This window comes from Haliotis cracherodii, unplaced genomic scaffold, assembly GCF_022045235.1.
Source record: "Haliotis cracherodii isolate W230 unplaced genomic scaffold, xgHalCrac1.p SCAF_11, whole genome shotgun sequence".
In the NCBI taxonomy this organism is placed as follows: domain Eukaryota; kingdom Metazoa; phylum Mollusca; class Gastropoda; order Lepetellida; family Haliotidae; genus Haliotis; species Haliotis cracherodii.
The window spans coordinates 24,081,414-24,369,771 of NW_027266266.1; the positions used below are offsets into that span (position 1 = coordinate 24,081,414).

The 288,358-nt window shown below is 41.5% G+C and overlaps 3 protein-coding genes across 7 annotated transcripts; all 3 read right to left on the minus strand.

Annotated features, from left to right (window-relative positions):
* Window positions 1-34,293: 34,293 nt before the first annotated feature.
* Window positions 34,294-152,916, minus strand: LOC139456350 (LHFPL tetraspan subfamily member 2a protein-like). 5 transcript variants are annotated; one of them, XM_071237998.1, is made up of 4 exons: window positions 152,104-152,916; window positions 141,386-142,787; window positions 37,534-38,068; window positions 34,294-36,577 (listed from the first exon to the last, which is right to left on the minus strand). In XM_071237998.1, the coding sequence occupies exons 2-3, from the start codon at window positions 141,747-141,749 to the stop codon at window positions 37,854-37,856; spliced, it is 579 nt and encodes a 192-aa protein (XP_071094099.1). In that variant the 5' UTR covers window positions 141,750-142,787; window positions 152,104-152,916; the 3' UTR covers window positions 34,294-36,577; window positions 37,534-37,853. The 5 variants fall into 5 exon arrangements, with proteins under 5 accessions (XP_071094099.1, XP_071094100.1, XP_071094101.1 ...); XM_071237999.1 differs by lacking the exon at window positions 152,104-152,916 and adding an exon at window positions 145,044-145,230; XM_071238000.1 differs by lacking the exons at window positions 141,386-142,787; window positions 152,104-152,916 and adding an exon at window positions 55,415-60,004 and having other exon boundaries at window positions 34,294-35,440; window positions 36,368-36,577.
* Window positions 152,917-243,834: 90,918 nt separating this feature from the next.
* Window positions 243,835-244,374, minus strand: LOC139454956 (uncharacterized). The gene has a single exon (XM_071236554.1). It carries the CDS (start codon window positions 244,372-244,374, stop codon window positions 243,835-243,837), a length of 540 nt encoding a protein of 179 aa, XP_071092655.1.
* A 48-nt stretch (window positions 244,375-244,422) lies between these two features.
* Window positions 244,423-245,079, minus strand: LOC139454957 (cuticle protein 6.4-like). Its single transcript, XM_071236555.1, has 2 exons — window positions 244,950-245,079; window positions 244,423-244,610 (listed from the first exon to the last, which is right to left on the minus strand). Exons 1-2 carry the CDS (start codon window positions 245,077-245,079, stop codon window positions 244,423-244,425), a joined length of 318 nt encoding a protein of 105 aa, XP_071092656.1.
* Between the last annotated feature and the right edge of the window lie 43,279 nt (window positions 245,080-288,358).

The window sequence follows — 288,358 nt, forward strand, 5'->3', positions numbered from 1 at the left end:
CATGCTTGACTCCCCGTAGTGATTCCAGGGCAGATATATCCCCAGTAACCCGTGTCTGTCTCCCCGTAGTGATTCCAGGGCAGATAGATCCCCAGTACACCATGCTTGTCTCCCCATAGTGATTCCAGGGCAGGATATATCCTCAGTAACCCTTGTCTGTCTCCCCGTAGTGATTCCAGGGCAGATAGATCCCCAGTACCCCATGCTTATCTCCCTGTAGTGATTCAAGGACAGATAGATCCCAAGTACCCCATGCTTGTCTCCCGGTAGTGATTCGAGGGCAGGATAGATCACAAGTACCCCCTGCTTGTCTCCCTGTAGTGATTCCAGGGCAGATAGATCCCCAGTACCCCGTGTTTGTCTCTCCGTAGTGATTCCAGGGCAGATAAATCCCCAGTACCCCGTGTTTGTCTCCCCGTGGTGACTCCAGGGCAGAGAGATCCCCAGTACCCCGTGTTTGTCTCTCCGTAGTGATTCCAGGGCAGATATATCCCCAGTACCCCGTGTTTGTCTCCCCGTGGTGACTCCAGGGCAGATAGATCCCCAGTACCCCGTGTTTGTCTCTCCGTAGTGATTCCAGGGCAGATAAATCCCCAGTACCCCGTGTTTGTCTCCCCGTAGTGATTCCAGGGCAGGATATGCCCCCAGGACCCCATGTCTGTCTCCCCGTAATGATTCCAGGGAAGATAGATCCCCAGTACGCCATGCTTGTCTCTCCGTAGTGATTCCCAAGTAGGATATGCCCCCAGTACCCTGTTAATGTTGCAAGAGCGGACTAAAAGGATCGAGTGGGCAGGACGTGTGCCGAGTTCTGAATTAACAATACACATACACTCGACACTGCTCAAGGTAACAAACACTACTTTACTTAGTTAAATCTCGATAATTCACAGACAGTCGTGATAAAGCTGCAATAGTTTTGACCGCGGAAGCATAAAAAAGTCCCCTTATCACATTCATCCAAACGATGTATTGCATCTCAACTTTTACATACACACTCACGAGACAGAACACAGCCACTTCATCAACACGAAACCATCTTATCAAGCTTCCATCTAGTCCTCCCCAGAAGCAGCACGACTTAGGGCGGAATACATACATGCTAATGAACACAGCACACTGCCCGGGCCGATATCTACTGCATACGACGGAAATGTTTCTGACCTTTACCGAGAAAGAATTTAATGAAAGTTAATCTAGTCGTTGGCCATGCTGTCTTCTGTCATTATCGTAGAGCCAGAGCAAACATGGCCGAAGACTTGTTTGGTCTTAAGTACTTTAGGGCGTGTGTTGTCAATATGTGCAATCGATCGACGAAACCACAAATATAATCTCAGACCTGATAAGATTGAATGTTCTTATATCCTGGATCAGGGCTAGTCATTTACCTAGTACTTTTTCATCATGTGTACTTAAGTTGACACGTGTGTAGCCCTTTAAAGGTACGTGTCTTCTTTTCGAATATTTATATATTTCTTGTCGTTTGGGGGATATTGGTTGCAGGGGATTTTAAACTGTGTGTTTGTTGACTGATGCGTGGGTCTGCTTGCCTGGCTGAAATATTGGCAGGGAAACTTTAAAGGATGTCATTGACGTATACCCAAGTGTTAGAAGACTAAAGTAACATGTGACCTTCATACGTCACAATGGAGGTGTCTTTCTGCCCACATCAATGTTACAGCCCAAGTTAAGACTTATACGTAGAACCCCTATTCAGGGGTAGAATAGGTCTTCGGCAACCTGTGCTTGCCATAAAAGGCGACTATGCTTGTCGTAAGATGCGACTAACGGGATCGGGTGGTCAGGCTCCCCGATTTGGTTGATGCATGTCATCGTTTCTCAAATAAGTAGATTGGTGCTCATGATATCAATCACTGGATTCTGTGATCCAGATTCGATTATTTACAGACCGCCGCATATGGCTAGATATTGCTTGGTGTTAAACAACAAACAAACAAACCACTTATGTGTAGAGAACCCAAACAAGCTAAAAAAATGGCACGTCGTTGAGGGATTAAGCAGCGCTTGGAATTAGTGCTCCATATCTACCTTTCAGTAATCTATGGTTCGACGCCACTTTCAACAATATTTCAATTAAATCCAACGTATCACACTGACATTGGGGTTAATCCTGAAATAAAGCACGTCGTTGACAATTAACCACTTGGTGAAATGAGCGTTGCAGTAGCCTTGTTAGCTCGACAGGCGGAAGGCCCTGGTTCGATTCCCGACATGGTGACAGTGTGTAAAGCCCATTTTCTGGTATCCCCCCCCACCCCCACCCCACCCCACCCCACCCCACCCCACCCCACCCCACCCCCACCCCCCGTGAATAATTCTGAAGGCGGCAGAAAACCCAACTCACTCAGCCACATGAGCACGGGTAAGATGCTGAGAGACCAAGGCTACTATAATCGCGGTTAATCTGAGATTCGAACATACAACGTGCGGATCCCGGCATGACTAAGGGTGGTAACTCTGAACAGCGAAATGCGGCGCCATTGATTATATTGTTGCCTCATCTGGAGTCACTGCATGTGTGGTTCTTTAATGTTGGTGAGAATTTGTGTCGTTTTATTTTTCTACTCGACTATTTGATCAGATCAACACGCTTCAGAATTCAAAATACGTCTTTCGTCGAGTATATTGAGAAGGCGTTCAACTGAGCATTTACGTTTATTTACAATAAATATTGACAGCTATTAAGATGGAAACAAATCGATAGCATTTCAATTTACAATATTTAACTGTGGAAGATATTGACAGTATGCCGCATTAAGCGTAATCGTTGCAATTTGGTAAATAGAATCTCCTCCAATTCCCAACTTGTACTCCGGGCGGGGGCGGTCGACGTTAAACGTGCCAGCGTAGCTTCCGTCGTTGCTTATAAAACGCCGATACAAATCGAAAGAAGAAATGAAATTGCCTTCAAGCGGAAAATGAATAACAAAATGACTAGAGAGAAATACCCTTGGGTTATTTGGCTCCAGTGAAAGGCTATTGGGGAAAGCGCATGTCTAAGTCTTGTGTTTATTTCATAGAACATAGAACACTAATTGAACGTGTTCTACGCTCTTGATACGATTTATGGCTTCATTGATCTAATTTGTTGAAAATGTTAAATTCTCTGTTAAGTGATTCCATTCATTTCATATATCGCAAAATATTAATTGAACGTGTTTCGCCATTTTTTCAAAACTTGGCTTAGGAATCCCATGCCCTAAACGTCCACAAATGTGGAACAAAATTGTTTTTAGATCATTTTTCTTTCTTCACGTCGAGTCTAACAACTTTAGTGATGAAAAAAACATCAAAGTTCCTTAATATCGACAGGAAAGTAACCTTTTGACATGTCTTTAAAAAACTAACTTTTATCTTTATTTCATCTTCTATTTCCATTTCACCCGACAGACGGCGCTGGTAACAAATACCTACATAAAGGATTTTCACTTTTTTTACTATATTTTAATTTTTATGATAGACCCTATGCTTTTTGAAAAACGATCCGTTTACAGGCAATAAAAAAAATGCCGTGGCCTAGGGTAATGTTTGCTCATAATATTTGTCGCGTTTGAGAATATAGATGAGCACGTGATATGTCACTTACGTCACTGAATACGTTATATATATGAAACTAATGACTACGTATTTAAAACATATAAGTCAAACATATGACTCTTTATATATAAATGTATGTCAAACATGTGACTCCTTATATGTACATTGAAGTCAAACAAACATGTATGAGTCCACATCTATACATGGGAGTCAAACATTACACCTTATATATATATGTATATACATGTAAGTCAAACATATGACTCCACATATATACATGTAAGTCAAACATATGACGCCTTCTATACATACCTGTAAGTAAAACATATGACTCCTTCTATATATCAGGTTAGTCAAACATATGACTCCTTCTATATATGCATGTAAGTAAAACATATGACTCCTTATATATATAACTGTAAGTCAAACATATGACTCCTTCTATACATACCTGTAAGTCAAACATATGACTCCTTATATATGCATGTAAGTAAAACATATGACTCTTTATATATATATACCTTTAAGTTAAACATATGACCTCTTCTATATATACCTGTAAGTCAAACATATGACTCCTTCTATATATACCTGTAAGTCAAACATATGACTCCTTATATATATGCATGTGAATAAAACATATGACTACTTATATATATAACTGTAAGTCAAACATATGACTCCTTCTATATATACCTGTAAGTCAAACATATGACTCTTTATATATAACTGTAAGTCAAACACATGACTCCTTATATAGATACATGTAAGTCAAACATATGACTCCTTCTATATATACCTGTAAGTCAAACATATGACTCCTTATATATACCTGTAAGTCAAACATATGACTCCTTATATATACCTGTAAGTCAAACATATGACTCCTTCTATATATGCATGTGAATAAAACATATGACTCCTTATATATATAACTGTAAGTCAAACATATGACTCCTTATATATAACTGTAAGTCAAACACATGACTCCTTATATAGATACGTGTAAGTCAAACATATGACTCCTTCTATATATACCTGTAAGTCAAACATATGACTCCTTATATACACCTGTAAGTCAAACATATGACTCCTTATATATAACTGTAAGTCAAACACATGACTCCTTATATAGATACATGTAAGTCAAACATACATGTACGTCAAACATATGACTCCTTTTATATACTTGTATGTCAAAGTAATGACTCCATATGACTCCTGATATTAGTAAAACATATATGTAGGCTTGTAAGTCAAAGGTGGGGTGAGGTGAGGTGAGGTGAAATGGAGTTTAAAGTCGCGTCAAAGATGATTCCAGTTATAAAGCGACGTGTGTGTGTGTGGGGGGGGGGGGGGGGGTGTGTGTGTGTGTGTCTGTGTCTGTGTGCGTGCGTGGTTGTAAGCCTACTAGTACCAATCGCCGACTTTATCGTGCTAGCCCACTGAGATACCATGCCGCAGTTTAACATGAATACACCACTCAGACACAGTATACTGACTCCGAGCCCACCAGTCCCTGCTATATCCCCTTAATGCCAAGCGCAAGGCAGGTAACAACAAGTGCCATCTTGTAACGTCTTTTGGTATGACGCGGGATCGAACCCCCGACCTTCCGCTCTCCGGGCGTACGCTCTCTCACTTGAACACAGAAGCGGTCAAGATGTTTGTCAAACACGGTATGTCAAACATATCTGTCAAGATGTTGACAGACGCCAAGGAGATGACACCAAACATTGAATATTTAAATAAACATAGAAACAAAACAGTCAAACATCGAGAACAGCATACAATCAAAGTACCCGACACGTTATGTACATATCTATATACAGTCAATCATCTTGATATTGAGTTGGTTGGTTTGTTGTTTAACGCCGCACTCAGCAATATTCCAGCTATATGACGGCGGTCTGTAAATAATCGAGTCTGGACCAGACAACCCAGTGATTGATATCATGAGCATCGATCCACGCAATAGGGATCGATGACATGTATCAGTCAAGTCAACGAGCCTGACCACCCGATCCCGTTAGTCGCCTTTTACGACAAGCATAGCCGCCTATTACGACAAGCATGGGTTGCTGAAGACCTATTCTACCCCGGGTGTGCACGGGTCCTTGATATTGGGTATCTGACACGTTTTATGCTGAACCTCAACGGCTTGGATTGTTGTTGTATATCCTTATGTAACCTTATCTGTAACGGTATGTGATCGTGAATATAACTTTCTGCGGCGTAAAATGACATGCACCCAATCCCTTATTTTCTGATCTATGACAGCCCTGTAACAAGTGGACCATATCAAGACAGGGTAAACCAGGGATGGGCCCATACATCTAACCCATGCAGGGACTAGAACCCAAGCCACGAGCAAACGCTTTAACCACAAGGCTACCCAACAACCTCAAGAAGTCAGAAGACGAATGGCACATACTAAAATGTAAAACGACAAACTTGTTTTCATTATATTTCTTGAAGGCAACTGGTTAAATTTTAATGACTAAATTTATTATGCAGACGTGCATTTTGCTTTACGCCTGCAGATTAAGACAGGCGCAATTTTGAACATCGGGATTGTCGTAATATGTAATTCAGTAGTCAAATGTCGTTATTTGTCCCAAATTTGTAATAATTGTCAAAATAACTTTAATAAAGCAGTTAAAACACACGTTTATAAACGAGCTGAAACTGAATAAAATAATCTTCAAAAAACAACATGCAAGAAGGAAGTGTATTCATCTGCAAATCGGTTGGAATTTATTATTCATTTTGTCGGTTTAAAATGATAAAATGTGAAATTTAGTATACTAAATGGATAGAAATGTCTTAAAGAGTGAGAATGGTTTTTGCGCCGCTTTTAGCATTGATCCTGCAAAACACCAGAAATGGGCTTCACACATCGTACCCATGTGGGGATCGAACCCGGGTCTTAGTCGTGACGAGCGAACGCTTTAACCACCAGACTACACTTAAAGAAACAAGCGTACAGTTTGGTAAATCACAAAATGGATTTCGATAAATCATTTGAGGCATCATGTGTGGTACAGCGCCATTGAGATCACAAAACGTTGAGTAAACATTAAACACCTCAACCACAAGGGTTATCTTTAGTTATTCAACGGTGACTACAGAATTACTCTTATGTAAACCATTTGAGACTTGTTGAGACCGCGATATTACTGTTTTGTGAATCATCCGAAGACATGGCCTTTATTGGACAAGACTGTTTATCTGAAGGCCACTCGATCCATTAGCAAATATGTGATGCTGGCTCAATGGTGCGCCATCTCTCAACAGGCTGTGTGACATCGCGCCGCGCGTCCTCTCATCGAAAACAGCGACAAGTCTTCACTAACGATTAGCGCCTACAAATCGAATTCCGTTGCAATTTCACCGACCATTAATTGAGCAGCACTTCAGTAAACTGGCGTTGCTCAGAACGGAGCGAATGGACACCCTTTGTAATCGAATCTTCCAGAAAGTTTCACGCCAAGTTTCAGCCGCACGGCAAGAAGTAGGGTGTTCGTGAAATTAGGTGGGGTGAGGGTGGGTGGGGGGTTGCCTGGGGGTGTCGCTCTCAATGGGGGAGAGGTCTGGATCAAGGACATCACGCTTCAGCAGTGGGGATGATCGAAGGAGGAAATTGTACAGCGTCATCCCGTATTAATGCATTGAGCGGTGATTGAATATTGCATTGGGCATCGATGGGCCGTGGTGGCTGTATTAGTGCATGTTTGCAGGATGGTTTGGAGGTAATGGTAAACGGTGCTTTGATGGTAATAAGATACTACATTGACTGATGGGTTGGCGGTAATGGGTCCGTGACGTTGAGGACGGATGGCGTTGTAGACGTCGTTGTAGATGGGGTTGCGGTGGATGATGGTAGCTGGTTCGTCAGGTGGTCGTGGTAGGTGATGAATGTTGGACTAGCGCTAGTAGAGGTGTGGCGATGTTATAGGATGAGAGGGGCGTCATTGGTGATGGCGTGGCAGCGTGATCGGTGTGTGTGTGTGTGTGTGTGTGTGGTTGGCATTATACTATGGTAGTGGTAGAAAGTGTTTACACGTTAAAAAATGGTGTTGGTGCTATTGATGGTGACGTGGCGGTAGTCGTTGTTTGTGGTTGTGGATGCGGAATGTATTGAGAAAGGGATGGTTGACAAGGGTTTAGAAGCGCGTGACAGATGAGACCGTCGCTTGTTTTCAATGTTTGGTGTTGCTACTAGTTAGGGTTATATGTCGAATGATCTAGACATTGTTGGAAGATGTAAACAGAGGACATTGTTCAGCATTAGCTTAGCTTGTTTGTTTATGTGTTGTTTACCTCCCCTCCGGGCCGCATTATTCCAGCTTGTATATAATCAAGCCTGGACAAGATAATCCAGGGATTGATAACATGAGCAACAATCGACTCCTTTTACTTTCAGCACTGGTTGCATGTACCAATAATTCTAACCCGGAACCCACGGAGTCACTAATAGTTATCATCAGCATATTCTATTCGTCCAGGACTTAAATAGCGTAACGAGGTGACTGGGGTAAACTGGGGTTTAACGTCGCGTCCAAGATTATTGCACTTATATAGCGACGTGTATGCACGTATGTGTGTGGCTGCTTGTACTAGTCCGGACTGATGCTGACTTATAGTGCTAGCTCACTGAGATACAACCCCGCAATTAACATGAATACCCCACTCAGACACAGTATACTGACTCGGAGCCGACCAGTCCTTGTTTTAGCCCCTTAATGCCGGGTACCAGGGTAACAACAAGTACCATCTTTTAACGTCTTTTGGTATGACGCGGCCGGGTAGTGTAACGAAATATATTGGCGAAAGTGTAACGGAGACGTGATTGGGTCTGTGAATAGATTCCACGCTGCTTTGAACATTGTTTCAGTTATAGGAGCGTGTATGCTTAATGTGCAACAAAACTCCAATGTGACCAAGATCAAAGAAATATACCATTTTATCCCCCGTAAAAATCCCGACAAGAATTGGTCTTCAGCAACCCATGCTTGTGAGACGATCAAGAGGCGACAAACGGGATCGGGGGTCAGGCTTGCGAGTGTTGGTTGATGCATGTCACCGAATCCCAATTGTGCAGATTGATGCTCATGATGTCCATCACTAAAGTGTCTGGTGCAGACCGCTGTCATATAGCTGGAATATTGCAGTGCAGCGTAAAAAAACAAACAAACAAAAATTAAACCATCGTGCACGGGCACTGACCACCATGAATATTAATCAGGGAGAATGACCCCCAAAAAGTAAATAAAGGGACATTTTAAAGAGAGGAGGTCATCTGAAAGTTTCCTTTTGACGTAAGGGAGGCCACGGGTGGCCCAGTTCGCTGTGCAGAGTTGCGTTATATAGGCGCGCCAGAAACCTTTGATCGTGTGTTCGAATCCCGGTCGCCCGGATTATGTTTCTAGGTTTGTCAGCACCATACCCATGCTTATGGGTTTCACCGAAGTGGTAAACGTCTGAGACCTGCATCACTTAGGGCTTTCCTCCCACATTGAGCTGACACGCTGTGATATAACTGGAATACTGTTCAAAGCGGTATTAACCCCAACCCCCTCACTTCACAAAAGATGGGTTGCGAAACGCCCCTTCCTCGCCCTCAATTTGACGAACACGGGAATTGGTAAGGAAAAAGAAAGATCACGTACTGACGCATAATATTATGGTGGGGGAAAGAGCTTCTAAAACGTTTTATTACCAAGCTTTTTGGGGGAGGGTTTTGCTTTTGTCCTCACAGTCAATTGAGTTACATGCCATCAGTACATCATGAGTAGCGACAGTAGCCATGAGAATAATAGCATCTTTCCACTCAGGCTTGTAGAACACTTTTTGATTAGCTAAATTCCTGTTACGCCTTCCCCCACGAATATGTGATTAGGTATCTGGACACCATTTTGCAATTCAGTCCCGTGGGAGGCGTGTTATCTACTTCAGCGTGAAATGATCCCCCGCTTTGGAGTCAAATTCTTTGATGAAAATAGTTAATTATGTTTGGTTGACAAAATGAACACGAGAACGCTATTGGTTTTATTAAAGGAACTGGGGATACTGACGGTTTTGAAGAGTCAGAAGCCCTCTGTCACTGAACTTTGCATAATGCTGGTTATTTGATGGTAAAATCAATTCTGTACATAACATGTATGAAGGTTTTATGAAATAAATACTGTGATATGAGTGAGTGTGGGTTAACGCCGCTTTGAACAGTACATCAGTTATATCACGGCGTGTCAGCTTGATGTGGGAGAAAAGCCCGAAGTGATGCAGGTCTTAGACGTTTACCACTTCGGTGAAACCAATGAGCATGGGTATGGTGCTGACAAACATAGAAACATAATCAGGGAGAACCGGGATTCGAACCAATAATCATAGGTTTCTACAATGCCCAAGGGACTGAGTGGTCAGGCTTGGTGACTTGGTTAGAATAGGTCTTCAGGAACACATGCTTGTTGTAAAAGGCGACTATGCTTGTCGTAAGAGGCGACTAACGGGATCGGGTGGTCAGACTCGCTGACTTGGTTAAAGCATGTCATCGCATCCCAATTGCGGAGATCGATGCTCATGATGTCAATCACAGGAGTGTCTGGTCCAGACTGGATTATTTACAGACCGCCGTCATAGAGCTGGAATATTGCTGATTGCAAACAAACAATATTCTAAGTTGGAAATTGCTTTTACTTGTTTTGTTAAACTCGGCCACCGTTTATGTTTATTTAGATCTTTATGAAAATCTATGAATAGGAATGGCGTCTTTACCATTTAAGTACAGTCTCAATATGTTAAAAGTCGCATCAGTGAGAATCAGCGCCTTCAAAAGGACTGGATAATGTGATCCTGTCACTATAAAAAAAAAGTTTTGACAGTAATGTTTCATTATTAAAAGAGGAAAGTTTAGTCATTGTCGTCAGAGGCATGCCCAAAGCTCTAACACAGGAACATGCACATGTATGCCCGAGGAAGAGCAATGGGGATCTCAGGCAAAAACAAATCATTAATCAATTCATTATTCAGTAACGTTCTTGCATGAAGAACAAGTGAATAATAGAACAGTGGACGTTCTTATGATAATTATGAAGAATTGACGCAACAAAACTTTTTATTTCACTGTTGAATATCCTATTTCAGTTAACTGGAAATAATCAACAGAAGAATGTCGTCTTGTATAATAAACAATCGCGCTGATTTCAACAGCTTTAAATGACTGTGAGGGATAGAAAGTGAATGAAGCGCCGAGAGTTGATATAATCCCTGTCACACGCGCGACATCTCAGTGCGGAGTCTCGCTCTTGTAGGGTAAAGGGCGCCTGGATCTGTTGTGTATGTGTTTTATGTTTTATTTTTTCCTTCTTTGTTCTTTTTTAGATAATTATTATCATGAACATAACACCAAATTAAAGGAAACATGAATAAAGAAACACGATACTACAATTACATGACAGATTAATTAAAATAAGAAAGGGACTCACCACTTGGTATTCGTTGGGGTTGGGGGGGTTGGGTTAGGGTTGGTGGTAGGTAATATAGAGATTAGATTATTTTTTTCTAAAACAATTCAGCTTCAGCTGCAAAACCAGATCTATCTTTTTATTTTTCTAAAGCAAAACAACAATGTATTTTTGTGGCAAACTCTCTTTTTTTCCGAAGATCTGGGGCATAACTGTTCATGTTTCCTGGGCCAATATATTTTCTTCGATATAATCCCAGATCACCCGACTCCCCTCCCCAGAATATCTAATGGTCGGTCCCTAATATGAGTGAGTGAGTATGGTTTTACGCCACTTTTAGCAATATTCCAGCAATATCACGGCGGGGGACACCAGAAATAGCCTTCACACATTGTACCCATGTCGGGAATCGAACCCGGGCCTTCAGCGTGACGAGCGAAACGCTTTAACCACTAGGCTACCCGAACACCCCCCCCCCCCCCCCTTCCTAATATGAAAGAAACGGGTAGTCCTTAACATCTTTGGAATGTTATACTTTCACTGTATATTCTCCGCTGTATGCTGTTGGTGCTGCAACATCGGTATTCAGATGATGTTGCGAAAATCAATGTAGTTACCAGTTCCTATTTGTCCAGTAAGGCTCAGTTTATGATCATTTTATAATCTGTATATGATCCCAATTAATCTCAGCTTACAATATACAGGTAACCAAATAGACCGATTGGTTAGTCTCGGTAACGTGGTTGTTACCGCGTCATCACCCCCGGACGGCGTGGGATGTTGCTCATAGTATCAGTCACGAGTTTGTTTCTTGACACGGGCCACCAGGTAACTGTAATATTGATCAGTGTGGCGGTAAACAACAAACAAAGTTTGTGTTGAAAATATTGTTGAGTACCGACACCAACAACGAATTCATACACCATGTATGTCTTGGTTAACAGAGCGGTGGGGTAGCCTCGTGGTTAAAGCGTTCGCTCGTCACGCGGAATGCCCGAGTTCGGCTCTCCACATGGATGAATTTTGTTAAACACGATTCTGGTGCCCCCTGTAAAGTGACTTGATTATTGCTAAATGCGGGGTAAAACTTTTGTCGCTCGCTCTTGCCGCCTTAACATGACTGGGGACATTAGGCTCAATTGTAAAACATATTTCACACCTCTAAATCTTTAGTATTCTCGTCATTATGTTATAGTATAAAGCATAATCTGAAATTCTCCATTATGTGTGGAGCCCATTTCTGGTGTACCTCGCCGTAATATTGTTGGAATATTGCTGAAACTGGCGTAAACCCATACTCACTCACTACCGCTTTTTTGGCGTTTTAAGTTGTTTGACTTTGTATATAGGTGAGCTACAGTGTCGTGGCAGTAGTTGTGTTTGGGTCGTGAGAGCGATGTGGTCCATGGAAGCATTTTGATAAATAAAATATCAGGCTCTGGGTGTAGCACATCAGACAGAAACACATTTATATCAATACTTTATACGACTCTTCCAAGTCCCTCTCAACACACCGAGATCTATTTGATGTAGCCCCAGATGAGTTGACCTCATCCCGTCTCTCAACATGTTCACGTTAGAGATGAGACCCAGACTCTTGTAGATAGAATCTTTGCTTATTCCTAAAGTTGGCAATTTGTAGTGGGTGGTTGTGAGGTGAAAGGGGTTTAACGTCACTTTCAAGAGCATTGACGTGTGTGTTTGAGAGAGAGAGAGAGAGAGAGAGAGAGAGAGAGAGAGAGAGAGAGAGAGAGAGCGAGAGAGGGAAAGAGCGAGCGAGAGAGAGAGAGCGAGAGAGAGAGAGAGCGCGAGAGAGGGAGAGAGCGAGCGAGAGAGAGAGCGAGCGAGAGAGAGAGCGAGAGAGAGCGAGAGAGAGAGAGCGCGGGAGAGGGAGCGCGAGAGAGGGAGAGAGAGAGAGAGAGAGAGCGAGAGAGAGAGAGAGAGAGAGAGAGAGAGAGAGAGAGAGAGGGCGCGCGCGAGAGAGAGAGAGAGAGGGAGAGAGCGAGCGAGAGAGAGAGAGGGAGAGAGAGAGAGAGAGAGAGAAAGAGAGAGAGAGAGAGAGAGAGAGAGAGAGAGAGAGAGAGAGAGAGAGAGAGAGAGAGAGAGAGAGAGAGAGAGAGAGAGAAATTAAAAATGGATATCTCTCTCTCCCGCATAGTACCTAATGGTAGGAATGGAACCTGGGTCTTCGGAGTGGCGGACAGTGACACGCGGATACTTTCTGCACAGGGAATGTCGGCGTCAAAGACCACAGCACCACCCGTGCCCCCACGGCTTCATGACAAGTCAGAGATAAACATTTGATATGTCATGCAGGTTTAAACAACACGTAACCCCCCATCTATTTACATAAACATATGCCTCCCATTCTCCTCATGTTCCATGTGTAACTCAAACACCGGCCATGTTGAACATGTTTTCATAATCTAACGGAAATATTTAACATGTATGAGTCTCAAGTCCATAAAATATTTGTAAACCTTTATTTTTTATGGAGATAGAGACATGTGCAGCAGAAATGAAAAATGAATATCTTCCTAAACGCATCTCCTTTGAAACGAAGCCCCTTCAATCATATTTATTACAACTTTTAATTTTCTCCCGGCTCTAGCTTCGCCATATTCTGAACTCCGCATTGCAATATTTTCAAATTAGCAATAAATCTCTCTCTGGCGTTAATGTTTATTTCTTTTAATGCACCAAAATGTTGGCTTCCTGTCAAGGGACTCCACACAGGGTTTTCCTACACGCAGTGACATGGAGCCTTATACTGATGAATAAAAAATGAAGCTAATATACCACATGGAACACATTATGTCACAGATGTCTACATGGGGTAGGGTAGATAATGAAATTAATATGGTAAATGTTTGTGTTTGTAAGCTATGGGGATTATTATTGAGGTGAAATGTCTGTTCTTGTTAGTGACCTTTATCAATGTTTCTGGTATGCATGACAGGTATCAAATGTCTTGTTCCTATAGTATGGCGACGTTTTCTTCCGCCTTGTTCATGACACGGATATAGCCATTTTGGCAGCTTGGTTGCTCTGCGCCATGACTGGCCAAACAAAGCTTTTGGAGGAAATATATTCTGTAATATAACATATCATAGACTGTAAGTTACTTTAACTGCTTGGGTGAGTTTGGTTTAAAGCAGTTGTAGAATTGTAGACGCTCAATCTCTGAAAATATATACTTTTGATAGAAACAAGCAACTTCATTACATTTTAATTGAAAAAGAGCACCAGTGAGATGGGAGTTTCAGGCAAAGCTTTGGAAAATCTAGACTTGCTTCATTTAGGGATGCAGCATTACAGTAAGGGCTGGGCGGGAGAGGAAATACTATGGTTCAGGGACTGTGAGAGAGTCTAGCACAGTTGCAGCAAGATTACGGCAGGGGGAGACGAGAATGGTTTTGTTATTTCATACCATGCGGGGAGTCCAACTGCGTTGTTGGTGTGACGAGCGGAATGCTTTTACCTTTAAGCTACCCCTCCATTTTTTCAACCAAAATAATATATATTAGGAATGATAGTAGTATTTAAGAAATAGGCTTGAAATGTAAAACCGTTTTGAGTCTCGACCTGGGTGGTCAGCGTGACGAGCAAACGCTGTAACCACGAGTCAAACAAGATGATGTCATTTGATATTTGGTATGGACCCATATTGGAACAAAACCGGTACACAGCGATCGAACACAGTCTAATAATCGTGCTCATCACGCGTCCCTAAGTAAATATACTGGAGGTAGGTAGAAATCATACACTTGAAAAAAACACTTGAAAATTGGATTTGACACAAAATTACGAACGTTATCAAAACGTTACTCGGTTGAAAACACTGCAAACTTGAAATCCAAAATACAACTATATGTCACGCTATCAAATTAATCACCATCAAATAACCGTTTCTTGTTTGTTTCATTGTTAGCCATCATCACACATGGGTGCGTACTTTCTTTAGCTGGGGCGGTCGGGTAGCCTAGTGGTTAAAGCGTTCGCTCGTCACGCCGAAGACCCGGGTTCGATTCCCGACATGGGTACAATATGTGAAGCCCATTTCTGGTGTCCCCCGCCGTGATATTGCCGGAATATTGCTAAGAGCGGCGTAAAACCATACTCACTCACTCACTCACTCACTTTCTTTAGCTCGGCAGTATATATACGTATCTTTTGAAAAAGGCTTCTTTCGTCGTCGTATGGATAACTACTGTTTATTCTATTCTAATATTAATCAATAGGTGGTACATTTTGTTTGTACCTTTGCCATATATGCTACATGTCTGACAAAATACATAGAGGATATTTCATGTGTCGAGTGAAATATCATGTTTCCGTCATCGAATGACGAATATAAGAAACATAATTCAAGTGAATAACAAACGACAAGAAGCAATATTAACTCTATAAATGACCATCGGTCATTTTTTTTTTTTGCTTTGTCAGTATGGAACTAATGTAAAACGGAAGTCAACGGCTTGTGTACGGGCCAGACACTTACGATAAAGGGAGACAATTTGCGGGGAGGCCTAGGTAACAGTTCCGTCAAAGTGTTCAGTGTAATGACATATCAAGTTTTATGTTCACTGCAATGAAAATATCACTTTTCTCAACTTCAGAAAACTCAGTCTTTCACACTGAAGTTTATAATAAATTACGTGTTATGAAAGAAGAAATTTTGTTTCATAAAATCAGTAAATCCGTGCACTTTCGATTTCTAGTTCCACAATGTCATCATATCCGTTACAGGTTGGTGGGTGGGATGTGTGGAGTTTTACCACTCTGATAAAAAGAAGATTGGAAGGCTAAAATGGTAAAAAGATGAAGCGTAAAAATAGTTTGCTGGATAACCACAAAGCAAAACAACCATCGACTATACATGTATGTGTTATCTTACCCTAACAATTTGTTAACAAATGCTCATGCTCACCGCCATTTTCCGAGGCAAGGGAGTTAACTGACAATAGAAGTCCAGTTTCCACCCTTGCCGAACTAGGCTGGTATTATGGAGTTACATTTTGGCTGGACTAACGAGCCTATGCATAGTCCAGTCAAAATCGCGCACGGAAATCGAAATCTGGTTGGAAAACTGTCGTTCAGATTTCGGTCGATTGCAGGGTTTGCAAAGTATGTGCACTGCCAACTCGTTGTCATCAGATATTTTCTAAATCTTTTCATGTTTTTAATCAAGGTGCTCACGTAATTTGATGCATTTCGCGATATAAGACCCGTTTTATGACACTATAGATCTTGATTATCTATCAGATCGTCCTGACTGGGCGCCACCATTTTGTTTGAAGCAAACGCAAGTGATACGAGAGGTGGAATCTGATTGGTCAATAGGAGAGGCTTAGAAGGGACATAAGTTTTAAAAGACACTAGTGGCGCTACGATCGAGCCCAGTCATTCCAGCCTAGTTCGGCAAGGGTGGAAACTGGAACTTTTAAAGTCAGTTAACTCTCTTGCCTCGGGAAGATGGCTCACCGCTAGTTTGATGTCCCTAATCACACTCTAGACGCTGCATGGAGCTTATTAGAGCCCTCTCCCTGACCCTGTAGACAGGGTCAACAAGGTCACCCAGACCTTACGGCCAATACTTCGGTCATAGAGAGAGTTTTATAGCCCTGCAGGACGTCGGAACATTTCCTCTCTCTGATTATCATTCGGAACTGCCGGAATCTCCCCCCTCCCGGATTTATTCCGTCCGAGCGACTCGCAAATGGAACAGATTCCTACGGTTCACTGCAATACTGGAGGGAAGTGCTGTCGACCCGCTAGTCCGGTCATCAAACACTGCAGGGAGTAGAGGGTCTTCTCTTGTGTTGTTCAGGTAGACCGGTTGTTTACTAATGACATTACAGCGTGTACCAGAGCCAGGCTAGGCTTCGTGAAGCTTAAATAGAACTGATTAATGGCAGCTTGGAGAGTCAACGTCTTCAGGTTTGCCTCGGAGTAAGAAATAATAACCAGAGGCGAATTTCGATACAGATGGAGGTTCGAGAAAAGGGGTGTTATGTTTCTACGTTGTCTCTGAAGGCATCATCATCATCATCATCATCATCATCATCATCATCAGAAAATGCGTAAAATGTGTAACTGTGACAGTTCATTTGGAGTGAGTGAGTTTTGGTTTGAACGCCGCTTTTAACAGTATTCCAGTTATATCACGGCGTCTCAGCTTAATGTGGGATGAAAGCCTGTATTAGACGTTTGCAACTTTAGTGAAACCCACGAGCATGGTTATGGTGCTGACAAACCTAGAAACATAATCGGGTCGAACCGCGATTCGGAACCCACAATCATAGGTTTCTGGCATGCGCAAGGGACGCAACTCTGCCACAGCGAATTGCGGCGGCTAGACGACTGCGACACGCGTGACCCCCCCATTTTATTTGAAAATGGTGTACGTCTATGTGAAGAGTTTTTCAATTAAAACAACTCTGGTGAGTCTGTCCCCATACTGAAACAATGCCGCAGGTATAATATTCTTGGGGCAGTGGAGTGGTCGATTGGTTAAAGCGTTAGCTGTCATGTCCCCACATGTTTTCCCTGCGTCAAGACCAGACTTGGTGTCTTCATCTCGGTCGGGATATTGTGGGCTATTAGTGGGCTATCAGTGGGATAAATTAATGGGATATTAGTGGGACGTTAGTGAGATATATTAGTGATGTATTTAGAGGGACTGTAATGAAATATATTGATGTGATATTAGTGACATGTTGTGGGATAGTGGTGGGATTTTGCGAAGAACCAATTTAATTTGTCATGTATTTCAGCTATCCATCTATCATGTACACATCCACACACACAAAACCTTCCTGTCTTTAAAAAACTGATAAGTGATGCACTGACAGCTTCATATCACAGACACACACACACAATACACACACGCGCGCGCAGATACACACACAACACACACAACAAAACACACAACACACAGAGACATTCAACACACACATACACCACGCACACACACACATACGCAGATACACACCACACCACACATCACACAATATACATATACACACACAAAACACCACAACACAAAGAGAGACATACACACCACAAACACAACACACCGCACCACACAGAGAGACAGAGAACCTATAGCTAGCTACCTGCCTACAACAACAGATGGTAATATTATCTGCCACTTTCATATCCGTACACACAACCTACGTATATATAACAAGTGACAGTGCTACCGCTGTCACATCAATATCCACACACACACAGCCTACCTATCTATAGTGATAGCGACACATCTTTATAGCCGTGACACTTTTAACAAAGGCAAGGGGATCAAGTTCAGACACTGGAGGCAATCTATAGTATATGATGCCATGCCGGTGATTGTTCTCCTTGAGAGCCAGGTTAGGTTGTTGTTAATGACCACAGGACGAGATGGAGTGTGTGTGGCACTTGGTACTCTGTCAATTACGCGGCAGTACAGGACATGTGGCAGGCTGGCTTTACTGGAGATGGCAAGCAATATTTCTCCACTCCTGAATCGATGCAGATGCCGTTCCGGGGGACGGTGGCTCATTCATAACCATCGACCCCCGACGCTAGGATACTGAGCGATGGAGATTGGGGCAGAAATATTGCAGCAGTTCATAAGTTTGGGGATATATTGACCAGAAATGCTGATCATGTTTTATTGAAGTCGCCAAATGTTTCTGAGATGTGGGGGTAATTTTGGCTAAGGGGTGATTGGTTTGGTTTATGTTGATTTTAGAAATAGTCCATCTATTTGAAGGTGTCAGACAGGAGAGTGTATCATACACCACACAGAAGTTGGGAATTGAAAGGACTTCGTGTGAATGCTTCAAGCATCAGGCTACACCGCTACGCCAACCTGAGGTCACTTATCAGCTGTTGGTTGCGGAGAGCGGGTGGATGGGTGACCCTGTTCGGCAGTATGTTGACACTTTCTTGGTCTTCGGTCCTGTCCATAACACAGGTTCAATGGCTAATAACACTGTGGATGGGATTTTTTTCCTGTAATATGACTTTCCGAAGGGGTCTTAATTGAAGCGAAGCATCCACTATTTGGTATGACATGAATTACTTAGGAATGGAATTTTGGACACGCTACTTGAAAATGAGGCATCCTCAGGGGTCGTCTCAAATATGTCCGTTCCTCTGGAGGCATCCACTGCAGTGTCAATGTCATTAGATTATGGTTGCTGTACTTAGATATAAACTAAGCTGACGTTTATATTTTTCTCAAAACTAGTCAGTGGGTAATTTTCTGTCCCTTTTGACACTGATGTGATTGACAAGATTCAGGAAAAACATGGCAAATATGCACGGGGACCTCGCTTACAAAAAGTCACGCAAGTACCAAGTTGTTCAGATGGTTCCATGTTCACATTTCCATATTATCTTATCGGGTATCCATTTACTGCTTTGTGAACTGTGGCGATGTTGCCCTGTATTTCAGTATAGGGTTGGGCCAACGCTATAAACTCTCCAAGAGTCACCCATCCAACTATTCTCCGCCGTCAGCGTTGCTTAATGATACGACGACAGATGAGCTGTTTGTTACACACCTGCCGACTCGCAAAATGTAGGTGAATATTGAATGCCACTGTAAACTTTATTCCCCACTTTGGGGATCATTTTTAGATCCCGAACATGTTTGGATTTAAAACAAATATTTAGGTTGAGCCGTAAACTTTGTTTAGGGCTCTAAACGCGTTGAATTTGGGGATGTTAGTGTATAGGTAGATGCTAGCCCTTTTCATGTTAATAAACGTTTAAACAGGGTGTTACTGGTGGGGCTGGATAGGCTCACATTTTCGTTAACACCTTGTATCATCTCCACTGATAGTCATTCTAAACAGATGCCTAAGATAAAGTCGGGATGGTACAATGGACTCTGTTGTGTTGTTAGCAGAGATTTCTTATGATTTAAACAAATTGTTTTGTCGGTTTTAGAAAAAACAAATAAACGTGCAGAATGTTAGTTCCATTTTGGATTTAAAACACACATATCTAAACACGTTTAGATCCAAAACGTCTAGAATATGTTTAATAGCTCAACAAACGCTCCCAGTGTATATGCCGTACGGGACATGTAGTGATCGTACAGACATTTCGGGCCGGTGCTGTAAACCATCGCGATGCTCAGGGCTTGCCAGGGTGATACCGGACACTGGTCATTTGCTGAGGGCGACTAAGTCCAGACCTGTTACACCAGCCTCATCAATCTTAGTTGATGTTGATATGACAACCTCCGATCAGGGTGCCATTCAGCACAACACCAGGGTCTGAGAGCGATTTGCCATCCACAACACACACGTGCTGTGTTCTTTCTATACATGGCTTGCGGCGTGATCTTGCATGCCCGTCCGACCATGAGTGATAATAAGCTGGATCTTTTTTTTTCAGAGATGCAAGTTCAGAATGTTTTATGTTGTATGTCGAAAAGTATATTCCAAATCGTCCATTTCGTATCCTGCGCGGAGAGGTGATATTGGGGGTTAAAAGTGAAATCCCAGCTGGTATCGGCTAGACATGTTAATCGAAATAGAAAAGATTCGTCCCTATACATTATTATGGTTTCGCAGCGCAAAGACAGCTAGGACCCATACTGTCTTAATAAGCTGTGACGCAACACAGGGAGTTTTATCAAGCTTTGTCACTTACATCTTTGTTTAAACGCGTTCTTTGAAGAATATTGTCGATGAGGTTATAATAAACGAAAAAAAATGCTTGAATTTAGAATTGAGTTACCTCCTCTTTATTTCTTTGAAGATTATTTAACAATAAAAAGGCATCCAACCAAATTCACTCACTCATTCAACCGCACTCTTTCAGCTGCCAGTCTGAACATTAAGCAGACATCTGCGAGAGACCACCAGCTAGCTGACGCATAACTGTTGTTGAAATGTGCACTGTTTTTACTGCATACCCACATGTATAAAATCTGCAATTAGCATCTGTCCCCAGTGATGTACGTCAATCAATGTCAGAAGCCTGTGTTTACACGTCATATACAAACGGACTACATCCTAAAAACACAAACATTCAATTTAGATTAAAAGATACGCTCAATAAATGATGCAAGTGAACGCGACCGCCGAAAAAATGTTACCAATATTGGGTTTTGCTGACGAAATGGAACTGCTGAGGCCATCTGTTTTAAGTTACATACCTTGCATATATAGCTTGTATCCATTCCAAAACGAATTTGCAATATTTTCCAATTTAAACAGCCTGGGTAATGCTTTTGAGGGTATGTTAGAATGAGAATGGCGGGAAACATATGCAGCAGCATCTGCAATTTCTGATAAGAAATTCCATAAAATTAGCATGACAAATGTTATTTTAACTTGGAGCATGTCTACAGAATGAAATCACCCGATGATGAAAACAAATGTCTTCTTTCAGTTAGCTGGTCAAAGGAGATGCTTTTTTATGTAAAAAAAGACATTTGTTCACAATATTAGGGAGTTTATGTGTTATCGTTCAACTGAAGTACCATTGCTAATTTGTTGTTGCAATCTTTATGGAAAGTAATTACATGTATTCATGCTTTAGACGCTGATGCGCCGTTTATCCATCCTTTCCTGCATCTGCATTCATTCTAACCTCACCGTTTCCGTGGCAGAAGGTATTTAATTAATCCAGGACCCTGGGCCCGTATTCACAAAGCGATCTATGTGTAGATGTTCATATCCGTCAACGTTTCACGAAGCAACCCCAGCGCTACGTCTGTGGTAAGCCTGTGTTAAATAATGGAGTTAAGAGTTGCGACAATCGTTGTGCTAAGATCTATTTGTGAAACGGGAACTAGGGCCCATTTGCGCAAAGTGATCTTAGCTCTACGACTACCGTAAGTCTATGTTTAAGTTTTGGAGTTACGAATCGGATCATTTTAGGCTGACATCGCTTTGTGCAAGTGGATTCCTGACTATTAGATACAGACAGGGCCCAACTGCACAGTAACCAAAGATTATCACAACTCTCATAATTTAACAAAGACTTACATAGCGCTAACGTCGTATTGTTTAAGTCTCCACGGAACTCTCGGGACACAGTTGAGTGAGTGAGTGAGTTTGGTTTTACGCCGCCTTTAGCAATATACCAGCAATATCACGGCGGGGGACACCAGAAATGGGCTTCACACATTGTACCCATGTCGGGAATCGAACCCGGGTCTTCGGTGTGACAAGCGAACGCTTTAACCACTAGGCTACCCCACCGCCCCGGAAAACAGTTGAACATTGTTTACAACTTACGATTTTGTCTTATATTGTTACATATCATTATGTAGATATGTAGTCATATAACTGTACACCTGACACCTTTGTTTGTTTGGTTTTTTAACGCCACACACAGTAAACGTCAACGGCGGTCTGTAAATAATCCAATCGGGACCAGATAAAAGTGATTGATATCATGAGCAACGTCCCGTCGAGGTAGTTAACACGCAAATCAGCCAAGTCACCGCGTCTGACCACCTAATCCATCTTAACATTTAGTCGCCTCGTCCGACACACATTTGTTTTTTTTGTTTTGTTTTATTCAGTCATATACACAGGATACATATGCAGTCGAGAAACAGTACAGCTTCATGTATAAATGTACTTCTCAAAAGGATGCGGTACAGAGGAGGCCTAAGGCATAATCCACAGCATGGTACAGATGAAGGCATATTTATGTATACAATTGAGAAGATGCGGTATTTATGGTACATCAAATTATGTTGCAAGCATCAAGTGAATAAGTTATTTTACAATTTGAGTAAACAAAGCCAATTTTCTGTTAAAGGCAGAGAAGTAGTCATTTCTACGTGCAATATGATATTCAACGTCATAGATACTTCTTATTGTGTTCTTAAAATCCACAAAGTCAACATTTTCATTCTTAATACACTGGACAAAGATAAATCTTTTAGCAGCTACAATCAAATGGTTAATTAATACATCAGAGGTACCAAAGAGGAGCTCGTTGTCAGTTCTATGGATTGTTCTATGCAAGATATGAGTCAAGTAAATACAGAAATCTGACCAAAAATTCTTAACAACATGACATTCGATATTAACATGAAAAACATTTTCTTTGTGAGTATGACTCATAGAACACTCATCGTTATCAATATGCTTCATTCTTAATAACTCACGTTTAGTAAATATTACTTTATGAATAAATCTAAACTGGAAATCCCTGAGTTTTGTGTCCCTTAACCCATGGCAATATACACTGAATATTTGTTTCCACGGAAAAGAACATCCTAGCTGATTTTCCCATTTCAAACCAGATTTAGGGAGAGGGAGGGAATTCCCTATCAGTTTATTATAAAAATTTTTTTTGTTCATTTAATAGAACGTTTAAGATCATAAATCCAAGAAGATACTGTGAGGTTAGAGGAGGAATGTAGATTTTTATCAATATGTTGTCTCCAACTTCTTGGAATATTAAAAAAACATACGGTTACAGTCGAGAAAAGTTCCTTTAAGATCATAAAGTTGTTGTAAACGTTGGAAAGGGGTCCATCCGTTTTCATCATACAAGTCTTTTATCGTAACTATACCTTTTTTAAACGAGTCATTAAAAATTAATACTGGATCTCTAAAATAATGGTTAATATTAACATTTAGTCGCCTCGTCCGACACACATTTGTTGCCGGGAACCCAAACAAAACCCTTTGTCACAAAGCTGTCTTCTGTGTAAGTGGATGACGTGGAGATGACGTCGAAAGAAACGTTATTGTTGTCTCTTTCTTTCCTGAATATGCAAGAGCGTCATGTGGTAGAATCAGACTCATAATCTTAACTACACATTAAACCACTCTCAATATTACGTTTGAAGGAGAAATGATCATTTGGAAAGGAAAATGGCGACCATCTTTGATGTTTTATTCACAAAAGGATTTTTATCGAAACTCTAAGGTCACAATGCGGACATTACTGTGATGGAAAAATCTTTGATCACTTGTTATGAATAACATCGTGTGTTATTGAAAATGTTCTAAAATGTCGGTTTAAAAGTGCTGGGCCAATGAGATATCAGACAGTTTAACATGGAAACCCCACTCGGACACAGTACACTCCCAGACGACAGTCCTTGTGCTATCCCCTTTATGTCGAGCGCCGAATAAGTAAACATGAGAAGAACAGGTACTTTTAACGTCTATTGGTATGACACATCTTCCCGAGGCAAGAGAGTTAACTGACTTTAAAAGTCCAGTTTCCACCCTTGCCGAACAAGGCTGGAATTCCTGGGTTCGATCGTAGCGCCACCAGTGGCTATTACAACTTATGTACCTTCTAAGCCTCTCCTATTGACCAATCAGATTCCACCTCTCGCATAACTTGCATTTGCTTCAAACAAAACGGTGGCGCCAAGTCAAGACGATCTGATTGATAATCAAGATCTATATTGTGATAAAACGAGTCTTACATCGCGAAGTGCATCAAATCATGTGAGCACCTTGATTAAAAACATGAAAAGATTTCGAAAATATCTGTTGACAACGAGTTGACAACGGTGCACATGCTTTGCAAACACTGCAGTCGACCAAAATCTGCATGACACTTTACGAACCGGATTTCGATTTCGGTGCGCGATTTTGATTGGACTATGCATAGACTCGTTAGTCCAGCCAAAATGTAACTCCATAATACCAGCCTAGTTCGGCAAGGGTGGAAACTGGATTTTGTATAGTCAGTTGCCTCACTTGCCTCGGGAAGATGGGTATGACACGACCAGGGTTCGAACCACCGAACTTCTGCTCTCCTGGCAGACGCTCTATCCACTGGACCATGGAGACGGTCTATTATAGCTTCTCTGCTGTTACTGACTAGCCATCTAGTCAGGTAACGTAAGAACGTAATAACGTATAAACATCGACGGCCATACGTTCCATCTCTTTGCGGAACAGGCCCGTGTTTACAAACTATTATTAACACTAGATACAGCGTCGTATTGGTATTACGGTAGTCGTAACGCTAAGCTCGATGTATCGAAAGAAGCCCGGGGTCAGAAATGTAAACAGGTTTCAAATGCACATCAACCCTAATCCATTAAGAGCCGTTATATTCTACCACAACGATGTCATCGTAACAGCAAGTTTCCTTTCAACGAATGCATTAATTTAACGATAGCAACTTTAATCAATGTGCCCAAAGTCAAATATTATTGGACTGGAATGGGTATTCAAAGAGATTGGGTCACTTGTGCCGGTAATGAATAAAGATAAGCTATTTACCACGTTGACCTATGGCTATAGTAGTGTCCAAATGACCAGTAATTGACGAAGATGGATGGCTATCTACCAGCCGGCTGTAGTTACTGTCATTCATCACCCGTTGTTCAGAACACGCAATATTCCATTGTCACATACAAATTGTTTTCAAGAGGAATAGCCTGTTCAATTTCCATGGCAATACAAGACCGGATTTCCAGTGTGGTGTTAATCTTGTCTGCTAAACGATTCCAATGAAAATCAATACTTCTCTATTACGCTGATATAGAGAGAGTGGCCATGACACAACGCGAGTGTATTGATCTCCAGGCCACATTGATCTTTGTCTTCAAATACAGAGATAACGATAAATCTGCAAGTCAGCATTTTCCAAACACACATTTAGCTAATATAAGTATCGATTTGGTTGAAGATGTTCTTTTTTGGGGCTGGAATGACTATGGTTGAATCAATGGAACGTGCGAATTGTTGAAGAAGTGTGGGAAGTTCATTACTAGTTTCTGATTGGGTGATTATTTTTTGTAGATACAAGACTTAGTACATTTAAAAGTAATTGTGATTTAAGGCAAAGTGGAGGAATTGAATGATCTTTAAAGGGTGTTTTTCTTTCTATGGATGAGTCCGATGCCCTGGTTTTATTACAAGGTGAGGTGAAATGGGGTTCAACGTCGCGTTCAAGATTATTGCACTTATATAGCGACGCGCATGTATACATGTGCGTGTGTGTGTGTGTGTGTGTGTGTGTGTGTGCTTGAACAAGTCCGGACTAATGCCGATTTTAGAGTGCCAGCCCACTGAGATTCCATACTGCAGTTTAACATGAATATCCCACTTAGACACAGTATACTGACTCCGTAAATGGCGAGCGCCAGACAGGGTAACAACAAGTACCATGTTTTAACGTCTTTTGGTATGATGCGGCCGGGTATCCAACCCATCTCCGAGCAGACGCTCTATCCACTAGACTGCGGAAGCGGGCGGTTTTAATACAAAGGTGTAGTACGTATGGTTTTACGGAGTTTTGGCATTCCAGCAACATCACGGCGGGGTACACCAGAATTGGGCTTCACACAATGTACCAATATGAGGAATCGAACCCGGGTCTTCGTCGTGGCGAGCGAACGCTCTAACCACTAGGCTACCCGCCCGCCCCTACAAAGGCTTCGATGAAGGTGTCAACGCACACGCTGTCGAAGTGGACGTCCACGGGTTGTAAACTGTCGACCATATGTACAAAACAATCATAGTGAATGGATGAGTTCGCTGTAACGTGACTTTCAGTTATATCAGGGAGTGCCATATTGATGTGAGAGGAGAGCCCGAAGTGATGCGGGTCTCAGATGTTTACTTGGTGAAACCCAGGTATGGTGCTGACAAACCGAGAAATATTATCGGGGCGGGCCGGGATTCGAACCCACAATCGTAGGTTTCTGGTGTGCTCAAGGGACGCAACTCTGCATAGCGCATTGCGGCGCTTTGAACCCGTGTCTCAGACGTTTACCATTTCGGTGAAACCAATGAGCATGGGTATGGTGCTGACAAACCTGGAAACATAATCAGGGCCAACCGGGATTCGAACCAATAATCATAGGTTTCTACAATGCCCAAGGGACTGAGTGGTCAGGCTTGGTGACATGGTTAGAATAGGTCTTCAGGAACACATGCTTGTTGTAAAAGGGAACTATGCTTGTCGTAAAGGGCGACTAACGGGATCGGGTGGTCAGACTCGCTGACTTGTTTGATGCATGTCATCGATCCCAATTGCGTGGATCGATGATCATGATATTAATCACTGGATTGTCTGGTTCAGACTCGATTATTGACAGACCGCCGTCATATAGCTGGAATATTGCGGCGTTAAACAACAAACCAACCAACCAATCAGAGATAAAGTGCCTTGAACCAGGATAAAACACGTTTTCTGTCTCTTAACAAATATCCCCAAACGTGATATTGCTGAAATATTGATAGAATCAGAATCATGAAAAGGTTAAAGTGTTGATTGCCCCTGAAATGGAGAATTATGTAAATACGTTTGACTGAACACGCGGGGGAGATCTAATAGATAAGGTGTTCACTGGTGCCGCGGGGTTCTGGTTAATAACGGGTTCATACCATACATTAGAACACCGGACTGATGATAAACACGGAGTAAACCCCACTCAGTGACATTACATGCTGGGCCAAAGAAAGTATACACCAGTGTTTGAGTGAGTGAGTGACTTGGGATTAACGCCGCTTTTAACATTATTCCAGATATATCACGGCGTGTCAGCGCAATGTGGGAGAAAAGCCTGAAGTGATGCAGGTCTCAGACGTTTACCACTTCGGTGAAACCCACGAGCACGAGTATGGTGCTGACAAACCTAGAAATATAATTGTGGCGAATCGAGATTCGAACCCACAAACATAGGTTTCTGGCGTGCCCAAGGGACGCAACTCTGCACAGCGAATCGCGGCGCCTTAGACGACTGGGCCACCCGTGCCCCCCACCACTGTTTGATGGTGGTTATAATGAAACTAAACAAAAAATGGTAACTTGATGGTGATTGTATTTGATACGCGTATTACATGTTTTGGACCTTGACTGTTTTCAGTCTGGTGTCTCTTTGATATTTTTGTAATGTTTTGGTCTAATCCAGGTTAAGGACACAAAAATGTAATCCAGGCGACTCTCAACGACCTCAGCGCATATGGGAATACTTCCTCCTTTGCGTCAGCTAATGTTTATGACGAGATTAATTTGTTTTATTATTTCCCAAAGAAAGCCTCTATTTTAAGTAACCTGCTCGAGTTGAATGAGTTCCATTTCTGATACACATGAAACTCGTATTTAGTGGGATATTAATGCAACTGAAACTAGAGTTATCTTATTTAGAAGCGCAGTGCGTATCAGCTGAGACTTTAAAAGAATGTCACCTGTCAACAAGGGAAGTAATGTATACTGTTAACCTTCTTGTGCCTCACATGCAGCTTGGGTTGTATACTCCCCAGGGAGATGAGAACGAAAATCGAGTGCAAAGTAATCTATTTGCCGGGGTAATAATGCTGTAGCGCCTATCATGGTTTATTCTCCCTGTGTTTTATCGCACCATAAGCAACTCCCACTCGTCGTTTATTTGTTAAATACAAACTTACTTATCGCCATCTGTCAATCAACACACGCGAGAGACTGAATCAGAAAGTCAGAATTGATACCCGCATCGGTATTTCGCATTTCCGGACAAACCAATGGTTGATACTATGAGCAACGGTCCACGCTGCTGGGGCACACTGACCGATAAGCAATAAGGCCACAGGTTTGAGGCCACCTGATCTTCAATCGGTTCAGGGGACCTTTACTGACCCCCAGGAAAGGGAGTTTGCATAGCGGCATGTTGTGAGCAGTTTTATGTGGGAAGCCCCGAAGTAAGTACAGTCAAACACCACTGTGTCGAACTTTCAGTTGTCTCGAAGTAAAAGCTTGGTCCCTGTGTAATCCTTCTTCGTTTTTCGGTTGTGTCGAACTTCGGATAACACGAAACATCTACGTAGATCTCTTTAACCTCGATACAACGGTGTTTGTCTCTATCAGACATTTACCACTTCGGTGAAACCAAGGGGCGCGGGTTTGGTTTGTTTGTTTGTTGTTTTACGCCGCATTCAGCCATATTCCAGCTATATGACAGCGGTCTGTATATAATCGAGTCTGGACCAGACAATCCAGTGATTGACATCATGAGCATTGATCCACGCAATTGAGATCGATGACATGTATCAACCAAAGTCAGCGAGTCTGACCACCCGATACCGTTAGTCGCCTTTTACGACAAGCATAGTCGCCTTTAACGGCAAGCATGGGTTGCTGAAGACCTATTCTACCCCGAATCTTCACGGGTCACGGGTAAGGTACTGACAAACCAAGAAACATTAATCAAGGCGAAGGTCACTGAGTTGTCAGGTCTAGACTTGATAATTAACAGGTGTGAAATAGCCAGAGTATTTCAGACTACGACGTTAAACAGCATCAACGGACGGTCTTTGTGGGTTAAATAAGTCCGATTCTTCAGTTTCAGGGCTCTGGGATAACGTTCGTTCGTCACGCCTAAAACCCGGGCTAGATTCCCCATAATGATACACTGCGTGAAGAACATCACTGTGTACTCTGTTCAAATGTTGTGTAATATTCCTAAAACCAAACTCAATCACTTAATCTGCCACAACCCGTGAAGATTCCGGGGTAGAATAGGTCTTCAGCAACCCATGCTTGCCGTAAAAGGCGACTTTGCTTGTCGTAAAAGGCGACTAACGGGATCGGGTGGTCAGGCTCGCTGACTTGGTTGATGCATGTCATCGATCCCAATAGCGTGGATCGATGATCATGATATTAATCACTGGATTGTCTGGTCCAGACTCGATTATTTACAGACCGCCGTCATATAGCTGGAATATTGCTGAGTGCGGCGTTAAACAACAAACCAACCAACCAACTAATCTGCCAAAATTTAACTAAACTGTCGGGCAAATGAAAGTATACACTCGAAAATTGGACTTGACCAAAACATTACAAAAGTTATCAAAACGTTACTAGGCTGAAAAGAGTAGTCGAAACGCTGCACATTAAAGGGCCAAAACCAAACAGGGATGCCCTTTTTAGATACTTTACCATCATAACCATTTTCTTTCGTTTTTACCCACCACCAAACATGGGTGTATACGACCCCGGAAGTTCCGGGTCAGAATTGGTCTTCAGCAGCCCATGCTTGCCGTAAAAGGCGACTATGCTTGTCTTAAGAGGCGACTAAGGGGATCGGGTGGTCAGGCTCGATGATTCGATTGATGCATGTCATCGTATATCATTTGCGTAGATTGATGTAAATGATGTCAATCACCGGATTGTTTGATCCAGACTTGATTACTTACAAATCGCCGTCATATAGCTGGCATAATGCGGAGTGCGCGTTCACAACAAACAAACACGGGAAATATTATCTAATAAATTATATATCGTATACCCTCTATGAACAGGACATTCGTCAGTAACGATCATGTTATTTGTAACAGTAAAATCCAGATAAATTGGATTTCACTGTTCAAGAATTTCCAATTGTCCAGCTTGTATTTTCCTATTACGAATCACTCCACACTGAAGGGGTAAACGACTCACCCCGTTTCTCAAGCTTCATGCATCCGATTTCAGATAGAGCTGTCCTCTTGTGACATATCGACAATATATGGAAATCAAAGCACATGTACACAAGGAATGCCAACACAGAATAATTGATTCAACCGTCTGGTTTACTGTTTTATCTGTCAACGCTGGCTATTGTTGTTATTGGAAAGCAACATGCCATTGGCTTACGACGTTGATGACACTTCTTTCTGTCTACATGAGCTATAAAAAACCCAGAGTAGACAATTTATACAAAATGAGAAACCTATTTTAGTAAGATGAAATCATTTGATCGTGAAATGGGCTCACAAACCTTCTGTAAAGAGTCGGATCAATCAATTCGGTCTCCTCCCGGTTAATACCATGTCCCCCAAACTCCCCACATCGCGCCCCCCATCCATCCCCCGTCTCTGGCTTATCATGCCATTGGGAAATCAGGAGGACGGTGGAGAAATTGAGCTCAACATTTCCCCCTAATCTATATTCTCAACCAAGCCAAACTGACAAGAAAATAACGAACGCAGGACAGTTTTCGACAGCCATGAAATTGCTTTATGGGTGAATCCGGGCTGCCCGGGTTTTAATGGGCAGCATGAGTGTCATGACCGCAACGGAAACTCGCTGCAGAGCAACATGGCGAATGTGACACTGGTTGATGGCTGACACCTAACGACCTCCAAACTGGGAATAATCCTTCTTCAAGAAGTTTCATTTCTAAACAAGTTTTTTAGGTGATAGCGCAGGCCTGGTTGTAAAATTTTCATTTCCCAGTTTATTTTTTTTTGTAAGATCGATTTTTTTTAGACCGATCTCATCAGTGTGAAACACTTATGAAACGCAACAGACACGTCATGACTCCCGAGTCTCGTGGCGATGAGGGTTTTAAAAGGAAAAAAATCGCTTTCAGAGAAGTAACCTCCAAGCTGGAATGGCTCTGTTAACAAAACGGCATCGGGAACATATATTTACATTGGACATCTTTGAGATGAAACTGAATAACAGATATGTACACAACGTTGAAATCGTTTTTAAGATCTTCACTATATGTTAATATATCTCTGAATTTAAAACACGCTGCCCCTTAACTGTTCAGTCTGTGTCGTCAGACTAGTCGTTTAAGAATAACAGTACATTAAACACAACTACATTTTTGATAGTAAACACTTGCGAGTTAAAATGCAAGTTAAATTTCGTCGAACTGACGGTATTTTCCAAGCATATTTTAAAAACGTTTGAATTTCATGAAGAGTGGAGGGGACACGGGTGGCCCAGTCGTCTAAGAAACCTATGATTGTGGGTTCGAATCCAGGTTCGCCGCGATTATGTTTCTAGGTTTGTCAGCACCAGGTTTGTCAGCGGGTTTTACCGAAGTGGTCAACGTCTGAGACCTGCATCACGCCGTGATATAACTGGAATAATGTTAAAAGCGGCGTTAAACCCAACTCACTCACTCACTCAATGCAGCTGTGGGCCTCAACTCCTTACATGCTACACGTGGTTGTATTTCCTGTAACTGAGTTAATGGTCGAAGAATGCAGCTGTACCTTACATGTTTCCCTTCTATTTCCCCAATTTCCCCATGGCAAGTGATGGATAAAGCACTGTATACATCAAACTCCAAACATTTTTTAGCATTTTTTCAGGATTACGATTCTCATCTGTCGCCGGCACGGAGCAGACTCTGAATCAATACTGATGTTTCCTTAGAGAAGCTGGTGTTATCTGAAACCTGGAAACAGACCAGCTGTGATTGACGCACTGGTTTCATAGCTGATTCGTATAAAAGTTTGAAAGGGGCTGCATGTAGAAAATGGGACGGGTCTAGCAGATTTTTAATTCCAACGTTGTGGCAAATGAGATACAAAATCGTAGCCAAACAACAAATCACATCCAAGATGGAGCTGCAAGGCAGCGATGATGTTTGAGTGAGTCGTTTTGGTGGTACTTCAGTCATATCACTACAAGACGACTGGCCACAGTTTTAAAGTAGTACACATATTTAGAGAGTAACCAACGAACTACGAGGAATAACGGATTATCTGTGCCGAGTAAATGGATGGTGTAATTCCCGAACCTTTGCCCAGTGACTCACCGCATTCTTTATTTCGAGCTGGTTGTTCTATATTTTACCCATTGACATTAAAGTAAAAAATGAAGAAAAACGGTAGGGAAGTGTTGGGGTATTTTCAATGAAGTCGAACTTCAGGGCGTATTCTTTAAAAGGGGGGGAGGGGGGAGTCCATTTGGGCTATTTGAAGCTTCCGTGGAACGGTGTGTGTGTGTCTTAAGCCTACCCCCAAAATCATAAACACTGCATGTAAACCTTTAATAATAATTTTACTTTAACATTTAAATCAACATGTTATCATGGTAAGATATGAGCATACGAAGTATCTTTGGATGTGAAAAAAGGCTGGGTGGGTTTGGTCACACAAGAACACCACCTCTGGATCCGCCCCTGAACCTGAACTTGACCCCAACCGACACACATTTAATATATATCATATAGACTCCATACACAAAATAAACCACAGAATCCCACGAAGGTTAACATTAAAAAGTTCCCCATCCCCATCCCCACTCCTCACTTAAGGTGGCATAAAAAAATGGCTACTCCCCTATAAAAAAAACCTACTTCAGCCTTTGCCGTTTACTATCCATTCGTCGTTTCTAGCAAGTGCATTTAAATCAAAGCTTGATTCAAATAAATCACTACACTTTCATCGTAGCAATAGATCTTTTGTAATGCGCAACGCTGAACCCCAAATAAAACCCACCGGATGACGTCCATTCTACTTGTGTAACGCACCATTACAAAAGAGCTGACCCCTGCCTTTCTCATCTCGAGTCCACCCCATGATCAAGTTCACGATAACCCCTCATTGTGGTCTAGGAACGCATCACTTCACTCGGACAGTTAATTTGGCCTGTGTCGAAGTGTAGTAACTGAGAAAAAATATGCCGTTCACTCACACCGGAAATTGGAAATTGCCGTAAATGAGTCTGGATGTCGTTAAATCTGTGAAGTGTCAACAATCGGAAACGAATTTCGATGAAGTTGAAGCCGGGCGGCTGTAGTTTCTATTATTGCTCAGCGAGACGGTAAAGCAAAGATTGATGGACACTCAACAACTAATATCCCGGTGGTTGGGTCCATGCTGGCAGACAAATGTCATTTCACAGACAGCCGTGGAAAAAACAACAACACCCTAAACAATTGTGTCATTGCAGTTGTCTCCCTTTTCAGTAGAACTGTGTCTCCGATGAACTTGAATATGTAAGCGCTATCATCATTGTTGGTTGAAGATCGAGAAGTGTCTTGCCAAGGATTGGGTTGACATTCTATTACTAGTCTAAGAGTATCTGACTTTTGATTCTTAATGGATTAAAACTCTAACCAGTACAAAATCTTCTAGAACACGGGGGTGACGGCCCTGTCTTCTTAGCCGCCGTAAGTCGCTGTGCAGAGTTGCGTCCCTTTGGCGCACAAGAAACCAATGGTTCGAATCCCGGTTTCTAGGTTTGTCAGCACCATACTCGTGCTCGTGGTTTTAACAAAAGTGGTAAACGTCTGAGACCTGCATCACTTCGGGCTTTCCACATTAAGCTGACACGCCGTGATATTACAGGTGTAATGCTAAAAGCAACGTTAAACGCAACTCACTCACTCACTCTTCTGGAACAGCATGGCTTAAGTAATAATGACAGCTTCACTCTTTCATAATTGCAGAGTGCAGCGTTAACAACAACAACGCACACATAGTCACTCATGATATTGCTTGAGTACTTCTGAAAGCGGCGTCAAACCACACTCCATCACTCACTCCTGGCAGAAAAGATAAAATAATCATACGCCCATTTGGACGATGCAAAAACAGCTAGACAAACGACGTCGGTTTCAACATGTTTATCTATACAAATTTGCTGTCATTTAATCAACAATATCAGTCACGACCTTGACCTCGTGACCTTGGAAATAGGAAGAGCGTTAACATCAGCAGTAGAAGAAGGGTTAATGGGAAGTACGAATGTATGGAGGGATGTAGGGGACAAAACAGTCGCCATTTGTACATTGGATTAAGTTCTATATGCTATACAATGTACATATAATCATAAAACACCAGCAGCGCATGCGCCAATATATATTGACGAGACTCATACTTAGGAAATTCACTCTGCGTCAGAAATCCCTATCTCATGTCAACGCCATACCCCACAACACATAGTCACGTTAAAGCATAAATACTTTGACCGTGTCTCCAACAACCATGAATATAAGCAAGAATAAATAGTTACAGCTGATATTGCTTAATCTTTGGCCATCAAAAGAAACGTCTCTCATCATCTTGCGGTGTTACAATTGCTGCCATCTTCCCGAGGCAAAGGAGTTAACTGGCTATAAAATTCCAGTTTCCACCCTTGCCGAACTAGGCTGGAATTTCGTGGCTCGATCGTAGTGCCAGTGGCTATTACGAGTTATGTCCGTTCTATGTCCTTCCTTTTGACCAATCAGATGCCATCTGTCATATCACTTGCATTTGCTTCAAACAAAATGGCGGCGCTTAATCAAGACGATCTGATCGATATATCGTAATAAAACGGGTCTTACTTTACGAAGTGCATCAAATCAAGTGAGCACCTTGATTAAGACATGAATTTTTTTTTAAACTATATGTTGACGCCGAGTTGCAAATCCTGCAATCGACCAAAATCTGCACAGCAGTTTATGAACAGGATGCCGATTTAATTACGCGATTTTGATTGGACTATGTATTGATTCGTTAGTCCAGCTAAATAGTACTCCAAATTTCAGCCGAGTTCGGGTGGCAACTGGACTTATATGGTCAGTTAACTCCCTTGCCCAGGGAAGTTGAATTGTGGTATGGACGTTGGTTTCAATGAAATCAATAATTTTGGTTTTGTCTGGTATTGAATCCGGTTTCAAGTGTACTTTATTAAAGTGTCCTGATTTAAACTGAAGAGTTATCGCTCGTTGCGTAAACACTGTTGCCATGGTTGCTGGTGGCTTCATACAAATCATATTTCTGAAAAAAGAAAGGAGAAAACTTCTGGTTGAGATGAGAAACATTTCGTTTATGTTCAAATGATATATTGTGTCGAAGCGTTATTCGATGTATGATTAATCCTTTTCACGAACATTCTTTCACGATCTGTGCTAAACCGGAACTAATCTACGAAACATTCTGGCGGAGTTGCTACAAAATGTTTCCAGATGCGGCATAAAGCAATATTCGTTAACTTATTCATCTATAAATATAACAGTTTGGATTAACGAAGTTACGTTAATGAAACGTTTATAACCATTTTAACCCCCGCCCCCTTTACCGGTACAATATTTTATAGATGGTGTTTGTTCTTTTGTTTGTTTGTTTGTTGTTTAACGCCGCAGTCACGGCGGCCTGTTAATATTCGAGTCTGGCTGAGGCAAACTAGTCGGACACCGTCTGGGTACGACAGCTAGAAAGTCAACCAGTCACTCGGCCTGACTATCCGACCTATGTAGTGGCTTATTACCTGTGCTGGTCGTGAGAGACCACTTAATGGATTGTGTGGTCAGGCGCGGTAACGTTGCTCATAATATCAATCACTTGATTGTCTGATCTAGACTCGATTATTTAGTTACAGGCCGCCGTCATTTGGCTGGAATACTGCAGCGTTAAACAACAAAGAAACAAACAAAATAATTCTTCTCAATAACATGGCATAAGCATCCAATATATATGTACAGCAGTAAAAAACCTCGTTTACTCGAACTTCGAGGTCTCGATATATCTTCCAAGACGAAGTAATCGAGTTATGATCTACGCTAAAACCTCTGATCTCTTATCTGAGCCCCGCTTGTTTCGAACAACTGGAAACTCGACAAATAATCGATTGCCCCCGGAGTTCGAGTAAACAACGTTTCACTGTATTTATGGCAAAGTTATTGAGATTCATAAATATTAACTTACATATATTAATGATTTGTTATATTTATGATACTGTTACATATGGGACAAAGCAACTCCGTGCAGCACAAGTACTCGATGTTCTCAGGTTGTCAAGACTTGATTTCTTGACACAGAAGCTCAGTCGAGTCCATCCTCGGCAGTGAAGGGTATAATCCTCTGTCCAACCTTATGGCAAGAGTGCGTTGTTTAGTGAAATGGTTGGAACTCTGGCTGAAACAGAGGGAATATATGGTTAAAAAATTGGTGTCAACTTAGAGATTTGAACGTAGGTTCGTACAAATCGAAAACTGTACGTTTGTAGTCACTTATGATAAATATTTATTTGATGTCGCACGGTAATAAGTGAACAAGGGAGTTAACGGTGTTTCAGTCATATCTCGGCCTCTTAACTTAATGTGGGTGGAAATCACTACATGTACGTAAAGTTGGATATAGACCTCACTACCAGCAGATCCTGTCGAGTAAGGGACGCAACTCTGTACGGCGTGATCCACACACCCTACATCACGCACTCATTGAATGAATACAAAATACAATCATCCCACGACTCAGCAGGTTCTGACTGTTTCTTGGTTGTTGCTGTATTCTATAAATTGTATTTATATTTATGTTTCTATTTATTCATTTAATAGTTTTCAGGTTGTGTGCTGAATACGATTTGTTTTGTGGAGTTGTTCTGTGGTCAACAATATATTCAGATCGGCCAGTTAGATTGTAGGCTATAAAACAGAGAAACTATTATTATTTTTATTATTATCAGTAGTAGTAGTAGTAGTGGTAGTAGTAGTAGTAGTAGTACTAGTAGTAGTAGTAGTAGCAGTAGCAGTAGTTTGTTTGTTTATTGTTTAACGCCGCACTCAGCAATATTCCAGCCATATGACGGCGGTTTGTTAATAATCGAGTCGGGACCAGACAATGTGATTGATATTATGAGCATCGATCTACGCAATTGGGATCGATGACATGCATCAACCAAGTCAGCGAGCCTAACCACCCGATCCCGGCAGTCGCCTCTTACGACAAGCATAAAGTTGCCTTTTACGGCAAGCATGGATTGCTGAAGACCTATTCTACCCTTAGATATCGGGTCTAGTAGTAGTAGTAGTAGTAGTAGTAGTAGTAGTAGTAGTAGTAGTAGTAGTAGTAGTAGTGGTAGTAGTACTGACCTGGTGGTCTCTGACTTGGTCCCGGTAGTCAGCAAGGAGAACACGCGGGGAATACCCCATTGTCACATTGCCACAAAACTGTCACGCACGTGATTGTTTGTTTCCATGGCAACTGACAACGTCGACAGCCCTATCCTCATCTTGAATGTACATCGTGTCATATCACATATCACAGTTTAAAAAACCTCCTCCCCAAAACGAACGTACCGCTCCTCGCCCTAGCACATCTATATTTACACACCGCCCCCTCCGTCAACAAACTGTTATTGCTTTCCTTACACGTCTCGGGCATATCACAAGCAGCAGACGACTTCCGGTCGTCAGGAGAAAATGTCACTGGTTTTCATGTCTGTGAATTGAGATAGGAAAGGGCAAAACATTGAAAGAGCAGTTCCCATAATTCCCAGCATGTAGCTCCAGCCAATCAGACAGTGGCCTGAGTCGTAAGCGGAAGCGGTGTCTCCGCAGTAATGGCGGAAGTATGACGACCCAAATCCGAGCGGAAATATCAGCAGGCCTGCGATCATGATGAGTACTGAAACAGAAGAATGAGGAAATTAGAGGAAGAGGTTCGTATTATGTTGTCAACTGGATACCATGTCATGGTGGATGGAAAATGAAAAGATGTAGTAGTCGATTGTTACATGTTACAGTTATGTAAGTGTTACATTACAGACAGTCACTGAAATTCCTTCGTCGTCATGCCAGGTCGGCCGTTGGTCCGGATCTTGTTACACACTTAGCTGAATGGCTGTCACAAATCTGTAGTAATAGTGCTATTGTGAAGTACGAGGATAACGTTGAAGCGAAACGCGATCTGGGATATCAAAGACAAATGTGTAGGTGTGGGTGTCAATTATGACATCTTCCCGAGGCAAGGGAGTTAACTGACTACAAAAGTCCAGTTTCCAACCTTGACGAACTAGGTTGGAATTCCTGGGCTCGACCGTAGCGCCACCAGTGGTTATTACGAGTTATGTTCCTTCTAAGCCTCTCCTATGGACCAATCAGATTCCACCTGTCGTATCACTTGACTTTGTTTCAAACAAAATGGTGGCGCCCAGTCAAAACGATCTGATTGATAATCAAGATCTATATTGTGATAAAACGAGTTTTACATCGCGAAGTACATCAAATCGCGTGAGCACCTTGATTAAAAACATGAAAAGACTTGGAAAATATCTGTTGACAACGAGTTGGCGGTGCACATGCTTTGCAAATCCTGCAATCAATCAACAGAAATCTGCACGACATTTTACAAACCGGATTTCGATTTCTGTGCGCGATTTTGATTGGACTATGCATAGATTCGTTAGCCCAGCCAAAATGTAACTCCATAATACCAGCCTAGTTCGGCAAGGGTGGAAACTGGACTTTTATAGTCAGTTAACTCACTTGCCTCGGGAAGATGCGATTATGATGGCAGTGTGCATTGTCAGTATAGATTTGTATGTTGTGTGTGTGGTCATGGCGACAGTAGTATTACCATCAGCAATGAGATGAAATGGGGTTAACGTCGCGTTCAAGATTATTCCACCTATATTTATATAGCTCTGTGTGCGTGCGTTTGTGCCTCTGTGTGTGTGTGTGTGTGTGTGTTTGTGTGTGTGTGTCTGTGTGTGTGTGCGCGCGCGCGTGTGCGTGTCAGTGATATGAAGCTGTCAGTCACTATCAGTTTTTAAAGATAGGAAGATATTGTGTGTGGATATGTACATGGTAGATGGATCGCTGAAATAAATGACGAATTAGAGTGATAAAATTTGGTTCTTCGTAAATCCCACTAATATCCCACAAATATGTCACTAATGTCACATCAATATATTTCATTACAATCTCTCTAAATACCCCATTAACGTGTGTGTGTGTTTGTGTGTGTTTGTGTGTGTGTGTGTGTGTGTGTGTGTGTGTGTGTGTGTGTGTGTGTGTGAATAATTTGGTTCAACATGGGTATACAAAAATAAATAACATTATTGGATACCCTGGATGGCCTAAATCTATTCCTTATGGACAAAACACATCACAAAAATGTTCACATTCCTCTTTACAAAAACATGAATGTATCGAAGCACTGACCGGCAAAATATCCAGTCTCCAACAAAATCCCAGGCTAGCTGTGCCCCCTGCCACCCACAATGTTTAATGGTCATAAACGTCCTCTACCAACAGGATGACTCAACATTGCTATCATTGTATCAAAGAAATCCAGACAATGCCAGAGTTAAAGTAATCAACAGCTAAGTGATTCCATGAAGCGACTGTCCTAAATAGCATTTCATAATCGTCCTCAGTGACACACGGTATCACCAGCTTCCGTGTTTCTATAGATACCGGTCATAATGACAGTGATGAAGCACTGGAGCTATTGTATGGACATACAAGAAATTGTCACTCAATAGGCTGGTATTACTTTTCCATTTGGAAGATTACATCGCGCGTTACCGAACCAGCCAAAGTGATGCCATGATAGAGGCATAATACCCTTGCCCGTTTCACACCAACAAAAAAGGGCTTTGAGATTGTGGGGCTGTTGACTGAAGCTTTATTTACGAGGCCAAGACACCAGTAATCCTATGGATAAGCTTAGAAAATTGCCTTGTAAGAAAAATAAATACAATTAGGCAGTTTGACAAGACGCCATTACAAGGTACAGACGCGTTAAGGCTACACTTTGTCACGATCTTAACAAGCTTCCTGGATCTTTGATGTTCAGACCCGAGGCTATTGCTCCGAGGTGGCACTTTCACGGGCTCGGCAATGTCGTCAGAAAACTAATAGCTGACATCGGTGTCGTTTGACCTTTATTTGCATACAGACGAGAAATCACGAGATTTTGTCAAGCCCGCAGCCAATGAGGACAGCCCCGCGGCGAATGAGAGCACACCCGCGGCAAATTAACGTAGCCATGCGACCTAATTGGCGCGTGCAGTGCGCCATTATCACGCCGAGTGATTCTCATTACTGGACGAAGCTCCTATGGGTCTTTCATGTTACGGTAGCCAACTGGATAATTCTTGACTCGGGCAATCGCCTTCAACACTCTAATTTGTTAGCTTTGTAAGCAAACATGTCACTTCATTTTATCAGACAGTGGAGGACTACCTAACGCTAATAACGTCTAATCGGTGATTAACTCCCTTTGATCTCGCGTTGGTTGCGAGAAAAAGCGAGAATTAGACTGTCTGATTCAGGTTGGCAGTGGGATGAATAGAGACGGTAATGAAATCAAAAGGTCAACCGCCAGTCAAAATCTTGCATTGATGTACAACATCTTTGAGTATGTTCATCTGTAGCCCAAACACGGTCCAAAGCACATACACATTCCACGTTAAGACTACTGGTTAATAATTCATATAATTCAGTTACAGGGTGATTGCGTGTCAATTTGTAGCCGAGATTTCTGGGAATCGAGCGAGAAGGGTGCGCAACGATGTAGCAAAGCTGCAGTCAATAATGACAGCATTGTACTTCCGTGGCAAGGGACCCACTGGGAGTATTGCGTGTAGTGGAGATTGGTCTCTAAAGGATTATACACTAGGATTATGGGTGCCTGGCGTATGATATCGGAGTAGATGGGCATTGAATGCAACAATCATCCAAGCTAGGTGTAGTATTAGTAAATAATTGGCAGCATTCTTCAGCATACAGACATGATTGAAAACAGATTTGCGAATACACACTAAGAACCATAATCAAACACTCCTTTCAGCATAATTTCGTAAAAGGTTCAAACTGTATGGAGTATTACACAATGTGAACAGGCTCCAACGACCAATGTATCATTTTAAACTGCTCGGCAAAAGATAGTACACACCCATGTTTGATGGTTGCTTGAAATAATGAGTGAGTGAGTGAGTTGACGCCGCTTTTAACAGTATTCCAGTTACATCACGGCGTGTCCGCTTAATGTGGGAGGAAAGCCCGAAGTGATGCAGGTCTCAGACGGTTCGGTGAAACCCACGAGCACGGGTATGGTGCTGACAAATCTAGAAACATAATCGGGGTGGGCTTGAAATAAAGGAAACAAGACATTTCGCTTTATTCGATGGTGATATATTGGATACGGGTATCAAAGTTGTGTTTGGGATCCAAAGTCTGCAGTGTTTCGGCAACTGTCTTCACCCTAGTAGCGTTTTGATAACGTTTGTAATAACGTTTGGTCATGTCCCAATTTCAAGTGTATATTTTATTACTCAGCTCGAAGTTTATATTCCAGGGAAGAGGAGGTGAGAATATACTAGATACAAATTAATCTTGCCTCAGCAACAATAACAAAATGTTCACCGAACACCCTAGATGCCCTGAAAATATGTTTTGCGAGCATTTTACTTCTTACAGAACATGTCCCGTATTGGAAAATATGAACTCTCCACTGTGGGAAGATATAGATCGCTTTGCAGAAGGGCACTCTCATAATATGTATTGGCTGAAATAAATCCATTGGAATAATTCGCAGAAAGATCCTATCATCATTGTTTATTTGTTATATTGAATGGCGTGATACAATTAGTATAGTGATCAGTAACAAGTGGGTTATGTTACGTTATACTTACAACTGCATTACAGTATAATCCTTTCTCAAATCATGGTGAGTTGAGGTGAAATGGGGTTTAATGGGGCTTCAAGTTTTTGCACTTCCATAGCGACCTGCGTGTGGCTGCTTGAACTAGTCTGGACTTATGCCGATTTGATAGTGCTAGGCCATTTAGATACCATGCCGCAGTTTAAAAATACCCCACTCAGACACAGCGTACGAGACGACGAGTTCTTGTTTTATTCCCTTAATGCCAAGCGCAAGGCACGGAAACAACAAACACCATCTTTTAACGTCTTTTGGTCATAACGTCGGGGATCGGAACACCACCACCCGTCCGCTCTACGGACAGACGCTTTACCACCAGAGTGAGTGAGTGAGTATGGTTTTACGCCGCTTTTAGCAATATTCCAGCAATATCACGGCGGGGGACACCAGAAATGGGCTTCACACATTGTACCCATGTCAGGAATCGAACCCGGGTCTTCGGCGTGACGAGCCAACGCTTTAACCACTAGGCTACTCGAACGCCCCCTTTACCACCAGACCACGGAGGCGATCTATATAATGGTTAGAGTTATCGAGGCTATGAACCAATCCAGTAGACTTGATGTCACGATTCGATAAATATGCAAATGAGATAATCTGTCAGGAATACATATAATGAAATATATGCATTGATGCGATGCAATTTTGCACCAAAAAAACGCTTTGCATAGTGTTGCCAACATATTCAGATAGATGCTTTCTGTTGTTTGAGTGCTTATGTAAACAAACTTGGCTACAAATTTATTGGCACTTTGTTATAAGTGGGGCAGTTCACTCAGATCATTGTATGCATGCGCCGCGTCGGGATTCCGGGTTAGAATTGGTCTTCAGCAAGATATGCTTGTCGTAAGAGGCGACTAGCGGAATCGGGTGCTCAGGCTCGCTGACTTGGTTGATGCAGGTCACCGTATCCCAGTTGCGTAGATCGATGCTCATGGTGTCAATGACTGGATTGTCTGGTCCTCACTTGATTATTTACAGACCGCCCTCATATGGCTAGCTGCAAAATGGTCGAGGGCGACGCGAAATAACAAACAAGCGCGCGCTCTCTACAAATATATCAGACGTTAAGTTGTACAGTGTTTATCAGTTACCACCACTTTAATCCTATAATTGATATTTGAATTCATAAGGGCATACTAATTTACATATTTACTTGTTAAAGCATCTTATTTTGCACTTTTAAGCAGAAAGTGGAATAATCTTTCAAGTTAAGCAATATACAAACCTCGATTTTGTGATTACACGCAATTTACTTACATTTACATCATACAAATGGTTTTTTCAGAGTAGATATAAGAATGAAAGTGTAGATAAGTGTTACATTTATCAAATAGCGACAAAGATGAAAACAACTTTTGACAATACATATCTTTAATAGTTTGCGATACAGTAGGATTGAATGCTTTGTCGTTTGAAAACAGACGGATCATTTCAGACATGAACACTACTTGCAATTACGCTTCTAACATACATGGGATCGAAAGAGGGATTTTACGCCTTCAAAACAAAAGTAAATACAGCTAGGAATGCATGCAATGATCGCATTTGTCATTTAGTCCCGATATGAATTTTGAACGTTTAGTTACATAGCAATTTCAGTAAAGATATGACGCCAAAAGCCTGTTTAAGAATGGTTGTTATAAGTCTCAAATAAAAGAAATTCATTTTCTCGGTACCTTGAATGTTCAATGTGCCCATTAATCCTTGACGTCATGATCAATGACGCGCGTCAATGTATGAAGTAGGTTCTAATCTTGCCCCTTTAAGATCTGTGTCAGTGAGACGTGTATAAGAATAATATTTAAGTTACATCATCTTAATTATGTGGCTGGTAAGCCCAAAGTGATGAAGGTCTCAGACGTTTACCACGTTGGTGAAACCCACGAGCACGAGTAAGGTGTTGACAAACGAATGATCACAATCAGAGTGAATCTTGGATTCGAACTCATGATCCCAACTCTCCGAATAGCGGCGCCTTAGACTACTGGACCACCCGTGCCCCTATACCATTTGGACATAAGGTCATGGTGTTTTATGCGATAGCTTCCTGTCCTCCCTGGACAAGTGACGATATACCTATACCATGAGATGCATGTAAGCACAATCGATGGCTTCCCTCGATCATAATCCGAGGTTAAGAACAGCGCTTAGGTACACAACCGATTGATCTCACCAGCGTACACATGTACTTAGTTTACAGCTCAAGAAGACACGTTTTATTTCAACTCAACTAAAGAATGGACAAGTCCATGTGATTTAAACCATCCTCTTCTTGATTTCCTATTGACATTACACAATCATAAATAAGAATTAAAACAAAATACGAAAGTGATTTAGAAAAAAATCAAAGCAAAACGGTTCCACAAATTCGTTTGATCGCGAGTGCAATAAAACAAAATGGCCAAACAGTTCTCTTCAAGTCCTGCATTATGCGCGGGCAGCCGCGTTTAAAACATAATATCAAGATATTCCGCAGCTTCGGACAAACAGAGGGAAATTGATCAACCAAGCTTTAATTTTCAATGCAAGATTGGAAGAGCCTAATATTGATAAATCTTTTGGTCAAATTTGAACAGTGTTTATTGTCGCTGAATGTGTACTGATCTGCTGAAAGGATTGCGGTGTTTTTTTGCAAGAGTTAACGGCTGATTAAAGATTATTTAAAGAAACTTTTAAAATAAAAAAAATAGTTTCAATTGAAATTTAGAATATTTGGTTTCACGGGAGTAATCAGATATTTTTGGAGAGCTCTTGCCGTATAATTACTCTGCCTGTTTAAGTTAGCTGGAGTATTACTAACGAGATTTTGAATTTTAAAGAATGAGGCTGGTTGAAGGAAGGGATTGTGCTTTTGTCAGTCGAGGTATTACATGTAATCAGTTTTGACGAATGATAATGTGAAGAGGCATCGTTACTGTAGTCCTGTACGGAGCCGGGCTAAACTACCACCAAACCGCGGCCAATGTTTGCTGTACCATACAACTAAAATGATCCCCCGTGACCACCATGTCTCTCAACAGCAATTATGACGATGCGCGTCGATCGTTTTGACCATCCTTTTGATTTAATTTATTCAGTCTCTGTGAGATATTAATCATAAAAATGTTAAAAATTACAAAAATATATAATGAAGTTGCGTTGCATATTTCGCCATTACTGGAAATTATCTCGCTATCATTGATAACACAAAAGCATTTTATTTTTTTCTAATTTAAGAATATTTTTGATTTTAACAAAAATATAAAACGCCATATTTAAAGTTATTTCTATTTCCGTATCGTATGGACTAAATGGCTGCATTGTGTTTTCACTTTTGTGTTTGACCATATCCATGACTCATAAAATGATAAAATAATGAACATGTGTCATGATTGAGATGCATATCACGCAATAATATCTGAGCATAATAATAAAAGAGCCCAAAGTCTTTCCACATTCATAAGAAATCTTTACTAAAAGCAGAGTCGATTCTACGCGTCCACATGAGCATGTGTTTGTGAATCCCTATCAAATAGTGATGATACCAGGTGTTCGCGAAAAGGTGAGCATATCCTGCCCTACTGGTGGCTTTCATAAAGCACGTGAAAATAAACTATTCGTGATTAATATTATTATTACATCATAAAACACATCTCACTAACTTTGAGTAAGATTGTTATCTGAAGATAATTAATCTATTTTTTGTTGACAATACATTATATCATTTTCAAAGCCATTTATGAAAGCATAATGATTTCTGTTGGATTGTGATAATTTTCATCCGTGTGATTAATTGTATTGCAAAAGTACTGAGATAGTCAAAAACTCAAGGAGCTGGGTTGCGATGGTTTTAAAATATGTTTAAACATTTGAAGGACATTTCCAAATATGGCGCATCACACAAAAAGATTATAGTTTACCATATGTTCCCATGTTTTTAGGCGGAAGGTTGACTTGCCTTTGCATGAGTTTGTGACGGCTGCCAACGGCGGGGCAGGATACGCTCACCTTTTCGTGAAATTCTGGTGTTATCACTATCATTGTCATTCATCAGTGATTTATAAACATATGCTCATGATACAGTCGGAATCGTGCAGTTGACTCCGGTTTTAGCAGAGATGTCTTATGACTTATGAAAGTATTTTGTCGCTAATAATTGAAAGGAATTGTGCCACACAAAACCGGAATAAAACCATATCCTCGACTGTGTGAGCGAGTGTTTATCGATGTGATGACACAGTGATCAGTGTGATCAGAATCGATATTTTGAATATCAATCGGTTACGAAAGTGTAAGGTCATAGAAATGGCCACCCACTTTGATGTCCACTCGCTGAAGTCCACACCCATCTCTGGCCAGCGTTTCGGTCGCTATAGTACGATAACGAGCAGTACACCATACAAAGCGAGACTCTCACTATCTCGAACTAAACTTACCCTTAAGCCGATATAGAATTCTTACATTGACACTTCGCTTGTCTGGATCTTTGGATAAATCGATATGATAACGAGCTCGAGGTTTCACAATACTGTTAAAGACGAGTGGGCGTCTTTATGCTCCCGATAGTATCTTTGTAATTAAACCTTCATGATGGCGTCACGCTATTGTTATTGCAGTTTATTCTGAGCCAGAAATTCACAGGTCATTTCGAACAAGCACTAGTTATAAACGTTTTATCATAAAGTCAACGCAGGAGAAAGAACCAGTAGGGTGAACAATTATATAAATGGATCACTGAAAATCAATATGACACCAGGTGTTCTTGAAAAGGGGAAGCATGTCCTGCCCTACCGGTAGCATGAACCATTCAAACAATTTCATAAGAAAGTACAGTAAAGTACGGTTATAACGAACCCTTTGGGACTACTAATTTTAGTTCGTTATAACCGTAGTTCGTTATAAGCATATATACAGCATAACTACAGCAAATAGTCGGGACCAAATAGTAAGTTCGTTATATCCGTCAGTTCGTTATAAGCGTGTTCGTTATAACCGTAGTTTACTGTATGTGTTTGTTGCCTGACGTCGCGCAGCAGTACTCCTGAACACGACGCCAGCATGTAAACAATCGACCAGACAAGCCAGTGATGGACCATCACCAACGCCCCCGTCGACCCAGGAGCAGGTATGATGGAAACACACAATGATAGGTTTCTGGCGTGCCCTAGGGACGCACAGCGAATCGCGGCGCCTTAGGCGACTGGGCCACCCGTGCCCCCTTCCGGAAGTAGAATCAATTCGGTTTTTCGGGCCTCGATGATTCTTCATCCCGAATCAAAGAGTGATATCTCCATCACCTATACAGACCCGTGAAAATCCGGGGTAGAATAGGTCTTCAGCAACCCAAGCTTGCCGTAAAAGGCGACTAACGGGATCGGGTGGTCAGGCTCGTTGACTTGGCTGAAGCATGTCATCGATCCCAATAGCGTGGAACGATGATCATGAGATCAATCACTGGATTGTCTGGTCCATACTCGATTATTTACAGACCGCCGTCATATAGCTGGAAAATTGCTGAGTGCGGCGTAAAACAACAAACAAACCAACTATTACTTATACATACACAGTCTCATACCTACACTCCCCTAGAACAACGGAAAACTATACATATATTCTTACCGTTCACCCTGTAAAAGCTGAGGTAAGCTAGAGCAAGACATACTGCTGGTATTAGGGATATAAACATGTGCAAAAAGATCCCTGAAAAATTAAATCCTCAAAGTAGCCTTTCGTTTCGTTTTACTTAAACTTTTTTCAACGTGAAAGAGAGAGCGTTCACTTTTAAAGTTTTTACATTAAGCGAAGTTTGAAGGCACAAATGTTACTAGTCATCATTAAGTGTGTTATAACAAAACCCATATCTGCCCGCTTTAAACCATTATGAATAATTTAGGCTCATACGAAACGCAGGAAGTGAATACGGATTGCTTGTCTTTATGAAAAAAATCTCCTGAAAATTAAAAAAAACCAGATTTTCTATTGACGACTGTCAATGAAGTCAAAGATAATCGCCTGGCAATATCTCTAGCGGAAATAATTCGACACAAATAATCCCGCAATTATTGAAATTTCAGAAGCAACACTAAAACTGACAAAATCTTTTACGAAATTAAAACCATCGTATTTTCAAAATGATAAATTCTTAAAATATCATAATTCTGCCGGTGGAGCAAAACTTTTTGAATTATTGATTACCAACATCAACCAAGAATATTGCCCACAATTGACTATTTCCAGGAAATACGCCAAGTTTCAATTACTCCCTATATTGATGATTAGTGTTCAAAGTCGCGTGCTCACGTGCCATGGGATTCTGGACAAGACTTTGGTTTTAAGCCTGACATACTGTCATGCCGTTTTACTGCACGCCAAACTAATTCCAAGCCCCGAAAGGACTTACTCCCCCCATCGGACCTCCATAGAAAGCCGAATCGAATCAATTCGCGGCTTAATCGGTAGTAAATTTAATAAATGATTGCGTGACGCCCGCCATCATTGTTGGGCATTCCAAAAGGCAGGTCCGTTTGTTTCTTGTGTTTCGACAGTAAGGGCTTCTTTATCAACTTAATGGGCTATTACAGCTATTTTGTCCTCATCAGCTTCAAGTGTCGGATTTACCCGCAAAACTATACCGTACGAAGTCTAAAAATAATTTCCAGTTAATCTTTAATCTGTTTGTACTGGAAATGGAAACATAACGCAAGACTGTCTTTGAAACAGTGACGATAAAATATAGATTTTTTTAATCGGTGTTGTCATTTCCAACAGAAGAGATTTGGTTGACAATTGCGTTATTTGGTCTCCTCATTGGAAACGCAAGGGTTATTACTTCTCGCACGCAAAGACACTTTGTTTAAGTCAATGTCAACATCGGTTTCACTTTGTTGACATGATCACCCCTCTCCTTACTGCAAAAAACGTACGGTACAAAGAATTTCTAAACTTATCAAAAATGAAGTTTATTTGCAAAATAACTCAAGCAGCATAAGAATAATCCCTCACTCGTTGAATTATGATATAATTTTATAACTTTACTTCACTTGTAATAAAAATGAAGACCGTTATCGCTTTACTCTCATTTGTCCTATTTTCGATCAGATCATGAGGCAGTATATACCTGTCAAATATCCCGCCATTAAAACAAAGTGTCAGTTATGAAGAGCGACATAATCTAATGATATTCTCCTCTATTGCATTAAAACACAGAATATATAACCGGAATTAATTATGTATTTATCCCGCCTCAATGTATTTACCTTCCTTGATATTAAAATTGGAATATATTGGAAATAATACATATATTGTGACCATTATCATTGGGCCTATTTCAAAGAAATTTGAATATATTGATGGACCACAAACCACAAGCATGGCAAGACGCGGTGATAAAAGATCGAGCGACCGCTTAAGATACTGTGTTTGTGCCAAAGGTGGGCATCCATTGACAATGTGTTGGACAGTCTCATTAAATTCATTGCATAATCTACATTTCATATTTACATCTTGATGCAAAAGTACTCTGCAGGGCTGCTGATCTTCTCAACACAATGCACAGAGAGTCAATGAGTTTGGGCTGACTTGATATGGCACTTCACTTGGTTGACACTCATTTCCGTACCTTCCAGCAGAACAGAACCATCAACAAAATCAACACTGACATTGAGATTATGTCCCACATCCTTGGCTTGTTTACGAAAACTGTGGAATGCCTTGTTGTCATCATGGGTCTTGACATGCTTGACAAGAAGATCATCAGACAAATGATTGTGTGCAAAAGTGTACAATACAATTCTATCTCGAAGAGCCTCTACGTTAATCAAACCACGCCCTCCCATTATGACTGGTAAATATAAGCGATGGAGGGAAGAGGGTGATGGGATCTATTGTCTGACATGATTCTTCGTGTGAAGGTGTCAATACCCTGAAAGTCTTGTTTCGTCCAATCAACAACACCAAAAGACTACTAAAGGACGGGTACAGCATAAGTATTTGTCTTTGACTTTATTGCGAGTTAGGCTCATCATCAGCTCAGGGCCCTTGTCCCCTCTACACGCAGCCCAGACAGCGAATGGGACTTCTCCCAGGAAGCGCTGCCTGATCAAACCCACACATAACTATTCGGAGAATGTGAAGACTCCCCAACACTGAAACCTTCTGCATTACCCAGATTGTCAGAAGGGCTGTATTCCTGGCAGGAACAAAGGGTACTCTCCCAATGTCATTCAACAGATTTGGAGGTACCAAACCTAAGGCACCGAGACCAATGGGGAGTCGGACAACGTGGTACTTGGAATGCAAGCGTGACATTTCGAAAGCAGGTCTGCATATTTGCCCCGTTTTTCCTGAATCACATTAGTGTCAAAAAGGACAGAAAATTCAATGATATAAATGATTTCAATGGCTTTATCAAAATGGACAAGATATGGTTTGTTGGCCTGGATTGGTCTGAGGCTGCATACGGGCCTATTCCAAAAAATTTTGTTTTTATTATTTTCAATGACGCCCTCTACATACTCTGGTTCGTACCATGGATGGACCTCTGTGTCAAAACCACAAGCATTGTGAAGACGGTAATAAAAGGATCAAGTCACGCCATTATGTCGAGTGGGAAGTTATCATTAGACAATTAGATGTGTGCAAAAGTGCACAATACAATTCGACCATGAACAGCAGCCACGTTAATCAAACCATGCCCTTGCATTTTAATTGGTAAATATTAGCGATTATTTTTATTATAGCACTGATAAATTTATATTATTAGAAGTACAGCACCAGTCATTTTCAAATTTCAGTTTTTCACTCGGAAACTAGGACATGTTCACATTCATGCTGGTCGGTGAGATCCTGAAGTTTCTGCATGAAATCAGTAAGTGAATCCGACAACCGTGTCCTGGACACTTTTGGAGGAACATCCACACAAGTAATGCAGAACTTGCCAGCAAAAACAATGTATTCAACAGTGTGAGATGATGTTACATCACATAGCATAATACTGTTCGTGACACACATACACAGCTATACCATGTGTAGTGTCTCCTGGATAGACTTGATATCCTTGAAGGTCTCTTCCACTGTAATCATTGATGTGAGTTTCTGTCAAACACAAAACATGAGCCACACCGACAAACTTATCATTCTTCACACCTTCGAAAATGAGCATTGAGTGATCGCACATTCAAGTGAGTCCATCACCATGACTGTTCTCTACAGGGTGTGTCCAGGTGAACAGTCTTGCAATCCGTATTCTAGACATCTCATCCAATGTTTGTTTGTTTTTTCTACAATTTGTGTTCATCAAAACCTACAAGCTTTAGGTCTTTCCTTGATTTGACCCTACTGAGCATTGTATACACTTGACAAGGTTGGGCTTTAAATTTCAAGTCAAGTGGTATACATCTCAATAAGATAATTATGGTAACGGTTCCAAGACAACCCTGCATGGATTTTTTTGTTGTAGAATGTGTAAACGGTTCAGAGTTATGCTCTGGAAACGAATGTCACATGTATTTGAGCCTAAGTCTAGCTTCTTGCCATGGAAACATTCTGAAAACATCCCAAACTGTCAAAAGCACCAGTTTGCCACTAGACCTATCTATGTGCCAAGTTTGGTGAAGAAATAGTGTACGCTTTTCAAGATCTGCACATGAAACGAGCACTACAGCCATTTTCAGTTCAAGTCAAACTTGTTGCTATGGAAATCCAAAAAATAATTTGTTTGACAAAGAAACTATCAAATGCTACAGTTCATCACTGGACTTAACTATGTGCCAAGTTTGGTTCAGGCATATTGTACGGTTTTCAAGTTCTGCTCCGGAAATGAGCACAACAGCAATTTTCAGTCCAAGTAAAACGTTGCTGTGGAAACTTAAAATTATGTTTTTCAAAAATCCCCATCTATCTATCTATAAGATAGTCGTTGGTATGGAAACTGAATGAATAATTTTGTAAAAAGTCCAAAGCTATCTATGTGCCAAGTTTGGTTAAGATATCTCTAGCGGTTTTTGAGTTCTGCCCCGGAAACGAAACTTGAAGGGCGGACGGACGGACGGAAGGACATACGGACAGGACCTTCTTTTTTTTTATCCCCCTTCCACTTCGTGGCGGGGTATAATAATGAGTGTGTAAGGTTTCACGCCACTTTTAGCAATATTCTATCATAATCACAGCGGGGGACATCACAAATAGGCTTCTCACATTATACCCATGTGGGGAATCGAACCCGGGCCTTCGGTGTGACGAGCGAACGCTTTAACAACGAGGCTATCCCACCGGCCCTCACAACGATAAACACTGCCAGGGTTCTCTTGGACATCTGCACAGGAACACCATGACATATTAATACAATCTGCGGCTACTAATTGGAACGAACAAACGACTGCTGGCATGCTACTTGATTTATGGAATATTTAAACCGCTTGGATTGGCGTATTAAATAAGAGTAAAGTTAACTGAATTATCAAGCAGAAATCAATTTAGTTTGATATTATCATGCATATTTTCTTTCAATAATAATTTACCTCGGTGTACTTTGGGTTATTGATTTTGATATTTCTCCAATTAGTAAACATAATTTTAATGCTGAATCCGTTAATCATGGATAGTCTTTCTAGGAATTATCAAGCTCTCAAGGTATTACATAAAACAGTCGTCAAATATACATGTACTCTAGGTACTACATGAACCAGCGGTCCAATTAGCATTCGCTCTCGGTATTACAAACATAACGGCCAAAACGCATCCTCCGTAGGTATTTCATATCACAGGGGCCCAATGTACATCCTTTCTAGGTATTATACAACACAACCATCCAATATTCATATGTTCTAGGTATTACATATCACAGGGGCCCAATATACATCCTCTCTAGATATTATACAACACAGCCATCCAATATTCATATGTTCTAGGTATTACATATCACAGGGGCCCAATATACACCCTCTCTAGGTATTATACAACACAGCCATCCGATATTCATATGTTCTAGATATAACATATCACAGGGGCCCAATATGCATCCTCTCTAGGTATTATACAACACAGACATACGATATTCATATATTCTAGGTATAACATATCACAGGGGCCCAATATACACCCTCTCTAGGCATTATACAACCCAGCCATCCAATATTCATATGTTCTAGGTATTACATATCGCAGGGGCCCAATATACACCCTCTCTAGGCATTATACAACCCAGCCATCCAATATTCATATGTTCTAGGTATTACATATCACAGGGGCCCAATATACACCCTCTCTAGGCATTATACAACCCAGCTATCCAATATTCATATGTTCTAGGTATTACATATCACAGGGGCCCAATATACACCCTTTCTAGGTATTATACAACACAGCCATCCGATATTCATATGTTCTAGGTATTACATATCACAGGGGCCCAATATACACCATCTCTAGGTATTATACAACACAGCCATCCAATATTCATATGTTCTAGGTATTACATATCACAGGGGCCCAATATACACCCTCTCTAGGTATTATACAACATAGCCATCCAATATTCATATGTTCTTGGTATTACATATCACAGGGGCCCAATATACACCCTCTCTAGGTATTATACAACATAGCCATCCAATATTCATATGTTCTTGGTATTACATATCACAGGGGCCCAATATGCATCCTCTCTAGGTATTATACAACACAGACATACGATATTCGTATGTTCTAGGTATTACATATCACAGGGGCCCAATATGCATCCTCTCTAGGTATTTTGCAACACAGCCATCCGATATTCATATGTTAGGGGTATTACATATCACAGGGGCCCAATATGCATCCTCTCTAGGCATTATACAACACAACCATCCAATATTCATATGTTCTAGGTATTACATTTCACAGGGGCCCAATATGCATCCTCTCTAGGTATTATACAACACAGCCATCCGATATTCATATGTTCTAGGTATTACATATCACAGGGGCCCAATATATATCTCTAGATATCATACAACGCAGCCATCAAATATTCGTATGTTCTAGTTATTACATATCTCAGGGGCCAAAAATGCAAACATACTAGGTATTAACATTACATAGTTGCCCAATATTCATATGTTCTAGGTAATACATAACAGTGGCCCAATATCCATATGTTCTAGGTATTACATAACACAACCTCCCAACACACACACTAAAGGAGGTATGGGAGTATGGTCGCTATTACGGAAATAGATGTTTCTCAATAGCCGACACTCCAGGATCGATATTCATTACCAAACTATACACTGTCGGTGTTGTTTTATTTTGCCCTTCAACGAAACCCACATGGGAAATGAGAAATATTATTGTGTTCTCTCAAACTGAGCTGCAATAATGTATATTCACAGAGGAACAGGGATCGTACACCTACATAGGGTGTGGAGACAAGATGGATTGGCAAAGGCAGGATCAAAGTACATTGGTCATCATGTTGAATGTTTAGAATGTCTTGATTTTCCCTGACAAATTCTTTTATCCTCCTTCTCAAAGGTTCTAAACACTGACCCCGTTTTCAAACTGCGACCAATCCTCCCTAGCCGATACACCCATCAACCCGACTTGCTATCGGTTGACGTCATGTGGCGTTTAAAAGAGTTTCAACTTGTCAATCCGAATCCAATTTGTTGAATTTTGTTTTTCTAAAATGTTTATCCCAACTATCAATACGTTTATCGCCACAAGGTTGTAACACTATCATCTTGCTGTGACAATGATTTATTGTTACTGTAATCTGAATGATTTAAAATGTGTTTCTTGGAAATAAACCCGAAGCCAACGGTGAAATAAATGTCATGGACACTCGTCAAGAGAAAGAAAAATAGACAGTGGTGGTTTATTTCACCTTAAGAACGAAAGTATGTAAAGAACGGATATCATTTGTGAGAACACTTAATAAAACTCTTAAATTGTTTCACAAATTGAAAACATGTCTGCTAATCAATTCTCGTCGTTATCATACGCCCACAGCAGATAATAACCGTTGTGTTATTGGAAAAATAATACAATACAAGGCTTTTTCAAATTACCTTTCCTACCTCATTTTGAAGCTATATTTTTCATGTTACAAAACTATATTGATATTTCGTTGATTATAATGAATTTGATTTTTCAAATTAACTATATAGATGTACATGTATCTTCATGATTGTTAAAATCGACATGAACAATTTGGTGCTTCAAGGAATATGACGTAAGCACGTGCATCACGAACATTCTTTGCTATTATTGCGGGATGAATATTCCCTGCTGCACGTGCTCCACGAACATTCCTTGCTGCACGTGCATCACGAACTTTACCTGCTACTGTTTGTACGTATCCCACAATTCGGGTCATGGACTTCTGATAGTCACGTGGAAGACATGTAACGCACACGGACACGAACGCACTGAGGCTGATAAGTCCACACCCTCCACCGTAGAGAACACACGAAGCCTGCCACGCCCTTACTGGTACCCGGCCCATGCTGAAAGTTCCGCCATAAAAGCGACATACCTCACGCGACTTGGCGTACCGGGTGTCGCCGAAACAGTAACTGATCATGCCGAAAGCGTGGCTGAAGTCGTGGTGAAGTAGCCAGAAAGGTTGTAGAAAACTGAACGTGCACGTCCCCGCCACAAGGACTGAGAGTAAAACCCATATAAGGAGAATTGGTGAAGGCATCCTGTTGAGTTAAAGAATCCTGCCGACTATAATATAGCTGAGAGCAGTCAGGTGTCTGCCAAGCTGTAGTTATGATGGCACCGTTCATAAAGACATCCAATTCATCATGGTCAATGGGCCACTTATACCATTCTGGCGGAAGGATATCAACGTCACAGACCTTTTCACTACCGATAACGTTACATGTAGCAACGCTTCCGCTGGCAAAATAACGTCGCCGATTTCGGAAATGACGTCACAATTTGAGCGTTAAATTGGCAGTCTGTGTATCGATTCAATAGTTAATCTGTACTTTATTTCCTTCTCGTGAATATGGCAGGACCTATGATTTGTTAGCTCCAGTATATTCTTTCGAATTGAGCACAGTTGCCTGTGGTAATAATAGTCCTTACGCACGGCAATACTCCAGAAGTGAATTGGACGCTTGACAAACAACTCTTAAACGTCAGTGAGTCCACGAAATCCCGATTGTATCATGTAATAAAACCAGATCCTCCTCCCTCAGTGGTGTATAAAAGTCGTACGAAGTAAATGCGATGTTACAGAAGGCTCTACTTTGGATCCGGAATGATATATGTCCCACGGAAACAGAGCTGAGTGAAGTTCTGGCAATTAGGTCTATACGAGGCTAAATGCTTAGTGTGAACAGAATAAATCACCAGTGAATGAGCAGGGATATGACCTTTCTCTCCACATACGCCGCCAAGTGGGGCACTATTTGCGGAAGGACGTCGTAATTACTGCCAAACTTGACCTCTGAACTCTGAAAGGTTCGATGGCGCAGTAATATCGATCCGGGTCCTGTTATAATAACGATGTACTCACTGTGACATTCTAACTGTTTTCCAGCTCACGGGGCGGGTTAATAACTCCCACAGTTAATGATGATAGCCTCGGAGGGAAGCCTGAAATATTGGGCTCGCAAAATGTTTTCTCACATAACAAATCAAATAGTTACTCTGCATGGGTGAGCGATTTACGCCTTTAGATGAGCTGGGAAGAGATTGTTTTCTGAGATTACTGGCGTTGTCTGTGATAAGTTGCAATTCTTCCCCTCGCCTCCTGACTGCCGTCCCCGAGTCCCCTGAGATGGAGGTAATGTCGTTGCGAATGCTGTCGTTAACGCCACCGATATCACTGTTAGAGATGAGCAAAGAAGAGGAATCACACTGCGCAAGCTTAAATGATAGTTTCCAATTGCACACACGGCAAGTTTTATCACCAAGCCTTTCTATCAACTTCGCACCCTCAACTTTAATTCTTGTTCTCTCGTCAATAGCAGTCTAAATACTGCTCATAGGGGCATTTCTACAAGGTTCTTGACAAGTTAAAAAGCCCTTTAATGTCAATGCTGGTCATTAAAAGGATATGAACTTCGAGTGGTTTTAATGATCACCGTCTAAAGGCTTCAGCTTTCATGTACCTCCCGATGCTGCTGGCGGGCAGAAAATGTTGTAGTGCTCTTCACAGACAATAAAAATGTAATAGTTATTAATATTTCAACGATCACATGTCAGCAGGGAGTTTTCAGGATCGGTCGTTTGTGTCATATCCTTCTCCAGAACGTCAAGCATTCATTAGGTGTTAAATGAGTCAATAAATCAGGCGTTAAGTAATTCAATGAACATCGATGGAAATCCTTTTTAGAAGGAATTTCAAAGTTCACATTGACGTGGGGTTAAAGTTCACACTGACATGAGGTCAATTGAAACATGTCATTCACAAAGGGTACATGATAGGAATCACATACATCTGTATCATGATCTCCGAGGGTCTGGTACTCGATGGTCAGATGGAAGGTTGAGCAATATAAAATAATGTGAATCGGGTCTGCAATCACATATATCGGTCCACAGGGTGATCTCTGAATACCTGGTTAGAGGATCTTCCTGGGCAGGGCAGTTCTAAAACACCATCTCCAGTGTAAGCATCACATCACGATGCTATAGTCTCCAAGTCTTCCGTACAAGGATCTCATTGTGGAAAACACTTGTTTTCAGTTTTTCTGTTTTTCAACAGCAGACTTGTTTTTCCCAGTTTTTCTGTTTTTCAACAGCAGAACGTCCAAACGTACCCGTCCCTCTGACGTAACAATTCCAATCTGAAGAATGGCCGTGCCTACTTCCAAAGATGTTCAAACATGACATAGACACATGTTACATATATTTCCTCACCATGGAAATCACTTCGATAACACACTTTTCAGCCGAATCTACTTCAAATGACTGTCGAGACTCTAACATGCACAGACCAAAAAGGTTTTAAACCAATGCTAGTCTAGCCGGATATAAATAATGAACCAGATTGTGAAAAGTTCTCAAAAGACGTCGATGTCCTCGCCCTCTTCTCACGAAAGGGTATTAATCACTTTACTGGGCTGGTCAATAACTCAGGCTACCAGCGGTAGTTGCTTTGTTACTTCTTAAATGCTGTGGAAAAAACTGTTGATGTCCTTCTGGTATATTACTTAAGCTGGTATTTAGTCCAGGGCGGACGGGTCGATAACTCTCAGTAGTCCAGAAGGGGATGTTCGATCTCCTTCTGCACTGCCACTGTATTGCTGTGAATGGAAACAAACACTTCTTATGTAGTAATGTGTTTCTCTTTCTCACTCTCGTTGTTCCATGTGTCTGGCACTGGGTTAGGATTCCTCAGCTTTTGTTCAGTTGGGATGAATGGAAGTGTGCATACGATCTGACCTTTCACGCAGTCTCGGAGTAATTAAATTAACTTTCCTACTGAACAGAGTAAAATGTCAATTTATCCTTTGACATTGTACTTCATCCCTCAAGTTCAGTAACGGCATTTAGAACGCATTTTCTCCAGAGACCTTTTTCTATGAAAATATAAATGCCAGCCTTACACTTGTTCCTGTTTTTAACTGGGTATTAATGTTCAAGAGAATCAGGATGACATTAGGATGCAACACACCTTCATTAGTCACAAAAACAGTCGTGGCACATCTGTTCCTGACGATTATCAGGCAGCCTCAGATGTTGACCGGCGATGACCAAAGGCCTTCAAGAACTTAGCCAGGGTAAACATCGGCCACGAGGCACGACTTGGGTCAATACACATCGGCAAAACACGGAGATTGACTGGGAAAGAAGTTGGAACCGTCCCAGAATCACGTCAGGCTGTTCAGAAACTCGGTGTACTGTCTCAGGCTTTCTTTGAGTCACAATGTAGGAACTACTTTCATCAATGTTTCTAATGATGGTACTACTCAGGACTTGGTTGAGGCTGTCATATAACGTTCAAGTACTTCCAAACAGATGTGGGCTTCACAGGTGTTTGTTCCGATGTAACCTGTCAGAAATAGAGACCGTTTTGAGAGGTGAACCGTCACATAGATTTCTTTCAAACACAGTGAGGTGTTATAGGACCAACTGTTTCTTATTCACCTCGAGGGACCGCCTCTCAGGTGAGTGATCACGACCTCGATGCGGTAACAGGCTGACCTCACACAGTTTAAAAGTTCAGAGTTTAGTCCTTCAGTGAAGCATTCTGTTAGAAGGTCTGTGAAGCATTCTGTGAGGCATTCTGTTTGAAGGCCTGTGAAGCATTCTGTGAAGCAGGCTGTTCTAACATGTATCGTTGATCATCGAGTGAGTCAAAATACTTCCCATGAATTACCTCTGTCATCGATCCTGCAGCATATCAACTCTCACAAACTTTCCACTTGTAGCCTGCCTGTTCTGGGTGCCGAATCTACATCACTGCTCCTTTCAAGATGAGGTACACGTGACAGGTATGGATGTAACTGGTGTACCACCGCCAACTTTCCACGTGCACGTAACAACGAACCACACGGCTAATCAAGGTATCAGACAGTTGTAAGTACATCAGACTTGAAATGGTTGACGTTTGATGCCAATCACCACAACCGTTAGTCTTCTGCCTGTCTGTGAGTGGCCTCTGTCGACGATGTCGGTGTAATGACGCGTGATGTAGTCACGGGGCGGCGTCTCCCCTTGCCCCCAGCAATCATTACTCCGGGACGAAACTCTCTTTTACAATCAATACCACTGAAGCATCGAGTCTTCATATGCCAGGCCCGGGACGATATTTAGCCGGCTTCAAACAAACAGATTGTGCCCCTGGCGTTCGATTTTTGCTGATAAATGTAGTTACCAATTCCTCTGTCAAAGACTCGCACCTTAGGACCCCCTGTCGGCAGGAATATGACAACATTAATTGCAATTCCTTCTCGAACGCCGTAGGAGTTTCTGTGTACTGACAAGTGTGTTAACAGACGCGACTTTCCGAGACGTTACGAGAGTAACAGTGCGAGGCATTGGTCTCTTGAATATCTGCCAATAACTTCATACTGTGCGTTTTTTAACAAAATGAAATACATTCCCGTTGCCATAAACCAAATAAGTATTTTTTTACGTCCACACTTTAATATCTCTAGGTAAAAACACTGTTCTACCTGCTGATATTAAATTTCGCTCGTCGAGACCATTGCGGCAAGGACTCTGAAATACTGAACGCCCTTTCAACGGAATTCCTTCCCAAATGATGCGTCAAATTGTGTTGATGCGCATACCAATATTCCCCCTCATTATTTATACCCTTAACGTATCCCTCATCTGTGCAACATAACACCGTTAGTCGGGACCACTTTAATATGGAAACCTTGCTTTTCCGGATAATAACTGTCAGGAAAATATTATATATACAAACAACTTTGGACGTATCCATAATACGTTAAGCCGGACATTTGATAAACCGGACAATTTCATGGAAACTTACGTCGGGATTAACGGTGTTTCCATTTCCAAAGTCATGCCCGGACAATGTTGAACCAGGATGACTTGGTTTTTCAATTAGTATATTATTTGCTAATCCACACCCAAACCCGTATTATTTAAAGATAAGGAACAGATAGCAAATCGATCAGTTGATCCAGAAAAACTGTATCTAGTGGACGTGTTAAATGATCCGAAGTGGCACTATGAAAAGCCAATTTACTGCTTTTTGCAAAAAACGTGCACACTCACTTGCACACGTTAAGACAATCAATGAGAATGTAATCTAATCAGGGAGTACCTTGAGCCACTTTGGCTAAGAGCTTTTTCAGTCCTGGTTAAAAAAATACTGTACCAAAGCACCAGCATCGAAAAACAATATCTTAACATAGTCCGGCTCTGTTACAATCATTCATGCATATTTAATAATTGACATTCCCTGAAAAGCAGAGTGAATTCTTCCTTTCATGCCGTCATGCCTATGTCGGTTACGAGACATGCCTACTTCGGACATAATTGATTTGGGACGTTTTAAGCCTGAATACCCCTTAGCGTGGGGTCAGGTCTTCACTAAAACAGCTGTAATAGAAGTCTTAAACAATTTCAGCTCTAAATGTTTATAATGGTTCATAAACATGCGGGAGTTTTACAATAAACGGTGTTATTGATTCAAAATCGATTCTACTAAAGCCTGACACTTTTATGATTGATTAATTATGAACCTAAATTATAACGTCTAAACTGTTCGATTTTCTACCTTTGGCGTAGCTATTCAGAATTCTGATAAATCAGTTTTCAAAGCTCATTTTCAAAATAGAAATCCTTGAAATAGAACCACTTGTTATCCTTTTGGCTTATAATTTAAGCTAAGGAGCCACAGTGCTCCTGAATTTTGTTCCTATTTCTAGCTTCAGTCTAGACGCTGAAATTGTCTCTCTAAGTAAGTAGCTATTTATAAATTGAACTGTATCATAAACGTCAATTAGCATAGAGGTATTTGTTGGAATGGTTGGGTTATAAGATGCAGGGTCGAAACCCTCTTTAAGATGAGAAGCGTTAATTAAAACAAACGCGGTATGAAGGGACGACAAGATTGACGTCCTGGTATCGCCCTCCATACGATAGACTGTCTGTATAAATGTCAGCCGATAGCGACACTTAGAAGACAGAGTAAGTAAACATAGGAAACGAATAGCTCGAGTTCCAAGTCTTCCCAATGATTTCCGTTCAGGTTGAAAACCGACGGCCAATTGTATATCGGGGAGACGTTGCACCATCAATCGTCCTGCAATCTTTATCGCCATCGGCTGAAGAGTTCTCTCAGGGGAGATAACTATGCGCCACTTTTTATCTCTTGCATACCACTGCAAATCGATGCGACGATATGTCAGCTATTTAATTGAATTTAAGTTTTTGTCGCCGACTTGAAGAAAAGCAGACCCATTTGCAGGGATTATTTCTGTTTTTGTTGGTTCGGTGACTGCTTTCACAACATTTTCAACACGTTGCAGAGTGATTTAGTAAAAGGAGAATATTTTTTTCTTTACATTCTTCATCGATTAGCAATATAACTACAGTATAACCTACGATCTCGTTCGCGCAGACCTTATCTCTCCAATCGGGCACATTCTCGGATGAAGAAGTGACACAAGGGCCTCATTTCAGAACAGCTGGAAGAACGAGCTTCGGAACAATGTGGGAAAGACGTGGTTTTGACTCCGTGAAACTGTTTTGTTACAGTTTCGTCAGATTTGGCAAAGATAATTTCAAATTTCGCATTTAAAGTTGTTATCCGGGACGCAATTTCGTCATGTCGATATATACTGACTAAAAGAAGTAACGGAACATACAGAAATAGTGTTGAATAATATTTACTTTTATTTTTTAGTATTACTGCATTGTCAATTATCAGGGGTATTTTATCTCGACTGTATGATTGTAATTACTCTGGATCTAATCGCTACCATAGCTTCTTGTTGATCCCGAGTCGAGTAACTTGATACTAAACCAGCCGTAAAATCAAATTACTCTAACGTGGAGAGACATTTCGAGAAATTGGTAAAATACTGATAAGAGAATGAGTGGTAACGTTTCACGCTGCTTGTAGCAATAGTCCAGCAATACCAAGGCGCGGTACACCAGGAACAGACCGTACACCCATGCGAGGAATTGAACCCGGGACTTCAGCGCAACGAGCCAACGCTTGAACCACTTGGCTACCCCGCTGCTCACTGACACGGGAGATGAAGATGCTTACGCCTCTTCCTGTGGCAGCGAATGTATCCAGGGTGTGTATCATAATACAACGGAGACCAGTATATCATACACTGGGTACTCGAGAATGGCAGAAGTAAACTGCCTGGTAAAAGAAAGTATACACTTGAAAATTGGATTTGATGTTGTCAAAATGTTACTTAGCTGAAACAGTCGCTGAAACAAAGCAAACGCAGGGTCCGAGACACAACTGTGATACCCGTATCAAATACATCGCATCGAATAACCATTTCTTGTTTGTTTCGTCTTAGCCACAAACAAACAGGTGGTAGACTTTCTTTTGCCCGGTAGTTTCCTTTTGTCAATTTCGAGTATGAAATCCACAAAACAAGTCACCGAGTTAAAGGCTACAATCTGATGTGTTCACTATGGACTGATGGACCCGTGAAGATCCGTTTTAGAATTGGTCTTCAGCAACCCATGCTTGTCGTAAGAGGCGACTGGGTGGTCAGGCTCGCTGACTTTGTTGATGCATGTCATCGTATCCCAACTGCGTAGATCAATGCTCATGATATCAGTCACTAGATTGTCCATCCATTGTGTTCTATACAAACTTCGATATACACGAGGTTCTATTTATTGCCGGTTCGTTATTTTGTCCCTAGTACAGTGAACAAACGTCCGGAATCTAAAGATTCCAGATTAACAGGGTTAACTTCGTTTCCCGTATTACCTTACTAATATCATATAAAATATGTCTTATCATTGCGTAACTCCAATCAAAACCTCATCAATCCAAACAATTTATTAATGTATGGAACTCGCGATCGTCTTTTAAGTCAATTGTAAACAGATCTAAGATTCCGGGGTAGAATAGGTCTTCAGAAACCCATGCTTGCCGTAACAGGCAACTATGCTTGTCGTAAGAGGCGACTAACGGGATCGGGTGGTCAGGCTCGCTGACTTGGTTGATGCAGGTCACCGTATCCCAACTGCATGGATCGATGCTCATGATGTCAATGACTGGATTGTCTGGTCCAGACACGAGTACGTACAGACCACCGTCATATAGCTTGAATATTGCTTAGTGTGGCGTAAAACAACAAATAACAAACAAACAATCGTAAACAGAATACGAGTAAATGAAAATCACCTTGGAGATCCCATTAATGACAGGGCGGTCGGGTAGCCTAGTGGTTAAAGCGTTCGCTCGTCACGTTCGATTCCCGAAATGGGTACAATGTGTGAAGCCCATTTCTGGTGTCCCCCGCCGTGATATTGCTGAAATATTGCTAAAAGCGGCGTAAAACCATACTCACTCACTCACTCACTCACTCATTAATGACAAATAAACGTGTGCAGAAAATATATTTAAGAAAAAACATAATTGTTGTCTAGTATGGACGGGGTATGTTTACAATTAATTACAATTTACAAATTAATAAGGTGTTCCATAGACAGGCTATGTTCACCTCACGAGGAGAGTGTAAACAAGAAAGTTATTTGTAGCTAGACAAATTACAAGGGTACATCTACTTGGCGGAACGAAACTACAGCTTACATAAGGAATTTAATTAAGTCGAACCGAGCGTCCACTTGACGTGGGAAGTAGTCTAGACGAGGTGTTTGTTGTGAGCAAGGCGGATACGATAGCAGCTGTGTATACTAGTATGCGGAACTGAATGATTAAAGCTATAAATTAACAGATTATCTGAAAGATATTATTGGTTTAAACGATTTGTCTTCTCAAATGTATATAATTTTTTAATTTGAAGTTTACACGATATACGGCTTTTCCATTGGACGAGAGAGCGGTCACATGACCGCGAAATTGACGTTCATAAGTGTATGAACGACACAATTTAACGTTCATACGTTTTTCACGTATGGGGAAACCCCTGGGAAATCCCTACCACGAAAACACACATAAGCGTTCTTTCTGATCATTTAGAACCTTTATTCTTGGTCTCAGCGGTTCAGTATACATTGAGAAATATCAGAGAGCGTGACTGCATGATTGTTCATGAATATCCTCGCTGCGGCCTATCCTAATGAACAAACGATGAAATGCACATCTAAACTATCGTAGTGTCGACTCGATCCGTGCCTAGGCTGACATTGATCGTCTCCAGCAATCTATGAATTTACCTTAGTGTCTGTTTGACGCATCTTTATTCACCTTTCAATGATCGGCCAGTTGATCAACGATGACTAACACATGTAACCGCCACACGTTCATTAACAACTTCGGAAATCTCTCCCGTCACGTTTATCGTGTCGGCCATTTTGACGTCTTGTACTTGATGTAAATGTATTACGACGCACTGTCATTGTGACTGACATACTGAGGTAGTTCTTTACAGACCTTTCTCATCTAATGAGGATATGATTTGAACACACGTGCTGCTTAAGATGTTTCTGAAGAGCAAATTGTGCATCCATACGCCCATGACTTCTCTTTTTGAGGAACTATTTTACTCCGCGATATAGCTGGTTGGCTTATGGCTGTCAGTGTAAACATGAAGTCACACGTACTAAATACAATTGTGTTTAGATCTTGGCCTACATCCTTTGAGGTAAGAAATTGTGATATAAAAATTATAAGAATTGACTTTCACTTTGTGTGAAGGTCAATTCTTAAATATAAAACATTTGTATTATAATTTCATTTGCATTGTCAGCAAAAATGAGCGTTCTACTGGAAGGGCAATGGATCATAGGCCTCGGTCGTCAAGGTACGTGGGTGAGTGGAAGGCGCTTAGTTCGCTGTCAGGATCATATGTAGTGAGATGAAATGGCGTTAACGTCGCGTTCGTGATTATTTCACGCATATAGCAACGTGCATGCGCGCGCATGTGGCTGCTTGTTCTTGTCCGGTTTTATAGTTCTAACCCTATGAGATCATCATCATCATCGTCATCATCATCATCATCATCATCATCATCATCATCATCATCACGCCCTCTACATATTCGTACCATGGATGGACCTTTGTGTCAAAACCACAAGCATTGCGAAGACGGTAATAAAATGATCGAGCCATTCCATCATGTGGCTTAAGATACTGTGTTTGTGCCAAAGCTGGGCATCCACTGACAATGTGTTGGACAGCTTCAATAAATTCATTACATAATCTACTTTTCATATTTACATTTTGATGCAAAATCACACAATGACGGTTTCGAGTGGTAAGTGACTGGTCCTGAACGGCAAACAGAAAGCCTTCTGTTTCACTTTTCACGCCAGCCGATCTCATCCAAGCGAAGGACTCTGTGGGGTTGCTGATCCGCTCAACACACTGCACGTAAACTCAATGCAGTGGTCGTTCTGATAGCCTCTCATTGAAAAACTGAGTCTGGGCCGATTTGATATGACACTTCACTTGGTTTACACTTATTTCTGTACCAGCAGTACAGAACCTTCAACAAAATCATTGAGATTATGTCCAACATCCTTGGCTCGTTTACGGAAACTGTGGAATGCCTTGTTTTCACCATGAATCTTGACATGCTTCACAAAAGGATCATCAGACAAATAAATGTGTGCAAAACTGTGGAATGCCTCGTTTTCATCATGAGTCTTGACATGCTTCACAAAAGGATCATCAGACAAATAAATGTGTGCAAAAGTGCACAAAACAATTCTATAATGAAGAGCCTCCACGTTTATCAAACCACGTCCTCCCATCATAATTGGTAAATATAAGCGATTGAGGGAAGAGCGAGGGTGGTTTGTCTGATATGATTCTTCGTGTGAGGGTGTCATTACCCTGAACTTCGTGTTTCGTCCAATCAACAACACCAAAAGAATGTGAAAGGACAGGTACAGCATAAGTATTCGAGGCTTTAACATTATTGCGAGCGTTCAGCTCTGACCTCCAGATTTTCTTAAGTCTCAGTTGTACTCTGCGCGAACTTTTTCCTTGATATGGGCATTCTGGAGTTTGTCCCTAATCTGCATCCCTAAGTACGTATAGGCCTGACCTTCCACGAGATATTATTTCTCAACTCCCTGGGCAGTATATAACCCAAGCTACCTAGGAGCGCTCACATATCGGGTACCCATTCCCAGCTGGGTGAACGGAGGCACATTTGGGCCAAGTCACTTGCCCCGGGTGACACCACACATTTTGACACTTGTATTACGGGTGGATGTAAATATTCGTGTTTCCACCATCTGCTCATTTACCATCAGACGACTGGGTTCTTTTGAGTGCACAGGGTGTTTGTACTGTACACTAGGGGTAGTCACAACACTGTTAAGACCTTGCAGCAGTTTAAAATAGACACCCTACTCAGACACATTAATATGATTCCCCTTATTGCCGAACGCCAGGCAGGGTAACAACAAGTACTCCCGGGGATCGAACCATCGACCTTCAACTCCCCGGATAGACTCTCCACAACGAGACGACTGTGGCGGTTATGCCAGCATTAACGTGGCGAAAGTATGGAAACACAACGGGGTTCGCTGGAGCTATTCTCGCTGATTTAGCTTTCATTCTGTAACATAATACGTCTCTACGGACCAGTGGTTAATTCGTTCTAAGTGCTGTATGCACATATTACTAAACATCGATACGAATGACAGCCGCGACAGCAGTGATACATGTGCGTCTGCAGGATACGTTGTGGTATACGGCGATCACCGTATCGGTGACAGTGAGCAGATTGTTGTATTGTTGAAGACAGACACAGAAAGTTTATTTAGTAGTTCGCTTCTAAGCGTGCCATTTTTTGGAATGTATCTATAGCAGTAAACTTTTATTTTTTTATTATTGAAATTGTTTTTTGCGATTGTACACATTTGCCGTTATTGTTAAGTCTGTTGCATGGCAACAGTTTGTGTTGAGTGGTTCGAGTGGAAATCTGAATGGCGATTTGGTTTCAACTGACGATGTACTTTTGTAGCCGTTATGGACACAGTTTACACAGAGTGATGTCATGTGTGAAACGACTCGAACGTTACATAAACCAGGGTGGTCGGTTTAGACAAGATGTCGGAACCCTAGGAATCTGTTTACTCAGGTCCTTCATAACTGAGTGAGTATGTTTTTACGCCGCTTTTAGCAATATTCCAGCAATATCACAGCGGGGGACACCAGAAATGGGCTTCACACATTGTACCCATGTCGGGAATAAAACCGGGTCTTCGGCGTGGCGAGCGAACGCTTTAACCACTAGGCTACCCGACCGCCCCCTTCATTACTGAATGCAGCTGGTCTTGCAATATTGCGAATAGCTGACACGAGAGAGGAGTGAGTGAATGAGAGAGTGAGTGTGAGTTTGGGTTTAACACCTCTTTCAACAAACTTCCAGTTATATCACGGCGTGTCATCTTGATTTGGGAGGAAAGCCCGAAATGATGTAGGTTTTAGACGTTTACCACCTTGGTGAAACCAACGAGCACTGGAAAAGAAGCTGAAAAAGAAGAATTATATTTTGGACAACAAGCATGGTCGCCTTTTACAGCAAGGCATATTAGTATTAAGCGACGTCCATGTGTGTGTGTGTGTGTGTGTGTGTGTGTGTGTGTGTGTGTGTGTGTGTGTGTGGCTACTTTGTACTTCTGTTATAGTTTTAACCCACTGAGATACCAGTTTATGGATCCCTTAGCCTGCCCAGACAAAGTATATTGAATCCGAGCCAACCAGTCCCTGCTATATTCCCAAGCGCAAGCAAGGTAACAACAAGTATGAAATTTTACGTCCTTTGGTATGACGCGCCGAGGATCGTACCACCAACCTTCCACTCTCCGGGAAGACGCTCTATCTACTACACCACGGAGGCAGTCATCGACTAATTAGGGAGGCGACGGCATGTGATATAACTGGAAGTCTGGCATCGTTAATTGACAAGTACTCGTGCTATCAACCATCGGCTGACCAAGACTCGATTATTAATAGTTAGCCAGTAAATATTTAATAGTGCTGCGTGAACAACGTTCATCACGACAGACTTGCATACTAGACAACTCGCGTTATTCCGGAACAAGGCGAATAGCGATTCGGGCCACTCTCGCGGCCATTTTTGTGACTGAGTTCCGTCTAAGCGCAAACAGGTATGTATTGCAGATGCTATTCAAAACACAGCTGGACTTATATAATATATGAGAACACATTTAACTGTATCTTGTATACATACTTAGATGCAAGACATATGTAAAATCAAAACCATTCCTGAGGGATTCTTTGACCGAAGTACTTAAATTCATACGCGCATTCTGATTGGTTTGTCGTATTTTCGCACACAACATTCATCGATAGGGGACGAGTCTTCTCGCAGGTTACGGAAAGGGGCGAGTGGTGACGAAGGGCATACTAGGGTCTATTCAGTTCCGGCATCCCAAGGGTCCCACACTCAATCATGTAATATCTATGCGAAGGACGGGCAAAGATGACTGTCCCGTCAGGATGGAGAGAAGTAATGGAGACAATCAGTCGGTGTCGAGGCTGGCGTTGACAGTGATAGTGTTACAGACAGTCGGCTTGTTTATAGGACCGTAGGGAGGACTGGGTTTAGGCTATGACTGCGCTGATAATGGAACGCCCGTGTTATCATTAGTAGATACAAACAACGCAAAGTACTGGGATTATAGTTGTTGCAACTGTTTTAATGTATAACTCATGTCAAACCCCTCATCAGTATATACTCAATGGACTAATTCAGGATCAGTTATCTTTGTTTGTTTGTTTGTTTGTTGTTTTACCCCGCACTCGGCAATATTCCAGCTATATGACGTCAGTCTGTAAATAATCGAGCCTGGACTAAACAATCTAGTGATTGACATCATGAGCATCGGTCTACGCGTTTGGGATACGATGACATGCATCAATTAAGTCAGCGAGTCTGAACACCCGTTCCCGTTAGTCGCCTCTGACGACAACCATGGGTTGCTAAAGATCAGTTCTCCCTCGGATCTTCACGGATCAATAGCAACAATGAACGCGAACACGTGACTGTGAAGAGACACAAACTCCTCTCGTTTTGTTTAAAGATTTAAAGTGTTTGATGTTTAATTGGACTAAAGACGGTTCCCATTAAGCTTTCAGATTGAATCTTGCAAGCTTCGTAGATTGAATTCAAATTTAGATTTAACAGAAAATTTACATTGAATTCAAATTTAAATTCTCAAGAAAATGAACATTTTCTTTTAAGTTAAACTTCAATCTCGGAAGTAAATAGAACAAAACAATTAGAACATACACATCTATTAATTTAACCATCGATGACTACTTCAATCTACATTATTTTCCGAAACATTGAATATTTATAGCCGACCCTATAAAATCAACAAGCAATGCATACAACTAGAGCAATCAAAAGCTCAAAATAGGGATCATACGCATAGCAACATACTGGACAAAACATACAAAGATAAGACGAACTTCACTTACAGAACGAACTGGTATTCCCAACCAGCAAGTCGATCTTATGCCTGACAAACAATGAAATACAACTTGACGTTTACCGCCTTTAAATCATACACCATAAACATCACAAATATGCGTTCAACTGAACAAGAATTCAGTCTTCTTTGTCCATACTACGAAATTCACATAAAACGTCATTTTTGACAGTAACGTAGTTCGGGTTGCGGTTCAACCTTTCAAAGGGCAATTAAAAATAAACATCATCCTTTAAATCTTCTTATATTTGTTATGTTTAATTTTGTCGTCTTATTCTACTCTCGTTACCCTATTTACAAATGACAAATGAATGTTTAAAGTAAACATGGACGTAAGCACCGGCGAGAGTAATGTTTAGAAAATTGAAACAGGAACGGAAGCGGACAGCGTTGTGTTTTCTTTCGTAAGAGCCTTCCTTCCTAATGGGCAGTTGATGTGACTTCTTGTGTGTTGAACAGCTTAGCAGGAGGGACAGGTGCATACTTTTGTAAATAATCCACTGTCGCGAGTATATACATGACTTAAACACCAGCGAGGCCCAAGAAAGATCGACTTAACGTAAATTGGTTTCAAGTTAAATTGGCGTTGCTGAATGACACAGCAGCTGGTCGGTGGACTAGCGACAGCGCCATCTGGCCGACAACGTCGCTACTAGGTGGCGCTGGATACGCATGCGTATATCGTATGTTTAATTTGTTGCTACATAGGATGGTATTGTTAGATATGGGAAGGACTTGTATTGAAGTTGTTTGGGGCTTTGCAGCATCACCAGTATTGCCACACCGATGTTACATGTGCTAAATTGTGTATCAGCAGCAACAACGTCTACCACAACTACTACTACTACTACTAATACTACCACCCCCACCATACCAACAACTGCTACGACCACTACTTCCACTACCACCACTACTACAACTACAACTACCACTTCCACTACCACTACCACTACTACTACTACCGATACCAATACCACAGCTACCACTACTACTACCGATACCAATACCAATACCACAACTACTACAACTACTACTACTACTACTACTACTACTACTACTACTACTACCACCACTACTACAACTACTGCCGATACCAATACCAATACCCACAGCTACTACTACTACTACTACCATCACAAATACTACTACCACTACTACTACTACTACCGATACCAATACCACAGCTACTACTACTACTACCAATACCAATACCACAACTACTACAACTACTACTACTTCTACTACTACCACTACTACTACAACTACTACTACTACTACTACTACTGCCGATACCAATACCAATACCACAGCTACCACTACTACTACCATCACAACTACTACTACTACAACTTCAACAACAACTACTACTACTACTACTACTACTACTACTACTACTACTACTGCAACTACTATTTCTACTACTACAAAAAAATGCTGCTGTGACAATTATTACAGTTACTGATGTTTCAATTATGTTATAAATACTTACTGTTAGCGTTCTAAAGTACCCGGCAACATATACGCCTCCCCAACACAACTGTAGCGACATCATCCCCGTTGTTTCATCTGCTTCATGATAGACCAATAAATGTCACTGACCCCAATCCTATGAACGATCTGAGAACGTCTCTTAAGATTTACCTAAAAGCTAAAATATCTTTCTTCACACCTATAAATTGACAAAAGAACCATAAAAATAAGAATTCTTTAGGAAGTTAAAGAGATAATATACCACCATTGATCTCCTAAATACCAGTCTTTCCGAGCTGCAGCCGAAGCTTTTTTTAATACAACAAAGCTACAGTAAAATAATCAATGACCCAAACAGCGCCAGCTTCCATTTGCCGAAGGCGTAGGAAGCCAAGATGAATGAAACTCTGAGTTCTCCGACAGGAAATATACTTCTTAGGAAATAAAACAGTTGAATATTCATAGCTTTAGTCGATAGATTTGAGAAATAAGCGACACACAGAGATAGAAACACCACTTCGACCCATCATTCGCCTAACGCAATGCATAAACATTCACTGATAGAGAACACAGAACACGGTAATTGAAAAACAGAATCGACTGACTGACGAAGATGCGAGGAGTTATGCAATTATAAACTGCCTGATAGAGTACTTTCTACAATTGTAGTATGGAATTACATTGTCGGGAATAATACTAAAGGTTAATGTAGTACCGCGTAGGTAGACAGTGTGTCGGTGTGCGGAGGTACACTGTGGTAGTAGTATCACTTTAACAGCCATCTTGTCGAGCATCCTTGTGTTTTGTAGTACAACCATGTTGTCAGGGTTGTTCTGTATAAATTGTTCGAGTAATTTTGTGGTAGGCGTTACAGCCGTCAAGAGCTATTCTCGTTGTACATAACTGCATGTGTGAACATATCATTAACCGTCTTCATAAACGTTTCCCGATCTAAATCAGTTTGAAAAGGATCTGAAAGGCATATGCTCGTTTAGCGGGTTCTGACACAAATCAAATAATCGTGGAGATTACAATTACGTATCGTTACCTGGAACTATGTTATTTCAAATTATCCAAGAAATAGCATATGTAAGAGGTACCTGCTTCTGGAGCTGAAAGAGCGCCTTTGCTAGTCACGCCGAAGACCCGGGTTAATTTTCCCATATGGTACAATGTGTGAAGCCCATTTCTGGTGTCACCCGCCGTGATATTGTTTGAATATTACTACGTAAAACAATACTCGCTCACTCTGTGACGTTAATGCTGATATTGTATGACGTCATCAATGACGTCATGTCGTCTATGGCATAGTAAAGTTATTTTTTATTCTTTTACGTCAACAATAACTGCAGCATAAATTTGTCCGTACACGTGACACGATAATACACGTGTGTCTCATATTTTTTTAAACAGACCCTACACATACGCATGCATAAATAGGAAGTACAAAACAGTGCATATGCCTATAGTATTCCTATATCGGTGTGCACTCATTCAGGTATTCCACTCTCCACTCGCCAGCCATCATGTTTTATCAATCTCGAGAGATAAGGAGACCCAGGGTCCCAGATATCTCATTATTAATCTCCGACCTACCGCATATCGTGACCTTATCTCACGTTAGGTGGCTTTGTCTCGCGTCAGAACGAGACCCGAGCGTGCGCCCCTCATGGTGGCTGCCTAGTTAACCGTGTCTCGTGTTTGTTGGAGTTGTTGCGCATATCGGTAGGTGTAATCGCTTCCGTCAACATTTCAGGAAAAACAATTCTTCTCCCACTTATCACTGTACATGTACTGCAGTCTTACTAATTTGCTTTCCTTTGATTTGAACACCTGATTCTAGTAAAGGTTGTGACCAGCATCTGTACCAGCATCCTCGGAACATGCAGTACCGTGGCAAGTAACTTTCCTGCGATGGACTACTGTAGCTTACAACATGCATCTGGCGATGTAACGGTCACGTTGATTCAGTTACACAACAGCAGAATGTACTCTGTTCATCAAAGGAATGTATGGTAGCGGTCTTATTTAGGGTAAGAAAAGGTTCAGGAAAAAGCTGAAGGGTTACGGCTAGAGCTTTGATGAAGGGTACTCGGAGAGATTCTGCTGAAGATTCAACTAGTACTTGAAGCATTGCTGAAAGGTTACGGTTAGCGTATTGCTGATGAATACGTTTCAGTTTGAGCATTGCTGAAAGGTTACGGTTAGCGTATTGCTGATGAATACGTTTCAGTTTGAGCATTGCTGAAAGGTTACGGTTAGCGTATTGCTGATGAATACGTTTCAGTTGGATCATTGCTGAAAGGTTACGGTTAGCGTATTGCTGATGAATACGTTTCAGTTGGATCATTGCTGAAAGGTTACGGTTAGCGTATTGCTGATGAATACGTTTCAGTTTGAGCATTGCTGAAGGACTCCGGTTAGCATATTGCTGATGAATACGTTTCAGTTGGATCATTCCTGAAGGACTACGGTTAGCATATTGCTGATGAATACGTTTCAGTTTGAGCATTGCTGAAGGACTCTGGTTAGCGTATTGCTGATGAATACGTTTCAGTTGGATCATTGCTGAAAGGTTACGGTTAGCGTATTGCTGATGAATACGTTTCAGTTGGATCATTGCTGAAAGGTTACGGTTAGCGTATTGCTGATGAATACGTTTCAGTTTGAGCATTGCTGAAGGACTCCGGTTAGCGTATTGCTGATGAATACGTTTCAGTTTGATCATTGCTGAAGGACTACGGTTAGCATATTGCTGATGAATACGTTTCAGTTTGAGCATTGCTGAAGGACTCCGGTTAGCGTATTGCTGATGAATACGTTTCAGTTGGATCATTGCTGAAGGACTCCGGTTAGCGTATTGCTGATGAATACGTTTCATTTGGATCATTGCTGAAGGACTACGGTTAGCGTATTGCTAAAGGGTTACGATTAGCGTGATTGGTTTCAGTTTGATCATTGCTAATGGGTTTCAGTTAGATAATTGCTGATGGGTTTCAGTTAGATCATTGCTGATGGGTTTCAGTTAGAGCGTTGGTGACAGTTTCAGTTAGATCATTGCTGATAGGTTTCAGTTAGATCGTTGCTGACGGTTTCAGTGAGAGCGTTGCTGATGGGTTTCAGTTAGAGCGTTGGTGACGGTTTCAGTTAGATCATTGCTGACATGTTTCAGATAAAGCGTTGGTGGCGGTTTCAGCTAGATAATTGCTGATGGGTTTCAGTTAGATCATTGCTGATGGTTCCGCTTTTGTAGACTATCTTGATTCCTGGAGACGGACCGCGTATACGACAATTGGCAATCTCTAACGAAGAAAAGATTAAAAAGGTAATCATAATATTTTCCATTAAAATACAGCTTGTTTCAGAACCAAATAAGCAACTCAATTATTTACGTGTTTACAACATGCATTCAGCCATCGTCGTCTTTCGAGAAGCAAAAGGTTGCGCTGATTACAACGGACTGAATACCTACTAACGGATACCTCTACATTACGTTAGGTACAACTTCTCGGCATTCTAACGAGGCACAAGCTGTGAAACTGTCGTTAAGGCGGAAGTTGAACAGTCTCGAGCAGGAGTTTAATTGGACCACCTATGACGAGAAAGTTTCACACGATTTATCTGTCGCAATTCCAGTGGGCTGCGGGAGACACACTGCTGGCGGCTTCAGCTGGTTCGACATGGTACTGGCAAGTGAATGAAATATGCCCCATATATGTGTGTGTGTGTGTGTGTGTGTGTGTGTGTGTGTGTGTGTGTGTGTGTGTGTGAGAGAGTTGATGTATTCCTGAAGACAAATTAATTTGTACGCATTTGGCTTTTCTGAAAGCCTCATTTTTAATGACCCAAATCATTTCTCGAAACATCCTGCATGTTTTTTGTGCATGTCAAACTAGAAGGCAAATTACTTTTTCCTGCATTCCAACATTTTTTTTTTTTTTTTCAAAATATCAAAGTGGACAGGTTTCTGGGAGTGAGAGAATAAGTTTGAAGTTTACACCTATTTGAAAGGTAGTTCAGTTATGTCACGGCGTCTCAGCTGCTCGGGTGTTGCAGGTCTTAGACGTACAACACTTCGGTGAAACTCAGTAAAGTACTCACGGAAATGAAAAAAAACCTGTTTCTTCGACCTCAGATCTTAAATAAATGCAGTTAATATACAAAATATGTAAATATTCAAACAACTAAATTAGCACAAATACAGCGTATCAAATGTTTTTATGCCCTTTTACACGTAAAAGTGTGTATAAATGTGAATAAAACAGACTATTGTGAAACAGGGCATAACCAGGTGTAAGTAGATCACCTTGACGACAGGTGAGAACAGGTGCATAATGCCTATAGTCTGTTTCTGCTATGTCAATTTGGACTTAGTTTTATTTTTGAATGTTGAAAGTGCCGACAAATTACCTCCTGTAAAGTACATTTTGTATTGTTCACTGAGATCAAACTAGCAAATCCAGACTAGTACTTTTCGAGTTGTTTTGGTATTTCGTATTTACAGCTATTTAACACTTTGAGTCGATTTTTAAATTGAGAAAAACAGTTTTTTTTCATTTCTGTGAGTACTTTAGCAAAGATACGGTGCTGACAAACCTAAAACCATAAGCAGGCCGAGGCCTAATATGAGTTTCGAACCAAAACGATCATAGGCTTCTGGTACGTCCACGGGACGTAACTCTGCACAGCGAATTGCGACGCCGTGCACGATTTAGCAGCCCACGTTCCCCGTACAATAACAAAATCACAACTGTACAGTAATACTTATATAAATAATAACCCAAACTGCGGGCAAAATAAAGTATGCGCCCATATGGTGGCTAGAAATGAAACCAAAAAAAAATGGTTAATCCATGATGATGTATTTGATACGGGTAACATAGTTGTGTTTTGGACCTTAAGTTTTCAGTGCTACGGTGACTGCTTTCAGTCTATAACATTTTGATAACGTTCATAATATTTTGGTCATACAGTTTACAAGATATGATCTTTTTCATGCCTTGTAAACACCTCAACAACATTTATTTCAATCATATAAGAAAGGAAATCAAGCTCTCATCACTTTATCCCAATTCTCCTGATCCGTTTCCATTCCTTCACTGAGATCGCCATAAAACCCAAAACCCGTCCTGAGAGATTTGGATCGTTAACTACACAGGGGCTGTAAACTCTTCCTGACTGTCAGTTGCGCTTCATCAGAAGGCCGCATACAAAGTGCACCAAATTAAAGACGTACGCCCAGCCGTGTGAAAAACTCCATTTAGTAACTGAACATAAACATGTCAATATTTATCACTTTTAAGAGCCTTTAAAGCATAAAAGTAAATGTTTCTTTCGTTATCTGTGTTAATATTGTCTGTTTTTTTACTCGCCAGAATCTGGTATTTTCTTGTAGGGACTTTATTGATATATCTGCCTTTCTGCAGTTATATACATAGCATACCACGTAAGGTCTAAATAAACATGTTGACGTGGCAGTTAGTTCTGCACTCCGAGTTATGGCAATATCTATCCAGTTATGTAGGAATATAAACACCGGAAGAAGGAAGTCGGGGAACGAAAACGAGGCTAGTGCAGATTTGATGGCGTTGCGCGAACGTTCTAGGTTGAAAGGTGTTGTTACACATGTTTGTCTGTTTGTCTCTCAATAAAGACTGACAACATATGCATATGGCGTTCTGACAGGTTATCCAATATGCTTGTATATACCTGGGAATGAGGCGGTTTTTCCCTACTCACGTATATAAAATATCTTGGCATTGCCGTTGGATGACGTGTTGTATCTTCTGGCCACTTGTCATAACAGCAGACATTTATTTAGTGGGGAATATAGACTGCGGAGTGTTATCTCATCGACATAGTTGTTCTTTGAACTACCATGAACACAACTTACTATATGAGGCGTAAGAGGAGACTAACGGGATCGGGCGGTCAGGCTCGCTCACTTGGTTGATGCATGCCATCGTATCCCAATTGCGTGGATCGATGCTCATGATGTCAATCACCGGATTGTCTGGTCCAGATTATTACGATTATTTATAGACCGCCGTCATATAGCTGGAATATTGCTGAGTGCGGCGTTAAACAACAAACAAACAAACAAACAAACAAAACTAGATGAGGACAACGCAACTATGTTAAATGTCGTCATTGCTCAATAACAAAAAAATAATGACATATACACAAAAAAGTGGTTATAAATCAAGACAATGTCATTCTTCTACATATTGTTGAATGGGTGAGTGAGTGAGTAGGGTTTGACGCAGCTTCTGTCAGTGTTTCTGCACTATCACGACGAGTGACATACATGAGTTTCACACATTGTACCCATGTGCGGAGTCGAGCCACTGGGCTACCCCACAGCACCTTGATTGACCAAGTGTGGTAAGTTGCCGCAGGTGGATGTGCGTCCCTCAGGCGTGACAGGATCCGCTGATGGGGTTCGAACGTTTTGCTTCGATTATGATCCTTGGTTTGTTAGCACCATACCCGTGTTCTATCAAAGTGGTTAACATATATATAACCTTTGTGGTTGTCCTCTCACATCGAGTTGACACTGTGGTATAAATAAAATAAAGTGAAAAGCGGGGATAAAGTTTCCCCAAATGAAATCACTCACTCATAGTCGAAGATTCCTTACAATTTCATTACCACCTGATTTATTAGAATTTAGAATCATAATCAGAGTGAGTGAGTGAGTATGGTTTACGCCGTTTTATCAATACTCCATCACTATCACGACGGGAAACACCAGAAAAGGGCTTCACAAATTGTACCAATGTTGGAAGTCGACCCCGTTCCTTCAGCGTGACTAGCAAAGGCTCTGACTATCAGGCTACCTCACCGCCTGCCATAGACAGAAGTTAGTAGTGACGTATTTAAGACATTCGACATTGGAAAAAGTTTTCTCTTCTACAATGACCGCCTCCGTGGTCTAGTGGTAGCGCGTCCGCCCGGAGAGCGGAAGGTCTGGGGTTCGATCACCGGGCGCGTCATACCAAAAGACGATAAAAGATGGTACTTGTTGTTACCCTGTCTGGCGCTCGACATTGAGGGGCTAAAACAAGGACTGGTCGGCTCGGAGTCTGCATACTGAGTCTCAGTGGGGTATTCATGTTTAACTGCGGCATGGTATCTCAGTGAACGAGCACTTTATATCGGCATGCCCGGACTAGTACAAGCAGCTACAGACACACGTACATGCATCTCGCTATATAAGTGCAATAATCTTGGACGCGACGTTAAAACCAATTCCACCTCACCTCACCTCACCTCACCTCACCTCACCTCACCTCACCTGTCTTCAGTCTTCCATCCGCAACACTTCGTCTAGTTCACGTAAACCTCCTGGATTCAATGCTTTTAGCACAAATTTCCCATCGTCAGGATTACCTCCCCAGACTTCCCGTTAAAACCTCTTAAAAAGAAATTAATCCTAATCCTAACAAAAACCAGAGGTATTCGGTAAAAGGGAAACCCTAAGCTCTTGGGATATGTATAAGATGGGCTCTATTCACATCGCGTGGAATATTTAATAGAGTTTTAAAGTTTTTACACCGAAAACATGTACAGCGGAACCGAAGTGACGTTATGAACCTGATGCTATTTGTGTGACAAATATGAACAGCGTTAAAACGACGTCTACAACGTTACGTTTTTACGACACGTGGTTAAGTCATTATGTATCACACACCAAAAGGAAACACTCAATCTTTTCTCTCCAAACATACTGTTTTTTAAAGGATTACATTTCAAAGTCAAATAATACAGTTTCACGTCGATTATAAGGGATAAATAAACATTAGTGACAGATACGTGACCCTCGGCGCGTTTTCTGTTGACATTGCTTCAAGAGGAGACAACTCACCCGCGTTGTTATCATGTTCCCGTCAACTGACTTGACAGCTTCTATTTACACTGTAATTTATTCTAGATCATTTGAAATTGGACCTTATTGATTCCGTTAGCCAAATGGTATCCCCATGTGAGGGAGTACTCAGAGCGACTATGTCGAGCTTAAGTGTTCCGGAAAGTAGTATCAAAATTCAAACGATTATTTTGGTCGCTTTTATTCGCAAGACGTAGTTTTAATTTGGAAACCGTTTTCATATCCTCTCGTTTCTGATCGAACGGTAATGAACGGATGGAAGGCTTGTGTTAAATAATGGCATCAGTAAGTCATCACAATGTTGAGGAACGGTTTCGGTGACAGTCCGGCGATAAACCATCTTCATAATAATGATAATATTTTTTGACGATCTCCTTCGTAGTACGGGAATGGCCTATGACTCATGTAACTCGCATCGCCCAGTATGTAAATGTGTGTTGATCATCGGTGTGATTTCACAACGTCCTTCGGGTGAACAAAAGAAAGTAGTTTTTCACACTAATGTAGTTTAAAAGCATGACGAATTCTGCCGGGAAAAATAGTAAACACTTGATAATTGGATTTCACCAAATAATACAAACGCTACTAAAACGTTACTAGGCTGAAACCAGTCGCCGAAACACTGCAAACTTAAGCCCAAATTTCAACAATGATATTCGTAACAAATAACCATTTTCTCTTGTTTGTTTCATTTTAGCCACCATGAAACATGGGTGTGTACTTAATTTTGGCCGGCAGTGTATAAAGGTAATCAGGACTGATTTGTATATGTTTATGTCTCTTCTGTTTGTACACTGGTACAGAGACATGGCGTCTACAGGATCAACCTTGGTTATTACGAGCGTTAAGTATGTGGAATTTGATACTAAAGATACCTACTCTTATTCCTTCAGACGTGCCATTAATATGGACGTCGCCGTTTGCTGTGCAATATACATGTATACCCACCAATCCCTGCATATTGTAATTCTTCTTTACACTGAGCATGCCGGAACTATCACAAGATGCACAACAGTCCTCTTAACGCAGAATGATTCAAGGCTGTCATTGCGCGGCGATAGCTTTGTTCAATGTTTTTTGTTGTTATTCGTGATCTATTTTATCGATGGATACACATACATCGTACATAGTAGGATAGCAAAGATCAAACCTGCTTTCCATTATCAATTCAAACTGAATAAACTGAAACTTTAATAAAAATTCAAAATATGACATTGTACCTTAAAACGCATTTCTCCCTTTATTTTACAGTCATGATAACAGTAGCTGTCAAATAACAGTACTCTACAAAATGACATCAGTCAAAAGGAATTTCAATGAACATTGAAGTACATTAGGAACTAGAATAGTACATTAATTTAACAGTTGAATAGTAACGAAACATATCAGAAAGCAATGAACAGCTATCTTCCTGACCTTCATCATAACGGTATATACTCAGTTATCGGCTTTGATGTGGCGCGTTTTCCATCTGTACCAAGTAGTACTTCTAAGTAAGCATATGGTGTAAAGATTACGTCAGTTTACCTGCTTTCAAGTGCAGTATAACGTGTGTGTACTTCTACGCAGTTCCAGACCCAGATCCTAAACACCATGCTGCAGTTTGTCAGAATGCCATGCTTCGACTACGGTACATTGGCATCAGACCAGAAGAAACATCATGCATCGTGTATAGTGTGTTGAACGTTCATTTCTTATGACACTATTTCCTAATTCGAAATATCGTTTTTAATGTTCATATTGTATTAATATTAATATTATGCAGCGTTTTGCTGCCCATCAGAAAGTAGAAGAAAGGATAAATATATTTATCCTTTCTTTTACATTCTGTTGGACATTACAATAGAGAGACGTCAATATAACAGTACAATATACATGTACGATAGCAAAGTGTACTTTATACCACATTATGTTTGACTCTACAGCACAGAAAGATACATGTACGCCAACAACAACCCCACAGTTCAGAGAGATCAATGCTGCCATGATCATGAGTCTGGCTAACAATCCAGGGCATGTTTGTTCCAGCCAGATGGGTCTTAAGTGACCCTTGATCTTCTGATGCGGACGGTCGTGCTGACATTATTGCTATAACATATCCCGCAAGAATTGATTACTATCAATTCTAGAAGGTCAAACAGACATAAAACCGGCACCGCTCTGCGTTGACATCTTCCATTCACCTAATTCTCCCCTACTTTCAATCTGAGTTATTGCTTGTCAAAAAATAGTTCTTCCACAGCAGCGAGTGGGTGAGTTGGTTTAACGCCGCATTGAACAATACAGTTATATAACAGCGTGTCAGCTTGATGTGGGAGGAAAGCCCGAAGTGATGCAAGTCTTTGATGTTAACCACTTTGCTGAAACCACGAGCAGGGGTATGGTGATGGATTACCTTGAAACATAAGCAGCTTAGAAGATTGAACCAGCCGTGCCCACTTTTCTATACGGTCTATGGCAGGAATAGGAGTTACGTGTGTTTATTCATGTATGGGAGGCCATAGGCCCATGTACATTTCAGTTATATATAGTAATATACAATTGTGACAATTTACATTGCAAACAATCTTAAGGGTATAATATTACGACTTGGTACGTAATAATAGGGCTTCCTTCACATACTTAGCTACATTTCTGAGTATACAGTCATTTTTGCTATTTGAGAGATTACTAAAAGTCTTAATACATGAATATGACAGGAATATGACAACTAACTGTAACTAAGCCATGCACACGCAAATACGAAAGTCGATTTTAATATATGAAGTGCACGTTTCGTTTGATTTCGTATTTATTCTAAGTTGACCACGATTGAAGGAGATTTGAACTTATATTATCGATCTCTATAAACATGTTAACACCCTCTTCGACGACTCTCTTTAAATCGAAGTTCTTAGATATTGAAACGAAATCATTCGTTACTTATATTAGTACGAGCAAATAACTTTGTAAAAAGTCCAATATTTGTTATAGAAAACTCAAAATAGGATAATCGAAAATAAAAAACCCTTAAAGGGTAATGATCGGTGAAATGTCGCCCCAATATAAACAGTGTGCCCAGACGTGCCCCATCCCTTCAAATACACATCCGCAGCCACCTGATCACGACACCCGGAAGTTGCCATCCGCCATCTTGTAACATTCACCAATGATATGACTAGTCAATGAGAACATCCGGTTCAAAGAAAGCAAACCTCGAGGTCAAGCTGCCGAGCTAATGTTTCGATAAATATGAATACTGGCCATATCAGACCCCTACCAAAACACACACATGTGTCACATGGACCTTGGACCACCTCGTAGCAAGATCCAAATCAAACACAATGAGAGAGTGAAAATATCAGTTTCCGTTTTGCCATTCTGCGTTTTGTCAGACACGACCTCCAGCTAGCGGTGCGCTGCTTACATTCCATGATATGCATTCAAGGCTATACACTGTTGGATATATACATTCCATGACGTGCATTCTTGGATATACATTCCACGGAGTACATTCTCCAGGCTGACATGGAAGAAAGGGTGACAGTAGACTTGCACAAGTCTCTTAGGCAATAATTATCAGTTTAAAGCATAATTTCTAGATAATGTAAATACTATGATTCAGAACAGACTGTCCCTATACCAGACAGAAGTCCTTATGTATTGTCCATATGTCTAGACTTGCCTATTAGGAGGATAGAATTACGACACATCCATGGACTTATTTTTTCAGTACAGCCTTGGAGCAAGGCTAGGGTGACAGGTACCTTTTACTTTTGTTCTGGAGTACGTGGCCTGTGTTTATTGTGCATGTGTTTAGCATACCGATTGATGGGAGGTAGAATAACAGGTTCCTTCATACTTCCACTTGCCTTGTACAAACACTGGTCAAACATTGCTGGCGTGGGAGAGATGTGTAGATAGGACAGTGTGCTGTAGCTGGTGGCTAGGATATCAAATTTTGGAAGAGCTTTTGATTTTGAATTAGCGTTGCTTGGATGGGATGTTTAGTCACAAGATGTACTTCTTTCGCTATGGAAAGCAATTATAATGGGCATATAAATGTTGTATTCTTATATCAAGCCTTGTCATATTTCTTTTCATGTTTAGGATAGCACATAGACGTTGAAATATTTAACACATTTCAGAAGCAAGGGAGCGATGTGTTTGTGTGTGTTGTGTGAGTGTGTGTGTTGTGTGAGTGTGTGTGAGTGTGTGTGTGTGTGTGTGTGTGTGTGTGTGTGTGTGTGTGTACTAGTCCGGACTAATGTACTAGCTGGCTTTAGTACTAGCCCACTGAGATACCATGCCGCAGTTTCACATGAATACCCCACTCAGACACAGACTACTGACTCCGAGCCGTCCAGTCCTTGTTTTATCCGAGTTTTATGCCGAGCGCCAGGCAGGTTAACAACAAGAACAATCTTTTAACGTATTTTGATATACGCGGCCAGGGGTAAACGACCGACCTTTCGCACTCCGAGCAGACACTCTACCATTGGAATCCATATTTTATCTTATGCACTGTGATTTTAGAACACATCACGTGTGAACTGTGATAAGAGTTTGTTTGTGGTTTAAAGCCGCACTCAATAATATTACACCTACATCACGCCGATCTGTAAATAATTGAATCTGGACCAGACAAGCCAATGATTGACTTCATGAGTTTGCATCTACGCAATTGAGATACGATGAATATAATTAGCAATTGCGTTATAAATAGAATTAATGTTTAGAAATATACAAAACAGCTTACTGATATGCTTGTTTGCTGGGATGCTAAAAAATATACAATTCAATCACGCCATTTCATAAAATCGTTAAATTCTCCCAGAGGTGTATTTAAAGAAACGAGCCATCGTTCAACACGAAGGCCGTTCCCACACGGACATGTATCTAGTAGGAACTGTAAAACATTTTGTGTCAAAACATTCTACATTCTGTTAACACGAATATGGAGGTTGGATTGCTTACATCAACACTTGTGATTACATTTCCTGCAGTAATAGCATCAGTGATATATCTTTAGACCTTATCTCTGTTGCAGAGTCAGGGAGAGTGTAAGAGGGTGTTGGAACATCTGCTTCGTACGGAATAATTACACGATTCACAACTACATATGTATTCTTAAACGCAATAAACGCCTTAATGTACCGTTAATAAGCACAGATGTTATCATAGTTGTTTTATGTAATCTCCTGTAACATTTACCTTCTAAATGTAATTAGTTAACATCGTTACATACTTTAAATAGCAACAGTTTCCACCCTTGCCGAACTAGGCTGGGATTCTAGAGTTGCAAATGCAAATGCAAATGCAAATGCAAGTGATATGAGAGGTGGAATCTGATTGGTCAATAGGAGGGACATAGAAGGGACATAACTCGAAATAGCCACTGGTGGCTCTACGATCGAGCCCAGAAATTCAAGCCAAGTACGGCAAGGGTGGAAACTGGACTTTTATAGTCAGTTAAGCCCCCTCCTCGGGAAGATGCAGTTAGCCTAAACAGTGAACAGTCACTGGGATACTTCGTCGAATATATCGAGTTATCTGTTGTTCGAGACAAGCGGAGTTCCGGTTTACCATCGTTTTGCCTGTAGTAATGTTCTCCTATCAGTTCGAGATAAGCAGAGGGCTGGTATAGCATCGTTTAGAGAGTATTAATTGTCCCGTAGAATGAAGATACACATGTATCAAGCATAATCTAAATGTTGAGTTAACGGAATTCGAGATACAAGTTTTTACGTTAACTCGAAGTCCACTTGACGTTCGTATTCACATCGAGTTATCTTAAATTCGAAACAAGCGGAGTGCCGAATATTATAGACCATTGATAATCAAGTTATATCACATTTTATTGAAGGATATATAATTCGAGATATGGAGGTTTCACAACACACTAAATCAGAAAGCCTCCGTCAACTGACATCGTATAATCGCCATATTGACATGAACAACACCATGGCGTCGGTTAAATCTGTTGGCATACAACGCCAGTCATGTTGTAAGGGGATGTAAGGTTGCGAGAAATTATTTCAAGTGGCTGGAGCAACAGCGTTAAAGCAGATTACTACCAGTAGCCTGGCGGTGAATCTCGCCTTCAGCGTGGCGCGGAGTGTTATTCCAAGACTCACAACCTTTGATGTCGGAAGACCGAAAACAACATGTGCAGGCCTGCCCGCCTCGGGCTAATGTATACTTCAGGTGAGGGGGCATTGGTCTTGTAGTCCGATTGATCAGGCTCTTGAAGCACGGACGAATTTTGGTAGTGAAGTTAAGCTTGACTTAGGAAACATAAAACGTAGAGTGTTAATTCCAAGGGAAAAATGTTTGAAGTGATATCGTTGTAAATGGTGTTTTTATCTTCAAACAGTTAAAAGAAATCAGTAGTTTTTTCTACTGCTTCCTCATTACAGAGACATAAAATGTCAAGTAGCAATTTAAGAGCTTATCAAACCGAAAAATTATTCTTTGAAGTTGACATTAATTACTGTAAATTTGAACATACACTGACGCTCGTGGGTTTTATTAGCGGTTTCAAATCGATACAAATGCGTCTCCTTGCACCCTTAACGTCTACTGAACAGAAACACGTAGTTTCCAGGTTTATGTCAGCAGAAAGTGGGGCACGGGTGGCCCGGTCGTCTAAGGCGCCGCAATTCGCTGTGCAGAGTACCGTCCCTTGGGCACACCAGAAACCTTTAATCGTGGATTCGAATCCCGATTCGCCCCGATTATATTTCTGGGTTTGTCTTCACCATACCCGTGCTCGTAAACGCCTGGGATCATCAACTTCAGGCTTGCCTCCCACAATAGGCTGACATGTTGGGATATTACTGAAATACTCTTCTTAGCGGCATTAAACCAAACCGAATCACTCACTCAATGTAGAAAGTGTAAGTGCTTGATGTAAGAAATATGTGTATGTGCTGATAGACCAAGGGTTATAATCGGAACAATTATATGAGATTCGAACCCACAACAAGCGTATCCTGGCACGACTTTTACATACACCACTACATCGCCAACAATAGTCAAAAGCTTCATTCTTTGAAAACTGGAACACCTAATGCGACCGCCCTCCGTATTCATTTATATTTCTGTTTGTTCGTTGTTTTACGCCGCAATCAGCAATATTCCAGCTATATGACAGCCCTCTGTAAATAATCGAGTCTGGACCAGAAAATCTAGTGATTGATATCATGAGCATCAATCCCTGCAAATGGGATTCGATGACATGCATCAACCAAGTCAGCGAGCCTGACCACCCGATCCCGTTAGTCGCCTCTTACGACAAGTAGAGTCGCTATTTACGGCAAGCATTGGTTGCTGAAGACCTATTCTACCCCGGATCTTCACGGGTCGTATTCATTTATAAGCGCAATACAATTAAACATGATTCTTAACTTACTAAATCTGCTTTATATACATAAAAGGTGATTGTAGAAGCATGAGGCGCGAGCCTGACTGGAGCCGACTTGGTTGCAGAGCTTGGTTGTAGTTGCAAATATCCCCATGTCTCTGGATCTCGACTCTCGGACGGAACGTTTACAGGAATGTACAGGGGGTACACTCAAGGGTTAGTGAGTGAGTGAGTTGGGTTTAAAGCCGCTTTTAACTGTTACAGTATTCCAGTTATATCACAGCGTGTCAGCTTCATGTGGGAGGAAAGCCCGAAGTGATGCAGGTCTCAGACGTTTACCACTTTGGTGAAACCCACAAGATCGGATATGGTGCTGACAAACCTAGAAACATAATCGGGGCGATCCGGGATTCGAACCCACAATCATAGGTTTCTGGCGTGGCCAAGGGACGCAACTCTGCACAGCGAATCGCGGCGCCTTAGACGAATGGGCCAACCGTGCCCCCTCGAGTGTTAGTACTCTGTCACTTGGTATTTAACTACATGACTTTGTTATTACAGATAAGGGCAACCGAGCTGCGTTAAATTGTAATAAAATGAAGAAATCCGTCAATAATCACGGTACTCTAAATATCCGATTAACACCACTCGAAATCAGCGCCTTTAAAAGAGCATGAATGTTCGGGCTATGATGACGACAAGAGCGAAGCCTCTATATGTCTGACCATGGGGAAATACAGAAGCAGTGATGTGGAGTAAGGCAATTAGTAAAGGTATCAGGCCAGCAAAGCTCCAGGCAGCGTTTAGACAAAGACATTTAGTCAAGATTAATGGTGGGTTTGCAGAGTTCCTGTGATGTGGCACCCCCCGGGGTATTTACGTTTCTTTGATTTCTGGAATAGAATACAGCCGTTTTAGGGCTTCACTTAAAGATAAGACTTACGTTATAAATACATACGTCAGGATACATCTGTCATGATGCTGTGAAGTGTCTTTAAATGTATATTTGGGCAACGTTTTGATTTACTTATCTTATATTCAGGTATTTCAACATGAGAATATAATAAAACCAACAGTACTATATAATATTGTTTTGTGAAATATTTGGAAATGGCTTTCATGATTATACGGGGTGAATGAGTGAGTTGGGATTAGGATTGGAATGAGTTTTGAACAGTATTTGTTTGATTGTGTGTCTTAACGCCGCACTCATCAATATTTCAGACGGCGGTCTGTAAAATTAGAAATTAAGTCTGGACCTGACAATCCAGTGATTTACATCATGAGCATTGATCCACGCAATTGGGATGCAATGACAGATTGATATTGTAAGCAAAGATCCACATCGAAGGCGTGGAGGGCACACAATCAACTGAGACACCGAGCCTGACCACCAGTCCATTTGGTCTTTCGACCAGCATGGGTTGATAGGGACAAACTCAAACCCGGAATCCCAGCTGTGGTTCAGCAGATCCGGGCAACAAAGGAACACTTCATTGCAAATGGTGACGCCTTAAACTGCATGGTCACCACGTGCCCCTGTGTTATTCAGAAATTTGATATGTAATTGGTTGTTGTTGTAGGTTTGTTGTTTAACGCCGCACTCTCTGGACATATCTGCTAAAAGCAGAGTCCCTTGTACGAATCCGACTATATCATATGGTTAATTAACTGTTTGATAATGATTCATGTTTGTTTGTTGTTTAACGCCGCACTCAGCAATATTCCAGCTATATGACGGCGGTCTGTAAATAATCGAGTCTGGACCAGACAATCTATTGATTAATATCATGAGCATTGATCCACGCAATTGGGATACGATGACATGCATCAACCAAGTCAGCGAGCCTGACCACCGGATCCCGCTAGTCGCCTTTTACGGCAAGCATTGGTTGCTGAAGACCTCTTCTACCCCGGAATCTTCACGGGTCGATATATAAACTGATCGAAATGTGTAAAAATAATTCATATTTAATAACGTCAACTCTAGGAATAGTAAATCTTGATTATCTGCCGAAACAGATTCCATTGGGCGTAAAAGGCAAAATATTTATGACATTCACATGAATGGTTCAATGAAAATAAGTGATGACACCAGGTGTTTGCGAATGGGTAAGCATGTCCTGCTCTAACCACAACAACATATCACAACAATATCCGTGATCTATTTCGAACCATGATGCTAAAACCTTGTGTCATAACATGCACGCGCACCCTTTTAGGCTCCCGGAACTACAGCGTCTGCTGCCAGAGCAGAAGCAATGAGAATTTAGTTTATATTTTACCGGTCATAATACCAATCCCCCTTTGATGCATGGCCATATGCAACCCTGTATTTACCTACAAATAGATGATTCAGAACAGAGGTCTAATGTTACGCCCCACGCGTCAAGCGAGCGTGTCTATGTGCAGCCAGAACAGGGAGTACATGTTTAGCGTCTGACAAGCCTCGCTGTGTGGAAGATTAACGAGCACTAAGTTCGACAGGTGAGCTGCAGAGCCTCGTTCATCTATAGACGTGGAATACTAGGGAGACAGGTATTACTGGCATAACCGTGTGTGCCAGGTATTTTCAAGGTCATTACTTCATTACTTCATTACTCATTTCCGTTACGCTGTGCAGGGTTAAGGAGCGGATAGTCCAACATGGGTACAATGTGTGAAGTCTATACGTGATGTCCCCTGCTTGGATATTGCTGGAATTGCTACAAGCGATGCTGCGCCTCAGACATTGTACAGGAGGACTATTACAGTCGTGTATGGCTCTGTTCATAACTTGATGACCCGTGAACATCCGGGTTAGAATAGGTCTTCAGCATTCTTGCCGTAAAAGGCGACTATGCTTGTCGTAAGAGGCGACTAACGGGACCGAGTGGTCAGGCTCGCTGACTTGGTTGATCCATGGCTTCGTATCCGAAAGGCATGGATAGATGCTCATGATGCCAATCACTGGATTGTCTGGTCCAGACTCGATTATTTACAGACCGCCGTCATAAGCTGGAATATTGCTGAGTGCGGCGTTAAACAACAAACAACAAACTTCTACTACCACTACTACTATTTTAAAAGTTGCGTTGCTGCTGAGGCTTGGAGAGATTCAAGGCCACAGTTTATATAATGGACATAATTCAGTAACAATATTATGAAAAAAACGATAAATCCCAAATAAAACCCTTAGGCAAATATTTTTCCAAGCGTATGTGAAATTGTAAGACAGGGTTATTCAATTGCAAAAAAAATTATATCAAGCTTTTACTGAAACGAAACCTTATAACCCTTATATTTTTATTTCTTTCCGCCAATCAATAACTCTGAGCTCCAGCCCCTCGGGGGAAGAAGTCTTTCCAGAAATCAAAACACCAGCACAGAAAGGCTGATCAATTATTTCATAAATAAACAACTGAATAATTGCATGTAAATGCCACTCATCAAAGAATATTAGTAAGTTTATCCGCCGAAACAAATGGATATAGATCCTCTCTCAGTGCAATGCATTGACCGAGGCACTATAAGTCTCAGAGGAAACCCCCACGAAGGCCAATCAATATGACCACCGGTGCTGAAGACAAGGGTTTTTCATTTTACTGACTCCCCTATGGGTTCGCGGTGGGTGCCAGTCGTTATGAGATTTGATATCAATGTACCGCCACAGGGCGATCTGTGTAGTTTGTAAACTGACGCCAGGATCGATACGGCATAGAATATTTGAAAATACTCTTTTTCTTAAGATTGAAAGCTTTTGACGTATACATGACTACACGACAAAGACTTTCAGAATTTCATCTCGCGCGAAAAGAAGAATGAGTTAGTTGCTATTGATATTTCTGATTCGGTGAGACGCAAAGAAATGTGACAATTGAAACATCGTCAGAGAAAACTATACCAAATTGCAGGTAGAGGGGCTAGCGTAGAAGACCTTTACATAGGAAACGAAATTATAACCAGATAATGAAAGAATATAATATTTCATTTTCAAAATCAAAACAAATTGATAAATTATTCTGTCAAAAAAATAAAAGTTTGATTAATGTTACAGTATTAAAAACAGGATAACGAAGTGGAGACAATTTATGGATAACAACTTCTTTATTTTCTGTAAAGGCGGCGTTTCGGTATAAATCCTTCAACCGTTGTCAAGGCTAAATGAACATTGTACACTATATATATAGTAGGTGGGGGATTAACAGTAACAACAATTGCATAGATGATAGAGAGAGTTGAGAAGTGAAGTTATTATCCATACATTGTGTCCACTTTGTCATCCGTCAACTACTAAGTAATGTCTAATAAAAACAAACAATAATTAAAAAACAGGATAGTGCCAAATAACATGTGCAGCGACAACGATTTCATGGTCACGATTCTTTCACAAATGTTTCAAGGTGACAAAAACAGTTGAATTCTAACGATCTCTGCTTGTTCTTTTAAACCGATAGCAAGCCTTCTCTCGAATTATCAAGGGGGTAGTATCGTGCGTGAGTTCCCCGAACGCTGAAACCCACCCCGCGAAGTTTTATAGCACACCTAGTGATCGCAGATGCATTTTACCAACCACACGAGACGCGAACGTATCACGCCAGGTTCATCCCGTGAACTGAATGTGTGGTATCTCGACCACGAACGATAAAACACATCTAAGCTTTATTTTCTTGCTTCTCTGGGAGTTAACATCCCTGATGAAGTTTCCAGGTAAGGGATTTCACACCTGTGATGGCTGATTAATGACGTGTACAGGTAGACATGGCGTTACAGGCAACAATATTCGCAGGTATAAACCACGTGAAGTTAAAAATTAAGTCATTAAATGTCGTTCGTTGTCTTTTTTTTATCGCTCAAGGTGCGCTCATAGTCTTCAAGAATCTGACGTTCTGTATCTTTCCAATGCAAGTGGAAAGGTTTTTTAAACTGTTTTTATCGCAATCATATGGAAAGTACATAGATACCTGTAAATATGCACGTGTGGTTTTTATCGAATAACGCATCGTTAGAAAGACTTGACTGAAACATATTGTGGCATTATAACGAATTTTGTTAGGGAATAGGACAGTATCTGGTTATTTGAACAAGCATCATGTGAAGAAGCGTTATAGCGAGGAATAACGGCAGTTTCATAACGCAGTGCATGCAAATAGAAGCGAAAAAAACATTTTCATAATCATAAAAAAATATCCATTGTACGATTCCGACTATATAATAAGCATGTGTTTATGAATCATTATCGACCCGTGAAGATCCGGGGTAGAATAGGTCTTCAGCAACCCATGCTTGCCGTAAAAGGCGACTATGCTTGTCGTAAGAGGCGACTAACGGGATCGGGTGGTCAGGCTCGCTGACTGTGTTGATGCATGTCATCGTATCCCAATTGCGTGGATCGATGCTCATGACAGCAATCACTGGATTGTCTGGTCGAGACTTGATTATTTACAGTATAGGGTCTTATAGCTGTAAAATTGCTGAGTGCGGCGTTAAACACCAACGCAAAATATAACACTACATCTTCATCTACAACGTCTCCAGCAGCTGGCCCTAGATCGTACAGCTTGAACTTTTACATCAAACCACACACAAAAATCCCATACCGGTCATGATTACTTCTGACTTTTAGTAATTACCGCCATGCTCTTTCACCAAGAATCCGGCATCAACGAACCCCCACAGCAACAGAAGGCGCTCAAACCAAACAGAAGGAACACCAAAACAACGCCGGCTCTCAAAAAACCGTTTTTTTCAGTCTCCAATACTTGTTATTTGACCTATTGCATCACTGCGTCAGGTGTGTGGTTTTATTATATGGATTAGTGTCATGTTTACATGCCTTCGTCTGACATGGTGTTTTGCTGGGCACTTGTCCAACACTACCACACGGCTGTTTGTATGTCTTCATAACGGTATAGCCTACACACTGCTAGGGTGTTCCACACGACTCCTTCTCTGTTGTGAGAACACACACCGGTGCTCTGGTAGAGCTTATTACAGGTGTAATTCTAACGAAATTGGTTTATGTTGTTCTTGTTACTCTTACCAAAAGCTTTTACTCATAACATTCCGATTTATCGGAACTTGGAGTTGGTGTTTTTGCAAAGAAAATGTGGCTACGTATAAAATTGGCCTTGTGACTCATCAATTTAATTAAAATCAGACCTAAGTTCTCGCTACCGCTAATCAAAGATCTGAAGACATCCCAATAGGGGTCACGTCAGAACGACCTTTCATCAGACCAATCAGTGCGTCGCTTACCGGATTATGAAAGTGACAGTCGGAATGTGATTTCTAGTCATGCAATCTCGAAAACTTTAACATGGTCTATTCCGAACGATAGTTAGGGGTTTAACGACTGAATCCTTGCAATCTAGACCATTCCAAATTGTTCTTTTGTTTAGGTTTCAAATTTGTAATCGAGAATTTGTCAAAATATGTTTCGAAGTGTAGTCGCCAATTTAAAATTTGTGCCGTAAAGCACGAGAAACTGCCTTCTGATTGGTCATTCCATTGGTCGGTCAAAGTTCGTGCAAGGTCGGCCTGACGTGACCCGTAATAGGATGTCCTCAGATCTTTGTTTAGCGGAAGCGAGAACAAAGATCTGATTTGAATGAGATTGTGTGACTTATGATAGTCGTAGCGTTAAGGTTGCTCAGTGGAAATGGTCCACTGTGTCCAATTATATAAACAATGCGTGCATTTTGACAGATTCGTTCCTCGCGTATAAGTCATACATAAAACGTATGACGTAAAAAACGTAATCAGGCCGAATGCATGTGTACACAGAAAAACGTAACCCCAGAAGCCATCCAAGTGCACGCTGCACTGGAAATGCTTTTTATACGATGTGTCAGATAAAGAATTTCAAACGTGCCAATTCTTGTTACATTTCTTGTACCACATCTCCCTAATTTGTTTGTTTCTGTTTTATCGGGAATGTTTTCAGCTGGGACTGTTTGGTTTAGAGTTAAGTAAAGAAACGTGACACCATCATAGTGTTCGCTGTCGTAATCACCAAGACTGCCACGGTGTCACAGCGTTGGGAACACCCACACGGCAACCGTCGTGTTGGCAACACCATGGCGCGGTCACGTTAGAATGTGTCAACACTGCCATAGATTTGGCGTGACGTTTTCATTCTGTCTCTATTTTTAAAATACACAGAGAGAAAATCTGCCTCCATATCGCTATTGGATAAATTAAGTTAAGATTCTGACTTCAATTGTTTTTGAAATGATGATCTGGACTTTAATTACGCACTGTGTGATATACCTTTGATTGTAACGTACGCCTATATATTTTTATTACATCATTCATTTAAACTAATATATATCTCCCTCTCTAGGGCAAAAATAATGATAATAATGATGATAAATAAAAAAAATAACGACAACAATAATAATAGATGATGATGATGCTGATGATAAATTAATAGATAAATAACGACAACAATAATAATTATAGATGATGATGATGATGATAAATTAATAAATAAATAACGACAATAACAATAGATGACGATGATGATGACGACGACGACGACGACGATGATGATGATGATGATGATGATGATGATGACGATGGTGATGATGATGACCAGATTACCATTATACAACACCGTACAAAACCCAAAATAATCTGTGTCCAGTAAAACTCATGCAACGGCCCGCGCAACAAGGCCATTATATATCGGATGGTTGAACTATCCAACAGTTAAAATGCTGGCTGGATGCAACGCTGTGTTGACCGCTGCATGATCTGGCAGCGAACCATGCGGGCACAACCAGGAAGTGGAGTAGCCATCTTTATGTACTGGGGAGGCCATGAGGCGTCAGACAGCCACGAGTCTATCCGGTAGATTAACACTGTCTAGATGGGGCAGTTTGTCTGCGTGAATGAGAACACTGAAGGCTATGAAATGGAGGACGGTTTATGTATATGTAGAACTAGCTGCCCTAAGGTCACTGAGTGGACAGCGTGCTGGTCATAGTGCCGAGTAAGCGGTAGAAGATCTGGTTCAGTCAGGCGAGATTCGCCACATAAGCCTTCCTGGTAACATCTGCTTTGCTAATCCAGGACCAGAGAAAACATCTGCACTGCATTTCAACAAAACCAGTCTTGGTGAAAATGTAGTCAGCTATAATCACGGTTGGCATTTAAAAGAAAATAATTTTAAACAGAAATTTATCTTGTAATTAAACATTATATACTTTATATGTTTATTTGTTTGTTGTTTAACGCCGCAGTTATATCCCATCAGGACGGGGGTCTGTAAATAATCGAGTCTGGACCAGACAATCCAGTCATTGACATCATGAGCATCGATCCACGCCATTGGGATACGCTGACATGCTACAAACTTAAATGGAAATGAAGTGGTTAAAATATCTACTGATGAGGAGCGTTCTTTCAGTCGCGGGAAACTCCTTCAATAATAGTCATACTTCTGTTTAGTGAAAATCAGAAAGGTGGACACTAATCATTTGGAATGTGCAATTATTATTTATCAATATATTTCATGTATCATTACAATGCTTTGTGTCGTCATTCAAAATTCGGCCGCCTCCGTGGTCTTGTGGTAGAGCGGAAGGCCCTGGGTTCCATCCCCGGCCGCGTCATACCAAAAGACGTTCAAAGATGGTACTTGATGTTACCCTGTCTGGCGCTCGGCATAAGGGACTGATCGGCCCCTATTCAGTATAGTGTGTCTGAGTCGGGTATTCATGTTAAACTGCGGCATGGTATCTCAGTGAGCTAGCACTATAAATTGGCATCTGTCCGGACTAGTACAAGCAGCCACACACACAAACACGTGCATGCACGTCGCTATATAAGTGCAATAATCTTGGACGCGACGTTAAACCCAATTTCACCTCACCTCACCTCATTCAAAATTCAGCACCCGTGCAGAGTTACATCTCTTTGCCAAATTCAGGGTCCAGTTGCCGCACATGAATTTATATACATATTACCACATACGACGATGGTTATATGGAATCATGCTGGTTGTCAGGTCCAGAAAAATACACGAAGTCCTCTTTCCAACTCGATGGGCTGCCAAAAATACTTTACATCCCGAAGTGGTCCAAGTAATCGTTTTTCAGAGATATGCCACTTATCCATACCAGGATCCGCTGACCGTAGGTTTTACTTGTACATCTGCTCACTTATTTCGCGAACACCTGTAGTCATTGCTGTAATGTTAAAATGATTTTTTTTCTCATTTCGTTTTTACTCTACCTATTCTTAAGGAAAAAAAATGAATACTCAGAATCCACTGACAATAATACACAGCTGATTAGAAACATCACTGATACTATTCAAATAATTCAATATTAATATAAACGTCAATACCAGAAAATAGCCAGTCTCGATTATCGATTCCATTGGGCTTAAAAGGCAAAATGATGGTGAAGAGTATATGAATGGATCACTGAAAACGAGTGATGACACCAGGGCCCCCTTGCACAAAGCATTCTTAGCGCTAAGATGGTCGTAGCTCCCATACTTTAACATAGGCTTACATAGTCTTAGCGCTAAGATCGCTTTGTGCAAGTGGACCCTGGTGTTGGCGAAAAGCAAAGGCACGTCCTGTCCCACCGGTAGTCCCCGCTACTCACACAATTTACATAAGAAAAGAATGTGTTTGTTGCCTGACATCGCCAGACATCACGAAAGAAGAAAAGGTTCTCTGGAAGTATCTGTCCATTATCAAACGAATTAGAAGAGCCTCAAAGAAGGGCCGGAAGAGCCGGGGAGCTTACTAGAAGAACTTGAAAGGCAACATGAAGACAGTTGGTCAACAGTACTGAAGAACCCAACAACATCGTCTCGTCATTGTAACATGATAAACTAATATGTGTCATGTTGACGTGATAATTACACCTTTAATACTGCAGTTACATCCGTGCCTTGTCTTCATCTATCAATGCTGTTGCTGTCGTCATTCTCCCCACTAGACCCAGCGTCTTCGCTCGGTTTTAAACAGACATGCTGTAAACGCCAAATCGTACTCTAAGTTAGTTCCCTTGTCAAATGCTTTTTCGATTTTCTTACGTTTTCTTCAATTTTATGTTCCTATCGCTATATCCCTGGCGCCAGTTTAATCAAACCCTTTGTAGTCCGTTCTACAGCGAGGTCCCTTTGGACCACACACGCCAGACGGGCATCGTAAACTCTTACCATTATCGACCGCCGTGAACGTAACGCTGCAATCCCAACACACTACTTGGCTGAGTGTAACATATATCTACAAATCAGGTGATCCGTATTAAATATCTGAGATTGATCACCATCGGAAATCTGATTAAAATGGAATGAAATCAATCCCAGAAATGGATGAGCGTGTGGGTTGGTTTAACGCAGCTTTGATTTCTTCGTATATTTGTTTGTTTGTTTGTTTGTTTGTTGTTTAACTCCGCACTCAGCAATATTCCAGAAATATGAGGGCGGTCTGTAAATAAGTCGAATATGGACCAGACAATTCAGTGATTGATGTCATGAGCATCGATCCACGTAATTGGGATACGACATGCATCAACCAAGTCAGCGAGCCTTACCTGCCCATCCCGTTAGTCGCCTCTTACGACAAGCATAAACGCATCTTTGAACTTTATATCACTTGTATTTAGGCATGTCAGCACGGGCTGTATAGTAATGACTGCCACGTGGGGATTACGGGTTAACACTGGTTCCCTGGAGTCTATGCTGGTCGTAATTATAAGAGGGGACTAAAAGGATCGGGTGGTCAGGCTCGGTAAATGTTGATTGCGTGTCACCGGCGCCGGACATAACTCATTACGCCCGGTCAGTTTCGGCAGAGGGTCGCGACCGATTATTCACTACGATGACGTTGTATATTAAAAAAAACAATCACTGGCTAGTCCGGTTTAAAGTCGAGAATGTATACGTACCGCCATTATATAGCTGGAATATTGGAGTGCGGCGGTAAGCAAACAAACTAAAAAAATAATGATTCAGTAGAATGCTCTGATGTCGTCCAAAACAATGGGACTTCATCATGTCCTACGAAAGTTAAAGATAATCAACCACGATTTGCGTTTAATATCAACAAACTGGGTAATGTAAAACAATCTGTCGAGTTAACCGAAGTTTGAGAGTGCCGATATAAGATCACTGCTGAAGATTCTTGTTGCAAGACGTTATTTAAAAAATAAATTGAAAGTAGGCTCATAGGTTTAATGTTTTCAAAATCTGGTCTTGCATCTGTACCTGAAAATATATAATCTCCACACAAAATCCCAGCCCCTTCCCTACCACACAAACACAGAATAACAAATGGTAGCCCCCTGAGGATACGGTGGTGAGGTGAAATGGGGTTTAACGTCCAAGATTCTTGCATTTATATAGCGACGAGCATGCACGTGTGTGTGTGTGTGTGTGTGTGTGTGTGTGTGGCTGTTTGTACTAGACCGGACTGGTGCCGATTTATAGTGCTAGCCCACTGAGATACCATGCAGTTTAACATGAATACCCCACTCAGACACAGTATACTGACTCCGAGCCGACCACTCCTTGTTTTAGCCCCTTAATTCCGAGGGTAACAACAAGTGCCATCTTTTAACGTCTTTTGGTTTGAACCCCGAACCCCGGACCTTCCGCTCTCCGGGCGGACGCTCTACCACTAGTCCACGGAGGCGATGTCCTTAGATACGAGGTGATGGAGAGGTATAAGTCACTACGTGTACACAATATTCCTGTAGTACCTGCATGAATAAAACATACATGCCCTAACTCTTTACAATCTATATGAATAAAACATCTATGCTCAACTCTTTAGGGCCTAATAGTAAACTGACAAAATATATATGCCAGTATATTTTACTGTCTGTATGAATAAAACATCTGTACTAAAACTCCCTTGTCAAATACGTTCAATGATGAGTGGACAAAGGGAACGCCAAATAAGGTTTGGCCAAGCATCCCATTTTGTCGGACAATCCTGGAATCGGTCTCCTGACACTATTGACTGGTAACGAAATAAGTCAGACCATGGCCATTCTACATCGATGACCAATACACAGTATGTCCATATATGACGGCAATTTCGGGGCTAACCAAATGAGGATGTGGCCGATAAATACTTTTTTCATGACCTTATTCGACCAAAAACTATTTTGGAGGAAACCATTATAGCATCCCCGGGGTTGCTTTGAAGAGTAACACGATTCATTAAGCTATCTGACACCAATACTTAATTTAATATACGAGACAGAAAGTGTTAAATGGAGCATGCTCACACTCGAAAATATCAATTTGTAGTCCGATATACAATTATTGATTTGTAAAAAACATAGAAAACACTTCAACGATTCCACTTCCAACCCAAACGGAAGCAGAACCACAAACCTTGTAATATCAATGAAGTTTACTTTTGTATAAAACCACACAGCGAAATAATTGTAGCCATGTAAGGGGCGTAACTCCAACTCGCTCTGATATTACATTTGTGATCGATACCAAATTCCCGATCAATGGACGCAACAAGGCGATATGTGTAACGAAATGTGTTCCATCAAATCCGTAAATAAAACTGAGGCGTTGTCAAGAAGGGTCTTCATTTTGGTGAACTTGGATGATTTAATGTTAGCTTGGAGTGTATGGTACACACATATTCTTAGGAGAGGGGGATTAATCGCGTTGCTTCTACAAGATAAGGGCACTTTGATGTGTAATTTGGTCTCTTAAAGCCTTCCTTGGATTTGATAACATGGCTTGATTGCCATATAGTTTTTCCGTCAGAGCTCGGCTCTGAATTGGAGTTGCCTACTAAACCAGTTCTATATATCAAGGTGTGAAGTTGTGTTGTGGTGGTGTGTTTGTGTAGGGGAGAGGTCGGAGTGACATCTCATTGCTAATGGGTACTTTCGGGGGACAGTGTGGTTGTCTTGAAGATGCAGATTGTTGCAGAGGTTGTCAGATAATAGATGGAGTGATCTATGTGTTGTATCTAGCCGCGACACGACAAACACGTACTCCCTGGACCATACACTGTCCCGCCTGCCTGCCTGCCTGCCTGCCTACCTACCTGCCTACCTACCTACCTAACTACCTACCTGCCTGCCTGTCAGCCAGTCTGCCTGCCCGCCTGCCTGCCTGCCTGCCTGCCTGCCTACCTACCTACCTACCTACCTACCTACCTACCTGCCTGCCTGCCTGTCTGTCTGCCTGTCTGCTTGCCTACCTGCCTGCCTGTCTACCTGCCTGCCTGCCTTTCTACTTGACTTCCTACCTATTTATGTACCTGTCTACCTACCTGCCTGCCTGCCTGCCTGCCTGCCTGCCTGCCTGTCTACCTGCCTGTCTACCTGCCTACCTGCCTACCTACCTGCCTGCCTGCCTACCTGCCTACCTACCTGCCTGCCTGCCTGCCTACCTGCCTACCTACTTACCTACCTACCTGCCTGCCTGCCTGCCTGCCTGCCTGCCTGCCCGCCTGCCTGCCTGCCTACCTACCTACCTGCCTGCCTGCCTGCCTGCCTGCCTGCCTGCCTACCTACCTACCTGCCTGCCTACCTACCTACCTGCCTGCCTGCCCGCCTGCCTGCCTACCTGCCTGCCTGTCTACCTGCCTGTCTACCTGCCTGTCTACCTGCCTGCATGAATGCCTGCATGCCTGCCTGCCTGCCAATTAATATACTTGACTTCCTACCTATTTATGTACCTGTCTACCTACATGCCTGCCTGAAGATCGGGGGTAGAATAGGTATTCAGCAATTTATACTTGCCGTAAAGGGCGACTTTGCTTGTCGTAATCGTTAACTAAAGGGACCGAGTGGTCAGGCTCGCTGACTTGGTTGATGCCTGTCATCGTATCCCAATTGCGTAGATCAATGCCGATGACGCCAATCACTGGATTATCTCGTCCGGACTCAATTATTTACAGACCGCCGTCATATAGCTGGAATATTGCTGAGTGGACCGTTAATCAACAAACAAACAAAGAAACACATGTTATTTATACATTTGCTGCTTGCCTATCTTAACTACCACCTTATCTACCTACCATCGAAACTACCAGCCCATATTATCTACCTATCTCCCATTTCTTCTACCATCTTACCTACCCACTTACCATCCTATCGCCCATGTTACCATGTCAGTTCCCTCTGATCTACCTCTCTACAAGTTTACCTACCGTCAGCCTGGCCTTAGAACGTGACGCCCCTACACTGTATCACCGTTCATACAAACACAGAACCTGGCAAAATAGACCTCATGTCGTACGATCTGACCTGGAACCTCTGTAGGTCAGGCTCTGTAACGTAGGTAATTAATTCTACCCGTAACTTTACCCGTCCCCGATGGAGCGGTTCGTTGATCAAATTTTCAGCGACTGATTTGCCTGATCCAGCATGCATTACTTGGAGACCGTGATGCAGCTGGAGTGTTGCTGCTGCGGCTTTAAACAACATTCACTCATTCCCTGACTCACATGTACGTCCTGAATTACCTACGTTATACCTATCTCAACACCTGACGCCTACCCCATGAATCTGACATTTTACTCCAGCGTGTGTGTACATGTATATTGCTAACGGTTATCGTATTGTGCACCCAATCAGTCTCGGTAAGATCATCGTTGCTACACTTGAATGTTGACATTTAGATCACATGAAAAACATAGTTTTGTGAAAATATCAACTGAAATATGAACCCAATAAAACCTAAGAATTGTACCATTTTATAACATACATGAAATCTATCTCGTAATTTACAAGTACCTAACACGCCGAAATGGCGACTCCGATCGGAACCTTCTCAATGTGGTTCCATAGACAAGGTAAGCAACCTATTCTAGCTCAGTCGGGAAGCCACTCTCGCTTACACACAGAGAACACGTTTCCGAAACTCAATTCAGACGGTGATCGTCAAGCATATGTTGTGATCTGCAATGAAACCGGCTCAGATTAACACTTCCTCGATAGGTGGCGCTCGCAAATCAAACGAAGACACCACGGTTTGTTGTGATAGGTGATCATGTTTGTGGCAGTCTGATCGAGTATAGAGAAAACCGACACCGGTTGTCTGCAGGTCAACAGGTAAATCAGTTAGTGTACGTCAACAGATGTTTGTTTACTGAAGATGATTTAAGTATCAACTTGTAACGACGGGGGTGAGGCAAGCGGTTTCCCAACCGCCAATTTGCATTCTTCGTTTTACAGAAGTTAAAAAGAGATTTTTGCGACAATGCGGCGCCTTACTGAAATTGTATTCAACGTAAGAAGGTTTTTTGGCAATCAAGGGGAGACCACCAGAACATTAAATAGGAGGTGGTGGTAAATTTTACGACAACTGGCTACCTTTGTAAAGTGAGAAGGCTTTACGCTAACAAAGGGGAGACAATCATGACATTACCTATCGAAGGTGTTTTGCACCCTTGCGAATCAACCCTTAAAGTGAGTGAGTGAGTTGGGTTTAACGCCGCTTTTAACATGATTCCAGTTATATCACGGCGTGTCAGCTTAATGTGTGAGGAAAGCCCGAAGTGATGCAGGTATCAGACGTTTACCACTTCGGTGAAACCCACGAGCACGGGTATGGTGCTGACAAACCTAGAAACGTAATCGTGGCGAACCGGGATTCGAACCAACAATCATAGGTTTCTGGGGTGCCCAAGGGACACAGCGAATCGCGGCGCCTTAGACGACTGGGCCCCGTGGCCCCCGCCCTCCCCCCCTTAAAGTAAGAACGCTTTATGGCAAGGGAGAGAGACAATAAGTAGATTATTATTTATGTATATCGTAAGCGGCAAATGATGTTGAATGGGTCATCTTGCTGAGATTACTTAAAAGAGAAGGGTTAATGAAGCCAAGGGGAGACAATCTTTGCATTCTATTTGGGCACATTCTGTGACAATGGACACCATACTGATGATATCAGGTGATAAAGGGTTGACTGCATTACTGAGATGAAACTCGGTTAATTATCTATGATGTATTTGTGAGATATTGCGACATTCGGGTGCCATGTTGCATTCACAGTAAAATCAGAACGGTGTACGGCAACTACGAGAAGATATCAATAAAGTCTCAACTGGTACACATTTTGGAACGCTTGAGCACATTTAGACATAAAGTCGGCACCTAGTCAATACACAGAGGTGTTTGGTGGATTTCCCTGACGATGTAGCGCCTTGATGTGATTTACAGCCAAGTCACAACGTTGGACGGCAATCAAGGGGAGACAATCAGTTGATTATCGGAATTACTCGCAATGCATTCGAATCCTCGCTCAGATACCGCGAGTTACTGTGTGAAGCTGGTACTTGATTGATTGGACTTCATGAATTTCCTTACTTGACCAGCTCGCCTCGTGTTGTCAAGGGGAGTTTAGTGGCCTTATCAAGACTAAATCCTTCGACACTGTGTCACAAGCAGTGGCAAGAAAAGGGAATTGATGTTCACATCAAATGATATGCTGTTAATATTTTTGTTCAGCAAATACGTATGTTTATATTTTCATTTTTATCACGTCAACGTTCAGAAAGGTGATTCAGTTCGGCTGTTGATGCTCAAAAAAGAAACTCGGTTGAATGCTATTCACGCTCAAATCAAACTTAGGTGACATTTTATTCAGACATAATCGTGCCAGGAATCGCTAATCATGAGTTCAGTCTTAGATGCCCCGCGTTAGCGATCCTTGGAATGTTGGAACCATGCATGTATACATGTATGGTTGTTTCGCATCGATTTCTTACCCGATTTAATTCCATTAACAGTAATATGTTACATCATTGGATTTGGAAATTGTTATTTCAGCTTTTGAAGAAGTCAGAGCTGGCTTTAATATATTAGTTTCGCGTTATATTAATGAAAATATAATCTTGCGGTTGAGCGGATTTAGTTGGGCGTGGACGCTGTCTCTATAGCATGTGGCATGATGCTTGGATCAGCTATGGAATAAATGCTGTACTCTGCATGGGTAACCATGACAACACAGGATTGATTGTAAATCAGTACTATTTCCCAATGCAAAATGTCATGACGAACTGTGTTCAGGACAAAAGTGATTGTTCTGATGAATTTTGTTACCGGTAAGAACATTCTTCTTACTCCATCTTAACCTTCTTCGCCGCCTAAACTCCTAACCGCACCTCCAACTCTGCCTCCACCTCAACCCCTACCGCCACCTTCACTCCTAACCCCATCTCCAACTCTACCTCCACCTCAACCCCTACCGCCACCTAGACTCCTAACCCAACCTCCAACTCTGCCTCCACCTCAACCCCTACCGCCACCTTCACTCCTAACCCCATCTCCAACTCTACCTCCACCTTCACGCCTAACCCCACCTCCAACTCTACCTCCACCTCAACCCCTACCGCCACCTGCACTCCTAACCCAACCTCCAACTCTGCCTCCACCTCAACCCCTACCGCCACCTGCACTCCTAACCCCACCTATAACTCTGCCTCCACCTCAACCCCTACCGCCACCTGCACTCCTAACCCAACCTCCAACTCTGCCTCCACCTCAACCCCTACCGCCACCTGCACTCCTAACCCCACCTCCAACTCTACCTCCACCTCAACCCCTACCGCCACCTGCACTCCTAACCCCACCTCCAACTCTGCCTCCACCTCAACCCCTACCGCCACCTACACTCCTAACCCCACCTCCAACTCTACCTCCACCTCAACCCCTACCGCCACCTGCACTCCTAACCCCACCTCCAACTCTACCTCCACCTCAACCCCTACCGCCACCTGCAGTCCTAACCCCACCTCCAACTCTGCCTCCACCTCAACCCCTACCTCCACCTTCACTCCTAACCCCACCTCCAACTCTACCGCCACCTTCACTCCTATCCCCACCTCCAACTCTACCTCCACCTCAACCCCTACCGCCACCTAGACTCCTAACCCCACCTCCAACTCTACCGCCACCTTCACTCCTAACCCCACCTCCAACTCTACCTCCACCTCAACCCCTACCGTCACCTTCACTCCTAACCCCACTTCCAACTCTGCCTCCACCTCAACCCCTACCTCCACCTTCACGCCTAACCCCACCTCCAACTGTGCCTCCACCTCAACCCCTACCGCCACCTTCACTTCGAACCCCACCTCCAACTCTGCCTCCACCTCCACCTCAACCGCCACCTTCACTCCTAACCCCACCTCCAACTCTGCCTCAACCCCAACCCCTACCGCCACCTTCACTCCTAACCCCACCTCCAACTCTGCCTCAACCTCCACCTCAACCGCCACCTTCACTCCTAACCCCACCTCCAACTCTACCTCCACCTCAACCCCTACCACCACCTTCACTCCTAACCCCACCTCCAACTCTACCTCCACCTCAACCCCTACCGCCACCTTCACTCCTATCCCCACCTCCAACTCTACCTCCACCTCCACCTCAACCGCCACCTTCACTCCTATCCCCACCTCCAACTCTACCTCCACCTCAACCCCTACCGCCACCTTCACTCCTATCCCCACCTCCAACTCTACCTCCACCTCAACCCCTACCGCCACCTAGACTCCTAACCCCACCTCCAACTCTACCTCCACCTCAACCCCTACCGCCACCTTCACTCCTATCCCCACCTCCAACTCTACCTCCACCTCAACCCCTACCGCCACCTTCACTCCTATCCCCACCTCCAACTCTACCTCCACCTCAACCCCTACCGCCACCTAGACTCCTAACCCCACCTCCAACTCTACCTCCACCTCAACCGCCACCTTCACTCCTATCCCCACGTCCAACTCTACCTCCACCTCAACCCCTACCGCCACCTACACACCTAAACCCACCTTCACCGCCACCTAGACTCCTAACCCCACCTCCACCTCAACCCCTACGGTCCCATTTACTCTCAACTCCACCTCAACCTCACCTCCAATTCCACCTCCATCCCAATCCTCTCTTAAACCCCACCTCAAACTATACTCCTACACCCACCCCGACCCATCCCCCACCCAAAGTTCACCACCAATCCCCCACCCCTCACACGCACCTTCCAAAGTCCCGACCCCACCCCCAGCACCTGTTTGAGCCACCACCACATGAACTAATCCCAAAGGCCTCCAACTTTGCAGCAGCAGATTTATCACAATGTAATGGTGCATAAGATTAATGCAGTGTCTACACTACAGAGGTGAGAGCATACCCCCGCTCGGTGCTCTGCCTCCACGCTGGAGTAAGACGGATGACCTGGCTGGGGCCTAGGACAGGGTGTGCTTTAATCACAGAGACTTGCCGGTCTCCATCACCCCGGCACGTCCTCTCAGCTGATTGGTTCCTGTCATTACCGCCAGGGGGAGCTGGACATCATCAATCTTGCCAGGTATCGATGATCTCGCCAATTCTCGGTGGAAGGGATTTGTCATTTTGAGAAATATTTTTTCCTGTTGGTTTCGTTTGATGCGTCTCGGCGAAAGACTAATGGGTCTGATAATATTGGGGCCGTTGGCCAAGGCGGTCATTTGGACCAGGATCAATTGCAGATGTGTTTCTTCTTGAAACGAAAATTCTTGCAACAAATCTCAGCAAACATCAATATTACTTGTTGAAACAAAGGAAGTAGACTAAGTATATTATTGTGAGTTTCTGACGCTACCTCAATTCTAGGCCTAGTTATTGTCGAAAACAAGCAAAAACAAGTTATTCTGTATAATAATTTCAGTATTCTATAATAAGCTTGATCTGGTCCACATCACAAAAAATATGTGTCGGGTTAGTTGATTGATGGGGTGTATTTTGTTGGTTAATGGGGTGCGTTTGGTTGATGTGATGTGGGGAATGATGTGTGGTCTGTATGTTGATAGAGTGTGATGGGTTGATTGATTGGGTGTGGCCGATAGTGAGTGAGTTACAATTTAACGTTGCATCGGCATTATTTTAGCCATATAGCTACGTATGTGGCGTGAAAGGGTGAGGTGGGTACGTTGATGTGACATGGCGAGTTGATGGAGTGTGGTGAGTTAATGGAGTGTGTTGGGTTGATGTGGTTTGGTGAGTTGATGGGGTGTGGCGAGTGCGTGTGGTGAGTGAGTTGATGGAGTGTGATAGGTTAATGGGGTGTAGTTGGTTGATGTGTGGTAGGGGAACGGGTGTGATGGTGAGTTGGTGGAGTGTGACAGGTTAATGGGGTGTAGTGGGTTGATGTGTGGTAGGGGAACGGGTGTGATGGTGAGTTGATGGAGTGTGACAGGTTAATGGGGTGTAGTGGGTTGATGTGTGGTAGGGGAACGGGTGTGATGGTGAGTTGATGGAGTGTGACAGGTTAATGGGGTGTAGTGGGTTGATGTGTGGTAGGGGAACGGGTGTGATGGTGAGTTGATAGAGTGTGACAGGTTAATGGGGTGTAGTGGGTTGATGTGTGGTAGGGGAACGGGTGTGATGGTGAGTTGATGGAGTGTGTCAGGTTAATGGGGTGTAGTGGGTTGATGTGTGGTAGGGGAACGGGTGTGATGGTGAGTTGATAGATTGTGACAGGTTAATGGGGTGTAGTGGGTTGATGTGTGGTAGGGGAAGGGGTGTGATGGTGAGTTGATAGAGTGTGACAGGTTAATGGGGTGTAGTGGGTTGATGTGTGGTAGGGGAACGGGTGTGATGGTGAGTTGATAGAGTGTGACAGGTTAATGGGGTGTAATGGGTTGATGTGTGGTAGGGGAAGGGGTGTGATGGTGAGTTGGTAGCTGAGGTGTAACGTGTGGGTTAATGGGTTGGGGCGGATGGGAGATACGAAAGGGCGATCGTATTGACAACAATAGTTGAAGCAATGTCCTATACTACCTGAAGCTGTCTGACAATACCCTATACTACACGAAGCTGTCTGACAATACACTACCTGAAGCAATGTCCTATACTACCTGAAGCTGTCTGACAATACCCTATACTACACGAAGCTGTCTGGGCTGGGCTGTATTTGCAGCATCAGCTACAAATGTTGCCGGTTGGTTTGTTGTTTAACGCCACACTCACCAATATTACAGCTATATGACGGCGGTCTGTAAATAATCGAGTATGGACCAGACAATCCAGTGATTAATATCATGAGCATCGATCCACGCAATTGGGATCGATGACTTGCATCAACCAAGTCACGAGCCTAACAACATTCGGACATGGGCTTCTCTGTCTGTGAACAGGTGACGATATCTGTACGAGATGCGACACTGTTCAACACTACCTGACACTGTCCAACACTACCTTACACTGTCCAACACTACCCGACACTGCCCAACACTACCCGACACTGTCCAACACTACCCGCCACTGTCGAACACTACCCGACACTGTCCAGCACTACCCGACACTGCCCAACACTACCCGACACTGCCCAACACTATCCGACACTGTCCAACACTACCCGCCACTGTCCAACACTACCTGCCACTGTCCAGCACTGTCCAGCACTACCCGACACTGTCCAAAACTACCCGACACTGTCCAGCACTACCCGGCACTGTCCAGCACTACCAGACACTATCCACCCACTACCTATCACTGTCCAACACTACCCGACACTGTTCAACACTACCCGACACTGTCCAGCACTACCCGACACTATCCACCCACTACCCACCACTGTCCAACACTACCCGACACTGTTCAACACTATCCGATCCTGCCCAGCACTACCCGACACTGTCCAACACTGCCCAACACTACCCGAAACTGTTCAACACTACCTGACACTGTCCAACACTACCCGACACTGTCCAACACTACTCGACACTGTCCAACACTACCTGACACTGTCCAATACCACCCGACACTGCCCAACACTACCCGACACTGTCCAACACTACCTGACACTGTCGAACACTACCCGACACTGCCTAACACTACCCGACACTGAGGACGAGAGTGTCTCTGGTCTGTCAACAAGCGCTGTTTTCTGCTGGGCACCGACCACCGAGCAGGTATCACTCCGGTCAATGAGGATAACCCGCCCTTCGGGTTTTTCCTCTGATAAAATACCAATTCCAAATCAGACCGATCAGCTGGCAGCAGAAAGCACAGATCTTTATAACGGTTCACGATTGACAAAATCTCGTGATGTCTTTCATTCACGCGAACGAGGCGAGTATCCTATAGACTGTCATCACATGCGCCTTACCGCCAGACCATCACTGCCCCAGAAACGATAACCTGGTTCATTTTCAAAAATGGCGGATCTGAGATTTTACAAAGGCGTCGGGTGCACAGTCATGCCCCGAAATGAACAAAACAAATAATATGGGACTGATGAAATTTGACACCTTGTCAAATGTGTGTGTGTGTGTGTGTGTGTGTGTGTGTGTGTGTGTGTGTGTGTGTGTGTGTGTGTGTGTGTGTGTGTCTGTCTGGGTGGGGGGGTGGGGGAGAGGGGGAGGGGCGCTGTATATGCAGCATCAGAACATCAGCTACAAGTGTTGCCGGTTGGTTTGTTGGGTTGTTGCTTGTTTTTTAACGCCGAACTCAGCAATATTCCAGCTATATGACAGCGGTCTGTAGTTAATCGATTCTGGACCAGACAATCCAGTGATTAATATAATGAACATCGATGGCAATTGGGAACGATGACATGCATCAACCAAGTCAGCGAGCCTTACAACAATCGGCTTCTCTGTCTGTGAACGGGTGACGATATCTGTACGAGATGCTACGAGACACAATCAGGCAAAACATGGATGGTAGTCTTTCATTGAGGTCACCTCTCCTATCAACCATTCATATTCAGGTGCCATTGTGAACATCTAATCACCATTTCTGTCGACTCTGAGGGTATGTACCAACTCAAATTATGGCATAGGTTTAATTGTTCTAAATTGTTCTAATTGAGCAAAAGATACGATATCTCTCAGTTGATGTTATCACGTTTGACTTTCAATTGATAATATATCCTACAATTTGCGATGTCATATAGAAATGAACTCTACTGACGCCTAGTCAGCGCCTAAAGATTACTACTACATGGTTTTCAGATTTTAAGATATAATTTGATTTAGAACTTTGAAAACAAAATTGCATGATACACAACAGTTTTCTTTGAAAATCAATATATTTGCTTCTTCGGACAAAACTTTATAAAATTTCAAACATGGTAGGGGGCATGAGACTGCAAATTCATTTTCCTTCCCAAGTCCTTATTGAACCAATTTATATTGACTCCAAATTACCAAGCCACAGTTAACTTTTTACAAACTGTTGCAGGAATGAGTGATGGATAAATAGACAAAATCAAATTTAACAACAGTTCTTTCAATTTTCAATTACATAAAATACAAAATAAAGTAATTACGTATACTTCTTTAGCCCGTCAGTTTGTATATCTAAGAACAAGAGTACCTGATTTGTGTGGGCACAATACTTATGAAACCGCAATAGTTACCAGTGTGATCGCTTTTTATGGCTTAACTAGCTCAAGTTCAAGACTTTATATTGCCAGTGGCGTCACCGTGGCATATTACCAATCAGGCGATATAGCTTTTGCTCTAATTCAGTTAAATCATGAAAGAAATGTAATATAAAAATCTATAAATTCTTTTATAACTGGTTTTGTGTTTCCATAAAGCATCACATATATCTAATTACGACCAATCTTCACATATATCGTGCATGTACATATACTTCTTATATTTGGAAGTTTTAGGCTGGGTTGCTGGCGACGACTAACCGATTCAGAATGCTATAAATTTGTGCAAACAATAGGATTTGTCTCTACACTGTTTCAGCTATTCGTGTTTAACAACTTAGAAACATACCCGTGTCTACAGAGGCATCGTACCATCTGGTTCTTCGACCGCAACATTGAATGAAATGGTCTATATGCTTGTACTTGAATTTAGAAATGTGCGAGTACCTGATATTTTATTCACTAGCACATTTATATATATTTTACCCAACACACAGATGTGAGTTGCTGCTGGTCCCTAACATGCACAGGAGTGAGTGAGTGAGTGAGTGAGTGAGTGATGCGGGTCCAAAAAGTGATGCAAGACCAAGGCGTTAACCACTTTGGTAAAATCCACGAGCATAAAAATCAGGGCATATCAGGGATTCAAACACATGATCAGCGTATCCTGTGATAACTAAGGGGAACAACTCTTCACAGAGAATTCGTAGCCTATATGCCTCGGTGAGTTGTTGTGTCACAGAAAATTCTGGAAGAGAGTGGGTGTGGTTTAACGCCGCTTTGAACAGTTTTTCAGTTATACGATGGCGTGTCAGATTGATGCGGAAGGAAATGAAGCAGGTCTAAGACGCTTACCTCGAGCACGGTTATGGTGCTGACAAACCAAGAATCATATTCTGGACGAATCTGGAATTCGGACGCACAACCATAGGTTTCTAACATCCCAAGGACGCAACTCTGCACATAAATTGCGGCGACTTGGACGGTTGGGGGAGCCCCTGGAGAGGAACCTTCCAGTAGAGTTGTCATATGTGTGAGTGAGTGAGTGAGTTGGGTTTAACGCTGCTTTTAACAGTATTCCAGTTATATCACGGCGTGTCAGCGTAATGTGGGAGGAAAGCCCGAAGTAATGCAGGTCTCAGACGTTTACCACTTCGGTGAAACCCACGAGCACAGATATGGTGCTGACAAACCTAGAAACATAATCAGGGCGAAAAACATAGAAACATAATCGGGGCCAACCGGGATTCGAACCCACAATTTCTGGCGTGACCAAGAGACGCAACTCTGGACAGCGAATCGCGGCGCCTTAGATAACTGGGCCAGCCTTGCCCCAAGTTACCATATAAACTAGACATGCCTACCTTCATTATCATCGAATATATCTATAATCCTACAATGCCTGACCACCACAATTACCAAGCACATTGTGTCACCCAGACGTTTTTCCCGGAGCTATAACCAAACACGTCTCCTATGCTCATGATGAGCCCGTTGCAGTGTAGCGTTGACAAAAGCCATTAGGTAAGCAATGGGCTGGTGATCTTCTCTTCTCGCATTAGAGCCCTTGCCTTCATTTCCTAATTACAAACGACTGCAGTGTGGCTTATCAGAGCATCCAGTGGACGACAAGTGTTCCCATAGGCGAAAGGGGGATGCTGAAAAAAGTTCTTCCATCATTGTCAGAAGTGAAGTAATGACAGTAATTTGCTGGCTATTCCTGGCCCAGCTCGCAACAGTGGAGTATCCTAGGCTTAGCGGTCCTTGTTATTGTCTACAAGATTTCCTCGGGTTTATCCCGACTGCAAGACCATCCATGTAAGGAGATTTGGTCATAGTGATCACATCACTAAGAGGCAGGGTATTTAGGACGAAGACAAATTGTCCTGAATACGATTTATATCGATGGGCAAAAGGGTTTAATTGTATTTTTGTGACGTTCTTGTTCTTCGGAAGCGCTGCTTTGTATTCGTCGTGACGAGAAAGCCAGGGGGGCTGTCGTTAAGACACGGAGTTCGTTATTTTGCATTAATACCGTGTTGGTTTTTGGTTAATTCTGGCACTGGCATCGAGATTTAGGATGAAATGGACCACATAATGCCTGAAGATTATTCGTTCAGTATTGTCAGACCGCTCGTTTCGTCCAAATGGTAAAGGGTACAATAAGGTCAATGACCCTCGCAGGTATCTAAAGGGTTTACACTGAATATCCTTCTAAAAAAGTGATATTTCATGATGTTTCTGACTCTGCGCATTACATTCGAACCCCAAGGTATCACAACATGCAATTGTGAAATTGTGAAACTAGTGTTTGAACAGATTGCTCAAAGAGGACCAAAAGATAAATCTCAGAACAGGTCCTGCTAGTGCGGGTGTCCAGTGAGTGAGTGAGTTTGGTTCAACGCCGCTTTTAGAAATATTCCAGCAATATCACGGCGGGGGACACCAGAAATGGGCTTCACATATTGTACCCATGTCGGGAATCGAACCCGGGTCTTCGGCGTGACGAGCGAACGCTTTAACCACTAGGCTCCCCGACCGCCCCTGCCGACGTCCAAAGTTCCTTTATCCTAAATATGGTTGCAAAAATCATAATTCATATGCAAGTCCGATGTGCAAGAACCTTCAGGTAAGGGAACATTTTTTGTAAAAAAATATTTGGGCTCTTAGTTTTGAAGATGTAGCCGAACAAATGTCTTGCATCCATGCAAACTCGCAACCCCTTACCCACGACTATCAAATGGTCAGCCCCTGATGTTGGAGGCTAAGTTAACATAGCAGGGGACACCAGGAATGGTCTTTACAAGAGCACGGGTCTCGGCGTTTTTACTACGATTTAACCACTAGGCTACCCACCGATCCTTGTTCTAATGTTCGATTCCCGACATGGGTACAATGTGTGAAGCCCATCTCTGGTGTTCCCCGCCGCGAAATTGCTGGAATATTGCTAAAAGCGGCGTAAAACAATACTCATCCTCGCTATTTCCAATAGATGCACCAGTACATCGTAACGGTAATGGATCCGGAGACAGTTGTACTAAAACCTGACTTGTAAAAATAGCATTTACCAGTGGAGTTTAGTTTTGTACACAGACCGTGGGCGTTGTGAATATATACCGGTCTGTAATGGACCTTATAATTGAATGGGGCTTGGAACTCCATTGCAATGGATGGGTTGACTTTCTATCAGCGCGTTTTGTACTCAAGCAATCATACTTTGTCGGCACCAATTCCAGTCATTGCAGTCATTGGTTGGTGGTCCTTTAGTTCATAGCATTTATGTGTTCTTATCTATACGTTTCTTCATCTCGCTCTTCTCAAGTTGCATCCATCCATGAATCTTCACAATGATATGTAATTTGTTTGTACGTTTGTTTGTTTGTTATTCCAGCTATATGACGGCGGTCTGTGTAAATCGAGTCTGGGCCATCATTAGCATCATTGGGATCGATGACATGCATCAACCAAGTCAGCGAGTCTGACCATCCGATCCCGTCAGTCGCCCCTTACGACAAGCATAGTCGCCCTTTACAGCAAGTATGGGTTGCTGAAGACCTATTCTATCACGGATCTTTACGGGTCACAATGATATGTAGGGGTAGCGTAATGGTTTTGCTCGTCGCACCAAAGGCCCGGGTTCTATTGAAGCTAATTTCTCCAGCCGTGGGTATGGCTGGTACATTGCGGCGTATAATTGTACTCAATCAATGTACAGCGAACCCCATTAATACGGAAAACCCCTCCCAAGACCTTTATTGTTGGGTAATAATCATTTTATATAATTAAAGAGCAATGACCATATTGCCATGATTCGTTAATCTTGACACATATATTCATCAGAACGATTTCGGCCAGATTAACGAATGTTTAACTGGAGTACAAAGCGCGTTTCTTTTATATTTCAGTATACAAATCTCGGGTACCCGTGTGCACTGTGATATGACAGCTGAGCACACTCTAAGCTTGACTAAATATAGATGAGACCTCCGTGTCGATGAAGACATGGGCTTCAGGGCAATGCGTGTATCTGACAAAGTCCCTACTGTACTCCCAGGACAACTGTCGGAGGAAGACGGATTGAGTGTGGTGTTATACGGTGAAATGTCAAAGACGTAAAGATTGGCACACTATTTTACGGACTAAGACCATGAATAACAGTGAAATAATGCCAGAGAGTCGAAAATACACATGATTCGTTCCTGGAGTTGAAGGATTTGGTAAGTACTAAGTAAAAGATAGGGCAAAACCATAGTTTGAACCAGGAATAATGATTTACATTTCGCCCGTCAGAAATAAATAAAATAACTGACAAATGAAATGAATTGTTCTTTTCAATAATAATAATATTTTAAGCGACATGATGGGGTGGTTCGATCATTTAATTACCGTCTTCGCCATGCTTGTCGTTTTGACACAGAGGTCCATCCATGGTACGACCCGGAATATGTAGAGGGCGTCATGGAAAATGATCAATACAAAATCCTTTGGAATAGGTCCATATACAGCCTCAGACATATCCAGGCCAACAAACTTGATCTTGTCCTTTTTGATAAATCCAATGAAATCATATATTTCATTGAATTTTCTGTCCCTTTTGACAGTAATGTGATTGACAAGATTGAGGAAAAACGTGGCAAATATGCGGACCTCGCTTTCGAAATGTCACGCTTGCATCCCAAGTACCAAGTTGTCCGACTCCCCATTGTTCTCAGTGCCTTAGGTTTGGTACCTCCAAATCTGTTGACTGACATTGGGAGAGTACCCGGGTTTGCTGCCAGGAATACAGCCCTTCTGACAATCTGGGTAATGCAGAAGGCTGCAGTGTTGGGGAGTCTTCACATTCTCCGAATAGTTCTGGGTGGGTTTGACAAGGCCGTCCCATTCGCTGTCTGGGCTGCTTGTAGAGGGGCCAAGGGCCATGAGCTGATGATGAGCCTAACCAGCCTGACTGACAGGATCACCCAAACCCTCTTTGCTGCACTTTTAATTTTAATCTGTAAATAATAATAATAGGCCAATTTATATTGCCCTTATTTCCACATCACTCAGGGGCATGGTCAAAGCGCTATTATTGGATTAGTGTGCACTCGAGAATCATTCTTAGCTCCCTGGGGAATAAAACAGTGAAATCTCGAAGTCCCCGAGTTATCCGTTGTTGGAGAGGATCAATATCACGATAAGAGCTCTGACGGACCAGTAAAGTGTCTTGCCTTGGGTTCAAGTTCGATTCAAGGTTTGTGTTCTCGTGTATAAGGGAACGGGGCACGGGCGGCGCAGTCGTCTAAGGCGCCGCAATTCGTTGTGCAGAGTTGCGTCCCTTGGTCACGCCTTAATCTGTGATTGTGGGTTCGAATCCATGATTCGAACCGATTATGCTTCCAGGTTTGTCAGCACCATGCCCGTACGCGTGGGTTTCACCAAAGTGGTAAAGGTCAAAGAGCTGCATCACTTGGGGCTTTCCTCTCACATCAAGCTGACACGCCATGATATAACTGGAATACTGTTCAAAGCGGCGTTAAACCAAACTCACTCACTCACTACTGTATAAGGAAATGGTTTTGTTGCTCTGCCCCAAATCTTTTTTCAATATACTCATTATGATTGTCAGCCCCAGATAAGTGCGTCTTAGTATAGGGGTGATAATAATTATTAGTATATATATTGGAAGCTGAGCGGGCAGTGGGTGAGTATGGTTTAACGCTGCTTTTAGCAATATTCCAGCAACATCACGGCGGAGGACACCAGAAATGGGCTTCACACATTGTACCCATGTCGGAAATCGAACCCGGGTCTTCGGCGTGACGAGCGAACGCTTTAACCACTAGACTACCCGAACGCCCTTGAGCCGGCAGAGAATATGTAAACTATCTTTTGACCTTGTAAATTGTGAAGGAAAAACCTTGAATAACGCGTGGTACTCAAGTTGACGAGGATGGTACACCGTATCCCCAGTTCTAAGTCCAACAGTTGACTGTTGTGCGAATTTCAACAAATATCCTATGTGTGTTAGCCTCGTAGGACCGAGACGCCGTGATACCTTTCCATCAAGGCATGACATATTTCAGAACGTGTGGACGTAACCTTTAATATTATGACTTCAGGGTTCATACAAAATAATCTTTTCATTTTAAAATGTATAACATATGGCGGAGACATGCATGATATCCAGAAAGAGAGATGCTCTTCGCGAACGTCTCCAGAAGCAAAAACCAAAAAAGACTCAAGCGTAATTCCTGGGAATGAGCGTATACGTGAAGAACTCATCCTGTTTCCTGTTCGTCCCACGCTCGACAAAACAATGTGAAATGTTCGTGAAAACCTGCTGTGTGTAAATAGCGATGGCAGTGGTCGCGAACTGAGCAAAGAAAACAAGGGTTTTCCTGATTACAATGGGGTCCCCGAATCGACAATCTTTACCAGCTGATGATGAAGCTCCGCGAGGCCTGTTGGCCATATTGTCACAAGCGGTCGTGTTGGGTCTGTGAGTCATATACATTTTCACATTTTACTTCCATTTCCTGCTTATTTTTATATTTGTAAGTAAAAATAGCATTTCACAAGGGTTCTGAATATATAATTTTGAACATCTTTTAACGTTTTTACTTACGTTGGTTTGGTTGTGATGTATGTATATGGTGGTGGTGTTGATGGTGATGGTGGTGGTGGTGTTGCTGTTGTTGCTGGTGTTGCTGGTGTGTTGGCAAACAGGAGGTATGCAGTCGGAATCTGTACAGCCGGTACAGATAGAAACCTTACAATAGTGAGACCCGGTTATTCCGGAGGCTCGATTACTTTAGGGCATTTTACACGTACTACTCAAAAAAGGTAAAAGACCATCCGATTCTTTTATATAACGAAAGGGGCGGTCGGGTAGTCTAGTGGTTAAAGCGTTCGCTCGTCACGCCGAAGACCCGGGTTCGATTCCCGACATGGGTACAATGTGTGTCCCCCGCCGTGATATTGCTGGAATATTGCTAGAAGCGGCGTAAAACCATACTCACTCACTTATATAACGATAGTTAATCTGTCAGTATGTGAAAGACTCGGTTGTTCTTTAACTTCCTTTGAGTAGTATATATGCAATGGACAGTACGCCGCACCCATGCCTCCTCTATTCGGAAACTGGATAATCCGGTTGGTTCCAATGACATCCCCCGTCCGGATCACTGGGGAACAGGTGTATTATCACACGCACTGCGTTGTAAATGTAGATTTGTGTTACCTGATCATGGCGCTAGCTTAAATTTGGAGACTCATCGGTGTGGGGATTCAAAATCCCAATTTAGTGTAAAATAACATGACATCACAGTCGGAGAGAAAAAGCTCTGTTGTCTTTAAGATTTGTTTGTTTGTTGTTGTTTAACGTCGCACTCACCAATATTCCAGCTATATGGCCGCGGTCTGTAAAATAATCGAGTCTGGACCAGACAATCCAGTGATTGACATCGTGAGCATCGATCCACGCAATTGGGATCGATGACATGCTTCAACCAAGTCAGCGAACCTGACCACCCGATCCCGTTAGTCGCCTTTTACGACAAGCATAGTCGCCTTTTACGGCAAGTATGGGATGCTGAAGACCTATTCTACCCGTAATGTTCACGGGTCTGTCTGTAAGAGTTTCACTACATCCTCTTAGTCGATTTCTGTCGACCAGCTGTATTGTGACACCTACTTTGCGGTACATATAAGTACATTGTGAATTGTATATATACCTAACGACAATGAAAGGGAAAGAAGCACGTTAGTTTCCGCGGTGATGAGGCAGCGAAACTGCCCAATCAGAGGTGGTTATTATTATTTGAAACGTTTGGTTAACCAATCAGAATCAAGTATATTCCAAAGTCACATCAGAATCTTGGTTAGAATTTTCTCCCCAGCAACCCATACTTGTCGTTAGAGACGATAATATGGATCGGGTGGTCAGGCTCGATGACTTGGTTGATTGCCTGTCCTCGGACCCCGACGGCGTGAATCGTTGCTCACAATATCAATCACTAGATTAGCTGGTCCAGGCTGTCGTCATATAACTGGAATACTGCCGATTGCGGCGTTAAACAGCATATACAATATCGTGGCGGGGGACCTCAGGAAAGAATTTCACTCATCACAGCGATGTGGGGAATCGATCCCGGTGAACGCTTTTACCGTTAGCCTACCTCAACTCTTTCAGTTAAGACACCTCAACTCCTTCAGTTAAGACACTGTTAATCAATAAACATTATTCTGCTATTCTTTATCCAAAATAGAATTTTCTTAATATTCATAAAAAGACATCGCGTCTGCAATGCGTCAGTTAAATTAAAAAAGAAAACGTGCGGTACAGCTATATACCAGCAAGAGCCTCGTGTTTTGGGGTGGAATAGTGGAATATTTCAAATAGAGTATCCGTTTACAAAACTCAGTTCAGAAATTCAATTAGATATTGTGGCAAGTTGAGCATAAACCCCGGATAAGGATCAAACGAAATTTGATCGCGCAGATAGGATTCACATGCAAGCATTATCAAAGAACCGCATCTGATCAAATTAGGAATACTTACGGCTACGTACAAGAGAAAGGGAATCAAATAAACTATTTATAAAAGAAATATCAGCTTCCAAACACAGCTGGTTTCCAATACTGACTGGGATTATAGCGATGGAAACACGTTGATTTGGTCTTATTGCTTACGATTAAATTGCCGGAAGATATTAGGAAAATGATAGCATGCTAGACCGTAATATTATAAAGTGTATATGCCTCGCTCAACTAATGGAATAAGTAAGTTATGAAGGTTTTTGAGTGTTTGATCGATTTTGCAGACAGTGAGATGTTTTAGTGAGTGCGTGCGTTGGGTTCAACGTCGCCGGAATAATGTCAGTAATATCACGTTTAATGTGGAAGACAGGACTACTAAAGTGACGCGGATGACTAAGTGACGTGGAGGACTAAAATTATGTAGAAGACTAAAGTGACGCGGGGGGCTAAAGTGACGTTGAAGACTAAAGTGACGTTGTGGACTAAAGTGACATTGAGGACTAAATTGGTGTGGAGGACTTAAGTGACGTGGATGATTAAAGTGGTGTGGAGGACTAAAGTGACGTGGAGGACTTAAGTGATGGGATGACTAAAGTGTCGTGGAGGACTAAAGTGATGGGATGACTAAAGTGTCGTGGAGGACTAAAGTGATGGGATGACTAAAGTGACGTGGAGGACTAAAGTGATGGGATGACTAAAGTGTCGTGGAGGACTAAAGTGATGGGGTGACTAAAGTGACGTGGAGGACTCAAGTGATGGGATGACTAAAGTGTCGTGGAGGACTAGATGATGGGATGACTAAAGTGTCGTGGGGGACTAAAGTGACGTGGAGGACTAAAGTGACGTGGAGGACTAAAGTGATGGGATGACTAAAGTGTCGTGGAGGACTAAAGTGATGGGATGACTAAAGTGTCGTGGAGGACTAAAGTGACGTGGAGGACTAAAGTGATGGGATGACTAAAGTGTCGTGGAGGACTAAAGTGACGTGGAGGACTAAAGTGATGGGATGACTAAAGTGTCGTGGAGGACTAAAGTGACGTGGAGGACTAAAGTGATGGGATGACTAAAGTGTCGTGGAGGACTAAAGTGACGTGGAGGACTAAAGTGATGGGATGACTAAAGTGTCGTGGAGGACTAAAGTGATGGGATGACTAAAGTGTCGTGGAGGACTAAAGTGACGTGGAGGACTAAAGTGACGTGGAGGACTAAAGTGATGGGATGACTAAAGTGTCGTGGAGGACTAAAGTGACGTGGAGGACTAAAGTGATGGGATGACTAAAGTGTCGTGGAGGACTAAAGTGATGGGATGACTAAAGTGTCGTGGGGGACTAAAGTGATGGGGTGACTAAAGTGACGTGGAGGACTAAAGTGACGTGGAGGACTAAAGTGACGTGGAGGACTAAAGGGACGTTGAGGACTTAAGTGATGGGATGACTAAAGTGTCGTGGAGGACTAAAGTTATGTAGGAGACTAAAGTGACCCCCCCCCCCCCCTCCCACACACACACACACTGTTCCAAACCCTCTTAATGTATGTCGTTAAATGTAAACGCATTACTGGTTGGTGCCGGTTGACGCATCATTTCTCGGCGCATTACTTTCTTGAGTTGGCTAGATACAACCCCGAGACGCGTCATTCGAAACTGAAATATTATAACCGACGGGTATCCAAACAAGGAGACAGGAATGAAAACTAAAAAATTAAAAAAGCCCTTAACACTGGAGTAGGGCAGAGAAGATACCCTTTAACAATGTCGAAGACAGTGAGCAAGTAAAAAACATTGTGCAAAGTACTGCCATCAGACTCAGCCCTTGGGAGATGGAACCGTTCTTGTTCAGACTATTAAAGGCAAAGATGCCATTGTTCCCCAACAATCTGTGTTGGTCACGACGAGGATAAATGCCAGCAGATGTTGCTGTGGCAGCTTCTACCGTCGTTGTTGACGTAACCAGGAGGCATTTGGGTTGACAGATGTGTGTCCTGGTTATCATAAACATTCCAATGAAGGTAATATTTGTGTAAGAAAACATCACTACAGGAAGAAGGAAATATCAGAATTGCGCTTAACAGCCACGGAACAACGTCCACATCCCGAGTAGGGGAGAATGTCAATATTATCAGAAATGTTTATCTACTTTAGAAAGACATAACGTTTAGGAAACGCTCCGTGGGACGATACATGGGTTGGCAAGTGCAAACCTCTTGTAAAAGTTTTAACTTTGAATGATGCTTGATATTATGAGTATATTGCGGATGGCAGTTCAAAGGAATTGTGAAGTTCGGCTGACTTGAGAACTACTAGAGCATGTGTCAGGATGAGTTTTCTATCACATCATGTTTGCTCGTATGTTTTTGATCAGGATTACAGCTTCAATTGAAGCATCAAAGCTCTCATACGTTTATGATAGATCATACGAGGCAATGTATGAGTGTGAGGAATTGCTTGGAATATAGGTTCATTGATGTTGTTTGTTAGCGTTCAGAAATGACGCTCGTTCAATTCTGTGTATTAATTGAAGACAGACCAGGTGTCATAACTCGTGGTGCTTTCGGTGGAAAAAGATGTCTTCTCACAACCCGGGTGGCAATTTTCGAGTTCTCCAGAGTTGCGGACACCGAAAGCATGTGCGATTCCGTCGTTAGCGAATCGAGGCTTCTTTGCAACACCGTGGGGGGTTACTGACACTGCCTGTCGTTAAGTAGGGCTTCTTTGCAACACCGAGCGGGATCAGTGACAGTGCCTGTCGTTAAGCAGGGCTTCTTTGCAACAACGAGCGGGATCACTGACAGTGCCTGTCGTTAAGCAGGGCTTCTTTGCAACACCGTGTGAGATCACTAACAGTGCCTGTCGTTAAGAAATGTTTCTTTGCAACGCCGAGTGGGATCACTGACAGTGCCTGTCATTAAGCAGGACTTCTTTGCAACACCGATCGGGATCACTGACGGTACCTATCGTAAATCAGGACGCCTTTGTGAACACTAAGTCCTGTTGCCAGGAAGGGATGCGTTCAGTGGTGAGGGAAGTTTATGGGGGAGCTTGGCTCTGGTCAATCTTTTAACGATCTTTTTTAAGTTCATGTTCTTGTTTTATTTCATTATTTGAGTGGGGCGGATTTTGAGATTTATGTATTTTTGCCGGAGACAGAATATGTTTCAGATCACTGCTCTAAGATGTACATATGTATTCATCTTTCCTGACCCCCGCCTGAAAACCACAACCCCACCCCAAAGGGACACTCCCTAACTAATCGAGGCACGCTGATAAGGTGTGTTGTTTGATAAATACTGGGCTTATCATATGTCAAAGTACACTACCCACCCAACTATTAAGATACTAGTTACTTTATTATCTGAACTTTTGTCCATCACTAATTTGCTATTTTGTTTTTTCGCTGATTTTAGATATATTCCATCGACTTCTGGTTTGGGTAAAACCAGAACAGGCTTCACACATTGTACCCATGTTGGGAATCGAACCCGGGTCGTCGGCCTGACGAGCAAACGCTTTAACCAGTTGGCTACACCACTACACGCACATATGAACAGCCCTTACTACTTACAAACAGTAATGGGGGTCGGGTAGCCTAGTGGTTAAAGCGTTAGCTCGTCATGCCGAAGCACCGGGTTCGATTCCCGACAATGTGTGAAGCCCATTTCTGGTATCCCCCACCGTGGTATTGCTGGAATATTGCTAAAAGCGGCGTAAAACCATATTCACTCACTCACTACAAGAGTAATGCAAAAAAATTAAACGCCAATTCAATTTTACCACAGTCAACATGTAGAGCCCGATTTGGCTTTGAAACAACGCAGCCCAAAAACACAAAAGCTGGAATAGACACGATCGATTCAGGATAATCATGTTCTTTCTGACGCTCGTGTGAAAACTGCAACGTCTGTATTTTTCTTGCGTAGGAAGTGTTTTAAAAGTGTGCCCTTAATCATTAGATATCACTGCTAAAGCTATTATAACTTTTAAACAACGCCCATTTGAAAACAGTTGTAAATTGCTTATATCCGAAACATAAAGGGTTTGTTGCCAGAAGCAGCAAGTCTCATTAACTGAGGTTTTACAAAGTGAAAAAAAACACTGAAATTTCAATGAATAAGCCCGAGGTGAAATATGTAATCTAAGAGTGTTTTTGAATATAGTTTTGAATATTAGTTGAATTTAGTTCGATTGGAATCGTTAAGAAAGAATAGTTCATGGTCATCCGCGATTGATTTTCTAAGTTTTTCTAAGTTATTTTTTCACTTAAAGTAAAACGAATTTTAAGCACTTCCTTTTCAGCATGTTTGTTTTTTCCTCTGTTTTTTCCCCGTTTGTGTCTGTAATTATTTATTTGCTTTGTAGGATTTTCAAACATGCTCAAATTAACACCGTGAAATGTTTCAACTGGAAATCAAATGAGCGGCATTGGTAATTTCATGCTTCCAGGCAAACTACCATTTTGAGCACTGACTTAGAGAGATTTTTTCTTTTCATTTACGCAACGAAATTGAAAACATATTCATTTCAACGGTATAAAACCCGTTATCTCTACTGACAAAATTGGGTTCACAAATGTTATCCCCTTCTAGGCATTGATTACATCTCGTAATCCTATATCATTCACTGATATACTTGCTTCAGTGGTAATATCCATGGTAATCGGTGTATTCTTAGTGATCAATGACAAGATAATCACGGTATCCCCATTGATCATAAACAAGATCAGCGATATAGTATCGGTTATTAAGAGCTGCTCAAAGGTCATCCACAAGATAATCAACAAACACATGAAGTTTATGGCTGGAAAAGTAATTTCCAAATCAAAACGTATTAGCAATAATGTTCTTTAGTAAAATAAAACGTTATATCATCATCATAAATGCAAGGCGTTCCGGACCATGGGCCACGTGCAGGTAGTTAAACTATGTTTTTGTACCAGAATATTACACGATCTCGAATATACTTCAAAGTAGTTTGACAGATTTATTTACTGTAGAAATCCTTCGAACAGATATGCATTTTTGCGGACGCGAAAAGTGTTGGCAATTGTTCAACTACGTTAAACAAATTTAAGTGCATTATATATACAAAAAAGATGATTTTGTGTGTGATATTACCGACGCTTAGCAACTGGGGATTTTATTTCCTTGTAAGCAACATGTTTTTTGAGGGTTCATTATAAACAGATAAAATAGATATATCGGCGTGTATCTGTTAATGTCAACAGTGCTGTTTGTGTGCTGTCGACACGTTTCTTGTTCAGCAGGTCAATAATTTGTTACATGCTAGAACTGACTTTGTTGATTTACTACGCAAACGTACAACGTGTGTATGTCTGTATGTGTGTGTGTGTATGTATGTGTATATGCGTGTGTATGTGTGTGTGTATGTGTGTATGTATGTGTGTGTATGTATGTGTGTGTATGTGTGTGTGTATGTGTATATATGTGTGTGTGTATGTGTGTGTATATGCGTATATGTATGTGTGTATGTATGTGTATATATGTGTGTGTGTGTATGTGTGTGTATATGCGTATATGTATGTGTGTGTATGTATGTGTATGTGTGTGTGTGTGTGTGTGTGTGTGTGTGTGTGTGTGTGTGTGTGTGTGTGTGTGTGTGTGTGTGTGTTGCATAACAAATGAGGCACGGATGGGCATGATTAGTCTGTCATACAGACTCTGAAACAAGTATACTCTACAAATAAAGAAAAGTAGTAAAATCAAAGTGTTGCCGAGATCCATACAAACGTTATATAAAAAATGAATTCGTCATTCCTGCATGGATTGGGATTGATTTGTGTGAAAGGAAGGAGGTACTGTAGAAATCGCAAAAAACACAACCACGTGAGAGTCTGGCGCCGAAACACAACAACATGACATGCACGTGCAACTTGTTGGGCTATAAGAAAACGTTGGGTTTTTATTAGCATGCTATCACAATCTTACAGCAAGTGAACTGCGAAAACATGCCACGACTGACGGTAGCACAACGCAACAACGCCATCGGCTGACCGCAAACAGGAGAATCATCTTCAGCTGCAACCAGGTTTTTCCACGAAGCACCAAGCACCGTTACATGACGATGGAACCGTTGTCATACACACGGGACAACACGGGACCGTCCCAGATCCGGTTGTCCACGCATCTTTAGTTGGTTGGTTGGTTTGTTTGTTTAACGCCGCACTCAGCAATATTCCAGCTATATGACGGCGGTCTGTAAATAATCGAGTCTGGACCAGACAATCCAGTTATTAGTATCATGAGCATCGATCCATGAAATTGGGATCGATGACATGCATCAACCAAGTCAGCGAGCCTGACCACCCGATCCCGTTAGCCGCCTCTTACGACAAGCATGGGTTGCTGAAGACCTATTCTACCCCGGATCTTCACGGGTCGTATCTTCAGTAGAGCACAGGACACATTCATACGGCTACGTCACTTACATGAAAGAACCACCACGACGACCTCTACAACTACGGCCCAGACAGTGAGGAAACCGTTTACGCTATGTAGCTATTCGCGCTAGACGACCATTTTGTCGGACCTGCATCGTCGGCTGCGACGTCAATGTTGTCAAGGTCACGAGTATGGCCAAAACTGAGATGGAGACAAGTTCGGTTTAGTGACGAGTCACGTTATATGCACGTCGTGCGGATGGGAGACGTCGTGTTTACTGGCGTCGTTATGCACGAAACTGCATACAGGAAGTGGACAGATTCAGTGGGGGTAGTGCGATGTGGGCAGCCATCTCCTACATTGGTAGATCGGACTTGATGCAAGTTCTGGGAATTTAACGGCATTACGTTACGCGGATGATATTCTTCGGCCACCAGTCAATCCCATTACGCATGAAGTGAACGTTATTTTCCAACATGACAACCCCCGACCTCACACTGGAGACTGACAACAGCCTTTTTCAGGAATCACAACATCCATGTCTTGTCGTGACCCTCCATATTTCCAGATTTAAACCCAATGGTACATTTATAGGATTCCCTGGCTCAACTGGGAGCACGTCACATACAACCACAGAACCTGCGACAGTTAACACAAGCACTACAGGCAGAGTGGGTGAACATTCACCAGGCCACAATTCGTGATCTGAGTGTTTCCAGCGGACGCCGATGCCAAGCAGTTTTGGACTCTAACGGTGGCCATACAAGATATTGAGAACACTGTTCCATGTTGGACATATGGAACCTGGGGCAATGAGAATGATGTGTGCCCATTTGGAACAATCGATTACCATATGTTGATTATTTATATGATATATAAAACATACATCTAAAATCACTTTGCGTTTCTTTTTTGGCAGAGTATATATCCAATACAAGTCTATAATAGTGGGCAAGTCTACACTACTGCAGTTTCAGGAAATGGAGTGTCTTTAGGCTCCTTTTATAATTAATTTATTAAAATAATCAAACAACTGTTTCTGTCTGTAAATTATGTTCACTTCAGAGACGAGATGGAAGTCTGGGACATAATGTACGACCTGGTTTAGCAATGGTCAAATAGCCAATTCTCTTCCACTGATTCGCCCACCTGAGCTACAAATAAAAGCCGCCTCATCTGTTTCATGTTCAGATCTCTGCATAACAATCACACAAAAAACAATCAGGGGCGACTTCAACTTTCAAATGGCCTAGTTCCCTTTGTGGGGAGTCCAATATCCCAGCTGTTGGCTAGCAGGTTTACAGGCCAATTTCAACAAACCGAAAAAGAATTCTTGAATTAATGGACCTGACAAAGGTGAAGGTAAACCATCTCGTACGTGCATGGCCACAAATTGTGCATCAGCACGTGCATCTCGTGCTGTCAGCACATGGAATTCCTATTACATCAACTATTCGTATCTGATGTTTGTGTTAATCTTATCTCACATGCCAACACGCCTTAGCACGGGGAGGCCTTTCATCGCAGTGTTTATGTGTTATTGTGTCGTAGCGCTTAGCGAACATGTAATCAAACCTGGCCTCACAATACGTAACTAAAACCTCCTCTCACCTGGTACATTCTTTCCCAAATATATCGCTCACCTTGACATGCTCTCAGCTCTTCAGCTGTTAAATTTGCACTTTCCTCGGTTCCATACAAACAAAACTGGTTTTTCATCTCCGATCGACCCTAAATATCGGCCCGACCCTCAATTTAGAGAAACGGATGATATGTCAAGGTGTACCTTTACTTTGGACCTTTTATTTTCTATTAAAGATAAGATAAACACACTTTCTTATCATGTCCTTCTTTTGAGCCAGACATAAACTGAAGAGCAAAAGAAACTATACCTCTCAGTCGATTTTAATGTTCGATTTTCAATTGTAGATATCTTGAGAGCGATATAATGTTTTAAAAAACCAACTGTATTGTCAGCACTCAAAGAATACTTCTACATGGTTTTATTTTTTAAAACGTAATTTAATTTATAACTTTTTAAAAATAGATAATACATTCGCATGATATACAACTGCTGATGGGTATCTGAGACATCGTATCGTTGAAAATCAATGCATTTGCGTTTTTCGGCACAAATTTACATTTCAAACATGGAAGGGATCTTATGGTTGCAAATGCATTAATACCTCGTCACGGGAACCACAACAGAGAACCCTGGAAGATCCGGGTAGAATTGGTCTGCAGCAACCTATTCTTGCTGTAAAAGGCGACTATGTTTGTCGTAAGAGGCGAGTAACGGGATCGGGTGGTGAGGCTCGCTGACTAGGTTGATGCATGTCACAATTGCGTAGATCATTGCTCATGATGTCAATCACTGGATTATTTACAGACCGCCGTCATGTCGTTGGAATATTGCTTAGTGCGGCGTTAAACAACAAACAAACACAACAGTGAATATATGAACAAATGAGCGTTACCACTCTAAGGCCTTGGTATTTGTATTTTGTCCGAATATTCACAAATGATGAATGATGTGTTTTCGTCCTGCTAAGTCTGTTAGATAAGTTCCGTTATGAAAATAAAATAAAAAGTATATGATGGGAAAGTGAGGTAACCCTTTTCATAGTTTGTCCACACCACACCCCTTTAACGTCTGAGCACTTTCCTCCCAAATCAAGCCGTGAAATAACTGACATAATGTTAAAAGCGGCGTTAAACCTAACTCATTCAATCCTTAATCCTAACAGCATAACACACCGTGATATAACTGGAATATTGTTAAAAGCGGCGTTAAACCCAACTCACTCACTAACCCTAACAGCATAATGCGTAATAAATGCAACTTTTCCAAAAAAGCCTTTTTTAATTACGTTTAGTTTTCCTGAAGAAAATTAACGTAATATTTTAATACGTATTTCGACCAACGACACCCTGAGTTTGAGAATAAAACGTAAACCAAATAATAAGAAACAGCTTAATATAAAACTAAGACATAAAATATCGTTTCCACTTAAGAACGCATAATAGGCCCTCTTCTTCTTGTAAAGTACCACTGAGCATTCAAGAAAAGCATGAAATGTCCATATATCCATAATTTTACAGCGAACTGCACACTTCCAACACAACATATCACTAACAGGGTTCAAATGCCCGAACAAAATGCGGCAAGCGTGTGTATTTCTATTACAGAACAACGTGGACGGGTTATGCAGAACAGCGCATTCACGGCATACACGTGCTACCACGCCAATGCGTCAACTGACATCTTGCTGTCTAAAATAGAACAATGCACTTTGTTCAGCAATTCTACGTTTTGTGGTAATGTTTCTCTTTCAGGAATAGATAGTAGCAGAGTTGCCTTGAGGCCCAGGTGCAGGTTTTGAAACATATTTATATTCTGGCTCACGTGTGTTGTAAATGTTTGTGATAATGTTATGGAAACAAAATTGCTGATTTGGCGTTTAGCAATGGTTACTCACTCACCCCCTTGTGAAACATTATTTCCTAAAATTTAGAAGACTCTAGTAGATAAAGTGCCTGTCCGGACTAGTACAAGGAATCACACACACACACACACACACACACACACACGCATGCACGTCGCTATATAAGTGCAATAATCTCGAACCCCAATTCACCCATCATCGCATCTTATATTTAGATTTTGGTTCTTTTGTATCAATTGTGTTTACTGTTTGTACTTCTGCTTCTATGGCAACAATAACTACTACTACTACTACTACTACTACAACACATCAGTGCACTCACTCATCCAACCTATGCCCTTTTCTCTCCCAATCCATGCTCTACCACCCTCGCCCAACGGGCTCTCTAACTTGGTTGATGCACGTCATCGTATTGCTTGGATCGATGCTCATGATCTCCATCACTGGTTTGTCTGCATTGAACTCAAAAGTTTACAGACCGCCGCCATATAGCTGGAATTTTGCAGAATGCGGCGTTAAAACCAAACAAGCAGCATTCGCAGTCTACACCCCAGCTCAATCTGTGTTGTCAGCACGGTGTTCAAGCAACAGATATGACACTACTAACTATGTGTTGCCACAGAACTAAGTTTCCAATAAAATGCGCGGTCTTGGTTTCATGAAACATTTTTTATCGAGCACTTGACACAAACCAGATTGGAAAAAACACAAAAGGCACCGAATGGTTTTTAGTTATCATCTGCAACGCAGTTTACGTTGACACACGACACAGAGCCTTTTGCAATGTACGTAGTGCTTGACAACCGCAGGCTACTGACACGACTTATATTTGGACGGAACTACCCTCAAGTATGTTATATCACATTGTGATCTACATTTGCATTTTATTCGCACACAATTAAAACGGTGGTTGAAGGAAAACGCAAAATTATATGGTGTGTAAATTAATGCCCCTTGGGAAAATAAATTTACAGGAGTGATCCGGTCAACAAGCACGGTTTGCACGTGCAATAGAACGTGTCATAGACAATGTTCACGCACGGATTGCGCGTTCCCCAGAACGAAGTAACGTCGTCTGCAATGTACTTGCACGCCTTGCGCGAGCGCTAGAACGACGCGCCATCGTTTACAATCCACATGCACGCCCTGCACGTGCTTTTGAACGATAAACCATAGTCTACAGTGCACATGCACGCCCTGCACGTGTTCTAGAACCATGGATCACATTTCACAATGTAAATTCACGATATGCACGTGCTCTAGAACGACGTGGCATTGTGAGCGTGCCTTGTTGAGACAGTTTCAGTGCCAACTCGGCTGCTCCAACGTCAAGTTTGCCACGGCGTCACACAAACTCTCATTACATCCCTACACTAAATACGCTATGTCACTTGAGATGATTCTGATAGCTCGGTAAATCCATCCTGAGTGCTCATATCCCACCACTGATGTATTCAGTCTTCAACAATTACTGTTTAAAAACTCCAAATTTGCCCAAGCTTGCTCTCGAGGAAATTAGCTTTTTTATAAACATTTTCACATTCTCTATAAAAATAAATACAAGAATGTTTTCGTTGTACAGGTTCCTGCAAAGCCATCATTATCCATTGATTATCAAGGAATTAGAACATACATATTTTTAGATATTATTAATGGTACAGGAAGATTGAAAAACCAATACGTTGTAATATCGCGATAGGCCATTCAGCGAACTGCGTCATCTCGAAGTTAGAATCTTGCAATTGGCTTCATGCCTCGAGGGGCGGTCGGGAAGCCTAGTGGTTAAAGCGTTAGCTCGTCACGCCGAAGACCCGGGTTCGATTCCCGACATAGGTACAATGTGTGGAGACCATTTATGGTGTCCCCCGCCGTGATATAGCTGGAATATTGCTAAAAGCGGCGTAAACCCATATTCACTCACTCATGCCTCGTAGCTTGAGATTGACAGGGTAGAAGAAAGAGGTAGGCCTGATATGCGGGTTCATTTGGAGGCACAAAGACAATTTGAACATTCAGATCGAGTTAACGATGTATGTACGGTGAGGCATCGCCATATCCGTGCATATACAGTACATGTACATATGTAATTTAGAACCTCAACGCCACAGACCTATCTGTATCGATCTTCCGCCGAAACAGATTCCATTAAACAAGCTTTAAACAGTATTTCAGATATATCACGGCGCGTCAGCTTATTGTGAGAGAAAAGCCCGAGGTGATGCAGGTGATGTGTGGTGCTGGCCACCTAGAAACATAAACGGGGTGAACCTGGATTCGAATCCACAATCATTTAAGTTTCTGGCGTACCCAAGGGACGCAACTCTGAGCAGCGAATTGTAACGTCTTAGACGACTGGGCCACCCGTGCCCCCGGGCGCAAAAGGCAAAATATGATGATTAGTGATGACGCCAAAACTTCATGAAAGAGTAAGCACGGGCTGACCCACCGGTAGCACCAACCATTCACACAATTTGCATGAAAAGCGTCTTTGACCAGACAACCCAGTGATGAATATCATGAGCATCGATCCACGCAATTGGGATCGATGACATGCATCAACCAAGTCAGCGAGCCTGACCTCCCGATCCCGTTACTCGCCTCTTACGACAAGCATAGTCACCTTTTACGGCAAGCATGGGTTGCTGAAGGCCTATTCTATCCCAGATCCTCACGGGTCGAACGAACAACTAAGGCACTGTCTACCATCCAGCTCGGTTACAACTCTGCAGTGGGTAATCACGTGTTGCCTATGTTATATATAACTGATTTACATTAAGTAGAGTTTCGTCGTCAAAATAAAAACACGAATTTCATAATGATCAAACCTGTTTACATAACGTCTGAAGCAACTAAGTAAGGCTTGTTTATCTTGCACCTGCACCTAATACTGACTAAGCCCGTAATATTTCTATTTTCAGGTACTGTTAAGTTATGATATTTTAAACTTCAATTTCACTTTTGGACCGGATTTCAACTTTTATATTCGCACGGGAACCTTGCCGGTCTTCATGACCTCTATCCCTGCCTTCATCCCTCGCGCTGGCACCTTCGAGACCAACTCGTGTTATTCCGGGACAAGACGAATAGCGACTCGTGCCCCTCTCATGGCCATTTTCGAGACCGGGTTTCGTCTTTGCGCAAACGGGCAAAGCTAAAACAATTGTCAACTCGTTGCGTAATAGTTCACATATATTTCTCCATATATCATATATATTTCAGATGCAATTTAAAGCACATCAGGACATGCGGGATAATACAGTATGATTGAACACATTTAACTGTGTCGTGGGTATATTTCTAGATGCAAGACATATGTAAAATCAAAAATTATTTCTGAGGGATTCTTTGACGAAGAACTTGAAATCATACGCGCATTCTGATTGGTTTGTCGCATTTTCGCGCATGACATTCATCGATAGGGGGACAAGTCTTCTTGCAGCTTGTGGAAAGGGGCGATTGGTGACGAATGGCGCTGGCATGGTCGAACGAGGTCACGTGGTACATATGCAGTTTTATTTAATAGATGCATACCCTACTAAAAGTATAACATAAATATATAATTTCCCTTTTCGATTCCCACTCAGTCTCGAAAAACGTCATAAAAAACAAGAATATATTTTTATGGGTGTAATACACGTTTACCTGTCAATGTACACCAAGCAGATTTAAGGGTTAATGGTCTTATGTTTTTTGTTTGCCTGCAGCTGTGTGATTAAGTGATGGGGATGATGCTAACTGATACAAGAAAACAAGTCAGTTTTATTGCACATTACATCGTGTTCTTCGTGAGATCTAATTGTTTCATTTGCTATACTTGAACCGAGACTTGTGTTTGAGGATCGTTTTCGCCTCAGAATTTGTAACATATATGTTTTGTTAACTGATCGTAAAAATATGAATACTTTTTCAATTACGACGGTCGTTTTAACGATCAGCGTTACATTCATCATCATTATTTTTTGGCAGGATTACCAAAAAGATCATAAGAGAAAAGGAAAATCATAAATCAAGACAAGGAAATTTGTTACATAAATCTGTATACATGTTAATGCGCAAACATACTGGAATATATACTGTCTGGCAAAGAAAATGTGTTGATGGTGGTTGGAAATGAAACAAACAGGATATGTTTTTCGATGGTGATGTATTAGATACGTGTTTCATACTAAGTCTTGTGTTTTGCAGGTTGCAGTGTTTCGGCGACTGTTTTCAATCTTGTAAGGTTTTAAGGAAGAGAATTTATGGATGTCAACTTCTTTATTATGAGGAACACAAAGTTTCGGAGTATATACTTACTCCTTCACCAGGTGAATAAGTAAGTATATACTCCGAAACGTTGTGTTCCTTGTGTTGACATCCACTAATTCTCTTTCTTTTGTGTATCACTTCTAAACTTGCCTTTCAGAGACTAGTGAGGTTTTGATAAAGTTTGTAACTATTTGGTCAAATCCAATTCTTGAGGTGTATACTTTCTTTTGCTCGACCGTTTCGTCTTTTTCGGAAACTTTAAACATACAAAGGGCAAGATTTTAAATATGATGGACGAGTATTCGTTACCCCTAAAGCATCCATATTGTTTTAGTGAGTGAGTGAGTTGGGTTTAACGCCTCTTTTAACAATATTACAGTTATATCGCGGCGTGTCGGCTTAATGTGAGAAGAATGCCCGAAGTGATGCAGTTCTCAGACGTTTACCACTTCGGTGAAACCCAGGAGCACGGGTAAGGTGCTGACAAACCTAGAAACATAATCGGGGCGAACCGGGATTCTAACCCTACAATCATAGGTTTCTGGCGCGTCCAAGGGACGCAACTCTGCACAGCGAATCGCGGCGCCTCAGACGACTGGGCCACCCGTACTCCCATATGTCTACTGGCGAGATGCTGTTTAATCGATGGATGCAGTTAGTGTGTTAACTGAAAGCATGAGTATTGCCTCTTGTCACAACATACATTTGTGCAATGTATGAGGTGCAGAATAAAGAACAGGGACAACCGAATACACATGCATATGTCTATTCTCTATTTAAAAGACCTTTAAAACATCTGTTTTAGCTTAGGTATACGAATTTAGATTTTAAGAGGCCTTTAACAGGGGAAAATATACATTTCATGTTTCCGTCAAGTAAATAATTGTTGGAACTCAAATGGTTATAAAGACCTTGCAGGGGATGTCGTCATTGGTTGAGTGAACTGGAGGTTTGATGTATCGGAGGATGATGTGCACGTCATCGTTCTCCCGAGAAGTGTTCAATTAACGTAAACTATTCTGACATCAATTAGCGATGATTATTGTTATTATGTTGATAGAATGGGCGTTGCAAAAACTATAATTATACCTCCGAGTGGCGACATGACATTATCAGTAATGGACACAGAATGTCATGTGTTGATGTAGGCAGCGGGGGGTCGCTATTGTATGCCAGGGAGTCATCCCTTGGCGAAATGTAGTTATTTCAACAGGCGCATGCGTATACCTACTGTTATCGTAACAAACTTAACATTGTTGTGTGTTCAACATGCGCCAACATTATAGACTTCAGATGTATCGAACTTTAAGACACCCGCACGATAACTTGTTTTTGTTTTCTGGGTTTCGACATAACTGATTATCGTTATATCCGAAGTTGGTTAGTTGCACAGATAATGACCTTCATAACAAGTCCTTTGTTCGATGTAATCGATTATCGTTGTATCGGAAGTTCGTTATTTGTACAGGCAATGAATGACCTTGATAACCAATCCTTAGTTCGATATAGTTGAATATCGTTATATCCGAAGTTCGTTATTTTCAATGCCAATAATGTTGATAACCGCTTCTAACTTCGAGATAACCGATTATCGTTAAAGCCGAAGTTTATAATTCACACCGACAATAATGTTGATAACCACTCCTTGTTTCGATATAGCCGATTATCGTTATATAAATAATAAAATTTGACTTGTTAACACCTGGTTGAATGTTTTACCAAAAAACTGTCACCACCATCTCACATTGTTCACTGTTTGTAAGGGTGTTCTTCTTATTTTTCCTGTGCAGAGTTGCGTCCCTTGGGCACGCCAGAAACCTATGGTTGTGGGATCGAATCCCGGTTCGCCCCGATTATGTTTCTAGGTTTGTCAGCACCATACCCGTGCTCGTGGGTTTCATCGAAGTGTTAACGTCTGAGACCTGCATCACTTCGGGCTTTCCTCCCACATTAAGCTGACACGCCGTGATATAACTGTAATACTGTTAAAAGTGGCGTTAAACCCAACTTACTCATTCACTCTTATTATTTTTCAACAAAAAACAATTAACTAAGTTGTCTCTGTATAAACGCTATTTCGGTTTTTTTATTTATCGATATTTTTAAGTGTTTTTGTTTTTAGAACATATAATCATATATATTTCATGATAATAATCTAAAGCGTGGAATAATGAGAAAAAAGCACTTTGAGTAACACAGTATCACTTGACACACATCAGCTCACGCCAAATACATTTACCGTTAACCTAAACTGTTCAAATGTCCCGTTAAATGGGAACACCATATCAAAACGGACAATAACTGTCAAATATACTGGCAATTTTAACTTTTTATATTATTCGGTTCTTAGAGGTTACTCTGGTGTTACGGGTTCGGAAATGACATGACGCTAGCAGAAGCTATTTCTAGGATATTATTAGCCGAGAAATTACTAATAGGACATACTGATCGCGTTCCAGCCCCTTCCTGTCAGAGGGACTATATTGAAAACGAGGCAAGCTAAATGATGGCCGTTCGTGGGGCTAAATGGACTCGGAAGAGGGAAACGTGCTTACTTGGAATTAATCTTAGCGTGCTTTTGGACAGCCGTTTTATCTTTGCCGTTATTTTTGTGTGGAGTTTAGAATAACGGAATAAATGAATGTGATACGCCACTAAAAAGTGATTTTATATCGTTCTACAGCAAGTAAAACGATTTTGTTTTGAAAAAATATTCCAAATATCTTAGTTTAAATGAGTTTAAGTGATAAACTACCTTTTGGTAGTCGTTTTATAGATTATCAGTTGCATGTTCAATAAACTCACATGCGCAGTTGCTATAGGCACCATTCGTTTTGAAACATGAAACATTATATATCAACTAAAGGTTTTAACATTTGTGTTTTTAGACTGGGTATTAAGTTGTTTTCTTTGTAAACAGGGCTGAGTTGTCAATCAGTTCATGCATGGTCAGCTCTAAGGGCTTAGTCACCTCATGTCTCTTAAAACTCCCAGCTCACGTTGGCTCTTAGCTCTTAGTCACCTCTCAGATAATATCAGCTCTTATCCAACTCATGTCAGCTCTTACTCATCCCATGTCAGCTCATAGTCATCACGTACAACTCTTTCTCGTGTCTTAGTTTACCCATGTCAGCTCTTAGTCAGCTCATGTCACCTCTTACACAGCTCATGTCACCTCTTACACAGCTCATGTTGTCTCTTAGCTCTTAGTCACTTCTCAGCTCTTATCAGCTCATGTCAGCTCTTACTCATCCCATGTCAGCTCATAGTCATCACGTGCAGCTCTTTCTCAGGTCTTAATTTGCCCATGTCAGCGCTTAGTTCATGTCAGCTCTTAGTCAGCTCATGTCGGCTCTTACACAGCTCATGTCAGCTTTGACAGCTCTTCGTCGGCCCACGTAAGCAGTTAATCAGCCCTTAGACAGTACATACGATCCTTTAAACAGTTCGTATGATCTCTTAGTCAACTCTCAGTGAGTGGTACGCCCCACTGGGCAGAATATCATCCTCAGGATCCAATGCCTGGCTCACTATAGTGAGTGAATATGTGTTTACGCCGCTTTTAGCAGTATTCCAGCAATATCACGGCGGGGGACACCAGAAATGGGCTTCACACATTGTACCCATGTGGGGTATCGAACCCGGGTCTTCGGCGTGACGAGCGAACGCTTTAACCACTAGGCTACCCGGCCGCTCTCACATGCACGAATATGGTGCTGACAAACCTAGAAACCGACCCGTGAAGATCCGTGGAAGAATAGGTCTTCAGTAACCCATGATTGCCGTACAAGGCGACTATGCTTGTCGTAAAATGCGACTAACGGTATCGGGTGGTCAGGCTCGCTGACTTGGTTGATGCATGTCATCGATCCCAATTGCGTGGATCGATGCTCATGATGTCAATTACTTGTCTTGTCCAGACTCGATTATTTACAGACCGCCGTCATATAGTTGGATTCCAGCTGAAAGCGGCGTTAAACAACAAATGAACAAACAAACATAATCAGGGCATTAGAACAAGTAAGCTTAAGTTTAAGGTGTGCCAGAAGGACGCAACTCTCCACAGCGAATTGCAGCACCTTAGACGACTCTGCCACCCGTGCTCCCTCCCGCCATCATAAGGAGCAATGATCTGGAGTAGTTGCATGGATGCCATGCACCCGATAACGGGTATGGTGAGGTAAAATGGGGATTATTGCACTTATATAGCGACGTGCATGTACGTGTGTGTGTTTGTGTGGCTGCTTGTACTAGTCCGGACTGATGCCGATTTATAGTGCTAGCTCACTGAGATACCATGCCGCAGTTTAACATGAATACCTAACTCAGACACACTGACTCCGAGCCGACCAGTCCTTGTTTTAGCCCCCTAATGCTGAGCGCCAGACAGGGTAACATCAAGTACCATCTTTTCGCGTCTTTTTGGTATGACGCGGCCGGGGATCGAACCCCGGACCTCCCGCTCTCTGGGCGGACGCTCTACCACTAGACCACGGAGGCGGTCGATAACGGGTATGAGTTGTGATTAATGAAAGAGATGTTAACATGTAAATACATATACATTCTGAGACATCCGTTGCCTCAGAAACACGCTCGAGATTCGCCTTGTTCACGAATTCCATGCGCAGGTTTGAAAAACGAAAATATATACCATGTACTTTTGTTCAGGGGCATACGACATTAGAAAAGGTCAAGGTCACGTTTCGTCTTCCGCACATGGAGGTCGTTTTCTTTATCATAAATGAAATCACGCCAAATCATTTAAGATAAGGTTCTATCAATTAATTCATCTTTACTCTTTTAACAGTCCTTGGTGCAAATTTCTTCCACAGCGTTAAAAAATTGGTATCACAACATAATATTGTACTTAAATGTATGAATAACCTATTTCAGGTACCATATGCAGAGTCTGACACATATGGCGCATCTTGCACTCATTATTGACGAAAAAGCTTTCAGAGAAAATAGTTCACAACAAGCTATGTATATGATTTTTCCATCACGCAGCGAGGGTCTATTCAGTGTAGGTGATAAAATATCGGCGCGGAAATGAAGCGGAACAAGGAATGGACTATTTCCTGTTTATTATGAACCGCTATTGTTCGGTTAATCAAATGTGGGCACCCACTGACTTGCATCCTTGTTCTTCTACAACAGATGGCGATGATGTTGATAGGAGAGATGTAATGCGTTTCAGCGTTAATATGCTGCCATTAATTGTGTGATATGCAATGTGTTGCATGGTCATGGTGTGTGCTTCACAATGTTGTGGAGTATGGATAATTCGTGTAACACGTGTTATAGAGTAATAGTGAGACGTAATGCATGTGTCGGTATAGAGAAAGAGGGGTATGTAAATAAAGAGAAAGGACAGAAATAGGAATTGAAAGGACATGAGAGTGCGAGAGAGATATAGAGTGAAAGAATGCAACGATTGAGAGAGAGAGAAAGAGAGAGAGAGAGAGAATGCGACGAGATGTCGGCACGCACGATTAAAGGACAAAATAGAGAGAAAAATAGAGAAAAAAGGTATGTTAACATAAAGGGATAGAGAGAAAAATGTATGTAAATATAGAGAAAAAGAAATGAGAGAGAGAGAGAGAGAGAGAGAGAGAGAGAGAGAGAGAGAGAGAGAGAGAGAGAGAGAGAGAGAGAGAGTTAATATTACGACAAAGCACAACAACATGGGTCTCACATGTTGTATCTATGGCAGAATCGAACCCGGGTCTTCGATGTCACGAGCAAATGCTTTACCTACTTGGCTATCCCCACCTCCCAAATTAAAAATGTACTATTCCATTAGTTTTTGTCTGACGTAGGATGCATACAAATACTGAACCGGACAAAAGAAAGTATACACTTCTGAAAACTGGACTTGAACCAACCATTTACAAACGAAATCAAAACGTTACTGGTCTGAAATCAGTCGCCGAAACACCGCAAACTTAATGTCCAAAACACACAACTATGATACTCGTATGGTATTCGTGTATATTTTTGTTCCCCCGCAGTTTGTGTCTATATTTAAACTTCAAGTAGACTAATCAATAGAAACATCACGAACTGATTGATAATATTTAATTATTACACAACACGTCCACTAGAGCAATGTTTTCAATTATTGAGCTTGGTGGTAGTAATGCTACAGTACAGTATCTACATATTCTTTCTGTTCTAGATTTGGAAACAGTTTATTTAAAGCAAATTCCTTTGTTAAATGTCAGAATCGTGGCGCCGTTCCCAATAAAAGATCCTTTAAGAGAAGTTAGATGAAATTATCCTTATAAAAAGTGGCATTAATTCCAGTAGATTACATTACTTGGATGAAAGATCTCCTGGTCTACAGACCACCACGTCCAAATAGTAGCATTGAATTGGTATTAATCAGGATTCAACATGGCGCCGGTATTTTGACGTTTATACAAACTGATAATTTAAGTACAGTTCAGACGTTTGTGTGTCTGTGTGTGATTTAGATGTTAAATAAATCTGATTGCTTGACATACCTTCTGACATAATTAGATAAATTTTGTCAAAGCGTACTGCATATATTGTGTTTGTAACAAACATGAAACGTTTAGAAGTGACGTTGCTTGACGTTGCTTGTCATAGTCTATATGTAAATTGCTATGTTTGCCGAATACAATACTGCATTGCTCGCTTATTGAATGAGAGCATCACATCAAAGCTCAGTTGTGTTGGAATAACACTGAGAGAGATTTTTGCAGTTACAGTTTTTAATTAAGGCCACGAGCTTGGATTTGTTTTGAAGACCTAGCGACAATGTAATTTGTGTGGCAGACAAGTTCTTTCAACAGTTTCAGGGGCAAATTAGGTTTGTACGATAAAATTAAACGACTTGAACAGTTATATCCCAGCATGCCGGCCTGATGTGGGAGGAAAAGTGATGCAGGTCTTAGACGTTTAAATTACCACTATCGTGAAACCCGTAAGCATGGTATGATGCTACAAAGATAAAACACAATCAGGGCGAATTCGAACCCACGGTCACAGGTTCCTGGCGCACCTAAGGGACGCAACTCTTCAACGCGAATTGCGATGCCTCAGACAACTGAGCCAGTCTTGCCCCCTCACAATTTTACTTGTGATCCCGGGCTGACCTAAACGCAAAGACTTGTACATTTTCTTGTAGTATATACACAACTGATCCATTGCTGCTTTAAGATCCTGAGAAAACATGACTTTTAACTTTAGATACAATGACAAAACAAGTATGTTGCAAATAGGCTGGGCTATATATATCAACTAGGATAAGGGGAGTTTCGTGGAGGTAAAAAACTTGTTTATGATGCAAAGATGCATGCAAGCTTTGCACCGGCTACCCAATTAACCAGGACACGAAACATCTCCCTTCCCCTACGAGACACAGAACACATGCTTACTGTATGTATTTATAACACTGATAGCTTGCACACGACACAGGGAAATCCATTCAGCATCGATTCGCCATTGACACTCTAACCTAAGGCAGCACATGTAGAACAGAACATATGTGTTCTGCGTATGGGTCTAACATAACAGTTCCACAGTGGAATAAGAAAATGCCATTCATCATTGATTTTTAAAATAATCGGTTACATGCACCGTTAGGCATGTGAGAAATGTTGACCTACATAATGGGAATTCGTTGCATATGCTGGCTTACTTTTATGAATTTGGACGTAGTTTTTGATGATGTCTGAACGCAATACATGTAAAGTGGAACCTCTTCAGAACGGACCCTGTTATTCCGGCAACCCCGTCTTCTGAGCGATTACTTGGATGTGTTTGTAGAGTTAACGGTACATACGTTGTCCGGATATTCGTTAACCTGAGAGGATTTTGGTACCGTCCGGTTAAACAGGGTTTCACTGTAACTGTTGTTAACTGAATATACATGGCATCTTTGCGTTATCAGATACAATCATCGCGCAGTCTGAAACATTGCTCGAGTTAAACGTCACGTAGAAGGTTACGTAGAAAAGTAACCGTAAACGTCTGTCGGAACGTTTATACCGTGGCATATAAAACGTAGCGTATCAACACAGCAATGTTATGGTCTAACGTAACAAGAACATGTTCGTTGCTTTTTAAAGAAAACTATCGAAACACATTAACTTAGTATAACATACCAGTATATCTGGGTGAGACTTCGAGGTCAAGGTCAAGGTTAAACATTAGAAAGACATGGGCAAACAATATTGAACAGTCCAATGTCATATAAATGAAGGTAAGATTTCGGGATCAAGGTCAAGGTTAAACATTAGAAAGACACCATCGTCACGGACAAACAATATTGAACAGTCCAATGTCATATAAATGAAGGTAAGATTTCAGGGTCAAGGTCAAGGTTAGAACACCCGATCGTCAAATACACGAATATATATTTCCGTGTCACTTCATATCTATGAGCGCGATAGCTTGAAGTCAAGGTCAAGGTTTTAAGGTCAATGTCAAGGTAAAAATAACATTAATGTGTGCAACATATCAATATGTATCAGTGTCATGGGTATATAAAAAAACAGAAAAAAACAATGGTATGTGGTGTGTAGGTAATTCGCACTTACCCGCTATGGCCTGCATGTACCCCGAGACAAGCGCCACTCTCCTGGTATTTTCCTTCACCATACTCGTATTACACAACGCCAAGAAGGCCGAGAGACACATGAGGACACACCCAGTGCCATACAACACACAAGCAGCCTGCCACGCCCCCGACGGAATGTTGCCGAGGTGGTAGTAGCCGCCGTAGGCCGTGCACACGTCGCGGTCGTTCTCGTAACGCGAGTCCATGAAACAGTGCGTCACCATGCCGAAGGAGTGGCTGAAGTCGAGGTGCAGGATCCAAAACGGCTGCAGGAAGGTGAAGGTACACGCTCCCGCCACCAACACCGACAACACGGTCCACAGAACTAGAATGGGCGACACCATCGTTGTCAACGACGTCCTCAACTGCGACTTCTTGTCACAGAGACGGACTAATCCGGGTCTTATTACACCTGTATACCAGTCCGTATGGACAGTGATTCAATAGAACAGTGCTTTAAAAACTGTTACTCCCGAGTTTACCAAACTTGTATGGCACCAGATCGAGTGAGGAACGTTTCCAAAAAATAACAATGTTCTTCACAATCTTAAGAAATACAAGAGCTGCTCTAGTTTCAGAACAAAACGTCTTTGGTATTCAATAAGGCACTTGAGTACTCCATGAGGCTTAACTCAAATTAGAACGTCACTGAAAAAAGAACTTATCGACAATAAAATAGCGTTTCGAGTCCCACGAAAAGCTACCATTATCTAATGACCGAGCTAGCATTATTTACATATGTTCTCAAATAGCATTAACACATCCTTCAGATTACACACCGTGGAAAGGCACATCCGTCTCGCGTTATGTCTGTAGATTCAAAACTTCAGACAGGCTTTAATGTTGGCATTCCATAGAGACGCAAATGAACTGCTTCTTTGAGAGGGGGCACACTTGAACGAGTATTATCGCACAGCTCATTCGATAACTGGTTTGATCATGGAGTTTATATCATCACACGGTGTAAACCATTTATGCCATATGATCATAAATATTTATCTGCACATTCGGGCAAGACAAGTCCGTTAACAGAACCTTCTAACTAATCATGATATACTCCTCTGTGATCTTGTGTCGTGGGAGTGTATATCATTTTGAATATATATCCCAAAATGATTTCCCATATTCATCAAGGCAGTAATTCCAATACTCCGAGCAAATGGTTTGACCCTATTATGTACAAAACTGTACGATTGTGTACGAAACTGTACGAAGCGATAAATCAACAGGAACCACCGTTGTAATCCCGTAGAACACGGATCCACTCTATGCGCACTTGCACTCCCTGACCATACTTAATCCCCCTATCCAGCTTGTACTTGTTGTGAGCGCCTCCGAGATCCCGACTTCCTCAGTTATGTAGCTGACAGACTGGGCCGAACCTGCGGAGTAAACACGATAAAGACATGTTGTGGTTAACCAGTATAAATATAAGATACACACAAAGGTATGTGGAGGAAACGTATATCCGGAATTATAACCATGCGTTTTGATATTTTTTCATCATACGTATTTTTCCACTGATGTGAACTCTAGACATAAAAACGAAATCGGATTCTAAAACGAAATCGGATTTTAAACACATAGTCTGCAACCAAATATCGGTTTATCAAAGTAGTATCATGATGATGATAACAGTTGTGGATTTACCTGTATATGAACACTTATTTTACACGCTAAGGTGTGTAAAGAACACCATGTATTGTTAATGACCACCAGTTTGATTGTTTTGCGACAAAGGTTAACAGCGGATGCATAGTTAAATGGGATATATAAACAGCTCAGTAACCAAGAACACATTTTGTATCATTTACGTATATACTGTGGACTGTTAACAGACGGGTAACAGACAAATTATGCAAACCTTTGGAATAGCGCTAAAACTATTTTTACATTTTCTTTAAATTTGCCACTGATTGCTGCCAAACGCAAGAAGAGATTATCGCATGTGTGAGTGAGTGACTGGGATTAGCTCGGATTCATAGATTACAGAGGATTAACACAGATATATCAAGTCGGAGACGTTTATCAATTAAAGCCCACGAACACTGAATATGATGGTTTTTTTCAATATGTATACGGTACCGTAGTCGTCTACTTCGCTCAAATTCGTTGTGCAGAGTAACGTCCCTTAGGCGTGCCAAGAACATATAATCGTGAGTTCGAACCCCAGATTCGCTATGGTTATCAAATGTATACGTTCAGCTGTGCATAGTTGCGTCATGCTTATGTGTCTACATCCGTCAACATCACAACGTGCTCACTCTGATGGAAAACATCTAAGAATTCATCACTTCGGGTTTTCCTCCCACATCAAACAGACACGCCGTGCAATAACTGAAACTCTGTTCACCTCACTTACAGTACGTATGTACCCGTAAAGATCCGGGGTAGAACAGGTCTTCAGCAGCCCATGCTTATTGTAAAAGGCGACTATGCTTGTCGTAAGTGGCGACTAACGGGATCGGGTGGTCAAGCTCGCCGACTTGGTCGATGCCTGTCATCACTGTCATATAGCTGGAATAGTGCGGCGTTAAACAACAAACAAACACGGTAAATAAATTACGTATCCTTTCAGAATACGTCACTATCTTGTACCAATTGTACATAACCTTTACCAACACCGTGTGTAGACGCTACCTTATACTTAGTTACAAGCAAGGATATTTACTTTAAAGGTCAAGTAAAACATATTACTGTAATGTATATACATATGATGTCAGAGATTTATGCGCCTTCCTGAAATAACCCGAAGGCACATTTGACTAAACGCAGCAGCTAACTTCACTCGACAGACACGACGGCGTTAATACGAAGCACATGACATAGTTGATTTCAAACGCGTACTTTAAAATGCCAAAGAGCATTTCAGTCCGGCTAATCCATTGCTTGCCTGAAACACGACTAGCATCGATTAATCTAAAATCGCTGTCTTTCTTCAACAGTTTCAAATAGAAACACAATGGTCAGACATATAGTCAACAGTGTAAAATGCACACACGTCAATCAAGATATCATATATACCTATGAAATATGAATTACGGTATATAAGTATGCATGTGACATGATTAATATAACCCATGTATGTATGGATGTACGATGAAATGTTATATAAAATATCAATAAGTTAATGCCAATATTGTTCTCGAAATTAATCCAAACATGTTGCCATGCGAGTGTAAGTACTCATCTATCTTTAAACATAAGTGCATACACACAATATATATGATATATAAATACAAACATGAAACACTTTACTTTGAAAAGCATAATCGGAATTTCGATCGCAAAATTCCTACAGTTAGTTAACATATTTAACCTGAAGTATGTACGCGGCTGAAATACGATCCAGATAATTACTATAAAAGGAAATTAAACGTGAATCTATTAAAACAACATTTTGATAAAGTCATCGACACATATCAGCAGCACAGACAATTCCTTAATGCCATATTAAAATTCCATTAGCGTTGAATTCCAACCATTGCCACATCGTCACCCAATCAGAAGGATTGTGGTATGGAGTATTCGTCAGAAATCACTCAACATCGGAACACTTCAAAAGAAAATCGATATCCATGGTACCTCCAGTTATAAGTTAAACCGGAACCAAACCAATTTAAACCTAACTTCCTTACTTCAATAACGAATCCACGCAAAACCCTTGCAACAACTTCTCGAACAGGAAGGACGACAGTCTTCCGGGACAATGGTATGATCACAATGTTCTCCTTGCTCAAGACGATGAAGGACACGTGTGAAAACTGCTTCATCAACTTCTCGAATTGGAAGCACAAGACAAGTCTTCTAGGACAATCATATGTGTAGGTTTATCCCCTCACTTAATACCAGCGTCCTGTCCCAGGCTGGAAGGTTGGGCCCATCTGCTCTCACTGTCCCGCAGTCGCGGTGACAGATGTTGCATGACGTTGCGATGTAGGTGTCGTGCCGGTACCGTTACCGCGGTTATGCTGTCAGTTCGTGTATATATCAGTGTTATTGATTAAAGGTTTGTCGCCCATGGAAGAGTCACTAAACCTTATTTTGTGCGTGTTCTGATTGGCTATATTGACTTTATGGTTAATGAAATCATATTGCACGTGCATCATATTAGAACGTTTTTGGGATCGCGTTTGCGTTTATTCCTTACCCTCTTGGAGTTCTCAGATCAGAGTGAGTGATGTTTTACGCCGCTTTGAGCAATATTCCAGCAACATCACAACGGAGACACCAGAAATGGGTTTCACACATTGTACCCACGTGGAAATCGAACCCGGTCTTCGGTGTGACGAGCGAACGCTTTAACCACAAGGCTATCCCAGGGCTCTTTCAGATCAGAACATGTACCTAGTACTCCATGCTTGTCGTAAGAACTGCTGGAATGAGTATTGGGTGGTCACAATGTTGGATCTGGCTGATTGTGTATCATCATGAGGGTAGATTGTTAGGCATCATATCAACCATTGGTTTACTTATCCCAAATTCGAATATTTTGGGATCGACGGCGTAAAACGTCATTCACTTATTCACGCCTAGCAAATCATTGTACATCCTTGGCAACAAGTACGCAGACCCTAGAGACCCCAGACCTTAGAGAATATATCAACAAACGAATCATACTCAAGTCTAGAATGATTTGGCAAGTCTAGATTGCCTCAGCTCTAGGAAATCAAGCATTGTTCTGGGCTCCATTTGGATTTTGTTTGTTATTTTGTTGATATATAATTTAAATTTTAACTTTATTTCTGGGACAAAATGTTAGTTTACGGAGACGCATGTAAGCGCAAGTATGACACAGTTACGCTTCAACGCACGAGTATAATTGCTTGTTACGGGGTGAACGTACGCATTAAGATACACATGAACAGCTACACATTTAGATATTAACAAACGTAAGTGTACGCACATAAGAACACATATGGATATGGTCGTACGGGCGGGAAAACACGTATATGCATATGGACGTTCTTATAACCAAAATTAGTTACCTATGATAATAAAATAAATAAAAAAGACCCGCATTCACAGAGGTTTATATTTTTAAACGAGCAAGCACATGAGTATACAAGAGAATATTTACACAGACATAATGTCTTTTACGACTGTTCAAGCGCAGACTCCAACACATATGCAGAAACATCAATGAGCGTTGAGTCTGTGTGTGTTGGCCAACACGTGACAGCGGACATATGAACCTGCATCTGAGGGTCATCTGTGTTCGCATGTTCCTAGTTTGGATACTCATCGCTCAGCAAGAACAAATTTGCCTGCTAATGGAACATGTCACTCTCTCTGTGGAACATTCTAGGAAACTGGGGCAATTTGCTTCTCTGAATAAGTAATTGTGCCTTATTCCTCGGAGTCATTTCAACACCGCTTACTGCTGTTTAGGACATCAAATTACAACAGACACCTCACGTCAGCACTATTACTTGGTTTAGAAACACTCCTGGTTCGATCATCTAGATTCCTAGGAGAAGTGCCTGCTTCTGATATGAATTTAAAATATTATAGATTAAAAAATATATTTTTTCATTGTCCCTTTTCAAATTTTGTTTATTTTGTTCGCTTGTTTACGCTAATTTGAAACATAAGTTACATATGATAATAAAATGGATGTAATTGATATTTGTTTGTTTGTTGTTTTATTATATTTACAAAGTTTGCGATGCCATACTATGTTATTAGCAATAAGACTATCTAGTTTCCAGGGGATTGTTTTGCGCCGAATCCGCAATCCTGCAGCTGCTTTTAAAATTACTTAGCGATATAAGTTGCGTTTGTTTGTTGTTTATCGCCGCACTCAGCAATAGAGCGATATAATTAAAAGCAAATTATCAGATAAGTAATCAAGAATTATGATGCGGTAATTCAACATGAACAAGAAACACCATATAGTAAATTAAAACCATCGCTCAACCCTCTAAATGAACAGGTGTTTAAGTAAGCATTACTTATGCACTGATGAGGTGGAAATGAACAAGAGATATCGCCATCTAAATGTGATAAAAACGCCCTAACTCTCTTCAACTGAACTGATACACTAAGATACGTCTTAACAGTGGACTGCATGTCTTCACATCCCTTCACTTCGAAATAGGGAGTCGAGGGTGTCATTAAAAAGCGATTAAAATCTCATTCAGCCACTAACTCCACAAGGACGCATTATAGCCGTTTAAACGCATGTCTTCCTCCGCGTCTAACTCTCCTCTGCATCTTCCTTCCTCTGTAGATGGTAATCTGGTCCCTAAGTGGTATTTGTGTCGGACGATATTACCATTTAGTTTGTCCCGCCTAGATACCTACATACACGCGACGCGAGAAGCTTGGAGAGAAGTGATTGAAACAGGCGAATGCAGTATTGGCGGTCTTTATATCAAGTGTGGACCAGACAATCCAATGATTGATATCGTGAACATCTATCACGACGTCTCGGTACGATGATCCTGAATCAAGCCACCGACTCTGACCGCTCAATCTAATGACAGACGATCCTCGCTTATCCGGACACTGACATGTTCTTCTCATACCTACATCGAAGCTTGGAGTGGATGAGTGAGTGAGTGAATTGGGTTAAACGCCGCTTTGAACAGTATTCCATTTATTTTTCGTTTTTTATTTAATTACTTAATCGTTTACAGCGTGGTAGGAATGTTCGATGTGATGCAGGTCTTTAACGTTTACGACTTAGGTGAAACTCACAAACACGGGTATGGTGGTCAAAAAACTTGAAACATAATCGGGGCGAACCGGGATTCGAACCCACAATCACAGGATTCTGGCGTATCTAAGGGACGTAACTTTCCCGGATTAGAATTTCTCTAAAAAACCCCAACTTGAATAAATCCAGTGGTTACGCATAGAAAGGAATTTATACTTTCATGAGAGGGTTTGTCTGATCCAAACTTGTTTTTTTTACTTATTTTACAATAATATTTTCTGCTTGCGCGTTTTACAACATTCACTCACCAGCACTCAACAATCTCTGGCACCAGTAAGTATCCTATATCAACACTTCTGGTCTGGGTACTTTAAAACATTACGTGCATTTTTCTATAGCTTGTCAACCGATATTTCAACACGGATTTCTTCCCACGCTAACATTTAGTTTTAACATTTCAACTCCAGCTATCAATTTCAAACCCTTAAATCAACGAACTCTAGAATCCCGCCTACGACTCTCACAACGAATGAACGACGCGTTACACATAGACTTCACCTTCGCTTACAGGGGCATCGTTCGTTGTTACTGCCATACCAGGATATGTGGATTCTCTCTATTGGCATACCTTGGTATATAGATACTCCAAATTGGCATACCAGGGTAGATGGATACTCTCTGTTGTCATACCATGGTATATGGAAACTCTCTAATGTCATACCATGATATATGGGAATTCTCCTTGTCATACCATGGTATATTGAGACTCTCTATTGGCATACCATGGTATATGGACATTCTCCTTGTCATACCATGGTTTTTGGATTCTCTCTATTGCCATACCCTGGTGTATGGCAACTCTCTATTGCTAAAATACCATGGTATATGGATACTCTCTATTGTCATACCATGGCATATGGATACTCTCTATTGTTATATCATGGTATGTGGCAACTCTCTATTGCCATACCACGGTATATTGAAATTCTGCTTGTCATACCATGGTATATGGATACTCTATATAGTCATACCATGGTATATGGAAATTCTCCTTGTCATACCATGGCATATGGATACTCTCTATTGTTATACCATGGAATATGGAAATTCTCCTTGTCATACCATGGTTTATGGATTCTCTCTATTGTTATATCATGGTATATTGATACTCTCTTTTGGCATACCATGGTATATGGACATTCTCCTTGTCATACCATGGTTTTTGGATTCTCTCTATTGCAATACCATGGTGTATGGCAACTCTCTATTGCTAAAATACCATGGTATATGGATACTCTCTATTGTCATACCATGGCATATGGATACTCTCTATTGTTATATCATGGTATGTGGCAACTCTCTATTGCCATACCACGGTATATTGAAATTCTGCTTGTCATACCATGGTATATGGATACTCTATATAGTCATACCATGGTATATGGAAATTCTCCTTGTCATACCATGGCATATGGATACTCTCTATTGTTATACCATGGTATATGGAAATTCTCCTTGTCATACCATGGTTTATGGATTCTCTCTATTGTTATATCATGGTATATGAAAACCCTCCATTGTCATACCGTGGTATATTGATACTCCTTATTGTCAAACCATGGTACATGGATACTCTCTATTGTCATACCATTATACATGGATATTCTCTAATGTCATACCATGGTATACAGATACTCTCTATTGTCATACCATTATATATGGATACTCTCTATTGTCATACCAGGATATATGCACACACTCACTCACACCCACCCTCGTTATACCCACTCATTCAATAACTACCCATAACAAATCCTGGATCAAGTTTAACCCCCTTAAAGTTAAGGTTACACGTTCTTACACCAACGTATCTGATAATATGAACACGTGTTCCTCCTTTACCTATCCCCGGCTTGTAACACTTAGTGGTCTGAAGTGACCTAGTGATTGAAGCGTTCGCTCCTCACAGTGAGGGGATAGTGGGTAGGTTGTGATTGTAGCTACGTACATGAACACTCGGTCGACATGGACTTACTGAACCCAATTCAATGCCCCGTCGTTTTATACAGTTGAACCTCGTCCATCCGGACGGTATCGCTCGAAGTGAAATCGCCTGGATTAACAAATGTCCAGATTAACGAATGATGGGTACGGCGTCATGTACTGTAGCGTCCACAATATGGAATTTCTCGAAAAACAGGGTTCGGAAAAAGAGACTTCTGGAATAACAGGGTTCGGAAAACGGTATTTATGGAATAACGGAGATCGTATTACGGTATTTCTGGAATAACGAGGACCGCATAACGGTATTCCTGGAATAACGAGTTTCGTATTGTAGGATTTCCGGAATAAAGGGGGCCGGAGTTAACTGTAACTGCCAACAAAAGGCATCCCGCAACAGCTAAAATTCTACTCATGAAGTCAACGGATGTTGGTACCGTGCCCAACCTTCCAATATTAAGTCTAAACATACAGCTATTTTTTCTTGAAAAATACAGCCTACAACGTAAGCAGATTTTATACAATGTCCAAGACTTACTCCTGTGTTTTACAAATAACAAAGTGTCTGGGACAGAATAGGTCAGGTACCCCCCTCGCAAGAGCCGATCAGGAAAAAAACACCGCGAATAGTTGAACGTGCTATCAACGTGTTGGGTGGCATAAAACAACATTCAGCCACTAAAAATCGGCGCAAGTATGCCTGTTCATATCTTCTTATCTACCCGTGTGGCTAAACCCAATCATTCATAACACACAACAATATAGTGCCCAGCTTCCGACATAGGTCATCAATTTCCACCACTACATACATAAATGTTATAACGCAGTGTTAGGCCCGCTGACATGAAACCCATTATTGGCATCTGACGGCACCCATGCATCACCGCCAAGGACATGTTTACCAAAGTATTTACCATCAGGACAACCAACTAATCATCAGCGGCCGGCGAGGAGAAAGACCTCGACTTGACTTCCCAATACCAAATAAACGGCCATAACGCGAGTGGCTATTTTCCAGCTCACTACCGCACTCTTACCATAGAGTATAGTCTAATTAATTGACGCGGAAGATATTGACGCTATATCAGATCACAACGCAAAGGAGGTCCCAAGTAATTGGGAAGAAATAATTGCAAGTTTGAGCGGAGACACAATTTGCCACATCCCCCCTTAATCTATTGGCCTTCATAATGAATGAAAGGTACAAAAAAACCACTGACACAATTCCGCCCAGTCTGAGGGCCAAGCTCCAGCCTCGCATAGTCTGCCTGATATTTGATTAGCGATGCAATCATGGAGAAGGTGATGCTTCAACTCGGGAGTTTATAGCTAAGCAGGAAGATAGCTTGACAACCTGACAGTGAGAAAAAAGAATATTTTTCGCCCATTAATCCGACTTGGGCTAACCTAGACTAATCAGAGCTTCAACACGTTTCGACGTTACCATAAAAAGCAGCCATTCATTTTCTCCTTCTTGATGCTTGGTCGTCTGTTAATAACAAAGCAGTAAGAATTCTTATATGCCAGACCCACTTGAGATAAAGCTTTTGACATTTTCGACATTAATGCAAGTGTCAGCGGGATATAGCGTATTTTTTATTACAAGATAATCAGAAAACGTGCTTATTACCTCCAGACAGGGCAGAAAGTAAAATTAGGAAGACACGTGCGTTAATAAAAACCTTAATTAACAATTAACGAGTCCTTTGTTTCTCGTTACCAAGTGCACTCAACGTATGAAACATGTGAAACTTAATAACGTATAGTCAAACTGTCATTAACATATTGTGCAACAAAAATAACACATATTTCAGAGAAATAATTAAAATTGTAAACTTTCACAACATTAAAATTATACACTACATTCACTATGACAACTTACCTTCTGAGAGATCAAAAAACTAATTTAACGTTTCTATTGATCTTACGTGTTGTACATAATGGTATGATATGGGCAGATATACATTCTACCTGAGAATACCCACAATTCCATCCACTATCGTTAACTTCCGGTTCCCGTGATAGAAATTACTCACGTGCAAGTTCTGCTGTTACGGGGCGGTCGATGTTCCCATTACATTTCAAGTGTCGTCTTCAATTATCTTCACTCTGCTTGTTTATTCAACATGTGGACGGTGGAAAAACAACAAAGCTTAATTTTCTCGCAACTTGTCTGCATCCACTTCACGCATTGGGCAAATAATGCAAAAACTGTCACTCTGATTCCGTTTTCAATGCCGTATAGATTTTGTCTTAACTTGCCACCACCAATCTGCCTCGTAACATCGTTGTATAGAACTGGTAATCCCCGTGCACATGGAACCCTTAGCACCAGATTTCTTATACAATCCAAGAAATCAAATTCCCTGAACTTACTTTTGCCCAAAAAATCAACACCGATTCCAGGAGTCAAAACTTCTTCAAACTTTAATCCATTCGGCAGATATCCTTTTAAACTTTGTAATCCTCCAAAACATACATCCTCACAGACATCCAAGCCAAGTTTAAAGACCACATTCCCTTTGTTTAAGAACAAACACAAAATAAGTTGTATTCCTTCAAACTCGAGCGTCCCGACGGGCACAATCAAGGACAGATACCTGCTTCCTCGCGTTCCTAAGTTATATAGTCTTGAAGAATGTATCAGTTTCACGAAACACAATGTAAATATCCTCCACAGAAAAAGACACTTGCTTCTTTGTAAGAGTCAAATACTGTCAGTCCGTTATTACGAAACTGCTCGGGTCGTCTGACCAGCTAATATTGCTCTCTCCCCCTCGTACAACAGTTGATGGGGGTAATATCCGTCCGGCCCCCCGAGGCTCCCTCTATCCGCACGAACGCTGAGGGTCGGCTAAGGAGCTCTGTCATGCGAGAGAGTGAGAGAGAGTGTGTATACCCTAAGCCCGTACAGAGGTCCATATGTCTGCCACTCTGTTCACGGCGAACAGCTACAGTGCTAATGGTATACATATAGAAATATGGAGAGGGAAAGGGGAAATATGGAAGGGTGAACGCGACAAAGTGAAATGGGGTCTCTAAATATATGAATGGTAAGCAAAATGAGTTTAATCACAATTTGTGACTAATCTGGATCTCTGTCAATACCGGATCAGGTTAATGGCCTATTTGGTATCAAAGGTCAATATTAATTTAACACCATGTATATGTCAGTAACAAGTGATGAAAATAAACACATCATTTTAAAAAAAATGAATAAATTGGACACAAGTAAAGCTGAAGTGTATTTAAATATAACGCCGATTTTTTACTCGGTGACCTTTAGTTTGCGGATTAGGAAGTCTCCGTTCGTAATTTCACCTACTTAATTGTCCGTTAACATTTCAAAGAAGCTCATCGCTGTCTCAGTGTATATATGGTTTCCAGGAACACTATTCATTAGCGAGAGGCCTTCATGTCAGCTCAAGGTTCATCGCGATGTTTAAGAATGACGGCAGCAATGCTTTCGTTGTGCAGTACCTTTAATACAGCCGTGATTCCATAGGAAGAGGATCTCCGTGTTAATTCTAGATTATGTAATAAATAAACAAACGGGGTCTGCAATACAGCCAAAATAAACAACGGTATTTCCCATGGTTTAAATCGGCATCTTATTTTATTTTCACAAATCGATATAAAATTGAGATGATTATTAAAAACATAATCAAACACAACACAAGACTTCAACCTCAATCTATCAAAATCCAATCTAGCCTCGGTATTTCTGAATCAGGTCCGGCGTTCTGTATGGAGTTGATTAAATTTTCCCATACAGGCAGACATATGATTGACTGGCAAGCGTTACCTGACGTCAAACCAACAAATTAATGTTCTCCGGTTATTGTGCTGTGTACGTCTACAAGATTTTAGTCCATATAATTCATTTTGATAAATTTTGGTCCCAGAATGCACAATTTTCAGAACGTTTCGTAATGTATTATGCAATACAAACGAATTTGGTTTGGTTTCGAGGTTATACATACGCGGTTCCATACCACTGAACACTTGGGCTCGAGAGTATACGTACAAGTTTCCATATCATTGGACACATGGGCTCGAGAGTATACGTACGAGTTTCCATATCACTGGACAATTGGGTTCGAGAGTATACGTGCCAGTTTCCATATCACTGGACACTTGGGTTCGAGAGTATACGGGCGAGTTTCCATATCACTGGACAATTGGGTTCGAGAGTATACGTGCGAGTTGCCATATCACTGGACACTTGGGTTCGAGAGTATACGTACGAGTTTCCATATCACTGGATACTTGGGTTCGAGAGTATACGTGCGAGTTTCCATATCACTGGACACTTGGGTTCGAGAGTATACGTGCGAGTTTCCATACCGCTGGTCGTTTGGGTTAGAGAGTATACGTACGAGTTTCCATACCACTGGACATTGGGTTCGAGAGTATACGTATGAGTTTCCATACCACTGGACATTTGGGTTCGAGTGTATACGTACCAGTGTCAATACCACTGGTCATTTGGGTTGTTGGGTTATACATCATGGTGTTCATGTCACTGGACATTTGAGTTCGAGAGAATACGTACTAGTAGCCATGATATTGGTCATTGAGGTTCGATTCGATTCGTACTAATGTCATCACAACTGTGCTTTGTGGTTAGAGGGTACACGTACTAGTGTCAAGACAAATGGTTATTAGGGTTCGAGAGTAAACGTACCGGTGGTCATTTTGGTTCGGGAGTATATAAAGGTAGTAGTTTCTATACTACTGGTCCGTGTGCGAAATACGCATCAGTCGGAAAGCGCACGTTAAATCTCCAAAGTAAGTAAGTAAGTATACTACTGGTCAGTTTGGTTCAAGAGTATACGAACTACCCCACTGGTCGCTGTAGTCGCGTATACTCATAGTAGTCCCCTACACTACTCATCAGTGTGGTTCAACAGTCTTGTCTATACGAACGGTAACCGTTCCAAAATATACACGTGTACGCTATTCATCAAACGAATAACGAATGTGGTTCCATGTGATATAAACGTATCATTGTCAAGACGACTTGCAACTTGTGTTTTGAGTAAATGCATGATATTTACCAAACGACTAATTATGCTGGATAAAATCATTCTAAGTGGCGACAACTGGTATTAATGTATGCGATTGTATTCAGATGGCCGTAATTCATATCATAAACGAATTATTAACAACACGTTAAAAGAAATCTAAAGAAATATTCGAAACAAATCATTTTCAAAATCACCCTACCTGCGTCGTCGGCTGTTCGTTCACACGAGAGCAGCTATATCGCTTAATCTTTGAAAACAAGCCAAGGTAAACGAGAAGACCTTTACCACACGATACATAAAGCTGACTGCTTGCTTTTGGCTATATGTTCAACAGATGTTTACTTAAGCTTGTATCACGCGCATAAACATGTATGTGTTCGTTTATACTTACACCGATATCCTCAATTATTGCGTATTCTGTAGGGGAATAAGGTCTAAATATCGGGGGCTGGCAAATATCATCTGTATAAATATTACGATTGTCCACATGTTTGAAACAATATGCGGCATTTGGTCTTATCGTTAAGAGGAGCGCCATCTACAATCTCAAGAGTCATCACGGTGCTTTAAACTTATACAAACAGTCTTAAGGAAAACAGGATCATACGGCGATATCACATGGTTCATTTGAATAGAAAGTTAATAAAGAAGGAGTTTTGATTCAGGGCGGCCTTTACTAAGTATCCCTTCTTGATCTCACAGGTTTAGTGAGGTTCGTTTTAGTCGTTGCTCCATTTGATGGAGAAGAGGTTGCGGTATGAGTCGCTTGTATCGGAGAATATCAATTTGTTATTGTGGTATAAAGTTGATCCCGGATGAAGATGTTTTGCATCTGATCTACATTTCATTTTATTGTAATATTCAATCCTCTGTGGTTATAAAGATGCGTTTCTAGATTAATGGTTTAGCGTTCGCGCGTCGCGGTCGTGCTGAAGCCCAGGTTCGACTCGACCAATGCAAAAGTCCTTTTATGGATCAGTGATATTGCTAGAATACTGCTTACATTGAAACACTCGCTCATATTATATCAACACAAATATTGTGTTCTATATATTACCAAAGAGTGAGTGAGTGAGTGAGTGAGTGAGTTGAGTTTAACTCTGCTTTTAACAGTATTCCAGTTATATCACGGCCTGTCGGCTTAATGTGGGAGGAAAGCCCGAAATTATGCAGGTCTTAGACATTTACCATAACGGTGAAACCCACAAGCACGGGTATGGTGCTGACAAACCTAGAAACATAATTGGGGCGAACCGGGATTTGAACCCACAATCATAGGTTTCTGGCGTGCCCAAGGGACGCAACTCTGCACAGCAAATCGCGGCGCCTTAGACGACTGGGCATCCGTGCCCCCTGATGTCTACATACAGAGACGAATTTTAGTGTTTACCTATAAGGACAGCAAGTTGCAACAGCAGCGTAGCAACAATTTCTTCTGCTATGACGTCGTTTCTAGGACCTCACGTCACAATAATTTTCGAATGACGTCAACAATGCCGTCCCGATGACGGAAACAATACACTGTTGTCTCATGACGTGTTATGACCCAAGGGCACATATGTTTTTTTATGAACCCCGATATGTTTGTCCAAGTAGGTAAAAATGTTTGACATGAATGTTCTTTAGACACTTTTGTAAAAGACGCCGCAAGACGCCCCGCGGCCGGTTGCGTCCCTTACACGTGACATAACCCTATGCCTGTGGGTTCGAATCCCTAGGTAATTGGCTCTTCGGCACCATAGCCTGCGCCCGGGGTTTCACCAAAGTGGTAAATGTCTAAGAAATGCGCCATTTTGGGTTTTAATCCCAAATCTAACACGCTGTGACATAATCTAAATATTTGTTCAAAGCGGTATTAAACCCAAATCACTCATTCGTTAATACAAAAAGATAATTTGATGAAGAAATAGATCATCTAGAGTTTCAGCACGTTCTAAAGATGATGATGCAGCGTTTCAAATGAAGTTTCATTAAATGTTTTTTATAAGAAATGTTTCTTTAAAAAACTACACTTCAGATGGAATGAAGCGATATTTTGATTTCATTTTAGATGTAATCAGACTGAAATTTTTCAACTTTTTCTTCAAAATTTCAACTTTTTACAAAATGGAAAATTTCCTGATCCAATTTCCAAAATTAAAAAGTAAATATTTAAATCTTGAACTCTTGACAAGAGACAGAAAAAAACGAACATATGCCACAAATAGTTTACCTACAGCATTTATGAAAACTAAGCGGTGTTAGAAAATACATTAGCTGTGGTGGATTAGTTTTGAGCTTGACATCAGTCTGATTTGACACGGGTTTCATGACTGCCTGGTTTAGATTATAGAGAGCGACACGTCAGTTGGGTAATCAACCATACACTTCCACTAGTAGCCGTATCATGTTACGTGGTAATTTGGGCGCGAGACAGCCGAGTTGAATGCAGGTCACTGAAATACCACCATTCCTGCTATTTATTGATATCCCGGTAAACTGGACCACGATAATCCGGAATATACGTTTTCCGGACGTTCACCGTTGGGAATGTTTATGAACATTCGTTAAACCGTACATTTGCTAATCCGGACGATTTCATATAAATCGGTTCAGTCCGGATTAATGGGATTATACAAGATAGAATTTGTATAAAGTATTATTAGTTGTATGCCCGTCGGGTGAATGAGGGAGAGTGAGATGGAGTTTAACGTAGCTTTGAACAGTATACCAGTTAAATCACGTTGTGTATGCTTACTGTGGGAGGAGTGAGTGGGTGAGTTGGGTTTAACGCCGCTTCTAACAGTATACCAGATATATCACTGCGTGTCAGCTTAATGAGGGAGGAAAGCCCGAAGTGATGCAGGTCTCAGACGTTTACCACTTCGGTGAAACCCACGAGCACGGGTATGGTGCTGGCAAACCTAGAAACATAATCAAAGCAAACCGGGATTTGAACCCACAACCATAGGTTTCTGGTGCGCCCAAGGGACGCAACTCTGCACAGCGAATCGCGGCGCCTTAGACGACTGGGTCACCCGTGCCCCCACTGTGAGAGGGAAAACCTGAATTGAAAGTCGTAGGCATACCGCATTACAGGTAGAGTGTAGAATCATGAGTCTCAGACCATATTTAGCCATACTTACCCTTTCGCGAACACCTGGTGTCATCACTTATTTCAGTGATCCATTCATATAATGTCCACCGCTTTTGCTTTTAACTCTTAATGGATTCTATATCGGCATACTATTAGAGATTGATTATTCTCTGGCGTTGACGTTTTATGTTTTACATTACTATTAATCACTTGTGAAAACTGGGGCGGCCGGGTAGCCTAGTGGTTAAAGCCTTGCCGACGACCCGCGGCCGGGTTCGATTCCCGATATGGGTACAATGTGTCCCCCGCCGTGATATTTCTGGAATATTGCTAAAAGAGGCGTAAAACCATACTCACTCACTTGTGAAAACTAATTCCTACTCCTACTGACCAAGAAAGTGTGTTCATGTGGACAAGTATAGCTTCCGGGACGTTCTTACCACAGTGAATACATGTATGGTGTCGTTCAAAAGAAACATTTTTTTACCGCATACTTTGATAATACCTAATAACTAATACACTGTTTTGAGAAGTTTCATTTTGATCTATCTCAAATAAATTTACCAGTATTGCCATATTTCAGCCAAATTTTAACTTCTTTGATCTCGCAGTTATATGTTGGCATAACAGCAATTACGAGACAAGTCATCCCACGTTTACTTCGAGACAAGCAGACATAGATATAGCCGTGTTTCAATATGTAATGTCTAGGCCCAAGTGGAAAGTAGCATTATTCGAGATAACCAGTATTCAAAAGTCGATTCCCAATAAATAATACACCATGCGAGAGATAAGTCGAGATAAATATATTTTGATATACGCACATAGATATAAGTCGACACAAACTTTATTCAAAATAAATCTCATTCAGCACAACAGTGATCAAGACAACAGATTTAACGTTCACTGATGGAGATGCCGTGGCCAGTACGTGCGATAGTCACACAACGCCGTAATGTCGTTGCTGAAAGAAACGTCCTCGCACAACGTGAGATCTAATAACCACTGGCCTAAATGTGCCAAGCTCAAATCGCCGACGTGAAGACGACCCAACTATTTTCTTATTACAGTGTAATGAGATCAAAATGAGAATCCACGGTGGTATTGTTTTCCTGACACATCGTTGTATCTGTTGTCGTCGTGGATATTGCCGCGACACCGGACCCGGTTCGATGTCACGGGCGGAGACAAAATAGGGTCAGATGTCCAATGAAAGAAGGCGGTCATCTTCAGAGTGTGATATTGCAAGCCACTGTCTGGGTACTATAGTACACGTGTGTTGCGATACAATGCAGCTATACTGGTGGAATTCTAATAACTACCATAACGCTGGCAAAACTGATGACAACCTTATAATAAAGTAAGGCCACTGTTTAAAGACAATCATATATGGTAATAAAGTAAGGCCACTGTCTAAAGACAACCCTACAAGGTAATAAAGTAAGGCCACTGTTTGAAGACAACCCTACAAGGTAATAAAGTAAGGCCACTGTTTGAAGACAACCCTACAAGGTAATAAAGTAAGGCCACTGTTTGAAGTCAACCCTACAAGGTAATAAAGTAAGGCCACTGTTTGAAGACAACCCTACAAGGTAATAAAGTAAGGCCACTGTTTGAAGTCAACCCTACAAGGCAATAAAGTAAGGCCACTGTCTGCAGACAACCCTACAAGGTGATAAAGTAAAGTTACTGTTTGAAGACAACCTTACACGTTAATGAAGTAATGCTTCTGTCTGAAGACAAACATACAAGGTATTGGTGTAAGACTACTGTATGAAAACAAGCATGCATGGTAATGAAGTGGCTCCTGTCTGAAGACAAACATACAAGGTATTGGAGTAAGACTACTGTATGAAAACAAGCATGCATGGTAATGAAGTGGCTACTGTCTAAAGACAAACATACAAGGTATTGGAGTAAGACTACTGTATGAAAACAAGCATGCAGGGTAATGAAGTGGCTTCTGTCTGAAGACAAACATACAAGGTTAGAACGCACGGATCGTCTCCTGAATTATACACGGTTATCGTTTATGGCTAAGTTTTTTTAATGTTTTTCATTTCAAAACCTGTGCAAGGGTGAGTGAGTGAGTTTGGGTTTACGCCGCATTTAGCAATCTTCCAGCAACATCACGACGAGGGACACCAGAAATGAGCTTCAGACATTGCACCCGTGTGGCGAATGGAACCAAGGTTTTCGGCGTGACGAGCGAACGATTTAACCACAAGGCTACCCCCTGCCCCACATGTGCAAAAGGGATTAAGTGTGCATACATGTTAAAAGAGTTGGCTTTTATTTAGCAATTTTAAAATTAAATTAAAAAATTCAATCTTCAAAACATCGCAACGTACATGTAACGAAGAAATATTTCACGGTATTATTTATCAGTAAGGATGGTCTTACCTGTCATTCTGCTCCTAGAAACTACGTCACATCCTCGTTAACCTTTCAATGGCACTGAATACAACACATATTCTCAAACAGAAGCACATTAGCACAGACTTATCAGATGTATGCATATTCATACAGGCAATCACTCCGACTCACGGCCGAATACAATCGGCTTAATGGCCCCTTATGTCTTCTGTAAGTTCTGTTACGACCCCTGTACAATAAGGTGCCAGTCGGATCCATCGCGAAGGTGCTAGGTCATACGTAGCGATGTGGTTGGGGAGAGAGGGCGGGGAGGGGTGGGGAGTGAAGGGGGTGCATTTTGAAGGAGATGTCGTTAGCTTTGAGAGGGGTGGCGGGTACGGGTGAGGTGAGGTGAGGTGGATTTGTAGGGGTGTCGCAAGTTGGTGGGATGGGTGTGGTGAGGTGAGGTGGATTTGTAGGGGTGTCGCAAGTTGGTGGGATGGGTGTGGCGGATTTTGATTGGGTGAAGTGTATTTTAAGAGAGGGCAGAATGCTTTAACGATTTGGTAGTATGGGGAGGGGATATTTAGGATGGGGTGCATTGGGGGTGGGGGAGTGAGGGGGTAGTATTAGTACATAAACCTCCTACTATGATTGCCATGACACAAGAAATTATCTCACAGAAAACCACAGACCCCGGCCCCCTGTAATTGTCGTAGGTGAAGTTCACTTTACGTGTTCAAATCCGTCATTCTACAGAGGCAGAGGCCCGTAAAACATCGCATGGGGTAATTGTGGAAGCTTTTACCTGCTCAGGTGTGTTATCTCACCTGAAGGAGCGTCAGGTTAATTGACAGGTGGTCGGGGGATGATAGAAGTGGGGTGTATGACGACCGGGCTGCACGGAAAGGCACTCAGTTTGAAAACAGCCATCAAGATGGAAGGATAGTGATAATCTCCATTATTTACAACAGGATTCGATCAAATACCTTATACGGGGACTCTATAGTGCATATGAACGTATAGTGAAGAAGACCTTTGTGACGTGTACATGTAGGTACAATATATATATATATATATATATATATATATATATATATATATATATATCCAGCAGGTGGTGTATTAATATAGGCCGCGTAGTAGATAGTATATAGAACGGCAGTGTAGTAAATAGTGCATAGAACAGAAGAGTATGAGATAGTGTTTAGAACAACAGGGTAGTAGACAGTATATAAAACAAAAGACTATCAGATAGTGTTTAGAACAAAAGACTATCAGATAGGGTTTAGAACAACAGGGTAGTAGATAGTGTATAGAACAAAAGACTATCAGACAGTGTATAGAACAAAAGACTATCAGATAGTGTTTAGAACAAAAGACTATCAGATAGGGTTTAGAACAACAGGGTAGTAGATAGTGTATAGAACAAAAGACTATCAGATAGTGTATAGTCTGTCTGCCTAATCGTCCTTCCACCCGTCCCATGAGGTAAGGTGAGTATGGTTTTACGCCGCTTTTAGGAATATTCCAGCAATGTTACGACGGGGACAGCATTAATGGGCTCCACACATTACAGCCATGTGGGGAATCGAACACGGGCCTTCGGTGTGACGAGCTAACGCTTTAATCGCGAGGCTACCCCTCCTCCCCTGATGTGAGGTGAAATGGGATGTAACGATTCAAGACTGTTGCACTTAGTGTAGACTAATGTCAGTTTTATAATGCTTGCAAAATGATATCCCATAACTTAGTTTAACATGGATACCCCGGGAAAACTCAATATACTAGATCCGAGCCGACCAGTACATATTTTATCCCCGTAATGCTGCGGGCTAGGCAATGTACAACAAGTAAATCTTTTAACGTCTTTTGGCATGACGCGGCCAGAGGCTCGAACCACCGACCTCCCGCTCCCTGTGCAGGCGTTCCACCCACTAGACCACAGAGGAGGTCTTCCGTCCGTTTACCCATCCATCCATCTATCCATCCATCCATCCATCCTTACACACATACATCTACACAAACTTTCACACAAAAATCGTGATGTCTCCAAACATGGATCTGCTGCCTTCATTACTCACTGCTGACCTCACTCACTAATAACTCCTAGTGTGTATGTAAGTTTGGAACAAAAGCTTCTAATTGACATTTCACTGAAAGTCATATTTCATAGAAATGACACAAATTAGGAAAATTGATTTTGGACAAAATAGCAGCAATATCGGGAACACAATCATCCATCATCAGTTCACGGCATTTCCCGGCTAGACAGACGCTTTGACATTTCTCCAGAAACAGTACAAATTGTAAATATGAATAATTTAATAAACACGATTTTGTTTCAAAAGCCTTAAGTTTTATTTCCCCCTGACAGGATGTTGTTTTCGTTGCTTACATGAAGGACCACCTGTGCCATGTGAAAACAACAGTTATCTTAATAATTATATTGATGCTGCACATTGATAACAACAATGATAATATAAACTATGTAGCAATAAAGACATTTTGATAACAACGATTTTATAAACCGTATGACTATGAATATAGTTTGATATCAATGATTATTTGAACTATACAGCTATAAAATTAATACAGTTTGTTAAAAATGATTATGTGAACTATATAGCTATAGATACAGTTTGGTAAAAATGATTATGTGAACTATATAGCGATAGATACAGTTTGGTAACAATGATTATGTGAACTATATAGCGATAGATACAGTTTGGTAACAATGATTATGTGAACTATATAGCTATAGATACAGTTTGGTAACAGTGATTATGTAAACTATACAGCTATAGATACAGTTTGGTATCATTGATTATATGAACAATGATAACCATTATTATATTAACTGTATTGCTATAAATACAGCTGATAACAAAGATTATATTAACTATACTACATGAGCACGGTTTCATAACAATGAGGGGCGGTCGGGTAGCCTAGTGATTAAAGCGTTCGCTCGTCACGCCGAAGACCCGGGTTCGATTCCCGACATGGGTACAATGTGTGAAGCCCATTTGTGGTGTCCCCCGCCGTGATATTGCTGGAATAGTGCTAAAAGCGGCGTAAAACCATACTCACTCACTCGCTCATAACAATGATCACATGAACTGTATGGCTATAAATACAGCTGATAACAATGATTATATTAACTATACAGTATGAGCACAGTTTCATAACAATGATCACATGAACTGTATGGCTATAAATACAGCTGATAACAATGATTATATTAACTATACAGTATGAGCACAGTTTCATAACAATGATCACATGAACTGTATGGCTATAAATACAGTTTGATCGTCTATATACCACTGTCTTCTACATTACAAACAAGACAGACCATGATACGAGTAGCTTTAAGCCGTTTTTATGCATATTTTGGTCATCTGTCGCATTGTCGCATTTTGGTTAATGTTGACACTTTTTGATTGTTTTTGTAAGGGCGACAACACAACAATGTCCCTTCTGGGATTCCATAATATCAGGGTCACGACGGCGTGTCAGTTTAATGAGGGATGAAAGCCCAAATGTGGGTCTTTGACGTTAAACTCTTCGGTGAAGCCCATGTACGTGGGCATAGTGCTGACAAACCAAGGAATATAATAGAATTCGAACCCATCAGCATAGGTTCCTGTCACGCATAAGGGACGTAACTCTTTACAGTGAATTTCATAGACGACTGGGCCACCAGCGCCCCACAGTCACTGAACCATGTTGTTTTTCCTTCCACCCAGCCCATATGTGATGCTGTAGTCCTAAATAAAGCAAGTCTACATTTTCCACAGGTTCACGATGTGAACCTCCCATCTCACTGGGGCACCTTTTCAATTCAATGGAGTTGTTTCTCTATAAAAATTATATAGTTTCACTAACTAAGCATTAAAACTACATTGATATTGTTGCACAATACGTCTTCATGGAACATTGCAACCACCCGTTGACCAAGGGTTATCATTGGTCAGTGAAATATATCCTTACCTTGCCAAAGATCAGCATAAACTGCCCATCAAGTCCGTCTGGTGACTGCGACCCGAGTAGTCTTGACATTCGGACGAGAAGACATTGACATTAATATTGAATAAATACCATTTGAAAACCGATTTTGTTCATTTGATAAGAAGAGATAATCGATTTGAGTCGGATTTAGAAGTATCATAATGTAGTAGCTAATGTCTTAACAATGTTTGAGGGGGTTGGAATTGGGGTTTTGGTTGTGGGGTTAGGGGTATGGACGGGGATTCACTTCCGTCTGTCTGCGAAGTCGGTTTCTTTGATACATGAGTAGAACGTGCTATTGCTCTTCTGGTTGAAATGTATGAATGGAAACGCATCTGACCTCTATTCATGATCCCAGTTTCTATTTAATTGAATGATGGCGACAAAACCATTTCCATAATCTTAAATAATAAGAAATCTCCGTTGCACGCTTCTGACTATTCACGTGTTTATCAGTCACTATGAATTAGTGATAATATCAGGTATTCGCGAAAATGTGAGCGTGTCCTGCTCCACCTGTGGCACCCGTCACAAACACATGCAAAGGCAGCATGTTGTATACGAAAGGGGAAGTTGGGTTTAAGGGCGCTTAGAACTGTGTTCTGTTATTTCAGTTAAATAGTGAGTGAGTGAGTTGGGTTTAACGCCGCTTTTAACGGTATTCCAGTTATATCACAGCGTGTCAGCGTAATGTGGGAGGAAAGCCCGAAGTGATGCAGGTTTTAGACTTTTACCACTTCGGTGAAACCCACTAGCACGGGTATGGTGCTGACAAATCTACAAACATAATCGGGGCGAACGGGATTCGAACCCACAATCATAGGTTTCCGGTGTACCAAAGGGACGCAACTCTGCACAGCGAATCGCGGCGCCTTAGACGAGTTGGCCACCCGTGCCCTCTCAGTTAGATAGGATGATGTGAGTGGGTATAGTTTTTAAGGAGCTTTTAGCAATGTCCCAGCGACGTTACGACAGTGTACACCAGAAATGGGCTTCGCACGTTATTATATCATGAGAAAGGCAACTCAAAGTCACCTTTGCGACACCCACAACAACGGGTACGGTGCTGACAGGCCAAGGATCAAAATCGGAGCAAACCTAGGATTCGAACCCGTACCAAAGGTCCTTGCAGCTTGGGGGAGACAACTCCGTACAACGAATTCCGCACCCCAGACCATTAGCCTCCACGTTATGTATAAACAAAACAAGCTATGAATAAAACACAATGTGAAAGTTTAAACGTGTTGTAGTCGTCGAGTGCGGGACTCTATTATTACTAAATACCCCAGTCCCAGGGGGTTCGTGTCAAGGGGTCGTTCGAGGTCGACTTTCTGTTACACACTTGATTGATCGTTCGGATCAAATTTCCGGATCCAAGGACTCGAGTCGGGACTACTTTCCTGTCGGAGGGAAGAGGCTTGTTGATAGTGGTGTTTGTGCACCTGGCGCCCTCTATCGGCAAGACGGAACAAAAGCTTTGCGAAAAGGTAACACTAAACCAACCCTTTCACGTCTTGGTGTAACCTTACGCCAAGATGAAATCTCACTCTTAAGTCAGTGTTTAGACGATAAATTAGTTTCGCGCAATCACACTTAACCGATATGACAATTATATTTCAAAGGCAGTGACACAAACCAGGCGGATTAAATCATTTAGGATTGATTTATTGAGTGTAAACCCTCGGACTGATTGCAGTCTTCCTCGTTGACGCTACAGGAAAACCCGACATCGTTCCGAGTATACGTTCATATGTATCTTCCCCTTGCTTCTAACCCAGACTGGGGTCGTGTTCTTGAGGCGGGTATCATATTGCGATATTTGATGTGTGAGTGAGTGAGTGAGTGAGTCAGTCAGTCAGTCAGTCAGTGAGTCAGTGAGTGAGTGAGTGAGTGAGGTAAAATTGGGTTTAACGTCGCGTCCAAGATTATTGCACTTATATAGCGACGTGCATGCACACGTGTGTGTGTGGCTGCTTGTACTTGTCTCGACTGATGCGGATTTATAGTGCTAGCGCACTGAGATACCATGCCGCAATTCAACATGAATACCCTCTCAGACACAGTATACGACTCCGAGCCGACCAGTCCTTGTTTTAGCTCCTTAATGCCGAGCGCCAGACAGGGTAACAACAGGTACCATCTTTTAACGTCTTTTGGTTTGACGCGGCTGGGGATCGAGCCCCGGACCTTCCGCTCTCCGGGCGGACGCCCTACCACTAGTGAGTGAGTGAGTGAGTGAGTGAGTGAGTGAGTGAGTGAGTGAGTGAGATCCGCTGGATCCTTCAGTGAAAACGGGGAGAACACAAACTAACGACTTGATAATGTAATGGGTTAATTGAACAAATATTCAAGTAGAGCAATGTTAGACTATGATAATACATTGTAAAACGGATTGGTCTATCATATACTTCAGTGTGAAAGACTGTGTTTTCTGATGTTGAGAATATATTCTGTAAAAAATATTTTAAAAATTATGTCTGTGGCGTTATGTTCCGAAGGACATCGTAGCATCGACATCGGCATCAGCATCAACATCAACATCAGCCTCAGCATATATTCCGTATTGCCTGGCAACTATTGAGTGTGTCAGAGCCAACGTCAGTGTTATCAGACTGGGATTCCGAGATGTATGATCAGTACTCAGCATGTGTTGAGAACTGAAAAGAGAATCGGATGTCACAATTCAAGCGCGGATACAATTTTGGGTGTTTTCGAAATGGTGAGTGAGCATGGTTTTGCGCCGCTTTTTGTAATATTCCAGCAATGTCACGGCGAGGAACACAAGAATAGGCTTCACAAATTGTACCCATGTGGGGAATCGAAACCGGGTCTTCAGCGTGACGAGCGAACGCTTTAACCACTAGGATACCCCAAGCCCCGTTTTCGAGATAGGTGGTTGCATTTAGCGACCACAAGCTGGATGGATGCAACTATCCCACGCAGCAAGTACCGTTTGGCACCAGTGTTGTAATAAGTTTACACTAATTGGCATACCGAATTACTGATAAACCGTATAGGTGTATGTTATAAACAGTTAGTACGCTTCAACCTGCTAGGTCTGGTGTGGTTTGTCTAGTCTCCCTCACATACCCTCCACCTTGATGCTGATGCTGATGCTGAAATAGTGCTGCCAATGGTATGACTCGAAAGCACTCACCGACCCATCCCGAGGATGTTACAGAGACCGTGATATAAGAGGGAAGTGGTTAATATCCGTTCTACTCGTCTCTCTTACAGAATATATCGTTAATACTACTGGAACTCAACCTTGGCATAGTGCTGACAAACCAAGGACTATAGTTGGCACGAATCTGGGATTCGAACCCACGATCATAGATCTTGTCAAGCTTCTCAACTCTATCAGCTATACTCATTTCCTTTCAGCTCTGACATGAAAGGGACCTGTGAAGGTCCGGGGTAGAATAAGTCTTCAGCAACCCATGCTTGTCGTAAAAGGCGACTATGCTTGTCGTAAAAGACTACTAACGGGATCGGGTGGCCAGGCTCGCTGACTTAGTTGATGCATGTCATCGATCCAAATTGCGTGGATAGATGCTCATGATATCAAACACTGGATTGTCTGGTCCAGACTCGATTAATTACAGGCCGCCGTCATATAGCTGGAATATTGCTGAGTGCGGCGGTAAACAACAAACCAAACCAACTGAAATTAAAAGACTTGTTGGTTCCTCAAATAATCATTGGTTCCCAAGCAGGATTATTTTATTCATCGTTAGGTCTAACTATTTCAAGGTCTGTATGTTAGTTTACCGTTCTACAAGACGCCACGTTACCTACCCGTCCTTATAGTAATGTTTACTTACAGATATTACTTACGGGATTTTAAAAAATGAAAAAATCAGCTCAGATAAAAAAACACAAACTTTTAAAACCTTAAGAGCATATCCTGTTTACAGAGCGTCGTTAATATGCTGTGAGTGATAATGGTACTATTCTCCATCCATGTGTTTATATTTAACAGGGCACTGTGAACTTTCTTACCCGCGCCATTCTATTAGTTAAGCTGTTTACAGAAGAAAATTAGTAATTAATGACATCGTGTATGTTTGCTTTTTCCCGGTGTTAGAAAATTTAGCATTGCCATCCTGTCCGCTATTCATTAAAACTGCGTTCTTCTCCATTTAAACGATCTCACTCCGCTTAACCTCTGTATTCCTACGCGATAAATTGACAACATTTTGAGATGGCGAGTGCCAGCACTGGGAGGCAGTGACGTAGCATTCTCCGTATCATCCAATCAGAGAGGCCCCATTTGTTATGGTAAGGGTAATAATTCTTCATAATCACTCAAACGTTCTGTCAACCGTTTAAGTATTAGTCAAGTAAGCAATTAAAAGTTCATTAACTTAACACACATCTACTGGCAGAGGAAGTCCCTTCGCTCTTTCATCTGCCTGAGTCATCGTAAATATTTCACGAGCAATTGCGCGACTTGCACGTTTTGTCTCGCACTGCGCGCACCGACGGGAAATATCACGTGACTCGATAGCACGCGCTGTGACTGCAAGGAAAGCGACACCTGCCGGCTGTTAGGCGCAGTATGGTTAACTTGTCATTTGATTTGCTCTGTGCCCCTAGCGTTGAGAAAAAAGTTGTTATGTTTTTAAATATTTCTTTTTTTTCTAATTTCAAAGAGGAAACCATAATTGACAAGAAAACAATGAACCCAGTTGATCCTAGAAAAACAAAAGTTTATTTTACTTGTGCTCGGTGTCGAGTTTAAAAAGCATCATGTTCAAATTAGAGCGTTCCCCCCGACGAGTTTCAAATAAAGGAAATTACTGCAGCAAGAAAAGGGATCAGAGTAACATGGCTAATTGTACAGCGAAACGTGGACATTCGAGATAACAGGGGTATCGTTGACTGATGCTGATTGGTTTGTAATACTCCTTCAAAATAATGGACAAATACGATTTAAGTTTAGAAAACGTATTTCTTGCTCTCCTGAGCATCCGCGTCTTGTTTTGGTATAATAGTTTTCACCAAAGTGATATCGCCAACTAACGGTGTCAAACATGTAATTTGGTATTTACCATGTTATGCGATTGTCTCCAAGGTTAAAGCGCAGCGGGGTGCAACACAGGGAGTGGGGTGTTGGCGGGTTGCCGGCAATAGCGTTCTTTGGGTTTATCTTCAATGTGAATTGTCCTTGCAATAGGGCAATTTAGTTTTAACTTAAATATTACCAGGCATATGAACCTCTCATTTTAACGTTTGATGAAAAGGTAGACTTTACTACGTCTTTTGTATCCAATCAATGTCAATCAATTTGCGATGGTATATGCCATATGCTAGCTGTACAAATGGGGTCTGTAAGGAATCATGTTTCGAGCAGGCTAATCTTTCATACTGACCATGACTCTCATTTACAATTTAAGAAATTAAAAATGTTAAACTATTTTCTTTCAGAGACCAAATGTGAGTCTAGTGAGAGACTAACCCAAGACTTTTGGGAACAGCGTTATCGACGTCACACGCCGTCGGGTCACACTGATCCGAATCCGAGTCTGGCCCGCCTGACTCCAACTTTTGCTCGCTCCCTTAAATGCACGAGGTACTGCAGACATTTCTCAACCAGAATTCCCAATGAGTAAGATGTTGGTGTAAGACGATTACGACTTTGATGACACCCATGAGCACGAGTATGGTGACAAACCTATAAATCATATGAGGACGGGCCAGGATTCGGACCCACGATCGTAGGCTTCTGTCACGTCTAAGGAACACAACTCTGCGTTGCAATTTTCGGCGCCTGTCAATATTAAACAGTATAACGAAATATACTCTTCCAAAAAGAAACTCAATACGGATATTTTTGGCCATAAAAGCAAAATGTAGAGGTTTAATGTGTTAAAGTGTCAGTGATAAATTTCCCGGATCGAAATGATCACAACAAGGACATGCAAACCATCAGTCGGGAAACACGTACGATTCGGAAAAACGCACCCAGTGCATTAACAAAAGGGACATGGAGCTGCACGCACTGCACGTTCAGCAGCAGTATGAACGGTATTGAAGTTCATGGTTTTTGATTACCTGTCCTCTGCGTCAATCGATGAGTGACAGTTCAACAACATGCCAAAATTAACAAAAATGCAGAGAAACAACGTCATAGGCCGCTTGCAGGCAGAGGAATCCCGATCAGCTGTGGCCAGGATTTTCAATGTAGCGCCCAGCACCATCACAAGGCTATGGGATCGGTTTCAACAGCATGGGACAACACTAGATCGGCCAAGGTCGGGACGACCAAGAGAAACCAACCCCGCCCAACATCGCGACATCCGACTGCGCCACCTACGATAAAGGACGACCACAGCCACCTCAACCGCATCCCAAATACCCGGACTGTGCAGAATCTACGACCAGACCGTACGAAACCGTTTAAGAGCAGCAGGTCTACGAGCAGGACGTCCTTTTCGACGCGTCATATTGAGTCGACAACGTCGTCAACAACGACTGCATTGGTGTCGTCAATACAGGGTATGGCCTCAAGTGCGATGGAGAGATGTCTGGTTCAGCGACAAACCAAGATTTCTCCTCCGTCGAGGGGATGGAAGAGCACGGGTCTACAGACGTCGGGGAGACGGTTACGCCGGAAACTGCGTACAGGAAGTGGACAGGTTTGGTGAGGGTAGCGTTATGATGTGGGCGGCTATCTCTCATCATGGCATGACAGGTTTGAAATTCTCCTACCACGCGTCCTCCCTATTGCAGCCAACGGCAACGGTGTACTCCAGTAGGACAACGCTCGACCACATACAGCACGGATCACAAGCGTCTGAATGGATTTACTACAAACATGTATTCGAGTTATATTCATATCTGTATAAAGTGATTTGACTCATGTATTTGTGAGTGTAATGCAGGTTTGAGTTTTCAATATAATACAGAGTCAAGAAACAAGGATATGAGTAATATTATGCATGAATACATTATGCCATTTCGAAAGACGTCAAATGTGACAAATGTCATATTTCGGATAATACTTTCTTAGTAAAATACAGATTCCCCTACCCCCACCCCACCCTCCCCCCCCAGATACGCGTGATGTACATGTCAGTATAACACAGATTCGCGTGATGTACATATCAGTATAACATAGATTCGAGTGATGTACATGTCAGTATAACACAGATTCGAGTGATGTACATGTCATTTTAACACAGATTCGAGAGATGTACATGTCAGTATAACACAGATTCGAGTGATGTACATATCAGTATAACACAGATTCGCGTGATGTACATGTCAGTATAACAGATTCGTGTGATGTACATATCAGAATAACAAAGATTTGAGTAAGATTATACATATCAGTATAACACAGATTCTAGTAATGTACATGTCAGTTAAACTAAGATTGGAGCGATGAACATGTCAGTTAAACTAAGATTGGAGCGATGAACATGTCAGTATAACACATATTCGAGTGATGTACATGTCAGTATAACACAGATTCGAGTGGTGTACATATCAGTATAACACAGATTGGTAGGATGGACACATGAGTATAACACAGATTCGAGTGATGTACATATCGGTATAACACAGATTCGAGTGATGTACATATCAGAATAACTAATGCGGTTAAAAAAAATGTCAAAACAGTACAGGTAAAGTTAATTTGTATGAACATTATAGACAGGATTAAGTCCGCATGTCAGTACAACACAGTTTAAATCTGCATGCCAGATTAAGTACAGTAATACATTACACACATGCAATATTCCACAGCGAGGTGGCAGGTGCACTGTATAACCCACATGAACCAGACAGAGGTCTTCGGATTAATTTCAGACTATTTGTCAATTACAGGTAATTTGTCAGGTGGTGCGTGAGCTTGTCAATTTCCCCCCACAAGCGCAGTTTACCGGAAACACGTGTTCGTACACGTGTTGTGCTACTTAGCCTGAAAACGTCATCTTGCTGTTATACAACCGACCGTTGGTGTACAACTCAAACTGTACACATATACTTGTTGGTGCCATACAACAAAGTGTTGTTGTCTTTATCGTATGGGGGCGGTCGGGTAGCCTAGTGGTTAAAGCGTTCGCTCGTCACGCCGAAGACCCGGGTTCGATTCCCGACATGGGTACATTGTGTGAAGCCCATTTCTGGTGTCCCCCGCCGTGATATTGCTGAAATATTGCTAAAAGCGGCGTAAAACCAAACTCACTCACTCACTCACTTTATCTTATGTATTAGTTATGTCATTCAACGGGAAGTTGTTTTGCATATATTAAGGATGTTATAGTATGGGGTGTTGTTGTATACATTGGGGGATCATATACGGGAGAACAACGTGTTGTTGTCTATCTTAGGAGATATTATGCAACAACACCGTTGTCTATATTGGGGGATCTTATACAACGACGTGTTGGTTGTATTAGGGGATGGTGTCTGTATTAGGAATGGTATTCATCGAAGTAGTGTTACATTGATTAGGGATGTAGTACAACGAATATTATGCAAGTGTTCTTTGTTTGAATAATGGGATCTACTACAAATACGAGTGTTGTCTTAATTAGGAGATCCTGTCTATATCAAGGGAGGCCATACAACGATACATATTTTACACGTTGTGTTGTTGTTGTACGTGCATATAATGGCGTTTGTTTAAGGAACTGCAAAAGCAGTTTCAGTTAGAAAGTTCTATGCACGTTATCAAGTTTATTTAATGAATAGCGGCAGTAAGATTTACAATTGTATTAAATCGGCAGATTGTAAAGATGTGTATATATATATATATATATATATCATCCAAAACTGGCTCCCACAGGAGATATCGCTTGGGTGAGATCAAGTGATGTCTATACTGTACTAGATATCGCTGCAATGAAATTGCATCACAATGCTTTGTAGACCATTGTGACGTCATCGGTTACCATGACGTCACAATCAAATGACATCACTAATGGCTCTGCTACTGAAGCTATAAGCAGTACTTTTTACACTTAAGACACTGCTTATTACATTCTACAAACTGAAGAAGTTGGAAGAATGATGTTGGATGATAAATAAAATCTCACCCTCGTGTCTTTTGATATCAAATATATCAACACTCGTTGATAAAAGTGGAAAAAAAATCCTCGGCAAGCCTCGGAGCCATGGATATGCGCGGAATCACAAAACATTTCCTTTAGTACTGGTAGGCATATACAGGAGTAAATACCCCAACTACAACTTGGCATTAATTAAAGGGCATATTGCTATATGGCACGAACAATAGACATATTCCACACTTACTCCTTGGCACTAACAACAATGACACATTCCAGTACCGCAGCTTAACATTGATAAATGGACTTGCTCCAGAAGGAATGCAAGACAATAACAAAATATATATTCTGGAGCTGCATGTCACGAACAAAAAGACATATTGCATAATTTACTTAATGACATAAAAAAGGCATTATCTAAAAAGAGGCATGACATTTATAACTGGACTTGATCCAGCAGTGCTGCATGACATTAACAAGAGACAAAGTCTTGAGGAGCATGTCACGAACAAAAAGACGTATTGCATAATTACTCTTTGACAGGAAAAAGGACACATCCCATAGGTGATGCGTGGCATTATCAAAAGACTATTCTGGAGCGAGATGCCACAAACAAAACGACATATTCCATATTTAAGTTTTGACGCTAAAGATATATTCCAGAAAATACAGCTTGACATTAACAAAGGATATATTTGGAAGCTGCATGTCACAAACATACTGACATATCAACAAGAACTGCTTGACAGTTCTATCTATAGAACCCGTGGGAAATCCTTGCCATAAAATGTAAATTAAATGACTGCTCCGTATCTCCTGAATCTGACATCCCAAGAACCAAGACGAACGATCGTCACAACGTCAGAAAAAAAGCACTTCATTTATACCAGAATGTGAAATACCATCATTAGTGCAACGATGCGCCTAAGGTGCCTCCTCGTTACATATGGACGTTGTGCTGGAATCAGAACACGCACTGCAGCTGCAACAGGACACCGGTGACAGTTGCATGTAACACGGAGCTTCATCTTGCCTTTCTCACTTAAAACATCTCTCAAACATTCCAGATTGAGATGAGCCACGATATATGGACTAAGTTGACTGGGAAACACAGCTGGGCCATACACAGATAGCCATGGTTGAGGGAAACGGGGCTTTTCTTATTTAGCTGGCATAATTACTGCTATAGGAGTCCACCAATATGCCACCGTGTGTCATACTCTGGGCGGACGAGGTGTCAAGTGTTTGACATAATGCAATCACAGAAGCAACACATTCGCTTAAAGGGGTATTTCTTGTATTTGGAATCTAGATCTCACTGTTGGCATGCGCGTAATGTTTTCTGTGAAAATAGGACCGTGTTGTTCGTGGCAATAAAATAAACTTACTTTTTGTATCATGTTCTACACACACAGTGTAACATTTGCAAATTCATTCTCTGTGATTGTGTTCTTTCAGGACACCCTTCTCTAGGCCAATTGCCAGATCAAAGGGGTCATGTACATTTGTACTCTTGGTTCGTTAAACAGCAGATGTAGGTTTGTGGGATTGACATTATGTAGCTATGTAACAATAGAACTTTGTAGCCATGTAACAATGTTTTATGTACCCATGAGTCAATCTAAATATTTAGTTCTGTAACAATATGATTATATAGCATGTCAGAATAAATCGCCATTTAACACCCCCACCCCACCCCCACCCCACCCCACCCACACACACACACCCACACACCACACCACCAAGCAATGTGACCATGGCGGAAACTACATAGCATGTAGATAGATAACTATGAAGCACGCAACAATGAAACTGTGTAGCTTAGTGACAATGTAACGGTGTAGCTTAAACACAATGTAGCTGTGTAGCTTAGTGACAATGTAACGGTGTAGCTTAAACACAATGTAACCAGAAGCTAAGTAACAGTGTAACTGTGTAGCATTATACCAATGTAAGTGTGTAGCTTATAAACAATGAAACTATGTGACCTTTTTGTAACGACACTGTAGCTTTGTGACAATGTTGTTGTGCAGTTTAGACACAACATAACTGTGTAGCTTAGTAATAACGTGACCGTTGCTTAGTAACAATGTAACTGTGTAGCATGGTGATACTGTAACTGTGTAGCTTAGTAATAACGTAACCGTTGCTTAGTAACAATGTAACTGTGTAGCATGGTGATACTGTAACTGTGTAGCTTAGTAATAACGTTACCGTTGCTTAGTAACAATGTAACTGTGTAGCATGGCGATACTGTAACTGCGTTCTTTAGACACAATGTCCATGTGTAGCTTAGTAGCAATGTACCTGTGTACGTAGTAACACTATAACTGTGTATTATTACCCACGTGGTGAAGATACAGGTGGTAAGATACTACATCCGCACGTCAAACGTGTGTCGTACAAGGTTGACCTTGTTTTATTCGTTTTGATTGGATAACCGTGACCTCTGTCACACCGGGACTACTTTTTTCATTCATAACAAATTGCGAGACGTCATTCATTTTGCAACTACAAGGCAGAACTGAAGAAATTAATGAGATCGAGAGATATTTACAAACACTTTATTAACCCAAACAAAATAGTCACACACATCACATTCGGTTTGCATTCTATATAAGTTATGCATAGAGCTTCTACAGACATCATATAAAATCGAGTTATATCCATTTACAATGTACGACTACCGATCAATAGAGCGAGGGTCCCCATGAGCGTGACGCACCCGACCACTTTCGCAACTTTCAATTTGATTTAACGTAAAAGGATAAGCGTGGTGAAATGAAGTCTGTTTAAACTATATGGACCAATATCTAGACTTACTTGGGATGATCCGGTTTTGCCAACAGTGTCCCCTTCGAAGCGTATTTTGTGGCGCTGTTTCGGGAGGTGTTGTTCATGAATGAACGTACACGACTCACGACCAGATCACTAAACGTGAACAGTTCTGATACAAATCATTCGAAAAATCCGTGGAAGTGTGCCTGACTTCTGATTTTGTGGCCCCAAACATCCCAAATGTGAACAATAACGATCCCTATCCCTAGCGTAATAAGCTGTGAGTAGATCATGGTTGTCTTTTCTTATTCCGGTGGTGACCTTGCCCTTCGATCGTTCGAAGCTGTCACTGACATGCAAGCAGACTTGAGTTTGTTGATTTTCACGTCTTCAGTATAGGGTGGTACAGTTAACATGAATGTCTTTGGCGACCACTCTGATTTCCCTCTTCCAAAATGGTACGAACATGATATAAATTCAGCTGATAGATCAAGGAAACCGAATCATTTTGATTGCAAAGACGGGACACCGTCAGTGATAGTGACCGACTGTTGGTCCGATATTCAAAGCGCGGCGCTAATGTGACTTTTCAAATTTTCTTATAGGTGTCCTTCGTAGTAACAACATGGCCCTTAAGTTGAAGAATTTCTTCCAAAAGGATTTTGAGCGTCGGTGCTGTTTTCTTTGCAAACACAACTGCAGGCGCATGTTGTTAATGCGTATGCATAGAAATGTCAACAATGCCTATATTTGGGCATATATCAATATTCATACGCAACCAGATTTTGCAACCGGTTTCAGTTTGGTCTGTCAACAAACGAAAGTTGTTATGTATTTACACTTAAATATATATTTAACGTGGGTAATAAATAAAATACCACACTCATTCTCGTTAGATACCATTTTTACGAAACTCGTGAACTTTCTATGGTATCTAACGAGAATGAGTGTAGTATTCTCTATGTATGCTAACATTGTAGCTGTGGTACTAAATAACAATGTCATCATTTCGTTCTTATACCAGGGTTGCGTCACACGTTGGTGGAAGTCGGGAGAATCTTCGAAACCACTCTCACAAAACCTATGTTCAAACTTCAGAGCCATATGTCTTTGTTCTCAGAGGCTCGTTTGAATTGTGGTTGAATACCTGTGAGCTGCTAGCTGTTATTGTTGCTCAAACTGGGACATCTAATATGGTATGCAGGTTGCTGTTTACATACATACGCACTGAAAAGGAGGCATTTCATGAAGCATGGTTTCTCAAAGAAGGTCCACTAATTTCAACTCCTCCCGTGCCGTGTGTTCAATCATGCCATCTGAAATGTGAAACCCGATATCTCTGAAGTGATAATGTTGTGTAATTATCAAAGGGTTAAAAGCCAAGGAGTTATTACCATAATGATAAGTAAGCAATTCGCCAAGGCGTGATTCAACTGGATAATTGGTGACGCCAAGCTTGTTAAGCATGGCGTGTGGAGCATCCCCTGTGCTGAGGAAAGAACATGTTATCGTGTGTGATGTGTTAAACAAACCGACAATAACATTAAACACGCAGCATACAAATAACTAGTTTTTCCTATCTGAATATCACTCTGGAGATTTCAGCACTGCTCGCCATTTTGAAATGGAAAGATACTTCCCCAGTACTAGAATGAGTATCGGGTGACAAAAATGGCGAGAGTGGCTACTTCTTGGATTGGTACGATTGTGAAGTGTCTGCAATATCACCGCAAGAACACTGTAATATTGCTGATTGAATCTTGCTGACCGCCATATAACTGCTGGTATATAACTGACTAAATGGCTTCATGGTATTACTGACTACATGGCTCCATGATATTGCTGACTATACGTCACAGGACGCTGTTGGGGTGGTGCTGCTTTTGCTGACGAATTGATGCTGTGACGAAATGATGCTGATGTTGCTAATATATTGCTAACTACAGGTAGAAGACTGCATATCATTTGCTGACTACAAGTCTCTAAGGTGTGGCGGTTATGCTGCTGACAACAACAATCTGGCTGTCATGATATTGCTATGCTATCGGGGAATACATGGTCATCATGAAATTGCTGTATTATTGCTGAATACATATCTCAAGCATCATCAAGTAATATCATGGATGTCGCATTCCCCAATTATGCAGCGATATCATGTATCGTTGCACATTTGCTAATACGTCAGCAATTATATTGCTGTAATATTGCTGAATACAGGTCGCCATGATGTTGCTGAATTATTTCCGAAAACATATGTCAGGTATGTATGAAGTCGTTTCATAACCGCTGAATGCGACAGTCAATCTGGAATACTGTAAATCTGGAAATTAATGCGTCTCCAAATTATTACGATTGTTGACCCCTAGCCAAACATGCGACTCAAAATCAACGCGACTCCCCCCACCCCATCCCCAGTGGAATGATGCATATCCTTACCTTAATCCAATCAAACTGCAAATAGCACCGCTTATTAGCGCTGAGTAGAGCACTTGTGTTTTTCCAAAACAACACATAGTTTATATGCTTACTCTGTTCACTGGCATTAACGAAGTTCAAAGGCATTAAAATAATTGAACCAACCACAGTTCACTGATTGGTATGCGGAGAAGGTGTTAACAAGCTTGACACGAGTCGGAAGAACTCTTGACCCCAACAGTGATAACTCACCGGATGCCCATTGTGTAATTCCTATTGTTTTAATGACATTGATATATACTTGTTACAACTGCTGCTCAATAAACCGTGTTTTGTGTTTATATTCAAGTTGGTCTTATTGTTGACAGTCATTTGGAGAAATAAATGTGAAGTTGATTAATGCAAGCAAAGACCACTCGCATTTAATTCACGCTCGCGTTAATTTCAAGATTTACAGTATACATGTATATCTAAGGCCGCTGTTGTTGTCAAATTCCTTACTAACAAATGGCAAACAGATGCATTCGGTGTAGGTGTTTAATCTGGAAGAGGCGAGAGATTACCACAAGAACGTTCATCGTCATTAATACCAGAGCTTTAGCACTCAATTACAGTTTGCCAACAAACCAACACTTTCCAGGAATGCCACATACCGCTGCCACGTGCCAAACAGAGGCAACAGTTCAACAACACTCAACTCTTATCTAATTATCTGGCAACAGATTTTGTTTTGCATAAATCAATTAAAACACATCTTGCAGACAAAACAGATGCAAGTTTTCAATGATCCAATCTCAGCCTATAGGGTAATTGACAGCAGCTTTTAGCTTTCGCACTAACGCATGCGCAGATATCAACTTCCTTTCAGTGATTAAGGTCATGGCATGTCGGGGAAGGAGTTCATGCCAGATGGCGCACAGTCTGTTCGTATTATGTGCCCACTGGAAGAGAAAACAGTGTGTTCCTTTCATGAAAAGAGATCTAAGAAAGATTTTGATATGAACGATATCAAAAACAACGATTATTATATATTTGATTAATCCAATTTGCTGTCAAAATGTAATCTGATATATTTATCGTAAAAACGTCACTGATACTGTTGATGGATTTTGTTCAGATGGAATGGTTACATCTGATTGCCGTGTTTTTACAGTCTTCCGGTAAAAGGTTTTATACATTATCATGTTATAGGCTGTCAGTGAGTGTAAAGGCCGAACTTGGAGCCCGGATTTTAACATGTGCACTGCACCAACGACTCTGTCATGGTGTGCAGGTGAGATAGTCTATACTGTTAACCCGGACCGGACCGTTACCATCTAAATTGTCCGGATTATAACAATCAGGGGTCTCACTGTACTTGGACGCAATTATCAAGTTTCTCTATATTTCAACTACTACATAGAAACTCAATAATGTTTACAATTTAATTATGCTGTTTTTAATGATATTCTCTTTTGTTCCTTGTGTTGGAATATGACCAGTATGGTTGAATACCATCAGTTATATCACCATAAAAGCATTAATTAGCAATTAAAAAACGGAGAAGGTTAAAACTTCTAAAAGTGAAAAAAATATGTCTTGTAAACAGTTTATAAGCTACATTGCATTTTCATATTGCTTCAGTTGATGGTAGATATGTTTCAGGTAATCAAATACTGCCTGATTTACTTTCAGTTGTTGGAGTAGGACCGGGGGGAAGAAAGGAGGGCACTAGAGAGTCTTCACACATTGTAACACTCTGGGGAATCGAACCCGGGCATTCCGCCAAACGAGCCAACACCTTTATCACCGGGCTACTCTACCCAGTTAAAAAGAAATATTATACCGTATTGTACATAAATAATCACATATATATTCGTTTCGACGTGTGCAGGGACATGGTTGGATGTGGTGCATGTCATCATACACGTTGCTCATGCCATCAACCACATGTTTGCCGAACCCAGGGTCGCTGTGAACATTATTTGACACATACCTTTAAAAAGGTTAGTCTTACGTTTTTAGAAATTGATTTAACTTGGTATATTCATGTACTTTGTAGAATAATTTTATAAAATACACTGCCGGACAAAAGAAAATATTCACCCATGGTTAATAAAAATGAAACAAATAAACATGGTGATGTATTTAATGCGCGTGTTATAGTTGTCTGTTGGACATTAGTTTTACAGTGTTTTGATCAAATCTATTTTCAAGTAGATACTTTCGTTTGCCCGGCAGTTTACAGAGCGATTACGTGAACTGCCGGGGATATTCATTTGAGATAAAGTATGTGGAAGATATCGATTTTTACTCTCGAATGATAATGTAGCTGCAATGAACACAAATTGCTGCCATTTTTTCATATTTCCACGATGATCCCCTTTGAAAGCATGCCAATAATACCATTAAAATGTTGTCATTGTTCCATTGTTCAGCCTAACTCAAAGTCATCACCGTCCGTAGTTTCATGTTTGGGAATCAATCATGCTATTACTATCATTACTACAGCAATGTGTACTCCTGTTTTGTTTTCATCATTGTGGCGTTGCCAACGTGTTTTCATCAATGTTATGTTGCAACTGTTCCATAATGACATGTTTCTACAACACCTACTAATGTTATCTCACAAAGGTCAGGTTGACATTTCAAACATACACAACCTATTAGTGACGATAATAACTATGTAATTTAGACAGCACGTTAATATTGCGAGTGAGTGAGTGGGGTTCAACGTTGCAATTAACAGTATTCAAGTTATACGAAGGCTGGTCAAAAAGTTCTAAGCCTGACTAACTTTGAACTATGTGCCAGAACTATGGGAACTAGTTCATGTTATTCGTTGTTTGAGTCGTCCATTGCAAGTGTATTTGGTCTCTTGTGGTCGTTTATATATTAGTGGCAGCCAGTTGAACGTGATAGGGGTCCAAATGGACACAGAAATGGAAAAGAACGAGTACCGAGCAGTCATCAATATTTTGACTTTAGAGAAAAGAACTCCCGAAGAAATTCACGACCGCTTGTCACGAATGTATGGGGGATAGGTGCCGTAGCCATTCCAATGTTAAAAGTTGGGCAGCTATATTTAAGGCTGGGAGAACAAGCCTTGATGATAACCCTAGGTCTGGACGTCCCTCAACTTCCATCAATGAAGATTCAGTCAAAACGTCAATCCATGGTATAGCACCTGTCCACTTCTCCGGCACCACAGAACTTCAGAGTCTCCAAGAACAGCGAAGAAAGTTATGGCCACTGTATTCTGGGATGCAAAGGGTGTGATCCTCGTTGATTACTTAGAAAGTCAAAAGACGATTACTGGTGCCTGGTATGCTGATTGTCTTCATCGCCTGAGAGATTCTATCAAAGAAAAGCGGCGAGGGATGCTGACTGCTGGAGTTCTACACCTTCATGACAATGCCTCTTCTTACACCTCTCAACTTGCAAAAGGCTGCCGTGCGACAATGCTGGCCATACGTTGCACCAAGTAATTTCCATCTGCTTCCTGAACTGAAAGCACACCTTGGAAAACATAATAACGACAAAGATGACCTCAAAGCTGCCGTGAATTGTTTTTTTTCAGGGTGGCTACAGAAAACACCTTCCTTACTGGAATTGAAAAGCTTCACTACCGATATGAGAAGTGTATTGAAAAGCAGGGAGATAATGTTAAAAAATAAAATTTAAAACACTTTCACAACTGTTGGTTTAGTTTGTTATGTTGAGAACGTTTTGACCAGCCCTCGTAACATAGCGATGTGGGAGGAAAGCCCGAAGTGATGCAGGTCTCTGACGTTTGACGAACTGCGGCGCCCAAGACGACTGGCCCACCTGGATCCCCCGTTAATACAAGTTGGACCATATTGACAAGTTTTTATTTTTCATGCAATGGAGCCTTGTTAAACTGGACATATTTCAATGTGTTTGGATTAACGAGTGTAGGGGCCTTGACGTGAAATATACATTAACCATATTTAGCTTATAACCATATTTACAAAGTTTAGTTTTTCATACAAAAAGTTTTTTCAGGCTTGTTAAACTGGACATATTTCAATGTGTTTGGATTAACGCGTGTAGGGGCGTTGTCGTGAAATATAACATTTTAGAATTGACGGCACTTTTTTTGTGCATTTATGGAGGTATATACGTGAAATCCAGTATCTACGTAAATCGATGTGGCAGATTTATGCATTTAAACTCCATAAACGCAGAAAACTATTGAAGTCAATTCCTATAAATAAAAACGTGAACAATAATTACGCCACAGACTTCTCACTTATTAATATGCTTATAATTATACTTATGATAAACACACACACAAAGCTGTAGACAACAATACGAAATCAGTAAAAATAGTTCAGCGCAATAATATAACACAAGCCCGCCCATTCTATTATCAACCAATCGGGAAACACTCGTCCGCTAGTGGGCGTGGCCTAAGTATTCGGGTTTTTGAAACACAAACGCAAAAATTAATGGCTTGTTAACTAATCTAATGCCCCGAAATCGTTTGTATTTTCTGTATTATCAAGTAACCGGAATTTGGGTAGTCCAGATTAAAGGGGTTTGGAATAACAGGGTTCCATCATATAACCAGTCAACACTAACAAGGCAATCCAGACCCCACACCGACATGTTTGTAGAATATCTGACTCCATGGCACTCTGAATATGCCACCAACTTTCTCTGGCTCCAAAAAATACGGGGATTGTCAAAGGCACTGAGGTTCTTTTGAAACACTTTCTATCACATATTCAGTGCCTTCAAGCATATTATTGTTCCTCACTTTGCCCCAGCTTGAGAACCAGCTGTTCTGTCTAACGGATGTTTAATAATGTCTACAAAATAACGATCCTCAATACCGCTAATCGGGCAATGATTTAACTGTTTTTACTCCACAGCACAAGCGGTGTTTAGAGTCTGTCGACAGCTGTTGTAATGTAGACAATGCACAACATTGTAAGCTCCATGCAGCGCAGACCACATGTGGCGGTATATGATGACTGCATATATCCGGCGATGTATTATTGGAACGCGTGGTGTCTGTGTGTACAAGGCTTCACGCTCGAATGTGTTTGTAGTATGAAAAACTGTTTTGTCACAGTATCAGAGGTTGTGAAATGTATTGGCCTAATTTGTTGAGAATTTATACATGCTCCGAGTTATTCATGGCTTTTTAACTGCTAATTCACGAAATTCCAAAACTATGGCCCGCCTCTCGTGCTCATAAGTTAAAAAAGCGTTTGTGATGTGGATATTCTATAAGGCTGGTTTCTGTAAGACTAGCAAGGGGGTTAATGCTTCTTGGTCCTTCTCCCCAAACAGAAATTCTCGTGGGTTTAACCTCGCGTCAAAGATTGTTGCACTTAAAGAGCGACGTGCATGCACGTGTGTATGCGTGTGTGGCTGCTTGTACTAGTACTGACTGATGCCGATTCATAGTGCTAGCCCACTGAGATACCATGCCGCAGTTTAACATTGATACCTCACCCAGACACAGAATACAGACACCGAGCCCCTTGATGCTGAGCGCCAGACTGGGTAACAACATGTACCATCTTTTAATGTCTTTTGGTATGACGCTGCCGGGGATCGAACCCCGGACCTTCCGCTCTCCGGGCGGACGTTCTACCACTAGACCACGGAGGCGGCCGGAACGTGTTGTAATACATATATACTTTCCATCGCAAACTAGACTACTGGACAGAAGAAAGCATACACCAATGTTTGATGGTGACCAAGAATGAAACAGAATGAAGTGGCTTTTCGATGTATTTGATACGGATATTAATGTATGTTTTGAATCTTAAGATCGCAGAGTTTCGGCGTTTACTTCAGCCTAAGATAATGTTTGACATTTTTTGGTCAAATCCAATTTTCAAGTGTAGATTCTTTTGCCCGGCAGTGTATATTCTGTAAAGTAGTTCAGATGTTCTTTCATGTCATAAATCGAAGAGGAAACTGTTCTCACTAAGTTTCTTAAATCTTGTTTTATGTTTTTTTCGATAACGACTGATAACAAAATAACACTGAAAGTGAGTGAACTGTTTAAACGCAACGCTGAACGGTATTTCAGTTATATCACAACGATGTTTGTTGACGGAGGAGAAAAGTCCACAGTGATGCAGTTCTGAGACTTTCATCACTTTGGCGAAGCCCACGAATACAGTTGCTGCTGTTGACAAACCTCGGAACGTGGTCAGAGCGGATCATGGATTTGAACTCATGATCTTAGGTTTCTGGCACGCCTAAGGAACGCGACGCTGCACAGGACATTGCGGCGCCATAGATGACTGGGTCACACGTTCACCCATGAAGTGAAGCGGGGGGACTGGGTAGATGGGGTAGGGTATTTGGGAGTCTGTCTCGCAGTCCCTGAACCATATTATTTTTCCTTCCACCGAGCCCATACTATAATGCTTTAGTCCCAAATGAAGAACGTCTAGATTTCCCAAAGGCTCTGAATATCCCATTTGAATGTTTTTTTTCCTATATAAATGTAGTCTGTTTGTTTGTTGTTTAACGCCGCACTCAGCAATATTCCAGCTATACGACGGCGACCTTTCAATAATCAAGTCTGGACCAGACAATCCAGTGATTGATATCATGAGCAGCGATCCACGCAATTGGGATACGATGACATGCTTCAACCAAATCAGCGAGCCTGACCACCCGATCCCGTTAGTCGCCTCTTACAACAAGCATAGTCGCCTTTTACGACAAGCATGTGTTGCTGAAGACCTATTCTAACCCGGATCTTCACGGGCTTTAAAATGTAGTATTTTGTTTCTACCAAAATTACATATTTTCATAGACTTGGCGTAAGTCTACGTATTTAAGGGTGTCTGATACATCAGGGTGCACACAGGAATATTCCTTAAATTCTATTTGATATCACTGACTACTTATGCTCATGTAATTTATATTCATATTTATTAATCGATTGGTCTTTGTCATTATAACCAATATCATCATCACCATCGTCACAAAACGTATAAGTCGTGGTTAATTTACGGAACTGGCCAACAGTAGACTACGAAAGGCAACAGCTCCATTCCCGTGCACGCGACCCCGACCTCTGCACCCAAAGTATAATCCCCGTTATCGTGAACGTCATTGTCGCATGTTTCGTTTACTTGGTGCTCAACGCGGCTCACAGCAGATGCTATATTCCAACTATATGGTGGCTGTAAATGATCCGGTCCGGATCAGATAATCTATATGTGAATTACATTACGAACATCGATCCACGCCGTTGAGATACGATGATACGCAATCAACCAAGTCACCGAGCCTGACATCCGACCCATGTAGCCGCATCTTACGACCAGTATATGTTGCTGGGGCCCTACATTGTTACCCGGGGCCCTCAAAGATGAGATGTGTATAAGTAGAAATAACTGGGATTCAATGGTTTGAGGGAAGTGGAACTTAATTTATTTACATGCACATATGTGTGATCTCTTTCAAAATTCCGACTTTACGTTTGAGCTGAATAGGTTCCACTTTTAAAACGTACTTGGATTTTTTAATAGCTGGGTGAGAGATATTTGCATCTTTCTGATTAAGATTCAGGGTGCCGTTGTACAATACAACCTTAGGGCTACGACTGTCGTAAGTCTATGTTAAGGTATGGGAGTTACGATCACCTTAGCGCTAAGGTGGCTTTGTACAACGGCACCCTGGACACATAGAACGACAGCAGAATTCACCTTCCTGTCATTGTTTCCACAAAGATTATAGATTCGATCAAAATATGTATTTTTCAAGAGAAATATAGTGGTTGCAAAACGTAAACTCCAATGACCGCAGTATACATTGTATTTATCATATAGACCTGAAACCAATATATCCAATACAGCCCATGCAAGGCTCTAATGTTTGGCAAGTCTAGATTACTGCAGTTTCAGGAAACTGAAGAGTGTATGTGGGCTCCTTTTTATTATATTTTATTAAGATGATTAACAAACATTTTTTTCTGTAAAATATGTTCCTTTCAGAGACTAGATGTTAGTCTAACTGTATATCAGTATACACAAAAACTCTGTATATCTAAAAAACTAACTGTTAGTCTAACTGTATATATAATAGCCGCATACACAAAATCTACTCTGCGAGAGTTTCAACATTAGCGTCAGTAAGCATCACACTATCCCTTGTTGTTGTTTAAGTGCACATAGCGTACTCATCACCGATCTCAGCTTCCCGACTTTCTTCGGAAATGGAATTGACAGGTAGTGGCCAGATTATCTCGGAATGTTAATGGCCTCCGAACCTCCACGCCACCACACGCCAAGTCTTCGTGCAAGGATGTTGCCCGTCACGGGTTCTGAGGACGAAAGAAGGGGTATAATCGGGCATCCCATCTTAGCGTCATTGCTAGCGTGTGTTTACGTGCATACTTATCCCCAATTTAGTCCCCCATTGGAAATAATTGTATCTGTTTGTTTAAATGACCATTCCTCTAACATGCTGTTTTCCTTTGACAAGGAAATTGTTTGTTTTGAAGCTGGTCGTATTTATACAGTGTAATTCTTATCACCATGGTGACGAGATCTTGATGCTCAGATGCCATCGCCGCTCGTGCTTAGGAAACGGAATATGTTCCTGAAATGAGAATGGATGGTATGATTATTCATGAACAGTTGTGCGTCTATTGAAATTAGATGCTTATCCAGATAAGTGACTGAATGTTGTCTTATGCCGCAGTAAGGATCCTACTCACAGCAATAATCATGGCGGGCTTTTAACAGTCGACAACTCGTCAGGAAAACCATTGGTTGATGGAAAAGATCATAACGTTTATTCGTTCTAGGCTTTGAAAGATGTGCCATTTAGAATCGGCAGACAGTGCGATATTTAGTTGGCGGCAATATTACAAATAGAAACAATATTTAAACGCAAACATGTACAGATAAGTATACAGAATTTGACAATTTCATATTGAATTTTAATATTTGCAGTTACAATAACCACTGACATTTTTCTTTACACTACTTTCGATGTCAACATTTCATTGTAAACTGAGATAGTCACACGAATGCCTTGAGTCATGTCTCATCCTTGATAAGCCAGAACAGGTCTTCAGCAACCGATGCTTGCTGTAAGAGGCGACTATGCTTGTCGTAAGAGGCGACTAACGGGATCGGATGGTCAGGCTCGCTGACTTGGATGATGCGTGTCATCGCATCCCAATTGCGTAGATCGCTGCTCATGATGTCAATCACTGGATTGTCTGGTCCAGACATTAGTGGTCTCGAACAGAAGCACCCTGTAGGTTGATTGGGCCTATTCCACACTGAATCCCTACAGAGGCCATGTTGTACCAACTATGTGCATCGTTTGAATAGACACCATATCACTGTCACATTTCTATGGGATACTATCAGGTCCTCGTTTTCGCAATCTCGGTTTCTGAGTAATGCCATAATAAGTAAAAATACAGAAATTGAGAAAACGCGAAAACACGATAACCCGACATTTTGTTGGATGATTGAGCTTCATTTGAAAGGTAAAAAACGCGAGAATACAACATCATGTAAAATACCGCTATCTTCCGATCGTTACTTGTCAATTTTGACGAAAAGCCCTTAATCCCGCGAACGTTATTGTCAATGACCCTAACAGTATTCCATACATTTCAGTTGAAAAAGATCATCATTCATAGTCTCGGTTGCGAGATTACTTGACACGATGATAAAATTTAAATACATTCCTTCACGACGATGAAGCATTTAATTATAGGATGTAAAGAATATATCTACGTTTTTTACTAACTGGGTATGCATATTCATTTTACAAGGATCCCGTTTCACAAAGCGATCTTAGCGCCATGGCGTGTTTTGTGTTTAAGCATTTTTGAGGTACGACCTCGTAGCCCAACCTATCATGGAAGAAAGTTACGACCTCGTAGCACAACCTATCATGGGAAGGAATTACGACCTCTTAGCACAACCTATCATGGGAAGGAATTACGACCTCGTAGCACAACGGTTGCTTTGTGAAACCGGAACGGGGGCGTGAGAGCATACTTAAATTCCCAACAGACTAAACACTATAAAACGACCAATCCGAATAAAATTTTAATTAAAATCGGATAACACACACCCTCGCTAATGGAGTTCTCCGGACGTCTGTACGAGCATGTGTACTTGATTAAGATGTTTTGCTATGTATTGAAGTGTGTTTTGTTTGTTTTGCTACATCGGGAATACAAGGGTACCCCCATTGTGGTGTTACACAGATGTTAGCGTTTGTGTAAATTGAAAACATGCATAGGCGTTATACATCAATCTTGTGAAATCCTAATGAAGAAAGACGATGGCATCGATTTGGCTGCTTTCATTCAAGATCACAATCTTGAACAGAATGTCTAGAGTTTGTTGGTTTGTTGTTTAACGCCGCACTCAGCAATATTCCACCTATAGGACGGAGGTCGCATTTGACGGGTCTTCGCGGGTAATATACCGAGAGGTTTCAGATTGTTTATCTTCATCCCTTGGACTGCCGAGGTACACATTCGATCCCCCTACAAGTGGGAATTCCCGCGAGCATTGGGATTCTGCCATATTTGTCGGAGGGAGTTGGCTCCTCTTACGGCATCTGGGCTCGGATGGAATCAATCCCGTTATCAGCTTATTCCTGTAACTTTAAGATATATATACAGTCGAACAGGTAGATAACAGAAATACACATGGAACGTCTGAGTTGGAATTACGGCTTGATACGGCGTGCTACAGGGAGCTACGGTATCCGGTGACTTGCTACGGATTGATACGGTATGCTACAGGGACCTACGGTATCCGGTCACTTGCTACGACTTGATACGGCGTGCTACAGTGAGCTACGGTATCCGGTGACTTGCTATACGGCTTGATACGGCGTGCTACAGGGAGCTACGGTATCCGGTGACTTGCTATACGGCTTGATACGGCGTGCTACAGGGAGTTACTGTATCCGCTGACTTGCTATACGGCTTGATACGGCGTGCTACAGGGAGCTACTGTATCCGCTGACTTGCTATACGGCTTGATACGGCGTGCTACAGGGAGCTACGGTATCCGGTGACTTGCTATACGGCTTGATACGTCATGCTAGAGTGAGTTACGGCGTCCTGCGACTTGCTACAGCTTGATACGTCATGCTACAGTGAGCTACGGCGTTCTGTGACTAGATATGGCTTGATACGTCATGCTACAGTGAGATACGGCGTCCTGCGACTTGCTACAGCTTGATACAGCATGCTACAGTGAGCTACGGCGTATTGCCACTTGCTACAGCTTGATACGTCATGCTACAGTGAGCTACGGCTTCCTGCGACTTGCTACAGCTTGATACGTCATGCTACAGTGAACTACGGCGTATTGTGACTTGCTACGGCTCGATACGTCATGCTACAGTGAGCTACGGTATCCTGTGACTTGGCTACGGCTTGATACGGCATGCTAAAGCTTGCTGAAGATTACAGAGAGCCACAACTGTTACAGCTATCTATGGAGCAATGTGACATGCCGCGGACCGCTACTGTGGCTAATGTGGTCTGACTGATGCTGAGTGCTACGGTTTACTTCAGTTATCTGTGATGTTCTGTGACCAGATGCGACAAAACTACAGTTACATGTGATATGTTGTATAATGCGGTGACATCCAGTTTACTCAGGTTATCTGTGGCGTGCGGTGACATACTGCAGCACGGCGGTTCCCGTTTGTACCGTTATCTGTAACGGTAGGCTACCGTGCGCTCTTAAATGACACGATGTACCACGACGGCCAAACTCCGTGATGGCGAGCAGCTGAAAGTCACAGCTAGTGTTTATTTTGGTACCATCCTGGAAAACATCCCAGGATCTCTCCTTCATCATGCGATTTGCAGCAATTCGTGAAGGTGAAGCCCATCAGTAACTACACAATTACATCCTCGTCTACGACCGGCAGGTATTCTTCCTCCTTCATCACAAGCTTGTAGTCCGTGTAGCAACCGATGGCCAACAGCTCCCCATCAAAGAATGTTTGTTCAGTAGTTGTAATATATCAATGCCGAAAAAATGCATTTGTCAGCCTGTCCAATTATTCATCACTGATGCGCATTTCCCTTGATACAAATTAGCAAGAGAATTCAGTTATTGTTCGTGTTACGCAGTCGGTACTTAGTGCTAAACCTGCAACTTACTCCGTGAGGGTTCACACGCGTCTATGTATATTGAAGCTGTGCTTTCTGAACACGCATGTGCAACCTGAGTGAGTGAGTGTGTGAGTGAGTGACATTAACGTCACATCGGCAATATGTCAGCCATGTCGTGACGAGCACAGGCTGTACATGTATATATCATATATATGACGGAATAACAACCTGTAGTCGATGAACAGGAGAATAACTAGATTATCACAGATTTGTTAAGACAAGTTTGAAAACTTTAAAAAGAATAAACTATTATTCAACAACACAATATAGAAATGGGCTATAGATCGCCAGCAACCAAGGGAGCGTGGGACGATGCTTCTGCTACCTGCTGGGTACCCCGGGGGATGTACAGCATCCCCCCAGCTGCTGGCGCTAGTTTGCAGGTTCAGCCAAACAGTTAAAATGAAAAATATACTACGTTTAAAAGGTAGACGTCTTTAGTACTATGTCAAGTGCTGGTGCTACTACTACTACCACCACCACCGCCACCACCACCACTACAACAAACACTTAAGAGCACTTCAGAAATGTTCGAATGTGCTACTACTACTACTACTCTCCGTTACTGCTACCGCTACGGTTACTACTACTACTACTACTACTACTACTACTACTACGACTACTACTTCTTCTACTACTACTACTACTACTACTACTACTACTACTACTACTACTACTACTACAACTACTACAACGGGTTTGGGGCTTTCCTACAACATGAAATGAAGCTGGCACGTCATGATATAACTTGAATACTGTTAAAAGCGGTGTCAAACCCAACTTACTACTTCTACTACCGCTGCTGTTGTTGTTGCTGCTGCTGCTAATACAATTACTACAACAACTACCACAACAACAAATACTGCTACTACTACTAATAATACTACTACTACTAATACTACTAATACTACCGCTTCTAAAACAGCAAGTCTAAGGAGTAACATCCCTAGTGCAACTATTGCCGGATCAAACAACACCATCACAACCAGAGAAACATCGGGTCCAACACTCAAAATCAGCCAACTCCAACTTCCCACAACTTTACGAGAGGAAGCAATATAAAAATACAAAAAACAAAACCTACAAAAATGTTATGTCGAGAGAAATCTATACAGTAATTCCGGCGATAAAATCTCCAAAACGGAAAACATACATTGAAAAGTATGCAACTTCAAGAAGTCTGACGAATCGGGCTTGCAGTCATGACTGTGCCGTACCGCTGATTTGCTGCGGAGAGAGGATATCCTTTACAAGGAAAAACAGCAATCCTTTCACTATTGGCATTTTTTGTTGGGGGAGAGTTATGAAATCTTAATGGGTCGTCCTTCCTGTTCATTGTCGGCTTGTTGAAAAATGATTTTACAAACTCCGCAAACTGCTTACATCTAAAAACGTTCTGGTATAAGATTGACTCGTGTGTGCAGATCTTAAGGCTGACAGCGCTGTGCTTATGAAGTATGAGACCGTCATTCCTTAACAAACACACACAGGGTGTTTTTTACAGTTTACTCTTTATCCATTTTCCCCATTTGTTTCTTTTACAAGTTTCATGAAATTGAGTTTTTAAACCTAATTGTGTGTTTTTTCAACTTTTCAGAATTTCACGTACAGATCGCTTACATTTTGAAGCTTATTCACTTAGTTTACCATTGGTTTGTATCGGATTATACTTGGAAGACTTTCTTTACATAATGTCCGTGTAGAATCAGTAGTGATTGAAGTAGTAGCGGCAGTAGTAGTAGTAGTAGTAGTAGTAGTAGTAGTGGTAGTAGTGGTAGTAGTAGTAGTAGTAATGGTAGTTGTAGTAGTAGCAGTGGTAGGAATAGCAGTAATAGGAGTAGCAGCAGAAGCAACAACAGTAGTATTAGTAGCAGTGGTCGTAGTAGCAGTAGTAGTAGTAGTAGTAGTAGTAGTAGTAGCAGCAGCAGTAGAAGTAGTAGTAGCAGTGGCAGTGGCAGTGGTAGTAGTAGCGGCAGCAGTAGTAGTAGTAGTTAGTAGTAGTAGTAGCAGCAGCAGCAGCAGCAGTAGTAGTAGTAGTAGTAGTAGTAGTAGTAGTAGTAGTAGTAGTAGTATGGAATAAGTACGAGATTATAGATACTCATCCTGAGGTTTGTTACCACACCAACATGCAGTTCGAAAAGACGTACTCGTCGAACGAGTGTGGGGCCCCAATGGGTTGTAAGTTACAATATACTGTTTGTTTTCTTTATTAACTGCCCTGCTGATAAGTGCCGACAATTAGCTGTAGACAATCGTTGTTGGCACACTGAAAACGCGGAGGAAATCTAACAGTAATTAGTTCGCGAGCAGTTGGAGAATTCCACTTCGTTTTCTTGGTGCAAAACATTCTATTTGGTTTCCGTGCAATCTGGTTGAGATCAAATCTCTGTTTACCCTGCTGCCGTCATTCAATCTCGCAGCTATTTAATTTTGAAACTTGTAAACGGATGTGATTGTTTTCCGCTTGGCCGAGCTCCCACGGCTAACGGCCATTGTAATCACGTGACATCGATTAACCGCCATCTTGGACTCAGTTGGCTATCGATGACATTGCTAACACATGCGCAGGTCAGGGGCCACTCTCTGCTTCCTTTGTTGGAAGAATTTTCCATCTGAACTGTAATTTAGATTTTAAAGAGAAGCTTGGGCGAGTGAAAGTCATTCACTCGTTAGCTGATATGTCTGGGATGATAAATAGACTGCAGTGTGTAGATGTGCTGTTAATCTGACATTTAGTCCCGGAAATATATCTATGCAAAATAAAAATCCAAATGCAGCCCAGAATAATCCTACGGCTTAGGCAATGAAGACTTGCCAAATTATTTGACTCGAGTTGGACTCCTTTTTTAAGTTATTCTCAAGGGAGACAGACTACTGTGCAGTCTGAAGGTCAGTGATGATTCTCGGGGAGCAGGTGAATGTCGTTTTACGCCGCAGAGTAAACAATGAAGCTGAACCACCTCTGCTTGTGGATGGTCGATCCTGGGCCAGGCAAACCAGTGAGTGATAATATGAGCAATGATTCACGCCACTGGGTTAAGGCGAAGAACAAGCCACGCCATACATTGTGACCACCCGGGTCGCATTTAAGTCATCGCCTGGCCATCTCCTCGGCTGCCTCCGCATAGTAAGAAACCGACCAGTTGATAGTGTATGTTCTGTGATATTATACTTATATATAGAGACACAGCATGTTGGTTGGACCCCCTGGCCGCGTCATACCAAGAGACGTTAAAAGATGGTACTTGTTGTTTCCATGCCTGGCATTAATTGGATAAAACAAGGACAAAGACAAGCCTTTTCAATAGACTAACATCTGTTCTCTGAAATGAACATAGTTCACAGAAAAAAACGTAAGGGGTTTGTTAAATTAAAGTTATAAAATATGGTAAAAAGGAGCCCTGAGACTCTCTTCCTTTTCATGATACTGCAGTGATCTAGTCTTGCCAAATATTCTATACTGGTATTGGATATATTTGTTTCAGGGTCTGTATGACATACTACCTCTTCAATCAAGCACCAGGTTTCTCTATGAATGACCAGACCGCTGCCATATACACAGTTGATAAACAAGTTCAGCCCCCCCCCCCCCCCTTCCCCGTCCCGGGGGGAACAACGCAGCTGTATCACACAGCAGATGAACATTATATCAAAACCATCATCAACTAATGAACGGGATGTCGTATGCAGGTCTCGTTATGATTCCAGCTTCTCATCAACGATCTAAAACAGATAAATGCCCCGATATCTAATATATTTTACAATATTTCTACAAAGCGCTTCAACCCAGTCTTCAACGATGCCACAATTTGGCAGGTAAGTGTTGAAATTTCTACATTGATGTAATATTACCCTGTACACGTCGTGTTGGTAAAGAGAAGACGATGAAGTTATTTCCTCGAAAGAGGTTCAGAAGAAGCACTGTGTACTGTCTCGTACACTATTGTAAAGATATTAAACGCTACATTTAACACCTTCTCACCTCTTTGTCTTGTTCCAAAGATCCATATATTCCCCAAAGATATGGCATTTACTGAACCATGCGTGAAATTGAACGGGGTTTCGCGTCAATGATTATCAGGGACCATGCTGTGCATTAACAGGATACGCACGAGCGATTTCTTCAATGCGCGGGTGAACAAATCGCAGCGCGGCCCAAACCCACAGTCCCAATACAAGACGCGTGTCGACATATATGGACTCATTTCCAAAAGGAGAGGTAAAAAAAAATGTTGCCCAACTGCCATAATCATTCGAATTTACACAAACATTGTAAACCGATTCGTTCAACAGCTGTTAACGTATGCAAAATCCACAAAGCTGGGAAATACAACCGAACTTTAAAGAAGAAGGTTTGTAAAAAGATATTGTATTTAAAGGTTGTTAGTGACCGAATCTCAGTGTGAGTGACCCTTGTCTAATTGATTTCATACAGCGAATATGTTTCTTTTTAATTAGGAGTCATATATTCTCGTCATAAGGGCAGTTGGCTTGGAACTCAAAGAAATGGCTTTTAAATTATCAGTTGCTGAAATCATAGACGGAAAACATGCGTGATTAAAAAAGCGTGTCCAAAATTATCTGTCACACAGCGGATTACGTGACATATGTTTTCAACTTTGATGTTTTATAAATGTTTTAAGAGTTTATAAGCACTTATATAAGCATTATATTTTAACATCTCGTTTGGTAATGGGTTTGAACCGCGTGTTTTGAAATATGGGTACTTAACCATGGGGCGAATCAAACGGTCTTTTATCATGATCTTAAACTGTTTATTTGGCTTTCCAGGAAGGAGTGATATACTGAGTGATTTTGTTGCAGAACTGCAGGGATATCATGGCGGGGGACATTGGAATTGGTTTCACACATTGTACCCATTGGGAATGAAAACCCGGGTTTTACTTATAACGTTTGAGCACCTTGGCCAAAACGTTAAACCTTTGCTCGGTCTTTGCATGATGTGTACGCCTGATCACACATATTTTGCCCCAAATGCTTTTAACGTCGATCTGCAGAAGGAATATCATACCAAGGTATATTTCAATCTCAGAAGCCACAATTCCCGAAACCCATGCCTACAACATCCCTACCCCCCTTGAATACAATGCATAGATACGCTACATCCCTTCCCGAGCAGCATGCATCCACTATTCTCTCACATAAGGACAGTGCATTGAATAAGCTAAATTCCGAACAATCATGCATGAAATATTCTTTGCCTTGAATACCATGCATGAATACCTTTAAAACTCTTTCCTGACTCGCATGCATGCGCTGTTCCCTCACGTGAAGACAGTGCATTGAATAAGCTAAATTCCGAACAATCATGCATGAAATATTCTTTGCCTTGAATACCATGCATGAATACCTTTAAAACTCTTTCCTGACTCGCATGCATGCGCTGTTCCCTCACGTGAAGACAGTGTGTGGAATAAGCTACATGTACCTTCCCAACAATCATTAAATTTTCTTCGTCATGAATATTATGCATAAAATACTCTACACCCTTCCCGTCAATCATGCATGTATGCAGTCTACAATAATTTCAAACACTCATGCATACAATAGAACCCTTCCAGTAGGGCGTTTAAGATCAGTCCATCCTACCTCCAGAATGATGCATGTCATCGTATCCCAATTGCGTGGATCGATGCTCATGATGACAATCACTGGATTGTCTGGTTCAGACTCGACAACTTAAACAACAAACATACAAACGAACAAAACCTCCAGAATGTCCTCCATATCCCCGTGTGGGATCATGCATAAATGCATTGAATATCAATGTGCTGGTGGTACTATGATACTCTGTGCCAGGCTGTATTTTTATCTCACTGCCTTAAGAAGACCATGCCAGACTTTATCCTGCACACTGGAGATCTCTGGAGTGAGTGAGTGAGTTGGGTTTAACGCCGCTTTTAACAGTATTACAGTTATATCGCAGCGTGGCAGCTTAACGTGGGGGGAAAGCCCGAGTGATGCAGGTCTCAGATGTTTACCACTTTGGTGAAACCCAAGAGCACAGACATGGTGCTGACAAACCTAGAAACATAATCAGGGCGAACCGAGATTCGAACACACAATCAAAGGGTTCTGGCATACCCAAGGGACGCAACTCTGCACAGCGAAGACGACTGGATCACCCGTGCCCCCGGAGATCTCTGGAAGGTGGTCTCGCATGGAGTACTTGAACCCTTCACGGGATGTTCCCCTTTGCTGGGCTGACTCCGTGGAGTCTGTAGAGTGAGTGAGTGAGTATGGTTTTACGCCGAATAGCAATATTCCAGCAATATCAAGGCGGGGGACATAAAAAAATGGGCTTCACACACTGTACCCATGTCGGGAATCGTACCCAAGTTGGCTTGCCAAAAAGCCACCCCTCAGCCCCGCTTATGTGGAAGAAAAGTGGTGCTGAGTGAGGCGAAAACAACAAACAAGCCTAAATTGCTGGCGATCTCTCCTAACCCGCAATCTCCACGGCCAACGACACGAAATCATTAAATGCGTGATCCTTCATTTCAAAATCAACACATTGCCGCATTTAAAATTGATGACAAACGCCCACCATCTACCTAGGGCAGACACACAGTCATCTCACATCTCAGTTTCGTTTGCTTTACATCGTAAAAAAACCCCAACTCGTTAACACTTACAACAGAGTCAAGGTGAGACAATAAATCATCGTGTCTCGTTACCTCTAAAAAATACCCGATTTAGCAAGTTTTCTGATGAAACAGATAAAAAAAATGCTGAGGAAAATAACACCTGCTGTACATTCGTATTCGAATCATTAAAGAATCAGTTATGTCGATAAATAGGTTGATTGTTCCGGCCTACAGTTTTTACTTACAAACTGCCGGGCAAAGGAAACGAGTCGCCAAAGTTTGATAATGGCTAAAATGAAACATACAAGATGGTGATGTATTTGATACGGGTATCATAGTTGTGTTTTGGGCCATAAGTTTGCAGTGTTTCGGCGACTGTTTTCAATCTAATAACGTTTTGATAACGTTTGTGATGTTTTTGTTAAATCCGATTTTCAAGTGTCTTCTTTCTTTTGCCAGGCAGTGTACGTGTATTGTATATTTGTTATAGAAAAGCACACTCTATTCACCAGGATAAAAAGATAAGGGACGAGTGGGTGACTGAATATTGTTTTACGCAGTTAATAGACTTTCACAAAATCACGACAATCATTTAATATCATTTTTGGCAGGCAAACTAGTGGTTGACAGCATGAGCAACGGTCCACGATGTATAGTAGACACGTGGGAAAGAGGAATAATACTTTCAATATCTAAGCGTTACTTACTTTTGTCCGGTAGAGTATTATGTTAACCGCATCTTCTTAGCCAATTGAAAACAAGCCTGAAGGTCACGTGGCATCACACAGAACGCGCTGCGTCCCTCTTGCAATGTAATACCCATACTTTGAACTCAGCGCCTTTAAATAAAGTATTTCGTAATGGCGCTTCCTACAAATGACGTGTTTATTATTGCACTTCAAATTCCTCAGCTAGAATTTCAAAATCAATGGCTTGCGAAGCAGGGTGTTGCTTGTGCTTGTTAGAAAGCAGAGCCCCCCTAGTGAGCGTTAAAATTGAATTCAAAAAGTATTTAGCATCGTCGGTCACACATGTCACTGGGTTTTACAAATGTTCGTGTCGTTAAACTTTCCAACACGGTTTTAAGTCGATAATGAACTGCGAAGTCGTGGGGAAAACGTTAAAGTCGCCGAAAAGACCGATCTGTTGAGCAATATATATACACCAAAGTGCGTGACAGTTCTGTCGGAATAAAGAAAGTAACGCCAAACAAGAGATAAAATCCGCGACACGAAAACACCAATTATAGAAACATGAAACACCACATGAAATATTGCAGTTTTCTTTCAAATAACAGATGTCAAAATGGCTTTTCCTTTAATTCAGCGAACACGTTTGTACGCCATATGAGGTTGTATTTAAAGATGGATCTTTGACAGCCCTGTGATTTAACGCTGTTCATCATGTGTCCGGGTAATTTCATATAACAAGAGTGAGCGGGTATGGTTTTACTCCATTTTTAGCAATATTCCAGCAGTATCACCAGAAATGGGCTTCACACATTGTACCCATGTCGGGAATCGAACCCGGGTCTTCGGCATGACGAGCGAACGCTTTAACCACTAGGCTACCCGACCGCCCCTTTCATTTAACGATTATGAACGCTTTAATTTTGAAAATTTGTTTTTCGTAAATGGTCTTGAATGACAGTGAACCAACCAAGAGTGACCCGGGTGTAAATGGCCATGAGCGAGTACGGTGCCTTAACGCCGATTTGAACAGTATATCTAGTGTTTATTTTGTTTGTAAAGCGCCTTTAAAATAACTCAAGAGAATGTAATCATCATTCTCAGCTTAAAAAAATGTTTTTTTGACCTGGTCTTAGTAATACAAATTGTTTCACGACGCACTCAGCAATATTTCAGCTATATGACAACAGTCTGTAAGAGTCTGGGCCAGACAATCCAGTGACTGATATCTTGAGCATCAATCTACGCAATTGGGATACGATGGCAGGCATCAAGTCTGATAACCCGATACCGTCAGTCGCCTGTTACAAGCATATTATCCTCAGCAACCCATGCTTGCGGTAAAAGGCGACTATGCTTGTCGTAAGAGACGACTAACGGGATCAATTGGCTGGATCGATGCTCATGATATCAATCACTGGATTGTCTGGTCCAGACTCGATTATTTACTGACCGCCGTCAAAAAGCGGGAATATAGCCGAGTGCGGCGTAAAGCAACAAATCAATCTAACGACATGCTAGTCGCCTTTTACGACAGGCATAGTCGCCTGTTACCACAAGCATGGGTTCCTGAAGACCTATTCTACCCCGGATCTTCACGGCTACAGTATTCTTTTGTTTTACATGGCCTAACTTGCTTTTTTTACCCGATACAGGTGTTCTTTTCGCCGATGTGTTTTTTTCTGTTCCCCGAAACAAGTATTTTCCTCCTCAACACAGGTGTGAACAGACATGTCCCCATATGCATGTACAATGGGGTGAGAAGCATTATTTTTTATGAATTTTGTTTTGAAAAGCATGCACGAGTAGAACCTAGCACAAGTAATTATTACTAGGCCATGTATCTGTAACGGGGAGTGAGTGCCAGATATAGCTCCACTGTTTACATTAAGATAATAAGTTGCTGTTCTCGGTGTTAACATTGTGTGCGGAGACGAAGTGACGGAGTGACGCAACGAGACTTTCAACATGGCTGACACTTTAACCATTCTTCATACAAAACAATAACAAACACGGTACGAACATGACAAGCTTTTGTTCTAAATTATAGATCACTGTCAGCCACTATAGTGTTGTGTAGCTCGTATTCCACGTTTCTGCACCATACCACCATACCAGCATACCACAAACACAGGTATAGAAATGTTCTTTACATGTGGGTCCAAAGTAGCAAAGTTGTTGAATACATTAGTGGCGGAATAAACCGAATACACCCGATTGAGTCAATCGGCTCACGTCGTTCCAACAGGTCATCTCCATCGGCATTCGTGACCAACTCGTGTTATTCCGGGACAAGCCGAATAGCGACTCGTGCCCCTCTCGTGGCCATTTTTGCGACCGGGTTCCGTCTTAGCGCAAACGGGCATACCTAAAACAATTGTCAACTCGTTGCGTAATGGTTCACATATATTTCCCCATATATTATATATATTTTAGATGCAATTTAAAGCACATCGGGACATGCGTAATTTTACAGTATGATTGACCACATTTAACTCTGTCTTGGGTATATTTTTAGATGTAAGACGTATGTTAAATTAAAAATTGTTTCTGAGGGATTCTTTGACGAAGAACTTGAAATCATACGCGCATTCTAATTGGTTTGTCGTATTTTCGCACATAACATTCATCGATAGGGGGACGAGTCTTCTTGCAGGTTACGGAAAGGGGCGAGTGGTGACGAATGCTCCATCGGCAGTGTTAGGAATCCATGTTGGAACTGCCTACGTGGTGTAGTGGATAGAGCGTCTCCCCGGAGAGCGGAAGATCGGTGGTGAGATGCCCTACTTCGTCATACCAAAAGGCGTCAAAAGATGACACTTGTTGTTACCCTGCCTGGCCCACTTTGGCCGTTTTTACAAACACTCTCTGTAAACCATTATTATTAATTTTCGTTTCATTTTACACCCCACCCCCGGATCTGCTGCTGCAACACAATTGCTGTATTCAACATATTAAATCATAATGTTGTAATAGCTTTATGCGGCGAGACCCGGCGGTCCACTGCATGAATACGGTGACCTTGAATACCAGTAATGAGGTCCTCCACCCGATAATGTTTCTAGGTTTGTCGGCTCCATACCCGTGCTCGTGGGTTTCACCGAAGTGGTAAACGTCTGAGACCTGCATCACTTCGGGCTCTCCTCCCAAATTAAGCTGACACGCCGTGATATAACTGGAATAGTGTTAAAAGCGGCGTAAAACCCAACTCACTCACTCACAACCACCCCCATCCACCTCCCCTCCAATGTTATTTGGTCATTTCATTAATTTAACTCGTCACAACATTTTAACATGATCACCAAACAAAAACTGCAATTGCTTCATGGAATCGCGAACCAGCACCTTCATGTTAATTTGTGATAATAACATGCACCCTCTATTACGTGCCTTTAACGGGCATAAGCCGAGCTGATTGCCGAGCGAGGTAGCAAGGCGGAAGTGCAATGCAATAATATGCATACAAGAAGAACTGGTTATCCTGTTGGTATGCGCAGCCATCAAGCCGCGCGTAAATAACTCAATGATGACAGTTCAAATAGATAACAGATAAAATTTGCTTGACTTGGAGACGTACATTCACATGCATACCATTATGACAGCATTAGATACACAGCATAACAGACTGGTGTAAACGAATAAGGGAACAATGAAAAATATACGGAAATAGGGCTTTACCGTCAGTACATTTGGAATAGCGCGCATACAAACTCAACACGTTAGAATCAAATGTTGAGATGTGTTTGTGTGCATTGTTTCCAACGTGTATTTGGTAGACAAGGGTAGGAACCCATGATGGCATATCATTTTACTGTGTCTAAAACTAAATGTTCCCTTATTCATTTCTATTAGTATACATTTTTCACACATACAGAAACATGATATTGGTCCATGGATACCCTATACTCGTCAATAGACTTGTTAAAAAACTTCTTGTTTCTCGTGAACTGCCCGCTCCCTCAAAACTATATGTTTTAGAAGGTTATTAACGACCTTTTTTCAAATCAAATTCCGTTTTGAGCGGGATTCTGACTTTTTGCACACACCATGAAATTCATAGTGAGTCAGGTTCAGGGGACCTTCTCTGAAAATATATAATTTTGATAGAAAAAAAGCAACTACATTTAAATTGAAAAGGAGATACGGTGAGACGTGAGATACAGAACCTGTGGGAAATCTAGACTAGTTTCATTTGATGGTGTAGCCTTACAGTAAGGGCTGGGCGAAAGGGAAAATAATATGGTTCAGGGGCTGTCAGGCAGACTGGGGACCGACATGCGGCCGACATGGACCCCCGTGAATTCTCTCTTCATACTTCGAGTCATTGCGGCGTGGTCAGAATAGGATATGTGGTACAGAATGTCTTTACTTCATGCTGTGTAAATGACCTTTAAAATACAAAAAGGAAAAAATCCTCCCTCTCAGCTTTACAAAATGTTTTTGACCTGGTCTTAGTAATAGAAATATATGGCACGTGACGTATGCTTTGTTTGTTTGTTGTTTAACGCAGCACTCAGCAATACTCCAGCTATGTGACGGCTGCCTGTAAATAAGTGACGAGACAATCCAGTGATTGGCATCATGAACATCGATCTACGCAAATGGTATACGATGACATGCATCAACCAAGTCACCGAGTCTGATCACCCCTTCCCGTTCGTCGCATTTTAGGACTATGTGGGTTGCTGAGGGTCAATTCTAAACCAGGGCCCACTTACACAAAGCGATCTTAGCGCTACGACTATTGTAAGCCTATGTTAAAGCATTGGAGTTACGATCATCTTAGCTCTAAGATCGCTTTGTGCAAGTGGGCCCAGATCTTCACGGGTAGATACGTTGGCAGAAGTCGTATTACCTAACACGTATATAGGTACAGCAGAATTATATTCATTCAGTGGAAATGTTATTTGGGGAAACCAGTTACTTTCTTTAAATCAACAATTGCGTGACATATTGCTGCTGTGTTGATGGAACACTTGTGTTTACTGTTAAAAACCAAATATCTCTGCAATGAAACTGACGTGTATTTTCTGTCGCATGCACGGAGAGGCATGCCGAATGACAGAATCACGTGCTGCAGTTGAAGTCCGTGCATTTCCCGTGATACAGTTGTCAGTTTCACGACACAATTCAGTGCAGTGTTGACGCTGGTGTATGTACTGTTATTGGTGCAGCGCGATAAACAATAATTACTCACTTTCTCAATGTGTGACAAGGTTTCGTTAACTTTAATATAGGTGCAGTTTCATTCACCCAACCACTCATTCACCCAACCATCCGCTTGCTGTTTTTGTCTTCAAGGGCAGGAATGCGATTTCTACTTGACTGGGTTTTACTATCAGGTGCGATGTGACGTATGGGGGACTAGTGGTCCTAGTTGTCTTTCTTCAAGAATGTCACCGGTCTGACAACAGGCCAGACAAATCCGAACAAATTTAGGATAACAAACTGGATTATGTTTGTGATGCTGCCTTCTGTCAAAAGCATAGTTCATGCCTTAACCAAATACCAGTGATGTAGTCGGGAATTAAATTAAAGAGTGAGTTTAAAATATACAACAATAAAGATTATTGATTAATTGTAAAATCAATCATTTTAAAAGTTTTTGCCAGTCATAGCATTGACTCGCGAGGGATATACGAATATTTTACGAGTGCTTCTCTCAACAGGTCCATTTAATAAGAACATGACGTTCGTTAACGGGGTATACTGTACATTGGTTGGCCAGAATCTACATCCACACTCGAACCTCAGTGGTCAATCACTAGCTATTACCAGGGTCACATGGCTTTCTTCATCACACCAGCATTAAGAGGCGACTAACGGGGTCGGGTGATCATCGTATCCCAACTGCATAGATCGATGCTCATGATGTCAATCACTGGATTGTCTGGTCCAGACTAGATTATTTACAGAATATAGAAGGAATGTTGCTGAGTGCTGCGTTAAACAACAACAACAACAACAACAAAATCTAAAACACAACTGTGATACCCGTATCACCATAACAAAAAACATGTATCTCGTTCCCTTTTCTTGTTAAGCCACCATCAAACATGTGTATTCCTTCCTTTGCCCGGCAGCTGACTTTAAATACTTAGAGAGAACCGCTTCCGGCGACATGGCAGAACGCGGCGTGATACCAAAATCACTCTCACTGACTCGAACAACTTCATGCAACTTCGGAATTCTCGAAAATAACAGAATCTGCATAATAGATTATTTTCCGATTGTTTCAGTTGTATTGGATTCGCCTTATCAGTTTAATGTGATTCTGTGTGATGTAAGGAAACCCATAAGAGTATTACACTGTGGATAAGTGTATACTATACATGTGATCGCAAGAAATACGTCCCTGTGCCTTGTTTGTTGTCTAACGCCGTTTATATTATAAAAGATGATGCATCTTTTAACGAAAATCGCGTTTACATCGATTATTTTAGGGGCGCATCTTCCACCTGTATCCGACGCCTATTGTGTGTTGCGGGGTCTTCCGTATCATTATGTGTGATTCTTATTATGATGCTCAGCACTTAATGGAACGGGCGAGCGAAATAAAACTAGAATTATAGAGAAATACGGTTTTGGTTCATAGTTTTAAGGCGAGACCATAAAGAGATCATCTTGAACATTTTTTAAAAGAATATTTTTTAAGAAACGTAAGATTCGTCCTTTTCGCAATGATGTAAATATTCAGGGGACGAAACGGGTTATTACGTCATGTGTATTTACCTGGATGGTCGTTTTGTTTAGACAAATATAATGACATAATACAAATTCAGAAAACGAAGGGACAACACGAATCGGTTTATGTACGTACGGTCCATGTCGGGAATCGAACCCGACTGTTTGATGTGGCAAGTGAACACGCTATCCAGTAGGCCATTACCCAAGGCGCTGTTTGATTAACCCTGCTACGACGTCGTTGTCGCGGTTACGCATTTCGTGTTATCAGACTTGTTAGTTGGCAGAATTCAGACAAATTTGTGAGACAAACTGAATTATGTTGTGGGCTTTCTTGTATATGCAAATGCAAGAGTTCTGTCAACATGAGTGAGTGAGTGAGTGAGTTGGGTTTAACGCCGCTTTTAACAATGTTCCAGTTATATCACGGCGTGTCAGCTTAATGTGGGAGGAAAGCACGAAGTGATGCAGTTCTTAGACGTTTACCACTTCGGTGAAACCTACGAGCACGGTATGGTGCTGACAAACCTAGAAACATAATCGGGACGAACCGGGATTCGAACCCACAATCATAGGTTTCTGGCGTGCCCAAGGGACGAAACTCTGCACAGCGAATCGCGGCGCCTTAGACGACTGGGCCACCCGTGCCCCCCTGTCAACATGATATAAGCACCTGGTAAGCAAGTAAGCACTGCCCAACTTTATTTTCATATATCCAAACTGCCATGTATAACTTGGAAATACCTAAATGTGGCATTGATGCCGTTTTGATAAATGTCTAAGGTACCACTGATACCAGCTGAAAGGTTTTCACAAAAATGTTCCTCGAGTCATGTGATGCTGAGAAGCAGAGGAAGAAAGAATAGTGAAAAACTGTTGCAATGGTTACAAAGCATAGTAACAAAACATGTCACAAGAGCGAGTGAGTGAGTTGGGTTTAACGCCGCTTTTTAACGGTATTCCAGTTATATCGCGGCGTGTCAGCTTGATGTGGGAGGAAAGCCTGAAGTGATGCAGGTCTTAGACGTTTACCACTTCGGTGAAACCTACGAGCACGGTATGGTGCTGACAAACCTAGAAACATAATCGGGACGAACCGGGATTCGAACCCACAATCATAGGTTTCTGGCATGCCTAAGGGACGCAACTCTTCACAGCGACTTGCGGCGCCCTAGACGACTGGGCACCCCAATCCTCCTCAGAGCCCGTGTTCTGGTATATGACGTTTGTGACAATTTAAAAAACAAAAGTCACAAGATAGTCGATTCCGGGTTGCATATTTCAATACGTTTAGCCCTTTGTAAAAATAAACAATTGTTTTTCGTCCTTGAATTGATATAGGATAATGTTTAAAAAAAATACTATTTTATATAAAATTATATGGTAAGCCGTGCTGAACTTTTTTCAAGGACCCCGTTATTTAAAGATGATCGTAGCATTAAGGCGAGCGGAACTCTCATATTTTATCGTAAACCTACGGCAGCCGTAGCATTAAGATCACTCTGTGGAACGGGACCCTGATGTGTAGTAATTATCTTTTTGTAACTTAAAAATCTCGTCTTTTTCGAGATTTCCCCGTTAACGCTCAGTTTCAAAGTTTGGAAGTTTCAAGAAGTCCTTAATAAATCATCACAAAAAGGATGCTAAAATGTCGGGAACATTAAGCCAAAACGCGCTCATAGCTTGAATAAAAATGACATAAAAATGGGCAAGGATAAAGATCTAAAGCCGTGAAAGGACATTAATCCCTTCACCCAAACAACAGCGTGAGAATCACAGAGGCCGGGAAACCATTATTTCGTTAATCTGTTTTGTGAAATTGATAATTTAATAGAACGGTTTAAGATAAAAAGCAACCCGTTTGAATTGTGAATCAAGATTTGTGTTAGCCATGAGATGACAAAACCCTCTCTCGTTTTTAATGAGTTATTTGATTGTGTAAAACTTAACCTCAGATGAATGGATAACAATTATGAGGATGGTTATCACGTAAAGTCATCATCTTAGCAAAGGAACACAGAATCTTACTGAAATGACACAAGGCATTTTTCAAATAAAGTTGCTTTAAACAGCGATTTTTAAAAACTTTTTTTTAATCGGAATCTGATCGGGGATGATTCACATATAACAATATAATGAATATGGTAGTTAAGCCAATCGTGTTATCTCAGCGTGCAGGGTAATACAATTAAATGTTTGTTATCTGAAGTTTATTTTAAAATAACGGGAGTGCCTTTCCTTTTTCCAAGTAGACAGAAAGCTAATCAAACCTCGTGAAGCACTAACACAAATAACCACGCCCATGGTGCCCAAGGAAAGATAACTCTTCCTTTAAAATTCGGGCAATCATTCCATATTCGTGATCAACTCGTGTTATTCCGGTCGGGGCGAGCCGAATAGCGACTCGTGTCTGCTACTGTTTGCAACTGGGTTCCGTCTAAGCGCAAACGGGCATAGCTAAAAGAATTGTCAACTCGTTGCATAATGACATATTTCCCCTATATATCATATATATTCTAAATGGTATTGAAAACACATGGGGACTTACAGTATTATACAATATGGTGGAACACATTTAAATATATCTTGGGTATATTTTTAAATGCAAGGTATATGCAAAATCAAAAATTATTCATAATTGTTTGACCGAAGTACTTAAAGTCATACGCGCATTCTGATTGGTTTGACGCATATTTGCACATAACATTCATCGACAGGGGGGCGAGTCTTCTTGCAGGTTATGGAAAGGGGCGAGTGGTGACGAATGAACCGTTCCTATCCCTTCTCAAGCTCTTCGCGGGGATAGTCCGTTCACGGAGCTCACTATATACTACTTCTGCCACCAGTCAAAGGTCCCCAACGTGATAGGTGGCTACAACCATACTTGGAGTTGAACTCGCAATATTTATCGACTGACCGTTATGAATATACTCTTACCACAGCTAAATTATTTTCTTAGTTTATCAGTTTGAATTGCTATTTCATTTCAACTGTCATGTGATTGGTATAGTAAGAATGTAAGGGAGAAATTGGGTGATTTTCCGTTCGTCTGCAATCTCGAATCAATCTGATTAAAAAAACAAAAAGTTAAATTCATCATGGAATTCTGGTCAGTCGTAAATGTACTATGATGGCATGCCAAAAGGAATAAAGTACAAATATTACTACATTTGGTGTTAGAGGGCAAATTTCATGATTGTTGTAATGGCCGCGCCCAAAATGGTGGCAGCGATGTTACCGAGAGTGTAACGAAAGTGTCACGCGCTGGGAAGGCGTTTGGTATCTTCTATTAACATCGGACATTTTTAACCTGAATAAACCAAATAATTTATCACACTGAAAACAGAAGACAAGCCTTGTTTTTACATTACCCCCACGATGACGAATTTAAATATATATATATATATATATATATATGTCATGACCTGACTGTAGTAAGTACCGTCTTGGTAGACTGTCTCACAGTCCCTGAACCAGTTTGTTTTCCCTTCCGCCGAGCCCTTTCTGCAATGCAAACGCCCTAAATGAAGCAAGTCTAGATTTTCGTGAGGTTCATGTTCTGAATCTCCCATCTCACCGGAGCTCCTTTTCAATTAAAGTGAAGTTTTGTGGTTCTATCACAATTATATATTTTCAGAGACTAAGCGTTAGTCTACCGCCTTGTCTAAGAAGAAACGAGTCATATTTCAAACAGAATCCCATCGAAAAGAAATGATTAAATACGAAATGTGATCCACGGTGATTCACGAATCACAATATGATCAGCAAACCTTTTATGCCATCTATTTTTCTAGTATCTTCTGTCTGTTTTCACAGTATCACGTGCGCAATTGTTGCACGTGCATTCTTCCCGAGCCAGCCTATGACCATCAACAAGTTAGCCATTCCCTGTAACGCGCGTTCGTCAACATTAACAATGTGTTGAAGCAGGGAGGCTGAATCTCCGTCTCATCTTGATAGTCCGATGTATGCTTCACCGTCCAGACATTCAATCTGCCCCTTTACTGTGTTTGCGTATCCTATTGAAGCCTTGTCATCCAATATCGGCCGTTTTTCCGTTCCCTGTCTCCGAGTTCTTGATTAAGCTATTTGAGAAGTAGGATTGGGCTATTTTCGGGGTGACTCACCAAGCGGACTCAATTCATTTGGGGGACAATAATTTTCTCGCCAATGTCATTTATCACAAATAAAGTGAGATAGAATGAGCACACGAAGAAAAGCGAAATGATTCTGATCAAGATGAAATTTAATCCGTCAAATAACTCAGGAGTGAAATTCGATACTGCTTATTTGACCATTGCGGAGAGTGCGCGCGCATAACTTGTTGCACGGGGAAAACGTGTTTGTTATGCTCTACAAGTGGTGGCTTGCCAATTTAAAAGGGAACCAAAAAAATATAAAAAACACAGTCATATTGCAAGAATTAGTAATTTAATTCCTACTTCACAATAAATGACTTCACTTGAAAAATGTATGAAACCTTCTAATAACATATGTAATTAATGGTTTGTCCCCAAATCTCACGTAACATATATTTACACAAATACGTAAAATATTCAAGAAGCCAATACCACCCTCCCGAGAATCCCGAATACAATCGAATTTTTTCACTCTGAATTCCGAATACTACGTAATATAAATCTCAAAAGCACATGTCAGAATACACTCATCAAAGGCAGAAGGTCAGGCAAATATGTTTTCAAATACCTCAAATAAATATCATCCCAAATCATCATCATCATCATTAACACTATGTAATGTCAGCTCATCAACTCAACCTCCATGATCACTAGCCGGAAACAGACAAGCATGGACGAAAACCTATAGAACATGTTCCCAGGTCATAAAAGGAAGAGATTTGAAATGAAATTACTTGACAGAATATCGAAAAAAATAAAGCCTATTAAGGAAATATTTAGGTACACCATTGTGTTTTAAAATGGTGAATCTGCGTAACAATTACGATTTGTTACGAATACCCTCAAAATAGACCCCCGAACCCCGAGCTTCAAAAGTGGGTTGGTAGCCTTGCACCCCCCCCCCCCCCCCCCCCCCCCCCCCCACTGTATATATCAACATGGATGAATGTCAGGACATTCTCCACTATGAAAAGTGCCATGCGCTTTTATTTGTGAAAAAACATTCCTATCAAAAACGAAGTGAAACATTAAATTTTGCCTGTTTTTAACGTTTTGAGTGAAATGAACTCTTTTTATCTGAACTGAGAATCACAACAGGCACTTAAAAGTATGAGTTTTTTTCTTGATAGAATACATTATAAACTGTCGGGCAAAAGAACCTCTACATTCATGCTTGAGGGTTTGAAGGCTAAAATGAAATAAAAAACAGAAATGGTTCTTCGAGGGTGATGTATGTGATACGGATGTCACAGTTTGCATTGTTTCGGCAACTGATTTCAGTCTTGTAATATTTTGATAACGTTTATAAAGTTTTGGTAAAATCCAATTTTCAAGTGTATGCTTTCTTTTGCCCAGCAGTGTAGTAAGAAGAACAGGGAGGGTTTTGATGTAATATTGACATTTAACAATGTTTACTGTAACACATATGTCACATTTACCTTTTCAGTGTTCGTTATTTTGAATATTATCATCGTTATTATCTAAAGATTTAAAGATTGTTCCATGAGCTGAATGTAATTCAGGGGATGAAACATGTTACTCTCCAAGATCGGTTGATTTTACTGAAACACAAAATAGAACTAATTAATAGGATGTAAATAAATGCAGTTGTCTACACATATCATGTTTCACCAGCTACAGACAATCCACGAAAGAATGAAAGGTTCCGGTACAAAGACACATTGAAGATCGGAGGATCACAATGTCTGACGTTGTTCATAATATCAACCATTGGTTTGTCTGTTCAAGATCAGATCACCGACAGGCCGCAGTATTATTCACTTGTTGAAATAATAAAAAAAGTAATAATCCACTATACATGTTTAATACACACTCACCATACCAAGTGGGGCGTTCGGGTAGCCTTGTGGTTAAAGCGTTCGCTCGTCACGCCGAAGACCCGGGTTCGAATCCCGACATGGGTACAATGTGTGAACCCATTTCTGATGTCCCCCGCCGTGATATTGCTGGAATATTGCTAAAAGCGGCGTAAAACCATACTCGCTCACTCACTCGAAAACAAACTAAAATAACAAGTTCGAAAGTAGAAAGTAAGGCTGCGGCGTTATAATGTGGATAAATCATATGATAACATCCTCTCGTTTCTGAACGCCATCGAATGAGAGCACCATTCAAGGAATATTTGTGTCCTTCGTGTGTTTTTATTTGTACAAATCGAATTTCCGAATAGGGATAGTTAAAAAATGAGCCCCAATTGTTTTAGAAAGCGGACCGTTGATTGGCTCAAGAACCCATGCGGCCTTCATTTAAATTGGCGGTCAAAGTTCGCTCAGTGGTCAGATGACATGACCTTTTATGGATCGTAACACAGAGAGGTATCGAAGTAAATGAGATTGGATGTTACCAATGATACAGGGCGTTGCCATTGTCACTTTTGTTACAGGTAACAAAGAGTTCCCCACTACCTAAACTGTAACACAGCTGGGTCAAGGGTACATTTTCTTCGGCTTAGATATATAAAATAATCCAGATCCCGCTGATTTGTGAACTCAAATTAAGATTCCCTTTGATGTAACAGGTTACACGGGGTTTAACATTGGACTTTCAATGCAAATAGGATCTAGTCCCATTTCTCTCACCTTGAAGAGGGCCGGTGGGGAAGCCAAGTGGTTAAAGCGGGTGTTCGTCATGCCGAAGTCCCGGGTTCGATTCCCCATGGGTAGAAGTGTTTAAAGCCCATTTGTTGTGCCCCCGCCGCGACTATGTTGGAATATTGCTACAAGCGGCGTAAAACTATACTCACATACTCGTTGAAATCTTCACTAGAATGAGATTCACTCGTGATTGGGAATTGTGTATGGAATAGCAGAAGGGACACTGTCGCGTAGTCTTATTGGGACATTGACGACCCCGCAATACCAAGCTAAACGCACGAAATTTAACCAAAGGGCAACAACGCGACATTTTGACCAACCATTTGTCTCATTGTCACAATGAATATGTCGCACTGCCGTACATTTTAACGCTTTTACACAATCTTGATGGAGCGATATCACGATAATTAGACATATTTGACATTGTAAAGTGTCGCGTTGTGGCATTGCCGTAAATTTGGTGAGCATCAGTGGTATAATTCAGAACGCTTTGGTCACTTTCTTGTTAGTTTTGTCATCACTGTCATTTGTTTACTGCTCAAAAGAAGTTAAAAGAACACCGGATATTTTCATATGACTATACTTAGTCGTCGTCGTTATCATCATCATCATCATCAGAAGAAGAAGAAGAAGAAGAAGAAGAAGAGGAAGAAACAGGAAATTATTGCATTTACATGTCATTTATTGTATGACATAAAAACCAACCATTCAAGTAAAAAACATACAATATCAGTCCCGAGGGACCATGACACATTGTTCATCAGGTATACGTTTATATCGAACACGCTTATATAACGACCTGACCGATATAACAAACTTATTTTAGCCGCGACCATTTTTTGATCATATGCTGCATATATGCTTATAAAGAACTACGGTTATTACGAAATAAAATTAGTGGTCCATTTGAGTTCGTTACAACCTAGTCCTGCACCAGGACCGTCGAATATATTTATTTTATGAAAAATAAATAAATCTTGAAAAAATTATACAAAAGCAAGTCTAGCCAGCTCAAGCTAGCTCTATTTTCCACACTATGAAATCAGCATAGGGAACATTTTTTTTATTTTTAGAGTCAAAAAGGATATTGTGTAATATAAGTTTTCAGAGACTAAATGTTAGTCTAGTTACAACCGTACGTTACAATTTATATAAGGTTTTAAAATATACTACTCAAATTGTGATAGGAATATTTTATGTTTCAATGATACACAAAACTGATTTTAATAATGCATTCCTTCCGTTTCCAAACGTCTTTAAGTCGGTATAGTTTGGAAATGAGAAGGATTTCTAATTAACTTCCTTCTAGTTTATTGATAGCGTATCTTGACGTATGTGACAGGGCGCGTGTGTCACTCGGCGGTGTGAGTCACGCGCGTAATACCGTCACTCTCCCGTCATTAAGGAACCGACTGGACACTCATCCCCCATCAAACTCCTGTCTTGTCCCCCCTCGCCTACCTCCCTGGGGACGCTGGGTAGACGGGGGAGCCTGATAATATAATTAGACAATTTAGAAGACTGTTACAATCTCAGCTCCGAGCACTCGTCTCGCGCACGTGAGATGAGAAACAGTTATCCGGGGCGTTTTTTTCTAATGGTAGCCAAATGAAATTGGTGTTTTTTATGACTGTGCTGTCTTGTCCTTTTGTGCAGGTCTGTTTGGTGTAAATGTTATTGATTCAACCCGAATGTTTTCGGTTTTGGAATATTTTTGTTGTTGTTGCTATTTCTCTATATTGAAACATTTGTCGTCCAGACAGCGGATCATGTTCACTGGCTGGTTGTGTTGAAGGAGGGTCAAAGGGTGGGGGTACAGGTAGTATGGGTAGATTAGGAGAACGAACACCTATACCTGCAGTAGTAGTAGGAGTAGCAGTTGCAGAAGTAGAAGTTGTAGACATTATAGTTATCGTAGTAGTATGAGTAGTAGTATTAGTAGTCGTAGTAGTAGTAGTAGCAGTAGTCGTAATGGTAGTAGTATAAATGCTAGATACAGCAGAAGTATTTGCTGTTTAGTAGTATTAGTAGTAGTAGTAGTAGAAGTAGTAGTAGTAGTAGTAGTAGTAGTAGTAATAGTAGTAGTAGTAGCAAAAGAGGTAGAAGTAGCAGACGTAGTAGAAGTAATAGTAGTGCTGGTAGTGGTGTCAGTGGGTATTAGTATCATTATTATTATAAGTAGTTGTAGTGGGAATAGTTGTAGTAGTAGTAGTAGTAGTAGTAGAAGTAGTAGAAGCAGAAGTAGTAGTTGTAGAAGTAGTAGTAGTGGCAGTAGTAGTAGTTGCAGCAGTAGTAGCATCAGAAGTAGTAGTAGTAGTAGCAGTAGAAGTAGTAGTAGCAGAAGTAGTAGTTGTAGAAGTAGTAGTAGTGGTAGTAGTAGTAGTAGTAGTAGTAGTAGTAGTAGTAGCTGTTGTAGTTGTAATAACGGTAGTGGTAGTAGTATGTAAAGTAGTTGTGGTAGTGGTGGTGCTGGTGGTAGTTGTGGTGGTGGTGGTAGTGGTAGTGGTAGTGGTAGTGGTGGTGGTGGTTGTAAGAGACTATTTTAGGTAGCTGTTAATCTAACGGCACATGTATTATTTAGTACCCCCTGCTGTAAATCCCAATGGTCAAGTCTTTGTGGTAACATAGGTTTCAATGAGGTTTTGCCCTGTTAAGTTTCAAGATATCAGCTCTGGCTACACGCCATTCACAACATGAACAGTGAGCCTCCTTCTGCAAAGGGACTGCTACCGTCCAAGAATACGTACATTATATGTACAGTGAGTTAGGTTTAACGCCTCTATGATCAGTATTCCAGTCAGCTTGATGTGGGAGTGATGGAGGTCCAAGACATTTACCACTTTGGTGACACCCACGAAAATGGTATGATTAACAAACGCCTTCACGAACAGAACAATCCACGAATACCTAGTACTTGAAGCGCACGTAATATATCCACGTTTCCGCGCAGAGCCATCGCCCAAATCTTGGTCGACGCGAACAGGCAGTAGATCCTTCATGCTGATAGTAATGGCAACTAAACGACTTAACTGATAAGCCTTTGCTTTTCTCTAGTGGGCCTGTATATTGGACAAATGAGATAAGGGTTTGGAAGGTGTTTACCATTTATCAGATTGCCTTGCAGGTCCGGCTCGACAAGCTTACATCCGAGTCCCAGGACTCGGCAACAAGCGCATGTACAGCTAACAGAGCGATCTGGTTGTAATTACGTTGTACACTCAACGTAATGATTTTTTCTCTTAAAGCGAGGAGATCTAAAAGGCGCTTGCCTCTGTTAAAGCGGTTCAGGAGCCGGGTTCCTTATGAGCGCCGCTTCAGTTACAGTGTATCTAGACAAATAAAAGAGGACTTGTATTTTTATTTATTTAGGCCTACTTTCAAATTCCTTATCCTTCATCAAATGATCTACTGTTAGGTTGAAATGTAAAGGGCACTCACGCGTTCTCGCGAACGAGAATGGGAGAACGCGATATCAGGTCAAAGGTAGAACTCGCGAGAAAGCGCATCTTCGTTTATCCAGTGTGTCACATTCGGTTTATGCTATAATACATATCCATTCGCCACCATGGCGTTTTGTAAGTCCGATTCGAATGACACGATGCTAAAAATAGCCTTCCTTACACAGATGATAGAGAAGTGTACTCCGGTCATTTATTAGAGTATGGTTTTTCGACGCTTTTAGCAAATTTCGGGCAATAACACAGTGGGGGACACCAGAAATGGGCTGTACTCATGTACCTATGGGGGGGAACTGAACCCGGGTCTCTGGCGTGAAGAGCGAACGCTTTAACCAGGCGGCTACCAAACAGCCCCCATTTATTATAGGAGTAGGTGGGAGTATATTGATCTTAGGTCTGTAACGTGTTTTGCCTCCCCACTCATTCATTTTACATTTTTCGTGACAACTCTCCCTCCTATAATAAATTACCATTCCCTACATGATATTCCAATTTAGAAAGTTTTTATTTGAAAACAATTGAACTGTATCACGGGAGATGAAGCTAATGACGTTACTTTCGAGGTGAAATGAGGTTTAACGCCGCGTTCAAGATTATTGAACTTTTATAGCGACCTGCATGCACGTGTGTGTGTGTGTGTGTGTGTGTGTACTAGTCCGGACTAATGCCGATTTTATAGTGCAAGCGCACTGAGATACCATGCCTCAGCTTAACACGAATACCCCACTCAGACACAGTAAAGAGACTGATGCCGAGCCTCAGCCAGAGAAACAAGTACCATCTTTTAACATCTCTCCGGGCATACGCTCTACCACTAGACCACGGAGGCGGTCTCCAGGCATTTAACACAATAGAATGGATATATATTACATAATGATTGCATAATGGAGGATGGAGAACCGTTATTGGTTCACTCAGCAATATGTTAGCTATATGACGGCGGTCTGTAAATAATCGAATCTGGACCAGACAATCCAGTGATTGATATCACGCAATTGGGATACGATGACATACATCAACCAAACAGCGAGCATGACCACCTGATCCAACAGTAACCTTTTACGGCTAGCATGGGTTGCTGAAGAACTGTTCTTCCCCGAACCTTCACGGGTCTTCAGTATTCCAAGAAATACAGTGTGGTCGTTATAACCTCAACGTATTACTAAGGTCATGGCAATTCATAACTATTCTAGCCCCTAGTGTTTGCCTGACGTTTACTCAAAATTCTCACTTTGTCAAAAAATATGCAACGCACCACTTTTTAAAAAAAAGACATTGAGTGAGCGGACTTTTTTTATGGTTATTTAATAATAGTTCTAGTTTCAAAATATCACTCCTGCTTTTCTAAACTAGCATTACAAATGTATTTTTGACAGATAGCTTAACAAATGCTACGGTTGAGCGGTCGTCACTTGCCAAGTCCACGCGCTCTGTTATGTATTATTGACTCCACAGCTGTGAGGTGACATGTTGTTTTGACTTACATAATTCTCTCGTGTAGCTGTCTGGCTGGGGAGAAGTTTCAGGCAGTATTTTCTCACCACACACGGAGTAAAATATTTTCAATGAAAACGTTCCCCGGTTTCCTCTCAGTGGGCGGCGCGTGTGGATAGAGGAAACACCTGAAGCCGTGGCCATCCCTATAGCGGCATCCTCATCACTCGGCTGCTGACATTGCTGACGTTTAACGACTAACTTAACATCTTTGTTTGTTGTTTAACGCCGCAATATTCCAGGTATATGACGGCGGTCTGTAAATAATCGAGTCTGGGCCAGTCAATCCAGTGATTGATATCATGGCATCACTCCACGAATTTGGGATCCTGTCACGTCTAAGGGACGCAACTCTTCCTTTAGAATTGCGACTTTTGTGAGTACCGAGTTTCCAACTTTGTTATCTCCGCAGTAACTACTTTAATTCAAACTTCTCCAACGACAAATCCTTCTCCTTAATTACCCCACAGTACTACTATAAACAGAAAGTGAAACAGAAATAAAAAACGACTTCTAACTGCCGATAACACCATTCAGCATCCAATACCAGTGTTAAAATGAGAGGAGTTTTTTAGTATTTCATCGACGCTGCAACCGCCTCCACAGATTAACGTAAACATAAAACAGATACCATAATTACAGCCCCAACAAGGCAGAGAACTGCCCATTTTTATGCTGATTAACTGGGGAGCGTGGAAGCATTTCTCAACCCCGTTTACACATATCTGCAGGCTTCATTGATATTATCCCCAACGAGAAAAATAATCAGCTGAAATCACTACCACCTAATTGAATTATTATGACAGCACCGCATGTCCATGTCCTCGGGGGCAGCGGTCAATACAGTTTAAGTCACTCTGAAAAATTGATTCTTTAAGTAACATGACAGGACCCCATAGGGAAATGGTAACTAAAGCTTTCGGAGAGTCTCTTTTCTCAAACTTCTGTAGTTCAATACGTATATAGATCTCCCCTGTCTGCAGGATCTATAACATCGAGAGCTGAGCTAACAGACGTGTTGGGGGAGTGGGGGCAGGAATGGGGGAGGAGGTACCAGCAGGGGATAGAAAATCCATCAGGTGACTTGATTCCCTCAAGTGAAAATGCTTAGTCGTAGCGCTAAGATCGCTTTGTGGAACGGTACCCTGGTCATTTTGTTTTATATATATATCAATTTCTATTTTGTTCAAGACATGAAACTCAAAATGTGTATTTTTTCCGAAAGTGTATTGGTGTTTAATTGGCCTGAAAATCGAAAATCCTGAAAACAAAAATGATTTATTGAATAAATTAAATTTAAAATTCTGATGTACAAACTCAAATCATAATTAGTTTTCTTTTACACGAGTTACAGTGAAATATCTGTTTACTTAATTCTTCTTTGAGATGTGCATCAAATTGAAAGGGAAATTCAGGGAATGGCTTTCCCCTTGACCCAAATAAATCATAAAAAACGTCACCACGCTCTCAGGGGGCACGGGTGGCCCAGTCGTCAAAGGTGCCGCGATTCGCTGTGCAAAGTTGCGTCCCTTGGGCACGCCAGAAAGCTATGACTGTGGCTTCGAATCCCGGTTCGCCCCAATTATGTTTCTAGGTTTGTCAGCACCATACCCGTGCTCTTGGGTTTCATCGAAGTGGTAAACGTCTAAGACCTGCATCACTTCGGGCTTTCCTCCCACATAAAGCTGGCCATGATATAACTGGAATACCGTTAAAAGCGGCGTTAAACACAGCTCACTCACTCACCACGCTTTCCTGATCTGACGTGACAAGTGGATTGTTGTGTACAAACATGCAGATAGAAAATAGATCAATCGCCGAACTACTATACACCAAATCACTATAAGTTTTATTATCATCAGTTATCAATAAATTTACATGGCCACAGTTACTGTTGTCGTATATTTCTGAAATAGTTTTCAAATCAATGAAGTGACAGCTTCCTTAACAACAACAGAGTAAATGACCTCAGCTTCTGTGCAAACGTTTATATCTACATTGTATATAAGGCAAAAGTAACGTATCGATGCAAAAGGAAGTATACACTACTGTTATTTCGGTACTTATTATTCTAAGTAATGTTATAATCACGCCACGCCCTATACCTCTCGCCTTGTGAGTCTGTAGGGGTTAACTGTAAAACCGTGGCAACTATCTTGAGAATAAAAAAAAAATAAAAACAATGTATGCACTCAAACTGATTTTGACAATATCTGCTTCATCTCTGCTCTACTGGATGATATGACGTGTTCCTTGTGACGTCATATGTACGTCACATGTTGTGAGATACTCATTGATATGGTACATGTAATATCGCCGATGACACCCGCATCAAATACATCACCATCGAGTTACCATTTCTTGTTTGTTTTACTTTTACCATATCAAACATGATTGTATATTTTTTTTCACCGGATGTTTAAACCGCATTTCCTGTGTAAATATTATGAAAAATACTTATTTACTGACTTTTTAACCATTTCCGAATAATACTGCAAAATACATTTTATCTGAATAAAACCATTTATTTTCCAACACATAAACATCAACAACGACATTTAATTTATTTCGCGATAGCTGATAGCAAAACCACGCGATCCTTTTCCAGGGATACAATGCTAATCTTTGCACTTAACGAATTCTTCGTTTTCTCGAAATAACGTACCAGCATCGTGACCATTCCTGCTCTTTGAATTCAGGCCAACTTGTTTTTCTATTTTTTGAGTCCGCGGCACTGATGGGCCGGTGAGCGTTTCATCCATGACTGGTCTATAGCAAAGCTAGGCACTATCATCCACCAAGCGTCGCTGAGCAAACGTAAAGTCAACTTAATTACTTCCCTCGTTCTCATCTGTATTCATGAGGTGCCCACTGTAGGTCAGTGTTGCTTAGAGGACCGTGTAAGCACATTCCAGTTGTCCTCGTCCCTCTCCCTGTTTACTGCCCCCCCCCCCCCCCCCCCCACCCCCCTCCCCAATCCTCACCCCCTGCCCGCCTCCGCCTTCTTCAGACCCCATTCGGTCCTCAACACTGCACTTCCTCCTTGAGGAGTCTATACATCCCTCCCCTTTCCTTTTCATTTCGTCCTAGTTCTTCCCGTCGCCCTTCTATCCCATGTGCACTGGTGATAGTCACTGTTTTTTTCATTACATTTTCCCACGGAATTGGTTTTCCTGCTTATGAATATTGGTAGCACCAGGCTTTGATTCTCAGCCCCATACTGCTTTCCTCCTCGTGTGGCCCCTGACCTCAACTCACGTCCATGGGCTGGCCATGCCACGCCGACTTTACTGAAGAAGACGGAAAGTTTATTTACTTGTCATATATTGCATGACAGATGAAAATAATAAAGTCTTGATTATGCAAAACCCAATCTGACGGATTACCGTTAATATTATACCGAATCTAATGTATAAAACATTTTTGGGGTTTTATATTACGTTTGCTTCACAAAACACCCATAAAGGTTTTAAAAGCCTTATGCTTATCGTATACTTAAAAGGACGCATTTTCGAAAATATACATATGATATTGTATTCCTTCAGTCAGATACTTTCTTTACTTACTTATTTGTCATGGTTGACATATTTTTTTCGGAACGAACCTCAGTCGGTCACGTACAGTATTTACTGAACGATCCTCTGTCGTCAAGGTGGACACTTTATTAAACGATCCTCTGTCGTCAAGGTGGAAACTTTATTGAACGATCCTCTGTCGTCAAGGTGGACACTTTATTGAACGATCCTCTGTCGTCAAGGTGGAAACTTTATTGAACGATCCTCTGTCGTCAAGGTGGAAACTTTATTGAACGATCCTCTGTCGTCAAGGTGGAAACTTTGTTGAATGGTCCTATGTCGTCAAGGTGAGAACTTTACTGAACGATCTTCTGTCGTCAAGGTGGAAACTTTGTTGAATGATCCTTTGTCGTCAAGGTGAGAATTTTACTGAACGATCTTCTGTCATCAAGGTGGACACTTTACTGAACGATCCTCTGTCGTCAAGGTGGACACTTAACTGAACGATCCTCTGTCGTCAAGGTGGAAACTTTACTGAACGATCCTCTGTCGTCAAGGTGGAAACTTTACTGAACGATCCTCTGTCGTCAAGGTGGAAACTTTACTGAACGATCCTCTGTCGTCAAGATTGGAACTTTATTGAACGATCCTCTGTCGTCAAGGTGGAAATTTTATTGAACGATCCTCTGTCGTCAAGGTGGAAACTTTACTGAACAATCCTCTGTCGTCAAGGTTGGAACTTTATTGAACGATCCTCTGTCGTCAAGGTGGAAATTTTATTGAACGATCCTCTGTCGTCAAGGTGGAAACTTTATTGAACGATCCTCTTTCATCAAGGTGGAAACTTTACTGAACGAACCTCTGTCGTCAAGGTGGAAACTTTACTGAACGATCCTCTGTCGTCAAGGTGGACACTTTACTGAACGATCTTCTGTCGTCAAGGTGGAAACTTTGTTGAATGATCCTTTGTCGTCAAGGTGAGAATTTTACTGAACGATCTTCTGTCGTCAAGGTGGACACTTAACTGAACGATCCTCTGTCGTCAAGGTGGAAACTTTACTGAACGAACCCCTGTCGTCAAGGTGGAAACTTTACTGAACGATCCTCTATCATCAAGGTGGGAACTTTATTGAACGATCCATTGTCAAGGCGAACCCTTTACTGAACGAACCTCTGTCGCACCAGAGGGGTCACGTAGACACTTTACTCAGATAACTCTGTCGGCATGTGTCATCTAGATCTTTGACACAAATCATTAAACAGTGTGAAGTTGTGCGAACGTGGGTGGTTGATAAATTGTCACTGATAAAAAAACTTGAATCTTTCTTGTAGAATGGGATTGTAAAAGCTTGTAATCGACTCTATATTGACAGTGCCAATCGAGTTTGGCAGTATGACTCGTCATTGTTAATACAAATCGATTTCGTCAATTTTCACACGTTACTTTTCGTCAAGCCAGATGCTTTAGCGCTCGCCAATATTGACTCGATACGGTCAGTGTCAATCTATGGCGTTAATCTTGAAACTTTACTGTTAGTAACAATCGACTTCGTCAAGCTTGGCACTTTATGTTTTCATTTTTCGCCAACCATGTCTCTACTTTTATTGACAAAAATGTTTTTGTCAATCTTGGTATACTTTAGTGTAAGTATCAATAATCATAAAACGCTTAAGGCTTGACATGTAAGTGACTTATAGTTTCAAATTGTCTCTTAGCTTTAAACGCCCTTAAGTGAATCTCCGTCTCCTTTCATCACCAATACATCATATCCCGTCGCATCAAGCCCAACCGTAATTTACCTCCCCACGACCTATAATCACTCCCCCTTGAAACACGCGTACCATCACTCCCCCGCGCCCATGCCACAGCCCCCAGGACCCCCACGCTCCCCTACTCTTCACATCACGCTTATTCTCGTTATGCGATGCGATTTCAAGCGAGATCATCGTAATTCCAGGCGGATATTTCCCGCGCCGTCAGCCATGTTATTTCTGCGATTACTTGGCCAACAATCAATACCAACCCCACACGCTGACCAGGAATAGATGTCCTTGTAAACAATTTCCCCCTTTTGGGATTGGGTAATCATAGCTTTTCACGACTACATGGCACGATGTCATGCCCTCGTTATTACTACGTTTTCAGATTTCAGAATCCAAAGCTGATGGTGCCGACCGCGCACGTAACTACCATTGAGCGAGAGCGGAGATCGTATGCCACTTGTTGAAGTGGGAACAATTGTCAAGTACCTGTCAGGAATGAACAATTTACAAGCATCTCAGAGGGCTAATTCCCCTGCACTTTGAACAACTCGGACAATGGCTGGCCAATTTCTTTATCGTGTTTGGGTATTGCGTAGGAACAGAATCAAAATGGAAATGACAAGATTCTTAATTTCCTTTTCTTTTTCCACCTGTCAGCAGAAGATGGGGTTTTACAGAGCTTTGAAAAATATAAAAGTTAAGCCCGCGTGATAAATCATTATTCAGATAGTATTTGAGCTTATTTGTGGCTTTGCTGAAGTAAAGAGAGTGGATTTCTGGAATCAGGAAACGATGGCAAATATCGATTTCAGTAATCGTTTAGATTCTTCCTCTCCATAGGTCACCGTTCTCTTCTACATTTTACTAAAGTGGTTTGTGAATATGGTGTTTTACCCGTTCTTAGCAATATACCAGCAACTTCACGGCGCGTGATATCGAAACCCGGCTTTACAGGTTGAACGAATGTGGGAATCGAACCTTGTTTTCGGAGTGACGAACGAGCATTTTTACCGTTAAGTTATCCCAACCTTACGGCTGATGGGGCTTTCAAGACTGGTCCAATCGTCTAAGGCACCGCAATATGCTGTCCGTCCCGTTCAATTCAAAGATACGCCCTGAATTTGTTTTTAGGTTTGTCAGCACCATACCCCGGCTCCGGGGTTTCACAGAAATGGTAAACGTCACTTGTGGCTTTCCTCCCACATGAAGTAATACAAGTCTATTCAAGGCGGCTTTACAACAAACTCACTATATCACACTAAAAGGTCATTTTATATTTGACATAAACCCACAGTAATTTTGTAGCCATTTACTCATAAGATAAATACGTTGTAAAAGACATATAGAAATGAAACATGACCGCAGACACATTTAAGATGAACCCAGTACATAATTACAGCATACAGTGTACGCTTATCTTGAGTGACATATTAATCAAAATATCAATCTTTCCTTTTTATTAAAAACATTTACGAAATGTTAAAAGGATGATGTGATATTAACGTCTCAATGAAGATATTTCAACAAACTCAGAATATACACATATAAGTCCTGAAACATTTTATTTCTGGAAACCTTACTGTCATAAATAATTAGACATTCTTCAGATATATTCAAAATATATACCATAGTCATGAAAACGAATCTATAACCGACTTTTCTTTGTAAGAAATCTATTTTTCTTAGATTTATTCAGCTTCCAGATAGTCTTGTCAGGACATGCAGATACACTTTTTACGAGAGTACTCGACGTTTTTCAGCTTAGTGTAATTGAGATTTTTACATTAATAGACATGGACAGAAACGTTCCCCTTGTGCCACACCAGCGCATATCATATCCGCGCTTCTTGCTCGGCATGCTGTCATGGTCTCAGCTGTTTTTATCATAAATAATACCACGTTGTAATGCCATATATCTGTGTTTTAGTTTTTTTTTCAGCATACGCAGGTGCACTGATTACTAATTGACTTATCAGGGAATTACGTTTTAATCTTTGAAATCGTTTAAGAAATGCGTTTTAAAGACAAATAAACATTTTCTACTTAAAAGCACGTAAATGGATTGGAACCGGTAGCAACTATAAAGATGTTATCCACTTTTAATGCTGTGAGATGTGTGTTTTCATCAACAAACTGGAAACCGATTATGAGTGGACGTAAAATATATTTGAGACAAAAAATGGACTGGAATTACAGTCAGCACATGCTAGCTAGACTTCAAAGACAAGCAATACCGTGAAATTTATCAAACGGATTACATTTACTACATTCGGAAGCCCTTTAAGTTGCATGTAAAAAAATATGTCATGATAATAACTGATTCTTTTCGTGTATATTTGAAGATAGTGATATGGCTAATCCATCAAAGTAGCTATTTCATAACATCGTGTCGATCTTAGCTGAATAAATACTATTTTGGGAAATTCAATTGGCGTGAAAACTCTAAATCTTAGTACACTTCAAATACTAACACCACCGCCTCCACTATGACTACAGCTGCTGCTGGTACTACTAATAAACAACATCAACACCACTACAACTACTGCTACTACTGTAGCTTCTAATACTAATTAATATACTACTATTAATATCACTACTACTACTACTGAATACTACTACTACTATTAGTACTACTACTACTACTGAATACTACTACTACTATTACTACTACTACTACTACTACTGAATACTACTACTACTATTACTACTACTACTATTTCTATTATTACTATTACTTCTACTACTATAAATATTACTACTACTACTACTACTGAATACTACTACTACTATTACGACTACTATTTCTATTATTATCATAACTACTTATACTATTATTATTAATATTATTACTATTACTACTACTATTATTACTACTATTATTATTTTACTATTATTATTATTACTATTACCACAACAACTATCACTGCTGCTACAACTGCTACTACTCCTACGACTACTACCACTAAGTCGGCAGGGTTAAAACACAAAACAGAGGGGTTCCTTTTTTCCAGTTACTCACAACCAGAAACCATTTAAATGTGATTTTAGAGGAAAATGTAAATATAACTTAAATGATGTTATGAATTAAGTGAGACCGTTCATCAGGTCCTCCAATGGGACCACCCTGAACATGTACGGGGCATCATGGAAATAAACCTTGTTCTTTTTTATAAAGCCAATGAACTTATATAATAATATAATTGAATTTTCTGTCCCTTTGGACCCCAATGTGATTAATATTCGGATCTTGCATATGAAATGTCACACCTGCATCCCAAGTATGAAGCTGTCTGACTCCCCATTGTTTCCAGTGCCTCAGATTTGGTGCCTCTTGATCTCTTGGCGCAGATCAGGAGAGTGCCCGGGATTTTCTACCGAGAATACATCCGTTCCGACCATCTGGGTAATACAGAAAGCTGCAGTGTTGAGGAGTCTTAATATCCTCAGGAAGGTTCTGGGTGGGTTAGACTTGGGAGCGTTACCTGGGAGAAGTCCCATTTATATGATAAATTAAGTCTGTCATGAATTTTAATACTTTTATTAACAAGAATGTCATTTGGTGCAAATTCAAGGCGTTACAGACTATTTTGGAGACTTTCAAGGTAATTCAAGGCTGTATGAACCTTGGCTCATGATAAACCTGTCAGACCTGGCTTTGGCAGATGTCACGGTTCTTACGCCGTCTACGCTGAAAAAACGCATCAACCACTGAGGGACCGACTGAAATTGGCATTGTCATGAAGATTTTCAAACGAGTTCGCATCGTGATGTAAAGAAATAGATAGACTGGCGGATTGCCAAAGATAAACCAAACTGAAGTTTATGGATATATTAACACTTAGCAAAAACATAAGCTAACGCATTTCTGATATAAGTGAACATACATACAGCGTGAGATACGTCTAACAGGCGAATATTCACAAGTTAGGAACACTGAGAGTAACTAGTCAGTACTAACATACAACTGCCGTGATCTAAATACACACAGTGTACAAAACCATGTACAGGTGTACACTTGCCCTATAGATGTCTATAGTTGCCCTATACAGGTCTACAGTTGCCCTATACAGGTCTACAGTTGCCCTAAACAGGTCTACAATTGCCACGGCGCCGGTCGGACTAAGTAGTCACGGACATCGGCTCAAACCAGCTGATACCTATCCAGCATAAATAATGATGATGATAATGATGATGATGATGATGATGATGAATGGGACTTCCCGTATGAGTGAGAAAGTTCGGTTTAACGCCGTTTTGAACAGTATTCCAGTCATATCACAGTGTGTCAGCTTAATGTGGGAGGAAAGCATTAAGTGATGTAGGTCTCTGACTGACGAGGAAGGGGGCGGTTGGATAGCCTAGTGGTTAAAGGGTTCGCTCGCCACGCTGAAGACCCGGGTTCGATTCCCGACATGGCTACAATGTGTGCAGCCCATTTGTTGTTCCCACTGCAGTGATATTGCTGGAATATTGCTAAAGCGGCGTAAAACCTCACTCACGCACTCACTGACGAGTAAGATAAGATATCACCAAAAATGTTTTTATCCTAATTTGGACTCGAACACGAATTGTTTTCCCAAATTGTAGCAATACAACAGGGACAAATGGAAATCTTGCTCTTAATTTACTGCATTCCGTGAATCCAGACATTGTTCGCTTAAATTTGATATGGACGTGCATTATGACCACACAAAGTCTTATATAGACATATAGATATACATGTAGTCTTTGGGCCACAGAATACACATGGGCAAAAACAGCTCACAATGTTCGGGAATGCATAAGAAGTTACGTTTATCTGCAAAACAACATACATCTTCTAAAACGCTGGCATCAACCATGATGCTGACTAATTGCTGAATCTGGCTAAGTGCCACGTCCACCGACTCAATGTGTTCTGCTAGTGGAGTAAATGTTACAGGCATGACGCGGCACGTGAGGGAGTCAAGACGGATGACGCGTCGCTAATTATGTGATGGTTCTTGACGACCAGATGAACTAATGTCCATTGTCATCTGTCACAGGTCACGGTTTATATAGAGTTCGTGACTTTCTTTTGTCACGGAATATCGAGCTGACCTCTAACTTTAGGCTGAAATATTGTGAGTGAGTGGGTGAGATTGGCTTTGCCGCTCTGAACAGTATTTCAGTTGTAAACCTCCGGGCAAGAAGAACAAGGAAACTGTTCTATTTGTCACACTGTAAAATGCAAGTGAAACAAAAAGAATTTAAAAAATCATACAATGACTAAGCTATATGGACTATGAGACACCCAACTCCGCATATACACAAATATGCGTAAAATAACAGAATGCACATATAGATTATAGTCTGATGGTGGCTAGAAATATAAGAAACAAGAAATGGTTATTCGACCGTGTCTTATTTGAAACGGCTATCATAGACGATATTACACAACATCAATGCGTATCTCCCAACAGGCGTCTTAGTCAAACCCAATTGTCAAGGGTATACTCTCTTTCGCCAGGCAGTTTATCACGGCGTGTCAACTAAATATTGGAGGAAAGCCCGAAGTGATACTGTCGTTAAACGTTTACCACTTTGGATCCCACGAGCACAGGTAGCTTGCATTGATTTTCTAATTATCCGCGCCAGGAAGCGCCCATCGCCCCGATGAGGATCTTAACTTGATGATTAATATCAAGGTTACAAATCTAGAAAAGTAAACTTGATTCTGATGTTCCGCATGACCTCTTTTAGCAACACCCGCTTAAGACCACAACTGGATACCCGTCCGAATCTGATACTCCATGAATAGCATGGCGTGTGCAAAAAGTCGAATCCGGGCAAACAAACGAAATATGAATTGAAACAACTGTTTCTTAACAGATCTTAACTATATTTAATAATAGGGGCGGCGTAAACTTCTGTGGTGGGTAGTTTGTGTGAAAGAAGAAATTAATTATAACAAGCCAAACTGGAAAACATTTCCATTCAGTGTTTTAACCCAGTTTTACTCACTCTGACAACTTATAACGTTACATTATAAGTTGTCCGTCGGTCTAGAAGGGAACATGGGTTGATGTTAGTATGTTCACCGAAAACAAACTTAGAGTTATCCCTCGGGATATTTCATTCGGAAAAGTTCGTATATATCCGGAGAATGGCGTCTTACGTCATTAATTCGAGATACAACGTAGCGGTTGGTATGTTCCAAATGTAATGCCAACAGTTTGACAACACAAGCGGGGAACATAAGAAATGTGCCTTACATGTAGTGGGGTATAATGGAAATAATAGAATTGGTCTGAACCAATTAGAATCCGACATTCATGTGTATGGTTAGATAAGAATGAAGCGCACTCATTCACCCCACCACTAGTGCAGTGGGTCTAAAACGCTGAAAATAGGACCACTTAGCTCGTCAATTAAGGACCGGTCACTCTACTCGCCTGTCGAGTTCCGTGTAATAAATCCCTCATTTGTCAGGGGCTCCGCGTCTTGGTGGAACTAACAGGATTCTATCTGCGAACACTTGTTGCCAGCACTCGTAACGAGGTGATCAAGTCTAGACCACTCGGTCTTCTACATACACTCTGCTGAAGATAAAACTCAAAGGATATTTAAAGTCGCTTCATTGTGACCTGAGTTCGTTATTCAAATGATCAATAAGGCTTGAGTTCACTGCAATGGAGATGGACAAGATTTGCCAGGTTCGACATTTTGGGTACGCCCGGAAGCGACGGTTTGTCACTCTTTAAAAGTACGTAAAGAATGTGTTCCGAATGAAAAGATGTCGCGTCTCTTAGACGTGACTGATTCAATTGATCTTGGGTTTGGGTCCCAGACTTACTGAGATGACGATCCCTGGGCTGTGTGTGCCTCGACCGTGTTCGGGGGCACGGTTGACCCAGTCGTCAAAGGCGCCGCAATTCGCTGTGCAGAGTTGCGTCCCTTGGCTACGCTGGAAAACTATGATTGTGGGTTCGAATCCCGGTTCGCCCCTATTATGGTCCTAGGTTTGTCAGCACCATACCCGAGTTCGTGGGTTTTACCAAAGTGGTAAAAGTCTAAGACCTGCATCACTTCGGACACGCCGTGATATAACTGAAATATTGTTACGAAATTGTTATTAAACTAAACTCACTCACTCACCCGTGTTCATTGGTTTCAATGGTAAACCGTCGTCTGCCACCAGCATCACTTCACGCTTTTCTCGACATTAAAGTGTTTTTTTAACAATGCCTAAATTAACACGTGATCTAAATACATTCCCTTTTTGGACACGACACCAGTGTTACAAATCTCCCACTACAACCACCACAGATCATCAACATCATCAACACCATCAGCATCATTACATCCTCGCTATAAATCGTCAACATAATCACAATGTACATTGTATCGGCGTTATGTATCAATCCTCATTATAATCATCATCACCATCGTCATCATAATCTGTTTTCACCGCCACTATCATCATCCCTCTCTGTAATCCTCATCCTGTTACTTTCGATATCTGCTGCCATAATTTTCATTCCTACCTGTAAACATCCTCACTATTATTACCATCACAATCATCACAATCTGTAACCACGACAACAAAGTAACATTAACCATACTCTCCTCATCATCGATGGTATACTGATGATGATGATGATGATGATCATCATCATCATCATCATCATCCCCATCATCATCAAGACTAAACTTCATAATCCCTTTCAGCATAACGTGAACACTGGATACCCACCATCCCACCTGCAATGCATGCTCTATCTATCACAGCGTTAATTGCCCATCACGTCTGACCGCCCCACGGCACACTCAACTGTTTGCTCACCTGGTCAATCTGGAACGCTGGTCAAGCATTTAGCCAGCTGACCACAACATATGTTTCAGGAACACGTGCACAGGAAGTCCAGGACATATGGCCAGCATATGAAACGAGATACCACGATGTTTAGTCAGCATTGGGCAAGGTGTATAATCACCGGCTTCCTCGTTACGGCTTCAGCGAGTTGTACACTTCTCCAGACGAATGTAACGAACGGGTCCACATGTCTTACTTCTTCCACGTGTGTCCCCGAGAGTGAGTGAATGTTGCGAAACGCCGCATTCAGCAATATTCCAGTTACTTGTAAATAATCCCGACAGGGCCAACAAACAAGTGACTGAAAACATGAGCACAACGCCACGACGTCCTGGCACGATGAAACACCGTCATCAAAGCAACACCTTCACCTTTAGGAAAGTGTGTGATTGAGTCAGTATTGTTCTACGCCGCTTTTAGCAATAATCCGGCAATATCACGGCGGGGGACACCAGAAATGGGCTTCACACATTGCATACATGTATGCAATCGAGCACGGGCCATCGGCGTGACGAGCATACGCTTTAACCACTAGGCTACCCCACCGCTACGGAAAGATGAACATTGCTTATTGACGCAAATTTTTGTTGGGATGTAAGGTTTTTGGAAAAGGGGATGCGCGTAAAATTAAAAAATGCTTGTTGAATGCTTTTCAATTCTATAAACCTAACGACAAATGTATCAATGAATATTCGCCCCTTCTACATATCTACAATCTTTTATTGTTTGATTTAGGATTTTCTCTTCAGCGCTTCACTAAACGTTTTAGTATTGCATTTCTAACTTAATTTTGTACATTCTGTTCTTTTCTTGTTTGATTGGTTGATTATTTTCTTGTCGCTCTTTAGTGCCGACTTTGCATATTTTGTGTTATTTGCCTGCTGTGCTCGATTGTTTTTTTCAATGCATTCTTGAACTCCTCCCGCCTGTCTTGCCAGTCCTCCAAGGGATGTAAGGGACTTATATATTATTCAGTACCTATGCTTGTGGGCAACATTTCGGGTCAGTGGTTATGTGTGATCTCGCTGATGGGCCGTTCCTCATGCTATTAACCATTGGTTTGCATGGTCTACACTCAGTCATCTCCAGGAGGCCGTGACACAGCTGGAATAGTGTTGTCTGTGCTTAAAACAACATTCCTGTACTCACGTTCCTGCTGTGGCGATATTTCTGTTGTATAGACAGACAGCTGAGCTGTGGAATGTATCTGAACTGGACAAATCCGATTCTCTGTCAATTCCTGACCACATTCACCGTGGTTCTGGAGTTTATCATCAAGTAAAATCTAATGCGGACTTTCTTCACTCCGGATTAAACATAAACAGATTTAAGTCTTTAATGGTGTTTAATATCCAGCCTCATCTTGGCTTGTGAGGCATTGTTACATTTAATGATGGACACAATAAAACAATAACTATAAAACATCAACATCAAAGAATAAATAATTTCGATAACCAGCGAAAAAGATTCCAATGGGTTTTACTAAAAGACAATATAGGATTGAAAATTATATGAATGGATCATAAAAATCAGTGATGACACCAGGTGTTCGCGACAAGGGTCAGCATGTCCTGCCCTACCGGTAACCCCACGACTCACTCAATTTGAGTGAGTGAGTGAGTATGGTTTTACGCCGCTTTTAGCAATATTCCAGCAATATCACGGCGGGGGGCTTCACACATTGTACCCATGTCGGGAATCGAACCCGGGTCTTCGGCGTGACGAGCGAACGCTTTAACCATCACTCAATTTGCATAAATAAGTAAGTGTTTGCTGCGTGACTCAACTCAACCTACCACATGACTCATTCTTCCTCCCTATTAACATATTTTACAACTGTGATAGAATGCTTACGTACGATGTGAATTATTTTTATCTGAGACAGCAATCAAATATCGCATTGTTCCCTGGCCTATGGATTTGTAGATACGGGCGCGCCATTAAAAGGTCAAATGCGGTATTATACAAACCAAACGCGTAATTGTAATTACCACAGACAGTTTGGTCACCTCAGTTCACACAAACCTTTGTCGTTTTTCCTCTCATGTTTAATTCCTAGCTGGATACAATACTACAAATGATTTCACATACTTCTGTCAGGGAAACCCAACACCAGACAGACACAGTTGGCAGACATCAAAGCGCCCCTTACTCTTTCTATGAACTTTGTGTGTTTTATAAAAACCTTCCAGTTCATGACAAGTCGCGCCGAGGCCATACATGCAATGATTGTTGTCGGCAAATATTATCTCAGATTCTGTTTTCCTCACAACTGCTTATCTTGGGACCAATCGATGGGTGGCTATTGTTGTAGGCGGTCGTTATCGACATCAAAGCGAGGCTGAGCGATGTTTGCGTGTGCGCATGTCTGCGGCAGTTGTATACACACGGAGAGTTATGGGCAGAGGCCTCTGTCATCGGTTTGTGTACAGAATCCTTATATTACTTCTGCCATCCTTCATATGTAGCCAACAAATGAATTGGTGCGAAAATATGCAAAAAAAAACTGCCGGGCCAAGGAACGTATACACACGTGTTTGATGTAGTCTAAAAATGAAACAAACAAGAAATGGTTATTCGATGATGATACATTTGATACGGGTATCAATTTTGTGTTTAGGAACTTTAGTTTTCTTGTGTTTTATGTGTTTCGGCGACTGTTTTCAGTCAAGAAAAATTTTGATAACGTTCGTATTTTTTTATCAGGTGCAATTTTCAAGTGTATACTTTCTTTGCAGTTTTTTTAGATATACGTCTGACAATGGTCAGTCGATCTCATTTTTTATTCATTCAGGGTGTAAAGAAAATGTGTGTATGTGCGCTTAAGTGTTGGTGAATAAGTGTCTGCCTTTCTGTGTGGGTGTATCAGTGTGTGTCTGTGTCTGTGTCTGTGTCTGTGTGTACTTAGACTAACATATAGTCTCTGAAATGAACATATCATACAGAAAATAAAAATCTAATAAAAAGGGAGCCCAGTGATTCTCTTCATTTTCAGATTCTGATACTGCAGTAATCTAGACTTGCCAAACATTATAGACTTGCATGGGCTGTAGTTGATATAAATGTATCAGGGTCTGTAAGACAGACTAGTGTGTACTTTGCATTTACAAACCTGTCGTTCGTTTTATGATTTCACAAAATCAATATTTAGAACATGTTTCCTTGACTACCAGTTTTGTTTCCTGCGTTCAAATGATAGACGAGTCGTCATCGTACTTTCCACATTCTAAATGTTGACTTTATGCATATTAATAATAGTAATCTTCCTTTATAAAGATACGTGTATGCATTTCAAACATAAACTAGTCGTTATTTCCCCGAGAAACCAATGCATGTCCCTCATATAGCAATTACAAGCTCGAAGAAAGAGGTGCAATTATGCTATTTGTGTGCACTTGATCTAAGTGAGTGAGTGAGTGGGTATGGTTTTACGCCGCTTTTAGCAATATTCCAGCAATATCACGGCGGGGGACACCAGAAATGGGCTTCACACATTGTACCCATGTGGGAAATTGAACCCAGGCTGTTGGCGTGACGAGCGAACGCTTTAACCACTCGGCCACCTCACCACCCCTAACGCAATATGAGAATGAAACGGTCAGAGTTTGATTCCGTTTTTTAGCTAATAAAGTGAATCTACACATCTAGGTGAAACACTCCCGCGTCTGTTACGGTAGATAAGTGCTGTGTTTATGAGAGCACGGTGTATCTAGAGGGGATTGTTTTCTGACTCATCGCTTCTGTTCCAGACTGTACACATATTGCCGCCAGGTGCGTTATTTCTGCTGCCTGCTGGTTCACTGAGATACAATCATGTTTACACGTTCTGCCAGACTTAAATTTATGGCCTGTTTAAATAAATTTATTTTTTTCTCATGACCTGCCCGACCCTTGTATTAAGCAATTTTAAGAAACGACCTTTCAAGTCAAATTTCGTTTTTGCGCTGGATACCAACCTTTTGCACATTCATGGTCTAGTCACCGCAGCGTGGCCAAAATAGGTCATGTGGTATAGTAGAATCAGGTTTAGGTGTAAATATTTGTAACCTACTAAAAATGAAATGACAAATAAAATCCTCCTTCCCTACAAAGTCAGTATTAAATTGCCACTCTGTAATGCACATGTACATAAAATTGTTTGCTGTTTAACGCCGCAATATTCCAGCTAGAGAATAGCCAGAGCTGTAAATAATCAAGTCTGTACCAGACAATCCACTGATTGACATCATGAGCATCGATCTTCGCAATTGGGACACGATGACATGCATCAACCAAGTCAGCAAGCCTGACCACCCGATCCCGTTAGTCGCCTCTTACGACACATGGCTTGCTGAAGACCTATTTTAATCCGAATCTTCACTGGATGATATGCATCTTCTTATTTTTGTCTATTTTCTTTGAAAATGATTGATGTGAATTATGCAAGGCCCATGTTCATTATATATTAATGAAAAGAGCATGTTGATGTCGTTATGCACAGATTCAATGATGAGGTGAAGAGTGAGTGAGTGAGTTTGGATAAACGCCGCTTTGAACAGTATTCCAGTTATATCACGGCGTGTAAGCTTAATGTGGGAGGAAAGCCCGAAGTGATGCAGATCCTGGAATACCACTTTGGTGAAACCAAAGAGCACGGGTATGGTGCTGCATACCTAGAAATATGGTCGGGGTGAACAGGGTTTCGAACTCAGACATTGGGTTGTAATACTGATTGTATAGTGATAACAATTATTGTAGGGGCATTATGTTCCAGAATTATAAAGCAGAGTAGAAATACAAAAAAATAAACTCAAAAAAACTGTTAAACAACACCAATGATTGAAGGCTGCATATTCAATACCCACCAGCCATGACATATTAACTATAATCATATGGAAAAAGCGAGTGTTCTTATTTCTTTTGATAAGAACTTAAACATGTTTGACAAGGCATCGTGCAGGTAACGTTTCTGAAATGTAAACATATTTTCATTCATCTAAACAAAAGCATAACAAATATACATTATAATATGTTAAAAAACTGTTAATGTTCAGCTTTTGTTCGAAATACAACGGACACACTTTATTGCTGTCTAAATTCACCGTCTTCGCGCGCAGCAGCCATTAACGATAAAGTGGTTCCCAAATCCCTCAATCGCCGTCTTATCTCCACTCCCCACCTGAGACTTATTATCAATTGTTCCGTTATGAGAAGAAATGGGCGTCCTACATTTACTATTGATTTTAACAGAATGGTATATAATTAGAACATTAGCCGATTAGATCACTACATTTGAAATCTATCACTACAACTTTGATGTTTTTTATGAATAGTGCTTCGTGTCAATCACGATAATGTACAACGATGATAGTTCATACTGCCTGTTATGCACATATAGTTTTCCTTTGATGATGTCGTACAATGTGACAATCCATGCATTATTGCTGAAGTGGGATGCGGAGGATGAGGGGACCAGTCTGAGACCAGTATCTCCCAGCTCAAGTTGTTAATAGCATGGGTGTATACGTCAGTCTCAACGTGGATGTTACCGTTAGGTGTTCAATATCCTCTGGCGTACTCGTATTGTGTATTGCGAGTGTTTACGTGATCTGTGTTTGGGGTGAATTTACATGATCCAGTGATTTGCATTTGTGAGCGAGATTTAGTCTATTGCGTTGGTTACGTGACCATGTCTTTTGTCTTGGTAACTGACAAAGTATTTTGGTTTACGTGGTTACGGTTTTTGGCTTTGGTTAAGATGATCTAGTCTTTCTCTTTGGTTAACGTGATAATGGTATTTATCTTTGGTTAACGTGTTATCGTACTTTGCGTTGGTTAACGTGATCTCGTACCCTGCGTTGGTTAACGTGATTTGGTACTTTGTGTTGGTAGACGCGATCTCGTACTTTGTGTTGGCTTACGTCATCTCGTACTTTGCGTAGGTTAACTTGATATCGTACTTTGCGTAGGTTAACGTGATTTCGTACTCTGCGTTGGTTAACGCGATCTCGTACTTTGCGTAGGTTAACGTGATGTCGTACTTTGCGTTGGTGAACGTGATCTCGTACTTTGCGTTAGTTAACGTGTTCTCGTACTTTGCGTTAGTTAACGTGATCTCGTACTTTGCGTAGGTTAACGCGATCTCGTACTTTGCGTAGGTTAACGTGATCTCGTACTTTGCGTTGGTTAACGTGATCTCGTACTTTGCGTTGGTTAACGTGATCTCGTACTTTGCTTTGGTTAACGTGATCTCGTACTTTGCGTTGGTTAACGTGATCTCGTACTTTGAGTTGGTTAACGTATTACTTTGTTGGTTTGTTGTGATGGAGAAGTCATGCCGGTACGGTGACAATCAACCAGATCATACATTGTGACGAACGATCTTCATTATTTTTACGTCTGGGCGTCCAACAAACGTGGAATCTTGATGACGCGGGTGATGGCGGGTTAGCCGAGGGGAGTATGCGTTCACTCGTTAAGCATAAATATCGGGTTCGATTCCCAATGTGGTGGGTACATTTCTGGAATGTTGCAAAAAGCATCTATTCACTCACACACATATGAATGAATGAATGAATGAATGAATGAATCCTTCTACCTCAGAATCACTACTGGGTGGTTATTACGAAAGCACCGAAGACAACAAATATAACACATTAACGCCGTAAAATAACTGTTCTCGAACATCGGAAGCAGAGTCCATTTGGTGGAAAAGTGAAGGTGTAGAAACAAACTGATAATTGCTGTTCAGGTTTCAGATAAAACTGGTATAATCGGTACCATACCAAACTTACTCAGTCATTATAATCGATGTGGTATCCTACAGGCACTGCAGCCAGCCGACTGATAGATATTATTCAAGCCGAATGGCCTCGATTTCAACCACCAAGAACTCGATGAAACAATAAGATAGATACATGAATAGCAACATAATTCCCAGTGTCCGAACACCTTATCTGCAAGATTCACGCGTTAACTTATACCGTATCTTGTCTTCCGGTAATGAAATACCAAGGTAAAATACAAGCAGATGAGGTGATAAGCGGTTCTGCTGCCCCCTAGCGGCAGAATAACAAACTTCAAAGACAACTCATAGTCTCCACTGCACCGACCGACCGTTGGGGGTGTGAAATTAGGAGATTTGAGACTGATAATACACTCAAACTCCAACTTGTTCAACAATGAATGACAGAGCATGTTTTCTGTGCATCAGCGTACACGGCAAGCCATTACGCCTCTCGTCAGTTAACTAAAGCCTCATTTGTATATTAAGATGCATATCTGTTCACGCTTGTCGGAAGACGTGATGAAGAAGTGGTTAAAAACAAATGTAATGAAGAAAAATACGTCGGCCTTTTTGCAACGGAAACAATTTCTCAACACCCAATGTGCTATTGCACCGTTTCGAACAACGCACGTGGTCTCATCAGCACGTGCGTCACCTTAATCCCCGCCGCGAGGTGTAAAACGCACGGACGAGTTGACAGATTCTCATGCACGTGCATGTAGAACCGTACCGGTGTCTCATTAGATATGAATACTGTGTTTATATTATCCGGGTTGAGTTCTGTAGTTCAACCGCCCGGCCATCTGGTTGAGAACTCTGTCGTGCGTTCTGCACTAACGGTTGTGAGAATTTTTGTTTACACGTTTAAAACATAGTTTCTGCATTGTTTGAATACACGGCAATTGGTTAAATAGCGGTTAAACGTGACAGGGGCGTTAGCAGCGAAGTGAACATAAAGCAAAAACAATCGTTGGCACTTATGTTTTGTGCTCCGAGCGCTGTTTGAGAGGGGTCAGCACAAAGGTCACGCTTCTATCTGTGCATAACAATGTTGTTTCAAACATTAATTCTAAACTTGTGTCAAATATCACGCATCACTTGATGTTTTACGGATGAAATGAAATAAACAATTCTGAAGAAAATAACCACGTGGTGACAAATGGATTAAAAAAACAAGTATTTTCAACTTGAAAACAAGAAATACAATTACGAGCCATAAAATGTTGTTAAAAGTCTATTAAACCTTAAAAACCGTGGGGCGTAAAATTGAAATTGTTTCACAGTCCAGCGCACACACATAATTACGTGACTGCAAGAACTTGGTGTTTAAAACATAAGCAACGTCAACCATTGACGAATTAACTGATATCCAATATTTGATATAATATGTGTCCACTGTTTAAAATGAATACTCGACAAGGTAACATGTTATCTTTTCAGTGGCTACTTATATAAAGCATGTTTTTTCTCTATCTGATTCAAGCAGATGTAATTTCTGTATATGCACGTGACATCATATTATGAGTTAGTATCAATTGTACTTTAGGCCATATGGCCATAATACTGAACAAACCTGTCTGTCTGTCTGTCTGATATATTGTTGATCTAAAGTTGGGTAACATATTAGAGTACATTATAAATTATGTAGCTCAGTTATTTGTCGACATTCTGTTGTGAGTGACTTGGATTTAACGACGTTTTGAACAGTATTCTAGTTATATTACGGCGTGACGAGGCCCGTGAAGATCCGGGGTAGAATAGGTCTTCATCAACCCATGCTTGATGTAAGAGGCGACTAACGGGATGATGTGGTCAGGCTCGCTGACTTGGTTGATGCATGTCATTGTATCCTAATTGCGTGGATCGGTGCTCATGCTGTTAATCACTGGATTGTCTGGTCCAGACTCGATTATTTACAGACCGCTGTCATATAGCTGGAATATGCGTATTCGTAAATAATCGAGTCTGGAACAGACAAACCAATGATTAACATCATGAGTATCGATCTACGCAATTGGGATACGATCGATGACATGCATGCATCAAGTAAGCGAGCCTGACCACCCGATCCCGTTAGTCGCCTCTTACGACAAGCATGGGTTGCTGTAAACTTAGTCTAACCCGGATCTTCACGGGTCGCATCACTAATGTTCTAAATCTGGAACATGTACTTTTCGCAATGCCTTGTCTTGCGGGGAGAACGTTTTGTTGCAGGGAGATGTGTTCGGTTATGTACGGTAAAAACTTGTCATGACTGCCCGCATTTTAACGTAAGAACTGCATTCATATAGCCGTGCCTAGACAAGAACAATGTCGCACGGTTACAAATAATGCTTTTGTTTATTCAGATAAAAAGGGTTGAAAATGGTGAAGTGGTCAGTATGAAATTGATCTTCAAGTGAGAACCCTTTCTATTTGTTCGTGCCACATAGCCGACCTTTAGATATATCAAAAATCAAATATTCAGCTTCAATTGCTTTCTAAAAGGCCCTAAATATATATGTGTAATTTCCAGTTACACTGAACGTCGCTCGCCAATAAAACCTGTTATGTTCCGTTGATTGTGTGTTTTCCATTGAACGATAGTGTTAATGTCTGATCAGCGATGCGAACGACACTTTTCAAGCCGGAAGCTGATTAAACGCTTTTAGAGTCGTGTTGTCCATAGTCATTACCAAGCCAAGCGTTGTACTTTGTCTTCAAATACCCCCTAACTCAATAGCATTCATTTATCATCCCTATATTCGTTCCGTTATGTCCATCATTCCAACCTTTAGTAGATAACGGCTATCTCGCGTTGACAAAGCTACGGCGTGTTCGGAATACTAAAGCGGGTTCTTACAAAGTTGGAAATTGGAAAAACACGGCCCGTCTAAGTCCCAAATCTAATTCTGTCTAATTGTAGCTTATCGCGGATATTTAAATCAAATTAAGCTTAAAGGGACGACCGTTTCGAGGCGGAAGTAGGTCAATGCTGGCATGTACATTGCAAAACTCAACTGGCAATAGTCCCATGAGGTTCGCACGTGTCGGGAATAACAACTCGTGCAAGTGGTGGAGAAAATATTACTTGGACAATTGGCTTTGAAGACAGGCTGACATCAATTATTGATGGTGTAATATAGCATACATGAAAACTTGCATTTATACACGTGACAGCTTCACACTTAACTTCTACATAAGGGTCAGGATAATACAACACGGGTTGAACAAAAAGTTGAACTTGTTTTAGCCCTCGAGTGGTTATACAATTAATAGTTCAGTTTTGTCTGTTAGTCCACTTTGCGATATAACGAATAACGAACACCGAAAATTAAGTTCGTTACATCCAACGTTCGTTATGGACAACTCGACCTTGTTTTACAAAGTCAGGGGATCACGGGTGGCGGTGTTGTCTTAGGCGCCGCATTACGCAGTGCTGAGTTGCGTCCCTTGGGCACGCTTAAAACCTATGGTCGTGAGTTCGAATCCCGGTTTGTCAGCATCATATCCGAACTTGGTAAACGTCTAAGACCTGCATCGCTTCGAGCACCCCCCCCCCCCCCCCCCAAACACACACACACACACACACATTTAACTTGCATGCTATGATATAGCTGGAATATTGTTCAAAGCGGCGTTAAAACCAACTCACTTACCCAACAAACTAACGCTTGCTTCGACTATCGGTCCAGCTATAAAATCATGTAGATTTCAGCGTGTCTTTGAAACATTCTTACTTTAACGAACAGGGCCCCGTTTCACAAAGCAGTCTTAGTCATTACCCAACTATTTTAACACAGACGTATATGCACGAACAGGGTTATCTCTACAGCTATCGTACGTCTATGATTAGGTATGGGAGTTGGGATCGTCTTAATGATGAGATCGCTTCGCGGGAATGCTCTCATGTCCATGGGTGGAAACACTGAATATCACTCTGCTTCTACCACTACTACTACTATTACAGACCACCACTACCACAACCACCACCACCACCACCACCACCACCGGTCCTTCTACTACTACTAGATACTAATGTTGTATCTGCTACTACAACAACTACTACTACTACTACTACTACTACTACTACTACTACTACTACTACTACTACTACTACTACCACTTATACTACTACTACTACTACTACTTATACTACTACTACTACCACTTATACTACTACTACTACTACTACTACTACTTATACTACTACTACCACTTATACTACTACTACTACTACTACTTCTACTACTACTACTACTTATACTACTACTACTACCACTTATACTACTACTACTACTTATACTACTACTACTACTACTACCAATTATACTACTACTACTACTACTACTGACCCGTGAAGATCCGGGTTAGATTAGGTCTTCAGCAACCCATGCTTGCCGCAACAAGGCGACTAGCGGGATCGGGTGGTCAGGCTCACTGACTTGGTTGATGCATGTCATCGATCCCAATTGCGGAGATCGATGCTCATGATGTCAATCACTGGATTGTCTGGTCCAGACTCGACTATTTAAAGACCGCCGTCATATAGCTGGGATATTGCTGAGGGCGTCGTTAAGCAACAAACTACCTCCACCACTATTACTACTACTACTACTACTACTACTACTACTACTACTACTACTACTACAACTACCACCCACTACTTCTACGTGTGCTGTTTCTGCTTCTATTCATATCACTACAACTACCACTTCTACCAATACTTCTGGCTTCTACTAATACTGTTAGCACTAGAACTGCTCACACCAGCCCCTCTTATTCATCACTATTACAAACAACACAATCAATACACGTTAACCTCACATCAGGCAGTTCTACAGAAAACAGCCGACTGTGACAAAATCAAAAAACAAATACGGCAGGTGTTTGCAACAAAAAGTAACTAATTACAAATATTCAAAAACCCGAACATGTTATAATTGGTTCCTGGTCACTTTATTCAAAGACAGGAAATACCGTCAAAACCTTCTTCGAGAACAAAGATTATTTCTGGAATGACTGTTTATTTTGACAGGAGTCATTAGAATAGTATGTTAAAGAGACAGTAAACAGGAGCAAAACTAAATATATTTTGAACAGACAACTACATTTTTTAACGAATGATCTTTCTTTTTCTTTCAAAAGCACTTGGTGCACCTTCTGCGTTAATGTCATAAATACTTTGTGTAATGTGCAAGTGCCTGACTAAAGAATTACATGATTTCCGCATGGAAAAAGGATATGAGAATGAGCAGTGTGATGAAAAAAGTTAATTGTATGTCTGTTGGAATTTCCGGCCTATCAAAGAAGCACAATTCCATGAGCTATATCCCAGTGTCGGGTAACCTTGTTGAGACTGGGGTCACGTCTTCCGATATGTGCGACTCCGTGTATCAATAGTGAAACCAGTTAGTTCGGGTTTTGGTAGGCATCATGTTAGCACGTGTTCTCACTCCATTATAGCCTAATGTGGTTTCTGAGTGAATACTGTTCTTGAAAAGTAGTCTGTCTTACAGACCCTGATACAAATATATATCAAATACAGCCCATGCAAGTCTATAATGTTTGGCAAGTCTAGATCACTGCAGTATCAGTATCTGAAAATGAAGAGAGTCACTGGGCTCCTTTTTATTATATTTTTATTAAGATAACTGAACAACTGTTTTTATGTACGATATGTTCATTTCAGAGACTAGATTTTAGTCTATGTTCAAAGCCTCAGTCAGTTATATTTAAGCTATATTACGTCGGTTTGTAATTAATCGAGTCTGGACCAGTGGTTGATATTATGAGCACTGAGGTATGATGACGCAGGAGGCGGTGGGGTAGCCTAGTGGTTAAAGCGTTCGCTCGTCACGCCGAAGACCGGGGTTTGCTTCCCCGCATGGGTACAATCTGTGAAGTTCATTTCTGGTGTCCCCCGCGGTGATATTGCTGGAATATTGCTAAAAGAGGCGTAAAATCATACTCACTCACTGTGATGACAGTCAAACAATGTACAGAACCTGATTACTCGATCCCACAAAAATGGCTCTCACGGCAATCATTACGTAAGAGCGCATGACCTAGAACCCCTTCATGTCTGAAAAGAAAACAATACTCTGAGAAAGATTTCAGGTAAAACAGACTTTCGTTAATTTGAACATTTATAGACAATAACTTAAACCATCATTTAAATACTGGGGGCACGGGTGGCCCAGTTGTCTGAGGCGCGCATTTCGTGCATCCTTTGGGTACGCCAGAAACCTACGATTGTGGGTTCGAATCCCATTTCCCCCCGATCATGTTTCTAGGTTTGTCAGCACCCTCCCCATGCTCGTGGGTTTCACCGAAGTGGTAAACGTCTCGGACCTGCATCACTTCGAGCTTTCCTCCCACATTAAGCTGACACGCCATGATATAACTGGAATACTGTTAAAAGCGGCGTGAAAAGCAACTCACTCAATTACTCATTGTCTTTAAGAATAACTCAGTCACTCATTCATATGATTATAGGCAGGATTCCGGAATAATGGAGTTCAGAATAATTATTCAGTCCCAGACGAATTCTGCGGTAAATTGATATGCACCAATTATAACTCGACGTTTCAGACAATTCTATTCACAGACAAACAGTGTCTGTGCATCAAACACTTTCGGACAAAACTCCACTCCGCTCTCTTCAACTCACAGGCTTGGAACTGGAATTACTAGTTTGACTAGTTTACATTACTATCACATTATACAACACAGTCTAAAGACATTTATGATTATCATATCTGTTGCGAACTTAGTTTTTATTACACCTTACAAAATCTTTTCTAAAAATCGAACGTCCCGTTGTACGAACTATGTGCGGAGGGATCGGTAGGTATGCGGTTTACACTGAAGTCATACAATATCACTACGCCATTGTTGCCGGGGGATTATGCAACTAACGACATAAGCGGAGGGACCGGAATGGGAAAAGAAATCGTGTGCCATTGCATCTATTCTTGTCCGTTCTGGAAGCCCCCTGCCCACATAGACGTGTAAATCCCCAAGACACGTCTGGCTTACACGGTCTTACCCCTGACAGATGGATCTCCTCACGGCGATGACCGCGGCACATCTTACATGACTAGGTTACACAAATATGATATTGTCCTGACGTTAAGTCGTAGGTGTATATGACACTGAGTGGGAACAGATGGCGCATGCACTTGTAGCCGTGATATAAGTTGCTGGACAAGAGAAAGTGTTCACCTAAAAATTGGATTTGACCAAAAATTACAAACGCTATCAAAACGTCAATAGGCTGAAAACGTAGGATTCAGCAGTAATGGTAGTCAGGGTAATGTGTTTTCATTTTCTACGTAAATCGCAAATTGGTGTCGTATTGACAGCATTCACTCATTAGCCCAAGTTGCCCGAGTAACCCGAGTAGACCAAGTAGCCCGAGTAGACCAAGTAGACCGAGTAACCCGAGCAGCCCGAGTAGACCAAGTAGCCCGAGTAGCCCAAGTAGCCCGAGTAGCCCGAGTAGACCAAGTAGCCCGAGTAGCCCAAATAGACCGAGTAGCCCAAGTAGCTCGAGCAGCCCGAGTAGACCAAGTAGCCCGAGTAGACCATGTAACCGAGCAGCCCGAGTAGACCAAGTAGCCAAAGTAGCCCAAGTAGCCCGAGTAGACCAAGTAGCGCGAGTAGACCAAGTAACCGAGAAGGCCGAGTAGCCCGAGTAGACCAAGTAACCGAGAAGGCCGAGTAGACCAAGTAGCCCGAGTAGACCAAGTAGCCCGAGTAGCCCAAGTAGCCCGAGTAGACCAAGTAGCCGGAGTAGACCAAGTAGCCCGAGTAGACCAAGTAACCGAGAAGGCCGAGTAGACCAAGTAGACCAAGTTGCCCGAGCAACCCGAGTAGACCAAGTAGCCCGAGTAGACCGAGTAGCCCGATCATCCCGAGTAGCCTGGGTAGACCAAGTAGCTTTGAGTAACCCTAGTAGCCCTAGAAGACCAAGTTGCCCGAGTAGCCCGAGTAACCCGAGTAGACCAAGTAGCCCGAGTAGCCCGAGAAGACCAAGTTGCCCGAGTAGCCGGAGTAGCCCGAGTAGACCAAGTAGCCCGAGTAGACCAAGTAGCCCGAGTAGACTAAGTAGCCCGAGTAGCCCAAGTAGACCGAGTAGCCCGGGTAACCTGAGCAGCCCGAGTAGACCAAGTAACCCGAGCAGCACGAATAGACCAAGTAGCCCGAGTAGTCCTAGTAGCCTGAGTAGACCAGGTAGCCATAGACCAAGTAGCCGGAGTAGCCCGAGTAGGCCAAGTAGCCCGAGTAGCCCTAGTAGACCAAGTAGCCCGAGTAGACCAAGTAGCCCGGGTAACCTGAGCAGCCCAAGTAGACCAAGTAACCCGAGCAGCCCGAATAGACCAAGTAGCCCGAGTAGCCCTAGTAGACCAAGTAGCCCTAGTAGACCAAGTAGCCCGAGTAGCTCTAGTAGACCGAGTAGCCCGAGTAACCCGAGTAGACCAAGTAACCAGAGTAGCCCGAGTAGACGAAGTAACCCAAGAAGTCCGAGTAGGCGGAGTAACACAAGTAGCCCGTGTAGCCGGAGTAACAGAAGCAGCACGAGTAGCCGGAGTAACACAAGTAGCCCGAGTAGACCATGTAGCCCGAGTAGCCCAATTTGCCCATGTAAATGAGTAGCCCAAGTAGCCCGAGTAGCCCGTGCAGCCCAAGTAGCTCGATTTGCCCCAAAGCCCGAGTACCCCGAATTGCCCGAGTAGCCCTAGTAGCCCGAGTAGCTCAAGGAGCCTGAGTAGCCCGAGTAGCCTCAGTAGCCAGTGTAGCCACTCAACACCATGTTGCCACGACGTCATATTACTGTAATACAAACTCATCTACTCACACTGGAAATAGCGATCAGGTGGCGCAGTGGTTATAGTGGCTTTGGCACATTGGCTCGTTAACCCCTCGTTCGATTTCTCACGCGAAGACCGTTCTTGGAGACCCCGTGATATTGCTGAAAACGTTTTAACCAAATTACTCACTTACATTTGTACAGCACCAGTCGATTAACCAAAAAACATCATTCGTCAGCAGATCAACCGCACAATACCTGTTCAATAATCAGGAGCTAAATTATTGCGATATCTCCACAACTGTAAAACCTTCATCACACACTGAACCCATCATCTCGTCAACCAGTCGCAGGAATGCGGCGAGGTCTTACCGTGCAACGACAAATTGGGAGCAGCTTTCAAGACCAAACATTTGGCACCGCCAGTCAAGGAAAAACGATCACATGGAATTGAAGGTAGCAAAAGCATATGACAGATAATGACAAGACTATTAGAGGCACTGCAGCAGAAGCGATACAAGATCTGATGGTAAATTGATTTAAGAGACACTGTCGGAAAATCTCGGCAATTTCCGTTAGCAAGTCTCATAAAGGATGAGTGAAAGTGTTGAGGAGTGAGAGCAGTCTTGCAATAAACTGGTTCTGCCTGTTGCATTGGAAACTGTTTGCGCATATGCATGATGACTCCCTGATGGACCAGGTTGAAACGTGTGGGGGTGGGGGTGACTGTTGTTTTACGCCGCACTCAGCAATATTCCAGCTATATGACGGCGGTCTGTAAATAATCGAGTCTGGACCAGACAATCCTGTGATTGTCATCATGAGCATCGATTTATGCATTTTGGATACGATGACATGCTTCAATCAAGTCAGCGAGCCTGACCACCTGATCCCGTTATTCGCCTCTAAAGCCAAGCATAGTTGCTGAAGACCTGTTCTTATCCGGATGTTTACGGTGGCCAAAAGTAACTTATGTAAATAATCGCGCGCGGACACTCTATTGCTGATCGCAAAACAATTTGAATCGATAGCCAGGCTCTGTGGTTTTGTGGCTCTGTGGACATTGTAGGACGTTGCTCATAATATCAACCACTGGTCCAGACACAATTATTTACAGGCTGCCTTGATAGACAGTAGAACAAAAGATAGTATACACTTGTAAACTTGATTTGACAAAAAAAAATAGAAACATTATAAAAACGTTACTTGGGTGAACAGTCGCCGAAACACTGCAAACATAGGTCCCAAACACAACAAGGATACCCGTATATGAAATCCATTGCCATCGAATAGCCATTTCTTGTTTGTTCCATTTTAGCCACCATCAAACATAGGGGTATACTTTCTGGATGGAATACATCTTCCCGAGGCAAATGAGTTAACAGACTATAAACGTCCTGTTTCCACCCTTGCCGAACTAGGCTGGTATTTTGGACTAAGGAGTCTATCCACAGTCCAATCAAAATCGCCCAACGAAATCGAAATTCGGTCAGTAAACTGCCGTGCAGAAATCGGTCGATTGCAGGATTTGTAAAGCATGTGCACCGCCAACTCATTGTCAACAGATATTTTCCAAGTCTTTTCATGGTTGTGATCAAGGTGCTCATGTGATTTGATGCACTTCGCGATGTGAGACCCGTTTTATCACAATCTAGATCTTGATTATCGATCAGATCGTCTTGACTGGGCGCCACCATTTTGTTTGAAACAAATGTAAGTGATACGAAAGGTGGAATCTGATTGGTCCATAGGAGAGCCTTAGAAGGGACATAACCACTGGTGGCGCTAGGATCGAGCCCAGGAATTTCAGCCTAGTTCGACAAGGGTGGAAACTTAACTTTTAAAGTCAGTTAACTCCCTTGCCTCGGGAATGGACTAACGACGGGTGTTGAATGAGACACAAATATTTTGTATTTAGATAAATTATTCTAGGTAAGTGAGTGAGTATTGTTTTACGCCGCTTTTAGACACATTCCAGCAATATCACGGGCTTCACACTTTGTGCCCATAAAGTACAATAATTTAGAAGACCTTTTTAATCCCCAGTTTACGCTAAAATATCGTTTCATAGCACTGCTGCCTTCAAATTAAGCATGTTTACGTCTGTATGTGTATATGGGGGCACGGGTGGCTCAGTCGTCTAAGGCACCGCAATTCGCTGTGCAGAGTTGCGTCCCTTGGGCACGCCAGAAACCTATGATCGTGGGTTCGACTCCCGGTTCGCCCTGATTATGTTTCTAGGTTTGTCAGCACCTACCCTTGCTCGTGGGTTTCACCGAAGTGGTAAACGTCCGAGACCTGCATCACTTCGGGCTTTCCTTCCACATTAAGCTGACACGCCGTGATATAACGTTAATACTGTTAAAAGCGGCGTTAAACCAAACTCACTCACTCACTCACTGTATGTGTATATCTTTTTTTGCATTGCTTATGTGCATTTCAGCTCACCAACATTGTATACTCCATATTTTGTAAAGATATGTTTTGTATTCATTCAAGGTTATTGCTTCGGTCGAAATGTTCCTTTGCGAGCAAATAAATCTTGGCCTCAAACCCCATTTTATGCAAACAGTTGCCCCTTTGGGTCAGACCCCTGACCCAAACAACCCCTGCACCACCCAGATTGTCCCCCTCCGACCCCCAGGCCGTGGTCGGAGGCAGGCCAGGCCCCATGGACAAAAAGTGATGCAAGTTTAACCCAATAAGGGATCAATTGATCTGAAAGGCCTGGAATGGATCAGATGATAGCTGGTGCATGCGCTACGAAAATCCCATTACATTGTTTTTATTTCCACTTTTTAGCCAATTCCATGGCTCCTAGTACCGTAACCAAGTTTCATGTCTGTGTGTCATCTTTGTGTTGTCTGTTTGTTGTCTGCCTGTAGGGAAGACAAACATTTGGTTTAAATCTGATAAATGTTTGATTTGAAAATAGCCTTTTTTTTATGCGGGAAGGATCGCCAACATGTAAGAAGGAGAGAGTGTGCGGTTGGCGCTTTATCGATATTTTTTACTGAAAGATAATTCTAGTGGAACGCAAAACAGAAGCCAGATGGTTCCCCCAGTGGCCGACGGTCTTGTCAGGAACAAACATCAAAGACATACGAGTCAACCGATTGCTTAACAAGATTCGATGGGTAATAATGAAATATTTACTATATATAAACTTTTCTCTAAGGGATATTTAAATGTAATGCACTTTGAGTGGATTGGGTTTTACTCGATTACCGACCACTTCTCGGTGGGTAGCCAAGTGGTTAAAGTTCTTGCTTTTCACGCCGAAGGCCCGTGTTTGATTCCAACTTGGACACAATATGAATCCGTTGATGCCTCCCTCTGACGTTTCAGATTGAAGTCCAATGTGAAGTGGGGTTGTACTATTGGTTGGTTGGTTGGTTGTTTAACGCCGCACTCAGCAATATTCCACCTATATGACGGCGGTCTGTAAATAATCGAGTCTGGACAACACAATCCAGTGATTGATATCATGAGCATCGATCCACGTAATTCGGATCGATCAGTCAACGAGCCTTACCACCCGATCCCGTTAGTCGCCTTTTACGACAAGCATAGTCACCTTTTACGGCAAGCATGGGTTGCTGAAGACCTATTCTACCCCGGAATCTTCACGGGTCTCGTACTGCTGGGTTGGAGTCGGTCAAATCTGATGAGGCTGTTTCAGTTGGATCAAAGGCAGATCTGATTCTTAATGTTTTAGAATTAGTATTCACAACATATTACCAGAATGTTATGGATCTCCGCAGTTTTTAGTCTTTATTCTTGCCATGATACCTCCACAAAACCATTTGCTGGTTTTAATAGGAGAGCTGTGTTGAAATCTTCGACTCAAAATGAAATAATAGCATTAACGAACTAAAACTAAACAAATCGTAAAACGTGAAGCCCATTGTTTGTGTCCACCCCCGTGATGTTGCAGGAATATTGCTTAAAGCGGCGTAAGACCATACTCACTCACTAAAAGAATCGTAATATACAGAGTGAGTGAGTGAGTAATATTCCCAAAATATCTCGACGCGTGACACAAAAATGGGCTTTACAAACTGTACCCAAACTGTTTAACCACTAGGCACCACCCTCCTTAAGACAAGACTAACATGGCCTAGTGATGACGGAAATATGAGTGGGGGTGGGTTGCTTAAAGGGGCTGCATAGGTTTTTTGAAAAAGGGAAGCACCTAAAATATTTTAAAAAAATGTCCCAATGTGTGGAATCGAACCCGGGCCTCAGGCGTCGCGAATGAAGGCTTGAACCATAAGGCTACCACAGCGCCCTATTGTGCAGATATTTCTGCTTAAAAGATTATATAAATTAAATTCAAATACAATCAAACCCAAATGAACCAAACTTCGACAAAATCGAAGATAAGGCATCTTAAAGAACAGTTATAGAATCACAGTAAAATCCTCACTCACTCGATCTCGTTACCAGCAACATCATCCCCGCAGGCTGCGACAACGTCTCCGGTGATGTCGTGGTCATCTACAATGTTACACAACAGGTACCGTATCAATCGGTTCTGGCAGAGACTAAATACCTCGGGGGTGCTTTAATTGCCTTCATGCTGCCGACGAGTCACTTTCGGAAAGGTGGGGAACTGCCCAATTTCTAAATGGAATCATCAAGATTCTAATCAAAGTAAATATTTGTACATTAGTAAATTATTTGGACAAGACTTTGTTTCATTGATTTACCCCACGGATGTTTTCCAACAGTCTCGGAGATCGGTCTACCGCCGCGCGTCGACGGGGCTGCATGCGCTCTTGCCGCACTGTTGATACGCTGTGCGCAGTCGCCATGGAATTGGTAGGGCGCCGTAGGTGAATTTGTGTGGTGGTAAAGAACACGTCCTTCCGAAGTTTGGCGTAGTTTTGGGAACGTGAATATGATGTTATGTGAACACGTTTTCCAGTTGTAATAAAGGCGAAGTGTTACTATTTTAAGTCTTCGAAGTTATTGGAACACGTTTTCTAGCTTAATGAAGGCGAATTGTAGCCTTTTTTAAAGTCTTCGAATAACACGTAAAAAGGTTTCGATTTTCTACATTGGATCAGCGTGTGACGTTCATTCTTCAAACTATTCGCCGTGATACCAGTGCAATACAGTTGTCAGAATTTGAATAAATTACGTGTCCAGTTATCGTAAATCCTTACCATGTACTCCTCTTTCCATCTCGTGTAGAGGTTACATGATAAATGTAAAAAATGTGATATATCGAATTCTGTTTTATATCGTAACATTCGACGTAACGTCAAAACCGTTAATCGCAATGATCACTTCCTTGTAAAAGCTGTGATAATATACCATAGAATTATCGTTACAACAGTAAAATCTAGTTTGACGTATATTCATTATATATTATCATTATTTATGTCGTGATATGTTTTATATCGTAACTTCCGTTATATCATGACAACCGTACGCTGGAATGGGTTATTTCCGTTAAATCTTATATATATATATGTTATAGTTATATATAACTATTTTCTTGAAAAAGAGGGCGGACGGGTAGCCTAGTGGTTAATGCGTTCGCTGGTCGCGCCGAACACCCGGGTTCGATACTCGACATGGGTACAATGTGTGAAGCCCATTTCTGGTGTCCCCCGCCGTGATATTGCTGGAATATTGCTAAAAGTGGCGTAAAACCAAACTCACTCACACTCACTCACTTGTAAAAGGTCATCACACATTCTGTTTCCTCGAAATATCCGTTGTTTCGAAATCTAACAATCCAAATCTTAATTCCAGGTTTGGTCGGGTCTTGACTCTATTATTCACAGTCGTCGCCATAGAGCTGGAATATTGCGGCACAAAAAATAAATAAAGAAACAAATCCGGTGTCCTACGCAGGCTAATATAAAATAAACTCAATGTAATTCTATTAATCAATATCCGTTGTTTGTCTATGATTCAGTGAATAACAGACTCACGACATGTTCATCAAATCTTTTGCCTCCTTTTTTCAATTAAAGTTTTCAATTAGAGCCCAGTTTGACACACACGATACGCCACACGATAAGATACGACTGTAAAACAAATTAGCGAAACTTAGTTTTTTTTCACACTTATTTTGAATTATAACAACACTTAATATAAAGATAAGGCAAAACTGTGACAAATACTCATTCCAAATTTTCAGGAAGTGTTTTTTGTTCTGGAGCAAGTCTTGGAATCTGCTGAATATTTTGGATGATGGCTTAAAAAGTACAATTATATGGTGAAACCGTTCTCGGGGTCACGGAGTTCCTCATTGATGAAATGGAAAAATCGACCTTATACTCATGTTAGCAATATTTAAATACTCAATTATCCAAAACTTCTGAGTGTAAGAATTACAAAGTAAAAAGGCGTCCTGCCTTAACGTGAACATAGGTATCTGCATAATTTCAAACTATATTCCTTACGTTTTAGGTTGTCATTTCCGGTGGACCAAAAAGGGCCATGATCTTAACTCGGGATATTTCTTCCAACAGTCGTAGTTTCAGTTCAATTATCTTTCTGTCTGTGTATTATAAGTTTTTTAGAGAATAGTTGCCCTATTGTCAAAGGTGCCGTTCGTGTTTGTTGATTTTACCTGAGATGTCGAAAACCGCTGTGAAGACCTGGGCCTCTTCGTCGCCTCTTTTTCGTGGGTTCGAATCCTGGATGAACCTTGGTTCTGCCTGCAGAATGGCCATGATCGTTCATGGACTTCACCAAAGACTCCCCGGAGATCCGGAATAGTGAGTGAGTGAGTGAATGTGGTTTTAAGCCGCGTTTAGCAATATTCCAGCAACATCACGGCGGATGACACAAGAAATGGGCTGTGCGGAATCGACCCTGGCCTTGGACGAGACGAGCGAAAGCTTTAACCACTAGGCTACCCCACCGCCCCTAATCCGGATTAGAATAGGCCTCAACAACCCATGCTTGTAAAAGGCGATCACCTGATAGTCCGTTGATGGCGGTTCATTCAACAAACATTCATCGAAGAGGTCGAATTTACTGTGCAGAGAACGGATACACCGTGGCCTTTTCTTCCACCTTAGGACCGCCTCCGTGGTCTAGTGGATAGAGCGTCTACCTGGAGAGCGGATCCGGAAGGTACGGGGTTCGATCCCCGCCGCGTCAAACCAAAAGACGCTTAAAGATGGTACATGTTGTAACACTGACACAGACACACATACACACACACACACACACACACACACACACACAAACACGTGCACGTGCGTCGCTTATACAAGTAAAATAATCATTTCACCCAGACTTACCACCCAGCATCTTAAACTGACACGCCGTGACAGGAATAAAAAAAAAGCTGTTCAAAGTGTCGTTAAACCGTCTCTCTCTCTCTCTCTCTCTCTCTCTCTCTCTCTCTCTCTCTCTCTCTCTCTCTCTCTCTCTCTCTCTCTCTCTCTCTCTCTCTCTCTCTCTCTCTCTCTCTCTCTCTCTCTCTCACACACACACACACACACACACACATCTTTGCTTTCCTTCATCCCCGTGGTAGAAATTACTGATGAAATCAGACCTATGAACAGTGGGCAATGGCAGACAGAAGAAAATATGTGGAAATAATTGCAGTGGTCGGTCTTCGTTCATGAGTGAATTGGGAGGTTTTGACGTCGCCACCAGCAATTTGCTAGCGACATTCCGACGACATTTTGTCAAAGAATTTTTAAAAGGCATGTTCCTGAACGCAGTATCTGATAAATGATTCTCTTTCCCGCAGATTTCATTCGGTCAAATCAGATACCATCTAATCAGAGTCGTCATCTCGGAAAAGTAACAAATTAATTGGAAAATCCTTTCATTTCTGGGTATCAAATTTCGGAAGCAACTATAACGCTATTGACTAAACACCACTCAGTATCTCCATAATATGATTTGTCATTTTACTCAGACAATGGCCCCGAATGATTAAATCTGTTCTCCTCTGAATAATTCTTGTAATTAATGTTGTCATTGGAGAGACACGGATTTTTCTGCTAGCTCATTAAAACATGCTATCGTATTAGAGCGTAATCGGATTATGAGGCCACCATATTGATATCGGCATTGAAGGCACGTTTGGAACATGCTGCACGTGCAGCACGAGTCTGGTCTGGCAGGTGCCCGGTGGTCAAACATAGCTGGACAAATAGCACGTGTCACCATGGTGACTCACCCATCTCCGGAGGGACACGAGATAGGAACGCTGGCCTCTTGATGAAATGGGATTAAGTACAGGAGACCCATGGCGCAACAATGCATTTAGAATGGCGGGCTATATCATTTACATATATTGCATTAGTTATGTAGTAAAAAGGGACTTTATAGGATTGACCAACTTTTCACCGTTTGATTGTGTAAGTTTAATATTTATATTTTATTTTAGAAAGCAATTTCTTGTGTATTATTCAACCTTGTGATTGTAATGATATTATTATTTTCACTTTTCGTTTTAGGTTGGAATAATCGTCCAAGTCTACAGATATTTTCTGTATGTTTTGGCAATTCACTCTGCATAAATAAATCGATTCGGTGATTTTTCTTAGCGATTCGGTGTTTGAGTGACAGCTGATAGTCTTTAGCTGAAGAAAAGATTGGCAATTTACAACGATTGAAAACCGTGATACCCTCAGATGTTATTCCAGCTCTTCCATTTAATACAAGTACATTTGACGAAATTACATTTGACGTTTATAACATGTTTTTTGTTTGTTTGTTTTTTTATTCATCTAGATATCTTCCTCCGCAGGTTGGTGAAGGTCACGAACGCCTGTCTCTCTGAGGTACATGTACTGTTATATTCCCATTTCATAGTGCTGCTGAACTGAAACCTGATTTCGTCACGTCTTTATATTTCAGTTCAACAGAGAGCCATGTTTAAAATCTGTTACGTAAAAAACGATTGCCTGAGATCCATCCTTTTTTTTCATTTTTGATTCAAACATTCTAACTTAATAATTTAAAGAGTTGTTTTTTTTAATTTGAGGTTTATACCAATGGACACATTTATTTAATTTCACAATAATTGAAATTCCTTTGAATAATTAAGCTAAGTCACCTTAACCATGCAGCTTAGAGTTCCAGTTGCAAATCTCGTATCCTAGAGATTTGGCGAGATTCCTTGAGACCTGGTATGAGGTTAAATGGCTGACAAGGAGACGAGGTCTCTTTAATGAGATGGGGTGTATGACTCAGAGGACATCGTCAAACTTTAATCTGTTTCGCCACAATAGTGTTCCTGATATCGTCGATCGGCCATTGCAATATCTCAGTCCACAAAACCATCAAATGGCCAACCCGTCAGATATAATAGTCTCGTGTAACTGACCTCCAATATAAAGGACCAGTGTGGTGACTGTCGTGTCCGTTGAGGTACCCCGGGGGATACGGCTGTTTTTCACTGCACTGTGTACGTGCATCTGTGGCACTTGTGGAATGGAAAATGTGATTGGGGAAGAATCATTTGCATGCATCTCTTGAGTTAATGGTGTTTAATGACTTTGTGTGTCCGTGCTTGCGTATGTACGTGCCATTCTTCTTTGTTTTCATTCATTCATTTATAGATATAGATATTTATTTATTTGTTTGTTTGTAGGGGTGTCAAATGTATAACAATGATATATTCTAAATAATCACTTATACGATGACACAGTGGCATCGTACAATGGGCTCTGATTTTAGCAGAGAATTCTTATGATAATGGCTTTTATTAATTCAGACAAGCTGTTCAGTTCCAGCACATCTGCTTCACTCGAAAACTGAATTTTATATGACTGAAACATAATTTTATAAATTTCAAACTTTTAAAATATTTTTTTTTAAAAAGACTTTAAAATGCATTTTATTATTTTTTTCAACCTGCCGACCAATGTTTTCAGTACCAAAATCCGTAAACCAAAACAAGTCTGGCCGAAGGATATCCGACAGCATACCTTACATCGGTCGTCTTCAAGGATATATCGAGTAAAGGGCTTTCGAGATAACAGAGTTTTACGCTAAAAGTGCAAAGCTTAATGAAAGGAACGAAAAGGCGAATGAATTAATGCAAACGAGTGAGAAGGTTAAACTGATAGTCCTGCACCATGAGCGTGGAATATATTTATTTTATGAAAAATAATAATCTAGAAATGCATATAAAAGCAAGTCTAGCCAGCTCAAGCTAGCTCTGAAATCGGCATAGGGATTTTTTATATTTTAAAAGTCAATAAGGATATTGTGTAATATAAGATTTCAGAGACTAAATGTTAGTCTAGTTAAACTGAGATCATCTAGAAATGCACTAAATGGTCTCTGGGTGGAATCAGTTGTAAGAACCAGGAATTAATGACACCAATATGCAATTTCACAATAGCTCTCAGTGCAACATATGAGTTTGACCAAGCATATCGTATAGCATAGCGCCAACTGTGAATGACAAATGGAGAAATCGGTCACACGTACCAAGGAGTCGAATAACTTATTTCATTCTCGATGGAACGCACTTAATATCTAGAACGGAAACAGTTATCCTCGTGTTTCGTGCTCTGGCTTATCGCGTTGCAATACTTGCCGCCCGTAGGTACCACGTTATGTAACTACGTGAAATAATACAGTTTCAGAGCCATCTACTGGTGTAAATATTGCCTCCCTTGAGGTCACGTGATATCTCTCACGTGATGCCGCAACTGTCAATCCCGACATGCAGTGCGCGATGGGAGCATCACGTCTCGCTCGTGTCCTCACTTGATGCACCCAATTAAGAAAACCGATGACGCCTAAAATTGAATAAAACCGGGTATTGAATTTGAAGGGGGGACCAAACCGGCCTGTTGTGTGACCTTGACATTCCTTTGTGTCTCGCGCAGCAACAAATAATGTTTGGTCAAATCAACAATTGTATTTCCTGACTTTTAAAAATTTGATTTTCTACTTTGTTGCTTTAAATACTAGCTCTTATAACAATGTCACGTGGTGTCATGTGATGTCACGTGTGAGGAAAACATGATCTCGCGACATAGGGGACAGTAAAGGTCAGTAGGGTTCCAAGAAGGGAGCAGTTAACGGTATTAATAAATGAATTGTATGCACGATTTGTGAATGGCCGGTTCTCGTGGTCGGACAGGACATGCTGACCTTTTCGCGAACACCTGGCGTCAACGCTGCTTTTCTGTGATCCATTCACATAATTTTCACCGCCATTTTGCTTTTTGGCAGATAATCGAGACTTCTTTCTGCGATCTATATCCCGTCTAGGCTCCTGTCTAAGTTCCGCGCACATGTGAATCGGAGACAATGTAAATAAAAGAGACTAAATCCTTTCCATTATCCAGAGACCGTTTACTGACATGTCGTCTCTGCATAACGAGGAGAAAGTTTTGCCTGAGGCAGAGTCCATTGCACGATTCCGACTATATCACAAGCATGAATCAGTATCAAATAGTGATGATACCCAGTATTAGCGAGAAGGTAAGCGTATCCTGCCACACCGGTGGCACGTGTCACAAACACACGCCAAGTCAATTGTTCGCGTGAAAGTACTCGAGAACATGTGGTACAAGTTAAAATAGGTAATTTGCATGAGACATCTTTTTGTCATTGATGCGTCAAACTTGGAAATGTCCTCAACATGTCCTTCAAAAAACCTTTTGACGCAAACTGTGAGGTTAGGGTAATCTTTACACTACTGGGTGGATATGCATTATATTGAGTTAGACAAACTAAATTACAAGGAAATAGAAAGAATGCACTTGAAATTTGTATTTGACCAAAACATTAAACATAGTTATCAAAATATTACTCGGCTGAAAACAGTCGCCGAAACACTGCAAACTTATAGTCCAAAACACAGCTATGATACCCGTATCAAATACATCACCATCGAATAGCCATTTTTTGTTTGTTTCATTTTTTGCTGCCGTCAAACATGACTTTCTTTTGCCAGGCAGTTAATGTTGGTTTTAAATTTCATCAAACTAGCCACAACTGCCGACTGACTCCATCCTCGCAGTCTTTCAAAAATAAATCACTGATCAAAAGAAACTTGAAAAAAAAAAGTTTGATCATTTCGTTAACAAAAAACCCAGATGGTTGACGTGGTAAACGAGATGGGGACAGTTTGAAAAGTTAAAGCGTCTCGTTCTTTAAAGAAGTGGGGCGGTGGGGTAGCCTTTTGGTTAAAGCGTTCGCTCGTCACGCTGAAAACCCAGGTTCGATTCCTGACATGGGTACAACGTGTGAAGCCCATTTCTTGTGTCCCTTACCGTGATGTTGCTGGAATATTGCTAAAAGCGGCGTAAAACCATACTCACTCACTCTCTTTATAGGAGTGAACAAAGACAATCTGAAAAAGCCAAATATATTGCATTTTTAAAGATTTCACTCAAACACCAACCCCACTTAAGAACATCAAGACAAAGACACGGGTTTAAGACATGTGCTTCTAAAACGTCACAGTATTTCATACATAAGACCAGGATCATTGTTTATTTTGCCAATGAATATGTACCATGTTACGCTGTGATGCTCTCGGTGTGTAAAAGTGTAAACTACATATACACACGACCTTTCTGTGATGACGGAAGTAACCCAGCTGGTATTCAAAGTTTTAGATTTCATCTAAGCAATATCTGACAGATTTATGACATAACTGTTTTATCGTGGCTTTGAAGGTCAAGGGAGATAACTCTTTCCTGCTGTGCTTGGCCGCTGTCATGGCCGACTTGCAACGGAAACAAACTAAAAGTTTAGAGACATAAACACGCAAGTAACGTGGATGCTCCGATCTACGTCTAATTATTTTCCTTCTCCTAAAGCGGGGATATTTACTCGTCAAGGTTGGCAGTGTTTATCGTAAAAATTGTCAAGCAAATTATATCGCTGTTGAATGCATCATTAGCAACGCGGGAGCGTTTTGACTTGAAACGGCCTGGCATGCTTTGAACGTAGGTTTGCTTGACAATTTAATTAGAAACACTGCCTTGGAACAGAGGCTGCATGGTGATCCGTGTTGACTCATAATATAGAAAGAGGATACTAGTGACAGAGACTTAGGTAATCTCACGGAATAGACATATTGAAAGAATTACCTACATTCTTACTTACTTTTTCAGGCACATGAAAAAACACCTTTTTACATTTTCCCTCTTTTTTTGTGGTATTGTATTACAAAAAAATCCATTCCAATTATGCATTTTTAGGTTGCAGATTCTTTTGGGTAAGAGTTGTAGATGGGGGGAATTGATGGGTGGGTGCTATGAGGGGGTTCAAACAGCGAAACCTCGTTAATCTACACGTTAGTATATATTCCAAGCTAAATTGTTCGGATTAGCAAATGTCCGAATAAATGAATTACGCAGTGGTGGAGACGTGTCTTGCACAGAATTTTCAGTGACCAATTCGTATCATTTTCACCGTTTTTATGCTTATTTACGCCTAGTGGAATCTGTTTCGACAGAAAATCGAGACTGGTTATTATTTATTACTTACAGTAATCGATTTAAAGGTGATTTTTCCGGATTAACTGTATCAAGTGTAAGTCGGGGTCTAACTAGGTATGCGTTCTGTCACAACCCGGCGGCTAGGGCCAGGACTTGACCATCTTCCCCTTCATCGCCTCCAAGCGACTGGACATAGGCTAGCCACTAACAGTACAACGCCACTAAACAGAATATCGACAGCTTCATATTATAGTACACATATTGGCCTTTAAAAAAGCTTATAATTAAAAAATAACAGAGTGCTCATTTTTTAACCGTAAAGGGGACAAAAACCTTTTCACACCTACAAGAAATCTCTGCTAAAAGCAGTGTATGGTTCAAATAAAATCAAACTTCCCCTATTCAAATACAGAATCCACTCCTTTCTCATCAAAGATCATAAAACACACATATACTGGAATCCATTTTGTAAGTCAACGACTAAGTTAAGTGAAATATGATATTTACATAAGTATCGCTTTGAAATCGGATTCTTTTCTCAAATTCTTGATATATGTAGTTCAACGTGGTATGTAGCACTTTGACGTACTCAGTTCTATTTAAGGGAGAAGGCAGACAGTATCAAGTCTTTAACGGCCCGTGCGGTGTCAGCTTTCAAGCGTATTTGGTTTCAAACGAAAATGTCAGCGAGACGGGAGAAAACTTTAAAAAAATGGAACAATACCGAAACGAATAAATGACGACAGGTTAAGTCATACGGAATAATGGCTTTGTTTTGTTTACAATGTAATAAAGTCTAACAAAAGTATTGTTTATACCACTTAACCTAGCTTCAATAACTTTAATAAGCGGGTTTTCAAATGTTTTGATTTCTAAATTCAAAACACAGTGAATCAGCGTAGATTAATATGACTTGGCATTTCTTTTACGTCAAATTCCGGATTGTATAAAACTTTAACCCAAACAATCTACAGCTGATTAAAGAATGCCAATGGCAAGGTACATAAACAGAGATGGGAAGTCAATTAAATCTCGCAGCTTCTCGAATACCGCGAGACCAAGGTAACATCTTCTGTACCAGACAAAAGTAAATATATCGCGCGAGTAAAGGCGGCTATTTCAGACGATTAGTGAAAATAATGTATTTTGCCAGCTGTTGTTACAAGTTCGAACAGTCTCCCAGGTGTAAAATACCCCTTTAACCCCTTTCTCCCCCTAGCCCGTGATCCCTATTAATGTTCGCTTGTTTCACAATCGCGGTTTCTTCAAAGAGACGCCATATGTTTCGAATTTAAAAATTCCACGTTAAGAGCTTTAAATCCGAGAAAACACCCCAAAGGTTAAGTGCGCATGTCAGAACATTCGCAGCTTTTATAAAATTTTGGCATTTGTATAAATACAATTACTTGTTTTGGAGGCGTGATTCAACATATCTTATCAACAAACAACGATAAGGCATTCACTCTTGCATTGCATGGATCTGAACATGGGTACACTGCCATTTTGGTTTTGGTTTATCTGTGTGAATATTATATTTCATTTATCTATTGATTTTTATTAATTTGGACATCATTAGGTAAAACAGATGTGAGAAGGGGTTAGAGGGTTCAAACTGCATTTGAGTTATCTAAAATACCCTCTATACCCTCGTTGGCTTATCGTTGTGATAAAATGATGTAGACACGATGCAAACATGACGGGAAAGAAATTCCGTAGAATCCAATCAATGTGCGAGCTTTTGTTATGCACGCGAATACCATATCAGAAAATGATAAAATATCCTCGTTTCATTTGCAATTGGGTATTAAAAATTATCTTTTTATCAGAAACTTCCAAAATATTTAACACAACTTCCTAAGCATACATCTCGGTGAAGCATTTGTCTTCAGTAACCCATGGATGCTGTAAGAGGCGACTAACGGGATCGGATGGTCAGGCTCGCTGACTTGGTTGATGCATGCCATAGTATCCCAATTGCGTAGATCGATGCTCATGATGTCGACCACCGGATTGTCTGGTCCAGGCTTGTACATTTACAAACCGCCGTCATATAGCTAAAATAGTGTTGAGTGCGGCGTTAAACGACAACCAAACATCCTGTGCATAAGAAACAAAAACGTTATATGTTTTGCTGACTACTTTGATCAAACTATGTACAAGAACATTATTTCAACGAATAAAGCGTTTGAATACAATTACTTAAACTTCAGTTTGCTTATTGTACCTTCTCGTTAATCTGACGCTTTCATTTACTTCCAAACTTGTATAACAATAGATACACTTTCCAAACAATTAACGTTCAGTTTTGATTGTCCTGCTGTTGCTTTGGTGCTTCGGGCTTTATAATACACCAGAGCAAGCTTTGCCATAATGTCTTTCCCATCGCCTGCTTGTAAACTCCGCACATCGACAAGGCGGGTAGCATCTTCGCGTCAATCGATACTAAAAGCTTCCCCGACAATTGCTACTGTAAACATGAGCATTGAACAGATAGAAGATCAGCTGTAGGTAAATATTATCACAGTGACAATATGTCGACAGGGGAATGTGATGGAACAGGGCTGCCTCCACGTGAGATGAGCTCCACCTTGTGGTAAAGCTGAGCAGCAGAGGAAGGGAGCTTGTTTGGTGATGGAGTGAAGTGTATTGTCGACATTATTAGTCATGAAATCATTCTTTGTTAAAATTATCAAGAATACAAATTTTCCCAAGTTATAGTGGTTTACGATATAAGATTTGTCTGGTTTCAGTAAAATCAATTATTAAGGAATATTAATTGTAACTATGATCAAATGAAACAACACAGGTTATATCATAATCTCCCAAAATGCTATAAATGTTTAAATCGCTTTCGGTATTGACTTATTCATATAAGAGGGATGAGTGAGTGAATGTTGTTCAACGACGCAGCCAGCAATGTCCCATCTTTGTTTTTTGTTGTTGTTATTTCTTTTCTTTTTTTTTGGGGGGGGGGGGGGGGGGGAGGGGGCTGTAAATGATCGATTCTGGGCCTGACAAACCGGTGACTGAGTGGACAACGACCGATGACGTCGGGGTATGGGAATCTGGCAGGTCACACCCCCTAGATTTCGCGGCGCCTCGGATCAAGGCTCAGGTGTGCTCCCCTAATTCTGTGCCAGGATCCGCTACACATTCTGTTGTTCCCAGATTCCCCCTGTTATGATCCTTGGTATGACAGCACTGTCTGGGTTTCACACAGGTGTAAACATCTACGTCCTGTGGCACTTTAGCTTTCCTGTCCCGTCGCTGCCATCTTCCCGAGTCAAGGGAGTTAACTAGCTCTAAAAGTCCAGTTTCCATCCTTGTCGGACTAGGCTGGAATTACAGAGTTATAATTTGTCTTGAATAACGAATCTATGCATAGTCCAATCAAAATGGCGTAACGAAATCTGGTTCGTAAACAACATGGCGACTGCCGTGTAGGTTGACGTCCATTGCAGGATTTGCAAAGCATGTATACCATCAACTGGGGGTCGACAGATATTGAAAAAATGATCATGTTTTTAACCAAGGTATTCAAGTCATTTGATGCACTTCGCTGGGTAAGACCCGTTTTTTTACAAGAAAGATCTTGACCATCAATCAGATCATCTTCATTGTCCGACGCCATTTTGTTTGATGCAAATGCAAGTGCAACTGAAAGATGGAATCTGATTGGTCAATAGGAGAGACATAGAAGGGACATAACTCGTGATAGTCACTACGTTCGAGCCGTTAAATTCCAGCCAAGTTCGGCAAGGATGGAAACTGGACTTTTATAAAATGCATTATAAAATTGATTGCATAACTGTTTCAGCGGCATTAACCTTAACTGAAATTTAGACTCAGAAAAAGGTTATCTGATTTAAAAATATATATCTACAAAATACAAATAATAAAATCGAAATGGAGAACAATCCTTTATGCAATCTGGACCTTTCCAATCATTCTAGACTTGAGTTTGACTCTTTATAAAATATATTACCTTGAGTCTGGGTGACAGACTACGTTAAACCTAACTCCCTCCTTTCCAGCTTCAAAGCATACTGGCATAAAAAAATACAGGCTTCCTTTTTTTCTCCACGCGCCCTCCATCACGGATGTGGATGCAACAACCTGGAGTACCTACTTGATGGAAGGGGGTACATCCGCGTTGTCATGTTGCCTGTCTCAAGCTGTGTAATTGTCGACTGAAGAAAATCTTTGTTCTTGTGATCTTTTTCTGAACAACGACGAGCATCACGCATTCAATACGCCATTATATATACAAAAATATACTTTTTCCCCCATGTACATCACCTCAATAAAACATAGCGTTTGTTCTGTCTGGGTTTCTTATGCTCATGGCAAACCAGGGTCACTTTCAGTAGGACCCGGAGTACAGGTACGAGCTGAGTGAGAAGGGGAGTGTAGTTTTGGGCAGGGTGCTCAAAGAAAGGGCCCGTGTTTTCACCAACACTTTATACTGCTAGGGTACTGACCCGCCTCTCTCTCTCACCCGCCTCTATACACACAGTAAACCCTTACACCCACCTTGCCTTTGATTTTATTAAACCATCAAAAGAGAAGGTTGACTTGGTGCATATACTTGTCACTGAGTTCAAGCGAAAATTGTAAAGGAAAACCATTCTTTTCATATCTAAAAAGTTGTTTGAGCTTGTCATCGAATCCTTTGAGCTGTCTCAGAGGGTTTTTTTTGCCGGAAAGACACTCTAAGATAAAAATCATTTGCTAAAATTCATAGATGTCTCTTCACTGGTGTTTTCAATTATTTCTTCATTGTTGTCGTCACTGATTTCTTCACTGATTACTTCACTATTATTTTCAATAATTACTTCACTGTTATCATCACTGATAACTTCACCGTTTTCTTCGCTAAATATTCACGGTTATTTTCAATGGTTACTTCACTGATTTCCTCATTAGTTTCACGGACTACATCACCGTTATCTTCACTGATTTCTTCCCCGTTATCTTCACCGATAATTTCACCGTTATCTTCACCGATAATTTCACCGTTATCTTCACCGATAATTTCACCGTTATCTTCTCTGATTTCTTCACCGTTATCTTCGCTGATTACTTTACCGTTGTTTTTAATGATTACTTCACCGTTGTTTTTAATGATTACTTCACCATTGTTTTTAATGGTTACTTCACCGTTGTTTTTAATGGTTACTTCACCGTTACCTTAACCGATAAGTTCATCGTTATCTTCACTGACTACTTCCCTGTTATTTTCACTGGTGGCCAAAGGTGTCTTGCATTACGTGTCCCAAATCTGCTCGAGACAAGGAAAGAACCGATGCTCGTCTTTATGAGCTTTGAGCTGCAGCCCCTGTCGGACATTGAACCTGATAATTAGCGTAGCAGGCTTCCACCCTATCTGCTACGCTACCATGTCACCCGAAGTAATATAGGGAATCCCTCTGTATGCAGCAACATCTGCGTCCATAACTCTATTACCAAGCTCAACATGAAATCCTGGGGGCAAAGGCACATCTACCTCATTCACGCTCCGATGGCAGCCGTATTGCGGTGGTTCTCGACTTACAGGTGAACGGTTAACACAGGTAGAACTTAAATCAAGTCATTGCAGATACGCCATTAAAATACCGTTCTATTTTCCCCTCCGATGAATAAAACGTACTTTGCAGCCCTGTTCCGAAACCTCATTTGCTACATTTTTTATCCTACGGTTCGGTTTTTATCTTTCGGAGTATTTGACGCGCTGCGTTTCACGTTAGCTATTTATGAGAGGTACTTGTAGTATGGAAATAGATGTTGTGTACAATTAAGTTTGCAGGTCTTTCCTTAAAACGCTTTAAGGACTTTGTAGGTTTTTGTGTAAAAAAAGCAATTTTTCAACACTCTCTTAAGCACGTCAACACTGTGAAAAATCAAGCTAGACTTTATTCTGCATAATGCTTTCAGGGTGTATAGCGGTTGAGGCTGACACAGTGTATTGACCACTGGAAGCAGCAGAGTATGGGTATTGTAGTTTAGTGCAGCTGACTCTTTAGTGTTCTAACCATCCTTATGGGCTTCATCAACGAGGTAGATGTCTACAAACTGCATCACAATGGACTGTCCTTTCGCTTGAAGCTGACACACCGTGATAAAACTGAAGAGATGTGATAGAGGGAGAGGCTAGAGAAGGAGAGGGAAGAGAAACGTAGGAAGAAAGTGTGTGTGTGTGAGAGAGAGAGAGAGAGAGAGAGAGAGAGAGAGAGAGAGAGAGGGAGAGACGAGGGGAGAGAAAAATACAGGGGAGAGAAAGATGGTGGGATCCGACAGGGAGAGAGGTTGGGGTAAAGAGAAGGAGAGGGAAGAAAAACGTTGGAAGATAGTGAGAGAAAAGAAAAGGGACGATGTGGGTTAAAATAAGAGGGGAAAGAAAGATGGTGGGATGAAATAGGGAGAGAGGAGATGAGGGTACAGAGGAGTGGGAGAAAGCGTGAGGAAGAAGTAGAGGTAGGAGGAGAGAGACAGAGAGAGGAAGAGGGAGAGAGGAAAGTAGGATGGTGAGAGAGCTATCATCCAATCATTCATTACCAAATCACACGCATACATCACCCAGGAACGGTTTGCCAAAAATCTGATTTGGTTTCAGAAACTCTCCAGAGATGAGAATTATAATAAACCATCAAATTTGCACATAAACCTAATCTTCTTTAGTCACGGATTATTATACCATATCCTTCATGGCAGCTAATGTGTATTGCATTTGTTGAAAGCAACAAACATGTTTATTGGTATTTAAGGATGTGCGTCCTTGCCGGGAGCCAGGTTCCCGTCATTGGTCTAATATGTGAAGCTGAAACTTCATTCCCCGCCATGATATAGGTAAAATTTTAAATAAAAACGACAAAACTCTTTCCACAAAAATAAAAAATGTCTGTGAAGGCAGAGTCCAATGTACCATTCCGACTTTTTCATAATCATATACGACCGCCTCCGTGGTTTAGTGGTAGAGCGTCCGCCCGGAGAGCGGAAGGTCCGGTGTTCGATTCCCGGCCGCGTCATATCAAAAGACGTTTAAAGCTGGTACTTGTTGTTACCCAGTCTGGCGCTCGGCATTAAGGGGCTAAAACAAGGACTGGTTGGCTCGGAGTCTGTATACTGCGTCTGAGTGGGGTATTCATGTCCAGCCGGCATCAATCCGGACTAGTACAAGCAGCCAAACACACACGCGCGCATGCACGTCGCAATATAAGTGCAATAATCTTACATCCCATTTCACCCCATCTCACCATAATCCTATACATGCAGCGTCAAACCCAGCCAACTCACTTTATTAGCAGGATTGGAAAATATGACCTGACCAAGACCCTCACATCCTTCATCGCATGGTTAATGATTCCACACACATTCCTTTTATACAACATTCCGTGATTCATTTATACTTCAGCCTGCATATTGACAGACAATATCGCAACTGTTTCCTCCAAATTGAGGCCAAGTGCCCGCTTCACGACCTGGCCAGCTGCAGCTGTTCTCAAAGCAGCAGAAAACGAACACTCTAGTTTAATGAATACGTAACTATTTTATTCAAACACCATTCTAATCTACAATTATAATTGCTGTTTACCCTCCCTGGTTCTGTTGAGTTGATACTGACTTACCACAATCAGAGTTTAAACCCCCTTGAAGAAAAACAGGAATGTGAATGCTCCAGGTTATAAACACAAACCGGATCAAATAAACCGGACCGCTTTGAAGAGATTGCTGGCGGACGTGTTGCGCCACAGTGAGAAGTAAGGGTCATGACCGGTTTACTTTACTGTTTGAACCTTCGAGGGTCCTTAAAACACGGTGTAACATCCTATAACCCTGGGAGGGTGTGTTTATGTTACTCAATAAACACGCTGGGGCTCCTTAAATAGCCGCATTGCAAGTTCCACATTCAACGTTATGCAGTGTGCTATCTGGGGCCATCTGTTAAAATCTATCCGCGACATTTATGAAATAAAATTATCTCGGTTTATCGGGAAATGTCGTATGTGTCATACTTTTATGATGACGTATGTGTGATATTATGTTTGCTCATATCGGTGTTAACATATGTTTTAGGGTCAATAAATCAGTTTTGGGCGGTTATTAGAGATTTATCAAACAGAGATGTATTTACGGCGGTTTGAATGACCGATGGTAGAGCGATTGGAGGGTTGGTTGCCGAACGGGACATTGATGCAATGTGATTACAGTCTAAAGGGGTAGGGTGTGTTGGATGATTTGTTGATAAAGGAAATGCGCATGTTGGCGGATGATAACTGAAATTTAGTTTAGTTTAAGTCTTTGATAGGCATTTAAAAGTTGGAAAAACATGAATAAATAACGTTTGTTATAGACTTCTTTCTATTTTGTTGTGATGTCTCAAGCGACGTCTTGATTTTTCATCAGCTGATCGATGTATTGAGTTTATTAAAGTAAGGATACCTCGCACTTCCGGACATTTGTTTGTTTGTTTGTGTGTTGTTTAACGTCGCACTCAGCAATATGCCAGCTATATGACGGCGGTCCGGAAATAATCGAGTCTGGACCAGACAATCCAGTTTGACATCATGAGCATCGATCCAAGCAAATTGGATACGATGACATGTATTAACCAAGTCAGCGAGACTGACCACCCGATCCCGTTAGTCGCCTCTTACGACAAGCATAGTCACCTTCTAGGCAAGAATGGGTTGCTGAAGACCTATTCTACCCCGGATCTTCACGGGTAACTTTCGAATATAGAATGGGCTTCAGGGTGTTATGGGATAGATTGATGGATGGCAAATTTGAGACTGAAAGGAGGGATGATAACGGTGTTAAAGATTTAGTGGAATGTTGCTTGTTATTTGGCTAACAAAACGTTTTTATTAGATTCGTCCCCTTCTTCAAAAGCCTGGCTTTTGTCCTGCATCTGGGCAATACAAAGGTCACCCAACCTGTCATGTCAAGGTTACACTGTTCTCGAAGCGGCCGCCATGACGAACCCAACTGTATTTAACATCAACGCTCAACCACACACCCACACCCCAGATCCAAATATTCAAAGATAACGGGTTCCTATGGAATCTTCACCATCCGGTCACGTGATATCATTCTCTAGACGGTAGTCCCATCAAGGACATCAAACGCACCTTGCGGAAAGTCACATAATTTGCTCCACGTGTTGGAAACATTTCACAAGATTGCATGATCCGAGAATTACCTATCAGCGTGTATGTGTCTATGAAACGAAGCACGGTTATTAGAAGCACGTGCAGTGTGTTTATACCCTATTGACTTTGCTTCCTCCGCGCTGCACGTGATGTGGGCAGCTCGTCTCAGTGGAAATTGGCTGTTAAGATCTCTCACTGTGGCGTTATGTTCAAGGCAAATAAATACATCCATACGTTTGTTGTGCTGTCTGTAACAAAAATAAAACAAGTTTTGGGTTACAGAATCTATTAAGCTTGTCATGTCTTTGAAACTAGGCTCTTTGTGGGATGGGAGGATTAACGTACTGTATGGTGCTAATTTGTTGGCAGACATGTAGGAAATTTGCTAAGTCTGTTGTGATTAATCTCAAACGTTGATCGTGTGGCATCGGTGACTAGTCCTTCTTTCACAATGATGATGATGATGATGATGATTATGACTATGACGGCGATGATTATGATAACGCCGACAACGACGACGATGATGACGACGACGACGACGTCGTCGATGATGATGATGATGGGAAGTATATTTTTCTTCAGTTTAAAGCATCAAGAGATTCTCTTGGTTCCTTTCTATCACATATTAGACGACAACTTAATTTCAAAACATGTAATTTCAATATAATTATATAAAATCTTTTTATGAAAAATCATTTCAGAGATGTCATGCTGGAGAGAGCTGGGCCAACAGATTCGGATAATGAACAGTGATGTACACTTTGTCGTAAACATGTTTAGAATATTGTAATGTTGTGTTTAGGTGGTGTTTAGGCTGTGAGACGAATGCTTGTTTCATGTGTTTAGACCCTGAACGTGTTCAGATAGAACACACTAAATGTTAATTGCGTTAAGGATTTAAACACATTCCTAAACATGTTTAGATCAAACGTTGTTGTGTGTGTTCAGCTTCTAAACACATTATTTACAGTGTATTAGAACATGGTAAATATAAGATACAACATGCATATAAGACTTCACAAGAAACAGAGAGAAAATTTCTGGTGTTCCCTTGTGAATACGGGTCCTATAGAGATCAGTCTCGCACAACACAATAAGACGGACTATTCCTGCTATCATGTCGACCTCCATCAACCACAGACTTGTGTTCTGCACGACTATTATCAATGATAATTGGACTTTATGCTTTTCACAAAGATGCAACCAGTCATTTATTGTTCGCTAATCAATATGTAATCTCATGATACAATATACTGCAAACTTGTAATGTAAAACTTTTATGTTTGTAAAGTTTCCTACAGAGGAATAATCAGTATACATATAAAAAAAACTTCGACGTTAGTCCGTCACACAGATCTAGACGTCGACTGTCTCCAGGGCGCTATAGGTTAAATCAAAATTGAATCCAACTCAGGTCAAGAATGATTTGTTCTGGGCGCCATTTGGACTTTTTTATTATATTTTATTTATATTTATTTTCAAATATGGTAACTTTATTTCTGGAACTAAATGTTAGGCTAATACAGACCCTGAAACAAACAAAGGTATCCGAAAAATCCCAAGCAATCCTACATTACTTGGGCAAGTCTAGATTTATGATTAATGATTGTATATATTGGGAGATTCTTCTGGGTTCCTCTCTAGTATAAATCACATAAATACACATAAAGAAACACCTTAAAAGGTTTTCATTTCTGAGACTAAATGTAAGGGTGGCTCCCGACGAACAAGATAAGTTGGCAAACACATGTTGACAAACTCCAAAATGATTGCCAACTTTTTTCTTCACACGACAAAATGTTTGCTAGCTTGTGTCTTCACCAGACAAAATGTTTGCCAACTTGCATCTTCACACGACAAAATGTTTGCTAACTTGTGTCTTCACATAACAAAGATGAGTTGTGTTTTTTTTAAGCCATTTTGTAGCAGACGTCAGTACAAACCCAACCTGGTTCACAAGGTAGACTGCGCTTGCGCTACAGTACAGGGAACCTGGCTGGTACAGATCATGTGATATCTCGGTTTCTGACTGTTTGTAGCGACCAGCATGTCAGACAACCCTTCACAGGTCAAAGTTTGAAACCACTAAAACGTTGCCAATATACTGGTGAGAAAAGACACATGTCGCGATTCTATTTTCTTAACTTTGTTAAACTCCACAAACTTAGTTTGCAAACAGCTTTAGCAATGTATACACACAAACTTATGTTTGTTAACGTAAAGAGTCAAACTACATCAAACCTTGAGAGATGCAGATCAACACAGACAACATCACCTGCATGCAGTATACGTGTTCTGGTGTATGTTCTTTGCTGTGCAGTATATCTGTGTGTAGCTTGTCATCTATACTGTTCCCTCGCATGTGACGTTTCATGAGCTGGAGAGTTCCATTGAATGAATGAGGGGTTTCAACGTCATTTTGACGTCAAAACGTCAACATTATTGCACTTATACAGCGACGTGCATGCATGTGTGTGTGTGTGTGTGTGTGTGTGTGTGTGTGTGTGTGTGTGTGTACTAGTCCGGATTAATGCCGATTTCATAGTGCTAGCTCACTGAGATACCAGTCCTTGTTTTAGCCCTTTAATTCCGAGCGCTAGGCAGGGTAACAATAAGTACCATCTTATAACGTCTTTTGGTATGATGCGGTATTGGGGATCGAACCCCGGATCTTCCGCTCTCCGGGCGGACGATCTACCACTAGACCACGGAGACGGTCATTTTGAAGAGTATTCCAGTTATATCACGGCGTGTCAGCTTCATGTTGGAGGAAAGCCTGAACCGATGCATATCAAAGACGTTTGCTTTTCCTCCGTGAAACCCACAAGCACGGACAGCGCGTCCGTGGTCTAGTGGTGGAGCGCCTGTCTGGAGAGCAGAAGGTTGATGGTTCGATGGCCGGCTGCGTCATACAAAAAGACGTTAAAATATGGCACTTGTAGTTTTCCTGCCTGGCGCTCGGCATGAAAGGGATACCACAAGGGCTAGTCAGCACGGAGTGGTGTACCCACGATAAACTGCAGCATCGTATCGCTGTGGGTTTGCAATATAGAACCGACCATTGGTCGAACTGGTCCAAGCAGACACCGTTAATCCGGACACTGACATAGTCCGGATAACAAGTCTTGGGTTCGGGGAAATAGTACATCATATACAGACAGTAATTTTCCGGGAGCGGGTTTCTGGCCTAATGGGGTCCGTAATAACGAGGTTTCAGTGTATGCGTATTGTGTGATGTATCAGGGAGAGATCTAATCTCGCAGGTCGCATGGAATTTGTTTCAGACCACGTTAAACTAAACAATACACTTGTGTTTAGACTGAGTCCATTTCGCTATAAAATTTTCAAATTACCTTAATCAGGTAAACAAACAAAATCAACAAAAATGTGAAACATTGTTGAAATGAACAGAATGGATAAAAGAGTGCTTCCCATGTTTATGCATTCTGAACACACCAGGAACGAGGGAAGATATATTTCTGATCTGTTAAAAAACCAATTCATTTTGCGAAAATTTCAGTCAAATGCAAGTGATGTCAAAATGTGACATTCGAAGTAGATCTGAAGAGACATCGTTCCGAATACCATCTCCAGAAACAGTATAGCAAATAAACTACAGCCGCTGGAAAATGCCGCCTCGCAAAAAATGCCGATTCCTGTCTGACAGTACAGTAATAAAATTGTCAACAGCCGGCGTGCACCGATTACCACCAACGCTATACCACCTGGTGGCGGGAGGCGAGTATATGTGCCCCTCGTCTGAGTGTTATCGCAGAGGAAATGTGGAAATACATCGGATAAGGGTTCTTGTTTATGCGTCTTAGGAGCTCGGGGTGGATTCTCTGATGGAAGGTCTGGGTGTCCTGACCACGGATTGTGATAGCAGACGAGAGTTGGTTTAGTCGGTAATCGGGAGATTGTCTCTGGTTCAGTGATGTCAGACCCGGAGCCATGTGAGCGGTAGGCGATAAGGGGAGCATCAGTTGCAACACATCGCTGGAAGATGGGTTCTACGTAGACTAACATTTAGTCTCTGAAATCTTATATTACACAATATCCTTCTTGACTCTACAAATATATAAAAATTCCCTATGCTGATTCTAGCTTGAGCTGGCTAGACTTGCTTTTGTGTGCATTTCTAGATTTTGTTTTTTCATAAAATAAATATATTCCAGGGTCATGGTGCAGGACTAGGTTCTAGGCTACTGCATATATAGTGTGAAAAACTACAGTCTGCTCTGAGATCACTATGGTTGGAAAGCAGGGGACCCTGGGGCACTGCGCCTAGGGGATGTTTTCCGTTCCTGGATCCATACGAGTAGGAAAAGTTTGAAGCGCATGGGCACGGGTATTTAATGTCCCCTTGTGTGTGTGTGTGCGTGCTTGCGTGTGTGTGTGTGCGTGCGTGCATGCGTGCGTGTGTGTGTGTGTTCGGACTTCCGATTTTATAGTGCTAGTCTACTGAGATATCATACAGAAAACGGCAGTTTTTGGTATGACGCTGCCGGGGATCGAACCCGCAACCTTCTGCATTCCGGGCAGACGCTTTACCCACGAGACCACGGAGGCGGGCATAACGAGTTGAAAAGAAAGCGACCATGGGATCCATTCTGCCCGGGGATCCATGCAGGTAGAAAATCTTGAAGCACGGTGGTGCAGCATGTGTACTCTGAGACAAGAGATCCAGTTTGTCATAGCAGACAATACCTTCAGATACCGTCCTAATTCAAGGGGGGACACATCTGAACTTAGCCAAAGCGCTTCTGTGGACTCAGGGCAAAGGTCGGATGTAGTCCGAGGATCCTAACAAATAGAATCGAAAGTGACCTGATGACCTACCCTGCAACAGGATACGGGTAGAAAAGCATACAGTACGATCAACCCCGGATCCTGCCGCTATATAAGGAATTATTTTCTGTCTTGGGAGCAGAGCAACTGACAACTGGAACTCTGGGCACGAGATGCGCGTGTGGTATCAAGCTACCATCAAGTGCATTGTATTCTACGTTGTGTTGACGCAGAGGTGTCAACACATATTTGACACGACAGGTACGAACATAAAGTTGTCAACACCTGATGTGCACTGGTTGCCATGGGAACCAGAAACCTGGCATGTTCGCGGGTGTTGTTGCAATGTATCAATGTACATATGAAAACTTCCTCTGTAAAACGGTCTTAGCAGATTTAAGAATTTCATTAAACGCTTGACTCTCATTACGGGTGGTGGGCGGTGGGGTAGCCTTGTGATTAAGCGTTAGCACGTCACGCGGAAGGCCCGAGATCAATTCCCGACATGGATACGATGTGTAAAGCCAATTTCTGGTTTCCCCCGTCGTGTCATTGCTTGAATATTCCTAGAAACGGCGTAAAACCACACTCACTTACTCCCTTACAGGTGGTAGGGTCTTCTTTCGTTTTAGACACCATGGGGGAGATTTGTGCGTTGGTAGAATTTACAGGCTTAGGGTCAGTGAATTGAGTGAGTTGGTTATCTCAACATTCCAATAATATAACGGCATGCCAGTTTAATGTGGGAGGAAAACCCGAAGTAATGCAGGTCTCAGACGTTTACTACTTTGGTGAAACCCACGAGCACGGGTATGGTGCTGACAAACCTAGAAACATAATCAGGGCGTATCGGGATTCGAACACACGATCATAGATGTCTGACGTGTCCAAGGGACGCAACTCTTCACAGCGACCTGCGGCGCCTTCGACGACGGATGTTCAGTGCGAAACCCAATAATCGATTATCGTAACAAGATGATCATCACTGTATGTGGAATTAAAACAATCCTTCGAAAAATTATCAAACAATTTAAACTTTGGCCAAATTTCCTGATGACCCGTGTCACGATAGGAACGCAAAACTAACTTTCATTAGGATCGAAACGATTTCAAGACTGAAAAAAATGAATATGTGTTGATGGTGGTTTTATACAATGCTAAGCAAAAGACTTAACATTTTAAGATATTGCGTGGCTGTTGAATAGTCGCTCCCCTAGGATGCTATTAAAAAAAAGATGAAAAAAAACATTATTCAGATGAAATGGACATGCGATTAGGTGACTTTAATTATCCTTATCATCTTCCAATCATTGAAAGGTGTTATCAAATATCATCCAGATTAGACGTGTTTATTATTCAAATTCAGTTCCATCATCTGGTTATTTGCAGACACATTGCCCGTCTAGACTTAAAATTTGTGCAAATGAGGTTACTATGATAATTATATGGATTAGGACTGATGTAATGTCTGGCGGGTTTTCCTCCCTAATTCTCGTCTGTACATCTCAATTAGTCACAATTGTCCAATGGCTGAGATCCCGTCTAGCAGCGGCGCATCGTGCTAGCGCAACCAGTCCAAAGGGCGGAGGGGGGTTGTTGCGAACCGGAAGTCATATAAAAGGATTTGACACGGAAGTCATAGTAAGTGCAGCTGAATAAAGTGATGGCGGCGTTTTCTTTCATCTAGTTTGACATCCACATTATGCGTGTTCATGTCAATCCTACTAGAGTTCGGTTTTCCGTCTTGGGAAGCCTTTTTGGGGAGACACGTGATGAAATCACGTGACATACACACCCGACTTGATTGACATCGTTACAAAATAGCCTTGGCATGTCTTTTCAGGGGAACAAAATACAGGGTTCTAATGCAGCATTATTGTGTTTTCCAAAGAAATAAACTCAACACAGTTATAGGAAAAAAAGTGAATTTAGCTGGACAGTTATGCCCTGAGAACGCACACTGATGCCAAGGCGATTCTATTTAACACATGCGTCCTCCCCTTTTATATTCTATGGGGCCCTGGAATTTTTCGAGACATACACATTTTTTCAGGAAATACAGGAGACAAGTTTTATTTCTTTATTCCTTCTTTTTGCTAATTGTGAGGGGAGGTTATTTTTCAGAGCAAGTAATGTTCTTTTCAACACCGTGCTCTGAAAAGTCTGGCGAATGTCCGTGCCGTAGGGATACGGCCTATTTTGATCCCCATAACGGTCACTCATAGAGTACCGGACGCCTGTCATCACCCCCCGGAACGACAGATGATTTAGGGGAGGAGGTTTCAGCTTTTTACAGATATGTTCTAGTAGTGTGGACATATACAAATATAACACGTCAACGCCAGAGAATAACCAGTCTCGATTATCTCCGGTAACAGATTCCATTAGGAGTAAAAGGTAAATTAGTGGGGAAAATTATTTGAATGGATCATATACATAATTATAGACATTTGCTGGTCTTTTTAGAGCAATGTTTTGAAAAGAAGAACTATTTGCTCCTGCAAAGTATCCTCCACTCAGCAACAAGAAGAAATAAATAAATAAAAATATAAAAACGCAAGGAAAGATAACTCTTCCAGTAAAATCCGGAAAATCGCTATACTCAGATGGTATTTTTTTCGAACACAACCACAAAGTATTGAATGACGTGCAAAACAAACAATTCTCACTGTGTGCTTTAAATGTCCCGAAACATTGTTTCAACCAATCAAGACCTAATAAAGACGTGTCGTGTTTTCTCCATGCAGACAGCCATGAATGAAGAAGACATGTGTCACGGCAAGTGCCTCTAGCTAACGTTAATCTAAACTCAGTCTCGGGGCTCACAAAACGTATCTGCCGATATCGTTACACACCGAGCGCTGCCAAAAACAATGACAGTAAATCAAACGATAGCTAGCCCGCTTCCCTGGAAATGTACGGGCAGTTATCTCAATGAAGATAATATATCACCTGGTATACTCTGTGTACAAGAGTGTTCCATTTGCTGTTATACTTGAAGAAGCGAACGTTTATAATAATAATAATAATAATAATAATAATAATAATGATCATAACAACAACAACAACAACAATAATAATAATAATAATAATAATAATAATAATAATAATAATAATATGATGATGATGATGATGATGATGATGATGATGATGATGACGACGACGATGATGATAATATTTGTTTGATATCATTTGATCACATCAATGGCATCCTTCAAATACTTATGTTTTAATGAAAGTATACATCGGTGGTTGCGTACATTATCACAGCCCTCGCTGGAGTACTGATAAACAACAATACCTCATTCGGAACGTCGTGTCGGGTCGAATGAAATATTTCCGCTTCGCTTATCAGGGAGAAAATAATCGTTATCTATCATAGAATGGAACTTCTTCATGGATGGTTTATCACGGAATGAGTGAATGGGTTGATATTCATAAATTTTCATATAAATAGGTTCACCGCCATTATCGGCGATATGAAAGATGGGATGCTTAACTAAGAGAGTACATTGCCATATTTTATGTTGTTAGTTAGATTTTAGGCAGGTCTTAGCAATATTCCAGAGGGACATTCTAACATATGGGAATCGAACCGGTGTGACGAGATGACGCTTTAACCACAAGGCTACCCTGCCGCCCTCGCATACTATACCCATGTGGAATGACGTTATCATTATACGCTTTAACCGCTAGGCTTACTCCGCACGGGACCCGTGAAGATCCGGGGAAGAATAGGTCTTCAGCAACCCATTCTTGCTGTAAAAGGCGACTATGCTTGTGGTAAGAGGCTACTAACGGGATCGGGTGGTCAGGCTTGCTGACTTGGTTGATGCATGTTATCGTATCCCAATTGCGTGGATCGATGCTCATGATATCAGTCACTGGACTGTTTGGTCCAGACTCGATTATTTACAGACCGCCGTCATATAGCTGGAATATTGCTAGGCTTCACATATTATACTCAGTTGGGGAACAAACCCTCGGAGTTTGGTCGGTGGGGTAGCCTAGTGGGTAAAACGTTCGTTCGTCACACCGAAAACCCGGGTTCGAATATACATGGGTACATGAAACCAATTTATGGTGTCACCGCTGTGATGGTGCTACAATTTTGTTAAAAGCGGCGCAAAGCGATACTCATTCGTTCACTCCTCAATGGAGCTCATCATTGACTGTTTTTTGCCACGTTTGTTTGTTTATTGTCTTGTTTGTTTATTGTTTAACGCCACAATCGGCAATATTTCAGCTATATGACGGTGATCTGTAAATAATCGATTCTGTACAAGACAATCCAGTGATTGACATCATAAGTAGCTATCTATGCAATTGGGATACGATGACATGCATCAACCAAGTCAGCGAACCTGACCAGCCAATCCCGTTAGTCGCCTCTTACGAACGGGATCGTGTGGTCAGGCTCGCTGACTTCGTTGATGCATGCCATCGTATCCCAATTGCGTGGATCGATGCTCATGATGTCAATCACGGTATACGGGTCATTTGGCCATTTTCCCATCTTCACAATGTAGTAGCGTCACGGCTCCGCGGGAGTGCCCCATGGAATGAATGTCACATTGATTTCATGTCCGTAAAGTGCGTAAATCTCGAGATAAAACGCCTACTACATAAAGGCCTGTCTGAGATAGTTATATAATTAATTTCTGAAACCATTGATTCTCCATAACCTAATGGTGTCAGTCTAGCACCATAGTCTGTTTCAATGCGTGAGGTGTCATGTTCTGAATTTTCTCCGTGTTTCTGTCACTTCCGCCATCAAAACTGTCATCACCGCCTTATCCCCCATCTGTGACGTCACGGCTAGGTGCAATATGGCTGATAATGCGCGTTGAGCCGCAATAACGCCACCTGGCGGAGGATGGAGGAACTGTAGTCTGACACGCGAGTAACCTCCCTCTGTGTAAAAAGACGGGCAGTGATTGGCTGGTAATTACATCCCTCGCGTGTTACGCGACGAGAGACGGGCGTGTGTTGAAGCGATCACGCCGGAAGATAAGAAGCGCAGTATAAACATGCGCAGTGCAGCGATGTAAAGAAGATAAATGATTCTAGGTCCTGGGTTGTAATAAGAGGCAGGGGCGGACCAGACGTGACATGCACGTGTTAGATCTACGCATGTGAAGCACGTGCAGATAACACTGTGTATATATCCAGTCTCGTGAGATCACGATATGAGGTAAATATTGCCGACTGAGAGATATCGAAAAGTGCCATAGATAATGATTACGCTCATTTGATGAACTTCAAAGATTCAACCGTGAAATGATAATACACACATTACTGGAATGGTTTTATTCGACTTAAAAGTGATGATGTATTTATGATAAGCAGAAATCACGGATAATACTGTTTATTTAAAGATAATTCTCAGTTAACAGGAACACTTTGTAGGTTCAATCGAAACTCATACTCACGTCTGCATTTAGTTTGTTTCTTTACGCCGCACTCAGCAATATTCCAGCCATATGACGGCGGTCTGTAAAGAATCGAGTCTGGACCAGACAATACAGAGATTGACATCATAAGCAGATGGATACGATGACATGCATCCTTCAAGTCAGCGAGCCTGACCATCCGATCCTGTTATTCGCTTCTTACGACAAGCATAGTCGCCGCTTACGACATACATGGGTTTCTGAAGACCAAATTCACCAACTCTATCCCGGATCTTCACGGGTTTGCCTTTACTTCTTATTACAGAATACAAATGTTGAATATAACTTCTTATTACAGAATACAAAATTAACGTTGAATATAACTACTTATTACAGAATACAAATGTTGAATATAACTACTTATTACAGAATACAAATGTTGAATATAACTACTTATTACAGAATACAAATGTTGAATATAACTTCTTATTACAAAATACAAATGTTGAATATAACTACTTTATACAAAATACAAATGTTAAATATAAATTAAATCCAAAACGCCAACGCTTTAAAATAATGAGTGTGGAATATTTGCCAAAACAGGTTCCACTCGATGGAAAAGGAAAAAATAATGATGTCATTTATATGAATGGATCAATGAAAATCAGTGGTGACGATTTTCAACGTCCTAGTCTACCAGTAGCACACAACATAGTCTGTCTTACAGACCCTGATACAAATATATATCAAATACAGCCCATGCAAGTCTATAATGTTTGGCAAGTCTAGATCAATGCAGTATTCAGTATCTGAAAATGAAGAGAGTCACTGGGCTCCTTTTTATTATATTTTTATTAAGATAACTGAACAACTTTTTTTCTGAACGATATGTTCATCTCAGAGACTAGATGTTAGTCTACACCAAACACTCACACGTTCAGTAAATACTAAGAGTACTGAGGTGTGGAAGCTCCATGGTAAGGTCAAAGCATGGGAAATCACATCTTCCCGAGGCAAGAGAGTTAACTGATTTTAAAAGTCCAGTTTCCAGCCTTGCCGAACTTGGCTTGAATTCCTGGGCTCGATCGTAGCGCCACCAGTGGCTAATACCAGTTATGTCCCTTCTAAGCCTCTCCTATGAACCAATCAGATTCCACCTCTCGTATCACTTGCATTTGATTCAAACTAAATGACGGAGCCTAGTCAAGACGATCTGATCGATAATCAAGATCTATGTTGTGTTAAAACAGATCTTACATCGCAAAGTGCATCAAATCACGTGAGCACCTTGATTAAAACCATGAAAAGATTTCGAAAATATCTGTTAACAACGAGTTGGCAGTGCACATGCTTTGCAAATCCTGCAATCGATCGAAATCAGCACGACAGTTTACGAACCGGATTTCGATTTCGTTGCGCGATTTTGATTGGACTATGCATAGACTCGTTAGCACAGCCAAAATTTAACTCCATAATACCAGCCTAGTTCGGCAAGGGTGGAAACTGGACTTTTATAGTCAGTTAACTCCCTTGCCTCGGGAAGATGGGGAAAGCATCGCGTACCTTTTTGAATAGACTGACATTTAGTAGATATAAAGTTATCTTAGTTGATATTATATCTACAAAATAACAAAAACAATAACCAAATGGAGCCCAGAGCAATCCTTAATTTCAGGGCTGTAATTTCCTAGAGCTGAGGCAATCTAGACTTGCCAAATCATTCTAGACTTGAGATGGACTCCTTTTTTATATTTTTTTCTCTTGGGTCTGGGAGACGGACAACATGCATATGGTGACAAGCAACGTGTTCAGTAAATTCCTCTGAATGTTTACCATTACATTTCTGGTGAAACTTTATTTCAGAAACTAAGTTATAAGCAAAATGCGTTTTTACGTGATATTTGAATAAAACACCGTACATGCTCTAGAGTGCCAAAGAAAAATTAAAAATCGAAAGCAGCCCTCTTCTCGCACAGCTTGGTACAGGGGCTGGATTCATTTTGAATTGCAATGCGCAGACCCAGACAATAAACTAGCTATGGTTTCTGTGTTGTTTCCTTGTTTCTCTTGACCCTGGGCGAACTGGTTTACAACGTCCACATATATACTGAACAAAATATGTTAGGGATCATGAATATATTAGGAGTGAAGTCTGAGCACACAATTTCATAACAATATCCCAAAAATTTTCATGATGCCTTACATTTTTTGTCTAGAGATTTTCAGCAACGGTATTTTGCACCCGTGTCGTTAACCCGGAAAATATTTAATCTGGACGATTTCACTAGGAACAGTTCCGTCTAGATTAACGATGTTTCGCTGTACCATTATCCATGACAGTTAAACCCTACTTTTCCGGACTTCTTTAATCTGGACACCCCATTTCTGGCCGATTATTGACGGGAATGTCAGCATAAAAATAGATATTTCTTCCTTAATCCATCACTCGTTAACCCAGAACCATGCTGGGACGATACACCGCCCGGATCCAGTCATTACACAATATCAGACTTAGAAGTTGAAATGAGTATTTGTAGAAACTGTCAATTACGGGAGATTGAGGATAAATTTCACGTTTTATTAGTTTGTGATAAGTTTGAAAAAATGTATTCCGAAGTTAAACAGTATTCATTAAAACAAGATGTTAATGATCAGTCTTATAAAATCCAACTACTCATATATACGTTCACTGGTCATAGTGTTAAGACATATATTCTCTGTCTTTTTGTGTATCATATATCACGTGACTAAACTATGATACTAGATTGTCAACTGTACAATGGACATGTCGCCATAAATACCGAATAAAATGTATGTCTGGATGTCCAGATGCTTGGATTTGTATAGCAGATCCTGTTACAGTTAAGGGATGCAACTCCACTACGAGAGTGAGACGAACAGGTATGTTTGTATTAACGCGATGGTATATGGTGCAGAGACGACGAGGATGAAGTCTAGGCAAGAACATTAAAGCCCAATGAACACATTTAACGCTACGTGGGTCTGTCGAAAGAACGTTGATTCAGCATGCACGGAGAGCCGAACATACCTGTGGAGTCATAAAGAGACGACATTAAGCAAGTCTAGGAAAGAAAATATACACGAAAAGAGCAAGGCCGCGGAAAATGGGCCTCTCATTAAAACACGGGTGATATGACATGCATGCAACTCCTCACATTCCTGCGATGTCGTATGGAAACATGCACGCTGCAAACGATGCCTACAGGTCTACATCAAACAGAAAAAAACGAACGCCAAGCTGCACCAAAAAATGTAAATATGGTCAGCTATGCTCAATATGGCGATCCCTACACCAAAACACAAAGACAGTGTGGTAACAACCGCTCTTTATTTACTTATATTGACTATAAGGTAGAGCTCGACTGTGAAATATATACCGTTATATGTTGCGCACGTGCAGCATTAGACGCCGTACGGAGTTTGATCTCACAACCAGGCATCAAAGCCGGATGGACTTGTGTGGTCTACAAAAACAAATATTCAGGATTGGGAACTTCCTTAGGATTCCCCCTCTTCCCGGAATATATGGCCAGATTGACAAGCCATAGACAGGACTAGTTTTGTGGGAAATACTCCCGAATAATAACACCCAACCGCATCTGTTCAGGGCTCTCAAACGGGCGGATATTCGAATATCAAGCATAGCTGTTTCGAATATGACATACCTCCATCGAACCACTTGTTTTTACCGTTAGTCTCTTTCACGATAAGCCACACAGCCTTGTAAATCTGTCGTTCAGCTGGCGTTCGAAACTAATGGTGCGCGATGGTTTTTTATTTTGGTTGCAATCTCTTGATGAATCCCTCACGTGTCCCACAGCTGAATTGTCATGACTGGGAAATGGGTAAATAAAGACTGAATTCGTCCATGCGGGTCCGATTGTGACGACTATTAATTCTTACAGTCGTAAACACCCGTCCTGTGCTAGTTGTCACATTTATCACGCTTGTGATAACGCCTAAGTAAATATGTAATCAATGTTTCTGCTTGGGATTTACTACTGCTGTGCACGTGAATCAACAAATCTATGTAATTATTATAAGTCGTTAGGGAAACACTCCGCTTGTTGAATCACATGACCGGAAGTCGAGAAGCGTAACTGCACATGTCAGATCGCTAAACCACTTGCCGATTTCCCGTGAGTAGATTAGTCGTTGCAAGTGGATGGGTAATTACCGAAGTAATTAATCACAGTTGCATGGAGTTGTAGAAATACGGAATTACAATGTTTAATACTGGCGTGAGCTGCAGTAATTCGTCGTTGGGAAAGTACTGTGTCGGGATACACTGGTTCTGGGTTCGAACCCCTGATTCCCACCGATTGTTGTGGTCATGTGGCCTCAGACCACAGTTATCCCCCCTAAGTTTTACCATGAACCGGAAGGAAAATAGGAGAATATAGTGCCCTGTTCAAATGGGCTGTTCAGCCTGTGCCAATTGTTTAGGAGTGACTTGTGATAGTTTAAATGAAAGATTAGACATTGTACTATGTTGCCAATTTTTTGTTAGCCACATGCTGTGAAGGTATTGATTCCAGCCTCCCATGACTTGACCCCCAAGTTGAAGGCCGCTCTGTGTGTTACGGCTCGAAACTTCCGGTGAGCACTGTTGACAGTGGTTACCGCGAAAGGGGGCTGGTCAATGCAGGCCGAAACTTTGTGTATTAAGTGACAAGTGGCAGGTTGGTAAGCATGCAACAGGAGAACGGCCTACGACCGATAATGATTATGGTGGGCTGTCATGTCACTGTAGATAGCAAAGAAGGAAATTAATTGTGGTCTGAGGCCATGTATGCAGCATACATGCTCTTGTTTTCGCTAATGGGGGAGACAGGACATCGGTGATACATCCTATGGTCGAGGCCTCTGAAAAAGCATTACTATAGTACTTGTTGTACCCTGCCTGCCGCTGGGGGTAAAAAGGGATTGGTTGGTTTCAAGTCATTCGTGTGTTTGAGTGGGGTGTACATGTATATGCATGTATGCTACTTTGCGGCAGGGTATCTCGGTGGGCTAGTACTACAAGCAACCCGTGAAGACTCGGGTTAGGATAGGTCTTCAGCAACCCATGCTTGTTGTAGTAGGCGACTAACAGGATCGGGTGGTCAGCCTCGCTGACTTGGTTGGTGCATGTCATCGTATCCCAATTGTGTGGATCGATGCTCATAAATCCCTGGACTGTGTGGACTCGATTATTTACAGACCGCCGTCATACAGCTGGAATATTGCTGAGTGCGGCGTTGAACAAGAGACAATAAAAAAAGTACAACAACCCACATCGGTCTAACGCTTAGTATCTGAAAAATATACTTTTGCTCTAAACAAGCTACAATATTTAAACTGACGTGGAGCCCCAGTGAGATGGGTGATGCAGAAACTGTATGTACAGAAACTGTTATAAAACAAACCGTGTATGCTAAAACATGGATACTGAAACCCCGTTAATCCAGACACCCAACATTTCGGACGATGTTGCTCGGAATGTATCTAAATAATTACAGAAATATTAGTATGCATCCATAATTCACAAAACCAGAAATTATTCAACTCGAAATAAAATCGGGAACGGCATCACCCTGATTAACTAGGTTCACTGAAGATATTTAAATTTTAACGTTTTTCTCAACTGAAAAATCTTTACCGTTAAACACCAATTGTTGATACAAGCTCCGCCAAACTGCTGCTCGGTGAGGCAGCGTATAATACCAATATTTTTTGTTGTGTTTCTAAACTGAACCATCTTCTATTTTAAGATACAGGGAATGAGTTTCTTACGTCAAATCAATGTCTTTATAGCCTAACGATCAACCTAACTTGAGCCTGTTACTCATGCTTCGTGTGTATCTCTTAAACGATGAAGGAGAATTCGATACTACTGACTGACAACTGCTTCAACCTTTCCTTACATAAATGATATATATTTCAATATCACTGTGATTAGACTGTGGAACAAACAGGAGGCACCTTAAAGACATTAATAAAGATAATTAAACGTAGATTGTTCCTATCCTGTAAGTAAAACGCGGATCTGATCTCTGGTGAAGTTCGATGAAGCACATCACTGCAAAACGCAATGGGACAATAGTGCGTGCAGCAAAAGTCAGAGAGTTTCTAATGGACTCATTGGGGCTTTTGGAGAGTTTTATGGTAGACAGGTGGAGGAAAATTCGCATCAGAGACGCATCAGAGATAAAAAATTAAGTCTGATGCAATTCCACATTTTGACTTATTCCATATGTACCGTGGTTTTCTTTCTGGTGTTCAATAAATATTGACTTGCCTTTGCATGTGTTTGTGACGGGTGCCACGTGACTGGACACTCTCACCTTTTCGCGAACACCTGGGCCCACTTGCACAAAGCGATCTTAGCGCTAAGACTATCGTAAGCCTATGTTAAAGTATGGGAGTTACGATTACCTTTGCGCTAAGATCGTTTTGTGCAAGTGGGCCCTGGGGTCATCACTATTTGATAGTGCTTCCTAAACACTTGATTATGATACAGTCAGAATCGTTCAATTCCTCCAAATACATTCCTGTTTCTGTCCGTAAGATGAAAGTGGCTTTCAATATGAAACTGACAAAACATGAAAAACTTGCTTAAAAAAACCATCATGTTTATCTTCTAAAGATAATGTATTTTATACCCCTGTTCCTCAATCTGTTTTAAATGACTCTCTTGATTCTCTATAATGTGTGACCGCTTTTGTGGTGTAGTGGATAAAGTAAAAATGGTTGGGTGTTGAGTTGGGTTTATCGCTGCTTGCTTTGAACAGTATTCCAGTTCCATCAGTTTGATGTAGGAGGAAGTGACGCAGGTCTGAGACGTTTACCACTTCGGTGAAACCCAAGAGCACGGTTATGGTGCTGAAAAACCAAGAAACATAATCGGAGCGAACCGGGATTCGAACCACTATGTGTGATTCCTGGCGTGCCCAAGGGACGCAACTCCGCACAGCGAATTGCGGTGTCTTAGACGACTGGGCTACTTTTGTCCCCGAGAAGAAACGAAGGGTGGTGTAGGGATTAACTCCTCTTTTAGTAAGTTTGTTTTTTAACTCCGCTTTCAACAGGAATGCGGTTATATCACGTGTCAGCCTAATGAGGGATGAGAGCCTGAAGTGATGCGGGTTAAAGACGTTAACAACTTTGAAGATATCCATGAGCACGAATATAGTGATCTAACTCTACATTAAATTGCTTTAAATACATCAAACATTTATAAACATTGACTGATAGCCCCGATTTGTATACAAAAGCCCAAACGATTTCAAACCTGTTATAGGAAGGAAACAGAAACGTGTAGCTTTAGGTCAAGGTCGTATTGACTCCCGATGACGTGAACGTCACTCAAACGTCGAAAATCCAACTGAAGTGTCATGTAATACTGCTTGGGTGCCGATCTCTCAAGCAACTCAAATTGAAGATCAGCGTACAAACGCTTCTGTGAAAAAGACGGGATTGAATTGAAAAAGCTGATTCTCATTTTTTATTTGTTGCAGAGCGGCACATTTCATATTTGAATGTGTCATGTACGCTGGGTTGTAAAAGGGTATTAAGTTGTTGAGCTGAGAGTGGCAGCCACTTGTGATGATGACATATTTCATTTCCAGATCATATTCGGTGAATTGAATAAAAGTTTAAAGTGATATTTTGATCCTGGTCTTTGTTGAAAACTCACTGACGACTGTCAATGCTATATGTATTTCGAATCGTCTTCGCTTAAAGAACAGTACAAAAACTGCAATCGCATTCCAATTTCTGCATATTGTTAAAACATATATACGTGTTTGTATGTTGTTTGACGCCGCATTCAGCAGTATTCCAGCTGTATGACAGCGGTCTGTAAAGAATTGAGCCGGGACCACACTATCCAGTGATTGACATCATGGGCATCGATCTACGCAATGGGGATACGATGACATGCATCAACCAAGTCCGCAATCCTGATCACCCGATCTCGTTAGTCGCCTAAGCAGGGATGCTGAAGATCAAATATAACCTCGTCACGGGTTACATGTAGCAGGACCGTTAGGACCGATAATATTCTATCCTGATGTTCTTTAGGCTTGCAAGAAGCCTGTGATTGTGGTTTAGATTTTATTTCTTGGTACACCAAACCTAGCACTATTCCCGTGTGGGTTTCATCAAAAGTGGTAAATGTCTAAGACTTGTATCATTTAGGATTTTCCTCCCATTGCACATCAAGCTGACACGCCGTGAAAATATCAAATACTGATTATAGCGGCGTTAGCAGTCGTAAGGCTAAGATTGATTTGAAGAACATTGGTAATCTGCCATACAGACCCAGACATAAATATACCCAATATAGCCCATGCAAGTCTATACTCTATGGCAAGTCTAGATTAATGCAGTATCTGAACAATGAGAGAGTCTCTGAGACTTCTAGCCGTAACTATAATTTAACTTTTTTTATCTATAAAATATTTTCATTTCAGAGACTAGATGTTGTTCTAAAGCCTCAGCAGAAACTTTTTTGTAAAATGATATCTGTTTATTGCCGTTTCATGAAACTCTAATTCAACGCGTACGGTGTGTGCAGGTGGATAGACACAAACAATCGCAGGAACCAGTCCAGACATGAGGGCACATCGGGGGAGAAACAGAGGGCAGAAGTTGATCACGAACCATATTAACCCGGGCAAATTCATTATTGAAGGTTTCGTCAATAATATATGGGTTCCAGTGTATTTCACAGTGTTAGCAAGTAACAGTATCAGTTTTGTATCATTTACACAAAAAAACTTTTTATTCATCAAGACACACGCACGCGAGCTCTTCCACACGCCCCACCCCCACCCCTTCACACACACACACACACACACACACCCGCGCACTTCCAGACGTAGACGCACACGTACCCACACCCGCGCACTCCCACTCATACACACACACAAACACACACACTCCCATACCCACATTTTGGGTAGGACATCCCCCCCCCCCCCCACACACACACCCACACACCCGTGCACTCCCACACACACACACACACATTTTGGGTATGACATCCTCAACCCCCCCCCCCCCCCCCCCCCCCCCCACGCGCACACACACACGACCCGCCCCTGGAGTACTTGGGTGAAGCATCAGTCTTCAAATGCTAACCTTCCCCTCCCTTTCCCTACGCCTGATTCTGTTTCGTGTCTCTCTGCATGTGGACATGCAACGACCTCGCCTTCCATTCTATATTAATATCACTTCCAGCTTTGTTTGAATTATTATATGTGTATTTGCATATCATTTCTTTGCGTGTTTACGTATCTATATGCCAAGGTCGTAAATTGCTCGCTCATAACCGCGGTCACAAGCATTCAGTTATGCCCAAATATTCCAAATATTGACATATTCCCATCCCCATCTGATATAACACAACTCGCTGCGTGGTATTCTGGTCACGTCAGCTTAAAAGCCGCTGGGGAAAGACAGGCACAAACATTCGCCAGGGGCCCGGTGTAGATGTCAGATGATATAACAAGTCGTCACCTTAGCAGCATGAAGTAATCTCCGAAGCCGGGTCAGCATTCAGAACATCCTTTTGCCATTTGGCGGTCTATTAGCGCCAGATCTTCACCAAACACGACACAGACGGGTTGGTTCGACACAATTGTAGTCAGATGTAGACCAGTGACCATAATTATCGGGACAAAACATCCCCCTCTCGCCACAACTCGCCAGTAATTGCGCGGCCATTTAAATTACTTTTGTAGATTAACGCCATACCTAATTCGACGTTGGCGTGTGAAGCGGCTAGTAAATGCTACTTGCTTACGACTGACGCTCTTAGAAAGTGGAGGTATAAGTCTGGTTTGGTCGAATTGCCAAGAAGCATACGGTACTTAGAACAAGTCATTTTATATCGTCAGGGGCCCTCTGATGGCTTCTACTCTTATAATGTTGATGTTGGGTGTTTCAGGTTCTGGGAAACTTTCTCCAGTCGGCTTGATTTGTCTTCTTGCATATTATGCTGGGCGGGCGCATTGATTTTTTTCCAAATACAACCATCTCGTGTTGCAATGTTCAAATGTTCATTTGGGCAGGATTGGCATTCCTCTCTATTTAATTACCCCCAAACAAGAAATTAAACTTTTTTTGTGTGTATTCAGAACAGAATTGTATTTATAGAATATTACACTTTCAAAATTCCATTGCTTTTTACAATTTCGCTGTAGTTCTCATCGACTGAAGACAGATCGGTATACATTGTATGATTATGTTTGTTGTTTTTGTTGACAGCTGCATCCTTAGTCGTGCCAAAATCGGATCATGGGTTCGAATCCCGATCGTGATTCTGGGTTTGTCAGCACC

Excerpts from the sequence above, each read along its gene's own strand:
- LOC139454957 (XM_071236555.1), bottom strand. The coding sequence starts at position 245,079 with ATGGTCTACTCGGGCTACTTGTGTTACTCCGGCTACTCGTGCTGCTTC. Across the intron at positions 244,611-244,949 it reads CGTCTACTCGGGCTACTCTG|GTTACCCGGGCTACTCGGTC; the intron begins GTTACTTGGTCT and ends CGGGCTGCTCAG.
- LOC139456350 (XM_071237998.1), bottom strand. The coding sequence starts at position 141,749 with ATGGTGTCGCCCATTCTAGTTCTGTGGACCGTGTTGTCGGTGTTGGTG. Across the intron at positions 38,069-141,385 it reads GTACATGCAGGCCATAGCGG|TACTCATCATGATCGCAGGC; the intron begins GTAAGTGCGAAT and ends CTTCTGTTTCAG.
- LOC139454956 (XM_071236554.1), bottom strand. The coding sequence starts at position 244,374 with ATGATCGGGCTACTCGGTCTACTCGGGCTACTTGGTCTACTCGGGTTG.